This window comes from Dromaius novaehollandiae, chromosome 20 (genome assembly GCF_036370855.1).
Source record: "Dromaius novaehollandiae isolate bDroNov1 chromosome 20, bDroNov1.hap1, whole genome shotgun sequence".
Taxonomy (NCBI): Eukaryota; Metazoa; Chordata; class Aves; order Casuariiformes; family Dromaiidae; genus Dromaius; species Dromaius novaehollandiae.
Window position 1 is genome coordinate 1,615,997 of NC_088117.1, and position 230,125 is coordinate 1,846,121.

General features: G+C 52.7%; 13 protein-coding genes across 22 annotated transcripts; 2 read left to right on the forward strand and 11 right to left on the reverse strand.

Moving 5' to 3' along the window:
- Nucleotides 1-15,242: 15,242 nt before the first annotated feature.
- LOC112986794 (olfactory receptor 10A7-like) lies at nt 15,243-16,269 on the reverse strand. Its single transcript, XM_026106262.2, is given in 2 exon segments — nt 15,243-16,244; nt 16,246-16,269. Coding segments are annotated over 2 exon segments (1,026 nt in total).
- Nucleotides 16,270-28,584: 12,315 nt separating this feature from the next.
- LOC112986770 (extracellular fatty acid-binding protein-like) lies at nt 28,585-32,718 on the reverse strand. Of its 2 annotated transcripts, XM_026106219.2 has the most exons (7): nt 32,593-32,718; nt 32,061-32,200; nt 31,227-31,297; nt 30,458-30,568; nt 29,708-29,809; nt 29,401-29,426; nt 28,585-28,763 (listed from the first exon to the last, which is right to left on the reverse strand). In XM_026106219.2, exons 1-6 carry the CDS (start codon nt 32,686-32,688, stop codon nt 29,401-29,403), a joined length of 546 nt encoding a protein of 181 aa, XP_025962004.2. In that variant the 5' UTR covers nt 32,689-32,718; the 3' UTR covers nt 28,585-28,763. The 2 variants fall into 2 exon arrangements, with proteins under 2 accessions (XP_025962004.2, XP_025962003.2); XM_026106218.2 differs by lacking the exon at nt 29,401-29,426.
- A 1,422-nt stretch (nt 32,719-34,140) lies between these two features.
- On the reverse strand, nt 34,141-37,775 carry LOC112986782 (lipocalin-15-like). Of its 3 annotated transcripts, XM_064524043.1 has the most exons (7): nt 37,640-37,775; nt 36,825-36,964; nt 36,465-36,535; nt 35,957-36,067; nt 35,164-35,265; nt 34,918-34,939; nt 34,141-34,286 (listed from the first exon to the last, which is right to left on the reverse strand). In XM_064524043.1, exons 1-7 carry the CDS (start codon nt 37,733-37,735, stop codon nt 34,280-34,282), a joined length of 549 nt encoding a protein of 182 aa, XP_064380113.1. In that variant the 5' UTR covers nt 37,736-37,775; the 3' UTR covers nt 34,141-34,279. The 3 variants fall into 3 exon arrangements, with proteins under 3 accessions (XP_064380113.1, XP_064380112.1, XP_064380110.1); XM_064524042.1 differs by lacking the exon at nt 37,640-37,775 and having other exon boundaries at nt 34,141-34,283; nt 36,825-37,474; XM_064524040.1 differs by lacking the exon at nt 37,640-37,775 and having other exon boundaries at nt 36,825-37,474.
- A 1,063-nt stretch (nt 37,776-38,838) lies between these two features.
- On the reverse strand, nt 38,839-42,376 carry LOC112986767 (lipocalin-like). The gene is made up of 7 exons (XM_026106212.2): nt 42,208-42,376; nt 41,067-41,206; nt 40,671-40,747; nt 40,297-40,410; nt 39,803-39,904; nt 39,405-39,430; nt 38,839-39,014 (listed from the first exon to the last, which is right to left on the reverse strand). Exons 1-6 carry the CDS (start codon nt 42,304-42,306, stop codon nt 39,405-39,407), a joined length of 558 nt encoding a protein of 185 aa, XP_025961997.1. The 5' UTR covers nt 42,307-42,376; the 3' UTR covers nt 38,839-39,014.
- Nucleotides 42,377-45,703: 3,327 nt separating this feature from the next.
- On the reverse strand, nt 45,704-51,609 carry C8G (complement C8 gamma chain). Its single transcript, XM_026106220.2, has 7 exons — nt 51,101-51,609; nt 49,215-49,351; nt 48,434-48,504; nt 47,936-48,043; nt 46,980-47,081; nt 46,629-46,667; nt 45,704-45,974 (listed from the first exon to the last, which is right to left on the reverse strand). Exons 1-7 carry the CDS (start codon nt 51,233-51,235, stop codon nt 45,961-45,963), a joined length of 606 nt encoding a protein of 201 aa, XP_025962005.2. The 5' UTR covers nt 51,236-51,609; the 3' UTR covers nt 45,704-45,960.
- Nucleotides 51,610-51,899: 290 nt separating this feature from the next.
- On the forward strand, nt 51,900-66,047 carry FBXW5 (F-box and WD repeat domain containing 5). 3 transcript variants are annotated; one of them, XM_026106252.2, is made up of 9 exons: nt 51,900-52,005; nt 52,140-52,356; nt 54,906-55,063; nt 55,681-55,855; nt 56,765-56,913; nt 58,323-58,809; nt 61,796-61,943; nt 63,005-63,217; nt 63,934-66,047. In XM_026106252.2, exons 2-9 carry the CDS (start codon nt 52,161-52,163, stop codon nt 64,178-64,180), a joined length of 1,773 nt encoding a protein of 590 aa, XP_025962037.1. In that variant the 5' UTR covers nt 51,900-52,005; nt 52,140-52,160; the 3' UTR covers nt 64,181-66,047. The 3 variants fall into 3 exon arrangements, with proteins under 3 accessions (XP_025962037.1, XP_064379612.1, XP_025962036.1); XM_064523542.1 differs by having other exon boundaries at nt 51,911-52,033; XM_026106251.2 differs by having other exon boundaries at nt 51,912-52,028.
- A 980-nt stretch (nt 66,048-67,027) lies between these two features.
- TRAF2 (TNF receptor associated factor 2) lies at nt 67,028-101,164 on the reverse strand. Of its 4 annotated transcripts, none has more exons than XM_026106214.2 (11): nt 98,109-101,164; nt 93,644-93,864; nt 92,942-93,020; nt 92,397-92,495; nt 83,651-83,812; nt 80,834-80,908; nt 78,782-78,856; nt 77,710-78,069; nt 76,563-76,740; nt 72,725-72,873; nt 67,028-71,949 (listed from the first exon to the last, which is right to left on the reverse strand). In XM_026106214.2, exons 1-11 carry the CDS (start codon nt 98,166-98,168, stop codon nt 71,731-71,733), a joined length of 1,677 nt encoding a protein of 558 aa, XP_025961999.1. In that variant the 5' UTR covers nt 98,169-101,164; the 3' UTR covers nt 67,028-71,730. The 4 variants fall into 4 exon arrangements, with proteins under 4 accessions (XP_025961999.1, XP_064379613.1, XP_025961998.1 ...); XM_064523543.1 differs by lacking the exon at nt 98,109-101,164 and adding an exon at nt 95,938-96,002; XM_026106213.2 differs by lacking the exon at nt 98,109-101,164 and adding an exon at nt 94,040-95,691.
- A 660-nt stretch (nt 101,165-101,824) lies between these two features.
- Nucleotides 101,825-106,233, forward strand: EDF1 (endothelial differentiation related factor 1). Its single transcript, XM_026106257.2, has 5 exons — nt 101,825-101,981; nt 102,645-102,696; nt 104,171-104,331; nt 104,988-105,081; nt 105,661-106,233. The coding sequence occupies exons 1-5, from the start codon at nt 101,835-101,837 to the stop codon at nt 105,720-105,722; spliced, it is 516 nt and encodes a 171-aa protein (XP_025962042.2). The 5' UTR covers nt 101,825-101,834; the 3' UTR covers nt 105,723-106,233.
- A 1,331-nt stretch (nt 106,234-107,564) lies between these two features.
- On the reverse strand, nt 107,565-124,082 carry MAMDC4 (MAM domain containing 4). The gene is made up of 29 exons (XM_064523544.1): nt 119,270-124,082; nt 117,788-117,901; nt 117,471-117,644; nt 117,163-117,288; nt 116,808-116,953; nt 116,591-116,678; nt 116,331-116,459; nt 116,083-116,229; nt 115,848-115,930; nt 115,495-115,653; nt 115,233-115,317; nt 114,833-114,982; nt 114,431-114,544; nt 114,076-114,207; nt 113,785-113,915; nt 113,580-113,685; nt 113,208-113,324; nt 112,936-113,070; nt 112,696-112,826; nt 112,344-112,560; nt 111,840-111,977; nt 111,262-111,386; nt 110,938-111,028; nt 110,521-110,667; nt 109,919-110,053; nt 109,495-109,622; nt 109,262-109,376; nt 108,503-108,681; nt 107,565-107,874 (listed from the first exon to the last, which is right to left on the reverse strand). Exons 1-29 carry the CDS (start codon nt 119,307-119,309, stop codon nt 107,833-107,835), a joined length of 3,624 nt encoding a protein of 1,207 aa, XP_064379614.1. The 5' UTR covers nt 119,310-124,082; the 3' UTR covers nt 107,565-107,832.
- A 137-nt stretch (nt 124,083-124,219) lies between these two features.
- On the reverse strand, nt 124,220-126,265 carry PHPT1 (phosphohistidine phosphatase 1). Its single transcript, XM_026106266.2, has 3 exons — nt 126,052-126,265; nt 125,677-125,801; nt 124,220-124,673 (listed from the first exon to the last, which is right to left on the reverse strand). The coding sequence occupies exons 1-3, from the start codon at nt 126,239-126,241 to the stop codon at nt 124,581-124,583; spliced, it is 408 nt and encodes a 135-aa protein (XP_025962051.2). The 5' UTR covers nt 126,242-126,265; the 3' UTR covers nt 124,220-124,580.
- A 581-nt stretch (nt 126,266-126,846) lies between these two features.
- On the reverse strand, nt 126,847-139,222 carry AJM1 (apical junction component 1 homolog). The gene is made up of 3 exons (XM_064523545.1): nt 138,992-139,222; nt 136,255-136,328; nt 126,847-133,861 (listed from the first exon to the last, which is right to left on the reverse strand). Exon 3 carries the CDS (start codon nt 133,796-133,798, stop codon nt 130,496-130,498), a length of 3,303 nt encoding a protein of 1,100 aa, XP_064379615.1. The 5' UTR covers nt 133,799-133,861; nt 136,255-136,328; nt 138,992-139,222; the 3' UTR covers nt 126,847-130,495.
- Nucleotides 139,223-149,449: 10,227 nt separating this feature from the next.
- RABL6 (RAB, member RAS oncogene family like 6) lies at nt 149,450-208,848 on the reverse strand. 2 transcript variants are annotated; one of them, XM_026106206.2, is made up of 15 exons: nt 208,247-208,848; nt 200,895-201,029; nt 195,258-195,305; nt 188,246-188,298; nt 186,562-186,653; nt 185,545-185,685; nt 184,283-184,388; nt 178,417-178,520; nt 166,142-166,500; nt 163,596-163,761; nt 157,490-157,708; nt 156,027-156,375; nt 153,991-154,162; nt 152,187-152,236; nt 149,450-151,605 (listed from the first exon to the last, which is right to left on the reverse strand). In XM_026106206.2, exons 1-15 carry the CDS (start codon nt 208,374-208,376, stop codon nt 151,411-151,413), a joined length of 2,319 nt encoding a protein of 772 aa, XP_025961991.2. In that variant the 5' UTR covers nt 208,377-208,848; the 3' UTR covers nt 149,450-151,410. The 2 variants fall into 2 exon arrangements, with proteins under 2 accessions (XP_025961991.2, XP_064379616.1); XM_064523546.1 differs by lacking the exons at nt 200,895-201,029; nt 208,247-208,848 and adding an exon at nt 200,145-200,172.
- Nucleotides 208,849-210,498: 1,650 nt separating this feature from the next.
- Nucleotides 210,499-218,102, reverse strand: AMBP (alpha-1-microglobulin/bikunin precursor). Its single transcript, XM_026106196.2, has 10 exons — nt 217,921-218,102; nt 216,516-216,658; nt 215,927-216,003; nt 215,146-215,259; nt 214,546-214,647; nt 213,862-213,899; nt 212,825-212,903; nt 212,536-212,703; nt 212,041-212,217; nt 210,499-210,666 (listed from the first exon to the last, which is right to left on the reverse strand). Exons 1-10 carry the CDS (start codon nt 218,029-218,031, stop codon nt 210,635-210,637), a joined length of 1,041 nt encoding a protein of 346 aa, XP_025961981.2. The 5' UTR covers nt 218,032-218,102; the 3' UTR covers nt 210,499-210,634.
- Nucleotides 218,103-230,125: the final 12,023 nt, after the last annotated feature.

Below are 230,125 nucleotides of genomic sequence, written 5' to 3' on the forward strand. Positions count from 1 at the left end.
CTTTCGTGTGTGCTGAACAGCAGCCTGGAATATTAGTTTCGCAAGGCTGCTGTATTGCATGGAGTTGTCTCTGCATGCTGGGCAGGACTGATAAAATCAAATCTCGTAAGCGGAAATGCAACCTGCACGCAGAAATAGATAAGGAGTCTGGAACAGCAGAGATGCGATTTCTGTGGAGCTTTAGCTGTCAACCCAAAATGGGAGGCTAGGGAGAAAGAACGGCGGATGCTGGGTCTCTGTTCCTGCCCCCATCCCTCAGAAATCACGTAAACTGGGGGCAAGGAGTTAGGGAAAGCCTCGGCAGGCAGGTCGGGGTTTTGGGTTGCTCCCTGGGCTATGCCCAAGGCTGGCGGTGGAAGTCACACGCGGGGAGACTTTGCAGCTGCGAGCTGGGGGATTGCTCTCAGAAACCAAAAAGTGAATTTTTTCAAACTGATCTTAAGCTGTTCCAGTATTTCGCTTCCCTCCCTGATGGACAACCGCATCGTTTGGGAGGGCTGAGTTTGTCAGGCCTCAGCTGCAGCCAGCAGTTCTGCATGCAGCTTTGCAAGGCTGAAAAGCCCCTCCTTTTTCTATCACACAGCAAGTCCCCAAGCACCAGCATCTATGGACCGAGCTGTCTTCCAAACGCCTCCTCAGGACCCAGGTATATTGGGGCAAGCTCATGTTGTAGGGCTTATTTTTCGACCCCTGGATCTTTCTTATGGTTCTCCCTCCATTCCCATGTCCTCCTTGAAGCACGAATATCAGAGCTGACTGCAGCTACTGTTTTACCAGTGCTCTATGGAGACGTAAGGTCGCTCCCCGGCTGCCAGTCCTGGGTCTCGGGGATGCCCTAGGGATGCCCCAGTCATGTCCCCATCCTCTGTCCGTGCTTTCTGCGCATTTCGGCCTATTCAGGTGCAGCCTGTTGACCTGTGACCAGACCATCTGGGGAGGCAGATCCTTCTGCAACAGCCAGATGTGCCCACTCTTTGCCACCACACTGGCCGTTGCATCTTAGCAGAGATCCCTGGTTATTGTCTCTGGCGTTGGGAACGGCTCCATGCAAGGAGGAGCTGCTCCTGGGCTGTGCACGGGTGTGTGCCCCAGCTTCTGTGAAACACGGGTTTTCATCAAGATGGCAGTGGATGCTGAGGCAAATAGCTTCACAAAATCCCGGCGTACGATCCCCACCCAGGTGCTTCATACACAGACCTGAAAAACCATGGCATGGGCAAGCCAACATGGTGCTCGACAGGACCTGCTTTCCATGAGCCTGCTGACCGACACTTGGTATATTTTTAGTCCCTAATTCTTGGTGGATGAATTCCCATATTAGCCGGCCTGTCTTTTCACTGGGCTCAGCACCAGGCTGAGCACTTTGGCGCTCTCTGCGTGAGCCCCATCAGAGCATTAGCTGTGCCCTGGCAGGCCTCCAGCCTCGGGGAGCTCCTTGGCTTTCCAAGGTTTGCTAGGAGCCAGCCGCGGGGGCTCAGAGCAAGCTCCGTTGGCTGCCCGGGGGTGCAGCATGCTGGGGCTGCTGAGCCGAAGTCCTTCAGCGGTGGCTGTCTGCTGCAAGCTGCCCTTGCAGCCAAAAGCTGCCCAGGAAGGTGGAGATAGTGATGGGTGAGAGCACTGGATGGGGCAGATGTTTGGGACAAGCCCTGGGGACAGCACTCTTTGCAGAGTTATCATTTGCCTCTAGCAGCAGCCACTGTGGCCTGGCTGGGATTTGTTATGCTTGAACACCCTTTACAGCCTTCTGTTTTCTTTAATTTCCATGGCCTTCCATCTCTCACCCCTGCCAGCAGTCTGGGCAAGCCCATGATTTTACTTCCAAAGGAAAGACCCTGCATTTCCTTTTCTGACTAATTTGCTTGAGCTCTTTAGTCATTAATTGCTTCCCAATTTTAACATGCACCTCTGGGAGCAGTGAGTGCACTGGGCAGCAGTGCCATAAGAACTGGGCCAGGCTTCCCAGAACTGCACCCACCTCGGCCAGCTGCCGACAGAGGGAAGGGGCCGAGGCCACGGGTTTTGCAGGACTGGTGGTCTTCTGCAACAGCCGGGGACCCGAAACAGCCATTTGTCCAGGCCAGGGCCCTCCATTCTCTTTACTTTCCTGTCCCTGATAAGGGGAGCACAAGGCAGGACCAGAAGGCACTAGGTGGATTTCCAAATTTCATTTAGGTGTTTGTGTGTGCACCATGTCTGGTGGAGCATGGTCCAGCACAGCATTCTGCACAAGAACCGGTTGGAGGTGCTGGCTGGGTGTAAGGCTCAGCTGGAGAAAATGACCTAAATCTGGTGGCTTGTTGCCAAAGTGGGATTGGAGAGTTACCGGGATAGATAGCGGGCAAGACCAAAGAGTAACTGGGACAAACTGATCCCATTTACGCTGGTGCAAATCCATAACAAACGTAGTGATTTCAATACGTTCTGACTGTGCCAAGCCCCTGCTTTCGCCCTTCCTTGTTCATGTCACCAAAGGACAGAAAGGCCCAGCTTAGCAGCAAGGATGAAGCCTTTATGGGCCTCAAGGAGCAGGACAGAGTTCTTTGAAGTCCCTGCCAAGTCCCTCCTCTGCCCTGTCCTGGTTTCATAGCCATGGGTGCCCTTCTGCAGCATGACGGTGCCATCTCATGGCTTGGTACCTCTCGAGCAGGGTCTGGCTCCAGGACCCTGCTCACCTGCATGACCAGGGCAGGACATGCGAGAACTGAAGCCAGTCTGACCCTGTCCAGGCCACAGTTCTAGCTCTCCTCCATGGCCTGGTTAGTGCCTCCCTCTTGACCTCCAAATCTCTTCTCAGGTACTGGATATTTTCCCCTTTTTAACATATATTGCCCTCACTGCATGAAGGCAAAAGGTTGTATTTGGTTGTGTAAGTTGGTTAATATTGTGTTTTACTGAAATCGCTTTAGTTCTATAATTCAAACATTTAACACTACATAGGACTCAGACTAAGGAGTTCTAGGCTAAGAAACACCCCATATTTGAGATTTACCTGTAACACTGGATATTCTTGTACCTACTCAAAGGGTCCCTCTGGATCAAGTTTGATATTTGTCTTGACCTTGCTGCCATTCCTTGCAGCAGTGAATTTTTCAGTCTGATCAAGTGAAAAAAAGAAAGGGAGGCTCTGGTTTTTGGAGTGCAGTGAGATGGACCAGACTAGCTACAAGACCGTTTCACAGGCCAGCTTTCTGCAGAGCAAGTGATTACCTGGGAGAAGGCATTTTTTGATGTGTCTGGAGAGCAGGACACACCAGGAGGTGGCAGAGTTTTCCGCAAGCCCAGAAGTGCTGAGAGTCAAGATGGGAGGAGACAGCAGTGTCGGAGCCAGTTAGTGGTTCCTGATGGTAAAGAGGACCACAGGGACCAGGCGCTCTGCAGTGGTGAGGAATTACAAAGCTGATGTGACCACGGCCTGATAGGCAAGAGAGAGGGTCTCCAGCGTGGCTGTGAAAGCACTGGCCAGAACAGTACAGAGAGGCTGCCACCCACGACACCCCACCGAGATCAAGGGATGGGTCTGTCCAGAAACAAACCCAGCGAAAGATGGGCTGTGCAAGGAGTGCTGGGGCTCGGAGCAAACCAGAGCCACGGGGACTCCTGGGCGCCAGGACTGCGCTGGAGGTGCGGTAGCTTCGGAAGAGGAGATCTCTGGGGTAGGCAGGCTGGGATGGTGGAGCAACTGCTGCCAAGCAAGCCGTGAGACACCTCCACCCCCACCCCTCCCTCCACTGTCCTCTTCCAGGGACTTTGCACAGACTGAGAGGAGATGAGAGTCATAACAGAAACGGGCGGTGGAAAGGAGCCAAGTGGGAGCAGCAGGCTTTCCAGGCAGCTGCTCATCGGGGCTGGTGGCAGCTCAGGCCCTATGGGCAGGGCAGGTGCAGGCAGAGCCTTCGGGAAGACAAACACCCACAAAGCCCTAGAGCTGTGCCTGCCGCCATGCTGAGGAGAGAGAACCAGAGTGACCCACAGCCTGCGGCACGGCCTGAGGGGCATGGACAGGGCACCCGTCTGCCCAGAGAGCAGAGGGGTTGTGTGGGCTGGCTTGACTGGGTGCAAGCTCTCTTTTGGGCAGGCTGGAGCCATTTGCCATGCAGGAGCCACCTCGCAAGTCCCTGCTGTGCAGGATTACCCTCTCCCACAATCCTGGCAAGGACAAGGTCTTGCCAAGACAGTGAGTCCTATAGGCTGGCCAGGAGAGAGCAGGCAGGGGCAGCACAGTTCCGGCAAATGGGAAATAACTGGGGACTACGGGCCGGCAAAGTGCTGGCGTGTGTCCAGGGGAGTCTGTGACTCCTGGGAAGGTGGAGAGGAGAATCACACCTGCCATGCTGCATCAGGGGGTGTCTGAGAGCCCAAACCACCTCTTCGAGGTTCCCTGTGCTTCCCAGCATCACACCAAACCGTGGGGCAGGGTTGCAATCTCTTTATTTGGGAGTGGGGGGGGTTGGTACGCATGGGACAGCAGGGCTGCCGGAGCCAGCCCCGAGCATGGCAGGGGCCAGGTACCACAGAGCAGGGGGCTAAGCCAGGATCCTTGAGCACTGACCCGTCGGGAGTGAGCAGGGCTGGAGGCGCTTGGTGAGACAGGACTCGCTCTCCTAGGAAATGCAGAGAGGGACCTGCTGAGGCCATGCTGTCTCCGTCCTTGGAGGTTTGCAAGACCCCACTTAAGAAAACGTGAGTTACCTGGTCTGACCCCCATAGCTGACCCTGCTTTGAGCAGGAGGTTGGACTAGAGACCTACCAAGGGCCCTTCCAGCCTAAATTACCCTATGACACCCCAATCCCATTGACTGATCACTGGAGCAAATGGTTGCTGTTTGCCTGGGTCAGACCTCAGCCCAGCTCCACAGTGGCAAGGCAGCCCCAGCTCCACCTCTGAGGTTTTGGCCCATAGCAGGCAGCCACTAGTTCCCAAACTCCCAAGACTCAGGCTCAGTCCTTAGTGGGGCAGAGCCATGTGGAGACCTTAGTTTCTGGAGAGCAGGAGCTGCTCGTGATGGTCAGCACTAATGATCCTGTGGGAAAGGGTGCAGGAGGACTGCTCTGCCTTCCAGCCTGCCTTTCGCTACTTCAAGTACCAGATTTGGGACAGGCAGTGGAGGCTGTTTCCCCATATCTTGTTAGTGCCAAAATTCAGAACTTAAGAGTTACTTGGCAGAAAAAAAAAAGTTACTTTTCTAGCCTTTATCTGGTGCTCAGCCTCTCCCCAGGAGAACTGATTAGAGGTCACTTTTGGATTGGTTTTTCCCTGTGCTGCAAGGCTCTGGGTGGGAAAACAGAAGGACTTTGGGGGGCTTGGTCCAGCAGAAAGATGGGAGAGATGAAGCTCTGACTCACCTATGCTGACTGCGGGCGGCACTCCTCTGAAAAGAAAACAAGGGATGAGGCCCATGTGCTGCTCCAGAGAGAAGCCCAACAAGTAACTCAGCACAGAGCAAAGCTGCTCAGCAGTCACCCAAACGGATGCTCAGCACAGCCCAAAATCCACCACGCACCCGTATAGGGTGATCTTGTTCATTAATGTTTGTGCCTTGTGCCCCACGCACTGGCTGTGTCCCTGCGAGGGCTGAGCCTGCCCCGGCTCAGTGCAGAGCATCCTGGGGCACCTCTGCCCTCGCTGCCCATTTGTGCACTGAGTGTGCCATGCTCACATGTGCTCCTCATGTGGCAGCCATGGGAAGGTGACAAAAGGGCCCTTCGCCTCTCACCACCTCAGCACTGTTACTGCGCTCCATGCAAGCAAGACCTCAACATGCAGGACAGTGGTGTCCCAGCTGCAAGGAGGACCCATGGGCAGGGGCTGATGGATTCTCTTACTGGCTTTGGGCAGCATCACTGTCTGCTCCTTGGAAAGTCCCACCTCCTTTATGGTGTCATTGAATCTCTGCAGCACGCTGGGTTTCACTTTAGTATTTCTGCCTGCAGGTGACAGAGAGTGAGTCAGAGTGAGCTGCTGCCTGCAGCCAGCACCAAAACGCTGCCCTCAAACCTCCTCTGGTGGAGCAGGGCTGGCTGCCAACCTGAGGATGGGCAGTGCCAGGCTTGGAGGGGAGACGGTGCTGGGAACACTTTGTGAGTTCCATGAGGTACCTCTCCCCTCTCAGCAAGCTCAGGGTGCTGCCAGGCCAGCTGTGCTGCATCCAGCCCCCAGACACCCCCAGGGTGATGGGGTTGTTGATGGCAGGCTGTCTGGCAGTATCTGCAGTCCTGCATGGAGGGGCTTGGCAGAGAGCCTGCCCCAAGCATCCCTCTCCTCCCTGTGTTTTGCTGCACTTTTATGTGCTTTCTCCAGCACCTACCATAGAGAAACAGCACTAAGATCTTCTGCCCTTTGTAGTCTCGGTGGCCAAGGACAATGGCGTAACTGCCGTAGTCAGTGTCAACCAGGCCACAGTCGTGGAGATTTTCATCTGCAAAAGAAAGCAGAGGGTCCCGGGTACTTGGAAGGGGAGAGCTCTGCGCCCAGAAGCAGGGAGATGGGGACAGGACAAGCATCCCATGCTGGATAGTACCACGTGTCACAGTGGGAGGTGTTAGACATGGGCTGGGGAGGTGAAGGGCTTGTGGTACCCCTTCCCATCACCACACCCCTTGCACACCCTGCACCCCTCTACTGCACCACTTGCACCCTTCCTCATCACCCTGCGCTGTCCTCCACACCCCTTGCATACCCCGTGACCCATCTCAGTTCTCTGCGCCAGCCCGGGGCAGCCCAGTACCAGTGGTTCCCTGGGGCACAGTTGCTTCGCAGATAGAGCCCACTTCCACACGGGCCCATGGGAAGCACGCAGCCTCTTCCCCTTGTACACCGGGGCCTGGTTACCCCCCCAGTACCAATCCATAGGTCCAAGAACGACCTCCTAAGCCCTAATCCTAACATGAGAATGCACGTTCCAGTTCCCTCTGGTAAGCAGCTCAGGGCCAAGAGCTCTGGGACAGCACTGGATTCGAGGGAGACTTGTGTCCATGCTCCTTTCCTGCACTTCCCAGCAACATCCACCCGCAAATGCCGGACCTGCTTTCCTCTGACACACCTTTTGCCCTGTGGCAAGTTCTGGGCCCAAAAAAAGGCATTTCTTGCTCAGCCCAGCATGTCAGGTTTCTGTCTTGAATGTATCCTCACCCAGCACCATTCCCAACCCTGGTGGGGCTCCTGACCAGCCCAGCTGAAGCCAGTGTAGGCTTTGCTGTACCGCTGCCATGCTCTCCTCTCTTTTCCTCCCTTCTGGCCTCATAGCTCAAGCTTCGAGCCTGATCCCGAGCCCAGATCCCTGCACATTCCCACTTCCCCAATGTTGACTGGCTGCAAGGCATGGCTTGGGAACTCCCTGCACACCAGCCTCGCTCCCCGTACCGGCAGTGCAACTTAGCCCTGGCCACAGGGTGATGTGGTGACTTCCAGCTCCACAGGGCCTGGTCAGCTACAGCCTTGCAACGTCTCTCTCTCAGGGTGACGCTATAGCCCCGGGTGGACCCAGGGCTGCAGATATTGGCTCTTACCAGACTTGTGAGAAACATCACTTCTTTGCTTCAAATCATCGTCAGAGCTCCAAGGCCCTGCAGAGCCTAAAGAAAGTAATTTATTTAGCCTTGGGAACAAAGGATGCTTTTAACAGCCCCTGATCCATGGGGTCTAAGACATGCCCCGAGGGGGTGTCTGGAGGACCCTCCTAATGCTATATCCAACAAAAACACCAGTAGGATGTTAGGGGTCCCAGCATTGTATCCCAGTGTTTATTATTATTATTATTACTACTACTACTGTTAGAGCTTCTGTTACTGTTAGAGTGTTGTTATTATCATTACTTTCAGAGGTTAGGGCCTTTCTGAGGATGCTTCTGGGCAACGTCTTTCTGAATTAACCTAGCACTTACCCTCACCAACAACCAGGCATGCACACAAACCAGCAGATGCCCGTGGCCACCAGACAGCCTATCCTGGGGCACCCTGCGAAGCAGCCGCTTTGTGCAGCACAGAAAGGAGATCTTTCTCCCTCAGATGGGCGCAGGCCTGTGAGGCATCGCCTGTGAACCCAGCTGCAGCATGCTCAGTGTAGAGACCTGGAGGGTGGGTGGAGCTGGGCTGGGCTCAGGGACAGGGGGTCACTGTATCCGGATGGAGTCATGTCCGAATGGCTTTCCCCGACATCTGGTATGGTTCCCAGCTTGTCAGACAGACAGGGGATGAGGGAAATGCACTGGAGCTCCAGCAATGTGCAGCTGGGTGGTAATGGGCACCAAGGGTGACTAGCCTGCTGGGTACTCCAGCAGAGCCAGCTGCTCGAGTTGGCTGGTCCAGCTCCGCTGTTTTCTCGGCCCTGAGCTGACCTGTGTGCTTCCCGATGCAAATCCCACTGCACCTTTACCAGAGCCCATGGTAAGCCAAGCCCCACCCCAGATGTGCGGGGACATGGGCTCTTGGCACAGCTCTGTAGACCTGTCCACAGCTGGGTAGGAAATTTCCTGGGTGGACATGCTACCTCTGAAAGGATCCCTGTCAACCCTGCGACAAGGGTGCTTGCAGGGACCACTGCAAGACTGCAACAGCTCTGTGGCTTGGTAATGATGAGAGACCCGGGAAAGCTGGAAATGACACTTTGCCATGGCAGAGGTGTTCCCAGGAGAGCCATGTGAGTCAGACCCTTCATGGCAAAAAGTTGCCCAGGAAGGGGGGAAGGAAAGAACTGCAGTGCCACAGCAGCTCGAGGCAAGGGGAAAAGCAAACATGTCACAAGATGAGGGCTGCTCACGTGCCCAATTTTATGTAGCCCCATTGCCCCAGTGGGGAGTGGAAGTGCTTTAAGCTTTGGGGAAAGGATCACAGGCTCAGTGCTATGAACTACAATGCCCTGCCGGATGGAGGCCAGCTACCTCTTTGAGTGCTTGGTGCCTTCAGGTTGAGCCCTGAGACACCAGTTTTATTCACAGAGACTTGCCAAAATGGGTCTGTCTCAGGAGCTCAAAGGGATGGCACATGCCTCAGTGAGAACAATTTCCTATGCTTTAGTAACCTTTCTGCTCCTCTCAGAATTTAGTAAACTCAGGGAACAGTCAGCATTTCTGTAATCACCAAACCTGGCATCACTAGAACCCAGAAAAGCCCCGCCAACAGCCATTCCCAGAGCAAGGCAGAGGTGGGTCCCCAGGCTAGACCCCAAGTCTACCTTGCATCAGCTGGGAGTTTGCTCCATTGAGGGACATCCACCAGTTTCATCCTCAGGTTTATGCAGAGGGTGATACAGGAAACCATTAGCTTCCGATGGTCTACTTAGCTTTCAGCCAGCAGGTGAAACGCTAGCCTGCACAGTGGGCAATAGCCCCCACTGATGTTCATGCCATGGAGGTGTTTCTTTTCTGGGAATGACTTAAACCCTGCTGCTCGATCAGTTGACGGATGTCTCTCATTTCTTCCCTCCTACTGCCCCAGTACTTACGCGAGTTTGCGTATTCACCAGGATGATTAGTCTTTTTCAGGACCATTGTCCTCTGCTTGCATCCTGCAGGGCTGGAGAGTGAATAAAGGCAATTGTACTCTGGATGGCAGCATGCAAAACCTGCAGTTTTCCCTGTGGTCTGGAGTTGGAGCAGCTCCACTACATTTCCTTTGGCCTCCTCAAAAAGCAGCTCAAGAGGCCATTTGATTGCCACAGCCTAAGCAGCTTCTGGAGAGGCATGAAGCGGCACCCGGGGCTTGAGCTCAGGCAATTCCAATTAGACACAAAGCATAATTAGTAATCTGAGGGGTGGCTAGAAGGAAGCTGTCAATGGAATACTAGGTTTTCCATTTCTCAACATCTTCTAGCCAAGACTGGACACGTTTTTAGAATGACCATGTTCATCAACCCAATTGGGCTGAACATAGAGCAAACTGGGTGAGATTCTCTAGCCAGTGCTAAACAAGAGAAGAAATTGCCCTTCAGGTCTTTAAAGTATGTGAAACCATATCAATCTTTTCCACTGAGAAGAATCTCTGTCGATTTTGGCTCCTCTTTTCAGACCTGCTTCCAGAATGAGAATCGAAGACAATTTTTCACTTGTAAAGGATAGATTAAATAGAAGGGTGTTTTTGTCTAGTTTCCGTTATTTAGTGACACTTCTTCAGTCCCTGCCTGATGCAGTCTGGTAGTGGATCCAAGAGAATAATAGTAAGTCCTTAGTCACGCTATCCACTTGAAGGTGCCTTACAAACACCCACAGATGAATTAATCCTCTGAATCCACCTGCAACTGGAAGGAGCAAATCTCCCCCACCAGACCTGAGGGTTCCCTTCCACAGTTCTTTGTTCCATGTTTACAAAACTAGTCTGTACTTCAAGCCTGAGCCAGCAGCAGGAGAAGCTGTCGGAAGGAGAAGCTGGACTCAGAGCTGTGTGAGAACAATCCCTCTGGTCTCACCTCCTGAAATCTCCAGCCACATGGCAGGTGTTTGTCCCCATGTCCACTGTATTTTTCTACAGCTAGTTGATCACCGTTCCAGGTTGGAGGCTAGAGACCAGCTCCTGAGAACTCTGCTCCATCCACACAAAGCAGCACATGCATGTTACCAGCACTGGAAGCAATGAACACCCCCAGGACCCATGTGGTTTGCTCTTTCTGTGTTTTATAAAGAACTCAAGAGCTATCCAAGGTGGAGAGCAAGGAGGAGAAGAACCCTGTACAGAAGCCATAGTGAATGGGAAGATTTGCACTGACACTTACCTAGGGATAAATGTCTTGATGATGATTTCGCCAGTACTTTGAGGTTCTACAGTGCTCGTGGACATCCTCCCATTTTTCCGAAGGTCTGCAATCCAGTCGGAGTCAGAAGCTATGGCAATGGTACGCCACTTCCCAGAAAGCTAGAGAGAATGCCTCTGCGTTGATTAATATGGAAAGCAATGAGAGGTTCAGGGATAGAGCAGGAACCCTGCTATTCCCTTCTCTGTTTAGGCTGCTGATTGGGTGGAAAAGCACCTTTTCTGCAAGGCAGAGCAGGGATCTACCATAAAGAAATAGCCAGATGCAAAATTCACCCACTTGGACAAACCCAAGTACTCTGCAACCGTCACAAGTGTGCTAAATATCCTACTAAAGTGTTCAGGCATTCAAATATCTTGCTATCAAATGCTGGAAAGTCTGAGGGAGTTTAACTTCCAGCAGGACCTCGGATCCTTTGAAAAATACCCAGGTAAGTTTTGTCTGACCCCTGCTCCCTCATGAGGGCTGTGTTCAAGCAATACAGCTTCCCCATCCTCCACCAAGGGAAAATTCCCTCAGAAAACATTACCTTTTCTACATCAAAATATTCTTTTAGAGAGATTTTGGATTGAGCCTGAAGCACCAACAGAAGTGCCAACTCCAGGAACACTAAAACCACTTTCATCTTCACAGCTGGTCCCTCTCACCCCCCTGGCACAAACCAACAGTCTTGCAACACACACGAGAAAGATGAGATCTGCAGGGACCTCCAAGCTTATATCCCTGTGCACAGATCCTTGGAGGCAGCAGAGCAAACCCTCCCCCGTCCGCCTTGGCCATTTATGTGATGGCTAGTATCGTTGGAGAGATAATATCATTAGTTCTGGCCTCACCTGACTTTGCCTTTATTTATGTGTGCACCCGAACAACATGTTCCTACTGAGGTCTGGGACAGAACGATCCCCTCAGGTCCTCAAGAGGGTACAGAGAGAGGAGGGATGATAAATTCTCTGTGGGCTGCAGCTCCGCTGATACTTTCCTTGGGATCAACATAATAGGCTCCAAAGAGTGATGCAGAGCCCGAAACAACACTCTTCTGGTATCTTGTCTTGTTTTTCTCTGGAGCAATGGTGGCTTTTTCCCTGGTTGCAGTCAGCTAGGTCCAGAACCTACTTCCCTGGAATCGCCTCCTTGCAGAGCCCTTTCTGGAGCTGTCTTCACCCCTCAGGTCTGAGTATCAATTCGCCAAACCTGCTGCTTTCACCCCCAGAAACACCTGACTTGTTGCAATGCTGAGCATATGAGCCCCCAGTTCCCATAGGAAACTAAGCAGAGTACAGCACCTTGGAGACCTAAAGTGCCACTAAGTCTGTCTGCACATTTTCATCCGTCAAAGTCTGACTCCAACATCTTCAGACAGTGTCATCTGTGTATATTTGTAAGAAACAGCATTAGACCAGGAGGACAGTCTTATTAGGTGAATGTGTACTGCAAAAATCAAAGGCTCTACTAACGCATTATTTTTGCTGACAGCACTGTTGCCTGAAGACATGATTCTTTTATGCAAAACACCATTATTTCATTCAGACCTTTAAGCAAACTCCTAGGCAGGAGGTAAAGTGAACTTCCCAAGTCACCAAAGTCAATCTCAGTAATATAATGTATTTAATACTATCCATGGGACCCACATGCACTTTATTAACATTGCACCCATAGTTCAGCATCTTTAACAGAAAGAAAATGCTAAAAGGAGAATAGCCAGGAGATTCATGTTTTTCTGAGCTTCCCAGTTGTTTGGCCTGTGGGGGTTACACAGCACACGGTCTGCAAACTCCACCTTCTCCAGGAGACATCTCTTTTGTGTGTTTGAGGTGCTGGCTTGGGGATAATTCTTGTCTTCATGGACAAGATCCCACAACTACTCCAAAATCATTCTGAAATGTCGAAGAAGATAGTGGGGCTAGATCTAGGCAGATTCTTCCTCGCAGTCTTCTGAACATGAGGGCCTTCAAATCACATCAAGAGCAGTTGGTTTCTCATGGTCAGGTGAGAACAGACGTTGCCAGGAAAGACTCAGACAAGAAGGCATGAGTACCTCAACCTTTCTGTGCCCTTTTCCACATCATGATTATTCCCCCACTCACTTCAACAGCAGGGGCACATTTTCCTTAGTCCTCTCTTTGCTAACAAAGTAATTAATACAATTCATTATGTTTAGCTGGCATATATCATTTGATCTAAAACTATAGCATGCACTCCACATCTATTCTCTTTCATCACCTTGGTCAACATTACTGTCTGTTCCTGTCCTCCTGACTGAGGTACTTTCAGGCAGTGAGAGCAGAGCACTTCTTCCACCAAGCCACAGTGAACACATTGTGTGTCCCTTTGTTCTCTTCTTTCAAGAATGTACAGAACAATAATGCACTGTGGTCGGATAAAAACCACGCCACTATGGTAAAAGCCATCTTGGAAAAGAGATTTATCTGCAAGATCATCCAAAGTTTCCTACATCACATAGATGGCTTCACATGCCCAGCACCAGTGACTGGAACAGGAGCATTGCCCTCTGCTTTCTCCCGGCAGCTGGAAGCTGCTTTTAGCAGTCCAGAGCAGGCAATGCCACACAGTTAGGAACCTCTTTCTTCACTCGGATGTAGTGTTCTAGAGAAAGCAGGGATTTCCCTAACAGATAAGTCTGATAAATGGGATACATGTTTCTTTCATCTCGAGTGACTTTGCTGTTCTGTGTGGCAAGCTCCATTTGTCCATATCTTAGTGTGGTCCTACCCATTGGGAACTTAGGTTAATGAGGGCTGAGCATACAACCCACGCAGGACTTGTGGTGCCTGACCACCTCTCTGCCACAAATGTTCTCTCATCTACTTTTTTCTGCCTGTCACCTTGAGAGGTGCGTACTTGACCGAATATCAGAGTAGCTATGATTGGCAGGAATAGTCATGAAATCAGATTCTCCCATGTTTCCCTGTTGGTAGCAACAAGCTCACCCTGCCTTGGAGATTGTGGGTGGGAAGGAATGTGAAATTCCTGTTTTTTTTTCCAAAGGAGTAGCTGATGTTGTAGCTGTCCTGCAAATTAGGTTCCCTAATTGGCTTCAGCCTTCTAAATAAACTCTGGGAGGATTCATGCCACATCCTCACCTAAACTGGATAAGACATTTTGAGTTCCTACTGGGTAAGTCTTGATTCCAGTAGAGAAGGGATTTATTCTAAACAAAGGGAACCAGTTCCCATATTTTTTTGCTAAATAGGAGTCTTACAGACTCTTCTTTGTAAAGAAATTTGTAAAGAAATTGCTAGCCAGAATTCAGCTGAGGTCCAAGAAGGACATTTTTCACAGTGCCTGTAGGTGTATCCTCTTGCACACTTTAAGCAGTGGTCACAGTGTTCTTTTACCATGACCACAAGCTAACCCCTTCTCATCTCTGCATAGTGCCAAGAGCCCCTGTGAAATCTTCCTGAAAGTACGTCATGAACCAGATTAATTTGGTCTCTCCAGACTTTTTCAGGTACCACCCACACTGGTGCCTTATTGCCACCGTTATGCATGAGGAAGCAGCTGTCCTTTCCCAGGATTAACTCTGATTCCTGGAACTACAAAGATCAATCCCCTGACAATGGTTTTCCTGCTTATACATATTTTATTGCATTAAGAGAATGACATCCGGCTCTGCAGTGTCTGCAAGCACAGCCCAGACAAGATTATTCACCACTTAACGGGAGATGTTTATAGCAGAGCATTACTGCTGTACTTTGCACAGTGTTTCACATCAGAAAGGATTGTGCTTAGAAACAGTGCTCTTTCCAGAGAGCTTGACAAAAGCCTGATGCTGATAAATGATTGAAAACATAACATTTAGCAAAGGCATTGGCATTGTGGGGGTCATTCAGTACAACTTCCCTCCCTGGAAATACCTATTTCTTACGAAAAAAGTTCCGGGCATTATTCCTTGGGAAAACTTCTGTGGCCAAGGCTTAGCAATTTTACAAAACTCCCCCCTAATCTATTCAGATCTCTAGAGGACATTGCATGTCATCCTTCTGCTTGCCAAAGATGTACTGGTCCAAGAGGGAGTAGATCTCTGCAGTACTTCACACCAACAGGCGGGAACCTGGCTTTTGTGGTCAGATGAAACACAGATGATCTGTCCTGGATTGCATTTGTATTAGCTGGGCTTTCTGTGCCTGTCTAAAGCTCACAGCGTGTGCTGAAGTTAGCTGTGCTAGAGACTTTCAGACACAAAGGGAAACAAGGCAAAAAAGCACTGTAATGATGCTGTAGATAAGACACCCTGTCTCTGGGTTGCCCCTAAGCAAATAAAGGCTCTGAACATCCCACACATTGATCAGAGAGAGTGAGGAACCACTGGTTGCGCCCTCTGTCCCAGCACTGTGAGCTCCAAAACACCTGGACTGCGAGGGGAGACCCAAGGTCACTTCTATACCAAACTCCATTGGGCACCCTGACATAGTGAAGGTGACGGTAACTCAGCAGTGACGCCTTTGCTGTTGGCAGATTTCTGTAGCTGCCCAGGCAGCGCCTAAGCAGAGACTCTCTGTTCCAGCAGCCCCCTATGCAGGGCCTTCCTGATGGCCCCTCTGACTTCACTGTTTCTCAAGCTGTAGATGACAGGGTTCAGCATGGGAGTTAAAACAGCGTACAGCAGGGCAAGGACCTCATGCATCTCCTTGGAGCGGCTGGAGTGAGGCACCAAGTACGTGATGGCTCCGGCACCAAAGAACAGGCACACCACAGTCAGATGGGAGGTGCAGGTAGCAAAGGCCTTTTGCCTTCCTGCTCTCCTCTGGAGGACAGCCCGAATGATGCGAACATATGACATGAAAATAAGGAGGAAAGACCCCATTGCAATAGTCCCAGCCAAAGCATATGACACAGCCTCGTTGAGGCGAGTGTCAGGGCTGCAGGATGCCTTCAGCAAGAAGGGCACCTCACAGAACAAGTGGTCGATCACGTTGGACCCACAAAAGGGTAAGTGGGCTGTGAGGAAGGCTTGGATCAGAGATGAGAATGAGCCATTCAGCCATGAAACAGCCACTAAGCAGAGGCAAATCTTCTTGTTCATGAGTGTTGTGTAGTGGAGGGGATAGCAGATGGCCAGATACCGATCATAGGCCATGGCAGCCAGGAGCATGCACTCAGAGCCCCCAAAGCAAAGGAAGAAATAGATCTGTGTAATGCAGCCCACAAAGGAAATGGTCTTCCGTGGTGAGAAGGAGTCCTTGAGGATCTTGGGGAGGGTGACAGAGGAGTAGCAGATGTCCAGGAAGGAGAGATGGCCCAGGAAGTAATACATGGGGGAATGCAGGTGACCATCCAGCCAGACGAGGGTCATTATGAGAAGGTTCCCCAGCACAGTCACCAAATAAATGAGTAAGAAGCCCAGGCAGAGAGTCACCTGTGCTTTGTAGGCACTGGAAAAACCCAAGAGAAGAAATGTAGTGGGACTGCTGACATTTCCCCACTGCAGGGATTGAAGGCTCATCTGGAGGAAGAACAGGAGGAAATAATGGACAGGTGGAAGGAAGGTGAGCACTCACCCCTGCCATGGGACATCACTAACTCTTTGTTGTGCTGATAGCTTGGGCTGAAGCCATGCCATTGCCTCCTGCACACATCACATCTCCCTCCAGGAGCACTGAGGATGGGAAACAGCTGGTGAGTCTTAGCCTGTGGACTTTTGATCTTCAAGCCATCCCCAAAGGAGCCGATACCTGCACTTCCATGCATGTTCCCATTCCCCAGTAGCTCTGTTTTGGCTAGTATGGGGGCTGCTCTCTGGCTAATTACCTCTAAGGCAGCTAGAGAACTCTGGCAGGAACCAGACTGACATGGCTAAAACGGCTCCAGCTCTCCTGGTGCTTGTTTGGAGAACACAAGGCACAGCGGAGACACCTCACTGTGTCTCCCTCTGAGCTGGGGCAGGTTCCAGTGTTTAACGTGTCAAAACTCTGCATCACCTGAAGGACACCAAAACCCAGGAACCTCAGCAGTGCAGTCATTAAGGGTCCCCGGGACTGCTAAACGAGAATGAATGATAGTAGCTCATTGCTCCCCTCCTGGTTTCATGAGCATAATTAGAGAGTGGTCTAAAAATTCCCCAAAACATGGAAGGTTAGACTTTGCCTTGCTGAACCCTTACTGCCCATCAATGAAGCAAGTCCTCGTTACGTCATTAGTAAGTGATGCACAAGTCACTCCAAATGAATGACAGAAAGACCTCCTGTTTCCCCTCTCCCTCATAGATTATGTGAACAGATTTTACCCCATTGCCAAAAAAAAAAAGAAAAAACAACATTAAAAACAACAGACAAAGGAGGGGTATCCCTGCAAAAACTGCACTTTATGTATTAGCCTTGTGTGCACACCAAAAAAGTAATGTGGGGAGGGACCCCTGGGAGATCACATGAAGATCATAAAGGCATCTGGAGGTGATTGTGTAGTTCTAACAGATTTGAGGATGGCAAAAAAAAAGTGGAGACACTAGCCTGGAGGAAAAGGGAAAGACTGAACATAATGTGAGACTGGAGCTCAGGGATAAATGAAGATGAGATACACAAGATTTTAAGAGTGAACCAAAGGCTAGTGAATCCACAGACAGAAAGAAGAGCAGGAAGGAGATGATCAGAGATTTATGTCCAAGTCAGCAAGAGGAAGGTCTAGGTCTAATGCAAGAAAGCACTCCAGTAGGAAGGGAAAAGCGTTCAGTAATCCAGGCTGGTGGAAATGACGTGCCAGGCTTTGAACCAAGGAGGGAATGGAGGTCAGAGAAAAGGCATTTACTCTCTTGGTTTGGCATGTGCTGGAAGAGTAGGAGCTGGTAAACAAGGGCATAACAATGGAGAGGACAGACAAAGGAAAGGAAAGCACCTGTATGGATAGAAAGAGCAGCTGGGAAAGTGGTATAGATAAGCAAAAGGCTGATGTCTCCTTTGGCTCAGGAAAAGCAGATAGTCCATAAGAAATAACAGAAACAGTTGTGGTATCGCACCAGGCCAGTATGGAGGAACTCAAACTACTACATGGAGCAGCCTGTGAAATCAGATGTTCTCAGAGTTTGGAGAAATAGTTGGTGGGACCAGAGCAGAAGCAGAGGTGGACATGAGCTGTTTGGAAGAAGGATGAGAAAGGGAGGTGAGGTAGAAGGGTAGCACAGCGCAATAGGTTGAAAGGCACCATTGAAAGACCTGCCTGGATCCAAATCACCTTGGGAAAGCAGGAAAGGAAGTTCCCTGGACAGTGCTGGGAGTCTGTCATAGATTCCTCAGTCAAAATGAAACAAGTATAAAGCCCTAAGACAGAAATTTTTCCAGGAAGAGTACCTCTTTGGAGAGGGAGGTTATAAATCACAGGCTGACCTACAGTGGGGGCTCCGGATATCCCTCAGTATGTCAATCACTGATGTCTTTACTAGATCACAGCATGTAGCAAGCTGATGAGTGTTTTTTTTAAACATTTGTTCCTAAAAAACAAGCTGTTATACAACAGCTATCTGTAGAAAATCACTTCTACTAGGGTGGGCATAAGTCAATGAAATTTCACTTAAGTGGGAAGATCAACAGAAGCAGACTGGTGGCTGTGGCTCTGAATACGCACAGATCAAGACAAGTGAAAAAAGCTAGTTACTGCAGCTGGATAGATTTGTGAAGTCAAGCATGCAAATGCAGAAAAGGGCTGGAAATTCCTGGAGCCAAATATACAAAACCAGGTGAAAATTGCCGTTTGAGCACAAGGGAGAGGCTGATAGACTAAGGCTTCTTCCCTAGTGAACAAATAATATATGTGCACCAAGAAGGAAATTAGGAATGAGCAGAAAATCTGCAAAGGAAAAGAGCCTGAAAAGCAGTAAACAAAGTCTGAACTGAAAGATCAAGGAATGCAGAGAGACAGTGAAAGTTGCTTGTTGTCTTGGGAGATTAATGCAAACTCTTCAGTCACGTAGTTGAGGTTTAGGCAGCCTTGAGGTACTTCTCAGTTCAATACCAGGGAGGTCAGAGATTGCCCACTCCCAGTTTTCTAGGAGGACAATGACACTTTAGGGCAAAGGCAGGGTGACAGATGACAACATTAGGATGTGGGGACAGCTGTTCAGAGAAGGAGGAAAGTCTGCAGAGGTCTGCTGCACATCAGCAGGGCTGTGGGACAGGAGCATGGCTGCATCTGAATTCAGGAGGAATTAGTGCTTCTGTTCCTGCAGCAAGGATGCAAAGTGTCTCTCCGTTGGAGGCTACATCGGACAGGAGAAGAAGGATCTAGAGCTGGGCATTTGCAAGGGGTTAAGGGAAAGAGAAGTCAAAGATATGATAAAATGCAACTCAGGCTTCCAAGGAGAGATCCCACCAGACGAACGAGCTGTCTGGCTTTAATAAGATACCTGGTTTTCTCAGCAGTGGGAATGGCACAGCTGTAACCTGTCTGGGCCTCAGAAATTCCTTTTTAACCTGGAGATGAGCAGGGGCAAACAGTCAGGGAGCAGTGAGGAGGATCCTGGGGAAACTGAGGGGCCAGGCTGGGCCCTGACCCTACTGAGGTTGTCACTGAGCAGAGCACTAAGGGTTGGGATGTGCTGGCAAAACAGGAGGACAAGAGCTGGGAGGTGCTGCCAGGCGATCATGGGGGGGAAGAACTGGATGGGCACAGAAGCTTTGGGATGACAAAACGGTGTGTTTAGTAACAAGGTCCCCACTTGGAGACCTGGTAATCTGGCCAGCTGCAGGGTAACCACGAGTCATGAGCATGGCATGGGAAGGCAAACTGGCCTCGGGCATAGCAGGAAAGATTTCCAATCCGCATGCAGAAATATTGACATTATGGTATGTAAATGAGACCTTGCCAGGTGGTGCGTAGGGTGCTGGGACCCCTCCTCGAGGAGGAGGAAACTGCTCTGCAATGGGCTAAGCTGAGCTGCAAGAATGCCCAGAAGAGGGACAGTCCACTGGAGAGGACACAGTGTGAGGCAATCAGTCTGGAGAAGCAGAAGCTGAGTGGGAAGATGACTGCTGCATCGGGGAGGAGAACCCCCTCACTAGAGCACACTTCTGTTGGTAACCCTGGCACAGAAAAACCTGAGCAAGCTAGCAGCTTAACCCTCGCTTTCAAAAGTGACTTGGACCCAGCAATCATCTTAGATCAAATGCAAAGGGATTTGGACAAGGAGCTGAGGTCCCATGGAGTGCCTTATGAGGTTTGGGACCCCAAGTGTTTATATCAGGACAAAGATAGGAGGGGCTTTGGTTCCTAAATCCCTTTGTCATCTCTGAAAACTTATCCCTTTAGCTAAAATAAACCTGTCCTAACTGTAAGTAAGCATCCACAGATTTTTTTGCCTCAGTTTAATGAAGAGGAGATGGAAAAGAGTATGTTTGGTTCAACTGGAATGCCACACAGGTAAATTCGATGCAAGACTCCCAGAGAGGGCACCCACACCCCAGTACCCTCCCAGCACTTCCTAGCCCTCTGCCTTCAGAGAAGCAATTGCATAACCAGGCCTCCAGTTTTCCCAGGGGCATCGCTACAACCTGGGCCAACAACAAAACATGTTTGGCTTCTCTGGCACCAATTGCTGCATCTGGGGGATGTGCGGGATGGATGATCCAAGGAAGGTTGCTTGTGTTTCCTCCTGGCAGTATCTATCAGTTTGTGAGCAAGGGAAGGAGAAAATGTCAGAGATGTGTGACTGAGATACAAGTGGCATCTTCATTTCATCTGCTGATAGCTTTAGGGGTTTGCAATTACATCTGCTGATCTGATAGTCATTAACTGGAATATCAGCCAGTCAAGTGTCTGTTTGCCTTTCTGCTAATTAATTGCATCTGATTTGCAATCAAATCTAATATGAGATAACTGAGCTCAAGATAGTTTGAGGAGTAGTTGATCCGTGCTTCTCTTCATGAAGCACACACTAATAACACAGTCTCGTTGGATTTGTAGAGCCACACCACAGTCAGACTGCAAACACTGACGGGAAACGGGCTGCAACACATGTGAACAAGGGACACGTCTGCGCGGTGGCCAGAGCCGTATTTGCAGTAGGGGCAAGGCTTGTTAGCTTCAGCCAGCTCATGTGAGTGCTGTGAGCAGGCAAGCTGCAGTGGTGTGGACTTTGAGAGAGATCATCCAGGCTTCCCGGGACTCACATGGCTGCTGGACTATGAGAGGTGGCACAAGGACATCCACGTCTGGATGTGGAAGAGAGGGATAGAGCAGAGCAGGGCAGAGTTAGCCTTGCAGGTGTCTTATGCGGGGCTACCTCCTTCCTCCTTCCCCCTTCCTCAATGCTACAGCTGTCCTAGCCTGCAATACTCACCCTAGACATCGATTAAGGACACCCAGCCCCTGCACAGCTTACCTTGAGAAGATGTTTCCCTCTCTTCATAGCAAGTGGGTCTGGCAGCACCAGCAATTTGGGATACCAGGGTTGTTTCAATACACTCCTAGGAGGCAGCTGTGACAAGATCCCCTGTTACAGCAGAGTCCATAATTGCTCAGGCATAGCCCCTAGGGCACCATGGATTGGGATGCTGTGGGACCAGGGAAAAATACTGAGAGTGACTACAGTGTGCAGAGTCCTGTGTTCAGTGCCCAGCTGTGAACTTCTGCATACCCACCCCAACGGGTGCTCTGTCAGCACCCTGCACAAAGAGGGCCCTAAACTTCCAGGAGCTGGGATAGTGGGACCAGTCTAAAGCTGTGCTTGAACTTCCTAGCAGCTAGAAACACTCAGAGGAGTGGTCCTGCTGTGGAGCAGGACTGAGCTAGTCCTGTGGGCTCTGCAGCCAAGTCGCCTTAGAGAAACCCTTAAGCAAGAGCTGAAGTCCAGAAATATGTCAGGTAGGCCCTTCTGCGCGTGCCTTCCTTTCCTAGCTTTTTTCCACATTTGCAATCAAGAATGTACCTCCTGGCTTTGCTGGATAACCTTTTTTTCTAGACAAGCTGATCAAGTTTTAGGAGTGGCATGGGGAGCTCTAGCAAGTGTAAAAAAATATTGCTTCTCCAAACAGCTGCTCTGAGATATTTTACCTGGAAAGGAAGTTTCCTCCCAAAATGTGCCAATTTGCAAAGGCCACTGTGGGGCTTGAGAGCACGGTCTGTTTTTCCAGAGCAGCCTTGGACCCTGCCTTGCTCTGCCATTGTCATCCTGTAGCATCCTGTAGCCAGCAGTGCATGGAAAGGAAGACTACAGCAGAGAACCTAAGGCCTGGAGCACATCAGGAGCAGACTTATTAGGAATAGGCCTCTTCCTTGGTATTGTTCACAGTTTTAATTAATTTATGAATGGTCAATAATGCATAAATAATTTCTGCTGGTGTTTGGAGATCAGCTGGTTGCATCTGGCTGAGTTCCTTGTCAGTCCTGTTACATAACTGGTGCAAATCTCCTCAAGTCCTACAAGGTCCTGGAAGTCACAGAATGATTTCAGTTGCAAGGGACTTCAGAGGTCTCTGGTACAACCCTCTTGCTCAGAGCAAGGCCAATTTTGAAGTTTGATCGTGTTGCTCAGAGACTTGTCCAGCTGAGTTTCAATATCTCCAAGAATGTGGATCCCACCACATTTCTGGACACCTGCTCCAATGCTTGACCACCCTCATTATGAAGAATGGTTTTGGGGGTCTAATTGGAATTTTCCATGTTGCAGCTTCTATCTGTTGCCCTTTATCCTATCACTGTGCACTTTCAAAAGAGCTCTCTACATCCTCCCTTTAGGTAGTCGGAGACAGCAGTCATATCTCTCCTTTGCCTTCTTTTCTGAAGGCTAAACCAGTCCAGCTCTCTCAGTCTCTCCTCATATGTGCAGTGCTCCAGGCCCTGACCAGCTTTATGGCCTCCACTGAACTTGTTCAAGTTTGTCAATGCCTCTCTTGTAGTGGGGAGCCCCACACTGGACCCAGTACTCCAGATGTGGTCTCACAAGCGCTCAGTAGAGAAGCTCTCTCGAGCTGCTGGCTAATCCCTCACTAATGCAGCCCAGGGTGCATTTTGTTGCATTTGAGCGATGACACTGTTGACTGAGGTTCAGCTTGTTGCTCACTGGACACCCAGGACTTTTTCTGCAGTCTCAGCTGAACTCAGGCTACCCCATTTCTCCGGGCTGCTGAGGTCTCTCTGAATAGCAATCCTGCCCTCCAGCATAACAACCAGTACCCAAAGCTTTGTCATTCACAAACAGGCACGCTGACACTGATATTTGGCATTGTTGGGACTAAAGCATCTTCACTCATTTCAGAAGATACTGAATCTGGCAGCAGAGTCAGCTTGGAAAGTCCCCAGGCACATTTCTTCTCACCTTCAGGCCGCAAGACCACCTCCCATCAACTGTGTTGGACCAACTGTTCATAGTGCTAAGGTATAAAAGCACTTCCAGAGATGATCCAAACTGAAATTAGCCACATGCTTCCAACAGCACATCTGGAGGAAGTGGAAACATTCTAAGCCAGGTGCATTTCCAGCGCCAGAGTCTCCTGAAGCTATGACCCCAAAGGATGCCTTGCTGTCCCAGTAACAGTGAGTTTTTTCTTCACTTTTTTAATGTATCTCAGTTGGTGTCGTTAAAAGTATCTAGCCTTCTGCAGTCTTCACTTCTGATAAGGCTCCAAGGGGCTAATTGTGCAGTGCCTGGAGACAGGAGCTATATTTGCCCTTCCCTAGGCTAAGGAGCAAAAACAGTTGTATCCCTCTGTGGGCTCAGACATAGCTTAGGGTGACTATAAGCAGTAATTGGCAATTTAGAGGTGACTCACTCCTGACCCATGGGAGCTCAAATAGTTTATGCTTGTGCTGTAAAGAGCCATTGCCCATCCACTCAGATCATTGTGTGGGACTGACCTTGAGGCCTGAGGGCTGAGAAAAGCTTCCCCCTTTTCTGGTCCAGCTGAACCATGACTGGCCAGGTCATACGTCCAGTGGCTCTTTGGGAAGCCCATGCACCCACTCCACATGATCCAAGTGCGATGGGCAAGTGAAGACAACTCCTGCACGTTGTAGGAGTGACTGTACTGCCAGCTGACTGTATTGGTGCCAGTGGCTGTCACGTGCAAAAGGACATCCAAGAGGCTCTAGCACACAGTTAGCTCCATGCAGGTTAGATGTGTCACAGTGGAGCACGATGCAGAGGCCAATTATTAGGTTTCGCAAGTATTGGATAGCTGGTTGAGAGTCCACAGGAGGGAAGATGCTCCTGGTTTGGTCCTGAGCAGCAAACAGGACCTGGTTCAAAGAGTTTGAATCAAAAAGCTGTTCTTGTTACTGTCAGTGTTCCACTTAGAACCAGAGACAATACAACAGTCACATTTTATTTTTAAAACGGGGTAAAAATTGAAGGGAAAAGTTATAAAAAGGAACAGTCAATGGGACAAAATATTGCAGATGGAATAGAGGTTGTTTAGAAAGCCCTGCTTAGCTTTGGACTGAGCACCTAAGCTGTTATTAGAAAACACAAACCCCAAACAACCTTACAGAGTCCAAAGGGAAGCCGGCATAATTAAATGACGGTTTAAAGAGTCTGACCAGAAAAAAGATAAACGTTTTTAAACTTGCAGATGTTGCATCCATAGGAAGACAATAGGATAAGCCCTGGAAAATTAACTAACAACAAAATAAGATGAACAACCCCCCCATAACAGAAGACGGCCAGTTACTCCTCTACTCTGAGGAATAACATCTTTCTTTACATATATGCTTTTTTTCAAAGGCACCAGGGGCAGGAATTGAATACTAGAATCTGTTAGGCCAATAGATGGTCAAATTCAGAGTGAATATTCAAAGAAAATAAGCTGATAGGAAAGCAAAGGAACTCTGCATCCATCTTTACTGAGGAGGAGTTTTGGTAGATTCCTTGGCTAGAACTTCTCTTTTGTTGACACATTAAAGGATCTGTCCTAAACTGACTTGCCAATACGGAAGTAGAAATGAGTAGTTAAACGGTGGAGATGACATTTCTAGTCAAAATAAATAAGGTATGAAACTCTAGAACTTTTTACTGCAGCATGTCTTCTTAGAACTGCCTTGCCAAGAGAAGACTAGAGGTAGTAAATATTAGTTTTTAAGGAGGCTCTAGGAGATAAAGAGAACTACAAACAAATGGATCTGTTATGCACAGCAGGCAGATTCACAAAAGCTGTAATAAAGGGCAGAATTGGTTGATGCATGGCCAAATTATGTCACGGGAGAGACTGATTCCAACTTCTGCATAGAAAAGTCATGCCTCAAAAATGTTTTTGGGGGAATCAACAAGATAGATACAGGAACTGGACATTCCCTTATCACCTGGGAAGAGTCTTCATCAAAGCTTACAGAAGGTAAGCTGCCACAGACTAAGGAGGAAGATCCTCACATGGACAAATGAGTGGCTAAGAGACAGAAAAAGGCAGCCACTTGTGCCATGGGACAAAGTTTATCCCATGCACTGGTCAACGTGTTTGCAGGTGACCTAGAAAGGGAGGTGAACAGGAAAGGGACGGAGTCTGCTGATAGCAGATTAGCAGGGCAGTAAGACTGAAGATCAAGCCAGAGTCGCAGAAGTGTCTCACAGGAGCAAGTGTTAGGATAGTGACACAGGACACAGCTGTAGTGTCCCACAACCATCTGTACTTCTCATCCAGCCGTTATCACCCCAGAGATTTCACTGTGCTGATAGACAGTCTTATAAAATGTCTCATCGACATGCAGCAGGTGTCAAAAGTGGCAAATGCAGCATGGGGAGATCTTAGGATGGGAGTGGAGAATGGGACAAGACACTGCATAAATCTAAGGTGCACCCATGTCTTTGTGACTGGGTGGAGGTCCAGGTGTGGTCACCTGGCCTCAGTATGGACATGATCTAGGCAAGAGAGGAAGGGAGAAGGATGAGAGGTGCACGGCACAGGACCCCCCAGCTGGGAGAGCAAGAATACTGAGAGGGTCACTTAAATATTTAAGATCTGGAACAGTCCAAAGAGGATGAATAGAAAAGATACTCGCCAACAAGCACCACTGTCATCAGCTGTGAAGTTTCCAAAAGAGCTTCTCAAAAATAGAAGACTGCCAAAAATGTACCTCAGCCCAGGAAGACTAGACATATTCATGGAAGAAAAATCCTGTGGAAGTCATTATACAACAACTACATCTCACTAAGCTTGCTGGGGTGAATAAAGCGGGGCAGATACTACTGTCATTTTACCCTGCTCCTGTACACTTTGCTTTGCACCTGGTATTGGCTGCTGTTGAAGACAGGATGCTAGGAGAGAGGATGTGTGATCCGACCCGGCACAGACACCCTTGCTGCAGCTGCTGTGGTTGAGTGCACCATGCAGCACACGGCAATGGAAGAGGCGATTTCCTCAGCCTGCCAGGCAGTGACTGACACGCCAACACGATGCTCTGCTCTCTGCTCATGGGACGGCACCATCTTCATGGTTGTCAGGGCCTCAGACCTCCTGGTCTGCCCCGGGCCTGACCTGCAGAGCAGCACAAGGCTAAGGAGGAGCATCAAGGTGAAAATGCTTTCAGTTTGGGATGAGTGGCAAGTATAAGAATAAGCTCAATGGGAGGGATGAGAGATTTTGGGGACTGCCTTGGCCCCCTTGCCTGTTCTGCATGGAGGAAAGTTGCAACCAGAGAAGGAACTGGAAAGATGGCCTGGGCCCGCTGTGTGCAGATCTGCTCTGGAGCAGCCACAGCAGGCAGGTGCAGCACAGTACAGGAAGAAAACAAAAGTGCAAGAGGAGGAATGGAAAATATTGGTGGCAGAAAGAAATGATCTCACTGCCCTCTGCCTGGGTAATGCCCACATATGGCAGGAAGGAAATAGTTGGCTGGAACATGATGTGGCAACTCCAGGACTCGCAGTTACATGTAGACCTTGGCAAAAGGTGTTGCTGGTGGCAGGATGTAATGATCTACATTAACAAATGTACTGGAAAGAAGCCTTGAGGGGAAGCTGTGTGTGGGATCAGCACCCTTGGAAGCCTGGCAAACACTGAACTATTCCAGTCCAAACTGGCCAGGAAGGCGAATTCCTGCTGGGAACTGCAGACTCCTTCCCCAAAAGGGTGGAGGTGTCACTGGTTTGGAAAGTCCCAGCCATGACCATTGCCCTGCTGCTGTCAGGATGTGTCCAGTTCTGCAAGGGCACAGACAGGAATTGGTGCTGAGGGCCTGAGTTTTCCCAGCAGGGCCTGGAGTGCTGCCAACTGGACTGTGACCTTCCTTTCTTCATCCTCCTCCAGCCACCACTCCTGGGAAGGGGAGGAGAGCACCAAACAGTGCAAAGGGGCAAATAGTGCAAAAGGGACCCACAAAATAGGAAAGAACTAAAGTGGAAGTTGCCCCAAAGGGAACCCAAACCAGCCACGGCTCTATCTCCATTCAGCACCAAGATCAGGAGGGGAAGTTTCCCAAACGTGTTTTCCCTGTCTTTGTGACAAGAGGAAGAAAGGAGCATCTAAGGAACATCCTGATGAGTTCAGCTGACCCAACACATAGTAGCGGTATCACTACACAGAAACAAGGCAGATCCCAGACTGAAATGAAAGCCTGGATAGACCAGCAATACTGTCCAGGGACTGGCAGAGCAGGAAGATCAGTGGAAAGGATTTTTGGAGAACTTCCTTTTCCAGGAGTGGGGAGAGCTGTTGTATACCTATGGAACCTCAGTGCCTGTGATCACTGATGGAGGCTTCTGGAGATCAGCATGTGCGTGATGCCTGGTTCCAGCTTTCAAAAGGCTTTGTTGGGGGCACAGTTTACCCTGTGTGGTTTTTTTGTTTGTCAGAGTGGATTTGGGGAGCGAAGAGAGCTGAACAGCACAGAGAATAGCAGTTCTTGGTAGGGAAGGATGGGGTGGGATTTCTACTCAGAAATATAAAGATGGCCCCTACAGACAGGGGCAGATGTTCACCATCACTGGATATTCTGACTTCATGAAGGGTTTTCTCTGCAGAGTGCTCAGGGACAGAGACCTCGTACAGACCTGTACCAGCTCTCTAAAGAAAGCTTTGGAGTAGAGAGTGGAGCCTGTACATGAGCTCCATGGGGTGTTTTTGGGGGGAGGGAAGCATGGGGAAAAGGAGTGTGTGCTCTGAAAGGACTGGAACATGCAGCCACGTGGCTGGAAGGTTAATAGGTCTAAGGGGAAGCTCAGTGCCTGATTAGGGTTGTGCTGTGTTGGGGTTAAAAGTGTGCATCTGTTTCCCTGTGTTTGTACTCAGATTCAGCCTATGTGGGATCCCAGATCCTTCCTCCACTCACCTTTGCCTCAGAGGACAGGGGGAGCAGTGCTTAGAGCAGCTTTGGAGGCCCATCTCCGGATACATCTGCAAATGACCAACCCTGAGAACCACCACGGCTAGTGGGGCTGAGGGGTCCCAAAGCTGAGACCTGTCCCTCCCATGGCCAGGCCTGAACTAATGGACAGGCAGGGCTTAAAAGGAGCACAGGGCTGGTAATCACTGCGGGGCGAGTAGAGGAAAAGTTAGTTGGATTGTGGAGATGGCCACCAGCCCTTCAAACTCCAGTCTCAGCATCTATGGCAAACTCCTGTGGTCATCCTCAGCGCAGCCCCTCGTGACAGTGGGATTTCCAACCTCACTCCGCTCCTTGTTTCACCTCTGCCCACCCGTGGTCCTGCTCCAGAAGACAGCCATACCGGGACCGTGGGCAGCCACCCCTGCTCTGCTCTGCGGGATGCACACAGGAGGCGGTAAATCCTCACGGTCTCCGAGAACTCACCTGCCTGGCACCCCGGGTGCATTCCTGAGTGTGTGCCTGCCCTACTTGGACGAATATCACCCCTAGTTATTCATCATCCCCAGAGCCTGGGAAGAAGGCAGGAGGGAGAAGATGCTTGGACATCCTGGATTATCCCCAGACAACTATACCAAGCTCAGAGGTGGAAGACCTGATTCTTTTTATTTGTTAAAGAGAAGGGAGTACACACTGGAGAAGCAGACGATGCATCAGAGCCCTGACCACTGTGCTCAGAAGAGGGATGGCAGAGGCAGCCTGGAGCTTCAGAGTGTGGGTTTTGCCTTTCTTAGAGAGGAACATCCATCAGCCAGTCCTGTGCCTCCTAGAAAACAGCCAGGAGAAGTGAGCTGAGTATGAAGAGGTGAAGAGAACAGTGGAGCAGGCCAAGCAGGACTCTCCGCCACAATCAGTGCTTTGTCTTCCAGTTCTCCCCAGCTCTGTAGGCTTGGGCCATCTCCAGGAGTGGATGGGAGATTTCTATCCGATCCCTAGAACTGAATAGGTACTAGTGCAGTGGGAAATCCTGTGCCAGGCTGTCCAGTGACCTACCATATTTTGTGGGGTGAGACATCAACCCAACCTCTGGCCATTTCTGGCTGTTAACACTCCTCAGGTCCCTTTGGGAAAAGTCCTTGTGCTGGCTCTCACCACTGGATGAACTCTACAGCCATTTCTCCACTGAATAGAGCCCTGTGGCTTTGGTTCAGGTGTCCTTGCTCACTGCTGGGCAGCACTGCACCTTGAGGTCACTGTGCCACCACTGGGGCCCTGTGCTCCCTGCTGTAGAAGCTCCTGGGAGCATTCTGCTCAAAAGGGAACAGTCTACCCGGGTGTAAGCTCCAGCCTGGCTCAAACGACATGGCCCCCAGAGTGATTCAAGGAGTTCATGGTGGCCCTTGCTTGGGCATCAGGGGGAGCAAATTTCTGCTGAGGACTTTGCAAGTACTACAGCAACTCACCTATGGTTCTTCAATGCCACATTCCTCTGTGAAAATAAAGAGAAAGGCTGAGTTCATGGCCTTGGTAGGCTAGTACCATTTAGCACAAAGGATAGCAAGTAGACAACCCAGGAATGGGGCTGAGCAGGGCAAAAGTCATGACATGCCCAAGCCAGAGCACATCTCATTACCAGGGCCTTCTCCTGGCAGTTCAAACCACAAAGTGGTGGTAAGTATGGACCAAGCCAGCTGCTGCCAGCATGTGCTGGCTGCACATATCGATCAAGTCAGATCGGCTGGTGCAAATCTGGTTCTGGGCTGTACTCACCTTGGCTGGGCAGCATCTTGATCATTTCATCGGTGAAGCCCAGTTCATTGGCAAGCTTCCTGAACAGCTCTGTGATTTCTTGGCTCACCTCCTGGGTTCTGCCTAAAGTCAAAGACCTGAATTAGCACCAGGCTTTGGCCTGTCCCTTGAATTGTCTGGGCATGTGATGAACTCACATGGGTTAGGACAGGAGATACAGATGGGCTCGACAGTTCCTGGGAGAAGGTGGAAGGGAGCATTGGAGATCCCAGGAGTGTGACTGTGGCTGGGCATGTGAGACACCTCTCCCAAGGACTGAGATGGAGAGGTCCTGGCACCAATACACCTACAACCAGCATGGTGACTCCTATCTTTAGTTCCCATCTCCACTGCTTCTGATTCCCCTCCTTGTTCCTGCAGCAAGACCTCATCTTTTAGCCCTGTTTTACCAAGCAACTTACCCAAGTCACTCCTGTCACAGAGCAGGGATTTGGGACCCGTTCCCCCCCCTCCTCCACCATCCCCAAATCACTGACCTTTCCTCCTGCCACACATGGGATTTGCAGTGGCAACAGCCCCTCTCCTGTACACCCACCCAGCAGGGCAACAAGGCCAGACACAAAGAGTGGGATGGAGGGCAGGTCTGTCTTGTGGGTACTGAGCACTCTCTGGACGACTCTCTCCTCGTGACATTGCAGAGCATCACACTGCCTGTGAGCCCTTGGCCTCTGAAAGCTAAAGCTGTTGGACAGATCACCACTGGCTACGTACTGTAGAGCCTCAGCATATGCAAGGTCTTCCCATCCTTCACTCTGGATACAAATATCATTGCATAGCTCTTGTAGTCGGTTTTCATCACCTGCGCTGTTTTATCACCTTTTTCTGTAAAAGAACATGGAAGAAAGCAAAAAATTCATTCCATCCCCCCAAGAGCTCCCACTATGCAAAAGAACTCTTAGAATGTGAATCTTCATGCTGAAAGCCAAGGGCCACATCCACCCAGCTCATATTTCTCCACTCCTGGTTTTTGACCTTGGCAAGGCTCCTCTGAAGCCCTAGAGGAGCCTACAGATCATAGCAGAGCTGTGACTCAAACAGGGACTGTGAACACAATGAGGGTCAGGAGAAGGTCACTGCAGACAGTGGAGTAACCTGGCCAATGTTAGTCTAACACTTGAGCTGTGAATGATGGCAGCCTTCTGAAACCACTCTTGCTTCATCACTTGGGACCATCTGTCCACATCCCTTTTGCAAAATGAACCTGCTTTGCCCCAGAGACTAAGCTCAGTCTGAACACAGCCATCTTAATCCAGAGCAGCTTCTGATATGGAGCTAGTGCAAGGCAGCCCTACTGGAGGGATTCCCACTCTGGCAGTGCAGCCGGAAACCAACCACAGAGGGATTTCCCCACCCCAGGACCTCAGGAGAGGCAGACAGGTATTCCTGAGGGCCGGGTCCCAAGGAAGAACCAGCTGCTTCAGAAAGGGTGATAGTAAGTGCCTCCACCCATGCCCAAGTGGCTGTGCTCCCCCACACTCACCAGAGCGGTAGAATTCACCCTGGACACCTGTTTTCTTAAAGATCAGCTCTGATTTCTTACATCCCTCTGAGCTGCAAAACAAAGAAGGACACGCTTGTCATTCAGCCCCAAAGGTATGCTTGGAGCAAGTTTAGCTCAGCAAGGACATGTGCAGGCAATGGCAGAGCATCACCATGCACCAGCTGGGGTGAAGTCATCCACCTTGCTTTCCCATAAGGATGCTGGATCTGAGGTTTCCACCCCAAACATGGGATTCGCAGCTAGGGGATGGGATGGTGTGGGTAGGTAGGAGGATAGATGCCATCTTTGGAGTAATAGGTGGTTTGGCTGCCAGAACAGAGCACTCGCATGCAAAGATCATCCTGCATGGTCACATGGATATTCCCTTGTTCATACTGATCTGATGGGATGGGGCCAGTCCTGCCTGGAAATCTCTGATGCTCACTTATCAATGTGCTGCATCTGTCCTGGGGAGGCACAGGGAGCAGCGAGCTGTCTCAGCCTGCATGATAGGACCGCTTCTGTAGGGGTGCTGGCATGAGCCTGCCTGCCCTTCTGTGTCCTGCCATGGGCTCTGGTGGGTTCTGATGGCAGGGACCTCTCTGCTCCTGGACAGACTGTGAGCAGGGCTGGGAATGGGGGTCTCCATGACACTGTTCTCCCAAGCCCCCAGCTGCAAACCCATGCCTGCTACACATCTGGGGGCTCTGTCTCACTCCCCATCCAGCTCTTTGGTGGATGCTGGGTGGAGGGACCCAGGTGGAGTCTCACTGGTGAAAGTCTGGGCAGGGGATCGTTCAGTGAAGCCCATGGAGAAAAGTGCTTGGCACTTACGTGGGAATAGCAAAGGAGACTTTCAGGGTGCCATTCTTCAGCAGCGAGATGTTGGCCATTGCCATCTTCAGCTCATCCTTCTTACGGAGGTAGCCTTCAGAGTCTGAAGCCAGAGCAACAATGTGCCATTTCCCTGCAATCTGGTGGCAAAGACAGACTGTGAGTCGGGAGGACAAGGCAAGGCTTGCCTCTCTGGAGGAGCTCAGTGGTTGGGACACCTCTCTGCAGACATGCACAGGCTTCCACAGCTTTCAGGCTGTGGGACATCTACGCCTTGTCTAGGAGCCTAATTACCCTGTTGGGGCACTGGAGCTGGGCAACTGCACTTACCTGGGCATCTAGTCGCACTGGAGCTGGGCAACTGCACTTACCTGGGCATCTAGTCGCACTGAGATGGCAGAAGCAGACAAGATCTCCTGAGGTGGCTGTAGTGTCCCCAGTTGTCCCCAGTAACAAAACACCTATTCATTTCCCACCCTGGTGACTGGAGGTCACACTCCCACCTTTCCTTCCCCAGGACAGCATGAGTCACCTTGCTCTTGTCTATCTCCGCAGGCCCCTGGTCCTCAGCCTCCACGTGCAGCAAGCAGAGCTGGGCCAGCCCCAGGCTCAGTATGATGGTCCTCATCTCGCCACAGCCTCCTCCAGCTTCACCCAGTGGGGTGGAGAGCAGTCCCAGGGCTGCTGGCTTTATAGAGCTGTGTTTTCCCCTCCCACCCACCTCGTCACTGCTGAGTGTGGAACTGCTTCAATGATGATGTTTTTGTTGGCTTGGGTGAGGCGGTGGTTTTGAAGGGCTGAAGTCATCCCTATTTACCCTGGGTAAACATTGCCTCATCTCTTGGAAGAAGGAAATTGTCTCCAAGCCCCAAGGAGGGGTCTGAGCAAGAGGTTTAGAGAATCTCTGCTGCACCAGAGCTAAAAGGAAGTTTTTCATCTTTTTAATTCCTTGTGAAAGGACAAAGGAACCTTTTATTCCTCCCGCTGGCTGCTGGAGAACTGCTGGGTGGAACCAGGAGGTCCTCCTCAGACTGAGCGCACACAGGAGCTGTGGCACTTCAGGGCACTTAGCACCAAGGAGCACAGGGTGACATCCCTCTGGCTGGTCTGGCATCTCCTCCAGGGGTACCTCCACACCCAAATCCTGGTGCCAGCACTTTGGTGGCATGACCTGACCTTGTTGTGCCCATGTGGGCACACCTACCAGCTCAGGGGCACTCAGGGTCCTCAAAGGGGAGCAGACCCTGAGTAGCACAGGCAGAGGAAGGGCTTTGTGTCACTGTGGGAGTGTCACCTTCATCCCAGGGTGTGTTGCCCCCTTTATGCCCAGAACGTGGCTCAGATGGACTCCTGGGGCCACAGCCCTGGAAGAGTCCATGATGCTTCCTTGCAGCTCCTGGCCAGGCACCAAGGGAGGTCCACTCCTTGGCCACCATTTCTGGGGGTTGAGGATAGCGGGACACCCAGGGGATTGCCTACCCTCTGCATGGGTGGTAGGCGACTGTCATCTCCCAGCAGGGGAGCAGAGGGGATGGAGGAAGGGCCCTGGGTGCCCTTGGGGCTCATTGCAGCATGGCTCTACCTTGGCCGGCAGGTCGATGGGGGTGCCACAGGGGCAGGAGGCAGGCCTGGGGGTCCCCCTCTCTCTGTGTACTTTCCCTGGGCAGCCATGGTGTGGCAGCAGTTCTCCCCCAGCCAGATAGGCCCAAGGCCGGCTGGAGCAGGGGCTGAGCAGGGACCTGGATGTCCTGGGGAAGAGCTGCCCACCAGGAGGCAGGGCCAGGGCAGGCAGGGCTGGGCAGGCTGCCTGCTTGACCCTAACCCCAGCTGACCTGCATGAATCCCCATTCATCCCAGTTGCTCATTTGTTCTATGCCCGCATCATCATCAGATGCCCCATTGCAACTTCCCCAGCCTCTGCCCCCACATCATCCCCACCCTGAGCTCTGCAAACAGTGCAGGGAAAGAGTCCCCAAAAAGTCCCTTTGGTGCTGAGCAAAAAGGTCATGTCCAGGAAGACCTTGGCAGTCTCTCCTATAGCCCCCAACAAATACATCAAGCTCTGGGGAAGCTTCTGCACCTATTTATTTAAGGAAGGAGAAGTGTGTTCCTGGTGGGAGCAGCAGGTCTGGCAGACCCCAGCCAGGAAGGGAAGGGGCACCATGGAGGAGGGGAGCAGAGCCCAGTTTCCACAAGGTCTGGAGGGCATCCATCTGGCTTCAGCTGCTGGAAGGCGGGACAGCCAGATGAGTGGTTAGAGCCGGCACTAATGGGTGTTAGGGAAAGCTGGGGACCACCCTCAGGCTGTGGTGGGACCAAGCTCCCTAAGGCATCCCAGGACTTTTCCATCCCAGGCTTCCTCCTCCTGCAACCCAAGCCAAAATCAGTGCCCATCCTGGGGCTGAGGTTCTTGGGGGCTGGCAGTTTGTCCTTGTTTAATCAAAAATCCCTGTTCTTGGCTGGGGGGGATCTGGCATTACATGGGACCTCATGGGAAAGGTGCTTGGCCCCCCCATGCTCCCAGACACCACTCTGGGGCTCTTCCCAAGGAGCACAGCCCCTGTGAGGACCTGCAGGCAAGGGCATCATCACCAGCCCAGGACTTGGGCTGCCCTGGCCACTGTACCGTGTCCCCAGGGTATCTCCTGTGAGACACCAGGGCAATTTCACTTCATGTGCATTTTTCAACATTTTGCTGCAAATCTTGATGTTTTCCTCAGAGAAAGGACCTTCCCTGACCGAGGTGTGCGGGAGCAGCACTCCAAGGCAGGCGGGGGGGCTCCCCAGGAGGCCATGAGTCCCTGCTCATCCCAGACCGTGCTGGGATGGAGACCCAGCTTCTCCTGGTCACACTCACCTGGCAGCCTGGGTGCACTCATCTGTTAAAAAGGAAAAAAGAGGTCTAAACAAGCTGCCTTCTCTCTGCCATGGATGGTGTCCTGAGCCCCTCCCAGCCCTGTGCCCACCCCGCTGCTACAGCGTGGCAGACAGTCCCGGAGACGTGTGCTGATGCTGTGCCCCTGCAGAGCTCGGCCTCTTGGAGAGCATCCCCGCACAGAGGGGGTGTGTGTCCCATCTCCCCGCTTGCCGTGCTGGCACTCACCCGACTTTGGCATGACCACCAGCATGTCCTCAGTAAGGCCCATGGTGGGGTAGAGCTCCTTGAACTTCTTCAGGAGCTGGGGGCTCACGTCCTGCCCCCTTGCTGTAGACAGAAACCCAAAGGAAAGGCAAAACTGGTGAGTGGGATGGTCTGGTGGCAAGTTGGACACACAGGGCCTGGCCCCCATGAGAGCAGGGATGGGATCCCAGGGAAGAAAAAAAACATTGCTAAAGTGATGGAGAAACACAGCCATATGATGGACATTGGATGTTGCCCAAAGCATTCCATGGCTGCCTTGGGCTGACAGCAGAAGGACACAAACCCCTCTGCATGGACAACCCACATGCTTGGTTGGGGCCGCCCAGCTGCCTGCCGTGAGAGCTGCTAGCAGGGCTTACAAGACAGGCGAGATGAGCAAACACTGGCTGGAGCTCACAACAGCCTGGGACCCATGGGCGAGAGGTAGCCGCCGGGACCCGTGGGTGGGAGTGAGTTGCTTCGTGCTTCAAGCTCAGCAGCTCAAGACAACTGGTATATTTTGGAGGTCTGCAGCCAGGCTGAAACACTGCAGGAGGGGATTTGATTCAAAGCAGAACAATACAGGCATATTTTTGGTGCAAAGTTTCATTCACGCCAAAATGAATTTCCTGCATGTGCCTTGGTGCCAGCAGGTTTGGTGCTGATGTGGCGGCAGTGGATGGCACTGGGGAGCCCTGCCTCTGCCACCCACCAGTAGCCATGTTTCACCTTGGCCCTGGACCCTGAGGGCACCCATCCCCACCCCCAAACTCACTGTAGAGCTGCAGTGTGATGCGGGTCTCCTTGTCCCTCTCCTTGACAGCGTACATGATAGCGTAGTGATCATAGTCCGTCTCCATCACTCTCAGGTCCTGCTTTCCTTCTGCTGCTAAGAAGACCCCAGATGATGCCCAGACAGGTAATATGGCACAACCCCATGCACTCCCTTGGCTCCCAGAAACTGTGCTAGCTGCACGAAAGCCGGACAGTACTCACAGCTTGAGGCCCAGGCCCTAAATTGGCCCTTTCACTGTGCAAAAAGGGGAATGCCATCTCTGAGCCAGCAGCTCGCTGAGTGTGTGTTGGCTCGCCCAGGTGACCACTTGCAGTACAACCTCTTGCCAAGAGATGGAGGCAGAGAGGCCAAACCCAGCTCCTGCTTGCTCCCTGTGAGCATGCAGAGGACTTGGGCTACTTGTCCTTGGTTTTGGGGGTGCCACAGAGGCAGCCAGACAGAGTCCAAGAGAAGTGTCCATAACACCAGCCCCCCTGCCCACACGTACCTGTGTTGGTGTAGTGCCCTGCCTGCGCATTTTTCTGGAAGAGCATCTCAACCTTTTTGCATTCATCTGCCCTGGAAAGGAAAAATTGAAACAGCAGATGCAGCTCAAAGCCGTGCTGAGGGTAGTGGGGCAACCGCTGGAGGGGTGAGCTTGGCCTGGCTGTGGGGACACATCAGTGTGGAGGCAGGATTGGGCACCACAGCGCACCGCGCCGTCTAGCATTTGTAGGGAAGATGGTCCCCTTCCAACCACCTTTGCCAGGAGAAGAGCACCCTGCCCCAGGAGGACGCTGCAAGAACCACGGCAGAGCAGGAGGGCCGTGCTGCCCACTGCACCCAGGCAGCAGTGTCAGGCACTTACACGGGGAAAACAGCCTTCATAATCAGGTTGCCCTCCGCTGTGAAGCTAAAGTCGGTGATGGACGACTTCATCCTATCCTTCATGCTCAGGAACACAGGGCAGTTGGAAACAGCAGCCATGATGTGCCATGTCCCTGCAAACTGTGATGAGCCATCACCAGTGGAGCTCAAGAAAGCCATGGGGATGTGCTGCCTGTTGTGGGGACCTGCCACCCACCACAGGGACCTGCCACCCACCACGGGTGATCTGCTACTCACCATGCGTGATCTGCTACCCACCATGGGGTCCTGCCACTCCCCTGGGGGAATCTGCCAGCCACTGTGGGGACCTGCCACCCCCCTGGGGGACCTGCCACCCATCATGAGAACCTGCCCACCTCCGGGGGATCTGCCATCCACTGTGGTGACCTGCCACCCTTTGAGAGGACCTGCTCCTCTGAGAGCTGCTCCATCACAGCTTTGTCCTGCCCCATGCCAAGAGGGTGGGCACAGCACCCAGCCCATGTTCCCTGGGGAAATGCAGCACCCTCTAGGGCATTGCAGCCCCAGGAGTGTAGGTATCCCTGTGGCACAGGCAGTGCTGGGTCTGGCCATGGCAGAAGAGAGAGAGATGGGCCAGTGTTGGCCAAGACTAACCCATTTTCCACTACTTCATGGCAGATAAACTGGCACAGCTTCAGACCCTGGACCAGGGGACCTGCAGGTCTGCACCTGCATGCACCCCTGCCCAAGGACACAGCAGGGGATGGGACCCCTGCCCCAGCCAGCCTCACTAGCCATGGCAGGAGTCCCTGGGCTGGCATCTTTTGCAGTTACCTTCTCAGGGTTGAAGCCCGGCTGCACAGGGACCTCAGCCTGCACCCGCAGCAGGCACAGCAGGGCCAATGCCAGGCTTGACAGCGCAGCTTTCATCCTCGCTCAGGCAGCTGAATGTGGGCTGGATGGACCTGCCTCTTCCCATATCCACCTTTATACCCCTCTGCCAGCAGCACCCCCCACCCCCCCCCGCCAGCCCCTGCTTTATGCAACAGGTTACACAAGAGCAGGGATAATTTGTGCGAGTGTTAGGTGACAGCGTTGGCCCCTTCCAGGTCTAATTGCGCAGCCCTGGATGAATGCAGCCTTGTCTGAGCCCCAGCAAGGAGCAGGTCTGGGACCAGGCAGTGCCCTGTATCCAGTGGGGTGTCCAAGGAGTGGGGTAACATGGGCTCAGAGGGTGCCATGTGGGGGGTGTCCCCCCCACTCCCCTCCCAGCTGGGGTTCCTCTGACCCCGGGGGTCTGGCTGTGCAGGGATGGATCCTGCCTCAAGGCAGAGTTTGGTTAGGCCAGTGCTTCAGCCCAGGGTCTGGCCACTGCCCACGAGGATAGGATAGCCTCCCGGCAGCGGGTGCAGGCCCTGCTCCCAGAAAGCACCTCGTAGGGTCCGAGATTGTGGCACGGAGGCTGTGTGGGTGGCCAGGGCTGAGTGACATCAGCCCTTTAGAGCAGTCACTCTGGGTCATGTCCATCCTCCCCACCAGCTCTCAGAGACTCCCTGCCACCACCCAGCTCCTGCCCCACACACACCACAGCGAGCCCACTGTCCGCAGGGGAAACTGAGGCAGGGATGCTGTGATTGCCAAGGGTGACCGAGGGAGCCTGCGGCAGAAGGCAGGTGATGCTCCCATCCCCAGCATGTCCTGACCCTCGGGAAGCCCCTCCTTGCACGAGAGCAGGTTTCATGGCTCTGCCAGGCAGCGAGGCTACAGGGGTCCCATCCTGCCAGCTCTCTCTAGCTGCTGGTCGGGTGCTTGGATCAGTCCTGCCCTCTGGAGCCAGCCTGAGCCCCGCGTCGGCACCGGCTGTGCTTGCTCCTGGCCACGCAGGGGCTGGCCGGAGGGAAACAGGACAACCTGTGGTGGGGAGACGCAGATGTCCCCCCTGCACCTCACTTGGGAAGTAAGGGGGGACCCTGGGAGGCCCCATCAGGGCTCCCCCTCCTGTCCACCCCCCTTGACGAGCCAGCAGACAAGGGCAGGGGGCTGGTGTTTTATATGGGGCTTCGGCAGGGAGGGGGTACAGACGTAGGGTGCAAAGGTAGAAAGTGAAGGGTGACGCCATGGCATGGGAGTGCTGGGGATGGGGGGGAGGTGGCTGCTCCGCTCGTGGCACTCTCTGGGCTCCGGCCCGGCAGCAGCTCGCGGGGTCCGCCTGGAAGAGAGGGGAGGCAAACACAGCTGAGCTGGGGGAAGAGAAGGGGGAGGAGGGGGTGACACTGGCCCCCCAAACCTTGTGCCAAGCAGGTGGGCACCAGCCATCCCACGGCCCAGAGTGACGTGGTCCTGTGGGGCTGGCTCTCCTGTTTGGTGGGGAGGGGATAAAGTGGCTCCAGGTACTACAGGACGTGGAGGACAGCATCGGGGAGCTCTCCCCACCAAGGGGAAGAGAGATCCCCAGGGAGAGGAGCTGGGGTGAGGCTGAGCAGCCTGACAGGGCCAGGGCAGGGTGCTGGGGGGCTCTGCAGCGTGGAGCATCTCTGAGCACCTCCCTTGTAAGCCCCCACACAGGGCTGGTCTGAGCCACAGCCACAGCAGGACTCACCTAGGCAGCATCGGCCATGCATTTATCTGTGGAAAGGACAAAACCAGAGATGAGCTCATCCACAGGCTCAGTGAGACCACTGCCCTCCAAACCCTCCTCATAGGACCTCTGCAAGGGGCTCTTCCTACCCATGCATCCTTCTGAGGCCAGGACCACAGAGGCATGTCTGTTCCAGGCATGAGCCAGACATCCATCCTGTTCCATCCTGTCCCGTCCCATCCCATCCCATCCCGTCCCATCCCATCCCATCCCATCCCATCCCATCCCATCCCATCCCATCCCATCCCTTCTGGCCTTGGTGCAGGAGGACCCATGTGGATGGGGGGTGCCAGGCTCAGTAGCCCAGCTCCCCGCCACCCCATCTGTCTTCTCCAGCCTCTCCTCCCAGCTGCTCTTACCTGTTTTGGGCAGGATGAGGATATCTTCATCTGCCAGGCCCTGTTCCCTGGAGAACTGAGTGAACCTCTCCAGCCGCTCTGGACTGAGCTCCTTAGTCCTGCCTGTAGCCGGGGAAGCAGGACCATGTGAGGGTGAGTGCAAGCCCCGCTACCCATCACCCAGCAGGCAGCACTGGGTTATACGGCCCAAAGACAGGGTAAACCCAGCAAGAGCTTGGCAAGAGCAATTCCCTTCAGGAAGTGGTCCAGACCCAGCTATGCCACATGTCACTCAAGGTGACACAGGTTTCACTGGTCACTCTGGATGCTGGGCAGGACCTCACATCCTGGCTGCACCCACAGGCTTGAGCATCCCAGCCATTGGCCCTGGGAGATCCTGCCACCCTTCTCCCATGGGAAAGATCTCCCAGCCAGGGGAATCCCAGGAGAGCCTGCTCATCGGGGTGCAGAGTGGTGGGTGGCATGCGGGGGTCCCAGCGTTGGCACAGACGTACTATAGAGCAGCACCATGGTGGAGGTGCCGGCGTTCTTGGAGATCTGGGTGGCCACCAAGGCGTACTCGTCGTAGTTGGTCTCCACGATGCGGATGTCATGCGTGCTGCCCCAGCCTGCAGTGGACAGAGAGGGCACATCTCAGCCCAGCACACCAAGCACTGCTGCACTTGGCTATGCACAGGCAAGGACAGGGAGCAGGCGGGTAGCACCAGGCACAGCTAACACCAGGGCCCGGCCAGGAGCTGGGGACAGCAGTGCCCATGCCCGGGGCCCAGGGACGTGCCACTGAGGTGTATGCAGGGGCTGTGTCCTGGCACCATCCTGCCTGCAAAAGGATGCGCTGGGACCCTGGCCTGTGGGGCCAGACACTCACGTGGGCTGGTGTAGCTGAACCGTCCTGGCTGCTCTGTCTTGATGTAAAGGCTGTTCCTCGTCTCGCACCGATCAGCCCTGGGAAGTGAAGCACAAGTCTGTTGAGGAGCTGGGCAGGAGCTGCCTGCATGGCCATGGGGGAAACACCAGCACCGCCTGCCCTCCCCAGCACCCAACACATGGCTGTCAGACCTGCTAGTTCCAGGGGAAGACAGAGGACCTGGTTCCTGGCAGGATCAGGCTCCCTGCCACCCCGAGGCACCTACCATCCAGTGGGCAGGCCCTTGTAGGGTCAGGGAGGTGCAGGGACTGGGGTGACCCTTGGGCATAGCAGGCTGGGGCTGCCCCCCATCTCCCCTGATGCCACCAGTTCACCCATCATGTTGCCTGTCCGCACTTGGGGTAGGTGGAAGTGACTTCCAGGTTGCCGTCTGCAGTGGCTGAGACGACTGTGGTGCACATCTTCATCAGGTGTTTCTTGTCCTTGAACCAGTTGGAGTTGGAGGCCAGGCCGATGCTGTACCATTTCCCTGTGAACTGCACGCAACCTCGTCTCAACCGCAGGCTGGGAGCTGTGCTCTGTCCTGCCTGCCCCGACACCCGATCCCCCACAAGTGGCAGCAACAGGGACAAGTCTCACCCCTCAGCTGACCAGGAGCACTGGCTCAGGCCACTTCTCCGTCCCATATCGGTCTATGCCTTGTGGCAGGACTGTATTGTGGCATCCTCATCACCCAAAGGGCTTCTACCTTTGGAAGGTCCTGCTCATCTCCTGGTCTCCACAAAACCCAGTCCCCCAGTTAACATCATGCCTTTCATTGCTCAGCACTAAGGGCATTTTCTTCCCGTTTCCCCCACGCCCAGGCAGGAGGACAGGAACGTCCAGCTCAGAAATGCTGCCAGCATCTGGTCAGGGACACAAAGAGTGGCTCGGTTGCTGCTGTGGCGAGTGGCATCGCTTGTGGAGGTGAGCCTGCTCTGTGCCCTACAGGGCTCAGGCCACGGGGCTGGGACCCCCGGCTTGCTGCCTGCCTGGAGCTGCCTTCCTCTGCCAGGAGCAGCCTGTGGCCTGCCCGTCATGGAGGGAGGAGGGTCACTAACACCCCAGGCACGCCAGCATCCAGCTGGGGGGGCTGGGGAGGGTAGAAGGATGCATGGGACACACCCCCCCCCAGCAGAGCAGCCCTTGGTTTTTTGAGACCTCTGTCCAGGGGTGGCTTGGGGGCTGTGTTCAGGGGGTGGAGGTCTGTGGCCCCTCTCCACGCAGTTTCTCAAACCAAGCTTGCTTTTCTCAGTGCCTCCCTCCCCCGTGCATCTATAGAAATGGCACCAAACCGAGGTCCACCAAACCAAACCCCCAGGACCCTGGAGCAGCCGAGGGATGGGGAGCTAACGGTGCATCGGATGCCCTACTCCTTCCAGAGCCTGGGACAGCCTGGTCCTGCTTCCATCCATAACACCCTCCCCGCACATCTGCCGGGAGATGATCCCCACCGCACGTCCCACACCAGCCCCCATGCCAGCCCGGCTGCTGTCACCTTATCCTCCTGGAAGTCAGCTTGCACGGGAATGTCCTCCTGCGCATGCAGTGCCCCGAGCAGGGCCAGCCCCAAGATGCTGAGCAGCGTGGCCTGCATGTCTCCCAGCGCTCCGGTTTCCCTGTGCTGAGCCGAGCCGAGTTCAGGCGATGTGCCGGAGTTTCGGGCGAGCTCCCTATTTATGGGCAGGCCGTGTGATGGCCCCGGGGGGCGAGCGCTGCAGGCAGGCCGGCCCCGTCTCCCCCCCACGCTGTTATGCAAGTGAGAGCAGGGGTGAGTGCCGAATCCTAAGTGCAGCCTGGGAAGCGGCAAATTTTTCCCTCCTGTTGATTTTAGATGTTTGCCTCCGGGTGCCAAACCTCCCCGCAGCAAAAACACAACTTGGAGCCAGTTTAGCAGCTGTCCCTGCCCCCCGGCGCAGCAGAGAGCTTGGGATCGGCGCAGGGAGAGCCAAGGCTGGCCACCAGCACAGGAAGGGGGCCAGGGCCACCTGGCGTGGCCAGGACCAAGGGCCAGGGTTTGCCGACTGCCTCGATCCTTGCAAAACAGCCTCACTTCGCTTCAGAGAGGGGCCAAAGCAATGTAGACGGGATACTGGATGCCTGCCATGTCCTTATCCAACATATGAGACCCATGGCCACCTTTGGATACTCCCATGAGACCCTCACCTTCAACCTCAGCCAAGTCCCTGCATTGCCCAAAGAGCACCTTGGCCAGCCCTGCTGCCTGCCCCAGGCCCCACGGGCCTCCAGATGTTTCATGAGGAAGAGAAAATCTCAACCGGTTCCACAGCTATCATGGCCCCCCTTCCCCATGGGACCCCACAATTCCAGGGGCACAGTGTGGCTTCACAGCCCTGATCCCCGTTGCGTCCTTCTGGCAGGGGGTACCAGCACGGCATGGGCACTTCCCGGCACTCGGGTGCGTGGTCCCACAACGCTCCCAGAACCAGGCTGCACAGCGCAGGTCCGAGCCAATGACCTCCCAGTGCCAGCCCCAGATGTGGCTGCGGGGCTGGGCTCACCCGGTCCCCAAAGGTGCACCCAGGGCAGCGTGTCTGAGACGTCCGCCGGCACCGCGTCCCTGCGCCCGGGCTGCGGGTGAGCGCGGGGTGTCAGTGGCAGAGGCGGGCAGCCAGGCTGGCCCAGCTCAGACATCCCCGCTGGGAAGTGCCGGGCACAGCGTGAGCCTGGCCGTGCCTCTTGCCGGGACCGGGGCTCTGGCCGGCCGCCCGCACACCGCCAGCCGGGCCGTCAGCCGCTCTGCCGGCAGCGCGGTCTTGCCAAGACCCTTTACATAAGGAGGCTGTTTTCACAACAGCTGTTTTTTTCCTCTCGGCAGCCCACCCGGCCCCGCCGCTGGAGCACATTCCCTTCCCCACATCCAGCTGGGAGCCACTCCTTCCCCGGCACAAAATGCGCCGGGGGCTGAGCGGGCTCCGCGGCTTTATTAAAACAAAACAAAAGCTGAGCCGGGCAGGACTGAGCATCACGAGAGCCCGGCCAGGGCCCCTGCGTGAGCCCGGGCTGGGGCTCGCTCAGCACCAGCTGGTGCACAGGCCCCATGGGGCGGGCGCCAGCCCTTGGGTGCTGGGTGCAAGCTGCCGGGTTGGCACCCCACTGGCTGCTGTGGCTGCTGGGAAAAGTTGTCTCTCTGGTGGGCAACGGAGGTCTGGAGGATCCCTGTGTGTCCCCACAGTCCTGCGTTGAGGCAGGGCCCCAAAGCCATCCCTCTCCCCCGGCATGCCCTGCTCCCTGCCCTGGGTGGCAGCGAGGGTGCCTAGGAGGGTGCCTCGGGGGGCCCGAGGGTGCTCCACTCTCGGCGGTGGCAAAACCAGGCACTGGCCTGTGGCAAGCGCAGGAACATGGGGACAACAGTGGTGCGGGACAGGTTGAGCCCATTGCTGGAGCACAGCGGGGCAGAGGACGGAGGGCAGGGTCCAGACAGAGTTACAGAGGCTCCAGAGAGCCAGGGAGGGCTTCCCACTTGGTGTCCCATCTCCAGAAGACCCTGGCCATGTCCACCCCACCACGCTGATCGCCACCGCGACGCGGCCACCTCTGCGGAGCAGCACCACTGCTGGGTGCAGGGCCCAAAGCAGCCTACAGCGGGGGGACCGGAGTCCATAACACGACGCTGCAAAGCAGCAGGCTCGGCCGGGAAGCCGTGCCGTAGCCAGAGCAGCCAGACAGCCGGGGGGATTTGCGAGCCCAGCTGGACACGAGTGCCTCGCACGTGGGCAGCTGGGACAATGGCCGGTTTCATCGGGGGGCTGGCAGCGGAGGAGTCACGTGGCGGCTCCTTACATAACTCCCCTGATAAACAACATGTGCTAACAGTTTCCGCTAAGATTGCAAAACGCCCACGCTGGAGGCGGAGGGTTATTTCCCTCCACAGGGGCTGCAGGGTGGCCGGGGCGCCCAACCGGCCTCTTGCAGAGGGGCCTGTGGGGAAACAGCTTTTCAGCCTGCTGCTGGCTCAGCACGAGCGGCCGGGGGCTGCTCCCTGCCCTCTTGAACCTCCTGACCCGCACCAGGACATTGGTACCACTCACCCAAAACACCCCAGCCCCAGAGCACGGGGTGAACACGCAGCGTGGCAGCCCTCCACCAGGCTGACCGTGTGTCGGCTTGGTTGGGAGAGGGGTCTTGCGAGGGGCTCCAGCCCCATGCTTAACAGGAGCCAGCCCCTATATCCTGGTTGCATCCCTGGCTCCAAACCTCCTGTGGCTCCTGCAGAGACCTGGATGCTCCCTACATACAAGGGACTTCCTCTGCTTTGCTCTTTAGCTGCGCTCTGCCTGGTGCAGGCAGGGGTTGGGAAGACCTTGCCATATAGTGGTCTGACCCCAAGTGGTAGCAGCCCCTTGGAGAACATGATCCACAAGGCTGGGGTGGGGAAATGGGGTGTTTCACTGTCCCAGAGGCCCTGTGGATGGGAAGTGGGACCACTGCAGGGCCAAGGTTTCCTCCTCAGGGATCCCTAAGATGTGAGGGATCTCCTGGCTTGTCCTGGGAGAAGAGCTGATCCAGAGCACGTCCTCAGCAATCCCCAAGCCTGCGCGGCCCGACAGCACCAAGCGCTGTGCTTTTCTGCAGGTGCAGTGTCAACACTGCACTTTGCTGTCACTGAGCTCTGGGCACTTCCTCACCTACGAGCCAGGATAACTGGAATTATAGGACCTGAGAATAAATTAAGAAACATCACAATTCCTGCCTTGGCATCCTGTGGTTTGGGTCAGGCTCAGGGAGGGGAGGACGGGGCTGTGTGGAGAGGCTGGATGTCCCCTCGGTACCACGGGCAGGAGCTCCTGGCTGCACATAGCCCCAGCGGCACTGGGCACCTATCCAGGCTGGGAACAGCAGGCCAGGGCTTGGTGCCTGAGCTGGGTGCAGAGGTGACGCCAGCAAGCTCGTCCCCAGGTGAAGGTGGGGCTGGCCCTTCTGTGGCAGGAGGCCTGGGGGCAGATCGAGTGGTGACACATGTGAGGTAAGGACCTTTTTCCAAGGTATTTATTGGGATGTCATTGGCTGCTGCAGGAGCTGCAGGGCACCGAGCAGATGGATGACACAAAGCTGCAGGGTGACACGGCAAGGTGTCACCACAGCTGGGGAGCCTCAGGGCTCATGTGGAGCAGGCAGAGGTGTCTGACCAAAACCTGGCCAGCCCTGGCTCTTGCACGGCCCTGTATCTGCAGGTAGTCAGACAGGATCAGGGCTGGCTCTGGGGACCTCCCAGCAATGCCACCTGCATCTACGGCTTTGTTTCTGGAAATAAAAGAGGTGCTGAGAGGCTGGGGGAGATATCAGAGCCTAATGGCAGGGCTGGAGACCCACCTTTGCCTCCCCAAGAACCAATGATAAATGATGGAGCTGTCCCTGGGGACCCCAGTCCTCATCCAAGGGTGTCCCCCTCCCTGGGGACCCCAGCATAGATCAGCCCTCACCCCAGGGTGCCCCTGTCCCCGGGGATCCCAGAACAGACCAGCCCTCACCCCAAGAAGCCCCAATATAGACCCCACTAAGCCCAGTTTGACCCATATGGGGGCCAAATGGGGCTTTGCTTTGCCAGGGAGCGTCCGATGGCTGCCCTGGGGGACGCCTTGCCCCCTCCTAGCCCTGCACAAGGGTGTGGAGGGCCTTCTGGAGCAGTCCTTGCTCCCCGTGTCAGACCAGCACGCCGGCACCCCTTGGGCAGGACCACACAGCCATGGCGAGCTGTGGGGCCAGCCCAGGGTGCCCAGCCTGCAGCCAGGGCGGGGAGAGCCACCATAGCACCCACCACCCTGCAGGCGCAGCCCAGCCCACGCGGGCACCGCCAGCCCCAGAGCTGGGCACCAGGCCCCACGTGGGTCCGTGCAGCCCAGCCTGAGCTTGGTGCACAGTGGGGGTTCAGTATCTCGCTGGGGATCTACAACTCACCGTCGAGGATGTGGAACTCGTCCGCGGCGTCGCAAAACCCTGCAACAGAGAGAGCCTGGGGCGGTCACCCTGCCCGGGCACCTGGGACACCCCTGCTGTGCACCCCAGGGCCACCGCAAGGGCACAGCCCTGCCGTTCGCCAGGAGGGAAGCCATGGCATGGGGACAGGCCCTATATGTGTCCCCGCTGTCAGGCGATATGGGACCACAAGCTTCTCGAACCCCTTGTGGACATGCCTGCCCTCCTCTGCTCATGTTGGAGGTGCCAGCACCACAAATCCCGGTGCCAGACCCTTGGGCACAGCCCTCGCCATGGGCACCTCACGCTCCCAGGGGACCATATACCCCCTACCATATGTGGGGAAGTAGTAGGTCACATCTTCATTCAGGCCCACAGCCCTGACATGCTGCTCGAATCTCTCCACAACGGCATCACTGACCCGGCTGGCCCGTCCTGCATGGGGAGGGAAACACATGCCATCAGTGGCCTTGAGGGACAGACAGGATGTCTGTCCCCACCAGAAAGCCCCCAGCTCTCCCAGCCCCCTGCAGCAGAGGCTCGGGGCCAAAGGGCTTTTCAGCTCAGAAAAGCCGGTTACAAAACCTTGTCACTATCACAGTAGTTTCTGCTGATGCTCAGGGGGAAAAGCTGCAGCTTTCCAGGGTGAAATGACCTCTCATTTGAACGTGACACCGGCTGCGGGGAGGGACAGCGGGCAGCAAGCGGGCAAAGGCTGATACACCACAAACCAGCGAGCAGAAACACCTCGATTCACGCAGCGGGATTTGCCTCCCTGTGACTGAGCTGCCCCCACAGGGACAGGGTTTGCTCTGGGGTGAGTCTTTCCATTCCCCTGCAGCATTTGGGGACAAAACTCTTCATCTGGTGACAAGGCCCTACTGAGCTCTTCCATGGACACCCTTGCATCTGGGTCCTCCGTGGGTCTGGAGGGCTCAGCATCCCCTGAGCCCAGCATTGGCCTATCACTTCCAAACCACCCCGGTCCCGCTCCCTCGAGTCCCCCGGCCAGTCGTGACCCGGCTCACATGCTGGACGTGACCCCACCAGCTTGCATATGCCAGACATGGTGCCACCAGCTCACACATGCTGGCCGGAGAACCGAGGGCAGCAAGATGCCTGATGGGAAGGGGCACAACCCGGGGCTCTGGGTGGCAGGATCAGCCCCTCCCCCCAGCCTTGCTCAGCAGTGCACCCAGTTTGGAGCAGCTTCGCTGTGCCTGGGGCCCACACATCCACCAGCACCCGTGCACCTCAGCTCCCAAGGCAGCCCCTCAGCATCGACCCACCGTAGAGCTTGACGGAGATGCTCCGGCCCCTCTGGTAATAGAGGATGGCGTAACTGCTGTAGTCTGTCTGCCCCACCACCACGTCCACCTTGCTGCTGTAGCCACGGCCTGGGAAAGACAGCCATAGCACAGGGCAATGCCACGTAGCTCCCAGGCATGGCCAGCGTCCCCTCTTGGGCACCTGGCGGGACAGGCACCACCCAGGGGTCTCAGCTTCACCACAGGAGGAGCATACAAGGCGGTGGACACCAGGGTCAGAGTTAGCGCATCCTGCTCCCCTATGGGGGTGCCTTTCCCACCAGCAGGTCCCAGCCCACCACCAGCTGGTGCTGGCCACGATGACATTCAGCACTGAGCACTCTCAGAGCCCAGGACTGGGATACTGGAAGGGCACTGGGAGGACACCAGAGGACACCTGACCTCTTGGCCAGGAGTAGGGCTTGGAGGCTCCAGCTCTGCGGTCCCCATGCCACCTCAGGCCTGCTTGGCCGCCCTCACCCTTTAAGAGGAAACGTCCATGGGCCTTGGCAGGGAGGTAGTGTTGCTTGATCTCCCAGCACATCCCGTCCCTGTATGGGGAGAAAAGCACTTTGTCTGTGCAAGCTGGAGAGGACCTCCCAGGACGCCAGTCACTGCCCCCCTACTCGCCAGGGTGCTCACAGGACGTGTTTTCTCAGGACTTCCTTCTCTCCAAGGGAGAGATGTTGCAAAAGGTCATCTGAGAGCCCTGTGGGAACACAGGGAGAGATCTAGAGCCTCAAAACCCGGCAAGCCTGAGTGCCCACTGATCCCTCCTGCTTCCCTGCAGCAGGTCCAGGCCTGGCCTTGGCTCCTCAAAACGCTCCAACATCTTGTGAAGGCCAGGTCACCCTGTGACCAAGGGGAAGCTCCCATGCATGTGCCGAAGGCCACCTTCCTCCGCTGTATGGCTGCGGGGCTGGCACTTAAGAGTCAGTCCCTGCTGGGCAGCTGTGGAGGGATTGCATGCCGGCTTGGTGCCTCAGTTTCCCCAGGCGGGTGAGAGCTGCACGTGTTGGCTGCCTAACCTCTCAAGACCCAGCCTTGACAGCCCAGGGCTGCTCTGGGCTGGGTGGCCCCTGGGCTAACGCAAAGCCAGCCCTGCCATGACCAGGACTTTTAGCATGAGAGCTCCTGAGGGAGATCCCACCTCTGCTTTGCTCCAGGGGCACAGCTCTTCCTCAGAGCCCACGGCCCTGGTCGGACCTGCCTGCAGCAACCCTGTCCCTCCCTGGAGTCCTCGTGGGCCAGTGTCACTCACAGCTTCCTGAAGGTGCTGATGGCCAGGCTCTGCCCTTCCACAGCCACCACCACCGCTGTCGCCTCCAGATGGTGGCTGTGCTCTGCCAGGTAGCTGCAGCGGGAGGCCACGCCAACCAGGAACCACTTCCCTGCGAACTGCACGGCACGGGGCTGGCACCGCCTGCCAGGCTGCGGCCCCTGGACCGCCACCACCCCCCGCCCCCAGCACCCGCTGCCCCAAGCCCACAGCTGCGTGGCAGCGGGAGCCAGAAACCCCCCGACTGACACAGCGTGGGGGCTGCCTGCAGGACCAGGGTGCTCTCCCTGGCCACGGCCACGCCAAGCCATGCTGGCATAGCCCATGCCCAGCCAAGGGTTGGATCCTGCTCCCCGGGAGAGGGGACGGGAACTGGACCAGGCCAGGGCAAGAAGTGGGTGCTGCCAAGTTCATCAAGACAGCGCCCATTTCATCCCGGTGCCACGGCTGACACAGCCGAGAGGTGCCGCAGGGTCTGGCCAGAGCCCCGCTGGCCCGGCTGGGAGTGCCAGCTTTTATCAGCGAACACAGAAACATATTTCCGTGACGTTTCCCCTCGCTTGGCACCCTTGCCCATGCCCGCGGCCCCTTGGCATGCCCAAAGCCGCTGCTCACTGAGGGCCCTTGTTTGGGAGCAGGCAGGTGGGATGGAGACAGACAGATAAGAGGTGGCGAGGAGCCAAGCAAGCCACGGGCCCCAACCTGGCACGGGGACAGGCCGGAGCGGGACAGCTGCAGGGAGCGGGATGGCCAAGGCGTCCCCCCGAAAGCTGACGCTGCCCGCAAGGCTGAGCATACCCTGAGCGGTCCTGGGCGTACGGGTGGACCTCAGCACCCTGCACCCACGGCCCGCAGGACGCCCTGCTCCCACAGCAGCCCCCCAAGCTCCTGGCTGCAGGCCAGCACCTCGAGCCCCAGCGCTGGGGCTGGAAGCTGTGCCTGGTGCCCTGGCGCAAGCAGCGAGCTCCAAACACGGAATCAAGAGCAATCGGCCTTGCCACAGACTTGGCCACAGCCCCGGGGCTGAGCAGCGCGAGTGCTGCGGGCCGCCATGGGAGCAGGGCGTCCCAGGGGATGGCAGGCAGCCAGGGCCGGCCTGCCCACGGCGAGGATCTGGCCTTTGAAATCTGCCCCGTGCGTCACTTCTCGGGACACCTCGCAAACCCGGGGACAGGCACTTCTCGGAGTTCGAGCTGGGGGGCCGAGCCCCTGCAGACAGGCACCAACCCTGCTGTGGCCCTTGACTGTGTGGTGTGGGGGGCACACTGGGGGGGCCAGGTCTGGGGGGGGGTGACACACTGCAGGGTCGGGCTGGGGGGACATACAGGGGGAGTCAGGTCTAGCAGGGGACATGCTGCAGGGCCAGGGCTGGGGGGACATACTGGGGGGGGGCAGGTCTAGGAGGGGACACACTGCAGGGTCAGGGCTGGGGGGACATACTGGGGGGGGCAGGTCTTGGGGGGGACACACTGCAGGGTCAGGGCTGCGGGGACATGCTGGGGGGTCAGGGCTGGGGGGACATGCTGACAGACCAAGTCTAGGGGGGGAATATACTGTGAGACCTGGTCTGGGGGAAACACTGGGGGACAGACCTGCAGGGTGACATGCTGGCCAGGTCCAGGGGGGTGACACGCTGGGGAGCCAGCTCAGAGAAGGACATACGGCAGGGCCAGCTCTGAGGGGGGACACACTGGGGTGCTGGCACCAGGGGGGACACGCCGCAGCCTTCTGGCATCTCTGAGCTCTTGGGGCCCCCCTGCGCTGCCCCAAACCAAGCCAGCCCCGGCCACACGTGCCCCCAGCCCCATCTCCAGCCAGGACAGGCCGGCAGAGCCGCCTGGAGGCCCCGAAACGCCCCAGCCCCTCACCTGGGGGAGGCTGAGGTTCTCCTGAATGGCGACCTTCTCGATGGGACTCTCAGGGGGCGGGGGCCGCCTCCGCTTCTGCCCCTGCGAGGCCGAGAGGAGGAGGGCGAGGAGGAGCAGGGTGGCACGGGGGGCCATGGTGCCCTTCAAGCGCGGAGCGGGGCCCGCGGCGCCCTGCCGTGTGGCGCTGGCCGGGCCGTGGCAGGACGCAGGGCCGGGGGCAGCGCGGCCGCTCTGACGGGAAGCGGCGGGGCCGCGTGCAGGGGCCCGAGGGCAGCGGGGTCACGGCAGCAGCACGGCCTGCCTGGAGCCCTGCCAGGCGGCGGGTGCCCGTGGCCCTGTGGCCTCGACGGCCTGCCTGGGGCGGGGGAGCGCCGCAGGACCGAGGGGCCGAGGTGGGGGCGACGCCTCGGTGCCGTTGGCCTGGCAGGGCAGGGCTGGGCCCTGGGGCCGGGCCTGGGGGCGCCGGGCCTGCTGCTACCAGCCCCGGCCCTGCCATGGGCCCAGGTGTCCCCATGGGCCCAGGGGTCCCCACGAGCCCGGGCGTCCCCATGGGCCCAGCCCTGGCAAGACCCCGCCCTCCGCGGAGGGCAGAGCCGGGAGGGGGCGGGGCCTGCGCAGGGGGCGGGGCCTGAGCGCGGAGGGGCGGGGCCTGAGCGCGGAGGGGCGGGGCGAGCCGGGGAAGCTGCCCTGCAGGGGCGCTAGAGAGAGGAGCGAGCGGGCCGCGCTCGGCTATCTGCGCCTGGGGCACCGAGGGTGGGAGGGGCAGAGCTCTGGGCTCGATTTTTGCTGCCTGGGAAAGAAAGCCGCGTGAGGGGCGGGAGGACGAGCAACCACAGAGAAGGCGGCTAGAGCGGCGCATAAAAGCCGGGGCGGAAGGAAGAGACCGGAAGGGGCGTGAGAGGGAGGTGGGGTAGCCGGAGCCGCGGAGGTGCGGTGAGGGGGGCGGCCCGGGGGGACACCGGCGGGGGCGGGGAGGGGGTGGAGAGGCACCGGCGGGACCCCCTCAGCCGGCCCGGGCCTCACCCGCTTTTTCTTGCAGGCGCCGCGGCAGAATGACACGATGGAGGCGGGCGGCGGCGGCCCCCTGCTCCCGGACAGCGTCCTCTACGAGATCTTCCTCTACCTGGACCACGTAGACGTGCTCGCCGCGGCGCTGGTGTGCCGGCAGTGGCACGCCGTGGCCCGCGACGAGTTCCTCTGGAAGGAGCTCTTCTACCGCTACTACCGCATCTCCCGCGAGGTGCCCCGGCACCCAGGTGCGCTGCCGCGGCCGGCCTGCCCGGCTCCTCGGGCCGGGCTCTCCTGCAGGGCCGTTACCCGGTGACGGCCCCGGTTGCGAGGCCAGGGCGGGCCGAAGGGGAGGACTGCTCTCCCCGAGCTGCCCGGCCCTCTGCTTGCTGCCGGTGTTGGCTGCGATAGAGGACACGAAATTGTGTCCTGTGTGCAGTCCATGGGCTTGGATGGTGACCCATGTGTGAAAGGTCCTGGGGCTGTCCATGCTCCTCAGAAGGGTGGTGTGAAGTGCTTGAAAATGCTTGGACTTTCCCTTTCTTTCAGTGAAAGGTGAGGTTTTTTTAGCCTTTTGCAAGCAGGCCCTCTGGTAGCTGCTTCATGGGGGGTCTGAGTGCTGCTGTTCCTAGAGAAGGTCCTGAAGAGCTGCAGTGAGTCCTATTGCAGTGCTGTGTTACAGCCCTGTTGGATTCCCTGATAATCGCTGTTGGCTTTTCCTGATCAAGATTGGGACCTTGCAGCAAGCCTGCACTTTAGGCTCTATCCCTTCCTTGTCCAGACTAGGAAGAGCTGGACATATTAGTCAGTCAAGCTGACATTTCAATATGGTGTAGGCAGTAGCTGTAGCCTGGCTGTAGAGGATGAATGTGCTGTTGGAGAAGGAGGTGAGTGTGCGAGAACTTAATTGCACAGTGGGCAAATGCTAATAGCTGACCCACTTGCTAGGGCAGGTCTGACTTGATCTCGGCCTATGCCTGCGCTAGGAAAATGACCTATTAACAGTCAGCGTCAACTGTGAGCCCTGCGTGGCCTTCCCCAGGTAGAGCTATCAACAGGCTCAATGCTGGTCGTTGTACAGTCGTAGAGCTGCTCTCTGCTACTCTTCTGGTCCTGTCTAAGAAGGTAACCTAATGCTGTCAAGCCCTGCTGAGGCAGGCCTTGGGGCTCTGTTGGTAGGAGCCCTTGTTGTCAAGGTGGGTCTCTCCTGCAGTCAGAAATGCCTGTTCCCAGCATGCTGCAGAGGTGCAGGAGGGCTGTGCACCCTCCTCTGCCCCAGAGGATATGCACACTGCCACTGAGGATGGCTATGCCGGAGGGAAGCATGGCTTCTTGTTCATGAGTTGCAGTTGCTAGAAAAGGATGAGAAGGAACTGCAAGGATGGAGCGGTGAGGAACCTAGGTTGCCCTGCAGCAGGGAATACCAGTGCAAGAGGGCTCTGAGGAAGAGCGGATGAGATGTGGGTGTGATGACTTGGAATAATGCTTGATTTCTGCTTGCACAGGCTCTGTGAACTCTACAGGGTTGAAAAAGTTACCTTTATTTGAGGCTCTCTGACCAGGCTGTGCTTACTTCATGCTCCCTGGATTTTGCAAGCTGACAACCCTGTTCCTTAGTGCTAATTGTGAATGAGTAGTCAGTGTAATCCAGTAATATATCCAGACACCTCCCAAGCTGTACGTCTGGAGCTGTGAAAGTCATCCACCAGGTTCCTGGGGATGGGGGTGCCCGCCAGCCCCAGGAGAAGCCTGAAACATGAGTTTCAGAAATCACCTGCCAACCTCTTGGTGTGGGATAAGTCTGTGGCTTGGTGAATAGTGTCCAATGGGTCTTGCAAGCAGAAATGTTGGAGCCGCTAGGCCAAATGGGATTTGTCCAGACTGCTTCGCTGTTTGATGGGCTGGGACTGAATGCCTCAGTGGGTGGTGAACTCCCCTGCCTAGTGAGCGATGTCGGGATGTCCTGGCAGCAAACTGCTCCCTGCCTGCAAGAGCAGGTGTCTCCTGGACTTCAGAGAGAGTTTTCCAAAAAACCTTCAGACCTGTTCAGTGTAACTAGGAAAGTTGGCCATTATCCATATAAATGTCTAATCTTTGCTTCTTCAGGATTTGCTGCTGCCAGGAGTCTGTAGGTTGCCTTACTGGCACTTCATTAAAAATTTTCTTTATTTATGTATTTATTGGCCTTCAGTATGACTTCCCTGAGTGTGCTCCAAACTATTCTACTGCAAGATTCCTCTTCTGTCCTGACATAATGTGTCCAGCTCCAGTTCTTCTCTCTTGTTTTCCACAGTTTTTTGTCTCATGGAAGTTTGTCTGTCAGTCTCGTACCCTTTCTGGATCTCTCTTAATTCTGTGTCGCATGAGACAGATAATCAGAGCAGGGCCCGGTACCCCAAGGAACAACTTTCCCTTCATCATACGATGAATTTGTTTTCGTTATGCTGGGGTACGTCTGCAGTTCCAACTGCTGTTTTGTCCTGCAAGAAGTTTTTCCTTAGATAGCTAACAGCTATTATCTAACAGCTGTGCCCTGGTTGGTTCTTGCAGTGGCTGTAAGTGGTTTAGAAAGTAGTGATATGCTGAGGAGTTGTGTGTTTACTGAAAGAAAGGGCTTTGTGTGGGAGTGGGGAAGCTACTGAGAACAAGTCTTAGGCCCTGCTAGCAAGGGCTGAAGCTGTAGGGACCTTGGCCACTGCCGAGCTCCCAGCGTTGCTAGCAGCAGTCGGGGATGTGCTTTATTAAAGACTTATTCCGTGGCTGCTGTGTTTAGCTTAGGTCTGCTCATGTGTTACAGCCGCCGTGTCCTGGTATGACGAGTTCCAGAGGCTCTACGACACCATCCCATGCGTTGAAGTGCAGGCGCTGAAGGAGCACAATGACCAGGTTTTGCACCTCAGTTTCTCCCACTCTGGCTGTCTGTTTGCATCATGCTCCAAAGACTGTACTGTCAAGGTAAAGTGGTAGTGCACCCCATGCAAATCTTCCGGCTTTGATTTAGTAGGGCTTAGCCCGTAAGAAGTCTGTGGAGAGGTTTGGCCAGGTGTACCTGGACTTGCATCTGTACCTACAGATGCTGAGCTGTCCTCAAAGCCACAGAACTAATGAGTCTTGTAGATGTAGCCTTGAGGGCTGTGGGTTCCAGCTCTAGCCTGTCTGAAGGTGGTAGAGGTGCCTGCCTAGCTCTGAGGGCTTCCTAGCTGCAGATCAGTCCCCCACTGAGCTGTGGATATAACAGGGACCATGGGGATAATGATCTGCTGTAGAAGGCGTCTTCCCTCAATGATTGTCTTGGGAGAAATCTCTCTCAATGTACTGAAAATACAGCTGTAGCAGTAACACTCACTGCTTGGCTCTCTGATGGAGAAGCAGTTCTGCATTCAATTATTCTCCAAAACTGTTGGCCCCTTTTTCATGAAGGGGATGGACAGGGAAATCAGAACTTGGAGGCAATTAGATAGGGAGTGGTTTTTTTGTTTTGCTCTTCCCTGGTGAGTGCTGGCAGGACAGATAAAGCAGAACAACTGTCAGGCTTTCTAACAGCTTCAAACTGTCTGTCTATCTGTCTTCAGATCTGGAGCAATGAGTTGGACATCTCCCTGCAGCACAGCTCCAATATGAGGCCATACAACTGGAGTTACACACAGTTCTCTCAGTTTAACTCGGATGACTCCCTCCTTCTGGTTTCAGGCGTCTTTGTGGGGCCTCACAACTCCTCATCAGGAGAGATTGCCGTAATCAGCATGGGTAATTATTGCCCTTACCTCCACTGGGGCTTCCTGGTGCCAGGGTTCCCTTCCTCTCCTTGCTCCTTGTGTGTGCTGTGGCCTTGCCCTCTGCTTGTCCTGCCTTTTGCCATCTGTGCAAAGGGGCCTTTATCTCACAGGGCCGTTGGGCAAACTTTCTGGATAATGTTAGTTATCTCTGTTTGGGTCATGATGTAATCACCTAGAACAGTAGTAGTCTGGCATTAATATTGTCACTTAACTGCAGTTCTAAGTGAGAATCTGGGCAAGGCAGGAGTTACCCATATTACCTGTTGTCTTGAAGCCACCATTTCTGACCCACACCAGTATTTGTTGGTCCCACCCTGGGGTCCCATGTGGCTTTCTGGGGCGCAACCATCCTGACCTCCTCTACCTCTTCTGCTCTAGTCCTGTGAGCCCCGCTAATCCCAGCTGCATTATCTTTTGGTACTTCTGTGCTGCAGTCCTATGACTGCACCAAAATCAAGGAGTGTTGCTAAATGCACAACTGTATTGTTCAGAAAGGCCCTAAGCTGCAATAGTGGGAGGCTGGGAGTGTGCTAAGAAGTCTTATATGTTTGGCCTGTTCTTGTCCTTGATGTCTGCTTCAGGCCATGTTTGGAGAAAGGACATGAGGCTAGATGGCTCTCTGGTTTGACTCCCTATGGCTGCCCATATATCTTGTGCATGCCCTCCCCCCATATGCCTCTAGAAGAGAGGAATTATCTATGTCCATTGCAGTGACTGGAAGCTGGCCAGTGGCTGCTCAGCTTCCACTAAAGGCACTGCAGCAGTGCCTCTGCTGCTGGTAGCCAAGACTTGAATCTGCTTCCCCTGTCTTCTGCTGCTCTTTCTCCAGAGCCCTTGTAAGGAGCCATCACCTCATGCTTGTGTTTCCCTTCCCTTCCAGAGAACTTTACACTACTTTCCAGGGTGAGGAATAAACCCTACGATGTGTTTGGCTGCTGGCTGAATGAAACCAACTTGATTTCTGGCAATCTCCATCGGATTGGGCGTATAACCTCCTGTTCTGTGCTGTGGCTGAACAACGCTTTCCAGGTGAGGGAGGTGCCCTTGTTCTGACTTCACAGGCAGTGCAGCTTCCTGCTGGCTCTTGTGGGAAGAAAAACTACTGAAGAGGTGTGAGAGGGGAAATATGACTGAGTCGCCTTGTCTTCTCAGTTTGTCTCATCTGGCTTGCTCTCAGGATCTTTAGCTTGAGGCAACCCTTGCATGAGGTCTCTCTGCACTTACTATTGTGGTACCCATTGCAACAGTCTCTTCCTCACCTTCCAGCTCTGTACTCTCTGCTTCCATTAGCTCCTGCCCCCTTAATAGGCATAAGAACACGAGTGCAGTGCCTTAGAGCTTGTCTTGCTAGAGGGGAAAGTGGAGGAACCACAGCAGGGTTGCTGAACTCCTTCAGTTCATAAAGCTGGGCCTGAGATGGCTGCATGCTGGCATGTACCCGAGCAGTGACCATTCTCCCACTTGGCAGCTGTGCGTGCTGTTCTCTGGTGTTGGAGGTGGGTGGGAGGCTGAGTTTAGTCCTGCCTGCCACTTGCTGAGACTTCTGCGGGCCAGGTGCTGTCTGTTGTGCTATGGTGAGACCTAGAGATCAGTGTGCACTGATCAGAGACTGTTTGCTGCTTGTTCATTCTCTGCTGCTTGTGACACTGTCCTGAATTCAGGCCTGTTCCTCATCCATGTCTTGCCTCTGTCACAAAATGTCACAACTGCACATCCTGTTTTTTAATTTGACCCAAAGCTCTGGTGCTGATCCTAGGTTAAATTGTCTGTAGCTGCGTTGCATTACAGTCACCCTTCCAATAACCACATTCTTGTGCTGCACTGACTCTACAACATTAAATCCTCTATCCCCAAGAGGCAAGGAAGGACCTTGCCAAATCTGACAGGCCTGCAAACTGCCAAAGCTCTGTGCTAGGAAGAGATGTGCAGCTTGTGACTGGGAGCTGAGAACTGGGCTGATCCCGTTGAGGGGTACTTGCAAACTCCAAGAGCGCTGAGGTCCTCTTCCTCTGCCTCTTGTAGGCCAGAGGCATGGTACTTCTTACTGCACCTATGTTCATCATAGAGGCCTGTTCCTGAAATTCTTGTCATGCGACAGGCTGTGCCAGCTAATGACCTGGGGCGGGGAGGTGGGAGCAAGGCTGCCTGGCCTCTGTTTTCAGCTCAGTTGTTGTCTGCCTGCATAAACCTGGCCCTGGCTTTCTGTGTCGGTGCTCCCACCCCCAGGAAGCATAATGAAGCTGGCCAGCCTCTTGGACCGGTTCTCGTGATCCGCAGTACTTTGAGGTGCCCAGATAGCAGTGCTCAGAGGAGTCAGATGCTTGACTGGGGTCCCCTGGGTGGGCTTAAGGTTGTGGCAAGTGGCTCTTTGAGCAGAGGCTGTGGGATCAACATGTCTGCAGTGAGATGGTTCCTGCTTATCTCCCTTTTGCTTCCAGGGTATAGAGTCTGAGAATGTGAATGTGGTGAAGAGACTGTTCAAAATCCAGAACCTGAATGCCAGCACTATCCGGACTGTGATGGTGGCAGACTGCAGCCGGTACGATTCCCCAGACCTTCTCCTGGACTATGAGGAGCAGCTAGCTGCTTCTTCCACCTCCACCTGCCCAGTCTTTGATCTCGGCAGTGACAGTGAGGAAGAGGAGGCCAAGCCCAAGCAGACTCCAGAGCCAGCAGGACAGGAATTGCCAGATGACGGGGATGTGACAGCAGAGGATGGGTTGCAGCAGTTTTTTGATGATATCATGGAGGGCCGCGTGAGGCCTGCCATGACTGAGACCGAGCTAGAGACAAAGGTGGCTGAGCTGTTCATACGCAACAGAACTAAACCACCGGAGCTGAACCTGCTCCCCACGGACAGCAATAGCAAGACAAAATACTTGATCTTCACCACAGGATGCCTCACCTATTCTCCACATCAGATAGGTAAGGTTGTAGTCTGAGCTCCAGGGCATGCCAGCCTCCCTGGGGGCACAGGCTGAATGTACCTGCAACTACACTCTGAATTTCAGTTGGGAAAATACTTGTCTTGTTTACTGCTTGTGTCTGTATTGAATAAGCTGCAGTTCTGCTCAGGCTGCTGGGCTCTTGATGCAGAAGGCATTTTAGGTGCCTGCAGTAACTGCAGGGGGTTCCACCCTTCAAGCACTTCCTTCGAGGCTGTTTTGTTTCTGCCAGACTTGACACTCAGCCAGATCGAAAACTCGCAGCAAGGGATAAGCAGAGGATTGCGAAGTCAGGAGTTCATTCTCAACATCAGCCATGAGTTGTGCACAAGCAGGCGGGTGTGAAGGACAGCAATTGCCCTGACATGGGCTTGTGGGAGGGTCTCAGTCCTGTTTCCTTTGTGGAGAGGGCTTCTCGACAAGACTAGTTTGAGTGGCTTGGAGTTGTGTGTTGCTTATCCAGTGCCCCGCAGCTCTGGGAGACAGAGCCGTGCATGTCCTTGCAGCCAGCTCTGAGGGGAGCGCTGCCAAGCTGCCTCCATCACTGCCCAGTTTAATGACACATCATGTGGCCTTTAAGTCTCAGTGGGACACCTGAGCAGCTAAAAGCTAAACCACTGGTTCGTTACAGAAAGGGTTTCACTGTAGGCAATTAGATGCTTCAGCAAACATCTCCAAGGTGAGAGTGTGATTCCAGGCAGCCTACTGGCTCTCAGCCTCTGCTTGCTCAGCAGGGTACAAGGGTCTGCAATTGTAGCACTAGCTAAGCAATAGTGCTGTGGGTAACCCTTTTCTGGGTTAGGACTTCCCTCCTTATTTGGGGCTCTGTTGGGATGCTGGGATTAGAAGAATCTGACATTATGGTGAGATAATGTGGTGATGAACAGGGACAGATGGTCTGTCTGGCTGCTTCTCAAAAGGCCCTGAGAGCTACCCTGGAAGTTCAGTGGAAAGGACCAGGCACATCAGTAAAATGCAGGAAGGGAAGGAGAGCTGCTTCTAGGCAAGAAGACTTCTTGTAAAGCTGGACAGTTGCAGTTCCTCTTGCTGCTTGTGCTGTTACAGCCTCTCCTCCCAGCTACAGGTGCTCCTAACCCTTCTGTTCTTTGGTCTTCACCAGTACAGTTGAATAAGACAGGATAGCTTACTGGGAAAGGTGGGCAGAGGCCAAGTGATTCTTCTCCAGGTTGTCTACAGCTTTGGAAACAGCCTAAGATAGGAATGCAACCTGGACTGAGTGTAGCTCTGATGCTCCTTGCTGCCTTCCACGACTGGGTCTGCAGACAGGAGTGATAGACGTCAGCCAGCTCCCTGGCCTCGGCCCACCTTTGAAAGCACAGCGGCGCGGTGGGTGGTCTGCTGTGATTCAGCCCCGGTAAGCAGTGTGCAGCTTGATCCGCCTGGCTGAACAAACGCTGCAGTACATGCTGGGACCTGCAGCGTGTAAAGGCAAAGCGTGGTGTTAAGGTAGCTGCTGCCGTCGGACTCTTCTGACTTCCAGCAGAGCCTCCCTTGGCCGTGGGTTTTGGTGCCTTTGAATGCCAATGACTCCCTGGCCTGGAGCCAGGACCCGCAGCGGAGACTGGCTGTTCTGAGGGATGAACCCTGGCTCAGCTCCTCTCCCAGCCATGAGTCACTGCAAAATGCTTTGTTTGCCCATAGGTTTGTGTGGTGAACCAGCCTTTGTGCATCTGCTCTCTGCCCCGAGGAACTGGTACTTGAAAGAGCTTGCTGTCGTACTTCTCTCGCCAGTCTGCTGGGCTAGAGCTGCTGGTGGGAGCGCTGCTGCTGGTGTGGCCAGGCCTGCTTCTGGGTTTTGGCTCAGTCTCACCTGATCTGCAGCTCACAAGCACCTCTCTGGCAGGTGTTTCCTGTCAGCTTCTCTTTCCCGTGTGCTAGCGTAGGTCTGAGTCATGGGCAAATGTTGCCTGTTCGGCTGGCATCTGCATTTGGAGATCACGTAGCTGTTTGGGATTTTTGGTGCTGTGCAAATGAGGATAAAAGTGCTGGCAAGCCTTGACAGTTGGGTTGGAAGAGGCAAAGATTTCTATCCTGAAGTCCCTCATGTGCCCAGGTTCAGCTGCAGTGACTTTGTGAGTGGCCTGGAGTTGAGGTGCAACAGGGCATTACTCCTACCTCCTTTGGCTGCTGGAGGTGGCCAAAATTGAGGGTGTTCAGCAGTGATTCCCTCAGGAGGGTAATGGGATGTGCCATATGGACGTGCTGAGAAGGCTAAGGCCACGTGTGCCCAGGAATTTCTGAGGTTTACAGTCATCCAGGGAGCCCTCTAGATTGGGACCTCTGTCTGGAGTTGGAAGGGGGAGAGGACCTGACCCATTGCACGTTTCTCCCTTAGTCTGGAGGTTTAAAAGCTGTAAACTACTTGGGTTTGAGCCGAAACTGGATTCCTGTTGTTGGAGCTTTCCAGGGCTGATCCCCTACCTGAGCTTGACAGCAGGCAGTGGGGAAAGCCTGCTGCACCAGCATGTTTCCTGGGCTTTCTCTAGGCTGGCTATTAGAGGAAATGGGCCCAGCCCAAGAATTCATTTCAGGGAAGATCCCTTCCACAGCCAGCATGTCTCCTGGGGCCAGCAGAGCTCCCTTGTGCTTCACAGGAGCTCTGCAGCCTCGCAGGAGGCTTGGACCCAGGCTTGGAACTAGCTGTGGCTGCACCAGATGGTATGGTGGCAGGGTGCTGAGTGTCTTGCTGGCTGGGGTTGAATGTGCCAAAGTGTCGTTTATGTGCATGTTCCTGGCCAAAAGACTAGCAAAAGCTTGAAAGAACCCAGCAGGGATAGGAGCCCTGTTCCAGACCCTTCCCTCAGTTCTTGGCCAGAAGTGAGTCAGATTTGCTTTCTTAGCAGCACTGAGGGAAGCTCTTCTCTGAAGTCTGGGGGCTTCCATCAATCCTGCTGTGTGCTGGCAACAGCCTGCAGAATGGACTGACTCTGCTTTCCGTCCCCAAGGGATTAAAAGGATCCTGCCTCATCAGATGACGACTGCTGGGCCAGTGCTTGGGGAGGAGAGGCGTTCAGATGAGTTCTTTGACTCATTGGATCACGTCATTGACATCCATGGGCACATCATTGGCATGGGCCTCTCCCCTGACCACAGGTGAGTGTGATGGGAGGGAGGCGTGCAGGGTGGGAGCACCCTCCTGGCTTCAGGCAGTGTGAGGTGTGCATGGGGCAGTCTGGGGTGGCAGCTGTTCAGAGACTCTGGGATGAATAGGAGAAGAAACAACCTCTCCTCTGGGAGGAGACCCATCTGCTTTGGAGCTGGGATGAGGTACTCCACTTTAGGGTAGATTGTTTTGCTTTTTCTGGCTGTACAAAGTAGCTGCAACTCAGAGCAGCTGGAGTATCTTACTCAAATGCCTGTAGGCTGGGATTGTCCCCAGGGACCTATTTGCATATACACGTGGCAGAGAGGACACTGGGTGTTCTTCCTCCTCTGAATGCTAGCAGTGAACTTCACCTTCTGGAAAAGGCACCGTGTGGCCTGAAAGAGCACTTGCCCCTGCTGCATTTAACCCAGTCCTGGGGGAGGCTTCAGACCTCTGCTGCAGGTTGCTGAAGTGCTGCTGACAGAGGGAAGTCTCCATGCTGGTGGCGTGCTGGTCTAGTGGATGGAGCAAGGAGCCTGCTCAGGCAGCCACTGTCCATCCACATCCCATTTGTAAGCTAATGCTGGAGATGTGTGTGGCTCAAGTATCTTCCCAGATCTCAGCAGGAGAACTTTCTTCCTTCTGCTTGGCTGAGCCCATTTCAGGTTAGGGGTCAGGCAAGGAGCCTTGTAAGAGTGAAGGAGCTGCCCGCAGCAATGAGCCTTGTCCCTGAGGCAGACTGGTCAGATGCTCTGCAGCCACCATGCTTGGAATTGGTTTTAATGAGACCAGAGAGGTTCAACCTAGCCTCTAGGGCCCATAGTCCCAATTGTGGTGGCACTTTCCTTCCCAAACAGGACAGAAAGTGGTTCTGTAGCGGTTCAGGAACATGCTCCTGTATTGTGGACTAGATTTTAGTTAGCAGAGCTGCCGGCTTGCTAGGGACCAGGAAAAAAAAATGTTCAGTTGCCTCCCTGCTGGGCTGGGCTGTGGGAAAGGCTTTTACAGCTGGGGCTCTGACTTCTCTGAGTGTGCAGCAAGGTGTTGGGGTAACCCTTCTGCTCCCAAGGTACCTGTACGTGAACAGCCGGGCCTGGCCGCGGGACTGCGTGATCTCGGACCCGATGCAGCCGCCTCCCATTGCCGAGGAGATCGATCTGCATGTGTTCGACCTGAAGACGATGAAGGAGGTGAAAAGAGCCCTCCGTGCGCATCGGGCCTACACACCCAACGAGGAGTGCTTCTTCATCTTCCTGGATGTCAGCAGGGACTTCGTAGCAAGGTGCGTAGGCACGGGGGCGGGCAGGAGCCTGGCCCCAAGTCCAGTAGGGCAGGGAGGGCCTGGGGTCTGGCGCTGTGGGACTGGCTTGTGCAAGCAGGGCTAGTCTGCGTGCAGGAAATTCCCGTGTGTCGTGAGCAGAGCAAGAAACTGGGGATCTGTAAAGAGCAGAATGACTGAATCACCAGGTGCTGGTGGGATGTGCTAATGAAGGCAGTCTGCTGTGGTGCTGTTGTGAAATCGATGTGGAAAGAGGAAACACTGGGCTGTGGCATGTTTGGCAGTGGGTGGCAAATGACCACCTTGGGGGCTGCAGGCAGCAAGGTAGGGGGAGTCGAAGGGATCGCTTAAAACAGCCTTGCTGCTGCAATGAGCAGGGCAGTTCACACTGCAGCGCTTGCTGGCAAACCCAGCTGTGAATTCAAGCCAACAACTTGACTGCCTGTGTGTCCCGAGTTCCTTTCGAAAGGCTTTTCTTGCTGCAAGGCCTCGCTTTGGGCTCTGCTTCTGGGAACCCACCTCTGTCTGTGGCAGTCTGGATCCCAGGAGTTTGCCTGCCCAGACTGCAGTGCTCTCAGGTGACAAGGCTGCAGATGGAGGCTAGGGCTTCTGGCCAGGTCGGAGGCAACCTCTGCCTGCGCAGAAAGGAGGAGGTTGGGAGAGGCAGGTTAAACGTGGCTGCCTGGGTAATGTCCTTACCGGTATCTTGTCTGATGTAGTGGGGCAGAGGATCGCCATGGCTACATCTGGGACCGGCACTACAACATCTGCCTGGCCAAACTGCAACATGATAATGTGGTCAACTCGGTGGCATTCAGCCCAGTTGAGCAGGAGCTGCTCCTGACGGCCAGCGATGATGCTACCATCAAGGTGTGGCGCTCTCCTCGCACAGTGCGAATCCAGCAGGCCAGGAAGCCTAGGCCCAGAAAACTGCTCTTCTCTTGGCTCATGAACCAGAAAAGCTGAACCCAGGTACACCTGCTCCTGCAGCTTCCTCACTCCAGCCACTTCCTCTGGAGCTTGCAGAGCTTTGAGCCCTGCACAGTGGAGACGAGCTCTGGGCACATGAATCCCATCAGCCGGATCAGGAGGGACCCCAACAGTGGGAACTGCTTCCTCCTCAGAGCATCTGCTTCAAAGACAGCACGTAAGAGCCGAGGGCCTGTTCCTGGGTCTGACGGGGCAGTGGCCTGAGCTGGTCACTGCAGGGCAGCCTCCCCACAGCTTCTCACAAATGCTGCTACTTGGTCACAGCTCTCTCCAGGTGAGCTTTGGTCTCTGAGGACAGACTGAGGCCTGTCTCCAGCCTTCGTACTGTGTGAGCCTGGGACGTGGCTGACCTTGCTGAGAGCTACTGGCTGCAGAGCACTTGGCAAAAGCAGTGGTACAGTGCTGTGCTGCCTTACCGCAGGACTACCTTTTTTTTTTTTTTAATATAGTAGTTTTATTAATGTTCATTTGTCCCAAACCTCCACGGGCAGTTCATCTAGTTGCTGGGTGTGCCGAGTGCCTCCTGCCACACAGCATTTGGGCCCCAAAGGGCAGTAAGGGTTGGAGGGCTGAGAAGACCGTTGCAGTGAGAGGGGAGGCAGGGCTGGGGCTGCTGCTGAAGGACCCGCCTGGCATCTTGACTTGGCGTTTAGCGCAGCCCTCTGGGACGCAGCCAGCTGCTACATTGATGCCTTCTGTTAGCAACTAAGTATTGATATCACCAGTTCCCAAATCTGAGTTGGGGGAGAGCTGGTGGTAACATGGTGCTGGCTTTGCCTCTGTCTTTCTCTGCTAAGTAACACTTAAATAAGCTATGGCGTTGGTAACTTTTATATTTATTCCAGGGGATCTGCTGCCCCTTCTGAAGGGGGCAGCTGTGAGGATGGCTGGTGGGTCTTATGGTCACCTCCCTCCCTTGCTACTCAAATTGTGGCACTTTAGGTTCTCTTGGTATGTTCTCTGTGAATAGGTGTGGGCACCCATAGGTGTCTACAGGTATTCACCCACAGATGAGCAGGTGGGGAGACACAGCACTCCTCCACCTGAAGTGACAGCTGAATAAGCTTCCTCCTACCTGGGTTCACTTGCCTTGGAGCGGGAGGGTCAGCTCCTCTTGGGGACCCCTCTGAACACAGGAGCTGGCTCTCTTTAAGCTATTATGAACCCAATGTTGTTTACGCTGTCCCTGAAGCTCTTCTCTCCAGCGGGTAGCCAAATGTGAGAGTCTAAAATTAAGCTCCTAATCTTGACTTGGCCTAGATGGCTGAGAACTGGTCCCAGAGCCACTGCTGGCCGGCAGTGACCCCAGGAGCTGGGCTTTAGGCCTGTGCTTGGAAGGGAGCCTGGCCTGAAACACAGGCTGGAGGAGGAACTTTGGGAATCCTGGGAGCGCTGTGGGGCAGCTGTCTGTGCCACTCGCAGCGGCTGGGTTGCAAATAGACATTATGGAGGCAGCAGATACTGTCTTGATGTGCACTGATGGCTTTAACAGCTCCTAAGGTCCTTGACAAGGGGCTTTGTATCCTTCCTTTTCTGTTTCCCTCCACTCTGCAGGTGCCCGTGGCTTTATCCAAAACCCTTGTACTCAGGTTTTCTGTCATCGTCTGACTTCCAGAAAAGGAGGGAGTCCTTTTCTCTATGTGTGTGCACAAGATCTAACTCCAGTTACCCATACAGTTACACAAAGTAACTTGGTCTCTACCTTCTTCCCCTCTCCCCCAGAGCTTGTGAAATCTGTTCTTCTCACTCAGCTCTGTGGAGTAGTAAGTGAGGCAGTGAGGGTTTATGTTTGTACCAAGTTTTGCTCTTCACTATGGCATTGAATAAATATTCTGCTCAAGCATCCTGGCAATGTGAGTTTGTTTTTTTTAAGCAGCACTGTTTTTCTGCTTCTACTTCTAAAGCCAGAATTGTAGTACTGATCTGTCTACAGCTATTGCCCAACTTGTTGCATTATAGGTAGCAAGTTGTTTTAAACAGAAAAGGGCCAGCAAAAGGGCAGATGCTGACAATTACCTAGCTCCTCTTTGGTCTCAGGGGAAGAAGAGGGGGAGCAGCATGCATTGCTAAATCAGGCTGTACTGGCCTGGAGAAAGCTGCTCTGTGCTTTCTCAACTGTGCTGCAGTCTTCCTTGAGACAAAGAAAGAAGAGCAGTGGTGCTGGTTCTCTGCTTCCTTCACTGAAGCCCTAAAACAGTTTTTTCCAAGTAGCCAGGTTAAGCAGGGAACAAGTGTGCTGGCCTTTTGGGGGCAGTAGGCAGCAGGGTTGGGGAATTCCTGAGCTCCAGCAGCATGAATGGTAGTTTCAGTGCCCTTAGCCTTTGCTCCCCTCATCTCAGAGCATCAAATAGCAGCTTTGTATTAAGTGGTCCTGGAAGCCCCCTGAGGCACAGTTCTCTCTTCCCCTAGTCCCTGGCATGGACAGGCCTCCTCCAGGACCCTGACAGCTGTCAGTTGGCCCAAGCACCACTCTTTTGCTGCTTTTCCAGCAGTTTTGTAGCCCCTGCATTTTTTTTTGAAGGTTCAGTAGTTGGGCTTGGGGAATAGTCACCTTCCCAGAGGAGGTTTCTTCACCACCTGCTTCTGTTGCAGCTTGTTTCAAAGCCCAGGTCTGGGCAATGCTGATGCCAGACAAGCTCCCTTCAAACTCCAGGTGTAGCAGTACTGCAGGGCAGCCAGCAGCTAGGAAAGCCCTGCGCACAGAAAAATACGCCCAACCTGCCTCCTCCTGGCTGTGTAGGGCCACGAAGCATCCTGCCGCTGTACCGGCTCTTCTTCCACTGTCAGAGCCAAACCTTCCAATGAACTGTACAACAACAACAACACTCTTCAAACTGCTTTTATTAGTGGTTTCTGACCATTAATATCATAGAGAAAAACTTATTTCACATTGATAGCCTGAGATGGGTGTCCTCAGATAACTGTGGCCAAAGGAAGAGGAGAAGGAGGAGAGGAGAAAAGGGGGGGGGGGGGGGGAGGCACAAAAAAAAGCTGTGTCTTTTGCCAAGTGTCTATGTTCCAGAAAGGCCTTCAGAGCTGCAACCCTTCCAGCAGAGTCTAGTCAGCCTCAAGCAACACAATAGACTTAACCCTGAAAGCTCCAGAACTGCCAAAAAATGAAAGAGGGCTGGACAGAGTTTGCAGCACCAGCTCTTCCATTCCATAGCCATGGAAACACTGTCCAAAGGCAACACCAAGGCCAGCAAAGGCTTGTCACAGGAGCATAGTGTCTGCTGTGGTGTCTGCTGTGCCCTCTCCAAGAGCAACACAGCCCCAACTAATCCTTATCATAGGCTGGAAAGGGCTAAAACTGATTTCTGCACCTAGACCAGAACCTCCTCTTTGCCTTCCAGGTATTTGCTACTGCAGGAGAGTGCACCGAACCACTGAAGACAGCCCTTACCGCACCCCATCAGCTGAGCTAGCATCTCCCCAGGCATCTCACAGGCACTACGCCATAGCAATCTGCCCCCCCCCCCCCTTGCAGTTGCTGGCTGCTCCGTACCCCAAAAGCAAAGACATTCACATCAATTTTTATCAAGCTTTCCCTCCCTCTCCCACCATAATACACTTCATTTCCAACTTCTATACTAGCAGAGACGATTTTCCTCCTCCTTTCCAGGTCCTTCCTAGGCCTCTGCTGGGCAGGAACCCCCTCCCTTTCACATCACAGCATCAGCACATAAATCGCCTGCGCGGCCTGGCTGTGGAAAGCTGCCATGGATAGCAGTGCTGTCCCAGCACCATCTCCTTGGCCTTGATCAGGCATCTTCGCTAGGCTTTTTTCCTCCTAAGGCAATAGGGTGATAGTGGCAATGGCTCTATCTCTCCTTTAGGACATGCTCAAAGAGGGCCAGGAAAGGAGATCTGTGCACAATGTAAGGAGGTCCTGACATTGGGTATCGCTCTCCCACCTCCCAGAAGAGCCAAGAGCAAGGTGGGGGGCTTAAAGATGCAGGAGCAAGGCAGGGTGCAAGCAGCAGCAGCCCTCCCCAGTCCCACTTGGTTCTGCAAGGGGCAACTCCAGGTGGACGTCCCATCCACTGACCGTCTGCACTTGGGAAGACCTGGGCAGCCCCTGCCCGGACTGCAGCCCTCACCTTTTCACAAAGCAGGGGCGCAGAGAGGGGCTGTGTGACATGGGGTGGGGGGGGGGATGGGGGGGCATGCAGGCACCACAGCTGCAGAAACCGCACCGAGGGAAAGGGAAGCAAGTGGCATCCTGCAACCTCCCCCCCCCCTTGGCCTGTCCAGTGTGTTCTGGCTCAAGCCTGAAGCAGCTGGAGCCTGGGGGTCATTTTTACTTCCAATCATAACTGCTCCCACTATCTTCCACTGACCTTATAAAAAGCAGTAAACCCTCAGCCCAGGGGAGGGACCAGGCCAGCCCCTGCAGCCAGCACTCCTCCAACCGTTGCAGGCAGGGAGCAGAAGCTGCCTTGATACACGACTGCTGTGTCTCCTCCTGCCCCACCGGCAGCCCCAGGGCACCACCTCCACCTGTGCCCCTGCCCCTACCGAAACAGCAGAGTCTGCCCTGAGCTACGGCCTTTGCACAGCTGCACGCTGGGCCAGAGTACAAGAGCTACTGCAACAAGCATGGTGGTCAGACCTCCATGGAGACTCTAAACAGGGGCTCAAAAATCATCCCAGCACCCTTCCACAGGCAGGGAGAGCCACCCAGCCAGCACAGCACCTTTGGGGTACCTGAGACTCAGCTTGGGTCAGGATCAAACTGAGATACCCACCAAACTGGAGAAGCCGCATCGGTGACCCAGGTACAGTAGGCGCAAGGCACCTTCCATACTCACCAGAGGTCCCTCCCAGGGCCCTCCGACAGCCATCGCTGCACGGGTACAGCACTTGCACAGGCCTCATCCAGTTTCCCTCTGACAACAAACCACCTTCTGGCAGTTAACCCCCAGGCCAGCCACGCAGGACCTGCTGCACAGGGGCAGGTCAGCAGCCACAGCCCTGCAGGGACACTCAAACCACGCCGGGGGCTGAGCAGACAGCAAAGCCCCAGCAGGCTGTTGCAGAGGCCACGACTTGGGCTGGTGGCCAGGAGCAGAGCCAGCAACCAACTCCTGGGCCTATTTACAGGTGGGGCAGAGGCCCCAGGACCAGCAGGTGCAGAACTGACCTCAAGCCCAGCGATGCTGAGCACCTCCCAGCTTCTGGGGCCAAGCAGGAGCACGCAGTCAGTGCAGCTATCATTGAGCAGGGAGCTGCAGGACAGCTGTCCTCATTCCTGTGAGCCAAGCAGGGCTCTCCAGCTGGGGTCAGAGCTCCTCTCCACTGATAGACTTCTGGACCCAGCTGGAGGGATCAGAGGGTGGGACCAACACACCAAAGCAAAAGGACAGCAGAAGCCACAAGCAGGGCAACAGCTCAGAGCAGGGAAAATTCTGTATTTATCAGGCTGGCAGGAAGAAGAGCCTCAGCCTGGCACCCACCCAGGGCTTGGCACCAGGCACGGACCTGCTGCCGCAGCGGGGCTTTGGGCCTTCCTCCACGGAGCGCACCGCAGCTTCACGCGCAATTGCTTTTTGGTTCGCTAGCAGCAATTGCTGCTGCCTGTTCCAAGGAGAATTCACTCTCCTCACGCAGAGGCAGCAGATCCCAGCTGCTAGTGGCAGAGGGGTCATGGCTCTCCAGGCAGTTACGACAGCCTCCTTGCCTGTCCTCCAGGCCAGAGGAGTAGTACAGGAGCTGGACAGGGCCAGGGCACCTTTGGGGAGTAACTACTAGTGCAATTGGGCTCAGCAGCCAGCTAGCTGGCTCCTGTGACCAAACGTCTTCCAGGGCATGTTTGGAGGTTGACAGGGATGAGGAAAAAAAACAGGAAGAAAAGGCAGAAAGCCTTAAGAGTCCAACCTGGCTAACAGTCACTCTAGAGTTACAAGTGGCCACCACAAAGCAACTCTAAAAGGACTAGCTGGCCATGCCAGAGACACATCGCAAAACAAAATACACTTCTCCACGAAATACAAAGACTTTAGCTCAGATAAAGATGCAGAATACTTGCCGCCCATAAGGGAGCAGCGCAGAAAGCCCAGAGACAGAAAAGGAGCCAGCAGGCTTCACGCAGGGACTTTCCTGGCCTTCCCAGGTCTTAAGCAAGCAGTTGCAAACTCTCTAACAGGCCAAGAGGCTGAACGGAGAGAGCACACTAACCAGGAGCCACTGGATATTGGATCCCAGAGATCAGGGAATCCCACATGGGGGTTGGCCTTGCCAGCTTGGCAAACCCAGCACATAACTGCCCGGACTAAAGTGCAGTGGGAGGGCAGGGGCTGGCCAGCAGCAGCTCACCATGAAGGTGAACAAGGAGATGTGTCATGGCTCCATCAGCATTGCAGCCTCCGAGGTGGCAGAGTATGTGCAGATGTATCTGGGCATCAGGTACAGATGGCAGCAGAGCTTCAGCAACTGGAAAGTGCCCAGGAGCCTGGGAAGGTTCCTATGCCTGTGCTGCTGCAGCTTCCCAGGGATGGAGATGAAAGCCAGCTCAGGAGTGCTTCTGTGCAAGCAAAGGCAGCTTCCAGCCCTGCCACCATCCCTCCCCACTGCTGCTCAGACTCAGGCAGACAGGCAGACGGAGAATGGCAGGATCTGGCTAAGAAACCTCCATGGGGCATGGACATCTCAGGTGGCCGGAGTCCTGCAAGCCCTGCGGTTACCCTCCAGGATAGGGGGGCAGTCTCTAGGGGGATTCTTTTCTTTCTTTCACTGCGGAAATCCTCAGTGCTGCCCACACGCTCTCCTCTAGGTAGGCAGCTGCTGATACTGTCTGCACTGTCCCCCGCTGCCATCAGACTGTTCAGAGCACATGTGATCAAGAACCCAACTACAGCCAGAAACAGGGTACCGCTCCTCCATGCAGCCTGGCTCAGCAGCAACAGGGCCAACAAAACAGTGGCAAAACAGTCCTCTCTCCAAAGGCCCCACTTAGTGCTCAAGCCCAGCTTGGCAGCTAAATCTGCCCTACACCTTCCCCATATACCAAAGCACAAACCAGCCAGCAGCCCAGAGCAATGGCATTCCTTCAGCAAACCAAGTTTCCAGCAACACAGAGATCTCTGAAGAAAAACCCAGAAGGCTGAGCCAAACATCCACATAAGACGGTGCTTGGGCAGGCCAAACCTTGTTTTGCTACAGAGCACTGAAGCTGTGCACTGAACTGGTAGAGCAAAAGCTGCGCTTGTTTCCACTTGAAAACCGGACACTGGCAGCTCAGATATCCAAGTCCCTGCAGGAAATATTCCTGTACCCTGCAGACTGTGAACATACACCCAAACTTCTCAGGAAAGGACTCTCTGACACCAGGGAAGGAGGTTCCCATCAGACACCTTGTTTCCACTCGGAGTGGAGAAGGTCCCTTTTTGAGAAGGGGACAGCTCCGGGCTTTTCCCCTTCCACTTTTTGCCCCCCTCACTCCAAGGCCTGCCTGAAGGGCAGCGTGAGAGGGAGGATGCCCCACTCGGGGCTGGCTCTGCGCTCACTGCTCCTGGAGGCGAGGAGGGTTAGAGGCCCGTGAGATCTACAATGGCTTTAATAAAGATGGCGTCATCACGTACGTAGGAATTCTTGGCTTCCATCATGGAGACGGGGCAGAAGAGCGGGCAGCCACTGGCAATGTTCATTTCAGTGATGGGTCGCTGGAAGGAGGAGGATGTCACATCAGGTCGGAAGGCATCGATAATGTGCTCTCGGTTGTTCTGATCCAAAAGCATCAGGGTCACCTATGGGGAAACACAGAAGTATACAGGAGCAGCTGAAGAAAAAGCACATACAAAAAGCAATTAAAAAACACCTAGTCTGGTGACCTGCTCACTTTAAGCCTGTGAAAAGTGCAAGTGCAAAATTTAGCCACACTATGCAACTACAGATCTGAGAAATGCCTGTAATTAGGGTCAGTGCAGAATGTCACCGAGAGCTGCAGAACCACATCCTGCCCTGTCACTGGAAACTTGTGTGACAGAACAGAGGCTCTGTCAGACTAAACGTGAAAACCTGTAACTGGCTGGTACAGAGTCGCTACCAATACTTCATGCAGCTATTTTGCTCAGTCCCAGAGAGTTACTGTCCCACTGAGAAAAAAGGTGGCACTTTCCCCACATCTGTACTCTTCTGGCTCAGCTTCAAAGTGTTTTGCAAATCTGCAAAGTCTAGGGACTGAAATCTGAACTTCTGATGTTAAGTGAGGAACTGCATCCTAAATTCAGAGTCCAGAAATGACAGTGTTCCCTAAGCCCAAATTAGCACAAAGGCTCTGCTCACTTTCCAAATATGCTGTTCTTCTCCTGTCACTGCCTTTGCCCTTTCATCTGTCCTGCCTTGTAGTACTTGGTACTTTCAGCATGACTGGGGAACCCCAAGGGTGGTTGATGTGTCAAAAGCTTGCCTTATTTTTGTGCTTGCTAAGTAAACCAGACTGGCAGTGTCTAGAAGCTCCTGTGGGTGCAAAACCATAGCGGAGAACATCTCTAGGCAAAGCAGGCTTTGTCCCAAACCTACCTTCTGGTTGAAGGGCCATCGCAGAAGTGCATCATTGGGGCCTTTCATTACCACAAAGAAGAGAGACAGATGGGTCCCACGCCCGGTGCCGTCCCCATTCAGATAAACACGCAGACACATCTTGTAGCCATACTTGCTTGTGTAGAAAGCTATCAAAGCATTGCAAAACAGACACAGTGAGCATCAGAACCAACAAAGCCTGACACCAACAATTTCTTTTGAACTTTGAGGACTCTACGGTTTGGATCCTAGAAGAACCCAAGTTTGGATATTATCATATCTGCACCAAGGAGAGGTTCCAGAAAACCACCACATACAGACAACAGTCAGATATGATCTCAGACTAAGTTCAAAATAGTCAAAGATAAGGTAGTAAAAAGCCCCCCGGTCTAGACAACATGCTGTTGTAGCACAGACCAGGGAAACTGCTGACCCTTCAGACTTTCCCTATCCCACCACTACAAAAGCTCCTGAGACAAAGCCAGAAGCTGGTGCTCTGCCTGAGAGCTAGCACGATTCCTTACTGCTTCCCATCATAGTTCAGGCAATCCTGTTGCATGTGACTACTAAAGGTCTGATGGCTCCAGAGGTATCACGGTAGACTGCAATAGAGAGTGGGGGGCTGAAGTAACACTGACAAGTTAGAACAAACCCCCCAAAAACAGGTGTGGTGGTAGAACATGCCCAGTACTCACTACACCTTCTTTCTAAGCTGACTACGTCTGAACTGGGGGGTAGAGACACAGCAAGCAAGCTTTGCTCTCCCATTAGGATCTCAGATACTCGGAAGTGGCAGGGGCAAAGCCAGGTATACGGCTTCAGGATCTCAGGCTCTTTCCTGAGCAGTTCTAGGAATGCTCATGTTGCAATACCAGATCTGTGCAGTTTTTCCCCAAACTGCCCTCTCACAGCAGCACAGAGGTACACGCTCAGGTTTGGTGAGGCTCAGCAGCCTCAGGGCACACAGCGGGTGATCAGAGCAGACATTTCACTGTGGGGCTCATGCACTTTAATGAACAGGCAGACAGGCAACAGCAGAGAGGCTGTACACTTCCACAGGCCAAGCACTTGGTGAGGAGCAGGAGATCAGGGCTTTGCCATCCACTTCCCCACTGACACTACCCAACTCATTTCACCTGCTCACACCTCCCTACCCATTTCACCTAGACTGAATGATTTCAGGGCAGAAGCTATCTTCTACTAATAGTTCAAGGAGCATATCATAACAGCCCTCCAAGTTGGGGCTTTGAGCATTCTCATAACCTTGAGCATGAGAAACCTCTTGGGGAACTGGAGGACAGATGACCAAGCAGAGCATAAGGAGTATTCAGGGAAAGATAATATATAGCCAAAGCGCCAAATGCCTTGTATGCTACAATACAAGGCTCAAGGCACTGTCAGAACAGCAAACGGGGCATCTTGCTTTCCCCTAGCCAGGAGCAACAGGGCAGGGAAAGCCCACAGGAACCAGGGCAAGTGCCAAGCAAGCCTTCCCCATCCAGCTGCTGATGGTCAGCAGCTGACGGTTTTCAAGCAGGAGATTAGTTTTGGACCGTCCTGTTTAATGCCCCAGAGAAGCCTTTCTTCTGTGAATTGGCCTAATACTTTTTCGATTCTGTTACGCTTTTGGCCTTTGCAAAAGCCTGTGCCAATGATTTTTAACTCATGATGCTGTTGAGTGGTAACCGCACTTCCTTTTATTTGTTTAAACCTGATTTAATTTGGTATTTCCTTGTTCTCATGTTTTAATACAAAACAAATAATTACATACATTTCCCTTTTTTATCCTATTTATGATTTTATAGCCCTCTCTCATCCCAGCTGTCTCTTTCCCAGGCTGAAGAGTACTAGTCTATTTATTCCACATGGTAAGAGAAACAAACACCTCCACAGGACTTCTTACAAAACCTAACATTCATTTCTCAACTAACTTTCTCAGCTAAATCAGCAGCAGGAATGAAGATCTCTGGTCTAGAGTGGCACAATCAGCTACTGCAGGAAACAAGGCCTTGTACTTTGCATTTGCAAGATTAAAAAAAGTCCTTTTTTCTCCATAAACATCCTCAGGTACTAGGCAGAGACAGCCTGTACCTTCCAGTTCCTCAGGCCACATCCAAAACATTTCATTACCAGATTGCAGATAACAACCAGCAACAATAAACACGCTGTCTGGTGGCCCACAAAGTATTGTTTTCCTTTTGATCAAATTTATAAAAACCCCAATCCCGCAGCTATGAGACTGACATTTGCCTGCCTCTCCCTCCAAGGTGATTTACCATGCAGAACTACTCACACGCCACCATTACTGGGTGGGGGACAGAAATCAGCCAGCACACAGCACAAGGGAGGAGGCAAAAGCAATTGCGAGCTGCAGCTCTAGGAAACAATTCTGCCAATCTAAACGTCTCGAGTTCACCAAGAGGTCTCCTCCCCTTTCCTTCCCCATCCCTTCCCATCATGTTCCCTTTCCTGAACTGACTCTGATGCTCATCATATCCTTCCACAAGCTGACTCAATTCTTCAAGCTAGAAAAAAAAAAAAACAGCCCCCTGTGAGGAAGGCAAGTTGTATGAGCTCACGGAGGGGTCCGAGGGGCCACAGAGCTCAGACAAAGTGAGCAGCAGACATGTGGCCAGAGGCCAGGAGGAAGGAGCTGTCAGCTCAGTCCACAGTCTCTCTTGAAACTGCAGTCTCAGGAGACATTTAGGTTGAGCACTGCACAAAAAGTAGATGGGATGCAAGTCTTACAGTCCTATCTCAAAGCCAAACAAAAGAGAGTTGAACTTGATTTCTTCACTTTGGGAAAGAGAAAGGAAGTGCTGCCCTACGAGAATATGACAGAGAGCTGGGGTTTTCCACAGCTGTCACTGACTTTTAAAAGGAAATGTTAATTGCATGCAAATAGTTTCAGTAGCACTTCAGTTCCCCTGAAGGGGAATCCTTTTTTCTTTCAGTTTTTCCACAAGAAAAAGGATTCTAAGCAGCCAGCATCCAGAAAACAGACTTAATTTGCTTTAAAATTTCAATAGTTTTGCTTATATTTTGTGACCCAACCACCTGATTTTGCATTACACTAAGAAGTAGGCTCTAGGCTCACATACAGCTCTCAGCACCGGACATTTTGGCAGAGCTCTCTTTCAGGCTTAGACCTAAGCTATTCTTACTCAGCAAAATACAAACTCACCTCCTCAACTATTTCTCAATGATGTGAGCACCACACAGAGCAATGAAATCCTGCAAAGAGACGGTTTCATCTCACAGCTGCAATCCTAGGATGTGCTTTCATAAGCTAAAAAGCCAGCTTATAACCAAACGTTTACCGATTGACCCTCCTTTTTTAAGAGCACTGGGAACAGTGCTTGGTTGGACAAGTTCTGTGAGAAGACTCCCCCTCCTTTAACAGATATTCAAGTGCTTCTCTGGGTATGGTTTGGGCTTTTATTTAGACATTGTCTCTTGCAACTTCATGCTCTGGGCACTAAAATGTATTTCCAGTTTCCTCCTTTGCTTAACCACTTATGACTAGCTGTACTGCCTCTGAGTGTTTTAATTCTAACTAAGGGATTACACAGAGCTGTTCTGAGGTTGCGGGCTGCATTTTCCATTAGGGGAAAGAAAAAAGGTCTTCTGTAATGAAAAAACCATCTTTTCCAGCAGAGCAGTTTCATTTACCCCGATTGTTTAAAAAGTGATTCAGTCTCCACCAGGAAAGGGGAAAAGAGAATAGAAGTATGCCTGAATGGCCATGCACTTCACATGCTAAGTTCAGCACTAAAAACCCCACACCCAGCTGAAGCACAAAAGGCTTTTGCTATTTTGCAAGTCTGTGAGCAATAACCTGGAGAGAAGATAGCGGGAGAGCGGCCTGTTATCGCCTCCTGACGTTTCCTGGCAAATTCCGTTATCTTCCAGATGAAAACACCATCGTAGGTGGAAGCTTCCAGGTTGCGGATCTTTTCCTCCATCTCGGCCATGGCCAGATCTTTGAGTCCAATGCTCCTTTCCAGCTGCCGAACCTGCTCAGTGGGACACATGGTGCAGCCTTGTTAGAAACACGTACTGCGGCGAGACCTAAGCAAGTCAGCAGACACTGGAATCTCCTTCAGGCTTAATCTTTAGTAAGAGACATTCTCCAGACGTGACAGGGGACAGAAGAGGGAAGAAATTTAACATCACAAGCTAATTCACTAAAGTTTCTTTTTGAACCCTGTCATTCTGGAGGAGATGCATTCATACAGTTCAGTGCCTGAGCTGGAAACTTTCCTGCAGTGAATGGAAAAATCCTCTCAATGAACAGTTAGTTTCATTAGCAACACAAAAGATGATGCTGGGAGGGGGAAAAAAGAAGTCAACGTTGTGAATAAAACTAGACTGATAAACAGAAGATCCAGCACACTGCCAAAAAAAAAAAAAAACCTAACATGTTTAATCACTGCTAGGTAACAGGATTATGTCTGTTTTGGCAGATCCCTTATCGAGACAGCACAGGTATGCTACAAACTGCAAAACTTCCAGTCACCAAGACACAAAAGCAGCACTCAGCAAGAGCTGTGCGAAAGCATACCAGCTGGGGCAACTTCTTCATGCTGGCCCTCCATGCCATGCTGGGTACAATGCTATAACGCGGCATCAATGACTAGGTTCCTTTTGAAAGGTCCAGAAGGAGATCATGCCCATGAATTCAAGAAGATTCAGTGAAACGCTCTGTCTCACAGGAAACTCTAAGAACAACTCAACATGTGCATAACTCGATTAACAACAGAAACCTGAATGCTTTATGCACATCGGTTTAATGCCCACCTTCCAGGAAGCTTTTGAGGGCTGAGCACAGACACAAGTGATATTTTCGTTCTGTCTTCAGATATATGGAGATTCAGGGCTACATTGTTAAGAATTGCTAAAGTGAGATGCTCTAATTACAGGAAAAGTGAACTGAAAATGTCTCTCAGCAGAGCGCTGGAAAGCCCAAGCCAGTGGGTACACACCTTGTTACTCAGTGTTTCGATTTTCTCCTGGTCTAGTCGATGTTGCCGACTATATGCTTCAGCTGTTAGAGATACTCTTTCCACCTCTCGATTGAGCACGCAGACAATGTTCTCAAAGGTCACCGTTTTCCTCTCGAGGGCCTCACACCTTCCTAGGAGCTCCAGAGACTTGGAGAGCTCTGGCTCAGAGCACAGAGCATTTGCTGCCAGTAGTGGGGAGTTGCTTTGTGATGAGGAAAGGGCAGGATGATGCTTTAGGCCTCCAGATGCAGTCTTGAGGCTCAGCACAAAACTCTGCAGCATATACAGATGCTCCTCCAAGTACTTGCTTTCATGTTCTGATAGCTTTTCATTTTCCACCTACATGAAGAGAAATATATCCCATTCAGCAAGCTCAATCTACGCTGTCACCATCCACAGAACAAATTCCTCCTCTTGAGGTCACAACGTTAGCTTTAAATTATAAAGGGGAAAAACCAAAGAAAAATAGTTAAAAAACGGCTGTTGGAACGTTTTTGAAGAAAAGCTTCATTCATATACAATGATGGATATTTAATGTTTCCCCAGTTATACATACTGTTCTACTCTGTCCTCCTTCATTACTTCCCACAAAGGCTCAGTCAGAGCACCAAAGGACAAAGCCTCATGTAATTCCCCTAAGCAGGGCTGCACATCAACATCGCCATTAGGAGCTGGGAAAACTAAGTCACATGGAGAAATATCGACTGAGCCAAGCTATGGCTGAAGAATAAGGCACCAGATGTTCAGTTTTTTGTTTACAGCTGTAAGCACAGTAGCCACAAGGAGTCTCAAAGCACTCAGGGTATTCTCCAAGGATAATATTTCCTTCTGCACTAAGGACACAATTAGTTCATTCTTTGGATACCCAAAGTCTGGGCGGCAGCTGATCACTCATGTACGTTGCATTTGCAAAGGGTTTTAAAGCACCACTTTGTCCAAATATCTGAACACAAATATCTGTAACAAGTTGGATTACAGCAGTGTGCAGGTTATAGCTAACACCAGAACTGAAGACAAGTCCCTAGACAAACATGAACAGGCAAGCCCTTACCATCTCAGCACATCCGACAACCTGAAATCTGCAGGGCACTTTACATTTGCCACAAGTCTTCACATGGTCCTGAAACTAGAAAGAAAGGAAGATGTGTTAAGCAGAACTTGTGTGTCCCAAGTGGCTCCCTCTTCATCTCTTTGAAATCCAGAAAATCGAAGACAAACTAGAGAGCAACAAAGACATTGCTAATCACTGCTTTTCAAAGTGCCTGGTTAAAACTGGACACTGCCCACCATTAGGTTCAACTTTCACTGTAATTTAAATATAGCACTGACACCTGGAAGGAAGGTCATCCCCCCCACTTCTTTGATGACTGCAAGGTCTTGCTCCTCGGATAGGTATGCAATAAAAAAGACAGTAACGAGCATAATACACAGCACATGTTAGGTATGCTGAGCAACAAACTTAGGCTTCATTGAGCATACAGGAAGGGGGAGGGATGAGGAACAGCCTCGTGAAACAGATATCCATTTACTTCTGTGCAGTTTTCAAATTATACCTGAGCAACAACAGTCATGGCTAATGCAAACCGCCTGAAGGCAAGACAGGGAGAATGATGTTACATCCCAGCAATTCTGCCAGTCTTTACTAGCACTCCATCTTATCATGCAAGTCTTAAAGCTTCTTCCTTCTTCACTGCATAATCCCTTGTCACTTCTGGTGTCATTGTGTCTGAGAACTGTTCACACACTCTATCCAAACTCATGACTTGACATGACCCAGGCTGGGATATGCCACAGCTGGGTATTTTCACTTCCAGCTAAACATTATGAACCTGAGATCAAAAAGCCCCCAGTGATCCTGCCTGAGTATTTGCAGTAATTACTGCAGATACACCTGTGCAAGGAAAAAATTATCTGCCATGCCTAGTATCCCCTTGCTAGAGTACAGAAGAACAGTGCACCTCAGTCATCTGAAATCTGGCAGCTGCCATCAAGAACAGAGACCAACGCTGGATGCTTTGCTGGAGCAAGTGCCAAGAGTCCCCCAACCTCCAGGATGAGTCCTTTAGGCTCCCACACAATGTGTGATTAATGATAACAAGCACTGGCACATTATCTTGTTTTTGATACACCTCTCATTAGATATCAGTGGTCTATTCTGAATAACTATATTCCATATTTAACACCTACATCTGCCATAACAGATGTCAATTAAAGCTGTTTTTTAAAGCACTTTCACAAAAAACCTCCTAGATCCATCTGACTTTTACTTAATGAGTCAGGTTACTCTGAGTTTTGTGCTGCAGGACTGAAGCACAATGTCTGCAGTTAGTCAGCAAAAGGTTGGAGAGAGATAAAAGAGGAAGTTAACATTTAAACAAATGACTTATGGGAATCCTAGAGGCACAAGCCTAGTCTCAGCTGGACACCCGCTTCAGACTGCAGACAAGCAGATCAGTATCACAGATCACAGCACTAAGTCCTTAATTATACTGGGTACTCTTTACTCATCTTTTTGATGCTTCTGTTTTCCCTGTCCTACTACAAAAGCCTTTTGTTACAACAACACTAAAAATAATTGCCTGTGTCAGGCAGGACAGTTTCAGATGAACATGCTTTTTGAAGATGTTTCCCCAAAATTTGATTTTTAGATTTTTGTGTCCTGCCCCAGGAGCCAGCAGTGTTGAGGCACTATTAGAAATGGATGATTTATTAGAAACACAGTAGTTTAGCTGCACAGGGGATCGCTTTCCCCAATTATGACAGTGGTTGATATAGTTGCTATACACAGAACGAATTACGCTTTCAACCAAGGAGTGTGCTCTTCCTATAAAACTGCAGTAAATACACAAGCCAAAGTTAGGCTGCATTACTAGCATTTAATGCAAAGCTGCAAGTGCCTGATTAGTCGTGTTCACTACGCTTGTACCAGTATTTTGAGCCTTATGGGAAGGTCAAATTTGTACAAATGGCAGCCACTTAATTGTTTTCCCCACTACACTCTCGCATGGACTCTGCTTTCCTCCCAGCTCTCCGAGAACTCCAGTCACAGCCTATCGGGACCCAAAACACCGCCGCCACACACGATTTGCGAATGGTCAGATACCTTCTCTCGTGGAATCTTCTTTTTCCCACAGCCTTCGCAAGTCAATGGAAATTTAGGGCAGACTTCATCGTGAGCCTGTAAAAGAATTGACAGGAGACTATTTGGTCATCTAAAGAAGATCTCCAATAACATTGCTATGATGAACACAGCTCAACATGTACAGTTCTATACTTTACTACAGAAGTGGGCTGTCCTCTAAAAACATATTCTTAAATCTTGGTCGCACTGATAAGTCCGTATGCTGACTCACTCCTATGATCTCCAGGTTACCAGAGTTTTGGGCGTCTGTGCAGCTTTCCAAATCTCAGCCTCAATTTAAAAGCTGCTAAAATAATTTTAAGAAAAATCGAATTACTGCTTTGATGGACAAGATAATCAACAGGAAGCTCCATTTAAGGCTCTGCCAGGAAAATACATGTTCAAGCAGGTTAAGTGAAATAAGCCACTATCTCAGTAAGATAATTTGTATAATTTTTCCACCATAATGGTTATCAGTCAACTGAAGTAAGAATACAGAGCCCACTTGTCATGTGCTGAGCTGAGCTGTCTGACGGTGTCTTCCCATGCAAATCAGTTCACTAAACCATTTTTCAAACAGAAAGAAAAATATTTTAAAACAGTTTCATTCAATAACCTCTACACACAAGTATCCACTCCTGCAGCAAGAGCACATGATTCGTTTCACGGCCAGAGAAGCTGAACGAGCGATCGCAGCAATGCAATTACCCTTGATCCTCAGCAGATGCTAGGGCCAGCAATACTAGCTAAATTGGGAATGCTAGAACATCCCCCTGCTTTCAGTATCATTTCCACAGTGCTGAAACCTTCCCTTTCCACACCAGCTGCTTGAAACAAGTGAGCAACTTCACACTTTGCTTTTCTAATTAGGGTTCCAGAGAACCGGTTTTGCTTTTTTGTCCAAGGTTACGTGATGCGTCACTGTAAATTCCATTAGCACACAGTTCAAAATTCAGATTAAAAGATAAGCATACTGAACTAGCACTCCATAGTAGTCATGTGTTGAAAAAAGAAATCAAATATCCAAAGTAGTTATGTGAAATGAAATGCTTTTGGAAAACTTGGTCACATTCATTCTGCACAAACTTACAGCATTAAAACAAGTTACTATTTGGAAGGGAGGAGGAGAGAGAGAGAAAACACACACTAGCTAAAATACAGTTACCACATCAGAAACTAGAAAGTGAAACCCATCAGTGGCTCAACTTTGGCTGGTTAGTTACTCTCTCCTTTTTATATTTTAAATGAGCAGAGTCAAAAGATTTGTTGCACGGTCCCTAGAAAAGTGACCTCCCAGCCTGCAGTTCAGTTGGGCAATGCTAACTGCACATATGGATACCATGGATTAGTGCCATCGTCTACAAAGGAAATTCATGAGGGGAGGTGCCTTACTTCATCTCACTTCCATAGAGGGGTTGAACCCTTTCTTCTACCCACCTATCGCTCTCATGTTCTAGAAACAGCAGATACTATCTTCCCCGCGACCCACAAAATGCTGGCGTAAGAACAGACGCTACGGGCTGGCTGAAGGAAGGAAACTTCATTGTAAATAGAGCTATTTAAAAAGGGGGTATTTAGCAGCTGGCACAGTAAAAGGTAAATCTTATGCATTAAATTATTACCTCCTCTCAAATCAGCTTCATGTTGTCCTGCCCTCTCTCCCCACCTCCCAGCTATTCTAAATACGTCATAAAGCATTCGTCTTCCATTTAGACTCCAAGTAGCACCAATATACAAACTACAATAATATACACACATCTCAGACGTATACTGAGTCTGCAGGAACAGAAAGGGAAGGGGGAGTTAAACACTACTCTACAGCTAAGCTGAAACCGCAACCAGTCCACATGTAAACTGTTCTTCAGACACCCAGAAACATTAGCTCTAACCAGCACGGATCCAAACTTCTAACAAACATTTTTGTAAAAACAATTCCCAGCTCTTCTGGAATCTCCCCTATCCCACCCATGCCCCTTCCCTCTCTACAGGGGTGTCAGAGAAAGCTGTCTAAACAGAGCTAAATGCTACAGCTGCTTGAAGAAATCCATCCCACCCAGGAGTCAGAGCGGGGCACTCAAGCTGGATCCACTGTTCTCCACTCCCCCAGGGATGGAGCAATCCTGGTGTTCACAGCTTTCCTTCAAGGCTGTTCTCCAGCTGCCTCAGGACCGACTTCTCACCCATCGGTTGTAAACCAAGGCACAGAGCGGCCTACAGACCAGACCTCCAGAATTTAATAGCTGAAGTAGGAAAGTAAAACTGGGCAGAGTTAGCAGTCTCCACAGTAACACCTTGTTCTTCCCGCTCAGCTAAACCCCCAAACAGTCGATTAATCCAGAAATCGATTTCCCTCCATAAAAACAAACAGCAAGACAACCCAGTAACACCTCTGTGCAACGCGCGCAGGTTCTGCCTCAATCAGAGCAAGCGGTTCTCTATTAAGTTCAATTGAGAGATTGAGAAATCAGCTAATTAAAACCTTCGGGAGGACCATGATAGTCCATGAATCAGAAAAAGCGGTTCTCTATTAAGTTCAATTGAGAGATTGAGAAATCAGCTAATTAAAACCTTTGGGAGGACCATGATAGTCCACGAGCGTTTGTCCAGGGCGCACATGCTTGTGGGTTACTGTTGCAGCTATTCAGTCCACCAACACCTACCCATGCTCCTTTCATGAGCAGTGCAAATCAGCACCAACGGAGAATATTCAACACATTTTTTTTCCCTTGCCTCTAGGTCCCAGACAGCCAGGCCTGCCTGTGTGTGTAGCTGCATGTGCACATGCTGTAGCTCTCGTACCTTAATATCAGGAAAGTAGAAAAGCGATTTGCAGTATTTGCAGTTGAGGTTTCTCTCGGGGCACTCGCGCTCAGAATGGCGTTCCTTTTCATTCAGTTTGATCATTCCCTTACATGCCTGGCACTCAACCAGCATGAACAGGCAGTTCCCTTCATGGCAGCTCTGTGACAACAAGAGCAGCACATTTCAATACAGCCGTACAGAAAAGCGCAGACGCACACACATATGCAAAGAAGATGGTTGCAACAACACAAGCTGATCCTGTGAGGTATGTAAATGTAATGAGCGCTTCCTAAGGAACGTCAGGATGGGCTGCTCTGCTGGGCCTGCACAAATAAGACAAAAGGGAAACCCGCGGTTTAATCTGATTGCCATTCGGGATCTCGAGACTGATAAACTCAGCTTGAGCTATGGAAGAGGGTACTGTTTTCCCCCGTTCACTCTTCAACCCTGCTGAAAATGATTATGCTTGTATCGTGGTGGCAGAACAAGATGTGCACGTGCCGCCCTGTTCAGAACCTGCCACATTAATGCAAATCCATTTCTGTGGAGGCTTTTCAGCTGCATTGGGCAATCCATCAGCATCAGACTATGCTCCCCTGCAGCTAAGGGGCAAAGCAGGCAGCTGAGAAAAACAACCTTTGAAACAGCTGCTACAAGATGCCTCTGCCAGAGCCCTGGCAGGAAGGTTATCAGAAAAGGGCAGGGTTGCCAGGGACACTGGATACAGCAGAATAGCAGTAGGCTTGGTGTAGACTGCGCAACTCATCTCTGCTGCAAATATTCTCCCACGGCTGCAGGTTGCTCTCTGAAAGCCATTAGCCCCCTTTGAGCACGGCAACAGCAGCCCCAAGCATTCACAGAGCTGAAAGGCCGGCATCAGAAAGGGAGCAACTAAAAGGACAGAAAATTAACAGGAAAGCAGGGAAAAACCACTGTGGTGGAACACAGCACCGCAAGAGACAGTGCTGGCGGAGCTTTGACAGTCTTTAGCCCAGATTCTGCCACATCTAGCAAAAAAGTCCTTTGGCATCTCAGCCTAGGCATATTGGGGGGGGGGGGGGGGGGAAGGCAAGCTCAAAGTTGAAGCGAAAACCTTGAAAACTCTGACACCTCCAGGGTAAGAGCTGTCTAAGTTTAGGGGGAACATCTTGTTCCAAGATGTATGATTTGTCTCATGCACCTCTGCCAGGCCCCCAGCAACTCCAAAGTCTCTGGGAGAGGAATCTGCCACAACATTCAGATACTTTGGAATTTCTTACTCTTCTGAAGTCAAGGACATACCTTTCTGTTTCCTGTCTTTTCCTCATTATGGAAACTCTAAGGGGAGACCTGCTTGAAGCCTTCCCCACACAGATATTCTCTGGATTACCATGCATGCTCCTTGCACTAGTCTATGGAGCAAGGAAACACAGGGCTGGAGAGCAGGAGCCCAATTTGTAATGAGCAGAGCCGAGTGAGAAAGGGGACTTTCTAAGAATGTCACATCAGCTAATGCCACATACAAATTCCTCCCTTTGCTGGGACACGCAGGTGGCAGACACCCAAGCAAGGCCACTCAGCATTACGAATAATTAAACCTCAAAGAAATGGTCAAAAACAAAGTAACCGCTTGCGGCTTTGAGCTTTAGTTGGGCATATGTGGGACAGTGAGGGAACAGGAACCCATCACAGCTTTAATTCTGCAGTCCAACACCATGGCTTTCATCTAGGTTGAATAAACAGTGGCAGAAACGATGCCATGGGTTTCGCAAGAGCCTTGCTCCCTTATGTTTTCAGAATAAGCATCTTAACTGCAAAAGAACTTCTGCTTTCAGCATTCTGTGGTTTTATTAATTGGTGTTTAAGACCAATTTCTTCAATAGACACTTGGTTTGGGGTTTACTAGTAGGATTTCAAGATGGTGTGTTTCCCATGTTGAAGAAGCACTTGAAAGCAGCAGTTTTATAACACATTCTTAAAAACAGACTTTGGCTTTGCCTATTTGCCTTGATCTATAAAAATACTAGGCTATGGGACACTCAAGGAAGCCTTCTCCAAATTCTTGTGTGTTTTATGACCTCCACCATCCCAGAGGAATGATTTTGCTAAGAGGATTCCAGTCTGAAGCAGCTGTGGGGATGGATCCCCAGAATATTTGAGTTTTAGAATAAAAGCCTTAGACCAAACTGAACTTGGCCTCAGCAGAAGAACTTGCTCTTAGGCCAGAGGAGCACAAGCTGGCCTAGGCCATGTAGAAGGTTGTCAGCCGCATTCAACCAGCTGCAGCCCTTGCATCATTGTCACCCCTGCTTCAGATACAGTCAGCTTGATTTTGCGACAAAAGGACTAAAGTTACTTGCCAAGGAAAATAAAAATTGCTACACTGGAATGCACTGCGTCTTGGTACACAACTGTTTGATCCGTAAGGGACGTTCAAAGGAAGTACAAATATTTGATCCGGTGATCAGCTCCACAAGCGTTCTAGGCTGAGATTAACAGTTGCAGTCACAGTCCCATGAACAAGTGACCAAGATGCACTGTTCATATCTAATGAGGTCACAAACTCGATCACTGGGAAGTGGAGTCCAATCACGACACCATGCTAATGCCACCAGGCACTTGTATGTTTGTAAAACTGTGATTTGAATTAGCCTCCGATACTTATTTCTGGCAGCCAAGCAGCATGAAGACCTGCAGTATTGACAGATGTGCTTTAAGTGTCCTAAAAACATTGGCTGTGCCAACCAATTTCCAGAAGAGACTTATTGGAAAGATCTCCCTTCCTTTAAGGAGAGTTTTCACCAGCACATAAAGCTTCATCTTCATCACTTAGACCAAAATGGAGAACCTTAGGCTGATACTTCAAGAGTTAGCTTGACCTTAACATTAAAAAGGAAGTTGTTGACACAGGCCATAGCCTGTGGCTCACAAATGGTGAGCAAAGACAGGCAGAGCCCCCACTCTGAGACTTCACAGAGGGGAGTCAGCCAACGCTGTGACCCAGAGGTGTGAAGGTGTGGGCCTTACACAGAAGTGTCGTCACAGCATCAGACTGAGAACAGCACAGGCATTCAGAAGAGGGGAGATGAGACAAAAATCACAACTGGGACAGATGCTTTATAAATATTGGGGAAATCAAGCCTGTGGTGAGCAGCTTAATTTCAAACCTAATCTCTTTAGTTTGTCGAAAGAATTGAAAGTGCCTCTTGACCTCCGTGGGCTTTTACACAAGTGAGTGCACACGATCATGGCTTTGGCACCTGCCTACTATGTGGAATCCGGCAAATTCCTCGCTGATAGTGAAATGTTGCCCCAAAACTCCAAAAGTTCTGCATGCAAACTACGGTTTCAAGGGGGTTTTCATCAAGGCTTAGAAGGGACACGTCACTAATCTGAACTTCAAAGTTAGCGAGTTACAGCTTCACATTTTCAAAGGGGCAGATGCTAAAGCTGTTAATTAGGTGGGCCACCACAATAAGGCTGAGCTGTTTTTAGAACCAAGCACTAAGAGCAGACCCTCTACAGCTGGGGCTTTCCAACCCCCTCCCACACACATTTTCTGGCACTCCCTGTGGCTTACCTCCCACAATGCGGGTTGGACAGGAAACAAGCTAGTATCTAGGCAGCCAGCTATATAAACTTTACTTCAAGGACTGTAAGGGAGGCCAACTTTTGTTTGTGGATCTCAGCTCCAGCTCTGGAAAGTAAAGACGGATCAGATTCTTCTTTCCAAAGCAGGAACTGCTTTTGGTCATCTTTATGTGCACATGCACGGTATTGTAGCAGATATATCCTCTCCAAAGAAAGTAAACTGACCTCTGGGTATAATGATGCTCAGACTGGAGCTGGCTGCAAATAGCATTTCAATGCCATACCACAACCTGGAGCCAAAACCCTCAAGAAAGGACAATAAATGCTGTTCCTGATTTTAAGAAGAGAACTCTGGTCTCCCTGGTATGGCATCACCAAGTATGCTTGCCACAAAGCTTAAAACGCTGCATTGCATGCAGACAACAGTGCTATAAGACACACAAAACTACAAAGAGGCAAGACAAGCCAGGTAAAGTTGCTTCAGAGACAAGCAGCTCTGTTCTGAGCAATATGCAAAAGCCTGAAGCTGAAGATTTCAGCCCTAGATGAAAGTCACCAAAACCAGCCAGACATTCTTAGGAACATGGCTGGGAAGAGGAATCACAAAACCGTGAAGCGTCATGAAACAGGAGACCCTTTGAGTCCTGGCCCCCAGTAACACATTTTTGAAGAGGAAAAGTTTTCTCTACACAAAGTGTAGTAGGTCTTCTGGATCATCTCCCAAAGATCTGTAGGAACATAGGGCAGGAAGAAATTGCCCAAGTCACTTTGTCCCCCTAGTCACAGGAAGCCACACAAGTCCAGGTCTGCAGGCAGAGTCTCCACCACACTGATCTTTGGAGTAATATTACTGAAGTTCTGAGTTTTGCATCCTGCATGGTCTTTTAGGCTTTAGCTAAAGTGAACTTGTCAAAACCAAGGTGACAACTGACTACAAGCAAAACACATCCCCTTCAATTTTGATTAGAATAAGTTATCACCACAGATGACAGTCACCTAATCTCATTAGCTGAGCTCATCTAACTTACTAGCAAAAAGAACCCAAGCCCCCCAAACTTTCCCTTCCTCTCAAAACTTAAACACTGTTGTCAGGATTACAAGTTTAGATCCTGCAGGACAATTTCATTTTGTTATTTCTCAAATAATTTTGTATTCCCCAAGGTGAGCAGGGCATCGATAAAAGCTCTGTTTGTGGCAACAAATGAAAATGCCATTGCTGACTACGTAGGCACCTCTTTGCAGCCCCTCTTCTCCTGTTCCAAACCCAGTTAAAGACTCCAAGAGCAAGAGTGAGGGAAGACCCATTATACTGCCAAGACCTCTATGGATGATCTGCCAGGGAATGTCTTAGCTACCTCCCAGGTCAGACCTGCACGACCTGCAACTACTGAAGGCATTTGTTTACGTGACCCAGCAGAGGCAGAACAAAACCTTGTTTGGCTTGGGTGACAGCAGTGGCTGACAGCCACCAGCCATCAGGCTGAGAGCAAGCAGAAGCCATGAAGCTGAGGGTACTGCACTGCGGGTTGGGAGGCATATAAATGGAGGTGATCACATGGAAGGCATAAATAAACGACATATGGGGGCTGAGGATATTTTGATAAAACAGAAGATAGACACAGGGAACTGGAGGTACTGCAGTGCAAGAAAAGAAACATGTTTCAGTGCTAAGGAACCAAAGTGTTAAGACCTCCACCACCCAAATAAATATTTATATGGTTCCCCCAAATCCCTCTACCTGGTTATCACAGGACTTGTTTTCTTGTTCTTTTCTCTTGCTCTAACAGGCTAGTTTTAGACTCTTCAACTCTTCTCAGATTTTCCACCTGAATCTAAAGCCTCCTGACCGCAGCTTGCTTGTGTACATGTACATTCAGTCAGACTGATCAAGAAACCTATATATAAAAAGAGGTTACAGAAAAGGAAAAGTCCTCCCACCCCACTATGAAACACTTTATCCAAATGGCACTACGCATACACTACTGCATCCAAAGTCAGAAAAATGCATTTATAAACCCACACATGTTCTAAGCACTTTATTTTGTACACTTCACACAGCTTTGAGCAGAAGTGCAAATCAAGTCCAAGGAGATTTCACTCTTTCCGTTTTTCATGTCCCCTTGAGACTTGAACTTTGATACGGCTGAATAGAAAGCAAAACTGAGATTAATCTTTTTTATTTAAGATTGAAGGGCTAGAGCTTTTCAGCTGCAGAACAGCTTTCTCTCTTGTTCGTACCCTAATAAGATCAGCAAGCCAGAAGTGACAATCTCTCTTGATTTATAAGTGGATTGCAGCCAAATGACTGTGTCTCAATACAAATACTGCACAATTTTTAAATGAGCAAACAATGAATTAGCTTTTAGGGACTTTCCATGTCCTGTCGGAAATAGCACAGCAAGGGACTTTCCATGGTGGGAGTGCTGAGCTGCTGCAGGACGTTACACACGTTGCTGGCTACAAATACAACAGTACTGCACAAGGCAAGCCATATAGTAGAGCTGTGACGCCAAAGCAATGCTCAGCTAACAAATCTACCCTGTAAAGCACTGTTTAACATGAGGACACAGTAAGCAGGAGAGACTCTAGGTGAATGCATTCATTTGATACCCCCTTTCATCAATCCTACTCAGCCACACATACCATCTCTTAAGCTCCAGACCATATGAGGATGGTCAGGCCCGATTAAATTCCACAGCTGTTTGGGAGGCAGCTGGGATGAGAGATAACACAAGCCAGACCCTGTCTCCTCCCACCAGTTCCCAGTCAAGAATGACTTTTTCCTGAGAGGGCACAAAACAACATTACCCTCATTAGCACTGAATGCCACACATACTACGCTGAAGGGAGACAAAGCTCTCTCCTAGGATAAGCCAGCTAGTACTGCTAAGAAATCCCTGTTCTCCTTTAAGTCACAGAAGACCACCTTAAGACTAGCAAAAATTGTGACAGTCAAGTTCAGTGCTGCAGATCTGCAGCCTAAGGACTCTGGAGTAGCACCTCTCCAAAATGTACTTTATTTTAGCAAAATACCTACCAGAACATTTTGAAGATTATGCAGAGAATTAAAAAAGAAGGCACAGTCTCACCAGTTCAGACATTCTTAAACAGTTCTGCCTAAGGTCCCAAAGAACCACACACACTTGCAGCCTTGCAGGAAAGAAGACTTATTCCATGACAACTTGCGGCCCTTTGAAACTGCTAATCCAAGCACCAGTTGGGCCAAAGTCTGCATTTGGACACTTGTAAGACTACACAGAGAGGACCTTCAGCAGCTGATGGTTTCTGCTGAGCCCTGCAGGAACTATCTTCAAGGGGTTTTTTTGAAATCCAGGAGAACTGAAGTTCTTAAGACCTCATCAACCACAGCACCCTGTCAATAGCATTGTAAGCTGCTGATAAATATAATCGGGTTTAGTCTAATGGAGAGGAGCTCACTTACTACAGTCACTTGAACGCTGCAGCAGGCATGAGACTTGTGTGTTAACACCACTGGTCAGACAGCACAAACTAAAGCACGCGTCAAAAAATCTGCAGGCACCAACAACACAGTTTGAATCTGGAACCTCAGTGAAACACACTGTACCCTGAAATGCTCCTCTAGAATTCTCTTTATTGGAAATCTTTCAGTAACCATCAGCTTTAACTTTTTAATTTTACATGTATTCAGTCACACATTCACACCACAAGCCACTCACGGAGCTAAGAACAAGGGTTTCAAAGCAGGAGACATGTTTAGCATCTTACTTCCACTTATCTTTGGACTAAAATTCTAGCATAGGGAAGCTGGAGGCTTTAAACAACAGGACAAGGAAGTGCAGGTGCAGAACTCTCTCTGTTAACATGCTCTGCAAGCTAGGCAGAAAAGTCAGACACGATCCATAGCTGTGTTGTTTCTTCCTGCCAACCTGCAACAGCACTGCATATAGAATCCAAACGTCACACTAGACAGATCAAGGTTAATCTTGGTTACTAACAAAGGTCCACAAGTCAACAGGGTTCAGATCTTAATCTGCGGAAAGCATGGAGGTGGGGAAGGATAGGGGAGGGAGCTTATCCCTCATATCTCAGTTCCTTCACCAGGTCTTCTGGGTGTGTCTTCTGCTCCAAGATGGATGACAAAGCCATCCTCAGGAGCACCAAAACTTCTCAGGTGAACTTGCATTTGTTCCCAACTGCCAACATACTTTAACAATGTAAATCTCCGCAGCAGAATTTGCTTGCTGGGAAGTGCAGGGAAGCACGCGGCATGTAGGGAACCACTTGCCACATCAAATCCTCAGAGGTCTGCTAATGGCAAACAAATCTCAGGCACCTCGATTCTCAGGGAGAACACATTTCTCTTGTGAGGCCCGTGAGCCATATATATGCTAAGAACCAAATGGCCTGGGCCAGGTAAAGACTGAAGAAGGCCTGGATTAAAGAGCTGATGGGCTCCTCAAGAAGAGGAAGGGTAGAAAAGCTGTCCTGTCCAGTAGTCTTGTGGCACAGACACCTCGGAGTGATCTGTGGCCAGTCAGTGAATGCCCAACCCCACTGCCCTCATTCTGCAGCTACCACGTGGCCTGGTAGCTGTGAGAGCCGCTGGCTGGAAAGAGGCTGCTTTCCCCAGGCTCATGGCTGCAAAGCAGCTTTTAGGTTCACGTAACACAGCAAACTTTGCAACAGTCTAACCAGGCAGCAAACTTTGCAACAGTCTAACCAGGCAGCAAACTTTGCAACAGTCTAACCAGGCAGCAAACTTTGCAACAGTCTAACCAGGCAGCAAACTTTGCAACAGTCTAACCAGGCAGCAAACTTTGCAACAGTCTAACCAGGCAGCAGAGTTTCTTGACAGTTTACTTGCATCTTTTATAGCAGAAAGGAGTTTGACATAGGGTGACTGGTTCTCACCACCAGTAATGTGGTTCGTGCCTGTGATCACAACCAAACTTGAAATTCCTTCAGCCCAGCTGATGCTCTCAGCAGAGCCCACAAACCTGGCTCAGTCAATAAATCTCTACAAACTCCAGGAAGGCCCTGCTTACAATGACGTACACAGAGGTGAAACCTCCCAACACCACTGCCAGTGTCAGCACGGACAATCGAAACTGCCTGGACTTTACCTATCATCGCACAGACAAAAAGGAAAGAAAAAGCACAAACACATTGAAAGCCTTGCTTTGATCTTTACCTCATACTCTTTAATAGTCCCCTTCCAAGTGCAGCCATCGTTAATACAGATGGCAGGCAGACTTTCTACCTCCCGACGAGCTGCATTGTCTGGGAAAGCCTGGAAGAGAGAAGAGAGAGAGAGAGAGAGAGAGAGAGAGAGAGAGAGAGAGAGAGAGAGAGAGAGAGAGAGAGAGAGAGAAGAAAAAAAAAGAACAGTTAAACCACATAAATTACTGGGGGGTTGCAGTTTTGGTCCAGTCTCTTCATTCTTTATGAGCCATTCTTAAAAAAGACTCCTCCCAAACCATTTGCCACATCATATTCTCAGGTGTGCTAATGGCAAACAGATCTTTATTACAGTGTTTAAATAGGCCACCTCTATATTAACATGACCTGGATATTAGAAGTTGGGGAGTCTACTACCATGCTAATTATAACTTTCACTACTGTTAATAACAGAATGTTTCCTAAGAATAAGGAAATCTCAGAGCTTGTGTTTTACACCAAAGCTGGAAGTGGTATCAGTGAGTTTGTTTTTATTTTTTAAAATGAGTTTTTACTTACTGAGCTTGTTTCTAAAATAGAAATTCCTTCTTCATATATTCCCTCCTGAATACAGATGGCACACTTTTGAGGTCCAGAACTAGCAGACAGAAAAATAATATTCAAACACAACAGAAGGAGATGACAACACAGTAGTTCATGATTCAGCTACAATGAAACTGCTGATAACTTTGTAAAACTAAAGGATCTTTTTAAAATATTTTTACAACAACACATAGAACCTCTGCTCATGTGTATCTTAAAACCCATTTGTGACTACAATTTTTCTTATTCTCATGATTCATTGTTCTGTTCAACTTCCCTCACTTAAAGGCAGGAGTTAAAACACAAGTAATTTTTTCTGAAAGCCAGAGTCCGCTTGAATTTCTCACATTTTGGCATGATAACCATATGAGGACTTTTAGGAGCAAATTCCTTCGACAGCTGTTAAAATGACTGAAAGATCAGGTGATCCACCTGGACCATCAACCAAACTGCAAAAACAATCCAGGAAATTCCAGAAAAGTGGACTTTGAAGCAACCCGCAGAGTAACACAAGCAAGCCAAAGATTACACATTCCCTTAAAGAGGACCTGATGATGAATCTCCAAGATAAAGCACAGCTTCCCTTACTGAGAAGCCACTGAAAATAAGACTTATCTTCTTTTTTGCTTCCACTTGCTTTTAATCATTTTCTTTTCACACTGAAGGCACAAAAGTTACCTTATAATTTTCTTCAGACAATAGGAACAGTAGCGATGTCCACACTGAGCTTGAAATGGCCTCCTCAATATATTCTTGCACTCTGAACAGAGGTATTTGACCTCCAATTTAGTGCCCAGTATCTCCTTCGCAAATCCAGGCTGGTTTAGATCCAAAGAGCCAGGCGGAGTAGAGTTTGCTGCTGCCATGGGAGCCAAAAATTGTGGCTGTATCTCAAAAGCCTGAAAAATAAAAATATTTTCCCTGTTTAATTATAACTAGATGATGGCAATTTTTCCCGCATGAACTGTACTAGTCACAGCACGCTACACTGGCACCCAAAACCCAACACCACAGGTAAACATCAGCCTAAACCATGAGACTGCCATAGTCAGAAATACAGGAAAAAAAACTTACACAGTTAACTTCAGAATTAAATCCAGGACAGGGTGAGCAGGTCTCATTAAAATCTCCCATCTAAGTTAGTTAATTGAGACACAGCCTATCGGAGAAATTAAGGCTTCCAGCCCAAAACAAGGAAAAATACTTTTCTAAAGCTGAACTCCTCGAGAGCATAAACAAAGCACCTCAATCCACCAAAACCCCGTAGGCACCAAGTGGGGCAGCCGCAGCTTACTGCCACGTACTTTCGTATCTGTCAGTTAATACCACCACGTGTTTCCCTATCTGTCAGTTGTCAAAGAGGACTGTAACGCCACACAGACCCAGCAGCTCACGCGGGTCTCAGGGAGCATCTACACAAGCAGCCGTAGGGCCAGAATTTACCAGCAACGCCCAGTCAGGTGTGGGGGGCTCTCTAATGGACTAGAAAATAAAGACGTGAAAGGTACAAACTAATCACAAAGCTAATACAGGAAAGGGGAAAAAAAAAACCCATTCACCTTTGCTACTTATGATGGTCTAAATATGTGTCTCCTGCCTTTGTGCACTGTAACTACACCCCAGAGAGTCTAAAACATATAAGACAGCACATCCAGATAGGTCCTTTAGAACAACACAGTTGAAAAAGCAGCGAGCTTCACTTAGAGCTTCAAATATTTTACGTCTCAGGTAACATCAGGCTTTTGCCTATCCCAGGAGCCGTTAAAGCTCCAGGGCCACCAGCCTGCTGATAAAGCGATCCTAGAACAGGGGCAGCTGGTGTTGAAGGTCACCATCCACAGCCAAATCCCCCATACCAGTACCCAGGCAGCCTCGCTCCCGGGTCTGCTGAAGGGCCTCTGCCGCTACAGCGCTGTACCAACAGCTGCGTCAGCAACCTGGAGGGTACAACCGGAGTGAGTGTCACTGTTTCCCTGCTGCATATACGTAACCAGATCTTTCATGCACTAAACTTTAGGCTGGAAGGATCACTGGGTGTCATCTACTTCAACCCCCTGCTCAAAGCAGGGCTAAGTCGGATGGGGTTTCCCGGAGGCAGAGCCAGCCAAGTTTGGAAAGCCTCCACCGATGGAGATGCCACCATCTCTCCGGGACTCTGCTCCACTCCTGCAGGCAAGAACTTTTTCCAAATTCAAGCAGACTACGAAGAAGCGAGAGGACAACTGGGGCGAGCAACGAGGTGCGGAAAGGCGTGAGAGCAAACGGCTCATGAGGCAATCGGGATCTCACACGAAACGGGACTGGGGCAAAGCCCTGCGCTGAGCCAGAAGCACTGGAAGGAGAGGCGAGGCGCATCTCAACAGAGCGGCAGCAGCGGGAGCCCGGGAGGACGCAGCCGCTCCCCAGCCCGGGCACCGGGTCGCGGCCGGATTATGGACACGAACGAGGGGCGACGGCGGGGAGCGGGGGGGACCCCAGCTGCCCCCGCACAGGGCCGACCCGGAGGACCGAGCGGCGCCCGCACTTCAGCGCTGTGGGAAGCGCGGATCACAAGCGGGCAACGAGCTCATCGAGCGGCGCCTCCCTCCGCGTGCGCCGCCGCCGACACCCGGGTCACGCGAGGGGAACCGGCCCACGCCGAGCGCCGGCAGCGGCCGGCCGGGCTGCCCCAACCGGCGAGGCCCGGCCCGGGAGCTGCAGGCCGCGAGCAGGGGCCGCGCAAGGCAGAGCCCGCCCGCTCCGCCGCCCCGCACGGGCCGGGGCCCCGCGGCCGCCCCGGAAATTCCCCGCCCGCTTCCCCCGCCGCTGCCGCTGCCGCCGCCGCGCCCGTCCGCGCCCGCCAGCCCAGGCGAGGTGAGGCGGCCCGGTCCGGTCCGGTCCGGTCCGGTCCGGCCCGCGGCTCCCGCTGCCGGCGGCGCGGCTGGGCGCGAGGGTGGGCCCGGGGCACCGGGGCGGGGCAGCGCCTCACTCACCGGCAGCCTCCGTCCGCGCCCGCACCGGAAGCACCCGCGGCCCCGCCCACCGGACACGTGTGGCCCGCCCCGCCCCGGCCCCGCCCCGCCGGCGCCCCGCCCCGCCCCCACCTCGCGGAGGCCCTGCCTGGGGGCGGGGCCGACACCCGGCACCCCTCCCCCCGCCCCGCCCCCGCCCCGCCACCCCCCACACGGACAGTCCCCCCCCCACGCTGTAACCCCCACGGTCACCCCACACACTGGCAGCCCTCCCCCTCACTGCGACCCCCCACCCCGTCACCGCTCCCCCATGCTCACACCCCACACAGTCATCCTGCCCTCCTACTGTCCCCCCACGCTGTCACCCCTCCCCTCACAGTCACCCCTCTCCCGGTGTCCCCCGCTGCCCCTGCCCGGCCCCCCCGCCGTCCCCTCCCTCGGTCACCCCGCTGCCTGCCGGCCCCGGCCCCGGCCCCAGAGGCAGAGCAGGTCCCGTGAGCCAGCGGCACCCGGAACAACCGGCGTGAAGCCGCCCCTCTCCCGGCACGGCCGCACCTCTCCGGCCCGGGAGAAGGCCCCGGCTTGGCTCAGCACGGCGCCCCGGCTCCCGCTGCGGAGCCCCAGGGGCGCGGAGGTGTGCTGGAGGGGACGGGCATGGCGCTGCCGCTTCCCACGGGGACCTAGAAGGCTCTGGGACACCATCCATGTCCTCAGCCCCACCGAGCTGGACGTGGTCCCCTCACAGCTTGCGAGCCCGGGGGGGCCTGACCCACTACCGCCTTCGAACGCCACCCGTATCAATCACCACATATAAATATATAACACACGGACGATGCGGAAGGGTTTGAAAAGTCCCAGCCAGTCATAGCTCCCTGCTCGCAGAAGCGCTTCCCTCGCCCACCCCCAGCTTCGCCTCCACGGCGCGGGGCAGAAATTCCCCCGCTGCCCTGCCAGGAACCGCCGCCCCCAGCGCAGCTCGGGGCCGGGGACACGCGGCCGCTGCCGGCTCACCGCAGGGCTCAGAAGAGAAACGCTAGCTAGGCTGAAGGAAAGCGAACACTGAGGTCTCCGTTTCCTTCCTCAATTCCCTCGTGGATGCCGGCTTAGGGAAGAAGAGATTCATGGTCCCACTGCGGGGATTTGGGCTGGCCTAACTGCAAGTCACTCCCAATACTTCCACCGATCCATCCATCCTTGGCCACCAAAGGTGCCACAGGTGGATCCCGGCTGCTCAGGAACATACAGCTAGCTGACTAGTCCGCAATAATTTGGGAGCCATATCCCTATTTTATTTCCCTGAAGCGGAGGCACAAAATCAAAGGGATCTGCCTAAGAAAGTCAGTAACTGATGGGAAAATGCAATCCCCATCTCCCGCCCCCAACCCCAGGCTCCACTACGAGCCAACACCACCTCAGCACGAGCTCCACTGAGCCTTCACTTGGCATTTGGGAATCATGCAGACACGGTGCAAAGCAGATCCGTGCTAACAGAAAGCTTCACACGGGTCTGGTGGGGCTCTGGATCACGCGCTGTTCGCAGAGGGTGAAACCTAACCCCATCCATATCGCTGGTGGGATTCCCACAGCTCCAGAGCTGCCTCCGTTTCACCTCACATCAGGTCCACATGTCAGACCCTTCAAAACAAAAGACACTGAACGTAATTCAAGTGATTGTAAAAAAAAAGCTTCTAGACTGAGCCTTTCGCTACCGTTTTTTTCATTCAACACAGCTCAACTGGGTAGTGGTTACGAGAACCCAGTCTTACTGAGACCAGCTGAAAGCCTTCTTCTGTCTCTTGGAAGAGAGATGCCTCCATCCCTAACTGCAAAGGGAATGTCAGGGACCCAAAAGTAGTCGCCCTGCTGGGCTGCTCCAGACCAGGTGGCCAATCCAGGAGGGCGGCCTGTGTGCAGACTTCATGTTCACAGCATATTTGCCCAGGGGCTCACTCCTCCTTCCCAGTGCTGCTCGTGTTCGGAGGCAGTGTGTGACTCTCAGTTGCAAAAACCACCAACAGAAAGCCCTCCTCAGTTAAGAGAAGCTGTCTCCCAGCCTTACGACACACGCTAGACTAGGTACACATCACTTTCACAGCCCACTCTGAGACAAGCCAGCTCTATCCCCAAGTGAGACGAGGCCTTTAGAAGTTAACACACCTGACCACTTGGAAAAATAAGCGTTGCTCACTTACCTGTGCACAAAGTGACGCTGTCTGCCGTTCATCCCAGCCGAGAGGGTCAGCTCGCAGCATAGAAGTGCCTGCTCAGATCTCAAAGTAGAAGTGAGATGCAGCTGGGAAGGAGAGACAGTGGCAGACTGGTTTCATTTTAATGAAAGATGCTAGGGGAAATGAAAATGCTTACCACGTGGCAGTGAGGTCAGCACGGAGGTGCTTTTCACAGGGGAACTCAGCTTCGTTAAAGGTCACAACAGCAGACCTTTTCACTTGGTGTGGGACGGCTGTGTCCACAGCCCGAAGCTCCTTCCTGCCTGCCTCCCTGTGGATGTGACCTCAGCTCACCAGCTCAGAGCGTCCGAAGCTGCTCCTCGTCCCCCGGTGAGCTCTCCACCTCGGAGATGCTGTCTCGAACACACAGAACTGAGGTCTGCCGGGTCTCACTGCCTTGTGTGTTGACAGAACACGAGAGTCTGATTCTCATCATGCCGGGAAATTCACTCCATGCTGGGGAAATCCTCCTTGGTCAAAACCAGGCATAACCAGTTTGACACTACCTCTAGAGGAGTGCCCGGCATCAAAGGCATGGTCGAGGTGTTTCTCCCAGATATTCCTAGCTGTGAGGACAGCTTGGGAGCGGGGGTGGTTGCAACGGGGGTGCAAGTTAGGGCAGCTCTTGACATGGTCTTAAGATATGCTGAGGGCTGAGCTGGTTTCTGGGGAGCTTTGGGAGGCATGGTTTCCTCCACACCGCCGCAGTCCGGAGTGAGCATGCTCCCAACCACAGTCCCTCCGACATCCATGCATGCCCGCGTGCCGTGTGCCTGCTCAGGAGCGTGTTGAGACGAGATGCTACCTGCAGGGCTGATGCAAGTGATTCTGGGGACTCCCACGGAGGCCTCGCTGCCATACCCTCCGTGAACTGAACCGCTGTCTCCCCAGGCTCTGTCTGGAAAGCCGAGGGTGGTGGCAACATGCAGCCCATAGCAGGAAGATGCCAGTTAATGACAAGGGTGGGTGCTGGTCAGAACAGGAGGAGGGGAATTATGCAGAAAGTCTAAGGAAAAAGGGTGAAGGTTTCCTGCTAAGCAGGAAGAGAGGAGCCCACTTTGCTCCAATCCACTTCATGATGCCTGGGCTGCCCTAGTCATTCAAATGTACATGTGGATCTCACACACTCAGAGCTTAGGCAGTAGGCGCTGACAAAAACATTGGCCATCATCCTATAAGATTGCCATTTCGTGCTGGCAGGGGGCCTCAATACTCTGATCCCTTCCTTTCCTGTCTCAGCTTCTCTCCTCCCCTCTAGAAAGGGACACGACCAATGGATGCAAAAGCAGCGACAGCGGCAAGAGCCCAGGCAGCAGATGCCACCCTGTAGCATCCCACCACATCATTCAGGGATGACTCTGGTCACCCCACCCAGTGTGACTAGGAAAAGGGGATGGCACACACCTTACTCTGGTGAGATGTAAGGAAGAGCAGACTGGGAAACATGGGGACATAACAAGGTGGATACAAAGAGCACATGAAGAGATGGCAAAGCCCTGATGAATGGAAATTAGGCAGAAACCGCGCAGCTTCACAAGGTAGAAATACGAGCTGCTTGCTCACTGTTCCTCCCTGAAGATGACAAACAGAGGAGGAAGCAAGCCACAGGACCTCACAGTGAGAGCTGTAAGGGCTCTAGGGGCTGGGTGTCACCTGGCGTAAATTTCGATGGCTCCACTGGGGTCAAAAGCATGAAATATTCCTTTGCACGAGCCAGCACTAGTAACTTGTACTATGTAATTCCTCCGGGACAGGTAAAGCTGCACGTCCTTGCTGGCACTGCTTTAGTTATTCCATTACAGTGATCCTTTTCCTGGCACAATTGCATTTTGTCTGGGAAAGAACGTATGAAAACATCTACATTGCTAGAATTATTCATTGGATTATGTAACTCACTAAAAAAACCCTTCTCCATTTCCTGAACTAAACATTATCCTGGCAGAACTGCTGAGGGCACATCATGCTCACATCATTTATTACAGAAGCGGGAAATCGTAAGCAATGCCTTACCTGAGCCACCAACCACAGGAAGGGAACAATCTGGGACTGCTCAGAATAAACTTGCTGTTGCAATACTCCATTGGCCACCAAACGGCCGGAAGAGTAACTTTTGCAATGCAAAATAACAGTTCTCAATAACGTTTGACTTGCATGTCCAAAAAATGTTCTTTCCCAAGTTTGCTGGGCTGCAGGAGCCGGGTGTGTTGTAATGACAGAACTTCCTGGCTGCAAGAAGGGGAAACACCTAGCACTTTTAATAGCATCCAAACCCTGAGCAATGTTCCAATCATCCATGATTTGGAAATCAGTTGCTCCTGTTGCACATAGCTAAGATGACGGCCTGCATAAGCATTATACAGAAGGCTTTTTAAGCGTTGTTCCTCTCCCTCCTTATTTCAGAAATGACCGCAGTGGCTATTTTGTTTTTTTCCTGGTTTTACTAGAGAACTCATGGTCACTACTGATGACTCAGACGTGCAGTTTAGCAATTTTATTGCGTTTTACTTGAAAGAGCCAAGATGCTGTCACCTTTAACAAGGAGTGCTTTTTCTTGATCAACAAGCTTACACAGGTTTACCCCAAAATAAAGACGCAGAATGCAGAATTTCACAGAAAAAAGCATTGTGCACTGCAATCACAGTTCGCTTTGCACCTTACCATTACCACTAGCATAGCAGCATTCATCAGCAGCCCCTTGTCAGGGCGCCGGAGCCGGGTCTCCCTTCTGCTCCCCAGCATGAAAGGACTAAGCCAAACCTCCGCCCTAGGGCCCTCGCGTCGTGGCTTTGATGCTGCAAAGCACCAGCTCTCCAGCTCTACAAGGAGCCTTCCGGAGCAGACAAAACCTGAGTTATTCACATGCAAACACAGGCAGGAAATCTCCTCCCCAAACCCTTCGGGCCTTCTCATTCAGCAGAGAATAATAATAATAAAAAAGGCAGTAACGCCGCCTCCCGCTGGCCCGCTGCCTGCCCAGGGAGGCCGCGCAACGGGGAACGGCGGCCACCAGCGCAGGCGGCAGAGCCATGGCGCAGGCACGAAGCCGGGCTGTGCAGGCATCGCCTCGCCCCCGCCCCGCGCCGGGCAGGCCCGGTGGCTCTCCCCCAGCAGGTCCGGCCCCCCCGGGCAGGCTCCGCCGCCGCGGGCCTGGCCGGCGGCCCTCCCCCGCCAAGCCCCGGTAGGCCCCGCCAGGAGCCCCGCCAGCCACCGCCCCGCCCGCGCAGGCGCCGAGAGCTGCTGCGCATGCCCATTTCCTTGTGCCCTGTCCGGCGAGACTATTGGGCAGCAATTCTGACAGGGCCGCTGGAGTAGTGGCAGTTACAATATCCTATCAGAGTGCACGGAGAGTGGTGGGCTCGCCGGCTTCCAGACTGGAGTTGACATTAACCAATCAGATAATGCACAGGTTGACTGACAGGTTTCTAGGCCTGTCAAAAGTGGTTGCGTCAAGGGCGAGAATGAATTGCTATTTATGCCGAAGTCTTTTGAGGTGCCCGAAGTCCCACCCCCCGCGATCGCGCAACTCTCCACCAATGAAAGGCCGTCTTTTCTGAAGGGCGGGCGCAGGGCCCTATTGGCGGGCGCGACGGCGGCCCCGCCCCGCGCGTAGCGGGCGGGCGGGCGGAGCCCGCCGCTTCCCCACCGCCCAATCGGTGGGCGGTGCCCCCTGAGTGGCGGGCGCGGCACCGAATGGGGGCGGGGCGGGGCGGGCGAGGGGAGGCGGCGGCGCAGGCGGCGGCGGCAGGCGGGGTCGGTGCCATGGCGGAGAGCGACTGGGACACGGTCACGGTGCTGCGCAAGAAGGGCCCGAGCGCGGCTCAGGCCAAGTCCAAGCAGGTCAGCGCGGGGTGGCGGCGGCTCGTTCCGCGGGGCGGCCCGGCCCCCTGCTGACTCACCGGGCGGGGGGCGGGGGGGGGTCGTCAGCCCGCTCGGGGCCGCGGGGGCGCCCGGGCACGGCGGGGAGGCGGCCCCGGCCGCGGTCTGCCCGGTGCGTCGGCCGCCTGGCGCCGGGCCGGGGGCGGCCGCGCCGCGCTGCCCGGGGCGCCCGGCTGATGCAAGGCGCCGGGGCGGGGCCGAGCGCCGGGAGCGGCCCAGCCCCGCGGGCCCGGCCGTTGCCCTCGCCGCCTGCCGGGGCTGCCGAGGCCGCGCCGGCGGGGAGCGGGGCCGCCCCGGGCAAGGGGGCGGGGGGGGGGGGCAGCGGTGCAGGTCTCCGGCTCGCCGGCGGCGCGGAGCTGCCCGGTGCCTCCCGGGGCCGCGCCCCCTGCCCCAGGCCGAGCTGCTGCCGGGGCAGCCCGAGGGCTGAAATCTGCCCTGGGCTCCGGGAGCCCGGTACCGCCGAGCTTCCCCGGGGTTGCGTGGATGCTCCCCGGGCCTGGCGCCGGGACAGGGGTGACAGCCCCCGAGCCGTCGGCACCCGGCAGCCTCGGCGGAGGGCTGCGCCACGCGCCGCTGGGGCTTGCGCTCACCCGCTTACCTTTCTCTTTCTTTTTGTCTTTCCAGGCGATCCTAGCAGCTCAGAGGCGAGGGGAGGATGTGGAGACCTCTAAGAAGTGTACGTATCACTTATGGGGTGTGGGGGGGGCAGAGTACTTTCACGTCTTGATCAACTTTCAGGCTAACCCCAAAGCCCGCTTTCTTTTGACTGTATCCGTTTCTATGTTCTAAAAATGGCCCAGTAGTGCCCTCCTTCAGGGAAACTGGGATGTCTAGGGAGACCTGCAAAGTGAAACCAAGCAGACCTCTTTTCCCATAAAAGTCTTAGTCCAGTGCAGTGCAACTGATGTTAACAGTACGTGTTTAGTCCTCCTTATCTTGCTGAATGCTTTCAGTTCAAGCTCGCTTCTTCTGCTTGAAGCTTGGTCTGTTAAGCTGCTTTTGACTACCATAATCTGAGACAACAGTGGCATAAGGACACATCCCCTGAGCTAAGCCATAGCTGACCGCAGCTGGGACCTGAAAAAACCTCTCCAGGCTTCCTGCGAAAGCCAAAAAATGCTTCGCTATAACCATCTCTGAATTTCTGCTGATCCAGTCACCCAAATCTGAACTCTGCCTAGGGTCTGGTCTGACTAGTGACTAAAAGGAAAACAGGGGGCCCGTTATTGCTGGAGTCTCCTATGTTAGGCAAATCTGCCAAGCAATGACATGTGCATAGCAATTCCTTTCTTTAGGTAGAGAGATGGACTATGTAACCTCTTTAACAAATTTTCTTTAACAAATTAATATTTTTAGGGATCTAAAGCAGCAAAACTCTTGGAAAAGCCTTCATGACAGCAAAGCTCTAGATTAAACTCCCAGTTTATACAGTTTATTCTTACTGTTGATCACATATATGCTTGAGAATTTCAATAACTACTCTTTTTTACTGTGGCATAGCTGTTTAAACATTCTCTGTTTTCTGTCCGATATAAATTCTTATATTCTCTCACCTTGGGAAGAGATTATGATAGCTGTGAATAAATAAATGATCCTTGAGCAGGAGAAAATAGAGAATGTTTAAAGCTTGGTCAGCTTAATCAAGAGACTGAATTTCAGTCACTAATGTTAGAGAAGGGATTCTAACTATGGCTTAAATATTCCAACTAGAATGAGAGCCTCTAGCTTTCCGCAAAACTGAATATGGTTAGAGTTTATCTTTAAGAGGCATCAGAAAATTGAGCAAAAGCCACATTCAGGCTGCCTTGTAACCAAGCAAACAAGGTAAAAGTTCATGTAGTAAATCCTCCAAGCTGTAACAAAAACTTGTGGATCTGGAGTTAAGTTTGGAGATAAAGTAAAGAAAGGGAAGAGTTCTGAATGACTGCGTTTAGACGTCAGCGTTTGGCAGGATTAAGATAACACGTTCTCTGATCTGCAGTTGGCAGGATCCGCTTGAGGTTGATGCTGATGTTGGCATGTTAAAATGCTGAAAACTCGCTGAGATCCCGGGCAGCTGCATGTTTAGAACAAGCACTTTGATACTTCGTTGTGCAGCTCTGAGCCTTGTTTTGTTTGTTCTTGTTTTTTGTTCTTGCTTTGAATGGTAGGGGCAGCAGGCCAAAACAAACAACACTTTATTACAAAGAACACAGCCAAGCTAGACCGAGAAACAGAAGAGCTGCACCATGACAGAGTTCCCCTGGAGGTGGGCAAAGTAATCCAGCAGGGTCGACAGAGCAAGGGCATGACGCAGAAGGACTTGGCCACAGTGAGTATTGCCCAGTGTTCTCTGCTGCCTGCTTCGGCTTTCTAGAGGGAGGGTCTAGCCACCTCTAGAGGGGTGAAGATAGACACCTTTTCTTTTCTGCTTCGTCATGGATAGCTGCAGTGGGATGGTGTCACGAATTGGAAGTTTGGTGAATTTAATGTCTTTGCCAGATCCCCGGACAAAATTAGTAACCTAAGAAATAGCTCATGGATTTATGTGTGCAACCTTTGTACATCTGCTTAGAGACTGAGCAGTGTTATGGCCGGTGAGCTGCTGGGAGGCTTTTTTTTTTTCCTCTTATCACATCAACTTAGCATTGACACAAGGATTTTTGTCCCATCCATGTCCGATACTGCGTTCAGTAGCTCGTTGTTTTATTAATGAACTGCAGTATTTAGTGTTATTGTTCTGCCTGGAAGACTGAGAGAAGTAGAAGTCTGCCTGTGATGGACGTCACCACCCTTGTAGCACCTGAACACTGGAGGGAGGGGAAAGAGTGATGAGGAGCAAGCCTAGGCATAGTGCTGTCTCTTCCAATCCTGGCATGATTGTAGGCTGTCACTTATTAGTGTAATAGAGTATTTGGGGGTTGGTTCTGAATGTTTACTCTTTATTGTGCCAATGTTTGAGGCATCTTTTTATTTTTTTATTTTTAGAAAATTAATGAAAAACCACAAGTTATTGCTGACTACGAATCAGGAAGAGCAATCCCCAATAACCAGGTTATGGGCAAGATTGAAAGAGCCATTGGTAAGTTTAGGAAGTAGACTTCAAAAATAAGAAAAATGTTTTCAGTGTTTAAGGAGGATGGTTTGGGTTAAGTTATTTATACTTTCTGTGGCAGGAGCAGTTGCTGACTGTATGTTATTATGGGTGGGGTATCATTAGGCCACATTCTGATAATACTTAGATCTGCTGACTAAAACAACTCAAAGCTTTCATTCTCTCCCCCCTCCATCTTTATGTATGGGGCAGTGCCCTGGGGATCTCCTTTGTACTGTCCCCTCAAAATCAGAGATATGCTGAGACTCTTGAAGGGTTGATGTTAACTCAGTAAAGTATCTTGTTGCAGTTATTAGTGTTTCCATGGCTATCCTAGGCCTGTCCGGATACTATTTTCTAGGAAAATAGTCAATGCACAAGCAAGAACTGGAGCTTTCTCTGTAACTAGTCTGATGATCCTACAAACCAAAGTAGGATTCTTCCTAAATCTTGTGCCTTGCCCTCTTTTTTCAGTGTTCTATTATAGCAAAAATTGAGGAAATAAAGCTATCAGGTGAATGATCATAACAGCAGATGATGAAGACTGTCTTTTCTGTCTTATTCCAGGCCTTAAGCTGCGTGGGAAAGATATTGGAAAACCACTCGAAACTGGCCCCAAAGGGAAATGAAAACAAAGCCTCGAAATCAGTTTGTTCAGACTGATCTCGTCTGGCTGGTACTCCTTAACCACCGGAATCTCTCATCGTATTGCCAAGCTGAACAAGAGGGTTTCAGACTTGCTTTGGGGGGGAAATCTGCAGAATCTGTACTTGCTGTAAAAAGGCAACCTTAAAGAAGCAATTTTCCTGATTTTGTTTTTCCTTCCTCCTTTCCAGAGATTGAGGAACTAAACCCAAAAAATACTGCATCTAATTTGCCAGAAAACATGTGCGTCTTGGTGTTTAGAAGCAGCTAATGTTAAGACACTTGGGGTGGTCTGAAATGAGATCATTTAATTGGAGCAATTTTGGGGGAGGGTGGGATATATTATATATAAATAGTTTGGGAGAGTTGGGGGTTGATTTGTGTCTGCATTTGAAATGAATGACTCAGTCACTGCATTGCAATGACATTTTTTGTTTGTTCCTTCCAGCCTGTTTTAAAGAGATCTATAATAAAGTTTGATACCCTTCCGTTGCACAGGGTAGTCACTGCCTGTTCACCAGCTGCTAGTATAATTTTCTGTTGGACATGAGTGGTGCTGTAGCACCCTCTTTCTTCTAGAAATATAATTAGCAGGACAGCCTAAAGCACTTGGCATAAGACTGCATTTTCACCAATTTCTGGTGTTGTCACAACCTTCCTAGCTGCTCTTTCTTTCCCTGTAGACTAGGACTGCAGCTTTGGCTTACATCCTGGAGATGAAATCAATACTGTTTCTTATCTTGTGCAGGGAAGGTGAGGAGAGTCTCTGTCGAGTTCTACAGAGCCAGGCTGATGCAAAGACAATCAAGCATTTAGATGAAGCCAGAACCCTCCTTTTCTGTTTTTTTTTTCTTTTAACCACTCTTACCCAGCTTGCTGCTACAGAAATACAACTTAGCTGGAAGGCTTGTTTCCCTTCCTGCTGGGCGGCACCACCAAGGCAGGTGCAGATGTTGTAGCTTTAAGGATCATGCTCAATGTGACAGTTTGGCATAATATATGTGGGACAGAGCTGAAGAAGAGTCTGTAGTAGGGTAATAGGAAAAACAGGTTTCTGTCACAAACCAGGAAGGTGGCAAGCCACATTCCCCTACAACCAAGCTATGGAGGTTTTTGGAGAAAGCAGACTTGCTAATGGGCTACTCACCTGCACAAAAGCGGAACTGGTTTGTCTACTATTGAACTTATGTAGCAGGTCTGGCTATGGGTTGCTTAGGGCACTAGTATTAAATAGGTTTCAAAAGCTGGGGGGAAGAGGGATCCTTGGCTTAGGGTTTCCTCTGGTGGCCTGTTGCCTGGCTGCAGAGATCATGAGGTCTCTGGCCAAGAGCCTAGCTTGTGCTTCAGGAAATTTTATCTTTTCCAATGACATTTAAATACAAATTATCAAGGGTCCTTGAAACAAGTATGGGCAGTTCTGTGGTAGGTGAGTACCCATACAGATGGGTCAGGGCTGTTCTCTGGCCTCAGCCGTGTGATGTTACCACCTGCTCTGCTCTCTTCCCTACCTGACACCCCCCCCCCCCAAAAAAAAAAAAAAAACCCACAAACAGCTGAAGCACTGTATTCCTCACCACGGCTGTTTTGTGCCCTGGCAGCTACTGGACTTACTTGCTTGTGTTCTGTCTAGGGAATCATGAAGTGGGGGAAAAGGCTTGTGCCTTCCTCCCCTCCCCAGGAGTGGTGCAGGAGTGTGCTTCAACCCCTTCCCCTTTGAGAAACTTGCTATTGCCGGGATCCTGCTCTCCTCAGAAAAGGACAACCACTCCTGCTGCAAGATCCTTCTGTAAAGTGTTTGTCAAACACAATGCACGTAAAGATGTCTCAGTGCGTACAGAAAGTTTGTATTACACAAGGGTACTTTTTCCAAGTCTTGGAGGTAGTGGAGGAAGCAGCACTTCTCCCTCTCCTGAGCTGTGACCTTAGGTGCCTACTGCAGCTTCTTATTTGACAGGCACGATGTCAGACAGCAAGAGTACCTTTGAGCCAGATGAGGCTGCGGGAGTGTGAGGTTTTCCTGAAAGATGCTCTGTTCTGTATGCAGTTAATGGGCACAAGGTGGCAATTAGTGGCATTGGCTTAATATTTCAATCTTCATTCCCCCTCCTTTGGCAGTGGAGATATAGTGACCTTGTCCTGTAAAGAAAGGTGAACATAAATTGGTTGTAATCAGCGTAAGCCGTATCTCGTAGGAAATATATTGACCTCTTCCAGACTGTAGAGGGGAGAACCTGTCTGCCAGCACACTTTAATCGCAACAAATAAACAGCCTGAAGGGGCCAAATCTACTCCATGTCCTCTTTTGGAATCAGTCCTGGAACGGCTGCAAGAGGTCAGTGTTTCTGTCCCAACAGCTCTGCTGGGGACTAGATGGCACCAAACTGGTGCAAGGAAACCAAATGTTGTTTAAGTTGCTGGATAGAAGAGGATGAACAATAGTTGCAGGACCTGCTTGCTCGCAGCGCGCTGGGGAGAGGGATCACAGCCTCAGCTGTTTCTGGAGCAATCACTGATGGCATCAGCAACATTTCTAGGTCAGTCCTACAGTTCGGGAGTCACTCATTTGCTGGCTAGCAGATAAGAAGCAGAGGCCTTTGCACCTTTCTGATGTGTTTGCAGACTGTGGACTGACTGGGGGGCCTGTCAGGAATTGCTGAACTTTTAGAAAATGCTGTATCAGTGCCCGTCAATGTGCTGGCTGGAGCAGCTGGGTGAACGGAAGAGCCCTTCCCACCCGTCTTGATGGTCAGGGCCAACTCCTTACATCTTGAAAAGTGATGTTGTCAAAGCCCTGAGGGGCACTGCTCTCTGCTGCTGTCCTGCTTGCTTGTCCCCTCCTCTTCAGCAAGTAATAGCCTCCTGCCACTACCATGGCCAGGACTACGAGGGCCAGGAGAAGGCCGATCACCACCTCTGCCACAAAGCTGCTGGAAGACTTTGTCTCTGTAAATGAAAGGAGATGCTGCTAGGCCAGACCCATTTCCAAGGAGGGCTGGCTCAGGCCTCTGCAAAAGCCCCAGCGCCCTGAGTGATTCAGGGTTAACCATTCCTGGGTTAAGCCTGGCTCGTGCCCTGTCCAGCATATCTCACGGGGCCTGGCAGAGCAACTCATTCCCGGTGGCAGCGTCCTGCACCGATGATGCTCGCTGCGTGTTAACTCTGCCAGCAGGGCTGAAGGCGGTGTGCACCAAGCCCTTGTTTGCAGCCGAAAAGATGCACTGTTGTCCCCTGCTCCCCTCCCATGTGGTCAGAATGCGTCTGCCATTTGGGATGTGGCCCTCCCGGACCACCAGCCTCCCTTTGGCCTTCTCACAACGCCGCAGGGACTGTAAAATCCTGTGCTCCAAGCACTGAAACGTGAGGTCAGGTGAGCGTCCGTGCCCAGCTCTGCCTCCGAAGGCTGGTGTGAGCTGCTCTGCTGCATGGGACCCCAGCCCACGCCACCCTGCTGGGGCCGGGGGTGTGTGGAAAGCCCATGAGATGCCACCACTCAGAGCTTCTGCAACCACAAAGAGCCCCTCACCTTTCCCCGCCATCGCTGCGCTGGCATCACAGCCTGTCCCAGCACTGTACACTATGTCATCCAGTGCGATGGTCCCTTTTATTGGCCACGTCCTGGTGGCAATCTCGAAGACAATCTGCAGGGAGACAGGATGCCACATGATGTTGTGTGGGGAGGGCACTCTGCACCCCATCGCACACCCAGCACCCCTGCTGCCGGGGGTTGGGATGGCCAGGGCACATGGCCCTGCTCACCTGGAACTCGCTGGGGCTCTGCACGGGCACCGTGCTGCTCAGCCAGCCCCAGCCCTGGTGCCCAGCCGCGCTCCACACCGTGCGCTGCCCCTCGGCGCTGTGCAGCCTCACACGCAGCTCCACGCCAGCTGCAACGCAGGAGGGGGAAAGGCCCTCTCAGCATCAACACCAGGCAGCCAGCCGGAGGCTCACAGGGAGCAGCCGTGCCTCTCCAGCCATGCTGCACTCTACGGCCAAGGCAGGGCCCACCAGGATGGACCCTCTCTGCTGCACAGCTGGAGCTGGAGTTGGGGCGGGGTTGCAGTCCTACTCCCATCCTGAGCTCATGGGCCCCAGGAACCTCCCTGGGGACAGTATCTTTCTCCCTGTCCTCCCTGCTTGCACTGTGCCTGGCTCCAGCCCCTGCATGTGGGGCAGCACTTACGGAGGTGCTCTGGGATGTCCATGTGGTACCAGAAGCGGAGGCAGGAGTCGGCAGCTGCAGGCAGGTGCTGGCTCTCCAGCTGGGCAGCAGTGTCCCCCAGGCCCAGCACGCTGGCGTCGAAGTACGCGTAGTGACCTGCACAGGTAGGAACAGCGGACGGGTTATCCGTCTGTCCTGCGCCCCGCTGGCCACATCCTCTCCCCTGGGTACCACCCCAAGGCTTGCCCTCGCCAGCTCCTCGCTGCTCTTGGGGCTGAGCTGCCCCTCGCAGGGGAGGGGGACGAGATGCAGTGGATCCAGCTGTCACCACCATGTGCTCATGGCTGGGCCCTGCAGTAGGGGCCATGCCAGACCAGGAGATGCCACCTGGGTGGGTGTCTGCCTGCCGCAGGGTGGAGGGTCTGCCCCGCTTGGTCCTGCGCCAGCCCCACCTGGGCTCAGGATGGACCTGGCAGGGAGGCATGGCTATCAAGGCTGCTCGCCCAGCCCTCTGGGATGCTCCAGGGAGGCAATCATGGGTGACTCCATCTATCTGCAGCTTATCCAATCCACTTGGCCACACCAGGATGCCCAGGCAGGGAAAGGTGGGGGGTGTCTCCTACCATCCTTTGTGCCCAGGGTGTGATCCTGCTCAGGGCCAGGGTATTTGGCAAGGGGAACTCCGCTCTTCCGGCCCCATGCGAAGCCATACGGGTTGTCATCTGTGGGGCTGCTCCAGCCGCATGTGTCCAGCTCAAAGTCACAAGAACCTGGGAGAGAGCCCTGGATGGTGATGCATAGGCCACTAGGGGCATGGCCGCCTTCCCCCTGCACCCACCAAGTGCCCTGGTCGGCCCTCACTTCCCTAGCAGCCACAGATTTGAGCCACACAAAGCTCAGAGCTGGAGCAGGGGGCTGGTGGCCACGCTGGCCATACTGGCAGAGAGATGGGGTGGATCAGCCAGGCCAGCCCGGGCAAACTTGGCCCAGCCGCAGTGGATCCTCCATGGTGCCCACTGTCATGTCACGTGGGCTCTCACCTGGTTCGGAGCAAGCACTGTCCATCACGTGCAGATCGTCCAGCGCGATGTACGCATGGTCGCCCCCGCCTCCCGCTGCCTCGAATATCGCCTGCCGGGGAGGTGGAGAGCAGGGCGCAGGCTGAGGCCAGGCAGCGGCCCCGGTGCAGGCGGCACATGGGACCGGGAGATGCCCGACACCTGGCACTTGTCTCCAGAAGGCCTGGGGGGGCCTGGCTCATTGGCCGCCCATGCTGGTATCCTCAGCACCTGTCCCCTCGCCATGGCCATGCCTCCCGCAGCCTCCATCCTCCCTGCAGTGCCTGGGATCCTGCCCCATCTCACCCTCCAGTCTTCATCTGCCTGGATGGTGACCTGGCCGTGGTGCCAGGCGCTCCCCTGCATGGCGCTCACGGCAAAGAGCTTCCTCCTCTGCATGCCGCTCTCCTCCACGAAGACGCTGAGGGAACCTGCCAAGGGCCAGAGATGCTGGATGAGCACCCTGGGAATGGAGGGAGGTCCTGGGGGGTGCGAGGAGGGGACCGATGGGATTGCTGTGCCTTGGCACCAGCGGAGTCAACCAGCCTCCATTCTGCTTGCCACCCTAGAGAGCTAGTAATGGGGCCAGTAAGTCTGGTGGGTAGAGCTGGACAAGACATCAGCTAGCCTGGGTTTGAGGCCATGGTGACCACACATGGTGCTTGGTGTTCACCATGTCCTGCTGTTGTGAGGGTCCATATCCTTGCCTGGACACTGCCGGCCACAGGTCCCCACAGGCAAGAAGTGAGTTTACCCAAAGAGGTTGTGGCATTGGGGCAGGGAGCTCGTCCCATGGTTCCCACCCCCCCAGCAGCTTCCCAAGCAGGACCCAGGAGTCCTGGGCTTTTGCCTTGTTCCAGCATTCACCACGACGTGGTGCTCACCTGGGGTCGCGCCGCTCAGCTGGTACCAGAAGGTCAGGCACTGGGTCTGCGCAGAGGGCTCGTACAGCTCGGAGGTGAGCACGGCCACGCGCCCCGCGGGCAGGGAGCCCTTGCTGGTGTTAACCAGCATGTAATGGCCTGGGGAGAGAAAAGCCCTCGCGCCATAACCCCCCCCCAGCCCACCCTGCCCGTGCCAAGGACAGCACGGTCTGCTGGGAAAGCCCCCTCGCAACTGGGTGGGACCACTGGGGTGGGGCAGCTCGGGGTCTGGAGACCCGCAGGTTTGGGGAACATGGTGCTCCTCAGTACTCTTCTCATGCTTGAGCACTAGCTCGGGGTGCAGAGGCTGGGGTGCCCAGCTCAGCGGCCGGCTGGCAGCACAGGGACACCCAGGCACAGCTGGCCCAGGGCGGGGACGGGGAGAAGGGCAGGGGCAGGAGCAGGACAGGGGCAGGCAGGACACTCAGGCTCCCCCGGAGCCCTGGCAAGCCCCGGCCCCGGTACCTGCGGCCGTGCTGGTGGTGTGGTCGGCCGAAGGGCCGGCGGTGGCACCCGTGCTGTTGCTCTGCCGCAGCCAGGTGAGCTCCCCGCTGGCCGCCAGCCCGCAGGTGCCGGCCTCGAAGGAGCAGGAGCGCTGGGCGCCGCAGGACCCTGCGCGCAGCGTCACGTCGTCCAGGCCCACGTCGCCCACGAAGCCATCGCGCAGGGCCTCGAAGGCCAGCTGCCGGGCCGAGCAGGGGGCAGAGAGAGCAGCTCGAGAGGCGGCCCGGCCCCGGGGGGAGCACCGAGCTGGGGGCAGCCCCGGGCGTCCCCACTGCCCGGCCCGCCAGCCCAGGCCACCTCTGCCATGCCTCACCCGGTACTTGCGCTGTCCCTCGGGGCTAAGCGTGGCGAAGCCCCGGTGCCACACGCTGCCCTGGGCCCCCCTCTTGGTCCACAGCACCGTTTCCTCCTCTTCCTCGTGCTTCAGCTTGAGGCTGAGGGTGCCTGGGCAGAGGACGACGCTGGGGAGCCGCCGGGCAGCTGCCCCGGGGGCCTCCGGCTCAGAGGCCGTGGCCGGGCACAAGGCCCCTGCCCTCCGCCCGCGGGAGCCTACCGATCTGCGGGCCGGCCAGGCGGTACCAGAAGGAGAGGCAGCTCGCCGTGGTGGCCGGCTCCTGGTAGGAGGTGATGAGCTGCGTCTGCTGCCCATGGCTGCCCGGCGCGGCGGGGTCCATGGCAAGGAAGTACCCTGGGGACACGGATGGAGGGGAGAGCGGGGAGAGAAAATGGCTGCTCTGAGCTGCGCCTCCACCCAGCTCGCGGTGCAACAAGCTCGCCCAGCGTGCCTGGGGCTGCCAGGGGTCCCGTGGGGGGCCGAAGGTTTACCCGAGCCGGTGGTGTGGTCGGGGCCCTGGCCCTGCCCCGCGCCTCGGACCCAGCGGAAGTCGCTGCGCTGATCCTGGTACCAGCCGCACGTGTCCGTCTCGAAGTTGCAAGACACCTCTGGGCAGGGAGAGGCCACCGCGGCAAGGGCGTAGGAATAAAAGCACCCCAAAAACAAGCGGGGCCTCCCCAAAACATGCTTTGTTTCCCCCTCCGACCTGAGTTTGCCCCGTGCACCTGAGGCAGGTGAGCGCCGGCGGGCTGGACCCACGCTGGACCCTGCCCGCCGCAGGGCTCAGCCCCGTCCCAGCGGGACGGAGACACGGCCACCGGGCAGCCGCTGCGGCAGCAGCACCCGCTGCCACCTCCCCGTACCTGCAGCCTGCGGCGGAGCGACGCTGGGGTCACAGTGCACGAAAGTCACGTTGTCGATGGCCACGCTCGCCGCCTCGTGCGGATTTACCTGCCCGAGCAGCTCCACCTGGGGGTCGCGGAGCCGGTGAGCGCCGGCCCTGGGGCTGCCTCGCTGGTGGGGGGGTCCCAGCGCCCCACCAGTGCGTCCCCTGCCCGCCGGCATCACCTGGAAGGGCCTGGCTCTCTCCCCGAGCGGGATGCTGGTGTGCTGCCAGGCCGTGCTGCCATGTCCCCGCGCCTCCCAGGCCAGCTGGGTCGTGCCCGTGCCGTGATCGGCCACACGGACGGCGAGGAAGCCTGCGTGAGAGGGACGGCACCCCGTGGGGGTCGGGCACCCACCGGCCCCAGGCAGCACGACGGGGTGGCAGGGCTGGGAGACGCGGCAGAGCCAGGCGGTGGTTTGCAGCAGGGGATCGGCCCTATGCCGAGCCAGGGGGGCGGCCCAGAGGGGTTTTACCTTGGTGGTCGCTGGAGATGCGGTAGCTCATCTCCATGGTGCAGGCCGGGCCGGACGGGCCCAGCGGAGGAGTGCGCGCCTTGGCAGCGGTCAGCGTTTGCCCTGCCCCGCTCTGGAGGGCCAGGAAAGCCCCTGGGTGAGAAGACATGGGAAGAGGTCAGGGTCTACATCCCTGCCAGCACCCCCAACCCAAGCACCCCACCACCAGCACCCTCCCTAGGCAGCACTGTGCACCACCCTGTCCCTTCCCATGGTGGCACCCGCTCCCCTGATCAGCAGGAGGTCTCTGCAGTCCGAGGGCCCCCGCGGCCCTGGGGACCAGTAGGCATCATCTCAGCGACCGGCAGAGTCTCACCTGCTTCCCCGAGGGTGCTGCCCGTGGACGCAGTGGCTGTCTGCACCCCCCAGCGCAGCTGGCCCACACTGAGGTCATGCCAGCCCCCGGCCCCCTCCTCGAAGGTGGTCGCTCCTGCAAAAGCCAAGCGCTCGGTCCCGCTCCGGCGGTTTCTGGGGCTGCAAGAGCCCCAGGGGCTGCACGGGCATCAGTGCACCCAACAGCACCCTGGGCAGGAGAGGCACCTGGGCCAGCCCCACTGCCTGGCTCCTGGGAGCTGGGGTGCCAGCATCCACGTTGGGAGGACGGCTCCCCGGCCTGCAGCCGGAGGGCTGGTGGCCTCACGGTGCACTAAGCCACCCTGGGGTGCCCGGGCAGGGCAGTGGGGAGCCGGGGTGCTCACGATCGGCTGCGGGCCCTCACCGCAGCGCTTCTCATCGGAGCCGTCGGCGCACCCCTCGGCGAAGTCGCAGGCCAGCTCGGCACCGATGCATTGCCCGCTGTCACAAGCAAACTCCTCGGCTCCGCACGGGCCTGCAGCGTCCCGGTCCGGCAGGGCTATCTGGGGCTTTTCTGATGGCAAAACACTGCAGGTCAGAGGGGAGCCAACCAAACCCCGGCCTCGGCAGCATCGTCCCTTCGCAGCCCAGCTGGGGCTGCAGCCCCACAGCCCCTGCCCCAAGCACGGCCCTTGTCCCCGAAGGACCACAGCAGACACCAGCGGGGGATATTGCCACGAAGCCCCAGTGATGGGGAGGGGCTCAGGGCTGAGGGTCGCTGCCCTGAAGCAGGGGCAGCATGGATGCCCGGCTCTGCTCCTCACCCTGCTCCTGCTTGCAGCCTGGGGAGAGGATCATGTCGTCGAGGGCCACTGTCCCCGTGCCGCCGGCCACCCCTTCGATCAGCACCTGCAGGGCAAGCACCCCGCTGCGATGCCAGCGCGGGGTCCCCCGGGGGCCGAGGGGGCCACCTGGCACTGCGGTGCTTGCAAAATGGAGAGAAGCCCCCCCGGGCCGGGGGAGGCAGCGTGGCGACGATACAGGTGGCCGGCGTGCCGCTGGCCCCCCACCGCAGTACCAGCCCACCTTGAAGGTCTCCGGCACGTCGAACTCCACTCTTTCCCGGACCCAGGAGGCGCCCAGCTCGCCCGTCCGCTCCCTCAGCAGCACCTTGGCGGAGGCGGTCACGTAATAAATGCTGAGGTTGCTGGCGGCCGAGCCGTGGAGATGGCAGTAGAGCGCGAGCTGGAAGCGGAGAGGGCAGGTGGGATGCAGCGAGGATGGCGCAGGGATGTGCAGCCCCACGGCATCGCATGGGGCTGGAGGTGCTCAGCAATTCCTGGGCTCCCGTCCCCGGTCTCCGTACGCCCCCACCGCGCCCTCCCCAAGCCAAGGGGCAGCCCTGGCCCCGCAGCTGGGCGCCTCAAGCCGCCGCTTACCGAGCAGGAGTTGGTGGCCTGGAAATCGGGACTGCTCAGCCTGGCCACCCCGCCAGCGACGCCGCCGACATGGAGGAAACAACCTGCGGGAGAGGCCGGGTGAGCGGCCGCGCTGGCGGGATGCCCACGGCGCACTCCTGGCACCCAACATGGGGCCGTTTTCTTGCCGACAGCAGGAAAACCCTGGGGCTCGGGGTAGGGGGGACGGCGGGGAGGGCAGTGGCCATGACCGTACCTTCGCGGCTGCCGTTGCTGTGGTCGCGGGCGGGGAGGCCGTAGGCGGCCCCCAGATTCACGCTCGCGTTCCTCTCCCAGGCCGCCGGCCCGGCCTCCGCCTCCCACAGGCACAGGCCTTGCTCGAAGGTGCACGCGGTGAACGACTCTGCGGAGGGAAGGGAGCGGTGACCCGGGGACGGGGGGGTCCCCAGCACCCCCCACCGCCGTCTCCCCTGGGCGAGGCCCGCCGGGGCCGGCGGTGCTCACCGCACTGCGGCGCCGCCTCGTCGGAGCCGTCCCCGCAGTCGTCGGTGCCGTCGCAGAAGCGGTCGGACGCCACGCAGGAGCCCCGCTGGCACGCGCTCTCCTCGGCCTCGCACACCTGCCCGGCCAGCTCTGCGGGTGGCGAGGGGGGACAGGACACCCTCAGCTCCCCGCCGGCCTCCCCGGAAAGGGAGAGCGACGCCGCGGCGCGGTCCCGGCCGGGGCACTGGAGCCCCCGCGGGGGCGAGCGGAGCACGTCTTACGCTGCGGCAGGCCGCAGTTCCTGAAGGTGATGTCGTCCAGCGCCAGCTGCGCCTCCCGCGCTGGCGACGGCGTCACGGAGAAGGTGAGCTGCCGAGGGGAGCCCGCGTTGGAGGGCACCTTCGCTGGGGGGGACACAGCACCCGGGAAAGGACGGCCGCCGAGCGTCCCCTGCTCCCAGGGCCGTCCCCGAGCTCGCCCGGCGCCACCGCGGCTCACCTGGAAGGAGCCCGCCGTCCGGCCCGGGTAGGCCACCAGCTCGTGCCACCCCTCGCCTCCCTGCTCGGGGCTCTGCCACAGCTCCACGGTCTCGTCCCCAGCCTCCAGGGCCAGCCGCAGCACCGGCTGCTCTGTCCGGTTGAGCCCTGTGGGCGGTGCGGAGAGGAGGCCGAGTGCCCCGCTGATGCAGCTCCGGCTCTGGGACGCTTGGGTCCCGCCGGACACCACTTTTGGACCCATCTCTGGGTGCCGACGGCTTTCCGGTGGGCAGGGGCAGTGCTGGGGGGAGCTGGCCTCGTCCCACCCCGATGCCCCCATCGCGGCTCCCCGAGCCCGGCCGCCCCGGCGCACTCACCGCTTCCCGAGAGGTGATACCAGGCCCGGATCTCGCACGTGGCAGCCGCTTCCCGCATCACCGGCGACCGGAGCCAGGCCGTGGGCGAGGTCTTTCCCGGTGGGTCCGCTGCAGCCATGAACCAGCCTGGCAGGGCGGAGAGGGACGTGCGTCCCCTCGGGGTGGCACCAGAGCCGGTGGTGGCACCATGCCGCTCCTCGCGGGCTCTACCCGCCACGGCCCCAGCGGGGTCGGCAGCCGAGCACCCCGGCTCCTCGTCCCCGTGATACGGTGCCGGCTGCTCACCCGCCGGGCAGCACCCCGCTCACCCAGGTCGGTGCCCACGGTATGGTCCGAGTGGGGCCCCGTGCCCCACGCGGCCAGGCTGGCCCGGCCCAGCACCCATCTGTAAGCCGAGGCGCTCACGTCCCGCCAGCCACAGTCGCCTTCCTCGAAGTCGCAGGTGAAGGGGGTGCCCAGCACGAGCGAGGTCCCGAGGTACCCTGGGGGCGAGCGGACGGGGTGTCAGGGCAGAGCTGGCCCCCCTGGTGCCTGCCCTCATGCCCGGGTGGCTCCGGCGGGTGCTGGGGGGCAGCAGCAGGGCCGGCGAGCGGGGCAGGGAACCCGCGGGGCGGCGGGCACCCACCACACTGGTTCTCGTCGGAGCAGTCGCCGCAGTCGCACACGAAGTCGCAGAGCTGCTCGGCTGAGCTGCTGCAGCTGTTGACCACGGTGGAGGCGTCGGAAAGGGCGGCCCTGCCTGGGAGAGAGGAAGGGGGTGAAAACCCCGCATGGGCCCCCCAGGACAGTGCCACGACAGAGGGGACATGGTCCACAAGGGATGTCCTCAGCCTGGGAACCTGCTGGGGGAGCTCCGGGCTCTCAGAGGCATTGTCCCTTGGATGGGACCTTCCAGCACAGCCCTGGCACCCGGTGGGGCTTGGAGGAGAAAAGCAAGATACCCCAACACTGGGGCTACACGTCCCACTTCTCCTCCAGGGCCGGGAACTTGCGGCTCCTGTCATATCGGACCTTGCGTTTTGGCATCCCCCGCTTGCAGCATGTCCTCCCCATGCTTGGGAACCAGCTCAGAGCAATGATTACAGCGAGAGCCTGCTGGGCTGCAGGATGAGGCCTCCCGAGGAAACAGTGCTATTTCCAGCCTGGCCGCTGTCTCCCTGCGTCATTGCTGTCATATTCGCGCTCCACGACTCAGCCCTCCGTGAAGCTCCAGGCCCTCAAAGGCATCGTCACTTGGATGGAGCCATGTGGCCCGTTGCGCCTCATATCCCGGGCTTGGATGTTGCTTTCAGGTGGGACCTGGCCACAAGCCTCTGAGCCCCCGCTGGGGCATTGCCCCAAACACACCTCCTCGCAAACAACCCCCCCCAGATGCTCCCCCTGCCTAGGGGAGCTCAGCTTCTCCCATGGCCAGGTGGTCTGAGCCATTGGGACATGCAATTTGCAAAGAGCCGCCCCAGGACCACATGAGCTGTGGGGGGAGATGGGCTTTGAAACAGCCTGCTCATCCTGACCCACAGGAGAGCATCTGGAAGGAAACGCAAAGATTTACATATTTCCTCCCCACGCAGAGCAAAGCCGTCAGCAATACCCTGCCCCCAAGGCGACTTGTGTCCCGGGTGGCTGCGGCGAACACCAGCCCTTCGAGGAGTGGGGAATCCTGGGCTGACCTTTGCGAGCAGAGCCCTGAGGAGGGTTTGGCCAGGCTGTATTTGCCCTGGACCCCTGCAGCACTGCTGGTGGCAGGGGGGGGTTAGTCCAGCCCTCCCCCTAAAAGCCGGCAAAGCCCCAGCAATGCTGGGGGAAGGAGCGAGCTCCTCCGCTGCAAGCGGGTGATGCAGGAGCCCAGATACTGCCTGGCAATGCAGCACGTTTTGCACCCTTCTCCTTGCAGGGCAGAGGGCCTCATCCTGCCCGAGCCAGGGCACTGGAGCATCTGGTCCTGCAAACACCCTGCACGGCCATCGCACCAGCATGTTTCCCTGCACAGCCAGGAATCCGGGTGGCCCCACGCTGGGGAGGGATAGCCCGAACCAGCTGGCACCGTGCCCTCTCCTCCCCCCACAGCGTGACCCCAGGCGCAGCCCCAGCTCGGGGCACGACTTACCCAACAGCGTCAGGACCAGGAGGACCGTGCGCCCAGACATCGCTGCTGCCGGGCCGCAGCGAGGGCAAAACAGAGCTGGGAGACGCAAGGGGCAGGCAGAGGAGGCCCTGCTGCGAGCGGAGGGCTGGAATCTGCTCTCAAGGACCGGCCACACTTTGGACTTCAGCCCCACTGTTATCTGTACCACGGTGCTTACGCTTCTGAGCTATCCCATCCCTCAGCCGCAGGGTTTGTGGAAGGGATTTCTCCTGGCTGGGACAGGACACCCACCGTCCTGCAGCCTGGCACCGCTGCGAGCATCACACGTGCTGAGCTGGCGACCACCGCTCTGCAGCGTTGCGTCACGCAGGGAAACCTTCAGCTCCTTTTCCTACCGAATCCCTCTTCTTCAACCCCATTTTCCAACCAGGCCAAGAACCAGAGTGCCAGGAGCATGCAGCATGCCTGGGCGAGCAGGGGAGAGCCTCTGGGTGCAGGCAGGCCGCAGGGTGCACCCCGGCTGAAAAGGGCAGCTGGGCCCGGGGGGTGGGAACGGGTTTGCAAGGAGCAGCCCAAGGCAGGAAAGGCTTACGAACAGATCATGGTCCCTGCCCAGCAAGTGTCATCAGGCAGGGCACTGCCAGCCTCCACTGCTTTACCTGACAGATGTTCCTGCATCCAGTTCCTGGGGACCTCTGCAAGCTCCTGGGGGTGGATGAGGCACATCTGCCAAGGGGGCACAGCTCTAAAACCACAACCTGATCTCCTCCTGTGGGGAGCAACCCAGGCGGAGCTCAAAGACATGCTGTTCTGCCTGCAAGGAAGCGTTGCTCAGTGGTTAGAGCCCAGTGCTGCACCGCAAGCTGGGTGCTCCAGCCTGGTGGACAGCTGCTGCCCTGGCCCTGCCTCAGTTTCCCCAGCTGGGCAGGGGGAGCTGCTGCCAGGGTGCATAGGGGCTGACGCTACCACAACAGAGCAGCTCTGCCTCTGCCTGCTGGCAGCCCCGGGGTCTGGGGGACAGGAGACAGGCTCGTGTTGCACAAATCTGAGTGCAGAGATTCCTTCCCTGCTAGCAGATGGCCTTGGACACCAGATTACAACTCGATTGCGTCAGGCATACTAAAACACAGGGTTCAACTCTTTCCCCCACACCAGCCTGAGTCGGGCCATGCCGAGCTGAGCAACCCTGCGCCCTCATGCGGGGCAGTCACCCAAGCCTGGCACACGCCGGAGCCCAGCAACGCTCACCAGCAAGCACCCCAGCTCAGTGCAAGCCTCCCCAAAGGCCAGTCCTGCAGGTAAGACCCCAGCTCAGCTCTGCTAAGCTAACCAGAAACGCAAGTCTCTGCTTGGGAGTGCTTCCAGCCCAACGGCACACACCAAATTTTCCTATGTGGGGAAGCTGGCACGCAGCTGCCCCGCAGGTACTTTGCCCTGCTCCTGCTGCTCTGTCTCCCTCTCTGCTTAATTCAAATCTCCCTGCCAGGAGCCGCAGCCAGCACCCTGCCCCCAGACAAAACGACCACGCAAAGGGCAAGGGCAGGCTCCCAGGACGGGCCCCTGCTCCGTCCCTTGGATTCCAGGGAGGCAGACGAGCAAAGGCTGCCTGCACCCTTCCTTGTTCCCTTCTATTTGAGGACACAAGTTTGCTGCTCCTCTTGCATTGGGTTTTCTGTAGCAGCACAAAGCCATCAGTCAAGCAGGAAGGTGATGCCGGCTTCCAGATGACTCCACCAGGCAGTAACTTGTGCTTGGAGGAATGGCTCAAGCTCCTCAGCCATCGCATGGCCTCCCTGGGAGGTAAACAGAAGACTGGCTGATTGCTGGGCTCAGAGGATTATGATCAGAGGCACAAAGTCCAGCTGGAGGCCAGCTACTAGTGGGTGTCCCCCAGGAGTCAATACTTCATTAATTGGTTGCATGATGGGACAGAGCACACGCTCAGCAAGTGTGCAGGTGATACAAAACTGGGAGGAGAGACTGATACACCAGAGGGTTGCACTGCTGGTCAGAGGGTCTTAACAGGCTGGAGAAATGGGCCAACAGGAAACCCATGAAACACCACCAAGGGAAATGCAAAGTCCTGCACCTGGGGAGGAAAAAGCCCACACAACCAATACAGGCTGGAGGCCAACCAGCTGGAGAGCAGCTTTGCAGAGAAGGACCCAGGAGTCTTGGTGGACAAGCTGACCATAAGCCAGCAATGTACCCTTGTGGCAAAGGCCAGTGGCATCCTGGGTTGCACTAGGAAGAGCATTGCCAACAGGTTGAGGGAGGTGATCTTTCTCCTCTACTCAGCCATGATGAGGCCACACCTGGAGTGCTGTGTCCAGTTCTGGGCCCACCAGTACAAGAGAGACATGGGGCTACTGGAACGAGTCCAGCGAAGGGCTACAAAGGTAACTAAGGGACTAGATCATCTCTTATACAAGGAGAGGCTAAGAGAACTGGGACTGTTCAGCCCAGAGACGAGATGGCTCGGGGGGATATTATCAATGTGTACAAATGCCAGATGGGGGTGCTGGAGCCAGACTCTTCTCAGTGGTGCCCAGTGATGGGACAAGTGGCAACAAGCAGACTGCAATACATGGAATTCCACTTAAACATAAGAAAAGACTTTCTTCCTTTGAGGGTGGTCAAGCACTGGAACAGGCTGCTCGGAGATAATGTAAAGTCTCCATCCACACAGATATTCAAAACCCATCTGGGCACAGTCCTGAGCAACCTGCTTTGAGCAGGGGTTGGACTAGATGACTTCCAGAGGTGCTGTCCAACCTCAGTGATTCACTGACATGAAGGCAGCCACCAGGGAAGCTCCACTCCTCCATACTACTGACGTAAAACTCTCACTCCCTGCCCTCCCAGGTTTAGATGCCTAACATCCAATAATGTTTGGGGGAGTTCAGGACACCTGAGCGTGTGATTCTTGGGTGACGTTCACACAGGCCCAGGAGAGCTAGTACAACACCCAGGGAGGGTTTGGTTGACGAGGTCTAGGCACAACAGATCCATTTGGTCTATAGTGGGCCCAATGTGACTTCATGCAAGTCCTGGGTACCTGGGCTTAGGCCCTGGCTTTCTTCCCCTTTCACTAGCCTGGCAGGGCTGGAGGTGGGTTTGGGCACTGTCTTCCCTGAGAGATGTAGTTCTGCCCCTGCTCCTTGGGCTGCAGCTTCCCTCCCTCTGCCCTGGTTTGCTTCCCACCCCATTGGGGTCCAGTTCTGGACCCTAGTTTGCAGGCAGGATGCCAGGGCTCAGAGGCTGGCCCAAGCCCAGGAAGGGGTTGCGAGAGCTGTCACAGTGCTACATCTCACCTCATCTCCCTCACCTTGTGGCAGCAGCAAGCAGCTCATGCAGGGGCACTTCCGCCCCAGATCAAAGTCTAACACCAGCCCTTGGAGAGCCTGGAGCCTTCAATGACCGCCAGCAACAGAAGGACAGTGAGTAGCCATGGCTGCCTCCGAGGACACAGGTCCAACCCCAAGCCAGCCAGGCAGCAGGCCCTGTAACAAAGCTGAGAAATGCCCAGTCCATGAGGTCATCAGCATCCAGCACTGCCCACTTCCGCCAGCCACACATAAGAAGTTTGAAGGCACAGTGTCTAAGCTATAGCAGGTCTTGCCAACTCTGGGCACAGAAGAAGCATCTTCACCAGGGGCCCAGGTGAGCCCCCAGACCAGGAGAGGATCAGTACCTGATCTGCTCTCCCAGGGCACTACAGTGATTTATGTCAGAGGGCATTCTTGCTAGCAGACACGAGCAGGGCCCTGTTCCACAAGTCTACATGGGGCAGCAGAAGTTTTATCCCACCCCAAAAAGTGTGACAAGATGCTGTCTCCTGTCTGTGCAGCACAGATCCTGTCCCCGACAGCCACCTGGGGAAGGCAGGGAAGGGAACAGCACACAAAGCAGTGAGGGAGGAGCTGGGAGCGTGGCTTGCAAAAGACTGGTCCTGAAGCTCAATCTGCAGCCCGGCATTCGTCAACACCCCCATCCCAATAGAGGGGCTGCACACGCGCAGAATCACAACCCAAAAAGCTAAATAGTGGACTGGGGCCAGGCCCCAGGTTCCCCGGGAAGGTGAGGTACCCACCATACCTACCCTTGTACGAGACAGTGGTCTAGCGACCTGTTCAGCCAACCTGCCCCATGCACGTCTCCCTTGAGCTCTCCCGCCAGGTGAACACCTACCTGTAAAGCCTCCAGCAGACGTTCACAGCCTCTCATGCTCCCCATCCTTCTCACCACAGACGGGCAAGCTAAAGACTAGCTATGAGGGAGACAAGCCTCCCCAGGTACATGAGCCAGGAAATACTGAGAAACAGGAGCCAGTGTTGCTTTTCTGGAGGGTTGAAATCACAAATGTTCTACCTCTAGGTATAATTAACCACTGATCTGCTTAGGTGGGAACAGGGCATGTTCTTCCGAACCACACTCGCTGACAGCTCAGCCCTTGGACTCCCAAAAGCCAGGGGCAGGAGATAGAGATACCATCACAGTGCTCCTTCTGCCCAGGGAGTCTGCATACTAACTGTGCCCCTTCCCTTTGTCAGGCGTGGGGACCACACTGCTTTCTCCCAGTGGCTCCCTCATAGTTCATTACTTCTGGTCCCAGCTTGCTCAGTTGCCTCCTCTCTAGACAGCACTTCTGGACATCAGTGTCCTGGACAATCCTCAGAGTCGGAGGACAAGCACAGTTTGCAGCTTTACACACCTGCCCCCACAACCCCAAGCTCCTCCAAATCCTGAAGCAGACTCTGCTGTCACCACCTCAGACATGGCCAGCTCTGGCGTTAGGCCTCCAAACGGGCATCTCTGCACAAAGCTGGAAAACTGGGGGAGGCTTAACCCCATTGTGGGGGAACGGTATGCACACCCAGTACAGCCCAGATCTGCAGGAACAAGCGGGCTGAATCACTAACACGCACTCACACACAGACACGCACCCAAACAACCAAGCAGAGCCAGCTGTGCTGCCCAACGTGTTTAATGCTCGCCACACGCATGCAGGACAAACCCCTGCCACAAGCAAGGCCAGGGCAGAGCTCCCATCAGCTTCGCTAAAGGTTTCACCCTCAGGCTTTGCTGCGCTGTGGCAGGGAGACGGGGAGAGCCCGTGGCCCAGAGGAAGTCCAGTGAAAGCGGAGATGGGTGAACTCCCTAGGAGAATTTAAGTTCCTCAGAGCAGTGAGCTCAGCACAGAGAAAACCAGCAGAGCCCATTATGCTGCTGAGCACAGGAACCCTGCTGTCATTTCCCTAAACACCGAGCTGCAGACACCAGCCATATCGGCTCCAGGCTGACGCTGATGCTGCTGCCTTGTCAGATCAAGTCAGTAGCCTTCATTTGCCCAAGTGATCTCATAGTCTGGATACTTGGATTTCAGCTTCTCTGTAGTCACGGAGTGATTTGCTCGCCCAAAGCCCTGGAAGAAGAGAGAGAATTCAACAGTAAAGGAGATGTGGTGACTGCCTGTACAGGAGCTTAACAACCCCTTGGGGACAGCTCAGGGCAATTAGATGCTCTGCAAGGAGACTGTGGCAGTGAAAGTAAGCACTGATCCTGTATCTATGAAAAGCTAATTGGATTCAATCAACTCCTGGCACCAGCTCAGCCTGCTGCTAGGCAGCACAGCACCCAGACGCTGGGATCAGCACCAACGCATCCCACCACCCCAGAACCATCCTGAGGGGGACCAGAGCTGGTCTAATGCTTGGGGCACACAAAGGTACCTCCTATGGCCTTCACCTGGAGCCCTCAGGAACCCAGTCAAAACTTTAGCCACGGCACAGGAGAGAAGGAAAGCAGAGACAGACACAGGAAGAAGACCGAGCGTTCTCCGGCCAGGGTGGGCCTGGTTCAGAGCCAAGGAGGTACAGGAGGCAGTGCGGCTCCTGCAAGCACTCCCAGACCTGCTGCGCCTTGGCAGCGCTCACATGCCCACAGCACGTCAGGTGTCCAGCTGCAGCCTCTGCGTTTCCACTCAGCACATTCATCTTCGGGAAAACACCATGTCATTTTAACCACAAACAAGCAGTACGACCAACACAGATATCTGCACAGCTCCAACTGCTGCCATCCAGGAGGAGGAGCAGCTACATCTGCAGAAAGTCCCTTGATACTGATGTACCCGTGTTCAGGCCATGGATGGACCCAGCTGTACTCAGAAGGTCACAGTGGGCTACGACTGCCTCCAGAGGGGCACAAGGCTTGGGGAATAGCTGCTTGCTCACCTGCACAACAACTCCAGCCTCTCAGCTGGACATTTATATGCTAGATACCAGCATTTTCACTGCATCGCACTAAGACCACGTAGAGATTACGTTTATAGGTGTCACACAGGAGAAGGACACGCTAGCGCTGCGCCAAAGAGAACAGCTCCCCTTCCAGCCGCTGCAACCCCCCTCAGCGACAGCTGCCCCCTTTACCACGGAGTATCCGTAGACGTGGATCTTCTTCTCCCGGCTCTGGTGAGAGATCCTGCCGCCCCCCACGCACTCGCAGTCGAACCCCTGCTTCTCCAGCTCCGACGCCGTCTTGTCGTATATGTCAGCTGCGGAGAGAGGCGGGTCAGGGCGGCCGCCCCCCGCCAGCGCTGCTGGGCCGAGTCTAGACTTAGTAAGTCTAAGCCTAAGGAAAGGCCTCGGCGCTTGCTGCTCCTGCGAGGCCCCGATTCAGCCCGCGTTGTACGAGCCCCTCAGCTCCGCCGCCGCACACGGCCGGGACCCCAGGGCGGGCGCCGCCGTGCCCAGCCGCACCCTCGCGAACCCGCCGCCCCGCGGCAGCGCCCGGCCGCCCCTCACCGTGGTACTCGGCCCAGCCGTAGCCCCGCACGACGTCCTTCCCGGCCGCGGCCCCGCCGCCGGCGCGCACGCGCACCAGCACGTACTTAAACACGCCGCCGCCGTCGATGTCCACGTCGGCCACGCGCGCCAGCCCCGCCGCCGCCTCCGCCATGCTGCCGCCGCCGCAGCGCCGCGCGCCCCGCCCCATCCGGGGCTGCCCCGGCGCCAGCCAACCAGCTCCCGCGTCCCGGGCAGGCGCCGCCAATCAGGACAGCGCGAGGTTAAAGGGGCAGGCGCCGTTCCTAAAGGGGCCGGAGCCTTAAAGGGGATGGCAACGACGGGTGTTTTTCGCCGACAGGGAAGGGAGGGAGGGTATTTAAAGGGCCATACCTGGGGCAGAGGGGGGCGTCACGAAATGGAGGGGCCGGGAGGGGGTCTGCAGCCCTATGGGCAGGCCTCCCCAGCCCTTCATGCCCACTGCCTCAGTGCCAGGGTACCTAGGGCCCCAAAAGATGTGGGGTACTTTGACTGGGCCCACAGGCAGTCGTGCGGCCTTGTCCCCTGTGTCACGCGTTCGCCCTCAGCCAGGATTTGGGCTCTTGCTGCCAGCCCGAGGCCAGCTGGGCTTGGCTGGCCCGAGTGGTGGCCGCAGATCCTCGCAGTCGAGTGGCCCAAGTGGTGGTTTCTCCCCTTGCCCTGCCCAGATTGCCACAACCCCCTTCCTCATGGGCCTGTCCAGCCCCCAAAAGCAGCTCTGCCCCTCCGGTGCGAGCACCTCCCGGCAGGGAAAGGAGAGGCGGGACGCGGGGCCGGTACATTCAAGTTATACTTTATAGTTATTCCAAAGAAATAGAGCTCTCGTTATAAGTACATGGCGTTAAACCGTGCCGCGGGACACCAGCAGGAACTGTACCATGAAACGTGATAAAATACGGACCTAGTTCTGCTCTGCACAAGAGGAGACGTGGTGCCCGACTCGTCAGGGCGACGCCTCATTAGAAAAAAGGGAAATAAATAGAACATGCACGTATCAAAGACCTCCGTCCTCGTCCCCCCAAATCCCTCCCGGGAGCCTAGCTGTGGAGACGCAGTTCCAGTCTTTTAATTTGTTCCTCGCTGCGTTCAGCTGGAAGAAGAAACGGAGCAACCGGGCGACGGTTAACAGGCTCCGTCGCTGCTTGGACGCCTTGAAGTCAGAGGAGCCGCTCGGCCGGGACGTGGGATGCCGAATGTGGGAGCCGTCTCCTGAGCAGGACCCCCGCGCCGGGCTGCCCACACCGGCCTCGGGGACGCGGTTGCAGCCTGGGCTCGCGGCCTGGGCAGCGGCACCTTCTCGCCTCCCGCCGTGCCGCCTCCGCCAGCCCCCTGTGGTCCCCGGGACCCGACCTGCCGTGCCGCCTCCGAGGGCCCGTACGGCTCCGTGCGCTGGCCCCCCAGCTGCACGGTTTCACTCACAGAGCACGTTGCAGCTTCTTGGCAGCGAGGGAAAGGTGCTCTGCGGCCCTGCCCCGACTCGCCCCCGTGGCTCTGCCCGCTCTGCCGGCGCTGCCGCAGGGCGGCGGTGGGAAGGATATTGCTTATTGCTAGGACTAAGCAAGCGGGAACGTCTCTGCTCTTGGCCTGCGGAGATAGGCTGCTGATGGCCTTCCCAAGCGCTCGGGCGGGGAAGCTGAGGCACGGAGTTCTTACAGGCTTTTTCCAAAGGGATGAGACTCCCCCCCTTCCCCATCACGTCTCCCACCCTGCCCTGTGAGTGTTGGCATGTCCCTTCCCCAAGGCAAAGGGAGGCAGGGCCCGGGTGGCCCCTGCCCCTCGCAGGCACTGCCATCCTCTGCGGCTTTGCAGAGCCCCTGCTCCACCGGGGCCGTGCCAGGGCTGGGAGGGCTCAAGGCTGCCAGCCTGGACCTGTTACAACCTTGCGGGAAGGTGATGGGGGCACTTGGTCCCCGTCTGGCGGCAGAATTGGGATCGTGGCAGGGATTGGCGGGATGAAGGTGGGGGTAATCGCGCAGCCTGCTCCCCAGGGCCACGCTGAGAAGGGATGAGATGAAGCCCTTGATGCCCTTCGTCTCCACTGACATGTCCCTGCCCTCCGTCCCAATCCAGCGGCAAGCTGCGGGCAGGGGGAGGCAAGGACATTGGGGCTGAGAAACGGGCAGGGCATCCAAAAGCAGGGCTGGGCCGCAGTGGGTGGGTGGGTGGGGTTGGTGCCCATGGCTTCTCCCGGCCCAAATCTCCCAGCAGCTGCTCCTGCTGCCCTCTGGTTCCAGGGCAAGGGCCCCGTGCATGGGAGGAGGAAAGCTCTGCAAGGGAGGAAGGGGCAGCCCTGCTCCAGCTCGTGACTTGTCCTTGCAGGCTGCTGGGGTCCGAGGCCATGCTGGAGTTTGGGGGGGCTTTCCCCTCGGGGACCCTGCAGAAAAGCTGCTCGGAGGGGCACAGCGGCACATGGGGAACACGATGAAGGGGATCTTCTCCATGCTCCAGGGCAGCCCCCAGCCCCTGCTGGTGACAGCTTGGGAGCACGGCATCCTGGCCTGGCCAGGGCCCAACTCCAAGCTGTGGGGCAGATGTCAGAGCCCCCCCAAGCCAAGGGGACCGCCGCAGCTGGCAGCATTTCACCAGGATGCTGGGGCTGCCCTTGCAAAAAATGCATCACTCATGAAAACCTTAGAGCAGCTGGGAAAGGGGGCAATGCCCAACTGCAGCGCTCCCAAGGGAGCTGAGAGTGGGAGCACTGGCGGGGGGGGGACAGAGCCCGGGGCTGGCTCAGAGCTGGGCATTGCCACAGAGTGGCCCTAGATGAACGTCGAGGACCCCGCTGCAGAGAGGGCAGGGGTTTGGGATCATCCCAGACCACCCCGCTGCTGCCCCGGACCGTACAGTGTGCCCAGGGATGGGAGCGCATGCAGGTGTGCCAACACCACTGGGCAGAGCTGGCAGGCTGGGAGCCACGTCCCCCTCCCTGTCGTGGGGCACCAAGCCCTGCCAGGACGGTGGACATCCCTCAGAGTGACTGCGAGCGCCAGACAGCCCTTGGCAGAGGTGGGGGGCTGGCAGACACCAGCCTGCTCTGCAGAGGGGCAGATGTGGGCATCGCAGTGGGGATGGGCATCCTTTCCGGGCTGTGGCCTGCTGCACAGGGCTGGCATGTGCCTCCGTGCCAGGCTGGAGGTTCCCTGTCCTGTACCACCTCCAAGGGCTCATTGCTTCACTGAAACTGTGCTGTGGCACCAGCTTTTGTCCCTTGACCTGTCCCCTCCTGCAGCGAGGGCCGCTGCCACCTCTTTTCCCCAGTATCTGCTCAGGCATCCCCGAAACACGGCCCTGCCACAACCGCTGCTTGGTGCGCAGCACCCCCCTCTGCCCCCCGCCACGCGGCCCGCAGTGCCCCCCGCAGCCCCAGCGCCACGTGTGCTGCAGCGCGGCAGGCTCCCCAACAGCCCCGCGTCCGCTCGCTGCCCTCCTCCCGCGCCCCTGGGACCGGCCTGGCTCGGCACCCTGTGCTGCCCACAGCGGGGGCCACAGCACTGGTGTTGTACCCTGCGCCTGGGTCAACGCGTGGGCCTGCGTCCCAGGGCCCCGCCGAGCCCCTGCCGAGCATCCAGGGACCATACAAAGTACCCTGTACCCGAAGACCTTATAGATCCCAGCTGGCACCCGTAGGGTATCTTATAGCGTCCCTGCTGTGCCAACAGATCATATAGCAACATGCTGAGGACACCAAGATGCTCTAGGAACAGAGCGCCTGTGCCACCCAGAAACTACACAGGGCCCCTGCCAGGTTCCCAGAGACCATACAGGCAACGCCCACAGGCTTCGTACAGCCTCAGCAGCACTATAACGCTCCACGGGTGCCCACCTGGGCCAGGTGCCGCCGAAGATGCCCCTGGGACCTCCTGTGGGCTACATCCCAGGAGGGCTGCGCTGGGTCCCCGGGGGCAGGCAGTAATGTGTGGGCAGCCACAGAGGTGTCAAACGCTTGCTCTGGCCACGCTTGCATAGAGGTAGCCATGTTGTCTAGTGGTTAGGGGCAGGGATGAGGCTGGGGCAGGGCCCTGGGGTGCCCCGCACCCTGGCCGAGTGCTGGCTCACCCAGAGTGGGCTCTGGGGAGACTCGCCCAGACACTGGCTGGTGGCCACCAATGTCCTGTGCTCCATGACAGACCTCAGCCTGTGGTCCCACCACCCCACGCACCTCCTCCAGCCCAGCCAGGGCCCCAGGATCCCAGAAGCTCTGGATCCAGCCCACCACAGCAAACGCTGGCGACCCACAATGCCCAGACTCCATGGATCCCTCCATGGCAGCATCCTTCCCTCGCACTCCCCCAGCACTGGCACCAAGACACATCACAGGGAGCAAGAGGGCTATCCAGCCCCACTGCATCAGTGTGCCCATGAGAAAACACGTATCTACAAAGGGAAATAAGTAGGGGGCCATCAGGAGGTGGCCCCGGGGCCCCATTCACATGATGTCGTCCAGGAGGTTGGGGCTGGCCACCCAGTCGAGGGTGCGGGGCTCCGAGGCAGCCATGATCATGCACATGAACTGCTTCCCTGTCCTCTTGTCAATGGGGTAGATGGTGGTGGGGGTGAAGCGCTTGTTGCTCTCCACAAAGTCGCAGAGCTGCTCATAGATCTTGGGGAACTCGTGGCGCAGGAAGACGCCCCGGATGCGCAGCTCCCGCTGGATGTTGATGAAGCAGACCTCCCGTGCCTTGCGCCCTTCCTCACCCTCCTTGTCGATGTCCGCCGTGCCGGGCGGTGGGGTCAGGATCAAGGTCTCCATGTCCCGCTCCTTCTTCAAGATCTTCTTCTCGGGGCTGGATGAGGCTAAGGCCACCTTGGCATATTTCCTGACCGTCGGCACCTGGATCTTCGGAGATGGCCTCTCCGGCACTTTTTGGGCAACAGCCACAGTTACATTCAAGAGGAAACATTCATCGGGGTCATACTGGTTGCCGGTCTCCCGCAGCTCCCGGGCATATTCCCCTAGGTTATCCGAGTAGCTCTCCAGCTCCCGCAGAGACAGGTACGTGGGGGACATCAGCAAGCTCTCCAAGCCGAACTGGAGGAAGTTCTCTGCTGAGCCCGAGTTGGGGAAGCCCAAGAAGAGCACACCACGTCCCCGGGAGAGGTAGCCCACCTTGGCGATGCGCGAGAAGGCCTTGTGCACCTCGGCGTTCTCCCGGCAGAACTGTAGCACGTGGCGGCAGATGCTGCCAACGCGCCCATAGACACAGCTCTCCTTGTGTGTGTCCCAGTCCTCACGGCGGCAATTTCGGGAGCAGTAGTAAGTGTAGCAGCTGTGGCAGGACTTGAAGTAGAGGCAGGCGTTGAACATGGTCTCCGTCCGCCGGCACTTGGCATTCGAGCACATCATCATGTCGTCCTCCTCGGCGCTCAGGTCCGGAGAGCAGTTGTCCAGGTGCTTCTCAAAGCTGCTGCTGGAGACGGACGTGCGCAGCCCATGGCTGCCCCGCTCGCGGCGAGGGTCACTGCAGAAGGAGCTGGGGCCCGGCTGCTCCTTCATGGGCCGGTTTCCCTCGGGCATGCAGGCGGGGGCCTTCCTGGCCTCCGCTTTCCTGGGTTGCCCCGGGGCATTGCTGTTGATGAGCTTTTTGAGCTGGTCGGCGAGGCTATCTCTGTCACCGGCGCGGTGGCTGGGCACTGGCTTGTAGTCGATGACCAGGTCGGTGATGAGCTCGTCCAGCTGCTCCAGGCTGCGCTGGCGGGCCGAATTGCTTTGGGCACTTTCTTTGGTGACAGGGTCTGGGTGGTAGGGCACGGCGTAAGGGCAGTTGCCTTCCCGCCCTGAGTCCAGCACATCCCAGCTGGCCGAGCGTCTCTCGCTCTTGCCGAGGCCGTTGGCGCGGATGTCGTTGTCGGTGATGGTGATCTCCGGCGTGACGTACCAGGAGCGGCCCATGGGGTAGCGGCCGCCGTCTGCGTGCACCCTCTCGATGATGGAGTTCTCCGAGAGGGACAGGGCAGCGTAGCGCTTGGGCGAGCTGGACAGGTTGATCACCACCGGTTGCCGACGGTCGTCGGGGGATAAGGCACGTTGCTGCTCCTGGGCCAGCAGGTTCTCGTAGCTGCGCCCGCGGAGCAGGGGGTCCTCCCGGCGCACAACGGGCGTCAGGATGTTGTCCCAGGATTTGGAGTAGTGCTGGCTCTCCCTGCCCAGCCGCGGGGGGTTTGTGCTGTAGCTGGCGTGCCAGGAGGAGAGCATGGCCTCACGCCCGGGCGGCTGCGGGGCGAACCGCGACACCTGCAAGGTCTGATAGGGCAGCGCGCTCCGCTCGGGGCAGTACCAGTCACTGAAGTGCAAGGGCTGGGTGCTGCGGGGAAGGGGGCACGTCCGCGAAACGGCCTCCCGCTCGCGGTACTTCCCGTAGTCCTCGGCATAGAAGACCCTGGCGGACGAGCCGAGGGCAGGGTAGGTCCTGGCGTCCTCGGCGTACAGCGTTTTCACGGGGGTGCCGCGGGGGGCGTAGAAGCGAGGCTCGTCGCCGTAGAAGGCGTGGGCGGGAGGCTCCTGGACGGGGTAGCTCCGCGCCTCCTCCACGTACAGCGTCCGGGGCGGGACGGTGTGGACGTTCACTTTGGTTGGCTCCTCTGGGTAAAAGTGCTGCGGGGGGCCGTGGCGCCGGGGGTAGGGGTAGCTCGCATAGCCGGAGCTCTTGAGGGGCACGGCCGGGCTGGGGCACCGCACGGGCTCCTCGGCGTAGAAGAACTTGGTGGGGACGCCGGGGGCGGCGAAGGTCATGCAGCCCCTCTCGGGGTACTCCCGGTAGTCGCGCGAGGAGGGCACCGGCACCGTCTGGTACGCCAGCCCCCGGGGGTCCGCCTCGTAGTACTCGCCGGGGTAGGGCAGCAGCGGGTGCTCGCCGCTGTACGAGTCGCTGGGGGTGGGCGTGCGCGACACGGACACCTGCCTGCCGCCCGGCACTGCCAGGCTGCGGGCCACGCCGGGCGCGCGGGGCCAGCCCGGCGGCTCCTGCCTGCTCTGCGCGGCCTTGAGGCTGCGCGCCGCGTGCACCAGCACCGCCTCGTCCGGCTTGATGTCCACGCGGCACTTGACGTGGGGGCTGGCGGCCACCTTGGCCGCGCCCGGCGCCTCCTCGAAGCAGTTGCTGCTGACGCAGAGCGGCGAGATGCGGCTGGCGCTGCTCCGCTGCGGCTGCAGCTTGATGGGGTGCACCTCGTTCGCCAGCGGCCGCCGGGGCGGCGCGTAGCCGGCCTCGCGGCGCGGAGAGGCCTCGCCCCGCGCCGCCTCTCGCGCCGCCCGCAGCGCCTCGCGCCCGCGCCGGGCCGCCGGCGGCGATGCCGACGCCGCCACGGTGATGGGCACCGGCGTGAAGGTGGTCTTCACCCGGGGCGCGCTCTTGGATCGGGCTCGCCGCTTCGCCTCGCCCCGGGCCGCCGGCTCCCTGGGCCCTTCCTTGGCCGCCGGCGGAGCCCTGCCGACGTAGCCGTCGGGCTTCGGCGGCGCTCGGCGCCCCGGCTCGGGGGTGCCCGGGCGCAGGCCGGGGCGCTCCATGGCCGCGGGGGCGCCCAGCTGGTCGTCGAGCGACTCGAGGAAGTCGAAGCTCCTGCAGTGGCGCTTGTTGAAGGGCTGCGGATCGCGGGGCAGGGACGAGGACATGAAGGCGTCACATCGTGCCAGGGGCTGGCAGACGATCGAATCCCTGGGGGCTGCGGAGGCCACCTTTATGTCTTGGTACACCGTAGACACCAGTATGTCAGGCGGGTCGGTTCGTGTCATCTTAAAAGCGACTCTCCGCTCGCCAGCTCCCCTTCAGAGTGCCTCAGAGGAAGGCAGCCGGCCCTGCAAGAGAACAGAGACGGGGCCTAAATCCCAGCCGGGCCCGGCGGGGACCTCAGGGGAGCTGCGACGGCGCAGGATACAACCCCGTGCCCCTTGGCTCGGGGAGGTTTTCCGACACCTCTTCTGAGCTGGGGGCATTAGTGGGGTCTTGGCTTCTGCGGGTGCTTTCGGGAGTCTGAGCCTAGCTGGAGACAAGCTGAGAAGTGCAACTCTGATGGGCTCAAAATCCAGAGTGCAAATGAAGATGAGCAAATCAGAGGGTGCTGCAAGGCACCCAGGCAGGGGCCGGGGCAGCGGAGCGGGTGGCCATCTCTACGCCGGGGAGAGGAGCCCGCGACCGCGACCAGAGCCAGGACACGGGGCTTGGGCAGAGCCAGCGCCACTGTGGAGAGACCCAACAACAGGCTCTGTCCTGATTTTGGGAGGCCACAGGGATCCCCAGGGGCATCATGAGCAGCGCTAACAGGGTGAAGGGGACTCAACGAGGGGATTTCTTTCTTTAATGGACGGGGAAATTGTGCCTGGCACCCCGTTGCGGCCATCGGAGCGCAGGCGTCCTCATCTCAGGGCGCTTTGTGCAACAGCCACGCGCCGGAGGAGCTGGAGCTGCGCCCCTTCCCCGGGGCAGAGGCACAGTCTGGGAACGCCTCTCTGGGCTGGCACTGGGTTTGCTTGTGGCCGCGTTGCTCCCCAGGGCCCATCCGGACCGGCACGGCCTAACCAGAGGGGCGCTGTGGCCGATGCCCCAAATCCATGCAAGACCTCCTCCGTCACTCCCACGTCTCGGAGCAGACCAAGCCCTCGGGCCACCCCAAGGCACGTCAGGAGCAACCGCTAGCCGGGAGCCTGCAGCACCCTGGTGCCAGAAGGGCTCAGCTCACTCCGCACCCTCCAGCTTTGCCTTCTCCCGCATCCCGGCCGGTCCCGCGGCCAGGGGACACAGCTCACGTGGTGGCAGAGCAAGTGGGACTGGATGCAGGACGGGAGAGGGGCTGTGTTTATGCAACCCCCCCCTTCCTAAGACAGACTCACTTGCGGATAAGGGGGAAAGATGATTGCCTGGCTCGGAAAAACCGCATCAGCAGCAGGAGCGGGGCAAGCTGTGAGGCTGCTTCCCCTGCCGCGGGGCAGCCTGTGCCCACCGGCGACGCTGGGGCCCGCAGTGGCACCCGGTCGGGGGTGAGCACAGGCTCAGCACACCCCCCCGCTCCAGGGACACTGCTCTGCAGCCTACGCCGGTGACCGGGGTGCCCCACCGCCCCGGCCGTGCAGCTCCATTTCCACTCGCGGGCCGTGGCTGCATGACGAAGGCCGGCATCCGCACGCACCGGGGCTCCTCGAGCTGCTACGGGGAGAAGACACTGTGGTTTGCTCAAAGGATCGTGCGGGCTTGGGCCCACTGAGACTGGCTGGAGACCATAACCTGCCCCAAGCGTACGTACAACTAGCTTTTCTTATGCCGGGCAATACCCGCCCTGCTTCACGTTTCGTAAGATCCTAAGGATAATTCGCTTGGCCACCTGGCCGAGAGGCCTCAGAGTGCAGTGGCGAGAGCTGGTTATCTGCTAAATTAAGGAAGCTGCAGGACAAAAGCCACCAAAATGCAGTTCACTTTAAACAGAAGCAGAGGACCACAGGAAAGGCGTTTGAGGGAGAAAAGGAACAGACTTTATTCAGCAAGAAGCAGCATTGACTACACGAAGGAGGTGGGGTGGGGGTCTTTTTCACTTGTAGCCTCCGTTTCCAACTCTTTACCTTGATAAAGACCTGGCTGGTAGGAAAGCTGGGAGGGGGACAGAGCACAGGGATTGGGAGGAAGTTGGTGGGGCAGGGGGGAAGCAGTGCCGGGGGGTCTGCATCCCAGGAAGGGATTGGGGCATCCAGCAACCAGGAAGAGCTTGCTGCCAGTCTGGAAAAGGCCCGGAGCTGCCTTTTGGGGTGCAGCACCTTCAGGTGCACCCGTGCCCCTGGCTACCTCCAGCATGGAGACAGCTCCAGAGCATCTGGTGAACCAGAGCCTGGGGACCTGCACTGGAAACCTGTCACCAGGGATGCTGGAGGTGTTTTGGGGAAAGCAGGCAGGTCGCAGGGGCCATGCTGGGCTCCGTACTGGGAGTGTGCTGGGAGGAGCCGGGGATCCAGCGGGAGCGGGGGGCTGGAGGCGGCAGGCCGGGCCTGCAGCGGCTGAGCAGGAAGGGCTCTGCTGGGTTATATGCAGCTGGGCTGGAGCTGGGAGGACCCGGGACCCGGGGAGGTGAGCATCCCGAGCCGGGTTAGGTGCCGCCTCCTTCCCGAAAGAGCGGTGCTGAGGCCGGGGGGAAGCCCATCCCCACGGCAGCCGGGCAGTTTGCAGGCAGGCAATCATGCTTTGGCCCGTGGTCCGAAGCTCCTACCTGGTCCGGCGGCAGCAGGGACAGGCTGGGCAGGCAGAGCTGGCAGAGGGCCCTGCGGTGGCTCCATTCCAGCGCTGCAAAATAAAAGAGGCACGTGAGGAATCCCCGAAACCCCGGCCGACGCGGGCAGGTGACTCGGTAGCAGCATCCCCATGCTGAGGCCACCTGGGGCACTGTAACTCCAGCACCGAGCAGAGGCCACAGCGGGGGGGGGGGACGGGACGGCACGCTGCTGTCACCCGGGCTGTGGCCAGGAAGACCTCGGATGGCTCCTGCAACGACATCCAACCCTAGCTTAGCCAAACTGCACCCAAGGCCGCCTAGGCCACCGTGCGCAGCCCCCAGCACGTGGGCACCCTTGTCACACACACAGTCGGGGCACAGCCACCCTCCCCATGCCCATCGCCCTGCAAGCCGTCCCGGAGGGCTGTGCAAGGCCGGAGGGAAGCCGCTCGCCGGGGAGCGTCTGCTCCGGCGCTGGCATCCCCAGCGCTGCGTAGGGTTGCCATGGTTTCTCCCAAGTATTCCTTCTCGGTGCGGGAGGGGGATGCGGGGGAGGCTGGCGCTGCTGGCGGCGCTGCGGGGGCTCCTGGGGGGGGGAGAGCCGGGGGTTTCATAGCACAGCGCCCGCGCCTGCCCTGTGCATCAGGGAAGGAGACGTCTGTGACCTCTCCCACCCTGCCCGGCCAGCGGGGAGCCTGCCCTCTCCCGCGGCGGGCACCGGCCTCCCTGCCCACGTCTCTGCAGCCGCCTCGTGGTGGTGCCTGCTGAGCCCCCCCCCGACATGGGGCATGGGGAGCAGAGCAACGCGGCATGCCAGGAGCGAGCCAGCCCCATGCCCGGCAGCATCACCCCCGTGTCCCCACCCTGGGGGACACCCAGACCATTTGTCCCGGAGTTGCACTGCCCCACATGTCCCCCCCCCCCCCCCCATCCAGGCTGCTGCTCCAGCAGGATCGGGGCACAACAGGGATGTAGTGCAGGGGCACCCGTCCCCCCAGGGGCACCGCCTCAGCTGTGAGTCGGGTGAGCACGTGAGGGCGTCCCCGCGCATGATGGGCACGGTGCCCAAGGGGACAGCCGAGGAACTGGGTCGTGCGCGGCGTGTGCAGCGGGGCCGCGCGCTGCACTGCCCGTGGGCGCTGCCTGCACGCTGCCTGCCCCGTGAGCCCGCTTGCACCGTGCCGAGCGCACTGCCAGCCCGCTGCCTGCCAGTGCGCTGCCTCCAAGCACGGAGCACGCCGCCAGCGCACACCCCCCACGTGCACGCTGCCTGCACAGACACGGCGCATGCAACCGCTGCCAGCGCACGCCGTGCTGCACCACGCTGCACAACCCCACGCGCGCAGTGAACATGCCGGCAGTGCACGCTGCAAGTGCGTTCGCCTGCAAACACCGCCGGTGCCCTGCTGCAGCTGTGCTGCGAGTGCACTGCTTGCTCCCACTGTGCTGGCTGTGCTGCCAGTGCACTGGCTCACGCGCAGCGTGCCCTGCCGCAGCCGGCATCCTGGCAGCGCGCGGCCCCCATGCATCAGAGCACGGGGTCCACCACGCTGGCCCGTGCGCTCCGTGGGTGCATCGAGAGGGCGCAGACAGCTCACACTGCCTGTGCACGGCAGCACCCACACCTCTGCACGGCCAGCGCTGCCCTGAACATGGGCGCGCGCTGCCCCACGCGCCCGAGCTGGGAGCGCCCCGCTGCGCAGCCCGAGGCGCGTGCCCCCACGCACTGCACCCACCCGGGCGCACTGCACACGTCTGCTGCGCAGTGCAGGCCGTGGGCAACGCTGCTCCAGGGGCCCCGGGAGCACGGGGTCCTCGCCCGCGACCCTGCCAGGTGCATGCGCTGTCCTGCCGGCCCCCTGCATCATGCTGCCCCAGGCCCTGCACGCACCCCCCTGCCGCGCGCTACACTGCCCTCCTGCCCCAGCTGCCCTGCTCCCCCCCCCGCACTGCACTGCCTCGCCAATGCATTGCCCCCCACATTGCACTGCATTGCCCCCCCACATTTCAGCATCCCGTGTACACTGCTCCCCCTGCACCTAGACGCTGCATTGCCCCCCCAACGCACTGCCCTCCTGCCCCCCCCACTGCACTGCCCCCTCTTCCCCCTGCGCAGCCGCCCCCGGCCCCGCCGAGCCGCTTCCAGCCGGCAGCGGGGCAGCACCGAGCTGCCCCCGGCCCGGCCCGGCCGCTCCGCCTCAGCAGGGCCCCGCCGAGCCCTGCAGCGGGGGCACCTTGCAAGCGGGCCGGGCCGGAGCCCGGGGCGCCGGCACCGCGGCGATGGCTGCCGGCGGCCTCCCCGGGATGGGGGGGGGGGGGAGGGGGACAGGCCGCCCCCGCGGCTCTGCGGGGAGCCCGGCGGCGCCGCAGCCCCGCGCTCCGGCGGCACCTCGGGATGCGCCGCCGCCGCCTCCGGGCGCTGCCGCCCCGCCGGGCGCGCTGGGCCGCGCTGGGGGCGCCGAGCTCGGGCCGCCGCCGGGGGGGCACCGCGCCGAGGTGGCCCGGGGGCTGCGCAGGGACACGGGCCGGGGGGATGACTCGGCACGGGGAGCGGTGGGGGGAGCACGGCAGGATGGTCCAGCCGCGGGCGGGGAGACGCGGAGCGATGACTCGGCCCCGGGGCGGGGAGGGATACGGAGGGGGCAGCCAGGCCCGGGGGGGCTGCGGGGGGATGGCCCGGCCCGGCCCGGCCCGTGGTCCCTCGGAGGTGCGGCAGGCCCCGGCCCCCCCTTACCTGCTCCGCGCCCGCCGCGGCCCCCCCGCCGCATCCCCGCCGCCGCCGCTCCTGCCTGCGCTAGGCTCGGCCCGCCGCCGCCCCGCTGGCCATGGCTCGGCTCGGCTCGGCTCGGCTCGGCTCGGTCCGCCCGGCGCGACCCAGCCCCGCGCTCCTCAACGACCGCCCGGCTCTGCCGCCGCTTGTTTTCCCATAAATACGGCAGGCGGAGTTACCGGCCGGGGCCGGGCCGGACCGGCACCGGGACCACCCCCGGCACCGCCCCCCCGGCCCGGCCCGGTTCGGCTCGGCTTCCCCCCCCCCACCCCGTGCCATCGCTGCCTCCCGCCGCCCTGTGCCCCCCCCGCCCGCCCCCGCGCCCCCCGCGTCCCTGCGCTCGCTCCCGCGCCGCTGCCCCCGCCCGCCCGGCGCCGCGACCCCTCGGCACGGTTCTCCCCCGCGTGCGTGCTGCGGCCCCGCGGAGCCCGGAGCCGCCCCGGGAGGCATCGCCGGCGGCACCCTGGTGCCCCGCGGCGTGCGGGGGGGGCTCCGGCCCGGCTGCGGGCAGGCTGGGGGGCGTCTGGGCCACTCGCGTGAGAGCCGTAACTGCAGCGCGTGTGCACACACGCGTGCACGCACACACGCGTGCACACACACACATGCACGAGCACACGTGTGTACACATGCGCACACATGCACACACAAATGTGGGCACACATGCACGCACACATGCACACACACGCGTGCATACATGCACACACATGCACACACATGTACACACACATGCACACACATGCATGCACACACACAGGTTAGCTGCTCTCTGGGAGCGGGGACCGTCTCTTGCTGCCGGATCCGTGCCGCAGGGAGCGCTGCGGCGGGCACGAGGCAGCCCTGGCAGGTCCCACCACCCTGGGCCAGCGGGAGCGTTCGGCTCTGGCAATAACCACGCACAAAGATTGCTCTTCGCACCGAAGCGGGGGCCAAAACGGGGCCCGTGCGTGCACGAGCCGATGGTGAAGAGCAGACACAGAGGGGTCGTCATCATCCCCCCGCTGCAAAGGCATCAGACCCAGCCTCCCCCGCCGCTGCCAAGCGCTGCTGCTGCCCCAAAAAGCCCTGGGGCTGGCGAGGCTGCTGCCTTGCGTGTGCTGAGCGTGGCAGGACTCTGCAGCATGATGCTTCGAGGAGCTCCCTGGTGAGCAACCCCGCACGTGTCCTTGCTGGTGCTCAGCCGGGGCCGAGGCATTTTGCTCCCGAATTCAGCCCGGGGCTGCTCCAGGGACAGCTGAGCCGGCTGGCAGAAGCGGCAAGCTGAGCCGCCACCACCCGGGTTGAGCCCAAGCAACTCATCGCATAGATGATGAGGCCCCCAGCAGGGAGAGCAGAGCCCCCTTGGCTCCACCAGCCCGCATGGGGTGGTTCCCCAGGCCCTCAGCCCCGCGCTCGCCCTCGGCGCTTTCATTTTCCTCCCCGCAGGATGCAGCAGCCCGGCTGCCGGGCTGGCCGGTCCTGACGCCGCCACCTTCCTCCTCCCGCGCAGCTCCATCTGCTCGGCCGCCTGCCGCCGGCCCGTGTGCCAGCCGTGCTCGGAGGTGCTGTCAGGCTGGGCCGGTGCGTGCACAAATCTCCCTTCATCCGCTGGGTCCCCCCCTCTCCAGCCCCCCAAGGAGAGTGGAGCCCATGAACGGAGCAGTGCTGCCTCCCTGCCCAGCTCCATGACTCAGTTTCCCTGCCGGGATGCCGGGATGCAGCGGGAGCCTGCGGCTGCAAAGACGCCCCAAAGCGCTCAGGGACTGTAGCTCCAACCCTTCGCACTAATCATTCATCGATTCCCCGGCACCCGCTGGCTCCCAGCGCCGGCCTCACTCTGCTGGGGGGGGTGGCAAGGTGGGGGCCGCCCGACCTGGCCGGGGCAGAAAGGGAGAAGCTGTGGCCCCCTGCATCCCCCAGGGCTAAACCTGGGCCCATCACCACTGTCTTAGGCCAGGAGGAAGGGGCTGGCTTGGGGGGGGTGGCGAGGACATGCTCCTCGGCTGGATGGGGATGTGGCCAGGTGCCTCCTCGCTGCGGACCCTTGGTGCCGGGGTCGGGGAGAGCCCTGATCCGTGCCCAGCTCTCCTGCACGTCGCCGCTGGTTCCTGCCTCCCACCAGCACGTCCTCATGGGTCACGCAGGCAACTCTGAAACCAGGGTGACTGGGGGGGGGGGGGGGCTGCTGCACAGGGGCAGCGGAGCCGGCCCCATCTCCACGTGGCTGGAGAATGGGAAACCCCCAGAGGCTTCGGTGCTGCGCTGTTTCGCCCTCCCCCGAGCTCCCTCCCGACTTGCTTTGGAGAGCCACCGTTCGGCTCGCTCTGGTCTGATTTTCTCTGCGGGCAACCGGCCTTGGGAGCCCCGGCAGGGCAGCGATGCTCCCTTCCACCCCTCAGTGCCCGAGAGGAGAAGGTGAGTGCCAGACGCCTCGGAGGACCCCACAGGAGCTGGAACAGCCCGGGACGGGGCAGCACCAAGACTTGCTGATGGCAGCAAGGACATTGCGAACAGCCCCCGAGGCCCCTCTGGTGCTGTGCGCTGCAGCGCAGAGCAGGAACGGCCGTCCCGACGTGGGGTCCTTCCGTGTGCGCTCTGGGAGATGCTCCTCCACGTGGGGGTCCAGCACGACGTGGTAGAGCAGGTCCAACACCCCGCGGACATGGCTATAGAAGCCCAGTCGCCAAGTCTCCTTCTGGACTCGGGCTCTCCCCAGGCTGAGCCCTCCTGGCACTGACCAACGCCGGGAAGGTGAGACTGGCAGACCCAGAGCGATACGGCAATCAACTGGCACAGCTGGTGAGGACCATGCGAATGTGGGGAGAGGACATCCCTGGTCGAGCCAGTATGGGCCAACTCCAAAGATGGAAAGACCTTTCTGGACATTTGTGAAATGCTATATCAACCCACCAGGACGGCCAAAATCTCAGCTGGCAAGCAGATGCAGCCAGGATGGGGTGGGCGGATGAGGGAACACTGTTTGGGAAGGCCTCGAACAGACAGGTTCTCCCAGGATGCCCCGGTGGAAGAGATGCTGGGTGCTGGGGCTGGGTGGTGTGAAGGGAAGCCAGCAGAGGCAGCTGCAAGGAGGCAAAAGGGCCTCTCCGGAGCGGAGCTGAGCCTCCTTGCCGCAGCCTGCCAGGGCTGCTACAAGTTCCTACGGACTCAGAAAGCAATCGGGCAAAAATTCCATCAGGAAAAGCCCTCTGAAGGACGTTAAACACAAAGAAACTACCTCCATCTCCATCTTGCGTGCTGGGAGAAGCGACATGCTGTAGAGAGGTGCCCTTGCCAAGTAGGATGGATGCACCTTGTGCTGGAGCTGCCAGCCCGCTCGCTCATCTCCATCCCAGGCTGACACTGGCCATGTTCCTGGTGACCCGCTCAGGGGGACAGGGCAGGTGGGCAGACGCCAAGCAGCCAGCGGGTCCCCAAAACGCCTGGCCTGGGGGGGAGCAGGGCCACGCTGCCCTCCCGCAGGATGCCCCTGCAAGCCCAGGGCAGGGCAGATGCTGCCAGTGGGTGTTTGGGGCTGTCAGGACTCCTGCGCACTGCCCTGTGCGATTTGGGACACGCTGCTGCCCGGCGCGGAGGTTCCTGCGTGGTTTTGTTAGCGAAGGGCTGTGTGACCCCGCCGGCACACCGGCAACGCGAAACGGAGGTGACCCAAACCCCCCCGCCACCGCGCGGGCTGGGGAACTCAGACACGAGACCTTGATGGGAAGCGGCAGCGCTACGGAGGCCGCCGCAAACCTGCCCTCGGGGCCACCCGCGAGACGGAGCCCGGCGTCAGGGCGATTGAGCTCGCAGCGTGACGGCTCGGCCAGGAGTGGGCCTGTCTCGCGCCGAGCATGAGCCGCTCCAGCGAGCGCGGGAAGGAGCCCGGTTCCTGGGTCCACCCAGGCTCCCGGCCGCAGCAGCCACGTCTGCACCGAGCCGCTTCCGCAGGACCAGTTTCCGCAGCGCCCAGCGTTCAGAGGTGATGCAGGGGCTGTGGCACAGACCCCCGGCCAGATAAGCTCAGGTCCACTAAAAATAGCAATTTTTTTGGATTTTTTTCCCTGCATGCTGTTACATAAGCAAATCCATTCCCTGATGCCCACCGACCCCCACGGCCATGGGTCTGGCACGGCAGGGGCAGGGTAGCACTCCCTTGCTGAGCTCCTGCTTTCTGAGGGGAGGTGAAAAATAAAACCTTTGCCTCGGGGCTCTGCGCGGGATCTTTCGGCGCTTTGCGGCTTTAGGGCTCACATTTCTCGGAGGGTTTTCCCAAAGCAGCTGACGGCGCCGCACTGAGACCTGGAGAAAGCACCCACAGCCCCGAGAGGCAGCTGCGGTGCTGTGGGCAGGCACCCGGGGAGCTGGGGGTGCGCGATGCCCCATCGCCAGCACCCGTGGGTGCTGCAGGAATTAAGGGGCACCATCCTTGCCCCCTCCCTCCTCCCTGCTTCCCTCCTGCCCCACTGCTGGGCTGACAGTGCAGCCTGGGGCTGGTGCCCGCAGGCAGCGCTGGTGCCCCGGGTGCTCGCGCCTTGTCCCCCGGTGCAGCCTGCCCTGTCACCCCCCCCCGCGAGGGCTGGCACATCCGAGCTGGCACGGAGCGGCTGCCAGCACGCGGGCTTAGCGCGTTTCTGGGTCACTCGCTCCGTGCGAGCGCCGGTGCCACCGCAACAGCATTCATCAAGGCGAGGGCGACCGCAGTGCATGCAGGGGGGTGATGCACCCCCCCGCCATGGCAACCCTGCGGGAAACGGGGGTCCCGGGTGCTCAGCACCCCCAGGGAAGCTGGGGAGCTGCCCCAGAGCTGGCGCACAAGCCACAGGCGGCACCGGCAGGGCACCAGGGATGCTGCGCAAGAAGCTGCCTTTCCCGGGGACGCGACGGGGAGAGACGGTGGTCCCCAAAGCCTGCTGGAGAGGGGCACACGCAGGCACGGCGACGATGAGGGCGCTGCGGTGGTGTCACTCGAGTGACCTCCTGCTGGCTGGTGCCCCCTCCCTGCTCCTGTCCCCGTCCCTGCAGCCTGGCTCAGTACTGCAGGCGTGGGGAGGGGGCGTTTTGCCCTGCTCCCTCCCACGCCGGAGAATTTACAGTGGGGATTAATGTTTGATACCTTCCTTTTGCTCTGGGCTCGTTATTCCCATGCTGCCATACAGCTCACTGGGGACCGTGGCATCCCTTGCTGGGCCAGCAAAGCAGCTCCAGGGTGGCCAAGAGTCCAGGGCTGGCAGCCTTGGTGCCCCCTCCCCTGCCCGCGGGGACAGTGGTGCGGGCAGGCCTGGAGGGACGGCAGCAGAAGAGGGCACAGCAAGCCGAACCAGGGTCAGGCCGGTGTCCTGCCTCCAGCCTCTCCCCCTGCCACCCCACCAGGCGGGCAGCACCTCCGCAAGCTGTTGAGAAATCCCGTTTCCAAGACAAGGTGCGGATCCCAGGTCCAGCCACTGAGGTGGAGCCTGGTCGGGATGGCCACCCCTCAGCTCGCCCCTCACTGATGCCCACCAGGTACCCCACAGCTCCTCGCTGCAGGGGTGATGCTTGCGCTGTGCTGTGCAAGCAGCAGCCAAGGCCCTGCAGAAGGAGAATTAAGGAGGTGGTTAGCACAGGGCTGCGCGGCCCTGGGCAGCTCTGAAACCCCGGGCAGGCCGGATGCTGCTGCAGCGGGCTCTGCCCTTCTTCCACTTTCTCTCCTCTTTCCTTTCACATTGACTCCCTTCTCTCAGCTTTAAAATGGACATAAGGGAGAGCCCAGGCAGCTTCGGGGGCTCAGGAGGGAGCTGGAGCCTGCCCTGCAGTCCAGAATGACTTTGGCAGCAGATGGAGAGGGTGAGCGCAGTTTGCCAAAACCAAGATGGCTGCTGCTTTTGTCCGACACCAAAATCATCGCCGGCCGTAGGGCCCGTGCCCATAAAGATGGTTGTAAACCCCACGTGCCAGTCTGCCTCCTTGGGGACGAGGGGGACGGTCCCTGAGGGCCAGCAGGCAAGCGGTCACGAGCCCCAGTGCTGGCGGATGCCCAGGCTGGGGTGCCCTGGGCCCCCGCAGTGCCCGCGAGGAGGGTTCTCAGTGCTTCCTGGCTGGTGGGACACGGCACCAGGAGCTGGGGCAGTGCAGGGCATTGCTCTAACCTGCCCCCCCCCCCCCACACATCAGGAGCAGCTTCTCACAGTCCCCCAAAATTGTCCGCCCCCAGCAGCTTTCACTGCAATGTGCAAACCAACCTCCTCGGCGTTGGGCTGGTGACCCTGACATCGGGCATTGCTCGAGGTGAGTGAGGCCGTAGTGACAGCCCCACACCTTTGACTGTGTTTTCTCCAAGTGGCATAAGCAGACGTGGTGTTTCTCCTACCAGCTCAGGGAAAAGCCTGCTCCTTTCGCTGACTCTTCCCTACAGCGAGACCCTGCAGCTGCCACCCAGGCCAAACTTGCACCTAGGCAGAGCTTCCCCCACGCTGACGCTCGCTGCCTGGCAGGACCTGCCCTGCTCTCCTGGAGTGGGGCCGGGGCACAGGGGCTGCTGCTGGCCTGTGACTGGCATGCTGCAGGGGAGCAGCCTGGACACGGGCATCTCTCAGGTCTCCCCTGCCGCCTGGAGACCCAAGAACCACCCCAGTCTCTTCTCGCTGCTATGATGGAAAGCCACACTAGCAGATCCCCCTCCTTCCCCCACTTAAGACAGACCCTGCCAACAATTTGGAGCTAAATTATGAGTATTATGGGGGGCCAGAGGCTGCTGCCCCACCGCAATATCCTTTGTGCAGGTCCAGGCACAGCATAGGTGGGTACAAATAATGCCTCCTGGGTCAACCCAGAAAATCATCTACTCCAGTCTGCACAGCACCAGAACCTGCAGGTTTAGCAAACTACTCGGCCTTTTGTAAGGTGGCCAAAGCCTGCCTGAGCCCATAGGACTTGCGGGCTTCAGCCACTACAGCTCTTTGAAAATGCTAAGTGATTACTTCTCTTTCCTCAGCAACCTCAACGGGAAGCGGTTGTAAGATGAAGACTAGAAATTCCCCGTGTGCCATCCTAGGGCCTGGGATACGTATGACATGCCTGAGATGTTGAAGGTGTTTTGGAGCCAAACTCCCATGTTAAAAAGGCTCAACCACTTGCCCTAGTATCTTTAAGCAGCAGATTGAGCCAACATTGGATTAATTGTATTACGCCATGATTGAGGCTGTTGCTAGGTTACAGCAACCAGTCCACAAGCCCATCCTACCGTGGGATTTCCCCAGGATCACTCATTCGGAGCTCAGGGGCATCTCAGAGGGACAGCCAAGCACTGTGGTCTCTACAAGGACGGGGACACTTCTACTCTAGGAAAGTTAGAAGGCAGCATGTTCATTAGATGTCCTTCCCCCCAGCCTGGCCACCTGCCTGCTCACTGGCCTCCCTCCATTTCTGCTTGGCCCAGCCTACGCTGGGGGCTTGTCACAGCCCTGTCCAACATGCTGTGGCCGCACAGCCTGGCAGCATCGCCAGGAGCCCGCACAGCTACCTGCCAAGCAGGCCTCCTCAAAAAGCACCAGCCAGCTCCTGTTCATTTTGTGTCCTGATAAAACCCGAGTTTCAATAATTTTTGCACATACGCTGCTGGGGGGAAAGAAGCAAGTTCCCGCCCCCAGGCCTCAGCAAGCTAAGGAGAAACCTCTTGCGACCCTAAGGGAGCAACGGAAATAAGGTGAAACTGAATCCCTCAAAGTGCAGGATCATTGCGTTCCTTGCATTTGGCCCACTCCACAAATCACGCGGAAAGACAAAGATCTGGTTTATGGATCAGCCTGCAGCTACCTCCAAGTCACCAGCAAGATACAGCTGTGAAAAAGGCCAGCATCATCATAGGATGCAGCAGGAGATATATTATATGGGAAGCATTAAGTATGAGCCCTGGCACGACCTCAGCTGGACTGGCACAGCTACAAAGAAAAATGAACTCTGAGCGGAACCGGTGCCAAGGACGGCTGCTAGCGCAACCGGGGGACAGCCTGTCTCGCAGAACAGAGGCAGAGCAGGGATACGAGCCCTGTCCGTGTAGAGCGAGGAGCAAGGGGAGCAGAATTTAAACAACGGTGCTGGCAAAGGAACAAATAAGCATAAACTGGCCAGGAATAAATCTAGATGGCAATTATCAGACAGCTCCCAAGCCTCAAGGCGGAAGACTGATGGACAGCTTCCTGCAGGGATGCTGGAAACTGAGATGGTTTGGAGATGGGGTGGTTTTAGAGGTGGGAGCTGCAAGGACCAGCCAGCCTGTCCTTGTGCTATTTTTCTATCCGGTATTTTGACAAGGGGGTGGAAAAAGCCACGAGCTGGGTATCAGGAGACTTGGTCCTTTCGGCACAAGCTCTGTCATGCAGGGCTGGGGTACATCGCTCATCAGTAGCGCTAAGCAGCTTGAGTCTCTTGCAGAGATGAGTTTTGTGACAGCCATTAGAACAGATTAAGACTAGCAAGAGCTTTAGGAAGCAGGGATGGCCACCTGTGCTAAGGAGACTCAGGGGCTCAGGCAGTCAGGAGGAAGATGCTGTGAGCATGGTGCCTTTTCACAGGATGAAGCCATGGGGAGAGGACGTACAAGCGCTGCGCAATCAAGACAGCTCTGAGCAACTCAGATGCAGGTGAGCTGGAAGGTCTCACTCCAGCTCCAGGTGGGAAACCACAGAGATGTTTGTGGGCACAAGGCACACTGCAATGCCTGCAGAGATCAAAATGCCAGTCTCTTCTCAGAACACAAGTTGAGCCATGTCTTGTCACAACAGCTGCATCAGGTCACAAACCAGGAATCACCAACAGTGACAGCAACTGTTAACTGTCATGCCGGGTTTTCCCTATTCCAGAAACGGGCATAGCAAGAAACTTTCCAAAACGAATGCTGGGCACAACACTCTCCTTCACATGTGGGGCTAGTAACACAGCCTCTGCTTATCCCAGCTAACTACAAGTCCTGCTCATAAAGCAGACACCCAGCCTCCCACAGAGGCTGGGTAAACTCCTTCTCCCCTCTTCTCCTGGAGGGCTGCAACACCAGCCTGAGGCTCAAGCAAAACAGAGACTGCTCTTCAGGCAGCTCCTGTAACACAGCTCTGCAGAGGCTTGAGCGGCAGCTGAGCGATATCAGCTGGGAAGATGCAGTGGGTGGGAACAGAAGACAGAGGGACCAGAGGATACCTCTCATGACCTATCATGAGCAGTTTGGCTTCGAGCTGGCACAGCGGATGCCAAGATCCACTTGTACTGTCAGAGAGATCCCCCGTGGGATCTAAATCCAACAGCGGTGCAGATGCAGGGGAAGCGGGCAGCACAGCTTCCAGACACGTGCCTGCAGCAGCAGCCCCCCAGGACAGGGCTCCCCTTGGTGTGCCTGAAAACCAGGCCCTTCAAGTTGGCAGGCTACAAATGCAGTGATAGATTTGTACTTCTCCCTCCTGCTACTCTTTACCAACAGAGACACTGTACAACTTGCAGCTCTGGCTGGCTTTGACTCCAAGAAACTGCAGCTCCTCAGCCTCAAGCTCTTGATTTTTTTTTGGATGACTGATACACCCAAAAGCAAATACACTGGTACCTCCAGAGATGTGCCCAGGAATTATTTATATCAATGTGATCCTGCAGAAGCTTCCCCACAACGACAGGCACGTACGCATACTTTTTATATCTGGCTTTTTCAAAATGCTGGGCTTTCATCGGAAAGACCAACTCAAGCAAGGTCTGTTTCTTTCTCCACTTACTCACGCTTGCTAGCACCGGATTACAGCTCATTCTGCAGTCCTAACCAGTTCAGCAGTTCCTGAGAACGGGAGGGGAGAAGTTTAAGTCCCAGGCTTACCAGTGCCTTTTCACTGCCCTCTCCTTCCACCCTCCTGTTTTACCCACTAGGTAGGATTTTCTGGCTTTGCTGCCAAAACCAACACACACCACATACCCTCTCTGGGCTCTAAAATGAGTAGAGAGAGTCCCCACATCTTTTTCTCTTTTAAAGGAGCATTTTAGAACAGAATGACTCATCTTTACTTTTTTTTTGTCTCAGTCCCTTGCGCTGATGAGAGTGTAAAGGCTCCTACTGGTGGTCAAATCTGGCCCGGGTGGAATATAAACCAATGCCAACATAAATTCTTCTAGGAGATTCAGCGCCTGTGCAGCCTTCTGCTAGCCTGAGAGCTGCCTTCACAGGGAAGCAGAGTTGAACAAAAATGCAGACTCTGGCCCTTACGCCGTGTGGAACAACAGCTCTGTCGGGACAGACCTCAGTCTTTGTGAAAGAACTCATGGTTTTCAGTTCGACTTTTTTGGAGCAATTTTTAATTTAGTGCCCTTTCCACAAAGCATAATGCAACGGCACGAGGAAGGGGCGGTGGGCTGTCCTTTTGTGCAACAGTCCTGGAGGGACATGCAGCTCACAAGTCCAGGCAGACACACGCTTGCAATGGAGAAGATGTACAGAGGCAGTTGTGGAACAGAGCTTTATAATCGGAATGGATTGTACCAGGTTTTCCAATGCAAAATGGAACACGACTCAAAACCTTTACAGAACAGAAGTGCTTTCAGGAACGCAGCCAGCTGAAGCTCGAACGTCTCCCTTCCTTTTGAAAGCGAGGTCGCAAACTGGTTGCATCCCAGTCAACTTTTTCCTCCCCAGGCGTGCGAAGTTTGAACTGTCCCATGCAATTTCCCTACAGCGTCACGAAATGACGTAATGCTCAGAGAAGTAGGCAAACGCTCATGGAAAAGAGACCTGAACAATATACTGCTCATGCAGCAAAAACCCAGTTCGTTGTATAAGGAAACAGTTACAAGTGCATTTCTCGAGGGAAGAAGGGGAAAAAAAAGGAAAAAAAAAAGAAAAATGCAGTAGTTGCCTGCTGTTCAAGACAACTCTGCAGTGGAAGATGGATCCAAAGAATATTTTGCTTTATAGGGACGTAGAAGGAAACCCCAGTTTGGATTTCATGGTTGACAGTTTACATCGAAAAGAGGGGAGAGGGAGAAGAGGGAGAACAAAACCAAACCCCAAACCAATTCACAAGCAAGAGGGTAATGTAACACACAGAATCTGGAGGCAGCTTCAAGGTCTGGGCTGCAGAACGGACACCAGAACCAAAACAGAATGGGTACAGAGAGCTACAAGCTCCATAAAACACAGGGGCTGCTCATGGAAACACAGGCAAGTGCAAAGGGCTGGCCAGGAGAGCCCATCCACCTGCAACCTATGCTGCTGAGCAGGCACCAATCCACGGGTCTAACTTCAGGGCAAAAATCAAAAGGCTCTCCAGACTCATGTGACAGGAGGAGGCTCTCCACCTGGGGCAAGGAAAGGCAGCATGCTAGCTGCTGGGAGGCTTGGCCTAGTAAACACGGCCTGCACTATTGATGGTACTTGGACCAGGAAGGATGCTGTCCTAGCTACAGTGGTTTTCCCACTCAGTGCAGAGAGGCAGCTGTTGTTTTACAGCACGACTGTAAAATGCCTGAGAAGCAATTGCCTTGCCATGCTAACACTTCTCTGTAGACAATTCTGAAGCTCTGGATATCTCCGTTTCCATGATAGTCATCTCCCTGAGAGGTACCGAAGGGATGGGATTCTAGTATATGCAAATCCAAGGGTGGGAAATGCAGAAAAGCACTGATTTTTCTCTCTTTTCAAAGTTAGCTTTGCACTTTGCATTGTTTTCCCAAACTGCATAGCAGCTTACGTGTAGTGTCTGAGACACTGGGGCCACGGAAATCAATGGGGCTTCATGAATTCCAACAGCAGCACCAGTGAGTGCTAATTAAGTTGCTGTGCAGAAAGGTCCCTTTCAGAAGGACTCCAAAATCACACGCACTCTCTCTCATTCTGGCCCTCGGTTGCTGTCTTAAAGAGCTGTACGTAGCATAATCTGCTCGATTTAAAGCTCATCAATTGCCAGATGGAGCAATGGCCAATACCACCTTTCTCGTTAAAAAAATAGGAAGGATAAAAAGTTAAAGACTTGAGACAGGTGAGCATGATGCGTTCATGCGGCATGTTTTGTTGCACTCCTCTAACAAGACAGGAATTTCAGGTGTGCAGCAGAAGAATACAGGAGGGGTGGAGCAGGAAGCAGGTCCCCTTCGCCTCCCACACTCTGCCAGCTACCCAACCGGGCATCTCTGGAAGGAGAAAGAACGACAGCCTGGAAGAAGGCCTGGGAATCATATCCTGAACCTTCCTTTTACTCAAGTACATCACGGCTGAATTTTCTTTGTGTAACGAATGCACCAGAACAGCACACACAGATGTAAAGCTTTTCTTCTGCCAGCTCTGTTTTGAGGGACTATAGGGCAAACGGCCAAAGCTTTACACATCTGCACCTGTCCTGGTGTGACTCACAGGAAGAGATGGAGACAGCCACTGATAGAAGAGTCCTCTGCGTTTACATGCGGCTGGCCTACAGCTCCTCATAGTCCCCACCTCCTCGTGGCTTACTCATGCTGGCTCCTCCTCCTCCAAGAAAAGCCTCCAGTTCATCTATCTCATTTTTCTCCTTGCTCTTCTTCTTCTTTTTCTTTTTCTCATCTTTGCCCTCTTCCTTCTCTTTACTCTTTTTGTGCTTGCTCTTCTTTTTTATAGACTTCTCCTCTTCCTGCAAAATGAGAAAACGCTTTATTAATAAACCCTCTGAGCATGCCAGTAACCCAGCATATATCACCCTGAAACTTGGCTCTGACAGGAACCTTACTTAGGGAGGAGAGTCCACTATGCAGGCTGGCTGGGAGTTAGTTCCAGAAGACCCTTCTGCTAGCTTGGACAGGAGAGAGGAAACACCATCTGGTTGATACCTAGCAGTGGTCTGTCAGGTAGTGCGAGCTACTGACTATACTGCACAAGAAATGTCAAAGAAAAAGCCTCCTGGCTTTTAAGCTCTTTTTAAGCTCTGGCCGGGACACCCTCTGCTTAGAAAAAGCCATGGTGCTAATTAACAGACTCCACCCGACAGAGATGCATTGCTCTGTTTAGTACTACATTTTACAAACTCACACATTGCCTTTTCACAGTTTAACTGTTCTGAAAGTTTGCTCCTAAGCCCTGAAGTGGTTAGTAGGCTGCAGAGTCTGGGGAGCACGGATCTGGCTGTAGGATGGAGGAATGGAAAAATGTCCACCAGGTACACAGTGCATGCTGTAGAGGGCCACCCCTCTCTTCAGCTCAGGAATGAAACGGTACCTCTTTGCTTTTCTTTTTCTTCTTCTTTTTCTCCTTAGAGGCATGTTTATCTGTTCAAACAAGAAAACAATGTTCTCTTTAATCAAATTAAACCGCGAGAGATGCACTTCTACCTCAGCAGTCCTACCGAGAACAAAATGCTCTGTCCCGGAGCCACATCTAAAGGCAATTCTGATTCCTCAGGCCCAACCAACACAGGCCCCAGCAGTCAGATCCTGATTAAGCTAGACACATGTCTATCCTGTGGCCATATGTGCCACTCACGTGGACATGAGTACTGAGCTGGCCATTCACTGTATCACTGCTACTAAAAATAAAACAAAAAAACCCGATAGAGACCTGCTCTGTGAACTGGCCCAAAGGCTGGACTGGGGACCAGACTTAAATCCAGAACTGAAGAGGAGCTCCTGGGAACAATTTGCTTCTGACCACTCAGTATTCAAAGACAGATGGAAATACCCCTTCAACCATGGGTACAACCAGGCATGTTCTGTGCATTAGCTAGTCCAGCTAGCACTGGAAAGGGCCATTAAAGACATGCTGTCAGCAGATGGGAGCATCCTAGCAGGTCAGCACTCACTGTCGTTCAAAATGTCTATGAAAACTGCATCATCATAAGGCCAAAGCATCAGTGTTGCAGCCCTGTTCAACAACAGCTAATTCCACTGTACTGGAAGAGCCTCAGAGTCAACCATTGTCAAAACATTTGTCTCAGGTTACTGTGGCTGACGGTTCAGCAACTGATTTGACTGCTGAACTTCCATGCCTTTGCACAGAAACTTCCTGAATAAGAGTTTATTTGCCTGTTACGAAGGAGGTTTTATAATGACACTACATGTGATATCTGATTGCCAGTATCTTATTTATATATTCTTTTCCTCAGCTGATCAGTAAATACAAGTCCACCATGGACAAATCTAATTGCTGGTCAAGCTCCAACCGACTGACTAACGAGGTATGTTTTTATATTCACCCCAGAAAGAGGAGACAGGAGGAACCCATGCTGGATTATTAAAGATGCTAAACTGAAATTTAATTATGTATTTGAGCTTCTGCAGATTCACTTCTAGCCAGCTATTGCAAGTTGTGCTGCTCAGCAGCTCAAAGCGACAAGCTGATGAAGCCATCACAGCCTCTGACATTTTTCTTATGCTTGTGGAACAGCTATTCAAAGTGAAATCCCTCCTGTGCTGCTTACAGCTTTTTCTCCCCTCCAGTCTTTAATTTCTCATCTTTCTGGGTGACATCAGGAGCAGATCTATAGGAAGTAGCTTTGTAGTAATGCCAAGACAGCAGAAATTATTTGCACAAGGAAGATCTGTTCCCTCAGGGAATGGGGGGAACCCCCCCCCCCCCCCGAGGAATGCTTAGGTTACCCCACCCCATCTTTGCCAAAAATAGAAGAGCAAACTGGCAGGGTATGTCAGAGCATTTTGCTCAGATTGATTCAAGTTCTTGAGGGGGTGGATACTGCAGTGCTGCACACCAATTTCCAGGCATGCAAAGCTAGGCAGGAAGTCTCACAGAAAGATGTGTTCCTGCTTCCAGCTGGGACAGAGATAATACAGAGCTGATGCCACGGACGAGCTGAGCTCCCCCTTCCCCATGAAAAACTAAAAGAAAGTTACTTACGCTGTGCTAAACCACATTAAACACTCACATGGGGCAGTGCATGAACTCATAGGGTATTTTATTTAGTGCAAATTGGTTTGCTTACACCCTGGAACTATTTTGGAAAATGAAAAATGAGATCCCTCAAAAATGAACAAGATCAGCAAGAATGGAAACAAGGTGTGATCTTTACCTTCCTCGCTGCTTTCCTTGGGACCAGTTTCTTCCAAACCCAAGCCAAAGAGATCCGAGTCGTTTTTCAGTTTAAAGGAGGGGACCGTTGATTTCACAGGCTGGGGTGGTTTTGCCACTGAGGTATCTTCATCAGATATTTCAGAGAGATCCTCCCGGATGGGGAATTCATCCTAGAGACAACAGAAGGCAGACATCACAGACGAATCTTTCAACCAAAATCTCTAAGTGGTTTTTACACAAAGATTCCAGATGTGAGAGAGTGGGAAGGAAGGAAGGAAGGAAGGAAGGAAATGGTAGTTGATGAACTCAGCTGTTAGCGCCTGGGTATCAATGTGCTTGATCCTATAAGCTCTGTTTCTTGGCACGGTAAAATGCCTAGGTAGCACCAGTACTGGGAAGCGCGCTCTGGTACTTCACATTTGTGCTAGCAAAATTAAACTCCTGATGCAAAAGGATTAAACAAGACTTTCAACTGTGTTAGCTCAACAGCACCGGCCTTTAACAGCCCTGAAGAGACACCTCTGTTTTGGGCAAAATCAGACCTGATGGGCTGAAAGCTGATCTCCAGACCTGACAGACAAAAACCTGTGCTGTGTAACTCTGTGGGGTCTAGTGTGCTAGAGGCAACGTGCAGCGGGGCCAAAGCAGCAGCCTGTGTTTGCAGAATAAATCCCTCCAACAAGCCAAAAGGGAGTTTGCTCCCTTTTGATGCAAATTTCCCCCTTACATGCAGGCTAAAAACGGGACGCTGCAGAGGCTGGATATCACCCAAAAATCCTCTCTCTCACTGCACAATGGGAATAGAAATGAAGTTTAATGATCTTCTGATACGTGCCAACTGATCCTCTTCAGAATTTTATTAACCTCTCCTTTTTATGATATTCTGTGATGACAAAATAGGGCCTCACTCTGCTGCTGACCGGGCTGTCAGGACTTGGAAATGCTCCCCTCCTTCTTGCTAATGGTGGTGTTTTTACTGCTTAGCCTCACCAGTAAACCTTGTACTTGAAAAGCATTTATAAATTGAGGAGCATCTCCCTGACCCCGTTGCAATAGCAAGCTCCCTTACAAATCCCATTTCTCATAATCACATTCTGGGAGAGGTAAACTTGCTCCAAACACTTTTGCTTTTGTATTAAGGTACCAGGAAAAGCAAATACTGAAAATGAACAAATGGAAAATTACTTAATAAACAACAGGATGACACATAGCCAAGGTCAGGGAAACTGGGACAACTGTCCTTTCTGCAGGATTCTAGAATGATGCAAACACATAAAACACTCCCAAATGACAGCTAACTCGGACATCAGAAGCACCTTTGAATGGCAAGTGCCTATCTCAAATCAGAGTTGGCTGTTTCTACAGAGACTGCTCCACTGTCTGTGAGTGCAGATTTCTGAAATCAGGGATAGCCAGAGCCACAGCAGCAAGTTCTTATGAGCCCAGAGAAGATACCTGCACTTTCTCCATCTTTAATCCATGACAGGTCCAGAGGAGACTTCATTGTGTTTGAGCAGACATCTGCAGGCTGCACTGAGCAGCTGCCCATGTGTGGAACATGACAGAGACATTATAGTTAACCTGACTCTGCTGGCAAGTCCTCCGGCAGATTTTGCTACTTCAGTAAACGAGCTTTGCCAAGTAAATTCAGTTATGGCCTTTTGATTGCTGATCGACTGTAAGGAGCCCACTTGTCTCTCTCTTGCATGCACACATTTCCACATATTAATCTTGGGATGAAAAACCCTCAGTTTTGTATTTCATAATTTCCACACTGCTGAACTGACCAATTTCTGGAGTTACTGAGAATAAATAGCACTTAAAATCCATTACCACAAACCTCATTGCCGTGTGACAATCAGAGCATTAGCAAGTTTGTGCTCAAATCAAGCCCTTCAGGTTGCTTAGCACCTGACTTGCTGTGACTGCTGCTGAGAGACCAGGAGAGCAGATGAAAGCCCTGCTCAGTGAGATGCCTCAACACTTCCAGCTCAGCTTTGCAGGAGCACACAGTGATTCATGCACATTATTTACCATTTTCTTTCTCTGGCTGTCAGACTCCTCACTTTCAAAGTCTGGGTCATCCATAACAAATGAGAGCATCTGAGTAGCTATTGGTCCCTCTTGATCACTGTCAGACTCTTCAGGCTTCTCCTCTTTGACCACTTTCTGTTTGAGAGCATGTCCTTTGCTTTGGGAAGTGGTCTTTGGGGCCTGGGCTGCTGCTGGGGTGGCAGCAACAGCAGCTGGCAGCCCAGTGCTGAGCTTACTGCTGCTGTTTCTTTCAGACCCGGAACGTGGAGGTAAATTGTCGGGAGGCTTCGGGTCAGTTGCTTTGGTCGAAACTGGTTCGCTCTGTGGTTTCAAAGAATTTCTGGAAGACCTTAAAAGAAAGAAACAAGCTGTCAGAGCCTGTCCACACCAGCAGTCTCTGAGTCCCAAATTGTGCTCACAGCCTCTTGCAGGCAAGCTCTAAGGAGTGAGGTGACAAGAACCCTCAAACTCAATCCCACTAAAGAGGCCGTGAGAGTGAACTCCAGGAGTTCATGACTGGAGGCAAGTAAGACACTGAGCTCTCCCCAGCTCCTGCAGGACTACTAAAAAACAGATTTGATATGCTAATGCTTTCCTAACATATCTGTATCTGTCACTGCATCAGGCAAGCTCTCTGATCACAACAGTCAAGCACGTCTAACCAGTGTTAGAAATATGTTTAAAGGATGAACAAGCACTTTTCTTTTGCTTTTCCACATCCCGTTCCTGCTTCTCTCCAGTCCTGCACAAGCAAAACAAAATGACCAACTGATAGGTAAACCTGTCTCTTGGGCTTCAATGTGTATCTCAAAAGGAGACGTACCACAGCCAAGAAGCGGGGAAGATGTCCAAAAACACACCATTCAGAGCATAAAAGTGTTTCTGGCAGTAAATCAAATGCTGAAAGACAGTTCTCCTGTCCCTGAGGATGCTGATGCACAGGTGCCTGCATCGGTGGGCCAAGCCTGCCCATATTAGCTACAGGACCATAGGGTACATGAAAAATATGATTCAGTTCATCATTCTCTAGCACAGGATGCAGTGAATGACTTCCACTCCCCTCACGACAAGACTCGACTCCTCTGTCCTCCTCACACTGCTAGGAACAGACATTCAGAAGCTTGGTTACAGTCTCTTGTTCCAGCTTGAGAGAAAGGATGGGCCATTCTCAAACAGGAACACACTAGGGACTGCAGAAGGGCTTTACACGGCTCACGGGCGCTGACATGTTACTTAGGTAGGGTGCAGCTGTATTGTAAGAACTACTAGTACCACAAACCACCTTCTGAAAACACTGTGTAAATCAGTCACGCCTAAAGTAAACACACCCCCAGCTCACAGTTTAAGGAACAGGCTCAGAGAGACGCTAGGTTTCCTGGAGGCTGCGTAGGAAGTCAGTGGCACGGTTGAAAAGAGGCCCAAGTGTGCCAACACAATTTCATACTTCAGACTGTACTTTGTACCTTTTTTTGTCATGTTGAGTATCAATGTCCTCATCAGGCATGAGGACGAACTTAGAGTCCTTCACCGCTTCCTCTTCCTCCTCCTCACTGGACAGGGTGATGTTCTTGCTGGGCACACGTTCTGTTGCCAGCATGGGCCTGCTGGGCATTTTGTCATCCAGATCCAGGTCGTCTTGGAAACCCGCCACCATGGGGTTCCCCCCAGGTGCCTCTCCATCGCTGCAAGGGTAGACAAAGGTTAGACACAGCAGGATGTGCTAGGACGAACCCGCCTTCCCCCTTGAAAGCAGAGTGGCACTGGCCAGGCTTTTAGGGCTAACTTCAGGGCTGACTTCCCTTAGCCTGGGGTGGCTCCACCGCCAGCCTCCCCTCTTTGCACCACCCAGCACAGAGCCTGGCGCAGGCTGGACCTGCTCCCATAGAGCACAGGGGTGCCACAAGCCCAGTACCAAGAGGGGTACCAGAAGGACGTCATACAGTGGCTGCCACCACTCAAGCCTAGCATAAGCAGCTGGAAAAGGCAGACCTTGGTGCTAAAGAGCAGCCTATTGCTTCAGTAGGGTCTCTATCAGAACATCTCTGGTCTGACATGCAAGATTAGTCAATTAAAAAGTAGGAACTGCCTGCCTTAATCCCTGCAACCTGTAATTAAACCTGATCATCTACTGTCACTACTACAGGAATTCACCTGCAGCTACTAGCTTCTTGGAATTGTTTCTATTTCTGTGGTACTCCCTGAAGCAGGCAGCTACCCAGACAACATAACCACGCTTTAACATTCCCCAAATTATATTAACTTAAGGACACACTTCTAGAGCGAAGAGTCTTTCAGACTCCCTGGATGTAACACAGTTATGCTTTCAGAGACATCTTGATAGAGAACTTCACAGCTGAAATTACCAGCTGAGGATTCCTGTCTGCATCTCCCCAGGCCATGCAGTTTTAATACTTTCCCAAGGACTCGCTCATGTCAGGAATACAGATTTTCTCTCAGTCTCAGTCGATGAGCCTTTGCATCACCGTTCTTCATTCTGTTTGCTTTATCAGCTGGTGTGCTCTTTCTCACAGATGCCCGTTTGCTTCCTGAGAACCTACCATGAATAATATTTGCTGTCCTTTTAATGACTTGATAGGGACTGTACAAACACAGCCTTTGTTTTCATGCAAATCCAAAAAATGATTATGCTTTGGAACAGATACGTTTTAGAGGCACAAAAGAAATGACATGAAACTAAAATCCTTAAGCGGTAAGGAGGTGGTATTCCCAGTCATCAGCACATGGCCAGCACAGGAAGAGAGAGCGAGCAGCTCTGGAGGACAGCGTGCCGATGACACAACAAATGCCTTAACACAGCCCAGTGAGATTCTACTACTCATTCCAGCTTTGCTTATGTCTAGTTATTGTTTACCAGTTAGTTTTAAAGAATTTACACATCTGCCAACAGATTATGCAATATTTGCAGGGCACGGGACACTGTGCTCATCACAAATGCAATAGCACATTAAGAAGGATTACAATTAACGCCTGTCTAGGTTACAGCGCTAAGATCACGTCTAACATCCACTCCCTCCTCCTGCTTTCCATATAGGGTATGGAATAATTCCTGAAATGCCCCTCTGCTTTCAGGATCTCCCAGCACGGCTCCCAGCTCAGCAGAGGCAGGCTGCCAAAGAGTCCATCATCATCATCACTGCTGCCCTCGTTCTGAGCCAGAACGGAGGTTCACAGCCCGTCCCACACAAAGGAGAGGAATATCGGTCCGCCAAACAGCCTCCAAGCGCCACGCTGGCTGGAGGAATTGCCAGCGGGAAATTTCTAAAGTCTGGGAAGAACTGACGGGGATTCCTCTCAAAACGCGCTGACAAGAAAATGGGGGCACATCCTAAAAATGGCACCATACTGTTTTGAACTAGTAACACTGCATTTCTTTAACATGTCACTGCTCTGCTTAGCATGGGGACTCCCCAGAGATTACTGCTTTTGCTACTGTCCTTCTACCACACACCAGACTTGACCTGCAGTCTTTAAAACATTCCCGGTCTGAACAGAAAGCATATCCGCGTGTACATATACACACACGAAGTGGGTCATCTCCCTTTGCAGTGAACCCACTGCCTCCATCTACAACTTCCACACAAATTACTGAGCAAGAGCTTAAGAGCAAAGCAATGAAGTGAATATACGTCAGGAAAATCACTGCTGCAGTATAAACAAGGTCTGACAATGCAAAATTAGTATCAGCTTGTGGTCCTGAGAGTCCAGCTGGAAGGAATTCAGAGCAGGCAAAAACAAGCACATTGCACCACTCTCTCCAACACTTGACACACCGCCAAGCCTGCGTTAGTATTGAGCCAACGTGTTTTCAGGCGCAGGTACCCACCACAAATGACTACGCTCGCGGAGGTCTGCGTTTGAGCTACTGATCAAAGAGCATGTTGGGGGTTCCTCGGGGCGAGCCCTCCGTGGAGGATACAAAAGAGCTTCTGGTGATGGAACAAATCCTGCTGCAATATGAGCATACAGTTTCAAAACCTGGATCAACAGCACTCCATCAGCCCTGCCGTACGGCCAGCGGAGCCAATCCCACAGGGATCCAGCAGAATCCTCTTTGCCACATCGATTTTGAGGCTAGAGAAAGAAGGAAAAACCCAAAATCTAATATACCAGATAAGCTAAGGGAATCATATTTCACAGGATGAGCCCACAAGACTATACGCTAGGAGATGGGAGAAATCATATTTCACAGGATGAGCCCACAAGACTATATGCTAGGAGATGGGAGTCTTCCAGTATGAACCAAACCATGTCCTCAGCTTCCCTTACTTGGTCTAGCACAGCTGGGTAACACCATATAAATAAAAGATGCCATTAAAAAAAAAATAAAAATAAAAAAATCAAAAAAACCTTCAGATTTAAGGACATGGAAATCTAATCCATGTTTCAGATAAAGGTCTACTGATGTGGAGAAAAAAAAAAACCCTGCAACATCATTAGGTTTTGCGTAAACTCACTTTCAAACAGAGACCTACAACCTCCCCATGAACTTAAACCAGCTTGACCCAGCAGGAAAGAACTGGGGAGCCTAACCAGAACCTGACTAGCCCCTCTGGTGCAGTCACACATGCACTGGCTCAGGGTATCAAGGCCAAACAGCAGCAAGGTAAGTGCTGCAACAGCTAATTAGGAAATTGAACTGCCTTCCTAATGAGCTGATGAGGAAACTGATTTTGGGAGTTCTCTTTATTGCAAGCTAGAGAGCCAAAACACATCGTTAAACAAAAACCAAGACTGCATAAATCTCTGCGGACCTGTGCTGGGAGTTAGCTAGCACTTCAGTAGGAGTTGAAAGTCTCGGCAGCTGTCTGATCTTTGGGCGAGAAAAGCCCTGTTCCACAGGCATGAGCTCATTCCTCACTGCTAGTCACTGCTAGCACACTTCAGAAAAAATGCATTTTTTCTAATATTACTGCTCCATGTCAGTTCTTGCTCCATTGTTCAGAGAGATATTACAGAGCAGAGAATGGGGGCAGAGAAGTTCACAAAGCATAACTGAAAAAAATATCAAAGAATTTCCTGTGTAACTAAAACACACAAGAAACATCAGACTTTGTAGCCTCCTTCTGAGGCTTAGAAAGGAAAAGCAAACAAGTTCTTACAAGATGGAATCACACACACTATACAGTTTGGGAAGCAGTTCAGTTACACGACAGAGCATAATACAGAAGCATAACTACCCCTGCCTTGAATGAGAAGTGCACGGTGCACTAAGGCATTCCCATATGAACTCATTACAAGATTCTTGCTTACAGACAGTAAGACAGTTCCTTTTATTTGGGTTAGAGAAGTAACTTCTATACATTTTCAACACAAAGCCCATTTCCCTACTACAACTTCTACGGCCATTCAGTTTAGGAGCTTATGCTTGGTCACAACACACACAGGAATGATGCTGCTAAGCTCTGTAACCTTAACACTCAGATCTCTGCTTAAAAACATGTTCAAGAGACCTGAATGCATCCCTCTAGCAAGATTCTCCAACTTCTGTTCCTCACTCAGATGCAAGGAAAGCAGCTTCCAGCATTCTTCAAAATCCAAACGTCTCCAGTAGGTTTGAGTGGTTTCACAGGAGAACTTTGGTTTTATTTAGGCCAAAGATAAACTTTTGCAGTAGATTTTGTTGCAACAATTTGCTCGCTGCAGTAGAGGCTGATTATTAGGGATGATGCTTACAGAACTCTTAAATTTCTCCTGGCCATCGTGGGGTTGTAACTGGTGTCCTGGAAGGAATAGGTTAGTACAGGTTATGGGCAGAACCACACATCACATCTCTGAATTTCAGCAGTCTGGTTTACTGTGGTAGACACCTTCTGGCAACAAACAGAACGTAAAATTACCAGACCACTCAGAAAACTGTATAAACTATTTAAAAAACCAGAACAAGACGTGGATGCCAAACTGTAGAGAAATACCAAGTATGTGAATTTGTAGGCATGTACTGCAAGGTCTTCTCCCAGGGAAACAGAGCTGTTCTTGCTGCAGATAGTTACCGCTGCCTTCAGAAAATGAAGTAGTGAATGTGTTCTTTCTGTATCCAGTGAAAGCTCAAAGGTCTCTCTCTCCCCCCCCACTGGCTCATAGGCGTTGGAAGGCATGTCTCCAAGGCTGGAGACACAGCATAGAGGGGCCATCAAAGCAGCCAAGAAAGTGACAGCTCTCCAAGGAGCTGGGCTTTTGTGCCACTGTTTGAGATGTTTAACGCCTATTTGCTCCCAAGGACTGATGTTCTGGAGAGGAGAAGCCTTTGTTAAAGATCGAGCCTCCTACACACAGCAAGAATTGCAGCTAAAAAGCTCAACGGCCATTCCAGAATCCAGTCCTGCAGCAAACCCTAGAAAGGCCAGGCTTGGCTCTCCTGATGCTTTTTTGTTAATCACAAAAAGATAGCACAACTTGGCCACAGTCAAGAGCAAGCACTTTGTAGGCCAGCACACTTCTAGCAGATACTGCTTTTTTTTTTTTAATTTATTAAAAAAAAAAAAAACATTCGTGTGTCCTACTATCATGAGGAATGATGATTCATGCTGACCTGCATCGGGCAGGCATGAAGCCTCACACAGACCATTGGCTGAGTTGAACTAGAGTACATCAAATCATGACAAATAGGTCAAATGATGCCAAATCCACAGCATTCACAGACAAGTTGTATCAACACTTAATTACCCTCTTGGTTAATGCAGTGGTGATGACAAAAAGCAGCCAGCAAAGACTGTTCTAAGCAGATGGACGCAGAGCTTGTGGAGTGCTCTTAGGTCACCTCTCAAATGACAGCCTGCACTCAGACAGTCCTGCTGCACAGCCTCTTGCCTAAGCAGCTCAGTGCACCACGATACCTTTTTTGGATAAAAAAGGCCAGGAAAACACAGAAAAGTCAGCCTACAACATGAGCGCAGCTCTCTACCATTGGGAGGATGCTGGGAAGGAACACTAGGAATGGACAGCCTACAGGAAAAGGAAGGCACTTGCTAAGACTTTTCTGGAGTCTGCAGGCAAGCTTGCAAAGACATTCCCAAAGGGACACCACCACCTCCATCCTTCCTTCCAGAATCCCATAAAGCCATGCAGTGCCCCCAAGTATCCTCCAACAAACACCAACCTTTTCCAAATGCCTCAGAAATAGCTGTGCTAAGTAGCACCTAACCATGCTTTGGGCCTCTGAAGTGGGAAGAAATGTTAGGTGAAATATAATAACCCTACAAAGTGAATCACGTTCCAGAAGGAAATACCACAAACATTTCAGCACACTTGGCCAGAAGGGAAATGCCTTCCTAACCCAAAGCAATCTACTCGTTTAAAACTGAGCAGGTAAGCAAGACAGCAAACCCAGGCAGGCAATAAATGGCTTTTACCGTCGTTTCTCCGATTCCCCAGGTGCAGCGTGCATCATTCCGCGGGAGATGGCAGAAGACAGAACGGCATGGGAACAGCTCATTGCTTTGCGGTCACTTTCTGAACGGTTGCAACAGGTTAGCCAGGCCTGAGCAACCATCCAGACTGCACGTCCAGATGCATCCCTGCCTCACCTCCCTCTATCTTCCCTTTCCTTACCTTTCACTATCAACACGGTGTTTAGTCTGTGGTTTCCCTTTGTCCTTCTGCGGGGCTGAGTCTTCTAGAAAGCTGTGGTCCAGGCTGTCATCAGGAACAAAGTCCTCCACGCTCTGCACTTTTGCAGAGGCTTCAGGGTGGGGGGCAGGAGCAGCAGCAGCAGCATCTGCATTAGGAACCGTAGTTGTAAATCACAGAGTTCATCACAAGCAAGACAGAAGTTCGCTTTTACAGATCTATTCTGCCCAGGGACTCTTCAGCACACACATAACAGCCACAAAGCCTTCAGCTATACAGTAAGGGCAGTGAAAAGGTACAAATAGGATACCCAAATCAATCCAAAGACTTGCATGAAGGTATTCACATAACACATACAGCCAATGTGGTTTACAATATACCATGCTGAACCCACCTCTTAAAAAGGTCTGAAAAACTCTGCCAAGATAGTGGATTCTGCTGCTGATGAATACTAACTATACCACAACTAGCTTTTTACACCTAGGCTAGCTGTGTGCACCACTCCTGCATGTTGCCCCCTCATTATTCTCTTACCTTTTGCAGGCTGTTCAGTTCACCCACTCACCTCCTCTTGCTTTTTAAAGTGTAGTTGTCAAAGGCAGAATTGTTCCTGCTTTGCTTTTAGATGTCCTGTGTAACTAAAAGCTCAAAAGCTACTGTAGATAAAGACTTGCTTTAATGCAGCTTATTTGCACAGCAACCTTTACCCATCTTCAAGGTATCAGGACGAAAATTCATGAAATTAGCATAACAAAGACGCCTAAAGAGATGAATCTTTTCAGAATTTGTACTATTCAACCTTTTTCTTCTGCCTGCATTGCACTTCGCACTTAGGCTCTTTTTCTTTACAGTTGAACAAGTTTTCTGTATGAATCTAGATTCTGCCCTACTAGCACAGCTTTCACTTAACTCCTGCATATGAGTAACACTATTAACAATGTCACAGCGTAGCTTTGGTGCAAGCAAAACACAGGCAGAAGAATTACTACTGCAAGACATCAAACAAAAGCTTAAATAGCAGTTCTCACAGAAAACACTAAGTATTAGTTTGTGATGGCGATTTTCAACTATTTTCCAGTCAGCAGACACCTAGACAAGTTCCAGTGGAGGTGCAGATCTTTTGCACATTGCATTTAAACCTAACAACAATGACAGATCAGGTTTTCCTAGTTACCTTTTGCAGCCCTCCAAAAAAGAGCCCTCAAGATCCATGGCTGCAGGCCACAAACCTAAAACAATTCTCAAGCTAAGAGATAGATTAAAAAAAAAAAAAGAAGGGTTGTAGGCAACTTGTCTGTCTTTCCTACGATAGATTAATCTTGTGTGTTCTGAACTGCCACCTTCCTGTACTCGGTTCCAACATCAGCTGGAAAGCAGATTAGCTGCATCCCGCACTCAACCTGCAGGTCTGCTCGCTGCATATGACCTATCTTGACTGAACAAGATGAAGGCTTTTTGTTGACACAGGGTTTCCAACAGTTTCTCCTCTTTGTTTGTTTGTTTGTCTCTGGGTAAGAGGAGTTATAAACAAACTGAAATTGGTATATTGTGTTATACCTGGTAACAGATTCAGGAGGCAGAACATTGTGTACAAATCTAAAATTGAAAGATTTCAACATCTGAAACTGCAAAGTGTTTTCACAGCACCTCCTCCTTTCTTTCTGTGGGTGTCTTGAGAGTACTGTGAGCTCTAGGGATTGACAGTCTGAAGGAGAGGTATTTCCAAAGGGTGATTCAAACCATGTCATGCTAACGATTTTTAAGTAGTGCCAGTTCTGCAGCTCCAGTCAGCTTTGCAAGCAAAGTGAACGTGACAGGCAAATTAAGGTCCAGATCAGTAACAGCGAATGCAACAAAGCCTTCAATGCCTCCTCCCTGCAACTCCATCCAACAGAGGTTCGGAGCAAATGCTGCACTACTCTGCTCCATTGTTTACTAGCGTTAAGGAAGTCGGCGTGGGCTGCTCTCCTCCTCGGAGCAATTCTGAGGGAGAATATTTCCCCAGAGGGGAATCCGCTGCAACGCCAGCGCAGTCCTGGACTTACGTGATCATTTCTGCCCAGGTAACCTTTAAAATCAACACTCCGCTTTTCCCTGTTAACACACAGGAACCCTTTTGAGCTGCCAGACTTTGCGAAGATAGCACCTCAAACAGCTTCTCTTACAATTTTTATTGCTATTCAAGGGGCATATGTGTTCCTGGCAAGAAGCTGAGAGTTATTTTATTGGCATCCCCTGGACACTCAAAACCTTCCTCCTGAAGCACCCTATAGCTTCCAGCCAGCTGGTTGGACACAGTCCCCATCCAAGCGCAGCCCCATCAGCCCAGCACAGAGAAAAATCAAAACACTGATGAGGAGAAAAGAACAGAGTGACAACATGGCTCTCCTGGGACACGTGCTGAATGCACAGAAGGCTTGCACTCCTCAGACCTCTGTCTGCTCAGCCTCTTGCAGGGAAAGAAAGAAGGACAAAAGAGAAACACCCATGGATGACCTCCTGCCTGGACACCTCACTTCAGCACTTACCTGGCTGGGGAGGAGAGGGCTCTGATGCAGGAGAAGTCCCAAAGAGACGTGATATGATGCTGCGCTTCTGTGGTGGGATTGCAGCTGGAAGCGCTGGGGAGGCTGTGGCTGGCGGAGGCGCGTGCGGCTGCTGGGCATCTGGTGCAGGCACTGGTGAAAAAGATGAGGGGGGTTCAGGGGATACGGCGGAGCTGGTGGAAAGCGGCTGTGGTGGCTGTGGGGTGCCAGGGCTGGAACTGCCTGTTGATGTGGAGCTCGGAGGTACGATGGGTGACTGGGAGCCAGAGGAAGGGCTTTGCCCATTAGTTGTTAGTGGCGATGTATGTCCTCGACTTCGGGCTTCCATCATTTCAAGGAAGCTACAGGGAAGATAAATTGCAAACATAAGGAATGGAGAAAACATGCTCAGGACAGACCCCGAGTGCAGCGCTGTGCTGCTTTGGCTACGTGCTAAGCTGAGAGCTGCCATGATTGCCTGGGCCATTATAAACAGATAGAGTTCACCTGTGACAGCTAAACTCACCTAGCATGGACATCTGGAGAATCCCAACCTGCTGTGCACTGCAGGAGGAAACCTACATTTGAAATGGTGCTGGGGACTCCCTGGACAGACAGACCAAAACAATGTGCCAGGGCTTGAAACAAAACCTGAAGTCAGCTCTTGGAGATATATCTCTCAGGGACAAAGTATTACAGGAATGGCACGTTCTTAGATTCTGGAGAAGAGATCAGAGTACTTGGGATAACTCTGTAAAAACCTCTTCTTTCAGCCAAGAATATTTGAGAGTCCTTGAATGTTAAATGAAAAGAGATATTCCAGGGGGCCCACAGAGGACTGACAGGAATTATCAGTCTCATCACGCACAGGTACCAATCCAATCTCTCTGCCTTGCACACACACATCATGTACAGGAGCCGACAGAGCCAAGAAGCAGAAGCTCTGAAACAAGCTGCAGTCCTGACCAGTTCCCTGACTTGAAGAACATCAAAGCCCACAGAGCCAGAAAGGTTGCACTGTTCTGTCCTTTTGGAAAGGGAAACCAAGTCTGATCCTGTTGCAACCTTGTTCTGCAGCCAGTTTGGTTACCAGCTTTTCCACAAGCTTTACCCAAAGAAACACTACCAGAAGGGCTGTGGTAAGAGGCCAGGCTTTCACTAGGAAACAGTCTCAAAATAAGATCTGCTACATGTAGCACATCTGAGAGGTACAAAGAGGATTAGCAAAATGAAATGTCAGGTACACAAAATCTAGCAAATGTCATGATCTCTCCTCTTACTTCACTAAGCTTAATGAGCTCCTGCGTGCACAGAGGTACAGGTTCAACTACCTCCCTCTGCAAGACAGAGACTCAGCAGCACTCCAGGCAAAGAGTGCGTCAAAACAGAGACTACCTCCAACACAGAGCACCACCTTGTCCTTCAGGGACGCAAACCAGATGGATCCCTTTACTGGAAGGGCTTCTAGCAGAAAGGAAGCAGCATGGGCTAAAAGACTCCAAGATTCCTTGAGATATCTTTTTGAGATATCATTTCTTACTCTAAGGAGCAAACAAATACACTCTTAAGGAACAAGCTAATATATTTTGTCAGCAGCAATGTGAGGAACTCTTTAGAACAACCTCCCCACCCCCTCCCAATGCTGTTATTTAAGCTGGAGAATTAGGAGTCCTTCCCAGCAATTGGCTAAAGCACAGATAAAAGTAACGCTATAAAGCAGAATTAGGTGGGAGAGAAATCACTGGTAGAATTCCTCAAAGGTCAGCCTGAATTTTAGTATTTTAACGAAGTGGCACAGAGACCAGGGATACACTCATAAATTCCCAAGTTAAGAGGCAGCATCAACACAGAAGAGGACAGAGACGACATACAGAAAGAACTGGATGAACATGAATAACAGAAATAGGAAGAAATTCAACGGTAGGAAGAAAAGGGTCATCTACTGAAAGCACGAGGAAACAGCTACAATTTCACCATATGAGAATGGCTGAGAAAGACTTGCTTAACCCCTCTCAGAATATCATACTAGAAGGCTGCAATGCAACACGGCCTGCGGGGAGCAGAAAGTGAGCCAGGCTGTCACAAGGCAGGTCCGTTGCCTATCTCCAAGGCTGCTGTCAAGGCGGCTAAATTAGTGCCACGTTGTGGTAGCTACACAGATGCTTGCACCAGGATTTGGAGCCAGGCTCACATGCTCATTCCACCTAGCACACTGGCTAAAAGGCGAAACACTCTTGTCAGAGCTGAGATTAGAGCACGTGGCAGAGCATTCGTTCCAGCAGCCTCCATCCCAAGGGACTAGGAGCTGGGGGGAGTGATGCAACTGTGCGGCAGCACATTCCACTGAAAATGATGCACGGATTTGTCATGTATCAACGAGAAAATGGGGAAGATTAACTCTTGCACAAACAAGTACAGAGCTCTGGGGAGACACAGAGCAGATTCGTTTGGAAGGTGCACAACGCATCACACGTCACGAGAATCCAATAGCGTATTTTCACCGCCTCGCTATCATTGCTCTGCAAGACCTGCTCTGCAGGTTATATATCACTCCTTTCTTGAGAAGACTGCAATACGTGCAGTTCAGTATCGCAAAAGACAGACTATCTACGCAATGCATCTGTGGCAATGGTAAGATAAGACAAGGATACCTGCATTTCTGCCCTTGTCCAACAAAGCAAATGCTCTAATCCACAAAATGTGGATCTACGGCATGGAAAGCTCTCCAAGAGACTTGCCTGCGCAAGCTGTGTGTCGCTGCAGATCCACCCCAGAGGTACTGGGTGCTCAGTTCTGCCTCCGATTCAGGCCTCCCAGCGAGCTGGAAGGCAGGATGGCCTTTCCTCCCATGTCCCACTCAGGGTTAAAGATTCCTACCTCCCAACTCTGAAGGGAAATTATCTCCTGCTGATCCACGTGCCCTCCGTCTGGTTTATAGGAACAGTAATCCTGGCTTGAAGGCCTGCAAACCTAGACACTGCCGCATCCAGGAGCTGCGATGCCAGCTCTGCTTGCTCTCCGGGCTGAGCTGAACTCTCTAAGAGCAGCTCAGATTGCCTACGTGAGCACCTAAATCACCAGTGCCACTTGAAAACTGAACAACTGCTGACTCTCTGACCAGCACATTGGGCCCCACCATCAAGGCAGCTGGGAGATTCAGATGTGACAGGACTGAAGACTAAGGAATGAGGATCGTGTATGTAGTACATGCAAAGTACGTATGTAGTCATCTGAGGATACAAAATACGAAGCTCAAAGAGTACTTAAAGGTGGTCCCAGCAAAGTGCAGGACACTCTTTATAATATCAGGATATCTGAAGACTTACTGTACTTCGTATTATCAAAGCTGCCCATTTTGGAACAACCTGCTTTGTTCTGGGCAGAAAGCCAGCTCCAGAGGGAGGGAGGACTGCGACTACCACCTGTTTCTGCTGCAGAAACGCACGAATTTTAAGAGCTGGAGGGAAAACATTCTACATGACTGAAGTATAATGAGTGCCATTTCTCCCTCCAGCTCAGCTAGTTTGGAGAATTGCACACATTCAGGCTCACTTCTGCACCTGCTCCTATGCCTCGCTTATCTATATTAGATGAAGGACACAAGAACAAGACATGGCAAGTTATTTTTAGTAGAAAGATACAACTGATTATTTGAGAGCAGCACGAGACACACTATTGCTCCAATAAAGTGCTAAGGAGAGCTCCAGCACCTGTGCTTAATGTGACCTTCCTCATCCAGAAACAGACACGTGGTCCAAGCTCAGTACTATGTGCCATGGCACCAGAGAAATAAGTATGGTCTGCTCCCAGTTTTATGTGGGCTGCATAAACCAGCTATGCTGAGCTTTCAAATCCAAGCCTTCCATGGAAGAGGTGGGTGGAAAAACAGCACACATGAAAACGCTGCCAGTAAACTCTCAGTAATTTCCACGGTGGAGGTGTCTAAGCATCCCCCACACTCTGAAAATACTACATAATGCATGAATGCTTTCTGTGGATTTACACATACTCTTCAGAGGCGCAAGCGCGGCTGTTTTAGGAACAGATCAGGCCAAACCTGCCACATGTCTGTTTTTTCTCATATTCTATACAATCTGCCTACTGTGTTCCTTGTTCTGTCCTTTTTGTCAGCCCTTAGCCAAAGCGGCCATCCAAAAAGCCATCCACTCAAAATCTTACTGTTAAACAAACAGGTGTTTCATATATGCAGCAGGTTTAGGACACAAGGCTCTATTAACACACAGGATGAAATCACGCTGTGACCTAAGTATAATTGTTCTGGTTTGGATTCAGAGATAGCAAATATGCCATGCAAGTCCAGGTGAGTTATTTGTCTTCACCCATGTGGGCTCCTTGTTTGCATTTTGATCCTTCCATTTCACACTGAATAACAAGTCCACATTGTCAAAAGCCCTAAATAATTCAGTCAGTTGGACCTGCTCACAAGAGCAGACTTTTATGCGATTTTAAAGATGAACATGCTCTGCGGGAACAAAGACTCATCAGGGCCTGAGGTTGCTGCTGTTCTGCTCACAGAGCAAACAAAGAAGGTACAAAAGGACTTACTAACCTGGCAGTTCCTCAAATTGTCAGTGTTCTTGTTTATTTACTATTGAAGACGGGAACAGCCCGAAGCTTTTTGGCTCCTGGTTCTAATATTCTATGATCAATTTTTCAAACCTATTTTATTTGGCAAGAAATGCTTTGGCCCCGTGACATCAGTTTCATTATGATAATCTACATCTGATCATTTAAGCTCCCTGAACTTAGGGTTAGGTTTCCACTCACTTGTTTTAGGCTCATGAGAGGCACTGAACCGGAGTCCCCTTTGAGCCCAGGTCCCTGAATGCCAGATCAATAGTCAGCACGAGCTAGGTGGAAGCTTGCTGTCCAGGCCTTGGACACTACGATCCCTCCCCAGCGGTGCCTCAGGTTCTCCATTTGACACAAAACAGGTGCAGCAGGTAGAGGTACGAGTCTCTTCCTTCAGCTGGGGACAACGTACACGTTGACTCCTTCCCCCAAATGACATTCTAGACAACCTCTGTGTTCTCCACTTCTCAAGCAAGTCTGATGATGATAGGTGCAGCTGCAATTTATTTTTAATGCAGCCACACACAAAGAACTTGACCTAGAGGCCCTTCTAACACAAAGGACTACACTGAAGGGCAACAAAGGACTCACAGCAAGATGAACTGATAAAGATGGAGCAGGGGGGAGAAAAAGCAGAAGTGGTTTTATTTTCCTGAGTGGTAATGGCCAGTTTAATCTCTCAATGTGATTCTGGGCCTTTACTCTGTCATAGCATAAGACAGGGGAGAACAGGCCTAGCAGCAAGTCCTCCTGTTGGACGTTAGATGCTACTCAGTACCAAGGTCTTTGCAAAATTATGAGCTGCACTCAACGCATGAAAAAAGGGCAATGACTTACTCTGTAGTGAATAAAGCTGTCTAGCGCAGGGAGCCTGCTTCCCAAAATAAGAGTCCTCATTAGGAGAGAGCAAGTGCCTCTCTGCAATCACCACTTGATCATCATCCCTACCCAGACAGCAGCATTTGGCTATCCAGGACTACCTGACAACACAAATCACAGCTGTACGGCAGAGCTGAGACAGCACTCAGAAGGACTTCCATCATGCAGAAGCCTGGAACAGATTCTTTTGCTGCAGAAGTTGCAGATTGGATTATACTGTATTTCTCAGACAATCTGAATTTCAACTGCTTTGAATACATTTTTGCAAAGCCTAATTGTTTGCTTAAGAGATCCTAAACACTAGGAGTGAATGGTCTGAAAATTAATTTCTTATCATTGACTCCTGAAAAAAGTTGGCCTTCATGTGCTTACAAGTCAAATGATCACACAGTGGTTTAAAGAACTGAAGTTTCTCAAAATGAGTGTGAAAGAAGATGGAATTGCTCAAAAAGGATAATCTAAGTATTTCTTTTCACACAGAATGGTTGAAGTTGGAAGGGACCTCTGGAGGTCATCTAGCCCAATCCCCTTGCCCAAGCAGAGTCACCTAGAGCACGTTGCCCAGGACCCTGTCCAGACAGCTTCTGAATATCCCCAAGGAAGGAGATTCCACAGCCTCTCTGGGCAACCTGTTCCAGTGCTCTGTCACCTTCCCATTAAAAAAGATTTTCCTCATGTTTAGCTGGAACTTCCTGTATTTCCGTTTGTGCCCATTGCCTCTCGTCCTATTGCTGGGCACCACTGAAAAGAGCCTGGTCCCATCCTCTTTACAACCTCCCTTCAGATAGTTATACAAATGGATAAGATCCTTCCACAGTCTTCTTTTCTCCAGGCTCAACAGGCACAGCTCTCTCAGCCTTTCCTCAAATAAGAGATGCTCTACTCCCTTCATCATCTAGTAGTCCTTCACTGGACTTGCCTCAGTAGCTCCATGTCTCTCTTGTATTGGGGAGCCCAGAACTAGACACAGCACTCCAGGTGTGGCCTCACCAGGGCTGAGTAGAGCGGAGGGATTACCTCCCTTGATCTGCTGGCAATGCTCTTCCTAATGCAGCGCAGGATGCCATTGGCTTTCTTTGCCTTCTGGTGTATCAGCCACTCCTCTCCATTTTGTATCACCAGCAAACTTGCTGAGGGTGCACTCTGTCCCTTCATCCAGGTCATTAACAAGCTGAACAGTACTGGACTCAGTATTGACCCCTGGGGTACACCGCTAGCTACAAGCCTCCAGCTAGACTTTGTGCTGGTGATCACAACCCTCTGAGCTCAGGCCTTCAGCCAGTTCCCAATCCACCTCACTGTCTACTCATCTAGCCCGCACTTCCAGAGCTTGCTGATGAGGATGTTATGGGAGACAACATCGAAAGCCTTACTGAAGTCAAGGTAGACAACATCCATTGCTGTCTCCTCATCTACCCAGCTAGTCATCCCATCATAGAAGGCTACCAGTTCGGTTAAGTGTGATTTCCCCTTAGTGAATCCATGATGGCTACTCCTCATCACCTTCTTGTCCTTCATGTGCCTGGAACTGGTACCCAGAATGAGCTGCTCCATCACCTTCCCAAGGATCAATACAAGGTTAACCAGCCTACAGTTCCCAGGATCCTCCTTCTTGCCCTTTTGGAGACTGGAGTGACATCTTCTTTCTTCCAGTCCTCAGGCACCTCTCCTGATTGCCATGACCTATCAAAGATGATTGAGAGTGGCCTAGCAATGACATCCACCAGCTCCCTCAGCACTTGTGGGTGCATCCCATCAGGGCCCATGGACTTGTATGTGTCCAGTTTGCTTAAGTGACCCCAACCGCATCTGCCCCTACCAAGGGAAAGTCTTCCTTTCTCCAGACTTTTTGCCTGGTGTCTGGGGCCTGTGGAATCCTGAGGGCCAGTCTTACCAGTAAAGACCGAGGCAAAGGTGGCATTCAGCATCTCTGCCTTTTCTGTATCCTTTGTCACCAGGGCCACTGCCCCATGTAGCAGCAGGCCCATATTTCCCCTCATCTTTCGTTACTGATGTATTTAAAGAAGCCCTTCTTGCTGTCCTTGATATGCCTCACCAGATTCAACTCCAGAGGGCCTTGGTCTTGCTAGCCCCATCCCTGCATACTCGGACGATGTTCCTATATTCCTTCCAAGTGGCCTGTCCCTGCTTCCATCTTCTGTGCACTTCCTTCTGTTTGAGTTTTGCCAGGAGCTTCTTGTTCATCCATGCAGGTCTCCTGCTCCCTGTGCTCAACTTTCAAGCTCAGGAACGGTCCACCCTAATGGGCAGGAAGAGGTGAGCCTTGAATATTAACCAGCTCCCTTGGATCCCCCTTCCTTCTCAGGCCATATCCCATGGGATTCTTTCAAGAAGATCCCTAAAGAGGCCCAAGTCCGCTCTCCTGGAGTACAGGGTTGTGATCCTACTTTTTGCCCGGCTCCTTCTTCACAGAATCCTGAACTCCACCATCTCATGGTCACTGCAGCCAAGGCTGCCCCTGGTTTTCACATCCTTGAGTCCTCTCTGCTGGTATGCTCTGCTGGACCTCTCACTGGCTCCTTTACCCATACCAGAAGTTATCATCAAACCTCTCCAGGAACCTCCTGAATTGCTTGTGCCCTGCTTTGCTGTCCCTCCAGCAGATATCAGGGCTGTTAAATTAACCCTGAGGACCAGGACTTGGAAATGTGAAACTACTTCTATCTGTTTGTAGGCCTCATCTACTTTGCTCTGATCAGGTGGCCTACAGCAAACACCCACAACATCACCCGTATTTGTCTGCCCCTTAATCCTGACGCATAAGCTCTCAGCCGACTCCTCCCCCATCCCTAGGCAAAGCTCCATGCGTTCCAGCTGCTCTCTCACATAAAAGGCAACTGCCCCTCCTCACCTGCCCAGCCTGTCCTTCCTAAAGAACCTGTATCCATCCATTGCAGCATGCCAGTCATGCGAGCCATCCCACCATGTCTCTGTGATCCCAACAAGATCATAGCCCTGCAGCGGCACAAGGATCTCTAATTCCTCCTCTTTACTCCCCATGCTATATGCATTAGTGTACGGACACTTCACAGAGGCACCCAGGCATGCTGGCTTCCCAGAAAGGGCGTGAGGGGTTTCCCCATAATACTATTTTGTAGAGATTTCCTTGCTTACACGCAAATGCTTGAGGTGCCCCCACTTAAGCCCTGTTTTGCTGATTATGCATTCCCTTTTGCTCACATCACCCTGGGGCCTTTGCTTGGGCCTTGTCCATTGCTCCCTCAAATGACTGCTGGTTCTTTTGAATAATTTATCCATAGGGGAAAAAAAATGGTAATTCAAATAAAGTTGATTCCTTAACCTCAGTATTAAATTTTGTGCTCTGATATCAACAAAGGAGCAACATCAGAAAAAATGCAGCCAAACATAACAGTTAATGAAACCCACACATATTAACTTATTATTAACGGAAATAAATATGTAGAAAAAGCTTCCATCAATTTCCTAAAAACTGTTTTTTCCATGTGCATCATTCAGTGAGGGAACACACCTAACTTAGCTAAACAAACACAATATATGTGAATTTTTTCTCATGACAGAAGATAGGCTGGACACAACTACAGATGGAAAAAAAAAGAACAAATTAAATACAAATTTAGAACAAATAGATTCAAAAATAATAAAATAAAATAATAATTCAGGAACTGAAAAAGGGATGAGATCTGGTCTTGGCAGGACTGAAAATATAAGACCTGAGAGGCCACAGGGGACGTACATGAGAAAGAGGTGTGGCAGGAAGAGAAGAGACTAAACGCAAGGAAGGAGCTGGAAGCATCTCAGTGCATATTATATAGGTGAAAACCCAGCCAGTGGCTGCCAGTGCATAGCTTACATAAGCTGGTTGAGGCAGCGTTGTGTGCCACCTTGTGTTTTCTTTGGGATGCGCATTTGGAGCAATGACGCTTCGTCCTCAGGTACCCAGACACAGCAGGAGGAAGAGTTCTTGTGCTCCTTCTGTTCTCATTGATCCAAATTTAGCATCAGTCCTTGTGACAGGGCAGCTTCTAGTCACGTACAGGGTGAGCGAAATAACCGAGATGTCCTAAAATTGCCTTGCTCCACTGCCTGATTTTATGGCTGTGCAAGGTGATGAACATAAGGAGAGCAGGAATCGCCGCAGGGATGGTGGTGCAGTAGCCACATGGCACGCATGGCCTGCAGCTCCAAGTGCCTGTGGACACCTCAATGTGCTGAACAGCTTGGGGTGATGGACAGCAAAACTGCAAGTACTTTCTAAATCCAAGCAACCGACACAACGGCTTCACGCTTGCCGAGGGTCAAGAAGTTGCACTGCATCAACTCACCATGCCAAGTGCCAGCGGATAACACACCAGGTGTTCATTTTGACAACCACTGCGGGTTACAGTAACATATTAAGCATGACAATCCCAAAGCAAGAGGATGGGCATCTGTTACATAGGGATGCAGGGATCTTCCTGAGCCCCAGCAAGGAGCCCTGCAGACCTGCCTCACAACTACAAGCTAACTAATTCTCACCATGTATCATTGCTTTGTCTACAGATACTCTGTTCAACAGCCTAAGCTGTTTACTAAGAATCAGAACTTGATCCAAATCTGAGTTCACTGCCATGCAAGTGCGGTTATTCCTTTAAATCAGAACTCGGGCTCAAGGACTTGAGCTCAGAAATCTAACAGCACCTGCAGGGATAAAAAAGAAATGCACAGACAGTATACTTTTCAACTCTGAGATTGAAGCAACCCCCCTTACAGGTCATCTGTTTCAGAGAGTGTCTCTGAAACAAAAAGACTCTTCTTTTCTAGCTGGGGTACAGAGAAAAAAAACTGAAAAATCCTACAATGGCACTCTATTTTTGTCAGTGTGGTCAAAGTACTCAGACGTTGACATGGCCCAGTCACGGGGCTCAAAACAGGAAGCATCCAGGGATATTTTGAAGACCTTTCTGTAGAACTATTTTCCAAAAGCAAAGAACATGGGGCTCAGTCTGCAGACATAAATTTGCAGTGGCTGAAGTGAAAGGAGAATTTGGCCAGCTTCATATATATAAATAAATGTCTTTTACTTGCTAAACCAGAATCATAGGAAGAAGTTTTGCATTTAATATTTTAGCAGTTCCTCTTCTGTTAGGTACCCTGACTAAGTTGTTTCTTATGCCACGTTATGCCAATTACATAGGCTAATAGTGCAATTAGTCACCCGCAGCACAAGCCCTCCCCGGTGGCTAAGCAGTAGTCCTGCGTTATGGCACGCTGCTCTGCAGCACAGGAGAAGGGCAGCTACTTGGCCCCGCTGGGCTGTGGGACATCTTCGAAGCATTCCAGCTGCAGATGCCCCCTTTCTTTAGTAATCACAGTATTTCTGCTTAAGTGTGCATTACAGGAAGGGTATTCTTCAGCAGTGGAAGCACACCAATATTATAAAATGTTACACCGTGGGTGCGGTTTCATCAGATGGGACGGTACAGTCTAACATCTGCTGCTGGAACTTGGTCTTGCCATCCTGCTTCTCCCAGCCCCATGCTTTCGCTGCTTCTTTTAAGTTCTGGTGTTCAGCAGATGCTTCTCAGAGCCAGGCCAACCTGCTCATACGGCAGAAAACTAACCTAGAAGTGGATATGGCAGTGAAGGAGAGTTTTCTGCTGGATTTGAGAGCTGAATTGGCTCATGCAAGGGTACAGCAACTGCTAAAGTTGGGGTAAGGGTGGCATGCAACTAAGCGGCAAGACCTTTTGGTGCAAGTTTAAAAAGCTCTACCAAATCTTGATTCTTTTAAGTATCTTCCTATCACTGATGTAGGGTATGCGAATATACTGGAAAACTATTCGACAGAACAGCCTGCACAGCCCAGTCCTTTGAGCAATGACAAGAAAGTGGTTTAACACACGACACTAACAGGTCCCTACAGAAAAGGAATGAGGTGAGTACTCTAGAAACACCACTATTTTGTATGTATATGGGGTATTTTAAAGCTCTCAAAAGAAGACACACTTTCTAAGATTAAGGAACTTAAAACTTGGTCTAAAAAACAGTTGTCAAAATGGCTCTGCATGAGTATTTCATAATCAATAACTCCAAATTCCAGATAGAGCTGCCTGTAAAGAATGTCCTTCCACTTCATTCTGGGGTTGATTTTTCTAGCTTGCACATCACTGCAATAAAGACCTCACAACTGGAATTCATGGAACACATCTGTCAACAACACACAAATCTGAACAGACTCCAGCTCATTGTGCTACAGATGTGCTGGCTTTGCAGGGCAAACTCTGGCAAAAGCTCATTTCAACCAACAAAGCAAGGAGCCGGGGCACTCTACAAAGACAAGAGAGCAGGGACTAGTCACTGTTTCAGAGCAGAAATACACTGAGGAATCTGGAAATATTCAGAGAGGACAAGAGACAACAATGTTGTAGCCATTAATTTCTGCCTATCACAAGACACAATACACAAGAATGCAAGAGCCAAAAGGAAAGGAATTAGCTTGTGCGCTGAGCACTAGAGATACGGAAAATATCCTGTTTCAGCATCAGAGGCTGCAACATACTTATCTATAATCCCTGTAGCACATGCTGCCTCCAAGTGTCCTGCTCAGCTCCACCTCCCCCGCCCTCCCCTAGATCACGTGCCTGTAGGAACCAGACCCTTCGAGTGGGATCCCAAAGTGCATGCTCTATCTCAGGCGATGTCACCTAATGTGACATTTTAAAAGATCCAAAGAAACCTGACCAAATGCTAGCTGGGGTTATCCAACATTCATGTGATACCTGGACTGCAACAAAACAGTTAGAAAAGATGGCTCAATGACATACAGTTCGTAGTTTTGATCTTCTGTCTCTTGCTGCACTGATAGCTCCTCCAGAGTTGCATCAATATCCAGCTGATTCGTCTCCAGCTGCCGTAGCAACGTCTCCCTCTGAAGAAAGGAAAACAAGCTGGGTCTGAGCAGGAAGGATCACTGTAACAGATCTCTGTGCGCTTGCAGGGTGCAGCGAGATCTTGTGTCACCACTCTACCCACAGCAATGAATTAAACAGGAGCTTTGGTCCATTGCAAGGTGTTCGGTTTAAGTACAGGAGCACAATGGAAAGCAGAAACAGTAGCAAAAGTGCGTTAATCCAGAAAGTCAGTGTGTAAGAAATTAACCTGTTCTGAGAGCTGTACTATATTGGGACACAAATAATAACATGATTCTCAGACACAAGATCACTAGTTTCATTTGGAGAACAACTGCACAACTGCTCTCCACAGCGGTTGATACCATTTCATTCTGAGCTTTTTTTTTTTCCCTAGTGATAAAGGAGCCCATCTGTGAATAGGACTCAGCTGACTCAGAACCTCACAATAGTTTTCTTTTTAATGGCAGAGGCTGATGAGTGACCACAGTCTATCAATTCTGTGCCATTTTAGAAGTCACTGCCCTCAGAGTTCAGTTATTTCCCCAGAGCTGAGGGGCAGAAACACCAGTCCATTTCAAATGTGAAATAAAAGCAGTTGGCTTCATGACATAAAACAGGGCAGCTTAATCTGGTCCTTCGTGGTCCACATTTCCAAAGGATTCCAAACAGGCACTTCAATTGAGGGGCTGTGATGTCTTAAAAGGCTCTAAATCAATCGCAGACAGTCCTTGGACAACCCTGCCGGCACTCCGGATGGCAACAAGAAGAAGAGATCGGTAACCACATGCATTACTTTTGAGGCTGCACTACCAGCTCCAAAAGGGCTCACCTGCAACGGCTCCCCAAGGAAAGCTGCGGCCCCGCGGTGCTACCAGCACCAGCCACCTGACCCTTCCTTCTGCACGGCAAGCACCTACGTTTCCCACGATGCTGAAGCCGCAGAGCTAACGCAGCAGCCATTTCCACCAAAACACAATTCAGGAACCTCTGGCCAGAACTGAAACCTTTTTCCAATGCCCTGCTCAGTGGTACAGTTCCTCTATCAGAGCCCCTTCCCATCTTCTCAAAAAGACCCGACGCTCTCCCAGCTGAACACTGGCAATGGCCAGACCTTGGCAGAGGTTGCTTAGGTGCAGTCTCCCATCACTAGCATGCCGGTACACTGCTTGCCTTCCCGGGAAGGCTCCGAACTAGGAGCACACAAGTCAATTCACATGCTGAATTCATGACTCAAAAGTCATGATGCTCAATGGAAGTGTCAATCCTCCCTCTCCCACTGCCTACAGACTAAATGACATGGGAAACAGCATTAGCTTGTGCTCAAGCACGTCTGATCACAGCAGGGTCCACTAGTGCCAAGGACTGACGAGCTGCACCACCATCCACACAGCACACAGACTAGGTAAAGGCCCAGAAGGAGACGGAAGAGAAATCCCAGATTTCCTCCAGACTGCAAAGGCTTTTGCTTTTATGACTGACCTTTCAGTTTTCCACAATGATAACTACTTCTAGAAGTTTAGCATCAACAGCCATGGTGAATTTTTAGTTACATGTATGAGAACACGTACGCTCACTGCAGAAAAAAATTTCATTAGACTAAAACACGTAGCAGGTTTCCTTCTGTGTTATTTACGAAATAAAATCCCTAAGGGAAAACAAACATTTGGATAGAGGAATGGAGTGTCGTTTCTATGCACACATGCCAGGGACAATATGGTTTCACATATATGACAACTTTGGAGCTATAAAAAAAGAAAAAAAATTAAAAACCAAGTAACTCATCTGCATTATATAAACCGCATCAAACTATCCAGGGAATAGTCAGAGCATAGCCTGAGCTTTCTATGGATAAAGCTGATTTATATCAAATTCAACCATGACTCAAATCAGCAAGCAAGGTTTACGTAATTTTTATTTTGTAGTACACTTTTAAGATCAGGTGATTCATATCGGTTGATAACCATTAAAACATGCTAATTCACAGGCAGATATAGCCTCTCTCAAAATTTAAGTACTTCTATGATCATTTAAGCTAATTTACAGCTTGCTAGACACTTCAAGTCTTCATTTTTAAACGGTTCCATTGTGTAAACAGCGTGAAGTGATCCATTTTTGCTTTGCTAGGTAATTTTTATTCATCATATTCATAACCTCTATGCAGATGCAAATTTGAATTTAATTAAAACATATACAAAGAATTATGAAGTCCTTAGCTAACTCAAATTCCCTTTATTGTGGTATACTGATGAGAAATTTCAGCAAAACATTTTATACATATTTAAACTTGTTTAACTAAAGAGAAGTACTAATCTGTAGTTAGCAATTTTAAAGTACTGGTGTATGGTCCCTGTATCCTTCAACATTTCAGAATAGGTTTCATCCTTTTATATTTTATTCATACACTGGAAGCAGAAATCAGACAAAAAAGGCAAGTTTTCTACTTCTTTGTCCTCAATAAATTTCCTAATACAAGTGAAATAAACGCTGAGCAAATTCATTGAATAAACAGAAACAGAGGGGATACTGATCTCAAATGCTGATCTTAGGCACTTAGATAAAGGCTTTTTATCAGACAAGTGGTTTGCCTTTCCTCATACTTTGATAGCAAGACATGTACCAACCAGAGTTTTACTTACTTCAGTTTTCACAGATCACAATAAATTTAGAACTTAGATTTAATCAAGAGTAAGATGCATCTCACTTTGTAAAAAATCACTACTAATAATGGACTGAAATATTTTTTTAAATGTTCTATTTCACCATGCCAGTACTAAAATATTAAAGAAACAACTTATTTTTAGCAATGATCCAAAAGAACAGAGCAAATCACGAGCTACTGATAAACGCTTTGGCTGAATGCCACCTGCAAGTGCTCCCCGGGAAAAGGCCGTTCCAGCTGACTGCCCGATTTTGTCCCCTTCCAGCACGGCACTCTGCAGACCTGGCTGACCCGATCACATTAGCACATTATGTGGGCCACCAGCAATACCTAGGGCTGAACGGCTTTCTCAGGTTTGAGAATCCTCCACCAGAAAGGAACCGATAAATAATTGAAGAGCCCAGGCTGCTGGGGGGACTAGCTTTATACCGAAGGTATGAATTTCACCCACTGCTTTCTCAATGAAAGATGCATGAACGTAAGATGAACACAGCGAAATGCAACTTAAAACCAATGCACTAAACACCAGCTCTGCTAAAGGACACAGTGGCATCTCACAGGCAGTTAACAACTCCTCTTCCCCTTGAGAGCTGTGGGAGATTAGGCTGAGAAACGCAGAGAAACTTCAGAAGTAGACTGAGACTGATTAAATCATATGTGCATTTAATACCTTGCAGAGTCTCTCTCATTTAACCTTACTTTGTACAAAAATACTAGGCAAATAACTCCTTTTTGGAGGCTGTTATTAGCAACTTCCTCTGAAGGTATAAACAGTACCATTAGGAATTAGATCTAGTTGTGACTTTCCTACACATTTTAACATGCTGCCCTGCTTGTTAATAAGGCCCAGTGGGCCAGGTCTGGCTCCCTGCGCATTCAAAGGCAAGGCTCCCAGCTGCTAAACAGGAGTTGAAAATATCCAGAGCCACCAAATCAGCAGCTACAAAACAGCGCTGAGCTCTTCCAATAAAACTGCGTCACAAATGCAAGTGGCACACCCTGGTTGAAGTCTGACAGCAAGCAGAGCCCCGACAGCCTGGGTGGAAGCAGCCAAAGGCCTCCAAATTTGCTGTCTTCTGCCTCATAAGATGGCAAGGGCAGAAATCTCCATCTCAGAGGGAAACATCTTCGCATCTGATCCTATCCTGCGATTTTAAACAAAATGCATGGAAAAGCATCTGCCTGCAATTCAAATATCACAAAGCTGCAGGAATTACTTTTGGCCCCACTGTTTTAAAGCAAAGGCCAGACAGCTATGGTCTGACCAGTCTCTCCTTGAATGACTGGCATAGGACAAGCTCATCAACTGCCACCTTTTTTGTCAAGATACCAAGAACAGTGCAAACATTTACATGTGTCATTTACATGTGTCCACCCAAACCTCCTCTTGCACATTATGGGAACTGAACAGTTCCTGGAGAACACTTTTCAGGTTTTCAGGTTTGCTTGTGAAGTGTTGAATTGTTTCATTGTATCATATGAAAAACACAGGATTTGGGAATCTAGTATAACTGAGGCCAATCCTGCCTGTGGCACCTGCACCTTGTGTTTTGGATTACCTCCAGTGCCACCTTGAGCCCACTGTACAGAATAAATGGTTGCACCCCATTTCCCTCATCTCCCCAAGCAGCAGTCACTGGAGTCTCCAAACGATTAAAGATTACATCGGATTTATTTTTTTCATGTTCCTGAAGATGAAGATTTGTCCAAGAAGTTCTCTGGCTTTGGGGCTGATTATCTTACCTAAGTGTCCTATTAGCTTTTAGTTTGGTACATCACGTTTACTTATTCACAGGACATTTCACTGAAAGGTCAGCTAAGACTCTCCTCCTAAAGCTGTTTCCAAACAAACCCAGAACCACAAATGCTTCAGTATTTCCTGGTTATGATTATATTTAGGAAAATCATTGCATATATTGATCATTAACAGTATCGTTATGGGCAGCTCTCAGACACAAATCTAGCTGGAAGCCTGTACTAATGTCTTTGTCTCTTATCAACATCTATTTGAGAAGAAAGATAGATCCACAAAACTGAAATGACAATAGTAGCCTGGAAACTAATTATTCTGCATGATTTCTACAAGACACCACTTTGCCATAGGTACTAAGGTTATAAACAAACCATCTAACCAACACCACACTGGTAGCTTTCAATTTTCTCCACTGAACAGTAAGTTGGGTTTAAAAGTCAGATTTCTACAGCTTCCTCCTGAAAAAATTATTATTTGATTTGTTTCACTGGGTTGCTGTACCTTAAGGTTTCTTATCCTGGTTCCTTCTAATGCATCTGCTCTGCAGACTGAAGATGTGGTAACATCCACTAATTTTTCTGAGCTTATTCTGAACTAGTATTTCAGCTGGGATTATTCTTATAAAAATACACATAGATGTTTCACGTTCTAGTGAAAGACAATCAAGATCAACTGTCTGAATTTTTCCATGCAACAGAAAACAATGATCCAACATCATAGGCACCCCACAAAAGTAAAATGCCTCAAAAGCATACCCTAACCCTTCTGAAGGACCACAGCTACAAATTTCACCCTTTCCTGCCCATTGAGCTTCCGCCTCTCCACTCATTCCACCAAAGAAGGCTCAATTATACGAGAGAAATCGGAGACTTGGATCTTTGTGTATAGCATCCAAGGAGATCAGTTACCATTCATCTCCGAGTAATGATTTTCAGCAAATGGTTGTCCCTGAGCTGTTCATCTCATTGGCAAGTCTTTTCTCAACTGAGTTTTAACTGACTGGTAACATGGAATTTAAATATAATCTTTAATACATGTGTGGATGTAACATTTTGGACTTGATAATCACAACACTGGGTGTAGTCGTCTTGCCCATGATATTTATTACCTTGGAGACTTTCTACAGAGGTGGGCATTTGTGAGCATAGTAAAGAACAGCCCTTGCACAAGCAGACATATGTTTCAGTCACAGACACCAATGTACTAACATAATTTTGTTAACTACATGTTCACGAAAAGAAAAATCTATTCAGGATCCTTTAACAATGAATAAAGATCAAATATAAAATCATATTCCCACCTTAGAAACAGGGAAGACTAACTCCATCCCACCCACCCATACCTCAGGGATATTCTCTTTCTCTTACCTGCAGCTGCAAGAAGGGGATGTTGAAGAACTTGTGCAGGTACTTGAGGCCAAAGCTGTTCTTCATGGAAGACTCAGCGTACCGAAAATATGAGGAGCCAGGTGGCCTGTCTCAACCAGATAGGTAGAGAGAAGAAAATTGTACAAAGGACATGGACTGCATACACACAGAGGAGGCACCTGCTGAATTATGTACCATGAGCAATCCTCATTTACAAGCCAACCGCTCTCCCCCTAGATGTAGGCTGACAAGTCATTCTGCTAGGGACTGATTATTTTGTTTACAAACAAAACTCAGATTTTGCTCCTCCTGAAGGTTGGCAGAAAAAGCTGGAATGCAGCTGTTGTTGTGCTGCGGTGTCATGCAGCTGACTAAAAGATAATGTGTCAGGAGGCTGGGCAACTGGTTTACTAAACTGCAGATTTCATGGCTATATAGGGCCACTCCTTAGTGAAGATTTTGTTTTAATATTAAAACAGACCTAAATTAAGCCAGCTACTCAAGCACTGGCAGTTGGAATTAAACTCAGCTAAGTTATGTATAGAAATAAACGTGTAAAGAAATGACTGCATTACTAAAGCAAGCCTTAAAGCTGATGCCATTTGCATGTGCCTGACACACACATGAACAAACGAGACTAAAGAAAACCTAAAAACTGCCTTAAAATGATACACTGCAAAAGGGGTACACTCTATTAAATCCTGACCAACAAATAATATTTAAAATTACATAATAGAGAGGCCTCAGAGCCCAATTTAAGGGAAAATCTTGCTTGGCTGGCAAGGCAGGAGAATGATTTGGCTGTGCCCAGTAGCTGTTGCGTGAGGATGCTCTTACAAGAAGAGCGAGGATCACAGCTGCACGAGCTGGCTGTCTTGCAGCAGGATTATTTAGAGCAGAGAACAGACGTGTTTCAGGAAGAGAACTCTTCTGCAAGAAAAGGACTATCCAGAAAGATGACAACCCCTTGGGCAAAGCGACTCTGAGAAGCGCATGCTGGCAGGCACTAACTGTTTCCAGGAACATAGCTAACAACGTGGCTGGCACAGGCTCCTACGTCAAACGGAAAAGAGCCCATCGGGTAAACCAAAGATGCTGTATGAGACACTTGGCTATCAAAGCCCAAAAGCTAGGCAGAGGGCCCGGGGATGAACGTGATGCACATCAGAAACCCAGCAGCAATATGTTTCTTTGTGGGTGATGACGGAGCGCAGCCGAGTGCTGCTCCCTGTCTGGGGGTTGTTGGTGCCACCCTCGGTTACCTGTTCAGATTGTCAATGAAGTCTCGCACGTCGCCAGGCAGAATGACCCGGTGCTCCCCCATGTCTCGGTAATTCCCAAGCACGCACACTGGAACGTGGGTCGGCACTTTGGGAAGTTCCCTCAGAATATAGTTAAATGTCCTTCACCAAAGGAGAGACAGACACAAGCAAATGAGGGGGAAATGTGTCATTCTGTGAGCAGTTTCATCACCATAAAAACACAGGAAAAAAATACAGAAAAAATACAAAGTAAGAAAAGAATTTCAAAAATCTTTCCAAGACTGCTACTTCTTTGCCCCTCTCAGAAGAATACATTAACTGTAAATACGTTCATATCATTCTTCATTCAAAAACAACTCAACAAGTTCAATATTCCACTTCCACCAGAGACCTAACATCCCCGCCTAGTATTTCTCTCAGACCTATAAAACTGTGTGAGGACAGCAGAAGTAGAGGTTTCCCTCGCTTGTGCTGGCAACAGGCTCACTGACCCATAAGTAAACCAGTAAAACACAAGTTTAAATATAAAGAAGCAGCCACCTCTTTATCCCCCTCTGGCTTCTATATATTCCCCATCCTCCCCATCAGACACGCAAAATTAATAGCTCACTATTTCTGCATGTTAATGCAATTTATGGTCTCTAAATAATCCATAGCAATACCTGTCTTCCTGGGAATCTCCCCACTGCTCACTAGTCTTCCCCTCTCCCTTGTGCTCTGTAGAGCTGGGATTTGTAACATGCCCAGCACACCTTGCATCTGTGATAGGGCCAATTATCAAGTCTCAGACATTGGTATAGCAGGAACTCCAGGCCACAATCTCATAGGGAAACTGCTTGTTTAAAACGAACCCAGGAGGGGAGTATATTAAGACATGCCAGAAGATAAAGCTTTTATTTTAAGTGATACAAAATCAGCTTCAGAGGCCATCAAGAAGTCTGAACTTTTTTTTTTTTTTTTTTTTTTTTGATTAAACATGTGAGAGCCGGATTGCGCATGACCCTGATGATGCCTTACCACTGCTTGGTGATGTCAAACATCATCACTACGCCATTGCAGTTTTTATACACATCCAGAAACTCTGCATCCAGAGCCATTTCTGACTCTGCCTGAGGAAATAAAGGCAAAAGAAGCAGTAAACAACGTGGCTCAGGTTCAGGCTTGCACAGAACACAACCAATACAGTGCTGAATAGGCAAAAATTCTAAAGTAACAGCCACTATAAAAGGTATCAGTGGATTTCACATCATTAACACTTAAACAATGTACCTTGCAGGTCCACTCCCTACAGGAGCAGGATGTGAAAGACCTGACATCCTCTGAAAAAAGCATGTCTGCAATTGCTAAAACCCACCCTTGCTCTTTTGTCTCTGATTCCAAATCTTGTTTTGACAACATAATTCCACGTACAGCTACAGGACACAGCAAGAGCACATGGCACCTATTTTAGCTCTTTGCAGATGTGAATATTGACTGTACTTTGAATGCTCCTGATCCATAAAGCCAGGATGCAGTTTCTAATGAGTTTCTCCTGTGCACAGCTAAAAACATTTAGTAGCCGACTTGCTTTTCATCATTTGGACTCTGCAACTTTGCAAAATTCAATACTGGTCACAGCTGAATCTGCAAGGCTCCTGCAGCAATTTGGTGCCTATGGAACAGCACTCACTGGTTTACCCAGCGTGAGAAACGCACCCATGTTTGTGAAGGGGGAGGCAACTGTGTGATATCTGTTTTTATTGAAGCATTTTCCCACAGGAGGAGAACATTTTTAAAGAAAATTCTCCTTATCTGACCGCACAGATTGAGGAGGAATGGCACCTTGGTCAAAGAGACGCGTCTTCACTGCCCTGAACCATCGCTAGAATTGGAGTGCTCAGCACTTCGTATATCAGTGATATCGGCTCTCCCTCCGCCCGGAAATCAGCCTGTCAATTTTGACAAAGCGCTTATTGAGTGAACACCAAAACACTGTTCATGCAGTGAACCCGCAGGGCACTGGCACAGCAAGAGGAGCAATAAAGCTCTTGAATAGCTGCAGCAGAAATCCCATGATCAAGGGCTTTTAAATTGACTTTTCCTGAGGATAAAATGGTACAGCTTTTGAAAGTAGTGCTATGGAAGGGCATCAGCAGCCCAAATGGGATTTGGGGAATGTGGCATCAACGTCTCCCTTATGGCACTTTGTTCTATAGCAGAAGATCCAGAGGGGACACATTGTGCAACAGCCGTGAGGAAGCCACTCTGTTTACTTTTACATACTATGTAGCACCTCTACTGCCTCTTCCTCTTCAACCTTTCAAAGGGTGTTAAAAGGTAATTGTTAGCCTAGTTTTAAGGATAGTCAGAGAGCAGGGCTTTAAGTGATTTCTTTAAGTCTCATGGCAAGTCCTTTACAAAAGGACTTCCTGGCACTGACTATGTGTAAACAGGTACAAAACTACAGTGTAAATATCTGGGGTGATTCATTCCCAAAAGACCCAAATGAAAACAGTAGGAGAGTTGCGGTAAGGGCATGAACAGAGTAATAAAACAGGTAGGCAAAAGAACGAAGAGCATCTGGGATCCCACTGCCCCGCGCCCACCTGCCCAGCCAGCCTCAGAGCAGACACAAATGCAGAATGAAGGCAGAATCCAGAGACCGAAGGGCAACAAGAAACCTCCCCCCAAGAGGACAACATCTGTATTCAAGGTGACTCACCTCCTGAGGATCATTCTCCAGTTTCAAACCATCTCCTCGTTTTTTGCATTTTCCTTAAAAAGAAGAGTTGTAAAAGACAAATGCATTACACTGGGCAGAGAGTTCCAGCATGGGTCTGTCTCCCTGGGCAAGACCATGGCACTCTGTACACGACCTTAAAGCAGGTCCAACTTCTACTACAAGCATGGGGAATATGAGGAGAGGTGGGACAGGCATGCCTTGCTGAGGAAAACCAGCTAGTCTGTTTAATGCAAAGGTGACTAGAAAGTCTGTGGCAGCTTGAACAGTGCTCTTCACAGCATTCAGTCACAATGACTGAAGCATATGGCTTTGGATGCACTCCCGCACCACAAAAGGAGCTGCTCTCTTCCACTTTTTGTTGCATTAGTGCTGAAGAAGCAAAAAATATCAGGGCTGTTATGACTGAACTGCCCAACTACACACGCGCTGTTCTTGAGAGAAGCTATGACACTGCTGAGCTATTGCACTGACCTGGAGCAGGCAGTCTTGTAAATAAATGTGCTCTCAGAGCCCATTAGGTGCTTTGGGCTGACTTGTGACAAAAGAAAAAGGTGGCAGGGTGGAATACGAATTTAACATTCAAAATGCAGACAGAGCTTATGGGGGAGGGAAAATCTGAGCAAAATCGAGAAAACCATGATGAGGGGGCTATGGAGCAGAGGAGAAACAGCCTATGAGTGCATGAAAGGCCAGAGGTGGAGGACAGGTCTGGTCATCACCAGCAAAGGTGAAGAAAGGAAATCCTCACGGGACACCAGTCCAAAGCTCTGTGCACACACCAGACGCTCTAGAGACATGCATCCAAGAATAAGCTAGAGCACCGTAAGCTCTTAAGAAAGTGCAAGAGGCAACATGCTAAACACTTGGAGAAGACACTAGAAAAGTACTACAAAGAACTGTCCCACTGTCCAGCGGCCACAATCGCACCTACAGGGACCCACAGGTTTCTCTTCAACTCATCTGCCACCTCTGAGGCACGCACTAAAATACAGCCCTTACATTTAAAGGTCAGACCCCTTTTTGGTCCTGAACAAAGTGACCTTATAGAAATTCCTCTTCTTTTAATAATCACTTCAAAACAGAGCTGCCATGTGTACCCCATAGGCATGTTAGTATCACAGAAACAGATCAAACTTAAATAGCAAGCAAAAATCCAAACAAGGCTCTACTTCTCATTCCTTTAGTCTGACACCCTGGTATGCCAGCACACTGCTAGATAACTGAGGGAAGGTGGACGTGTCTCTGAAACGCAGCGAACAACGTCAAGAAATCCCCTTCCAGCACATTACTCTGCCAGCCTCAGTGGCTTCTCAAGAAGAGAACAGAATAATAAAAGGGGATGGCTAAACATTTACAAATTTGTACCACTAAAATAGACAGTCCCTCAAAACAGGCTGTAAATAGCTGCATGTTGAGCTTTCTCCCTTTTCTTAGAGCTTCAATAAGCGCTGGAGAAGTACAGGGAGTGACATTTTAGAGCACCCCTGGCATTTGACTCGGCACCCATGGAAAAGGAGGCAGCATTTTAAACCTCAGAACCAATGTTTCAGGCTCCCTGAAAATTTTGCATTATATCAGTTAAACTCTAATCATGTTTCCAAATCTTGAAGCCTGCAGCCACAGTAGGCAGAGGACAACACGCAATGCATTTGTACCTAGGACTAGCAGAGGGGCAACCGGCTAACGTGATTTTCTGGTGCGCACCAAAGATCGCCAGGAGTCTCAGTAAGCAAGAATGAGCACATCTTCTTTCACCTAGCACTGAATAAGTTTAGTGTGAACATACCGTGAAAAATCTGTCTTTGGATCTCCAGGTATTGTTTAAACTCTAGCTACAAGCAGCGATTCCCAGAGTTTTACCAAATGATGGGTACTGTATAGCCCTGCAAGGTCCAGAGCTATGTTTTACAGACTTTAAATATCTTCCAGGTGTTAGAGAGAACAACTAAGAACCGTACTTCTGAACTAACCTTGCTCTGTATTTTTCTAGTCTGAATAATGGCAAATTAAATAAATTATAATGGGATGGCAGAGATTTGAAATGCCTTCTTGTAATTTCTAGAAACACAGCCTATCATCAACAGAATGTGTTTGACAGCTTGGATGTACCCACAGCACACTTCCACTGACTCTTTAATAAACTATTTGCAAACCAGGGGACAAAAATAGCTTCTGTAACTATTCAACTCAGCTAATGAAGATGGAGCGACTACTTGCAAAATTCATGGTTCTAGCAAACATGAAACAAAGAAGAAAAAAGTGTTTCCTTCTTTTTTCATGCAGGTCAAGGATAAATGGTTACAAAATAAGAAGTTATTCTGGAAAGTTTAAATGCTGTAGTGCTTTCGTACTTAAAGAAAATTTGCAGCAGAGAAACGACCTGATGAAATGCCCTTACCAAGTATTGTTATAGAAATGCTCACACAGACATCAGTATTGCTTGACAAATGTCCCTAATGAATTCAGAATTAGCCTACTGGAGGTATTTTTGCTGGTAGCACTAACTAGGAAGTTGGTTGCACTTCTCTTGCTGTACTTTGCAACCCCCATTCAGCAAATGATGGTCAACCAGATCACCTGTTAGCTGTCAAGCAATTAGTGTCAGCTAAAAAAAAAAAAAAAAACAAGAAAGTTTGGAGCATTTTCTGAATGGAAAAAAGTTGTGGCATTGTTCATGCCCAAGCAGTCCTGGCACAGCAACTATGCAAGGACTGCAGAACACAGCAGCAGATTTCAGCCCTGAAACTCTTACTGGTAGATGCTTCTGAATGTCCTTGCAAAACCACACGTCTAAAACATTTGCAGCCCTAGTGTCATCTTACTTCTGACAGCTGAAAATAGCAGACATACTCATCCTGATTTTTTCCCATTCTTGCATTATGTCCCTCCTGAGGGCTCAAGTGTGGGCTCTGATTTTTCCCAGACCAACTGAAGCTGTGGGAGACGCATGCCTTTTCCCCCTTTGCTTAAAATCATTTTCAGCCAGCAGAACTTGTGTGGCTACTCTGAATGTCAAGATCTCACTATTTCTCCAGTTGCTCATAAACTATGCTGGATGTGACCTGAATTTCTGGTATTAAAACAGAAGCCCAAGCAACCACAAATACCCAACCAAAACTCTTCACAGTTCGCAGATCTCTCTCGTCCTGAGCAATCAATGTGTCATTCTAACCTAGACATATTTACAGCTCATGCTTTGAGACACAACACGATTCATGCACCTTTCTGTTTTTGGTTTTAAGTGTGTATCAAGAGGACTGAGTAGTATTCTTAAGTAATGTTCATCATTGCTGTAAAGGAGGTCATCTGTAAAGCAGTAACAGAGCTGAAAAGCGCATGTGTGTACATACTCATGCACAGTGTCTATTTTTGGAACCAGAGCTGCAAGATGGGCCAGATAAAGATGTGATACACGTAGTGAAGAGATGCAGCTCAGGCTTTAAAGGCAAGTGTGCAATGAAGATTGAGTGATTTTATGATCTAGGTTCTGTGTTTTTTAAGGTTACATGATGTGTGGTCTGGGAGCATCAAATAGAAATCTTTATGTGGTGTTTGCCCAGCTTCTCTAACCAGAATGCTGATAGCTCCTTATTTACAGGGGCGGTAGCAACTGAAACCAAATAATCTTCCAGCAGTGCCCTGAAGTCTACCGAACAATTCTTCTTCCTGGATGCCAGAAGATTGGTCAGCACTTGAGGGAAAGGGTTTAGGTTATTTTGGGGGCCACAGAAAAAAATGTGACTGGATCCCTTCAGTTGGTGTCTGGGGAAAGATGCAGGAGCCCAAACAGCAGATGTTACAAGATGTGAGACTGGAACTCTTGAATCACTTGAATTTTAAGCATTTCATTTCATTTCACTTCTTTGCATTCCGAATCTGTTACGGCTTTATGACCTGCATCAGTTATACAACTCACTGCAAAGCAGAAAGATGAGTCAGGACTGTGACTTTTGCTGATAGGTATCCTTTCTCTGTACCGTTAGTTCCAAGGGCAGCAAAGGACCACACGTACTGGACAAAATCCAATCCAATCTATAGCTGGGGGCAAGCCCTCCTTGTTAAGATTTTAATAAATGGCATCATTACAGAAATGAGCCACGCTCCCTGAGCACACCCAAAGAGAAGCCGGCAAGCTGCAGATCAGTCTGTACTCAGTAAGTCTGCACATTAAAAAAAGTCAAGAAGACTCAAGAACAAACTAAGAGGAGGGGTACAACGTAATGGTTAGCATGCCCTCTTGCTTCACCGCATTTACTGCCCTAACAGGTTCTAAGATTTCACAACAAAACTTTTCCCCTCACTTCCAAATTAGCAGCTATATCCTAAACAAATGACAGCGGGTCGCCAGCCGGGCAGGGCCAACAAAGCTGTTTCCAGCATTCCTAAATCAGCTGGGGGGAAATCAAAGCACATTGCACAACTAACAAGGACAGGGAGGCACAATTGCTGCTAAGTGCTAGGCAAAACATTACTTAGTGAAACCACATTCGACTTCGCTGCACAAGTCTAAGGGAAGTTTTTCAGGGCACAGCTTACGAATTTCTCCCAAATTCTCCTGTACACATCCACGCAGAGACATAAAGAATGGCAGCACTGCACAGCAGAGTGAAGAGGAGGCTGCTTTAAGAGACTGAAGTTGAAAATTGCAATTTATGGATATGTTTTTTTAGACAGTCTAGCTACATCCCCATCAGGTTATTGCAAAATAATATGAGGCTTTCAATACACACTTTCAAATACCTTAATTTAAATACAGTTCTCTATTTCCTCTGAAAAGGAACAATTCTTTTAAAATGGGGGAAACACTGGTTAAAAAAAAATTTAGCCTGGAAAACAATGTATGTTGAAATGCATGTTCAGAACATGCATTGTTGGCAGTTTCAAATCCAGCCTAATAAATGCAGCATGCCACACAACTCTAAATATGCATATTAGCCAGGATTCTTGTAGGGAAGGACAAAAGGAGGATCAGATCTTATCAGCACTATGCAGCAGCAGCACTGGATGCTTCACTACTAAAAGTCTATAGTCTAGGTTAGCATCACTCTCACCAAGAGCATCACGCAGGAGGATTTTTTGTCCTAAGCATACAGAAAAAAGAACAAAACTGTTATGAGATAATGTTAAGATGAAACTTAGATATGAACAAGTTCATAAGGGTTAATTTGCACATTTTTGCAAGTGGTATTTATCAAGGATCTGCAATGCTATGTCAGTGGGAAAGGATTTGATTTTGTCATATCATGATGATCTGAATTTTTACATTGCATTGATTGCACATATATAACACACAAAGATGGACATGTCTGTGGTCCATTACTGGGGATCTTAACAGACTAAGGTTTATCTCAAATGGATATGAAGTGGAGAGAAAACAGTCCCTTCAGATTTTAGATACATGTCCCACTGTCAGAAATAAACGCAGTATCAGAAGAGCTGTTGTCATCATCTGCACATACCAAATCTCATCCATTCTGTCAAAAAAAAAAAAAAAAAAAAAAAAAAAAAAAAAAAAAAGACAAGTCTCTGTAGTTTAGACCATGATTCTGCTCAGAGAAGCTATTCACAGAAATAAACGTTGGAACCACGTGATTCCCAAATTAACTATCAATTCATACCCAAGTTGCAAGGCAGTGAGAAAACAGATGGTTTTCTTAAGCCCTGCACATGTTATCCTAGGATCTGAAAGACAAGTCAGAATCAAGCTAACTTCAGCAGTAATCCTGATCTAAGTAAGGTTTTATATACACTGTGAAAGACTGGTGTTTAAAAGGGAAGGGCGGGGGGATGATAAATCACCCAGGATTTTATATTAAAATTACTAGCTCAGGTCTAACCTAAAATCTCCATTATGAACTTGAACTAGAGCTGGTATCTTTAACCATCTTTCCTTTGTAAATATTTTTATTATGATTTAGCCACCACAAAAAAAAAATACTTTCTCCCTTCCTACTCCCCCTTTTTTTTTGGTGCTAATGCATGTATAAGTTGCACAAGTGGTACACTTAGAGATAGCACACTTCACATATAATTCTGCTGGGCATCTGTGTGCCAGCACATGTTCTAGTTAAGTCTGCAGAAAGGGTAACAACACTGAAGTTATTAAAAAAAAGAAATCAAGTTCCCATTAGTGTAGTCATCAGATTTGACCAAGAGAAGCTCACAAACAAGGAGCACACCTGCGGAGCAAGAAGTGCTCATTTGTGAAGTTGCTTTCCCGACCATAATTGCACTCTAAACCAGGAGCCTGCCAGGCAGAAAACACCTCTTAAAAGAAGACAGACAAAAATGTGCACTTGAGGCTATAGAATGTGCTGCTAACATTTTCATCTGAACCCCAACCTCTTTTAGCAACAGACTCCACCTTTGCACTGTGTTCAGAAATGTCTATTATTTTTAGGAAATAGAACTTCATACCCTGACAAAAATTGAAGACTAATGAAAAATGTATTAACCCATCTTATTATGTTCCTCAGCTAAGCATTTAGAAAACATTTTGGATTAAATATTACATTCTGTCCTAAGTGGATTTAAGTAATTAACTTCTCTTTGATATACACAGGAGGGAAGGATAAATCACTGCAGATAACATCTTACGAATTTAACAATATTCTTGCTTTGAAAAAACAGCTCAGCAAGAAGTTTTATAAACAGAACAAAGAACTCAGTAGCTGTCTAAATATTTATAAAAATATAAAGGAGAAGAAATGAAGTTTATTATACAGTTCATACAATTTAAATATACAAAGAAGCAGGCTATTCCATTCATCACAGAGCATGTGAAATAACAGCTTGTGTTAGGAGAACTCCTCTCTCCTATATTATTATTTCAGGAAGATATTATTTCAGAAAGTAACATCCAAAAAATAAATACACGCTTTTTCCTGAAGAAAGTGGAGGCAAATAGGTATTTCTGAATTCCACATAAGCTTTTAATTAAAATTGAGAAAGACCAATCAATCTGCATTAGAAAGGAAGTTATAAATCTTACCTTTGTCTACTACATCCCAGACTTCAACTTTAACGATATCATCAGTGGCTAAAAGCACAATAAGAACACAAAACGTTAGAAAAAGGGTTTCAGCAAGATGGAGAAGGCCAGTCCCCCACCACACAAAGCCTAACCCAAAGCAAATAGTGCCAAAATAACAAATCAAGGTCAAAAGAAAAGCTAACTCACTCCCCAGTAAGTTGGAAAAATCCCAAAACATAGTTTAAAGGAGGCCTGCCATTGAAGAACCAAGATGTACACCAAAATTGTGCTCTCTAAAGAACATCTTAAAAATTATTAGTCACATAAATGATATGGTTAGACTTCCTTCAAATTTTATGTCAGATTCGGAGCATGTTATAAAAATTTCACTTAGATTCTCTTCATAACATGCAGAGGTTTCCATGTTGTTCTTTCAGAATAGATGTAAATTAAAATTGGAGAATAGAGTCTAGTCCAGAAGCAATGTGTGCAATTGAAAAAAATGGGGATACACACACGTAAAGAAGATCAACTATATTATTAATATTTCTATGTAAATGTGAGAAATGGGATAGACACTCCTGTGGTTACAGAAATCTACACTCTCCGTAAATTTCAGGTTATTTGGCTTATTCTTCTGACAAAAAATAAGATATTACTAGCAATTTTGCCTCTTGAAGAACTGCAGAATCCATAAGTAAAGGACAGCAAGATAGAGATTTGAGATTTGAGTTGCTAAAGTCTAAAGCAAAACAAGCAAAATCCTAACCGCAAAAAACCTACTGCTGATAATGACAGCTAGCAGTTTAACTTTTAGGCTGTATGCAGAATAAATTAAGTGAAGCTGCTCATTGAATCTGAACAAGCAGTCTCATCTTCACAGCGCTGTTCCAAGAAACAGCTGCTTTTAGGACATCATATAAGGTACTAAGCAAAAGCTTGTACTTGTAGCAACTCTGAACATAAGCCATAGAGTAACATGACAACGGCTCAAAGTAGAAAACAACCTTCTATCCTAGCATTGCTGAATATAGCTAAGTGTCACTGTCAAGCCAGGAAACATTTCTTCTATGGAATCCATTGTTGGCTTAAAACATTTCAAAATTCTGTAAAGACAGAGGAATAAAGAAAAAGTTTGATCATCTACTTCCTCAAAAAGATCTTTTTTACAGTCATGCATGAAGCCAAATCAGGGCCTGTTTTTCTCGTAGCAACTCCCACTTAATCCTCCAGTTTGCTGGCAAGGCACAAGATGAACAAGAGACTTGCCCAGGGTCAGCTGCTGCATCACGGGCCCGGATGGTAGGCAATAGGTACACAGAGGCTTGCAGTCTTCTGCTTTAACCATTACACTTCTCAAATTCCTTGTCTCTGAATATTTCTACAGATCATCAGTTCACACAGGGCTACAGTGCAACCACTCCCCATTACTCACATGACTGGCATCCGGCTGTATGAACAGAGATCCATACATACTGGCTCTCACAGTAAGGCACTCCTCTCTGTGATCTGGGATGCTCAAGTCCACAGTGTGTTCAGGGCGCACCGTGATCCATCAAGTGCTCTGACACAGATAACCTATTCGAGTTCTGCCCCCAAATTCAGACCCTGTAACTGGGACTAGCAGTGCTGCAGCTGTCCCAGAAGCACAAAGGCATGGACAGACCAGCAAAGTCGATCTTTGCTCCGCTCAACAGTCAAGACATTCTGCAAGGTGACAGGAGACATTTTTCTCTTTTAGATGGCAAACTTTGCGTCATCATGGGAGGAGCCTAGAAAGCAGTTTGTTCTTTCCAGCAGCTTCACGTGAAGAAGCAAGTAACTTCTAGGAAGGGGTTTCTATGGAGAAGTCAGAACCCCTTTCTGGAAAACAAAACCCTGTGGGTGACCTGCAGTGCCCTCCTAGGAGATGGCCTGGTGCCTGCACTGGACCTTTGCTCCGAAGCTCCAGTGATCTCCACCTTCTTATCCTAATACCAAGTGCAAGCGCACCCTCAGTTATGGTTTGTTCTCCTAGCAAGTAATTTCCACAGTACTAAAGTCCTGCTGGGCAGTGTGGCTTCTAGATAGCCAAGGAGTGGAACTGTTTGACACAGAAAGAAGAGACCTGCTGTGTACCCTTCCAGCTAAGGGGAAACACGGAGCTTAGCAAAGAACTTGACTACACAAGATCCAAGAAAACCATTTTTCCATGTTTTATTTTTCCCCTTGTGTTAGGAACAGTGTTTCTGCTAGCTACTAGACAACAAATTCTTCCTTTTCATCACCAGCTTCATTCCTGACTATCTTGAACACACAAGAGGATAATTACTTCAGTGCTGCTGTGTTAGCTTTCTTATGACTCATACACAGCTGTATGAGCAGCATTTCACCTTAATGGCTTCTGAAGGCGTGTTGCAGAAAAAGAGTGCCAATTCATCATTTTAATTCTGTAACTTGGATTAACCTAAACCCATTACATGGATAAAAACACTGAGAAACCTCTACTCAGTTGCTATTTGGCTAAGTAGTCTGTAGCCAGTTGCACACATGACATTGTTTTCCTGGAAAACAGTGAAGAAGTGAAAAGGGTCCATTTGCGAGAAAGATCCTTTAAAAATAAAAAACTATGTCTTTATGGGTGGCTTTGTCATAAAAATTCAGAGATTCTCAGACATTAATTCTCATAGTTACGTGATTCACCTCATATTTTGGATCACAAATCCTACAGAGCAGAGCAGCTCTGTCATTCCACACACTCATCTATAAAGCTTTCAAAGTATTCTGAACAAAAGTATTTGCTGATTTTTACTTCAGACTCCCCTTCTGAGACTGACAGAAGGAGAATAAAATTGATGACTAGCATAATCTAAGAACTGTACATTAGAGTCAGAAATGGTAACTCCTTACCTAGACATAAAGGTCAAAAAAATTCCATAATAAAGACAGTTGGCTCAGAAAAGTAATTTTGTTCATTCTGAGCAGCAAAATATAACTCAAATTCCTTTAGCTTTATTAAATCCTCCAATGTGAAACTTCTGAAGATATGACAAGGGGAAATTTCCAAATCTAAAATGTTAATCTTCTAATGCCAGGCAATATGAGAATTCTAGAACATTTGACAGCAATTTAATTAATATCTGTAAATATTTGCTGCCAACTACCTCATAATGTTTATTCAAGGTAGCTTGAGAGCATGATCACAGGCAAAATAAACTTTCTTTTTCCTCTACAGATTAACTCAGCCAACAGGACAGCAATTAGATCTGACTCAATTTCTGAGTGCCCACATCATCTGTCTTGGATGGAAAGCTTTCACAGCAGGAAACATACCTTACAAAGTTTTTTAAAGGGGGTTATTTTTATAAGCTTTAAGGAGGTCAGCCAGTAATTTCCTGTATTACTGGAAATTATTAGTAAGAAAATAATAGTTTTCTAAAGTGAAAGAAACAGAAGTGAAAGGCACAATTTCATGTAGTCTTCCAAATGCTCCAACTAGTTTGGCAACGCTTTACCTTTGAGAAAAGTCCATCACCATATGTACGTACTGCTGTCAACACTAACCAGCACGCCCTACAAAAATGTATCACGTAAACATTGGAACTCAGCACTAGAAATAACAAACCAACCTGCAATTACTGACTTGCAGCAAAGGCCAGCTTCACATCTAGCTGCTTTCTACCCTGGGATCACGTCCCTGTTGAAAAAGCCAATGCCCACGTCTCAGCTCAGCAAAAGTAAATGCAGTCCCTAAAATATGCAGAAACATGTGAGATGACTAGATCTTTCTACACATGGAACAGACTCTTCCAACACCTTTCTGCATGTAACTGTCCATGTACAAAACAACTAGGTATGAATTAGACTCTTAAAAAAAAAAATCAAACACCAAATTTCAGTGCTGTATTTACAAGCCATGCTTATATTATAGGCACTGATTAGAGAGGAAACTAAACATCTACGCTTTTACCTATGATACTGCAGAAAATCACGATTAACATTCAGAATGCTCTTTACATTTCGATATCTGAGAAAGAAGTATCCCATGCTTTTATCTAAGTCTGTTGAGACTGAAGCATTCGAGATTGCTTTTGGAGATGCTTTCCATAATCCAAGCAACCTTCAAGGTCTACCTTCACACATCAGTAATGGATGTGCTGATATTTCAAGAGAGGAACGAGAGGGTGGGGGAAGGATGCCACAGCTAAAATGCAATATGCCAGACGTGTCGCTGCAGATGGGGAATGCTGCATGAATAATGAAGATCTGTCAATGTCTTGGGCCAGCTGATAGGCGAAACAGCAGGAAGACAGCACTCCAAAATAAAGGTGCTTTATGAAGAAACAGAGAAGTTAATGAGCAGACTTTTGCATCATCGCAATACAGAGAGTCCCTGCCAAAGCATCTGAGCGCCTGTGACACAAGGCTTAGCTCAATGCCAGATCCTGAATCTCTTTTTCTTCCACATCCAAAGTATATCAGAGCTAGCCATTACTATAAACCTTTTCAACATTTATCAAGAAAAAGGTGACTAATGTGGAAGCCTATCTTCAAAAGGCAATGAGACAGTCTCCTGAACTTTGATTACCAGTACCTTGCGAACCTACAATAGCAGTATGTGCTTGCACTCCTTGTGCTGAAGCCTATGAAGCCAACAGATATTACGATATCCCAAGGCGGCCTGCTTGCAGACGCATCCCGCGGCTCCATGATCATTGACATAAGACTTGTGCATTACAGAATCACTTGGCAATACAAATTTGATCACTGAATTAGCCAAAGCACTCAATACAACATGCTTTTATTCCAGTTGAAAGGAGACAGAGGGTACATAATTCAGCATAAAGTCAGAGTGGTGTGGAGAGACAGTATTTGATATGACAAACTTAGACTGCTGTCATTTTTTTTAAGCAAAATCAGACTTACAGAGCAAGTTCATGCTGAATCAGTACTTCATCCCACAAGGCTGTGGCATTTTTCATCAGGAACCTGAAAGCTGGATTTACTGCACTGTTGAACTACTGCCTTATGCAATTTCAATGCCTGCGGAGTCTTCTCCAGGCTAGATTCAGGGCTTTCACAGCCTCTTTAAACTGCCACAGCAGATGGGAAAATCACGTCTCATCTCTCAAAGTGAAACAAGCACTTTAAAAAGCTACTGACAAGATACTTCCGTGCTTCAGTAACTCAACCTAAAGTTATTATTGCTACAACCATTTTTAAAACGTCATTTTTATCATTTACTGGAAGCTTTTTATATTTTGATCAGACAATGAAAGACAAGAGTGCATCATGTTATTCACTTGTACACAACATAATAACGCCAAGCACAGCTAGCCTCAGAAGCAGATCTCCATAATAAACATGTTTCCACATGTCAAGCATATCACAAATATTTCAAATTTTTTGGATGACCTATGAAAAACTTTCCTAGGATTGCAGCTTCCAATGGCATATCCTTTAGTACTTACGATATATAGTTTTTGAGTCAAGTTATTAAAAACACAACTGAGAAACTGCGAATAATAAATTAAAATAACTTGAGTGCTGAGAGCCCCTTTTCTCTCCCAAACAGACACAGAATAAGAAGCAAATGAGGATGCAGTAGAACTTCTACCCCCAGGCACAGATGACTGCTCCACAACTGTCACTCCCTCCACCCCTCTCCTTCCTTACTTTTATAGTTCCAGTGGATGCTGGTGACTTGGATCTCCTGAGTTGGAATATACTCCTCGATAAATTTCTTCCCCTGCAGTCGGTGCCAGAGAGTGGTTTTGCCGGTGTTCCTGTCCCCTCGGATAACAATTTTCACTGAAGAAAAGAGCAAGCAGATAAATAAAGTTGATTAAAACAAACCTAAGAACACTTGGAAAAGCACGTTAAGATTTTGCAAGCGTTATTCAGATGTAATTAATTCTCTCACGTTACACAGGCATGATGGTTTGTTAAAAAACAAGCAGCTCAATTGTTAAAATTACTGTTAATTCAGTTACTCAAACTAGCTCAGCAGAAAGAACCAATGTCAAGACTGAGTCTGCACAGCTTTAGCCAGCTAAGTTTCTGCTCTCATTTCTGCTTACTTTTCATCCTCCTGCCTTCTCTCACCTGTATCTAGCCCTTACTCCAACTTTGTCATAGCCTATCCCTTTGCAAGGCTTCAATACTAGGCTTCTCCTTCAATTATCTCCTCTATCATTTACATTTCTCCTTAAACACTGCTCATTCCTTGAGGAAACAATATTTTCCTTGAGCCTGTTGCACAAAGTCATTAAAAACTCAAGGACCAGTTCTTAGCTGACCTGAATGAGACAGGGTATTCTGTTCACAAGTGCTGCTCCACTTTCATAAGGGTGTGAATTTTAACCAAGGCACTGGTGCAAAAGGTCTGTGAATGTTCTTGGAGAGCTGAGAGGCAGCTTCTGGTGAACATCACTGCAGAGTTAAGCTGTTACCACTCTCAGCTGCCCCCAGCTTTCCTTTGCTGGGACAACACCCTGCTTTGCAGGTGAAGCAGAACAAGACCATGTAGCGCTCTTCAGCTGCTCCAGATCACAGCCCAGATTAGCTCAGACAAGGAGGCAATCCTCAAGGAACATAGTCTCTGTCAAAGGGACAAAGTAGTAACAACCACAGAGGTCTATCTTAAACTGCCACGGATAAATTTGCCAAACTGCCTCTGTTGATGGCCCAGTCCAAATTTAACCAAAATCAGTCTGTCTTCTATCCACTAGAAATAGGCTAAGTTGAACCAGAACAAGCATGCCTTTTCGGAGACACAAGCTGGCTTAAAAAACACTGAAATAAAATGAAGAGAAACTGAATCTCTGTGGATCCTCCATGCCTCAGTTAGAGGGACAGTCTCTGCAGCACGTGCCAGGTCTTACTGTGGTTAAGGTTCGAGCATAGTGGTGGCACTCAGCAGAAGGAGTTCTCAAAAACTGCGGTCTCAGGTAAAGCCAGAAAGGCTCCACTTCCCCTGTCCTGCCTCCAGACCAGCTGCTTGGGCCACTCAGCTGAACTACGGTAATATGCAGAAGCTTGTTCGCGTGTCTATAGCCACAAGAAAAGTGAGTCAATGGAGAAATACATTCAAACTCATCTCAAGGAAAGGAAGTGTCCAGAGTATCTTGTTGAGGAGAAAACAATGAATCCACAAAGTATCACTTGTACTAGGGTCAGGAAGTGCACTAAACCCAACAAAGCAATTTCTGTAGCAATCAGTGCCTTGGACTTTCCAGAGTCTACCTAATATTACCTTGTTCTTTCTCAAAACAGTAAGTATTGTTTCCTAAGTTTTCTGTTATATTACAAATGTGCGTGTATACACCCCCTCCATCTTTTTTTTAAGTAGTAACAACAAGGCTATTGTGCAGCTGAATTGAACAGAGCCAGAAATTTTACGCTTGCATTTGACACATAGGAGCTGTTATCCCCTAGAAAATGGACTGCTCAGACATCTAATAGCAGATTCAAGCCATTAGCACTAGGTAGTGCATCATCACTTGGGCAAAGAAATCTCTCACTCAAGGCTGCCTTTTGTTGGAACTCAGGAGTTATCAGAGGCATCTCCAAAATGAAGCAAGACAAGCAGAACCACCACATCATTTCAGGAGAAGTTTGTTAAGAGCAAGAGTGCCTGATACAACATATAAAAAAGTTATATGGAAGAGTTTTGTCTGGTGCAATTTTGTGTTGCAGTTCTGCTCTGTTTTTGTTGCTGTCCTGCTCTCATCCACTACGATGTATTACTGTTTATTCTTTTTAAAAGTTACTTGTTAAAATAGCAAAAAAATAATCAAGGCAAAAATGAACATAATATTTATATTCTGACTTCATCTACGGATACCTGAGCATCTCTCCAGAGACAACAAAGCACTTCTTGCATTTCCTATTATACTGTGTGGAATTCCAAAGGAGGATTCCTTGGATTTTTCTTAATTAATGCAACAAGTCCATGACATAGCTGGAATAAGGACCTATTTGCACCTCTTAATACCTGAACCTTCTGAAATGCTCTCACTGCTTACCTTAGAAAGATAGTTTAGAATTCACATTCCCTGACAAATTACAGCATTAGCTACTGAAACAGGGAGTTCCAAGAGACAAATGGACTCTTTATCATTTGTGCTGTTTGTTGTTTCTCAAGGTGCAGTTTCAGTGTCACTTCCAGATGACTTATGTGTGAGCTACCTCCAGAAGAGGCAGTCTTACACATCCCATGGCTTTACCTGTGCTAACACTACTACTTGCACAGCTACATGTGGAGTTGGATCAGGGAACTGGACTGGCCAAAAACTAGTCCCCAAATTACTTTTCCACAACACCTGATTTCCCGCTGTAGCTCAAGTGCACGACTGCGTGAGCAGTAACAGCAAGGCATTAGTACAGCATGGCATGCCAGGAGCAGAGAGGTCTCCCACTCCTTTGAGCAGCTCACACTTAGATCAACTTAGTGTGCTGGTGGCACCACATGCTCCGTTTGAACATGTCAAACCGCCCTTTTCACCTTCCATATCTTCCATGTTAGGATCTCTTTCCTTCTACACATTCATTAGTTTTCACTGATTTTTTTTCTGAAGAAAGAAAAAGCCTTTACAAACAAAAGACGAAGAAGACAGGTCATGTAAATCATTTTTAGCAAAATAAAAATATCTGTATTTGGGACTTTGGCTTGGGCAGGTCTACCCAAGGACAGGCATTTGCAAGACATTAACAGCTGAGGGGGCTTCAGAGCACAGCAAGCACCAGGTAAATCACAGGTCTGGGCTGTACCTAAATATGAAAGGAGAACCAGCCATTATTGTTCCTATAGTATGGGTCTCACATTAGTACTGTTACCTACGGGACATATACAATTGCTGCCTTATTTTAAGTTAAATCAGTACTTACTGCAAACAGCCACAGGTTTGTAGCAAAGACAGCAGAATTATCTGTGGGAAGAAGGGTAGGGATGGGGAAATAGATAAAAAAGTGAGGAAAAAGGCTAGACGAATCACTTCTCATTCATACTGTTAAGGTGTCAGGAAAAACAGAGGAATTTTCATTCTGTTGACGGGCAAACGGAAGCAGAGCAGTGAAGACATAGGCCCAGAGAGCAAGTCTCAGATTGAGAACTGGAAATCAGGAATTCCTAACTCTGCCCATATTCCTTCAGGACGCTGCACTGACTAAGGATCTCAGACCCCATAGCAAAGATCCCACAACTTCTACAACCATAACCCCCCTTCTAAAGGTCATAAACCTTATTCTCCTTAAGGTCCTTGGGATCGTGACTATAAGGCTGTAATTCAAACACTAAGCTGACACTGCTGTCAAAAGAAGTAGACCTGCTCTGCAGACAGCCCCAAGCACATTTCTTGAGGGGAACAAGCTACAGCAGTCAAAGCAGGTCTCCAGGTTTGCCACGTGTTGCACAAACACCCATGTCAGAACAAAGGAGAAGACAGGGGGAGATGGAAAGCAGCAGGAAAAAGAAAATTTTTCTTTTGGGAGCAGTGCTGAATGAAAATATTTCTCAAACTACAATCGGAGTCTGGGAACTACTACCCTAAAACAACAGAATGGCAGTAAGGGCTTACAAAATGAATACGGAATATTTGTGAAGTTTTGTCCTTTAAAAACACATTTTAGGCTGAAAAGTAAAAAGAAGGGGAGTAATTTGGGGGATTTCTTTGGGATGCTGAGTTTGGTATTTCAGATATGAAAATATCAGGTATGTCAGATATTTAGGGCAGACTGATGTTCATCACGATGACAGCAGCCTGTGCTCCATGGCAGGTTTTGTTTTGTGATGTGCACTCTGGACACAGTTTTAAGAATACAGCCCAGAAGACAAAGGCATACCATCTTCTGGGGAACAGAACAGCTAGACCCGAACCTCCAGCAGCTCCGTGTCTTTTGTTCCTGTCAGTTATCATCAACGGGTAGCTCTCAGGAGATCCTCTTGCCTATGTAACGCAGTCAGCACTGCTCATTTCATTCTTCTTAGGCAACTGTTCCCTTATATAAACCTTCGTGTTTCAGTAGCCTGCTGCTTCTGTAATTTGCCAAGACACTTTAAAGGAGCATTGCTGCCAAAGGAACAAGATCTACCTCCTCCTCTCTCCGCTCATTCCCACTTGCTCTAGCCTGTGCTACCCCCTCTGGGCTAGCACAGCTATTTGACTAGCACTGTAGCAGACCTAATCCACATTCAGGCTGCCCCAACCAGGAGAAAAGAAGAGAGTTTTAACAGATTCGTTCCCTATACTAGGAACTATGATCTCACATAAACATCTCAGCATTAACAAATGTGACACAGACCACTTTTAATCCCTGTACTTGCTATAGTACTCAGGCAACTACAGTGCTATTTGGGGCATCGTACATAAAACAGAGGAGCAGCATGCAGATGACAGAGAGAGCAAATGAGGAGTGTGTGTGTTGGGAATGCAGTATAAAAATGCTTTTGTTTTAAAATATGATGTCTCATGCTAAGGGAGTGATTGCTGCCAAGGGCTATTACTGGCCTTTGCTCTCATCAGAAGTCTAAATCTATTCACCCTGCAAAAGTTTTCCTTTTGAAAACTTGACTGTGTGGAAGGGGGGGCCATCAACATAAATCATTTCAGCTCAACTTACTTAGAGGAGCAAGCTAGCTACCACTTATAATCCTTACTGCCATTAAAGCACCATATGGTCTTCATTATCACCTCAAATAGGGGTTTGCTTCCTTACGAAATATACTTGACAGTCATGAAACTCCAAAGCGAGCCAGCATCAAGAGCCGGGCAGTAAGGCCCACGTCCTGTCCATTAGCTGCCCACTTTATCAGCAAGCAACTCAAGGCAATCTCAGCATATTACAAATATTTCTGGTAAGGAAACACGCTTCAATTCAGGACCAGTAAAGGAAACAGATCTATGCAACTGCAGGGAAAAGAAAGAGTTTTAAAGATCTGGTGTATTAAAGATGACTATAAAAAGCATTTTGCACTCCCCTGTTGAATTTCATGTACTTGCTAAAAAAGGTGCATTGACAGTAGCACAGGATTTGCAGCTCTGCCCTTCCCTTAGGGATGGCACTTGTATATGACATTTCTTCATAGCCTGCATTCAACTGAGACTATAACCTCAAAATGCTGGAACCCATCCTATTTATCAACTGCCACGGCTGTGTAGGGTACTTCAAAACCCTTCATGAGCCTGCCTGTATCTCCTATAAATATTATATAATAGTGACACTGGGAAGAGTTACTATGGAGATTGGAAAGCTTCCCTTAAGGCAGTGACAGAAAGCTGCAGTTTTATTGTAGATATAAAAGCAGTAATTAGAACACAAATCCTGTCAAGACAGGGCACAAAACAGAAAGATTTCCAGAGGCTTTTGGTAATGAGACAGAAAGCAACCAAGCTACTGTTTGTAGCTTAGCTGTTTGCATTTTTGGTCCTGCTGTATTAATAATAAGGTGGTATACATACACGCAGGTCAGTCATCCATGCAGGTAGTCAACACACAACCAAGATTTATCCCCTTCTACTTTTGTGCCAGCAAGATGCAGTTGATCTTTATTGTTCACAGCACAAACATTCACTACCACAAAAATCAACTTTCAAATTATATAAGAAAAAGGAGTTGACATTAGCTACCTGATCTTAAACATTTAACAGCGAAGCACGTGAATGTGTTCTGGTCTGTAGCCTCCACAAAGCCTCCGCAGAGATCAATAGTCTTTAACTAGCGGATTTCCAGGTATATGGTTGACAATGCAGTGCTATATGCCAAGGTATAATAGTTTCATTCTCACCTCTAATCTTTCATTGGGAACCAAGTCCCTTAACAGTAACATTGTGCTTCTGTTCATATTCGTGACTGCTTGCTAAGATGCTACTTTCTAAATTAAGCACTATTCTTAGCATATTTAACAGATGTGATCTGGATAAATGCACCAAATGTTCTCCCTACTAGAGCACAGAGCTGCAAAAACACATCAATTCAAAAGCAATCCATCACGATAACACCAAAAAACCTTCTCCAAACTCTGAAGTGCTAAATTCTCCTTTCCTGTACGGTTTCAGATTACGATATAGCATAATCTATTTCCCAACATGTGTGCCTTTAGAGAAAAACTATTCGGTAGCATGTTTATAAATCAGGCTTATTCCAAAGTGCTGATCTCTCAGTCTCCTGCAATCCGACTTCCCTGCCTGCACAGACCCATACAGACAAGCTAATACTCACAGTGCTCTGTGTTAGCATGTCTATTTTCAGAAAGAATGACATAAGTACCATCCTCTGTATCACAATTGTTACTTTGGGATGTATTTCACATACTTGCAGCGCCTTCCTGAAACATTATATTAGAAATAACCTTTACTGAACTTCAAGTGAAAAATGCAACCCCGAGCCTCAATACTGAAAGGAAAACAATTCTGAAAGAGTTCTATGAAAAAAGAACAAATGTATCAGTTGCAGAAACAGATAATCATAATGAAATTACGTACCAAGGTAGTTAAAGGGCATACATCACTCACCTTTTATTAAAGCCTGGCAGAGCAGAGTTTTTCAAAAGTCCCTTATCATATAACCATTAGCGCTTAACTGTAAATACCATTATCCAGGGCTGTAGAGAAGGTCACCCACACACTCAGGGCAATTACGTCCCTGATGCTTTAACTGGCTAAAATTGATTTACAAGAAATTCTCTCTCGTGCCACAGCCAGCGGAAGGCATGCAGGCATTTAGGACGTCTCCTGCTGACTGGGGACACTGCCGCACCGCAGGTTCTTAAGTCTGGCACAGAAACATAAAGTTTGCCATCCCTCACTCTACCCACATTCCTGCATGCTCTGACATTTAATTGCATACTTGGCTCCGGATGACCACTGGCAAAAGCACCACCATAAGCACGAACAACATATGCATTTCGCAGTTCCACAGGAAGCAGGGCCCACCCGGGCACCGCCTGGGACCCACTGCGGAGGTTCGCTTCCCGCCCGGGCCTTGCTCTGTCCCCCCAGGGACTCCCCAGAAGCCGGCCTCCAACTCACTGTTATACTGGACTCCCTTGGCAAACCTCCTCTGCAGAGCCTGGTTCATGGACTGCAGCCCTGCAGGGATATTCTTGTCTCTGACCGGAGTCTGGTCCGAGCCCACCAGCTTCTTCAGGGCTGAGAACATCTTCCTGGTCCCCCTCCGTCGCCACCGCCGGCGCTTCAGACACCTCCGGGGAACGGGCCGCGGCTCCGGGGCTCAGGGGCAAGACGGCGCCGGGGGGGGGGGCATAGGGGAAGGGCACGGCTTAGCGGGGGCACGGGCAGGTCAGGGCTGGCGGGGCCATGAGGGGCGTCCGGGACTCGGCAGGGCGGAGGTCTGCGGGCTCGACCCGCCGGCGGGGCGACGCGGCGGGCAGGGGGGCTCAGCCGGGGCCCCGCCGCGTGCCTGGCGGAGGGGGCGCTAGCCGGGCATGGCCCGGGGCCGCGGCGGCGCAGGGAGGCGGCGGGCAGAGGCTCCTGCGAGCGGCGGGGCGGCCGGTGCGGCGGCTCAGCCCTCTCCCGGGGCCCGGCGCCGGGAGAGCAGGCGGCGCGGGGCTCCCGCCGCCGCCGCCATCTTGCCTCTTCCGCTTCGCCGCGGAGGGGCCGGGAGGCGGTGGCGTCGGCTACGGAGGCCCGCGCGGGCCAGCAGAGCGGCGGCGGAGCGCGCCACGGCCGAGGGCGCTGCCCGCCGGGGCGGCCGCTGGGCCCGGGCCGCCCGTCGGGGCCCCGGGGCCCGCCGCCGCCGCCGCCGCCGCAGCCCCGGGCCCTGCGGGCCAAGCCGCATGTCGGCTGTGGGGCTCCCCCGAGGGCCCCCGCGCCGATCCCCCAGGGCCCCTGCGACCCCCCGGATCCCCGTGATCCCCCAGCGGCCTCCAGTGACCCCCCTGGAGCCCCCAGTGACCCCCGAGGATCTCCCTGTGGCTCCCCATAACCACTATAAGCGCTCCTGTGACCCCGTCACCCCCTCCTGTGACCCCTCATAACCCCCATTTCCCCTCCTGGGACCCCCTCAGGGCCCCCCGTGACTCCCCATAACTCCCCGTAACTCTCTCCTATGACCCCCTCCAGGCCTCCCCCATGAAACCCCCATAGCTGCCATAACCCCCTGGGACCCCCTGCAGCCCCCCATAGTGCCCTGCAGTGGCCCCCCAGAACTGTCCTGTGACCCCCCCCATAATCCCCTCCCGTGACCCACCATGACCCCGCTGTGGGCCCCGGCATCTCCCCGCGATCCCGTGCTGTCACCCCCCAACCCCCCACCATGCTCCCCATCTCCAATCTCCTGCAGGGCCCAGGACGGAGCGGGGGGGACGCTCTGCCGTGGCCCGGGGGGTGCTGAGGGGACCGTGCTGTGGGGCACATGGCAGCGTCGGAGGGTACACGGGCACAGCAGCCCCCGCTGGGGCCGTGGGTGCACCTGGGGCCCAGGGCTGTCCTCCATGTGTGCCCCGGGTCCTTGGGTGCCCTGGCAGCCTGAGTCGGGGGGAGCTGGGCTTGGGGGTACAGCCCCCAGGAAGGACCCTGGGCGCTGGGAGCAGGGCAGAGAGCGGTCCCAGTGCCTGTGCACCCCCCCGACGCCGTGGCTTGGGGACTTCGCCCCATGCTGATCTGGGACTGAACACTAAAATCAGCCAGCGCCCTGAGTGAGGAGGCTGGCAGCGGCTTGCAAGGATGCCCTGGGCAAAGGGGCACCTTGGGTGCTGCCTGCAGTTCCCATGAGGTCCTAACCCACCCAGAACCTGGGGCAGAGGGAGCAAGGTGCCCTGGGCAGGAGCAGGACAGCCCGGCCCCCACTTGTTCCCTCGCTGTGCTCCTGGCTGGCAGCACGATCCCCGCATCCCCCAGGATGCTCGCGGTGTGCTGCGGGCGGGAGTGGGGCCGAGGGAGCAGCAGTGCCGGCTGCGGGGCACTCACTGTCCCACTGGGCCCTTCCCGCTGCTGCTGTGCTGCCGTATGAATTATTTGCTGCTAAGGCGGTGCCTGCTGCCCCCTTCCCGGCTGCCTGTGATCAGCCCCTGGGAGACGGGGGGCTGCAGCCCATCCAGCGGGATGCCCTGAGCCCCTCGATGCCCGTGTTGGCCACCCCAGCAGCAGGAAAGGGGCAGGAGGCAGAGGCTCATGGGGGTCACCCAGCAGCCCTGATGGGGTGGGGGCACCCAGTAGGGGAAGTCATTGAGGACTCAACAGCATCACCTAGACCCTCCTGGAAGTCCCCCTCTCCGCCCCCCCCTGCACCTCTGAGGGCTCCAGATGGACACGCTGGGCTCTTTAGTCACGTTAGAGACATTTACTGCGTGGCCACGGCCGTGGCTGTGCAGGCGACGCGCCGGGGCTGCTCCCAGCGCCTTCCTGTGCGGTCCGGGCTGCCGTGCTCGGTGCAGGCAGCTCGTCCTCCGCCCCGCATCAGTTTGACAAATTCAGAAACTCCTCGTCCTCTGCAAGAAGAGAAGTGCACGGTGTGACAGCCAGACCTGCAGACCCCATGGCGTGCTGCTTGCTTTGTCCCTGCCATCGGGGATGGGTGGGAAGTAGTCAGGACCCTCCAGGCACCCCTTTGCTCCCATGGGTGGTGGGCTCCCGGCCCCCATCGCTGCTCACACAGCCTCTGCAGTGGGGCGCAGAGGCCCCAGGGCAGTGCCTGACAGTGGGGAGCAGCCCTGCATGGGAGCTCAGGTCAGGCATGCCGCAGCCTTTTCAGCCCCAGGACTGGGGGCAGGTTCAACTGGAGCTGGCCATGATTGAACATCCCTGAGCTCATCCCTCTCTGCACTCAGATTTCCATTGCTGTGCTCAGGAAAACGTAACTACTCAGCCTCACTACTGTGTCTCCCCAGGTGGACACAGGTGGATGGGTTCAAGGTGTGGAAGGGGCCATGTGTGCTGACACTGGGGCAGGGCAGCCACTGGGTGCATGGGCTGGACTGGGCTTGGGGGGCCAAGGGGACACATTAACATCCTGACAGATCCCCATTTGGAGAAATCCCCCAGTGATGGAGACTCCACATCTGCCCTGGCCATGCTTCCCAGCGCTTCGCTCTATCACCCCTCTAAAGGCTCCGACATAGAAGTCCCTGTGCTGACTAGAGCAGAAGGGTCCAGCAGGCATCGCATGGAGAGTACATCCCAAACTGGGACCCCAGTTCAGTGCTCATTTGTTGTGAGGGTCCCTCCATCCTCGCCAAATCTTTCAACTGCTCTTCCCCCCCTGTGCTGTGCTGGGCATCCCCTGCCCAGGGGCTGTCACTTCACTGCTCCCCACCACGCTGAAGCCTGCTCAGAGCCCTTTCATCAAGATACATTGAAGTCCAATCCTGGTCTCAGCAAGTCTGCAGCCTCTATAGTCCCCCCACTTGATACTGTCTGCAGAAAAATGATTGTGCTCCTCAGTCCCTCAGATTCCCAGACTCAGGATGGACTCATTCCTGATCCAGCACAAACCCATCCCAGACCCATTCCGGACTGAGGATAGACCCATCCTAGACCCAGGACAGACCTGTCCCAGATCCATCCCAGACTTGGGACAAACCCATCCTGTACCCAGTAGAGATCCCTCCCACATGCATCTCACTCAGACCCAGGGCAGACCCATTCCGGACCCAGGACCCATCCCAGACCCAGAATAGACCCATCCTAGACCCTGGACCGACCTGTCCCATGGCCAGGCAGACCCAACACACCCATGCCCAGCACAGAGCATGATGCGAGGTGCTGCAAGCAGCTCCCCCCACCTGCTGCCCTGATTTCCTGCAAGCCCGGCAGCGATGGGGTGGAGGAGAGAGATGGTGCCGTGTGGGCAGGATGGCCCATACCTCCCAGCGGGGGAGCCCCGCAGTACTCCTTGCACTCCTTCTCCGAGTAGAACTGGTTCCCGTTGCCCTTGCAGCCTCCGTAGTTAAAAGTGATGCACTTGCCCTGGGCTGCATCGAAGGCCCAGCGTATCACCGGCTTCTGGCAGGGACCCTGGACAACGGGCAGCCTGCAGGCAGCTGCAGAGACACAGGGCAGCTCTGAGGGCGGGCCAGGTCTCCAGGGCTCGAGACCAGGGTGCTGTGCCCACCCCCAGGTGCACACCAGCACCTCCCACACAGACGGTGGACAAGATCACTTGCAGATCCCCCCCAATTCCTTCTGCTGCCTCTGCAAAGGCACTTCCTGCACCTTCTCTCCACGATGCCCTCAGCCCACCAGGATGTCCTCCACGCTCTTTCTCCATCCTCCCTGCAGGCTGGCTCTGTTCCCCTGAGCCCCAAGCCCTTGTGGCCGGCCAGGGGCCGGGGAGCGTGCCACCGGGCTACCCCACTCACCCTCCGTCCTGCAGGCCTGCAGGCACTCCTTCTCCGAGTAGAAGTTGTTGCCGTTGCCCAGGCAGCCGCCGTAGAGGAAGGTTTCACAGGCCATGGAGGAGGAGTTGTAGAAGAAGCGGGTGAGCATCCCGCTGCAAGGACCAGGGTCTCTGTTCAGCCTGCAGGAATCTGTGGATGAGCAGGACATGGGCTGTTGCAGGGAAATGATGCAGCTCCTGAGCGATGGCACGGGGCAGGGACATGCCCTGCTGTCAAGGGCCAATGCAGCCCTCCTTCCCCCAGGACATACCTTCCTTATTGCCGACGTAAAGGGGCAAGGAGCCTGCAGCTGAGCCCTCCTCGGGGGGCAGGACTGCTCTCCGCACCCTCTGCACAGGGAAGGAAGTGCAGGTCAGTGGGTTCCCTCCATACCTAGCAGTCCTGTGCTCATCCAAGATGGGGGCCAGATCCATGCATTCCAGATAAACACACCTGCAATGCCATAGTCGTGCCCTGAGCTGGCCTGGGAACATGCCTCTGCAGCTGGCTCTCACTGATGCAGGATGATTTATCCTCCAGAATATTTTTATTTGCTCTCAAGCCAAGCGGGCTGTTTTTCTCCTATCCCCTCTTCAAAATCCTTCTAAACTCAACCCTGCGAGATCGTCATGTGTCGGATGAGTGTAGCCAAGGGATCAGTGGGGGGTGCTGAAGTGTGAAAAGCCTGTCATGGGGCAGGTCACAGGATGTGGACTTCCATCCTCCTCATCTCCTAGAGCAATACCCAGCTGGAGGTTATGTCGGAGCCCAGGGTATGCTCTTTGCTGGCTCCCCGAGTGCCAGCCTCTCACTAACAGGCCAGCTGGCCCTCAGGGGCTCTCTGTTGGCCAGATCCTAGCCAGCATGAGGCTGATGTGGGCTAGGCACTCAGCTGCTTTCCCCACCCTGGAGGTGGTCTCCACACCCTGTCTGTGGTGCTCAAAGATGGGCAAGTACTAAGGAGATACCAGGCTCCAGATGGAGTAACTTTTTCCCGTGAAACACTAGACAAAGATTAGAGTAAGAAAAGGATGTTGTTTTTCATCTGGAAATTAATGCTTCTGTCCACCTGACTGCCCCGGGACCCTCATCACTTCAGCCTGCTCCTTCCTGTCCCCTCGTCCTTGCAGACAAAAGCCCACCAGCAGAAGTGAAAGAGGACCTCCCATGGTGCTCTGTGGAGATGCTGCCTGAAGAGTGTGCCTGGTACATAGAGCCTGGTCCCAGGATGAGTCTGCAGTGGGTTTGGCCTGGAGGGAATGTCCCCAGCTTTCATCCTTCTCAGGAGATCCCAGCTGGACCACTCACCTCGGGTGCAGTTGCGGTCTCCTGGGGGATGCATTCACCTAGGCCAGATGATGGGAAATAAAATCAGCAGCTTGAAAAGGGTAGTTTCTCAACAAAGTCATCTCACCATGGCCTGGTACCATGCAAACACAAGTGCCCTGGAAAGAGACACTCTCTCAGCTTGCCCCAGCACTCTTCCCCGTTTGCTGCTTTCCAGCTCCTTGGGGTACTCCATCTTCTTCCCGCTCCCAGGAGCCTCACCCTAAAATCCCCACACCCACCTGCATCATGCTACCACTTTCTGGGCCTCTGGGCTAAGCAAGCAGCTCTTCAGGTCCTGGAAGTGCCCAGACAAGGGCAGCAGTTGCAAGTGTCCCAGTAGGTCAGCTCTGGCATCCTGCAGCCTTGTCCCATCACAGCCGTTGTGGGAGGATTGACCCTATGGCCCAGCAATGACCCCACCAACTGCCCTGGGGACAGTAGAAAACTGGACGCTGGGAGAAGCCTGACTGATCTGTGATCTTGTGTCCTCCTCCCCATCCCTTCAAAGTCCTTCTCTCTCCTTCCTCCATCCTGAATGTCACCCGTGTCCCCCAGCACTGTGCACTGCAATTGGCACGCCGTAAACAGCAGCCACACCAAGACGAAATGCCGGGGGAGAGGCAATGGGAGAGGGAGCCCCGGCAGAAGGGAGCAGTGGCTTACCTTTGTTAGCCAGGATGAAGATGGAGTCCTCGGGGATGCCCATCTCCAGAGCCAGCTGCTGGAAAGCTTCAATTAGGTCGTCCCTCAGCTCTGGGCTCCTCCCTGGGAAAGGGAAGGGGAACAGACTGTCAGCAGGCAGTTGGTGGCTGGCGTGTGAGTGGGTTGGTGTGGAGCCCCCCAACCACCCACCAACCCACAGAGCTCAAGCAGCTGCAGGCAGACATGGTATAAGCCTCACAGTCCTGTCCAAACTCTCCCATGTTATTCTCCCGTCAGCCTTGGTTAAGGACTTTGATAAACTGGTTTTAATGTCTCTCAGTCATAGACAGCATCTCCTGCCACTTCTAGATCTGGGTTTCTTCCAAGCAGGTTTTGCCACATTCATCCCAAATGACAACTTGGTTTGGACATTCATAGTGTGACGTGGCTCTCAGCTGAGCCATAAAACATCCACTTCAGTGCCAAAGATGAGCTGGAGCCAATGCACTGCTTTCAAAGCTGTGGTCAGGTTCCTCAAGGCCAAGCGAAGGGCAATATTACTGAGCTGTTTTGGCCCACCCAAGAGTCTGTTTGCCCAGAAAGTGTCATAGCCAGACATACCATACAGCTTCAGCGTAGTGGTTGGACCAAAGCTACTTTTCTTCTTCATCAGAATGACAGCGTATTCTTCGTAGTTGGTGCGAAGCACGTAGGACTTGATAGACACATCCCATTCTGAGTGAGACAGAGATGCACAGGACGTCATTCCTGCCCTGTTAGCGTGTGATGGTGGAACGTGGAGGTGGAAGGGGCCCAGCTGAGAGACAGTGACACCAGGCTGGGGATTGTGCCAGCCACACAGCCCATGTCACCCACAGGGCCTGTTACAGAGCATCTCAAATGAGGGGAGAAAAAAGGGAAGGTAAGACAGCCCAGAGTTGGGGGCTGAAATCGGGCACCTAATTCAAGAAATGATCTGATTGTTGGGAAACAGCTACTGACCCCTATGCAACCTTGACTCCCTTTGGGCCCACTGAGGTCTTGTTTTTCAAAGGGATTCAAAAACAAAGGTTTTCAGACAACTGAAACACTATCCACACTCCTGAAACACAGCTAGTGGGAGCCTGCCCAGCTTGGGACCTTGGAGATGGAAGGGATCTGCACAAGTATTCCATAGTCCTGTGCCCACACAGGGGCAGCTCTGAAACAGCCCCCAAGACCTTGCTCCCTGCTTTGCCCAGAAACAACCCAAACCATGGCGTGGTCCCTTCCTTGGGAGCCCTGCTCCCATCAGACCCTTCCTCAACCACCAGCTGTGTGCTTTGAGTCTCAGCACTGGTTCTCATGGCCTGACTGTGCAGCAGCTTTCAGGCCAAGCAGATCAGCAGTCAGTCCAACTTACTGGGGTTATAGTAGGTGTATCTGCCAGGAGTGCTGGTTTTCTGGTATTCTCCTGAAACATGGGTGCAGTCATCTTGCCTAGAGAGAGGGAGAAAGCAACCAGCTGCTTGGAGTGATCTCTTCCTATTTATGGTATGAAAATCCTGCCTGAGGCACCAAGGCTGGCCATGGCACAGGAGCCCTGAAATCCCTGCTGCCCACACAGGCATTGCTGCCTCCTGCTTCCAGACTGGAGTCCTGGGCAGCTGTGAAAGATGGAGGGAAATGGCCTAGTGGGACAGGGGGACAGGAAATGCCTCCTTCAGACTGGGCACTGATGGGAACAAAAAACAAAGGATGGAGGGGAGTCTCTGAACTTTGCTGACCACCAGGAGCAGAGCTGATGGCATTTTGTAGTAACCCTCTTGGGCTGGGATTGACTTTGGTATTTTGAGCTCAATCCAGGCCCACCTCAGTGCCCAGACTCCAGCCAGAGCAAGTAATTCTCCATGCCTGGTCCCAGGCCCTGGGGGACCCAGCACCCCTGGATGGGAAAGCTTTGGGGGTGACGAGCACCCACAGCAACAGCCCACACGCACAACACTGCATACCGGAGCCTGGTGCTGATGGTACTGATCTGATCGTCACTCAGACCAGGGCCCAGCACCAGTGTGCCCATATTGAATTTTTCCTTATAGTTCTTCATCCATTTGCAGGTCGTAGCGATAGCAATGTCATACCACTTCCCATACATCTGCAGGGAAAAGAAAGGGACATCTCTGCTGTGACCACTCTCCACCAAGGCTGGGGCATCTCTTGGTTTTCTGGAGAACCAAAACATTTGTGGCAAAGAAATCAGTCAATGGGGTGATGGAGCAGGGTGCTGGGGGGCAAAGCTGCTGCACGATTTAGGAAGCTGCTGGGCACCAAGCAGGATTTTCCAAACCCTTGGTCTCTAACTTCCCACCAGGCTCTCAGGCTTGGATCGCTGGCAGGACTCGAGAGCTGCTGGCATGCTGCCTTTCAGGAGAAATGGTGGGCCAGGCTTACCAGGGCACTGGCTTTACAACAAAACTGTGCTTCCTGAGGACGAAACTCAGGGCAGAGTGTGGGTACCTGGCCCTGGAGCAGTACTGAGGGCTGGAGCAAGGTGCTGATCTCTTTCCTTCACGCAGGGGAAAGGAGACAGGTGATCCACAGAGTCAACATGTGAAGTGGAAAGTGTGCGGAGATTGAGGGAGTTGATCCAAAATGCAGAGCTGGATGCCCATGTGTTTCACAGCAAGCAGCCAGGGAAGCAAAGGCCAGAACTGGAGCCCCGTCTGTGGTGGGTGCTCACTGCTGGGCGAGATGTCAGCCACCTCTCACCTGCTCCCGCCGGGGCCCATCCCCGCACCCAGGCTGGCATCACAGCCTCTGGCATGGGGGTTCAGGCAGTCTTAGGCAGCAGGGGAGGGAGCTGAGTGGGGGCTCCCAAGTCCCAGGGGAGTGCTCTAACCACTAGGCAGGGTTTGAACCATTAGGTAGCATCTGGCAGGCATCCCAGGTACCCCTGATGGAGAGCCCAGATCCACGTGCGTGTGTGGGGATGTGTGGAGCTTCAAGGCAGGGGATGGAGGTGCCTGTGGGCAATCTCCCAGGTCCCATCCCAGCCGGTCTGCATCCCCCATGAATCCTGCATACTAGGGCTATCAGCAGGCCCTACGCATATGTCTTAGGCTGGGCAGATCATCAAGCATCTCATGGCATTCATCTGCCTCAGCCACTTGGGCTCCAGCTGCCCTGCTGGGGTACTTGCCGGGGGCGAGCCACAGTGCAATGACAGGAGGGCCCCATGCTGACAAGCTGTCTCTTCCTCCCGCTTGGCACCCCAGGGAGGTCCTCACTGCCAAGACCCATCCCACAGAGCCTGAAATAGGCATGGGAAATATTTTCCTCCTACTTGGAGGAAAACAAAATAAAGCCTTCCCCCATTCCCTCTGCCCCCAGGCTACAGGAACCGCAGGCCGCTGTTACCCGCTCAGCATCAAAGTTCTCCTGCACTTGGATATCCTCCTCCTGGTCCCCAATAGGGGTCCCGCCGGCCGCGGCAAAGAGAAGGAGGGAAAGGAGACTCCAAAACATCATGTCTGGCAGCTTCAGAGTGCCCCTCGGCCCCCAAGTGCCGGCCAGGATCCCGGACTCTGCGCTGTCCCCACTGCGCAGGAGCGTGACCTTCAGACCGGCAGCCAGCAGGGAGGGGAGTGCTGGGGCCTATCAGGGAGGTGTGGGGGCAGCTCGTGGCCCCGCACAGCCTGGCCACACAGGCCCCGGGGCACACCACAGCCCGGCCCTCAGTGGTGGCCGGGATCTGCAAGGCACAGCTGTGCTGAGCCTTCCCGAGAGCTGGCAAAGGAGGGGAGGCAAGCATCCTCCTCGTGCATTGCCCTGAGTCCCCCGGGAGTTTCCGCACACCTCGCTCTTCCGTGGCCTGGCTGAGATCCTCACCCTCATCTATTCCTTTAGCTCCTCTTGTCCCAGGCATGGGGACAAGGACCTGCTGGTCTCCTTTACTCTAGCTTGGGATTTATACTCCTGCCCTAGGCTCCTATAAACAGTCCTGCTGATGCCCCCAGCCCCTGTCCACTGCCTCAGGCCTTGGTCCTTCCCAGGGCAGTGAGCTCTCTGTCTTGCATTTGTGATCCGAGTTACTCCCTGCAAGGATCTAGCAGCAAAACCTTGGTGTATTTTTCTCTTGTTGCCTGAGATAGGAGGTGAACTTGCATGCAAGCCTTGGGCGAGATGCTGAGTGCTTGCTTGGGGCACCTTCCCTGCCACCAGGCAATGCTCAGAGTCTGGCAGGATCTGCCCTCTGCACACTGTATCTGAACTCTTCCTCCTGGACAGACTCGGCAGGCCTGCTCACGGCTGCCAGGAGCAGGCCAAATGGACAGGCGTGACAGCTGTGCAGGTTGCCTATTTCGCTCCTAGGAGAGGAGATGACCTCCTTGAAATCCTTCATTTGGGGTTCCAAGCCTCCTCCTGCCGGCAGTCAATGCCGAGGAGTAGGCTGAGTGCTACCCACCCTACTGCTAAGTGTCCCCAGGGCCTGGCAGACACTGGAAGAGCCACAGAGGGGCAGGCCATCCCTCCCCACCAGTGTTTGCCTTCTCAGGATGATTAACTGAAACCAAACAGCCTGAGGGAAATGGCAAACAGAGCAAAGGGCAAAAGCCCTTCTTCAAGTCAGCCCATAACTCAATATTTACAGAGAAAGGCCAGAACCAGAGGCACGCTTGCAGGAGCCTGCTGGACTTTCACCCCTCATCCCTGCTGCTGTCTCCATCAGGAGCCACCCATGGGCACTTTGCCTAGGTACCTGGGTGCTGCATGGCCTCTGTGGCCTGCCCCGGCAGGCAGTGGTCCTGGCAGGGGGCACAGCCCCAGCCCCTGTTGTCATCCCCAGGCAGCACTGTGGCACATCTGGGGTGACCTCCAGGAGCAGGGGGGCCTTTGAGCATGGGGACAGGGCAGAGAGCAAGGGCATAAGCTGGCTTTAATGAAGCCCGCTTCACTAAACCGCCCTGTGCTTCACCCTGCCTCAGGGAGCCCATCTAAGTCTAGAAGCAGCCCTGGGTCTGTCGGGGTGCTCCCCTGGGCGCTGGGCAGACCCAGCAGTCCCTGTGTGCCCCTTTGACGCTGTCGTCCATGGCCTGGCTGGTAGTCCCTGCCAGCCACCCCCACAAGCACGTAGCTGCTGGGTTGAGGGTGACAGTGTTGGGTTATTTCCCCAGAAGTCAGCCGCTACCCCAGGAGCTGGGAGCTATGGGAAACCTGGGGCAGGCCTGATGAGCTGGCAGATGGGCGTTGTTGTTAACAGGATGCAGGGGGTTAATCTGAGCAGCTACCCTCAGTAAGAGCCTTAGCACTGTCCCCGGTGGTGCTGGTAGCTGACCATACAGCTCATCAGCTTGTCTCCTGTTCTCAAGGAAAAGGTCTGATGGCTGGTTTTTGGGACTCTGCTTTTTGGAGGCAGGCACCATCACCAGGTCAGTCCCTGCTCACAAACCATCTTGACCAAGCTCCAGCTGAGATGGCAGCAAAGAGATTTTGAAGAGGCCTGGACAAGCTGGGTGATGGCTTTGTTTACATCTGGGATCCTGCCTGAGCATCAGATAGTAAGGTTGAGCAAGTGCTATCCCAGTCCCACACAGTCCCTGGGCTGGCCAGGGTGCCAGGCAGACCTTCCTGTCCCTGTTCCTTTCCCACTGACGCTAGATGGCAGCTCGAGGTAAGGAATGACTCTGCTGGCTCTTTCTGCTCCTAACGCAGGTCCTCACCATTGGTCCTGCCGGTCAAGCTGCAAACTCCACTGGTGCAGGCAGATGGGCAAGGGGGTAAGATCAGGAGGGTGGATGAGAATAACCTCCCCACTTTGACCACCTCTTGTGCCTGTTCCAGGATATTTGTTCATCCATCAGCATGGCCAGGGCACTGCCCGTAGTGGCAAGGGTTTGGTATGCTCATGGGTGCTAGGGAGAGGAGAAACAGCCAGCACACTGTAGCCACAGGAGCTTTGCAAAGCGCTCACTTGCAGGTATCACTATTCACTACTCACAGGGGGAATGGAGCCCTGTGCTGTTCTCAGGCCTTACATTAACACTGGGTCTAGTGAGAGGCAGCTAGTGGGTAACGGTCCATGAACCAGGACTGCTTGGTCCACTTCTGTGCAGCCCTTGCAGCGAACAAGTCTTTCCACGGCACCCATGCACAGAAACACCCCATGGAGCAAATGAGCATGAACAGCCACAGACACAGGGTACGAGCATGTAATACAAGACAGGGAGCTCACTGCTAAACAACATCTTTGGAGAGCAGTCTGCTTTTCCAAGAGCCTAGCTCCCCCCTTGCTAGGCACCGAGTGCCCTGGCACTCAGGCATCCTTCCGTGGCTGCTCTTTGGCTCCTCTTCTCCCACTGGCACTAAGGAGAAATGAAGAGCGTTGTTCCTTTTCAGAGGACAATTTAGGAAGCTGCAGGCCTGGGACACATCCAACCTATTCCTGTCCTCTTTTGTACATGTGAATGTACTGTCTTGCCTGTGACCATGGTCCCGTGGGCTCAATCCTAGTGCTGGGAAAGCTGGGGAGCAGCTGTACTGGCTGCAAAACTGAGTTTGCACATGCTGCCAGGCACTTTACCGAGAAAGGGGCCAAGGAAGCGATCCAGCCTCCCTCCCCCGGCTCGAGCGCTGTTGTTCACTTCTAAGAATATGTACGCTGTCCCCTTCCCTGAGGCTGCGGCTTCGCTTGTGCCAGGATCATTTAGTGGCTGCCGTCCCAGGGATGGGGCCTGAGAAAGACCATGCATCGCTGGAGCACAGGGCTGCAGTGATGGACTCTGCATGGCATGGCCTCCAGGGATGGCAGCTGTTGGGACCCAGGTGTGTGCAGGGTCTCTTGGCTCATGCTATCCACTGCAGCTGCGTCCCGCGTGGCCTCCTGGGGAAGCATCAGGCCGGGGAATGGCAGGCTGGGGGAGCTGGGGGAGCTCAGGGAACTATGTCCCTGCTGATTTCACAGCCTGACTGGCAAGAAAATAGAGGCAGCAGTGATCCTGGAGGAGCTGTGGCATGCAAAGGACCTTCTGGTTTGCAGGAAGTTTAGAAAACACTTTGGTTTCAGATCTGTTTGGACAGAAACCAAATGTAAGGAGAAATCTCCATGAAGCTCCCACAGACAAATCCCCCACCTCCCCACCAGCTCTGAGACAAACCTGACAAACCCAGCCTCTCTTTTATACCACAGTCAGCACCAGAACCTGCACCAGAATCAGGGGAACTGCAAACCTGAGGTGACCCAGCTGTGGGCATGTAGTTATGTCTAGGCACCTCTATCCCACAGGCCAGACAGCCCATCCTCTGGAAATACTCTTCTCCCTACTGCTCCATTGCTGTTTTAACTTGGAAAATGCCACTTGGGTCATGACCATACCCTTCACCCTTCACCATGTGTTAGGTGCCCACTTGGTCCTGCATGGCAAATCCTAGGATGTCCTGGAGCCGTTGCCAGGAGCAGGCACCTGCCTGGAGAGTAAGCCCGCATGGGCATCCCTCTTTGGCTGCAATGGTTTATGTGCTGTTTTCTGAGAGTTTTGGCACAGAGGGTTTCCCAGTCTGTAACTGTGAGCAATGGACAAGGATCTGAGGGCTGAGCACTTTTCCCTCCTCAGCAAGCCTAGAGACAGGGTGGTGTGATGGAGAATCACCAGGCTGGGCAGTGCTAGTTGGAGCGTCTCCTGTGGCCTAGCGTGAAGAGCAGGAGGCATGGCATACCCTGTTGTCAGTGCCCTGTCTCCAAAGAGCAGCTGTGCAGTGTGCTGGGAGCCCTGGGATACTGCCAGGCACAAAAAGCAGGGCCCCAGAGGCTGTGGAGCCCTGACTTTCTGGCTCATGGCACATCAGACACACCGCTGCAGAGGTAAAGGCCAGGTCTAATTGCTCAGAGATGGCTGGAAGGACAAGACATCCTCTTTGTACCCATGAAATATGACGTCTAATATTACATCAGCCTCTTCCAACACTTTGCACTTGATCCTATCAAAGCCTCAGGACTCAACTTCTTGCTATTTCCTGCAGTAGAAGAGCATAAGACATGTCTCCGGAGTCAGGGAATGATCCATGCTAACAGGATTTAGCATCCCATAGTGAAATAAGGAGATGTTGTTTACTTACATGAGCCTGGCCACTATCCTCTTCCACTCCCCAGCCTCTGAAGTTAGAAGAGACATCTCTGCCTAGTCCTTTCAGTGTCCATTTATGAATCTGTTGTCCCCGTCTGTGTCCAGTCCCTTCTGGAACCTGCTGATGTTGTCTGGCTCCTCCACCCTCTGTGGCAGCAAGCTCTAGAAGTTCAGAACTGGCTAGGTAGAGAAGTTTAATTTTTTATTTGTTTCAAACCTGTCTGCTTCTAGCGCTCCTTACTCCTTGGACTGCCAGGGTATTACTGTTTCACATTCAGCTTGTCCACCATCTTCAAGATTTTGCAAGCCCCAGTCATACCTGCCCTTGGCTTTCCCCTTTCTGTACCGAAGGGTCCCTGCCTTTTCAGAGTCTTCTCATACAGCCAGCATTCCCTTTCCTCAGTTATTACAGAGAAGGTTCAGAAAAAGTCAACTCCTCTATCTCATTCTTGAGCCATGGAAACCAGAGCTCAAGCACACAGCACTCAAGATGAGGGCTCTCCAAGGTTTCCTGCAGTTGCAAAACAACACTTTCCATCTTGTTCTTAGCACCCTTCCAGATCACACCACATTTTGATGGCTTTCTCAGCTGCTGCTGCCCATTAACAGTTCTCTGAAATCATCAGGTTAGTGATGGCTCCAAGCTCTCCTCCTGGGTCTCACCACTTGTCCTGAGCTCCATGCCAGTGCCCCTCTCAGATTTCTTCTCTGTAGAAGCCTCACCTTCATCTCTCTACCCTGAAGCTCACCTGCTACCTATTTGCCCCTCAGTTTTGTCTGAGATTCCTTGCCATCAGCACAGTGCCTGGCTATCCACAAGAGCTCAGCATCATTTGTGAACTTGGAGATTTCCCTGTTCACTCCCTTTACCTGAGAGTGGACGAAGATGTCAAATATAAAACCAGTCCCAGCACTGGTCCCTGGAGGACCCCACTGCTGATGGTCCTCCATCCTGAAGAGTGACCATTCAGCACTACATACTACTTCTAACCCTTCAACTGGTTTTCAGTTCTTGAAAGAGCCTTTCTTCTGCTCCCACAGTAACTTAGTTTCTTTAATACCCTTTGGCGTGGTAACTTGTCAGAGGCTTTTTGAAAATCCAGATTGATTATGTCCTCTGGGTCGTCTCTGTTTGAGATAGGATCCCCCTTTGCAGGAGCTCTGCCAGCTTCTCCCCAGCATTGTGTTCAGTGACAGGCTCAGCAATCCCACTCTTTCTTGCAGGCTCTGCTGTCTCACCAGGGGTTTAACAGTGAGACTCTCCAGGCTTTAGCTCCCGGCATCCCTTCCCCATAGCTGAAAGTTTCACTGCCCACAAGCCTGCTGCCTCGGTGTAATGAGAGGTACCCTGCTGTACCCAGCAGCTCTGCAGCTTCACCTCTCAGTTTCTCCAGGAGGTGGATGAACACCATCCAGTCCGGCGATGTGCTGAGGGCCAGCCCTTCCCAGTAGTCTGAAGCTTCCTCTGTACTTCCTTCAAATTGGTCTGGCTCCTCTGACCAGCCTGCTACGAGGACTGTGCCAGGCCTGGGAATCTCCCCACCACCTTTGGCAGTAAAGACCGACAGGAAAAAACACTGAGCTTCTCTGTGCAGCCTTATCATCCCTGAAGGCTCTTTTATATCCTGGACGTCCCACCCATCCCCTAGTCAGCTTTCTGCTTTTGATAACTTAAGGGAATGTTCTTTAACCAGCTATAGCATCCTTTTCAGGGTGCGCTGCACATTCATTTTTAACCTTTTAAACTGCTGTTTACAGTTGATCTGACACGTTTTGTGAGCTTTCCTGTTCTCATCTAGACAAGCTTTCTGTTCCTGAAACATTGGCCTTTTCTGTAGTACTTCCATTTAACTGTCCTACTGAGCCGGGAAGGGGGCTTTCAAACCACTTCATTTTCTTTTTGAATTGTGACACACATTTTATCAAAGCTTCTAATGCAGTATTTAAGAGCCTCCAGGCTATGTTTAGGATCTGTGGCAGGGAGCTTGATAGTTTGCCCCTTTTCTACATGGTTCCTTTTCCTGATATTGTTATGGGATGTGCCTGGCCCTCTCTATACCACTGCTAAACCTTCTGATACTGTGATTTTTATTACGGAGCAGTTCCCCCCAGTAACTTTTCAGCCAGGTCCCAAGCAGCCAAGATTCAGCCCAGAACAATCCCTTTCCTTGTGAGTTCTAAATCTCATCATTCCAAGAAGCTTCATTTACTGTAGCCACAAATCATACTGTAGCCACATCTCATCTTAATGAAGTGTTCACTCAGCCTCAGTGAAAGCATTTGCAAGTTGTGCCCTCACTCCTGTGACAGCCGTCTGGCAATGTCAGGGGGGTCAGTGGTCATTTTTGCTTCATGTCCTTCTCCAAGTGCTCTGAATGCCCAGGGCCCTGTTTGTCTCCCACATGCTTTTTGGTCTCCCAGATGTGGTAATGTTCCTGTCTGAGTCTGCCCAGGATGTCTGCATCTCTGTTTGCATTTGATCAGGTCTGGTCAAGTTATGGTTTTAAAAGTTACAGTTATGGCCTTAAAACAACTTCTGCCAGGAAGGGAGCTGAGGCTGCATGCACATACTGAGCGTGGGCTGGGTTTCGGGGTGCAGTGCATCCTGCAGCCCCTCTGCACAAGGCCAGTTTGGGCTGCTTGTGCTCCACAGCAGGTTTTCATTGCCACACTCCACAAACCTGCCTCTTCTCCACCTCCCTGCACACTGGGTGCTCCGAGGCTCCGAGGCTCCGCTCCCACCCCAATGTTTTGGCAAACCATAATTCTGACCATGGCAGAGGGGAGACTTTGGGGCAGATCATCAGCTCCTCATATGAGTGTGAACACCCCACATCACTTGTCCTGGGAGAGGATGTAGGGCTGGTCAGGAGATCTGGATTTGGACCGTGCTCAACAGGCATATTCCTGGCCTTGGAGGCTGGACCGTGTGCCAGATGCTGCCTGCTTCTCCTTGTACTGGACTTGCCAGCCCCATGCAGGCCAAGAGGGTAGGCAGGGCGAGGGTGCAGGGTGGATAAGGTGAGGACTTGCAAGGAGGCATGAGCCATGGTATGAGGGAAGCCTTGGGGAATGATGCCTTGTGTCCCATGGGTCACAGAGAGTGGAGATGTTGAGATGTCTGTTCATCGGCCTGTGTGTATCTGTCTGCAGAGGGGAGCATAGGCCTTTCCTCTGCCTGGCTGGTGGCCCTGGGGCATCCCCCTTCATCCTATGCCTCCAAGCCCAGATGCCCTTCCCAGGCACTGCCTAGGGGCAAAGCCACCGGGCCACGTCCCAGAGCAGCACCACATCCCTAAGGCTCCCTGCTGCTCTCCCTGTCCTGCCACGGCAGCCCCAGCCATACAGATGGCTCCTCCACCGCGCCGGGTCGCAGCCTCCACCCTCACGTGCGGTTGCTTTTTGTGTCCCTTCTCGCTGTGTGTCGGCCTCACCCCGTCCATCCCCTCCCCTCCGCCGCCTGCGCCCCCCTTGCACAGCCCCCACCAAAGCCAGCCACACACACAAGTGAACTTTTCTGCGTTTTCCAGCAATTAAAAAGAATAAAGCAACAGTTGTCTCCAGGCAGGGCATGGATCCTGGTGACCCTGATTTTCTGTGTGGCTGGGCAGGGTGAATGGGGCTATTGAGACCCCGATGACTGGCATCTCCACTCCAGGATTGTCTCCCCTTCCAAGTCCCCCTCCCCGCACTCTCCTCCTCCCTACCCTCCTCCCTGCTTTTAATTTCCTTCCTGGAGAGAACTGCTCATCCCCTTCCCATTGGCCAAAGGCCTGAAAGGGAATGGAGGAGACAAGGGAAGGATTAAAGACACTCTGCTTAGGAGCAGGCAGCCTGAATACAAGATGCACCGGCTGGGAAAGAATGGGGGCTTAGTGGGGCACCAGATCAGACCCGCCTCCGCCGTATTCAGCACGACCTGCATTCCTGCATTGCTAAGCAGGGCCATTTCTCCCCAGAGCCAGTGCAGAGAGGTCCGCCACTGTCTCCCACTGCACCTGCCATCGCAGGTAGGTCTGGCCAGGAAGGGTGGTGTGGAGGTCCTGCTGCACTGCTGTGCGTTGGGGTGTGGTGATGGCGGGGGAAAGCAGCACTAAGCGCTTGTGAGCCGACCTTCCCTCGGATCAGTCAGCCCAGCCGCTGTGCTTCCCATGCCGGCCCCGCAAGGATGAGGACGTACTGCAAGCCTGTGGCAGCTCTACAACTATCCTAGAAGTGCTGCAGGGCAATTGGAGTCTCCAGGACTGTGACAGACCTGGCCCTCATCCCAGCAGAACTATGGGCCTGATTTTCATGAAGGCAACATGCAGGGTGCAAGTTTACAGCAAGAACCGCTGTTTCAGTGCGCAAAGGAAGGCTGGAGCCCGAAGGTTGCAGCTTAGGCTTCCAGTTGCCCTTATGGAGAAGGGCTGGGCACTTCCAGACATAGCCTCAAGACCAGGGACACTTGTGTCCCATTGTTCATCAACCAGGTCCTCTCAACCTTGGAGGAGCCCAAGAAAAACGTAGATGCTCACTGCCCTTCCAGCACCCCCTAGAGTCATGCAGTCTGGGGTGCAGATGGGCCTCGGTAGTTTGTGTGCATTCCTCCTGCAGATCCCATCTACCCTGTCCCACCAGCATGGGAGTGATGGAGGACTTGTCACTCTCTGGTCTTTGGGCTGCTCCATGGGCAGCTCTGGGGCAAGGTGAATATTGCTGCTGAAAATGGCCCTGAGGAGAGGCTGGAGCAGAGCAAGTTGGTGGAGCACGGACCTGGGGCCACACTGAGCGTGTGTGAGGGGCCCAAGGGGGTTTGACCATCTATCATTGATCAAACTCATGGGGATACAAGGGGAGTCACCCAGGAGCAGGACTGTGTTGTTGGCAGCAGCTAAGGCTTTTCCACACCTTTTGCATGCTCCACATCAACCAAATGTCATGTATCAGGCAAGGAACCAGAGCAGCAGCCCTGTGCAGGTAGGAGTGAGTGACCTCCAGTTATGGGAAGTGCTAGGACTGGTGCCTGCTGTCCTCAAGGCAATGCTGGGCTCTCTTCCCAAGGGCACCCGTTTTGCCACAGCAAGGCTGGTTCCCCAACCATGAAGCCAGAGCAGCAAAGCCCCCTCCGCATTGTTAGTGTGCTGGATTGGCCCTTCATGATTGCACACACAGGTTCCCTACAGCAGGGATGGAAACACCCCTCTTTCTCTGTGAATAGGGAATTTGAGGATGACACTCTCTAGCTGGAGCTGGTTTCTGTGTGTTTCTTCAAAGAACATGAAGAGGTTGTTCTTGGAAACCTCTCTGGGTCCCTGCTGATATCTGTCCTAGAGCTTTGTTCTTTTGGGAGAGCAAGTCCCTGGTTGAGCCCAGAAAGCTTCTGAAGTGCACAAAAGGTTTCCAAGCTGAAAAAATGGTGGTCTGCAGCAGGGAGCAATGACAGCTCTGGTGCAGAAGTAGCAGAGCTGTCATGCCTAGTGTGAGAGAACAGATTTGGCCATTAATGTGCCCTGGCCTTTGGCTGGGTTTTGTAGGCTGTCCTGAGCTCTGTGCTGCTTCAGCCTTCCTTTGTGGGTACCCAGAGCCACTCATGCAGAGCCAACAAGGGCACATGCCACATGTGGTGGCCTAGTGGCTGTCACATTCACTGGAGTGGAGGCGAGTGACATGGCAGCAGAATAGATGGGCTGAGAACAAGAGGAGTAACTATGAGACTAATTCAAGCTGGAGAAGAAAATGATGGGAGAAAATGGCCAGGTAGATCAGCAAAGAGCAGTTCTGTTTCCCTGAAGCAGCAGCTCCAAATGCACACCAAGGATCACACACCGCTAAGAGCACTGTGGGAAGCCGAGGTTCCCAGGTAGGGACAGAGCTCGGGACTGTACACACAAAACTCTGGGGCCCTGCATTGCACGTGTCTGCAGAGAGGGCTCTGAGCTGCCATGCCCCATGTCCTATGTAGTAGCTAGTGCCATTTTAGGTTCTGGTGGATGTCCCACCTGTCCCCACCTCCTGTTCCAGATTTCTTGTGGGCCTGTGCCATACCTACCGGCCTCATCTCAGTTTCTTTGCATACCCCTAAGCTGAACAGCATCTCCAGTGAGTAGGATGGAGCCCTGGTGATTGCATGAACATGTCCTGGGGAGCCAAGGGTGGGATGTGGCCAAGCATGTGAAGGTGGCCTGTCAGGGCAGCCTCTATTGCTCTCCAGGCTCTTAACTGTACTGAAATGGGGCAGGATTCAGGAGCCAAACTACAGCCACCTTCTGCCATTTGCAATGCCCCCGGGGCACCCAAGACATCCACACAAGGCTGGAAGATGGGATGCTGACCAACAGACCCTGTGGCAGATGGAGGCCAGGCAGGACATGTGAGAACATCTCAGATAGCCCTAGGAGCTTGTGTGTGAGCATCTCAATCCCTCCTCTCTCTCCACAGCCTGCAAAGAAGCCTAGACATCATCTCTACATTGACACCTCACTGTCAGAGCTGAATCCCACCCCACTGACCAAGCTGCACAAGTCCATGTCCCAGTTACAGCTGCATTCTCTGCACTGCATGTGACCATCACAGTCTCCATGGTCCAGCTGGCATCACTCAAACAGCAGCTGGGTGGCTTTGAGGCTGGAAATATCCTGACACAAAAAGGCTACAGGCAGCCTCCTGAAATCCTCCTGCCCTTCAGCACCTTGACAAGCTGGAGGCCATCAGCTTCTATCTTCATATGCTGTCATCATTTTAACAAATCTAACAGTATTTGGTACTAACAGCCCTAGCTGCCAGAGTCCTGTGACTAAGACAGAAACTGCTCTGGTCTCAGAGAAGAGCACAGAATTATTCCCAGAAGCCTGTCTCCGTTTTTGCCCTGGAAGGAAAGGGGAAAAAAAACCCCAACATGCTCATCTTTTTCTCCACCAGAGAAGAGCCACGTCCCTTCAGGTGTCCCACAAACTGATGTGCCACCAGCCTCGACACCATCAGTAACACAGAGCTCACCTCCACCTCCACCTTCATCACTGTGTAAGAGCATGGCAGGACCAGCAAACCCAGTATAGAGTGAGGCCCCTTGCTCTTGCTGTTCAGGGGAATATGTAGGCCTGCCGCATCTGATCCTTGCTGTGGCCCATATATTGTCCAGAAACAAGCTCTGCCTCTGTGGGAAACAGCAGGAACCTATCCAGGGCTGTGGCAAGAGTGTCAAAGAACAGCCCTTTCCATGGCTGAGCTTCTGCTGCCTCCATCCAGCAGACTGGAGCTGGCACAGCCCCAAGGGTGGCTTTGGTTCCCCATGTCTTGCATGCTTCAAGAGGAGCAGCACACACAGCCACATACTTCATGCATACACCAGGGCTCTGCCATGCAGGGAGGGAGGACAAGGAACTTTTATGGCCCTGATGCCACTCACTCAATAAAGCATGGGGCTTTATTGGGATTTGCTTGGCTGGGACACATGAGGGACCCAAGATAGGGCTGGCAGATATGGCACGGGGTCAGGCTGAAGTGGCCAATCCTTGATCAGG

Excerpts from the sequence above, each read along its gene's own strand:
- LOC112986770 (XM_026106218.2), bottom strand. The coding sequence starts at position 32,688 with ATGAGGACCATCATACTGAGCCTGGGGCTGGCCCAGCTCTGCTTGCTG. Across the intron at positions 29,810-30,457 it reads GCATATGCTGAGGCTCTACA|GCAGAACCCAGGAGGTGAGC; the intron begins GTACGTAGCCAG and ends CTTTGACTTTAG. Across the intron at positions 28,764-29,707 it reads CAAGATGCTGCCCAGCCAAG|GAGGCACAGGACTGGCTGAT; the intron begins GTGAGTACAGCC and ends GCTGTTTTCTAG.
- LOC112986782 (XM_064524040.1), bottom strand. The coding sequence starts at position 37,417 with ATGGCCAGACCCAGCACTGCCTGTGCCACAGGGATACCTACACTCCTG. Across the intron at positions 36,536-36,824 it reads ATGAAGGCTGTTTTCCCCGT|GGCAGATGAATGCAAAAAGG; the intron begins GTAAGTGCCTGA and ends TTTCCTTTCCAG. Across the intron at positions 34,940-35,163 it reads GGTGGTCATGCCAAAGTCGG|ATGAGTGCACCCAGGCTGCC; the intron begins GTGAGTGCCAGC and ends CCTTTTTAACAG.
- LOC112986767 (XM_026106212.2), bottom strand. The coding sequence starts at position 42,306 with ATGCAGGCCACGCTGCTCAGCATCTTGGGGCTGGCCCTGCTCGGGGCA. Across the intron at positions 40,411-40,670 it reads GTTCAGCTACACCAGCCCAC|GCTGGGGCAGCACGCATGAC; the intron begins GTGAGTGTCTGG and ends TGTCCACTGCAG. Across the intron at positions 39,905-40,296 it reads CACCATGGTGCTGCTCTATA|GCAGGACTAAGGAGCTCAGT; the intron begins GTACGTCTGTGC and ends CCCCGGCTACAG.
- C8G (XM_026106220.2), bottom strand. The coding sequence starts at position 51,235 with ATGGCCCCCCGTGCCACCCTGCTCCTCCTCGCCCTCCTCCTCTCGGCC. Across the intron at positions 48,505-49,214 it reads ATCAGCACCTTCAGGAAGCT|GGACGGGATGTGCTGGGAGA; the intron begins GTGAGTGACACT and ends CTCCCCATACAG. Across the intron at positions 46,668-46,979 it reads CTACTACTTCCCCACATATG|GGTTTTGCGACGCCGCGGAC; the intron begins GTAGGGGGTATA and ends TCTCTGTTGCAG.
- FBXW5 (XM_026106252.2), top strand. The coding sequence starts at position 52,161 with ATGGAGGCGGGCGGCGGCGGCCCCCTGCTCCCGGACAGCGTCCTCTAC. Across the intron at positions 52,357-54,905 it reads CGAGGTGCCCCGGCACCCAG|CCGCCGTGTCCTGGTATGAC; the intron begins GTGCGCTGCCGC and ends CATGTGTTACAG. Across the intron at positions 63,218-63,933 it reads AGCAGGGACTTCGTAGCAAG|TGGGGCAGAGGATCGCCATG; the intron begins GTGCGTAGGCAC and ends TGTCTGATGTAG.
- TRAF2 (XM_026106214.2), bottom strand. The coding sequence starts at position 98,168 with ATGCTGCGAGCTGACCCTCTCGGCTGGGATGAACGGCAGACAGCGTCA. Across the intron at positions 83,813-92,396 it reads GGACTATTAAAGAGTATGAG|AGCTGCCATGAAGGGAACTG; the intron begins GTAAAGATCAAA and ends TTGTTGTCACAG. Across the intron at positions 71,950-72,724 it reads GATGGCCCTTCAACCAGAAG|GTGACCCTGATGCTTTTGGA; the intron begins GTAGGTTTGGGA and ends GTTTCCCCATAG.
- EDF1 (XM_026106257.2), top strand. The coding sequence starts at position 101,835 with ATGGGGGCGGGGCGGGGCGGGCGAGGGGAGGCGGCGGCGCAGGCGGCG. Across the intron at positions 102,697-104,170 it reads TGTGGAGACCTCTAAGAAGT|GGGCAGCAGGCCAAAACAAA; the intron begins GTACGTATCACT and ends TTTGAATGGTAG. Across the intron at positions 104,332-104,987 it reads CGCAGAAGGACTTGGCCACA|AAAATTAATGAAAAACCACA; the intron begins GTGAGTATTGCC and ends TTTTATTTTTAG.
- MAMDC4 (XM_064523544.1), bottom strand. The coding sequence starts at position 119,309 with ATGTCTGGGCGCACGGTCCTCCTGGTCCTGACGCTGTTGG. Across the intron at positions 115,931-116,082 it reads CAGCAACGGCAGCCGCGAAG|GTTGTTTCCTCCATGTCGGC; the intron begins GTACGGTCATGG and ends CCTCTCCCGCAG. Across the intron at positions 114,983-115,232 it reads AGGCTGCAAGCAGGAGCAGG|AAAAGCCCCAGATAGCCCTG; the intron begins GTGAGGAGCAGA and ends TTTTGCCATCAG.
- PHPT1 (XM_026106266.2), bottom strand. The coding sequence starts at position 126,241 with ATGGGGCGGGGCGCGCGGCGCTGCGGCGGCGGCAGCATGGCGGAGGCG. Across the intron at positions 125,802-126,051 it reads CGGCTGGGCCGAGTACCACG|CTGACATATACGACAAGACG; the intron begins GTGAGGGGCGGC and ends CTCTCTCCGCAG. Across the intron at positions 124,674-125,676 it reads ACGTCTACGGATACTCCGTG|GGCTTTGGGCGAGCAAATCA; the intron begins GTAAAGGGGGCA and ends CTCTTCTTCCAG.
- AJM1 (XM_064523545.1), bottom strand. The coding sequence starts at position 133,798 with ATGACACGAACCGACCCGCCTGACATACTGGTGTCTACGGTGTACCAA.
- RABL6 (XM_026106206.2), bottom strand. The coding sequence starts at position 208,376 with ATGTTCTCAGCCCTGAAGAAGCTGGTGGGCTCGGACCAGACTCCGGTC. Across the intron at positions 195,306-200,894 it reads CATCCACTGGAACTATAAAA|CCACTGATGATATCGTTAAA; the intron begins GTAAGGAAGGAG and ends TTGTGCTTTTAG. Across the intron at positions 163,762-166,141 it reads GCCCTCTCCTCCCCAGCCAG|ATGCTGCTGCTGCTGCTCCT; the intron begins GTAAGTGCTGAA and ends TTCCTAATGCAG.
- AMBP (XM_026106196.2), bottom strand. The coding sequence starts at position 218,031 with ATGATGTTTTGGAGTCTCCTTTCCCTCCTTCTCTTTGCCGCGGCCGGC. Across the intron at positions 215,260-215,926 it reads ATACACCTACTATAACCCCA|AATGGGATGTGTCTATCAAG; the intron begins GTAAGTTGGACT and ends TGTCTCACTCAG. Across the intron at positions 213,900-214,545 it reads CTTCATCCTGGCTAACAAAG|GTGAATGCATCCCCCAGGAG; the intron begins GTAAGCCACTGC and ends CATCTGGCCTAG.